This window comes from Musca domestica, unplaced genomic scaffold (assembly GCF_030504385.1).
Source record: "Musca domestica strain aabys unplaced genomic scaffold, Musca_domestica.polishedcontigs.V.1.1 36, whole genome shotgun sequence".
NCBI lineage: Eukaryota > Metazoa > Arthropoda > Insecta > Diptera > Muscidae > Musca > Musca domestica.
The window spans coordinates 8,977,340-9,265,697 of record NW_026712318.1 but is presented as its reverse complement, the minus strand read 5'-3'; the positions used below and the strand labels follow the sequence as shown (position 1 = coordinate 9,265,697).

The 288,358-nt window shown below is 35.2% G+C and overlaps 5 protein-coding genes across 7 annotated transcripts; 2 read left to right on the top strand and 3 right to left on the bottom strand.

Moving 5' to 3' along the window:
* Positions 1-3,991: 3,991 nt before the first annotated feature.
* Positions 3,992-7,609, top strand: LOC131803965 (uncharacterized). 2 transcript variants are annotated; one of them, XM_059125979.1, is made up of 2 exons: positions 3,992-6,837; positions 6,907-7,609. In XM_059125979.1, the coding sequence occupies exons 1-2, from the start codon at positions 4,048-4,050 to the stop codon at positions 7,177-7,179; spliced, it is 3,063 nt and encodes a 1,020-aa protein (XP_058981962.1). In that variant the 5' UTR covers positions 3,992-4,047; the 3' UTR covers positions 7,180-7,609. The 2 variants fall into 2 exon arrangements, with proteins under 2 accessions (XP_058981962.1, XP_058981963.1); XM_059125980.1 differs by having other exon boundaries at positions 3,992-6,832; positions 6,907-6,998.
* Positions 7,610-9,956: 2,347 nt separating this feature from the next.
* LOC101897828 (uncharacterized) lies at positions 9,957-17,314 on the bottom strand. The gene is made up of 3 exons (XM_005189701.4): positions 16,999-17,314; positions 10,249-10,583; positions 9,957-10,188 (listed from the first exon to the last, which is right to left on the bottom strand). The coding sequence occupies exons 1-3, from the start codon at positions 17,167-17,169 to the stop codon at positions 10,053-10,055; spliced, it is 642 nt and encodes a 213-aa protein (XP_005189758.1). The 5' UTR covers positions 17,170-17,314; the 3' UTR covers positions 9,957-10,052.
* Positions 17,315-44,350: 27,036 nt separating this feature from the next.
* Positions 44,351-71,047, bottom strand: LOC101895164 (uncharacterized). Its single transcript, XM_059125920.1, has 5 exons — positions 69,905-71,047; positions 67,671-69,834; positions 50,922-51,116; positions 44,773-45,128; positions 44,351-44,706 (listed from the first exon to the last, which is right to left on the bottom strand). Exons 1-5 carry the CDS (start codon positions 71,014-71,016, stop codon positions 44,565-44,567), a joined length of 3,969 nt encoding a protein of 1,322 aa, XP_058981903.1. The 5' UTR covers positions 71,017-71,047; the 3' UTR covers positions 44,351-44,564.
* A 14,947-nt stretch (positions 71,048-85,994) lies between these two features.
* Positions 85,995-284,525, top strand: LOC101891853 (formin-J). 2 transcript variants are annotated; one of them, XM_059125977.1, is made up of 17 exons: positions 85,995-86,010; positions 91,664-93,039; positions 164,671-164,760; positions 221,759-222,457; positions 222,560-222,719; positions 241,527-241,560; positions 265,638-265,785; positions 270,576-271,432; positions 271,507-271,701; positions 273,221-273,321; positions 273,388-273,637; positions 273,702-274,081; positions 274,139-274,465; positions 274,524-274,716; positions 277,107-277,240; positions 277,308-277,517; positions 277,595-284,525. In XM_059125977.1, exons 4-17 carry the CDS (start codon positions 222,275-222,277, stop codon positions 279,733-279,735), a joined length of 5,313 nt encoding a protein of 1,770 aa, XP_058981960.1. In that variant the 5' UTR covers positions 85,995-86,010; positions 91,664-93,039; positions 164,671-164,760; positions 221,759-222,274; the 3' UTR covers positions 279,736-284,525. The 2 variants fall into 2 exon arrangements, with proteins under 2 accessions (XP_058981960.1, XP_058981961.1); XM_059125978.1 differs by lacking the exon at positions 85,995-86,010 and having other exon boundaries at positions 91,637-93,039.
* LOC131803966 (GATA zinc finger domain-containing protein 4-like) lies at positions 215,858-217,892 on the bottom strand. The gene is made up of 2 exons (XM_059125981.1): positions 217,813-217,892; positions 215,858-217,235 (listed from the first exon to the last, which is right to left on the bottom strand). Coding segments are annotated over exons 1-2 (1,350 nt in total). The 5' UTR covers positions 217,814-217,892; the 3' UTR covers positions 215,858-215,886.
* Positions 284,526-288,358: the final 3,833 nt, after the last annotated feature.

Below are 288,358 nucleotides of genomic sequence, written 5' to 3'. Positions count from 1 at the left end.
AAAAATGGCGTCGAGACATAACTTGTATAAGCTCCAAAGCCTACTCCTTAAAGAAGTAATTGGGATTAAGGAAAAACTGCAAGCAGGCATGGTTCGGAAAGCAGCCATGGGTGACACACTACGATCCCTGGAAAGCAAAATGAAGGAAGCCACTACGAACCACGAAATGCTGAGAGTGCATGGCGAAAACACTGATCCCTATTTCAAAGAAAATGTTTGGGATCTCATCAACTTGAACTATGGAAAAGCAAAAGAACTCCTAGCGAGTTTGGAAGAAGAGGTCGAGCGAGAACCGCAAAGGGTAATAAAAGAAGCAGAGCCCGAAGTGCATGGGCTAATGCTCGATCAACAGTTAAAGGCCTTCCAAGAGGAAATGCAACAACAGATGCAACAACAAATGCAACAATTTATGTTGATGTTCGAGAAGAATAAAAGAGAAAATGAGGAAGAAAGACAAACCCATATAGAATCATCACCAATGGGCAATCAGGCGAATATAAAAGTAAGCGCAATCATCTACCAATTCAGGAAAAAAGTAAACAAACTCGCCGATGCCGTTGAAAGCGATTTAGCTGGACTATCAAAATATGCTTTGGAGTACATGAAGTCATCGTGGGAGAAGCATATGGATGAAATTAGGAAATTGCATCTCGAGCTCTCAACGGTGCATGGAATGGAAGAGGTAGATCTCGAATTTGAAGAAATTGAAGAAAAGTTTGAGAGCAAAATGCAGGATATGATAAGAAGGATAGATGGTCTTAAAGAGGAGTCACTGGAAGTAGAACTAAAAAGAGTTCAAATACCATCCTTTAGTGGTCATGTGGAAGAGTGGAGTTCATTTCACGATTTATTTAAAAAGATGATTGATGAAAACTCCAAATTATCAAAAGTTCAAAAACTGTACTACCTCAAGACAAATCTAAAAGGAGAGGCATTTCGCTTGGTGCAACATCTTCAAGTGACCGAGGCAAATTATGAAGCAGCATGGGAATTACTGGAAAAAAGATATGGCAACAGGAGAATTTTATTCACTAAATTGGTAGATAGAATACTGGACCATCAAAACATCAACAGCCTGTCAGCAATAAGCATAAGAAATTTGCTGGACAATGTAAATGAAAGTATTCAGGCGTTGAAAGCAATGGATATTCCCCTAGAGCAAGCGGATCCCATTTTAGCCCGAATAATTATACGGAAACTGGATAAGGATGGGCTTATTCTTTATGAGCAGAATGTAAAGAAATCCAAGGACATCCAAAAACTTGAGGATGTGATGGACTTCCTGGAGCAGCAGTTTCAAGCCTTGGAAGCTTCAGTAGGCAGAAAACACAATAACATAGGACTGTACAAACTCCAAGAAAAATCAGCAGTGGTAGCGGAATTAAAACAATGTAAGTTCTGTAAAATGAGCGGACATGATATCGCATGGTGCAGAAAATTTTCGGCGTTATCTTCGAATGAAAGATACAATTGGGCAAGATCAGCACAGGTCTGCCTCAGATGCTTAAGCCACAACAAGGATAAAAAATGTTACAATGAAATTAAATGCCAGAAGTGTGGAATGAATCACATCACAGTGATGCATTTAGAGCGAAGAGGACATACGAAAGCAATGACCACCAATACAACAACAAATGTTCTGCTAGCAACAGCCCAAGTTCGTATAAAATCACTGCATGGAGAATTTGTAACAGTCAAAGCGCTGATAGACCAAGGATCACAAATTACATCCATATCAGAGGACGCGGCTCAACTGTTGCAGCTACCAAGGAAGAAGACAGAAGTGAGGTTACAAGGTCTAGGAGAGACCCTAGTTGGCGTGGCGAAATCTAAAGTTGCACTGGAACTACGACCCAGATTTTTGAGCAACATAATGATTAAGGCAGAAGCACTAGTCCTTCCAGCACTTGCATCAGCACATCCCGACAGAAGGTTTCAATATGACGTGGATAAATGGAGAAATGTAAATTTGGCAGATCCAAATTTCAACAGCCCGGAAAGAATCGATTTAGTCATTGGAGCCGATCTTTACTCACAAATATTGGAAGAAGGAGTTCGCCACGATGAGCAAATTGTGGGACAAAATACGAAGTTGGGTTGGATTTTATCTGGAACAGTAGTAGTAAATCCTGGATTGAACATAAAGAAATCGGCAGCAACAACAACAATTGAGAGGTTCTGGGAAATAGAGGAAATAGAAGATGAAAAAACGACCGAAGAAGACGAATACTGCCTTAAGTTATATGAAGACACAACACGCCGAGACAATTCAGGAAGATTTGTCGTGCGTTTGCCGTTAATTGAAGAAAAAGATTTGGGAGATTCATATAAAAGAGCCATGGCGAGGTTTATAAACTTGGAAAAAAGATTAGAAAATAATGCGGAATTAAAGTCAGAGTACGAGAAAACAATGAACGAGCTCATATCCATGGGCCAAATGGTAAAGGTGGATCCAAGTAAGAAGGCTTTGTATTATATGCCGCACCAAGCAGTGGTACGTGAAACAAGTCTAACCACAAAAGTTAGAGTGGTATTTGATGCTTCATCGACAACTTCAAATGGGAAGTCGCTGAATGACATACTTCACGTGGGACCAAGGCTTCAAAAAGATATATTTGACATTGTAACAAAGTGGAGATCGTGGAAGTTTGTCATCTCAGCTGATGTGGAGAAAATGTTTCGTCAGATTAAAGTTGAAAAAGAAGACCAGGAATACCAACATGTGTTGTGGAGGAGTAATCCGTCGGAGCCTATCCAACAATATAAACTTACTACGGTAACATATGGCACTGCATCAGCACCATTTCTGGCTGTAAGATCGCTCATAGAAATTGGAAATAGATGCCAGAATCAAGAAATCGCTCAGAGGATCAAAGAAGATTTCTACATGGACGACCTTTTAACAGGAGCGAATACAAAACAAGAATGCAGGGAGGTGCAGAAGAAGATAACGCTGCAACTGGAGGATTATGGGTTTCATTTAAGAAAATGGATATCAAACTCTCCTGAAGTATTGAGTGCGGTGAAATTGAATGAAGAAAATGAAGTGCTGAGAATAGAAGAAGATGAATGCTTGAAAACATTGGGATTACAATGGAATCCACAGATCGATTGCTTTACATTTAGTATGCAAATTAAAAAAGAAGACAAGTTGACAAAACGAATAGCATTGTCAAGACTGGCACAAATATTCGATCCATTAGGTTGGCTGACGCCAGTCACGGTAACAGCAAAACTATTTATACAGCAGTTATGGATACAACAAATAGAATGGGATGTGCCATTGGAGGAGAAATTGAGTGGAGATTGGCGGCAGTTTACATACAGTCTGCCTGCTTTAGAAAATTTAAGGATTCCAAGATGGTTTGGAATATTGGAAGACAAAACTGCACAGTTACATGGGTTTGCAGATGCTTCCGAGAAGGCTTATGCAGCAGTCGTATACCTTAAGGTAAATTCGCAGGTGACCATAGTGGCTGCAAAAAGTAAGGTAAATCCAGTAAAAAATAGGAAGACGCTTCCAAAGCTGGAACTTTGTGCAACACATCTATTGGCTAAACTACTACAGAAGATCAAAGGAGTATTGAAGTCAGCAACACCAACTTTTGCTTGGAGTGATTCCATGATTTCCTTGGCATGGATTCACAACTCCAAAAACAAGGATAAGTTCATAAAAACAAGGGTGATGGATATTTTGGAGAGAATACCCGAAGCGAAATGGGGCTACGTCAAGTCAAAGGAGAATCCAGCAGATATGGGTTCAAGGGGTGTCCCACCGGAGACTTTGACAAACAATACATTGTGGTGGGAAGGCCCCGAATGGCTGAAAAAAGATGAACAAGATTGGCCAAAAAGCAACATAAATCAAACAGTAGCAACAACAGTAAAGTTTTCGACTGAAAACCACTTATATGAAAGTATGATGAAGTATTCGTCATTTAAGAAACAGATACGTGTAATGGCTTATCTACTGCGTTTTATAAAAGGGCTAAAAAGAAGCGAGCAGTAAATGAGCATTTGACGGCAAAAGAGTTGGAAGAAGCAGAGATGGAGATAATAAAACTACATCAAGAAAGAGAATGGCCAGTGGAACTAAGGAAATTGAAGACATTGGGAACGGTGGATCATCAAAGTAAAATAGCTTCACTACATCCACAGTTGGATCGAAATGGCATAATGCGGGTTGGTGGAAGACTTGCTTTGTCAGAGCTGAACTATAACCAAAAGCATCCAATAATTATTCAAAAGTCAAGATTAGCGGGAAATATCATTCGAAATTGTCATATTCAAACGATGCATGGAGGAAATCGACTTATGGAAAATATACTAAGACGAAAATATTGGATTATTGGAGCTAAAAATAGGATAAAACTTTGCATTAGGTGTTGTCCAAGATGTACGCGCTTTAGAGGTGAAGTGCGAAATCAATTGATGGGAAATTTACCAGCTTACCGTGTCAGTATAAATCAACCCTTTCAACACTGTGGCATTGATTATGCGGGTCCGCTACAAATACGGTGCTCCAAAACAAGAGGAGTGAAGGCTATGAAGGGTTACGTAGCGGTGTTCGTATGCATGGTAACTAAGGCGGTTCATTTGGAAGCTGTCAGCGGACTTACAACGGAAGCATTTCTGGCGGCGCTAAGGCGATTTTTCGCGAGAAGAGGAAAATCAACCGACTTATATTCAGACAACGGAACGAACTTCGTAGGGGCAGCAAGGCAGCTTGACAGAGACTTTTTGGATGCCGTTAAAAACAACACGAAGTTAGCTCCCATTTTGGAAAATGAAAAAATAAGTTGGCATTTCATTCCGCCGGCAGCTCCTCACGTTGGAGGAATTTGGGAAGCAGCAGTGAAGTCCATGAAATATCACCTAAAAAGAATAATTGGTGATACGAAATTGACTTACGAGGAGTTGAGTACGGTGCTATCTCAGATTGAAGCAGTATTAAATTCGAGGCCGCTACATGAACTTGGAAGCGGTACAGAATATATTGACACTTTAACACCTGGACATTTCTTAATTGGGCGTCCGATGTTAGAATCACCGGCGACTATCGATGAAGGTAACTTAGGATGTCTTAATAGATGGAAACTGCTACAACGAATTAAAAGTCATTTTTGGAGCAGATGGAAAGAGGAGTATCTAACCACATTACAAAACCGAATGAAATGGAAGAAACAAAATAATAATGTGGAAATAGGCAATGTGGTGATATTGAAAAACGAAGAAACGCACGCGGCGCGATGGCCACTGGCCAAGGTGGTAGAAGTCCATCCAGGGAAGGACGGAGTTGTAAGGATTGTGACAGTTAAAACACAAGACGGCGTGATAAAGAGGCCAATTAACAAATTATGTCCATTGGAGCATATGGACGAGGAATCTGAAGAATTGCCCAGACAGGAAAAACAGGCGGAAATTACACATACTAATATGACAAGATGTGAGCGAAAAATAAGGAAACAACCAATAACGTGGGCAATGATGCTGAACTTATTTTTACTAATATCTACCAAGGCATCATCTGTACATGAACTGAATAGTTCGGCTGCGGTATATTTGGATCCCATGTCTCAAATTCACATGGTTTCCTCATCATGGAATATGGTTGTGTACTTTGAGCTGAAACCATATTTAGAAACATTAGACCTGGCTTCCGAATTGCTGAAAACATCAAAAAGCTTATGCCCACGACTTCAAACTTTTGAGGAGCAGTGTTGGTCCACGATTAACAATATGGAACTCAAGATTAATAAGATAAAGACCAACAATCGATTATTCCTCAGAGAAGACAATCGTCAAAAAAGAGGAGCTCCGTTGAAATTTGTAGGTTCGTTTCAACACTGGGCATTTGGGGTAATGGACGATGACGATCGAGTAGCTATGGAGAGCAATATGAAAAATCTATTAGCCAACCAAAAGGATTTGAAGAAGTTAGCAAAACAACAGACATCTGTAGTCGACGCTACAGTAAATCTTTTAAGGAAAACCACAGAGGAAGTGAATTCGCACTTTTCGGATATCAAAGGCAAAATTGAGAACATAAGTGCTACAATGAATGAGAATTACTTCGTGTATAGAGAATCCATACGATTCTTTATAATAGCAAAACAAATTCATGAGCTTTTGGAAGAATGTGACGAAGTCCAAAAAGAAGTTGTTGATGCATTAATTGATGTAAACAGCGGTAAGTTTCATCCCGTCCTGATAACACCCAAACAATTACAAGCAGAGATAGTAAAAATACGAGATGCTCTGCCTGAAAAATATGTACTGCCAGGAAAGCGTACGGGAATGGAATTAAAAGAGATCTTACATTTGATGACGTGCCACGGATCGTTTGTGGGGTCCCAACTGGTAATTAATATAAAAATACCGCTGTTCAATCGGCAGTCATCCCAGTTTTACAAAGTAATTCCGATACCATTTGAAGAAGGAAATACGATATTGATAGCCCGGGTGAATTCCCCGTACATTGTATATAATTTTGAGCTGGATTCTTTTCATTTCTTAACACAGCCTATGCTGAATGAGTGCAAAGAGACGTTGGGTAAGGAGATAATGTGCGAAGAGAATTTTCCATGGAGAGATGCAACTACAAATAATTGTGAATTATCTCCTCTGAGACCGCACATAAAACTAAACTGCGCCTATGACGAAGTGGAACGAATGCCTTATTGGATGCCATTGAAACGAAATGGCAATTGGCTTTTTAAAACCTTTTCAAGTGCAACAGCTCATTTGCAATGCTCTCACAAACAACAGACGATTATGGAACTTCCAAAGCAAGGAATTCTCACGCTGGATGCAGACTGTACAGCGAGGATCGGTAAAGTAACGTTGGTAGCTGTGCATAGAGTTCATAACGAGATAAGCACAGAATTCCATTCGTTTCTTTTGAAGGATGTAAGTCCGGACGAAAAAGAATCAATCAAACCCCTTGGAAATATACTTATCAATCATCATCAAGAAATTGACGAGCTAAAGAAATTCGTGGACAAGTTAAAGAAAGAAAATGTGGAATTGCGAGGCTTGAAGTTCCATCACATCTCATCACACGTAGCTTTTATTTTAGTAATTATAGTAATAATAATTCTAATTATTTTATTTATAAGAAGACAGAAAAAATTAAAACGCATAACCGAAATTCAATTTCCCCGAGGCCAGGATGTCTAAATAAATTATTTGCCGCCCGGGAAAATGTTCATAAAACTATGAACATGAAAGACTGCTGCAATAAATTAGATCGTTAAGTGATTTAGGCTATAAAATGTTTATGTATTTTTAACCCAACATTCTAGAGTACTTGTAAATGTGTGTGCATGAAAGATAAGAGCATAAGGGATGATAACACTTCATGCTGCTGGAGACGCATTGATAATAAAGAATATTCTCCCATAAACATGCGCTCAGCTGGGGAGTAAATATAGATCACAGCAATTGTGTGTTGCATTAGGCCTATGCATAGAATTAGAAATGTCAAGTGTTTGTAGCCTTAAGTAGATGCATAAGATTAAACCCCCCTAAGATTTCTGTTGTGTACTAGCACTTAAGTAATACATTTTGTTCAATAAAATTAGAATTAAACTGACAAACGAACAAACAAGTTCTAGAATTTGATTCTCCCGCTAACAGCCACCATTGTTGTAATAATGTGATCAATCTAAGCGTAGCGGTAATCTTGAACGAAGCGTTTTGAGGTAGACGATTTTTGGATTTTTTTTTTTTTTTTTTGTTTTTGGAATATTGGAAAATATATTTAAATTTACTTTAAATTTAGATTCGTTCCAAGATTCCGTGTTAGGCTTTTTAGTAAAAATGTATATTTTCTCCCTTTGGCAAAATGTTTTTATCATAACATGCTTAATTTTCAGACATTCAAGGTTTTTAATATTATTCAAATTTTTCACTTTTTGGAAAAAAAAATCGGAACATTTTAATATTTTACACCAAAACTTTCAATTTGAAGTAGACGCAAAATGAGTACCATCTAGTATTTTTCGAACAATTATTTTACACAGTTCCAAAACTAAACCTATATATCACAACACCAGATACCTAAGGAAACCTAAGTATAAAATTTCGAGATTCAAGCTCTATACATTCTCCTAATAGGCAGATTAAGTAACATTTCGTACTTTTCCTATTATTTTAGTAAACATTTCCAAAACCACCCCCATATCTCAATTCTTCTCAAACACAGACACCAAAACTGGCATCCACTTGAAAATCCAGGACTTTAGCTCTTTAACTTCCCCCGTTACCAATTTTGTTCAATTTAATACTCTTCAAAGCACGCATTTCCTATGCCACCTCCATATCTGAACCTCCCCTCATAGTGACAGGGTTAGATAAAAACTGCAATAAAGTCAAACGCCATAAATTTTTACATTTTTTTTAAATTTTATTGAATGAAAGCAAAAAATGTAGGAAATAGCCTCAAATTTTAGAATAAATTTGATTTGTTCGAATTGGTCACCTTTGGCACGAAATATGACCTTCAAGCGGCCAATGAAACCATCACCTGCTGCCCGAATGTTGCTCTACGGCATTTCGGCCTATTCTCGGGGAAGCTCTTGCTTGAGATGATCGACACTTTGGTATTTTTAATGCCAACCTTGCTTTCCCAAATACTCCAGACACAATAGTCCAACGGATTGGTATCCGGAGATTTTGGTGGCCATTGTGCGCTGGAAATGAAGCGAGGAACCTCATTTTGTAACTATCCTTGGGTGGCGCGTGCTGAATGCTACGGTGCTGAGTCCTTTTGGAATGTCCAAGGTCTGCGGCCAAAATGTTTGCGTGCCCAAGGCTCGAATATTTGCGCGATAATATTCGACATTCATTCTGATGCCAAGGTCGATTAATATGACCATCGGCTGTTATGGAGGCCCACACCATCACCTTGGCTGGCGCTTTAGTTCAGTTGGCCAACCGAAGGTGCACATTTTCAGCAGACCTCTTTGAAAAGTAAACACGATCATTTTCTGTGTTTGCAAACTGCTGGACCACGAATGTTTTCTCATCGAAATAAACCAAATTCGGCAGTTCAGCACTTTCGGTGAAGCGAAGCAACTCTTTATTGAGTCTATTTTCTTTCTGTTGCGGTGTAAGTTCCTGCACTTTTTGGAATTTCAATGGCTTTACCCCGAGCTCATTTTTCAATATTTGCCGAATTGAATATTGCGATATGTTCAGCTCGCGAGCCATTTTTCGGCCACTGTGAAGCGGGTTTTGATCAATTCACTTCTTTACTTTTTGAACCATTTCTGCTGATGTTGCTGTTTTCTTCCGTCCACTTCCTTGACGTCGGGCTACGCTACCAGTATCACGGTAATGAGCGATGATACGAAACACAACAGATTTATTCACATTTAAATGCTGGAGTGCTCTAACGATAGCCACTTGGGATTTTTTTACAATCTCGCTTGAATTCCATCAGGAATAACTTTTTTTCTGGAAAATTCTCACCAAAATGCTTTTGTACGCTTGTAAACAAAATAATAAGCTGTCGTTGGAATAATTTTAACAGCTGTCGGACGAGTGGCTTAGAAATGACAGTGACAATCTGAGGTTGGTTGCAGTTTTTAGTAGTACAATTCGGACCGTTCTAATACAAATTTCCAAAAACCCTACAAAAAGCCCCATCTAACACCTTCGCTCCAATAGTGGCCCTCACAAAATATTTTAAGATTCTTGCTTCAGCCGTTTCGTCTGGGCGTTTATGAATCGTTAAGTCTCTCAGTCTGTCAATTACTTTACTCTTTTATTATTAATATAGACATTTTTGTTTATTTATTTATTTTTCAATGACGAATATTTTCCCCCTCGTTCCCCTTAAGTTCGAATTTCTAAAAAGAGCTAATTTTCAAATTAAGAATTCTACCTTTGCTCTTCCTTGTAATACAATGACTTCACTTCGAATTTTACAAAACATTATTTTATCTGGGCGTCAGTCAGCAATTCACTCACCGCCAAACTCTTTTACATATACCAGCATACGAGTACATATATAGATTTAACAAAATTTTATTATCTCATCGGTCCAATTAATTCTCTTCAATAACATTATCAAATATATTTGATCCTTTAGGGCATTTTGAGTAATATTGCAGACAATCGATTCCGTTTCTTCCCATCTCATAGGCTGTGTGGTAGACTTCATCCAAATCTTCTTTGCCAGGCCTGTAAAACACAAATTCAATATTTAATTAAAATTATTAAAAACGAATAAGAATTACTTACGTCAATATCACATTCAATATTTCACCAAAGAAATCCATATAATGATCCACCTGGGCATTTTCACAAATCGAACGCAGTAGACATTCTCTGCCGTTTCCACTAATTCGGTCCATGAAACTTTCCAGACCCGTATAGAATAGCTCTCTCGAGAAATCCGGTTCTATTTTGCCTGTATAGCCTTTTGATCTGGCGTATATGTTTTCCCATTTGTCCCACGGGTAAAGTGGTGTGGTCGGCATCTTGTAATCGCCAACGTGAATGTTATAGGCACAAATAAGTGAACGCCAAACAATGGGATCTCCAAATGGTATGGGCATAATGGGACCAATTACAAGCTGCGAAGGGAAAATATTATATTACACATATTAAAAATTGCAAAATGTGCAATTGTTAAATTTTTACTAGGCAAAATTGGGATAGAAAAATTTAGCTATTAAATAGTATCACAAAATAGGGGTCACAATTAACAGCAACATTTTTTGTCGAACAACTTAGTGTAGAAAAATCTCTTCTCGTGTTTTAGGAATGAAGGAATTAGAAATGGTGGAGATAGATGAATGAAATACTCCCTTAAACATCCTTATTTGATTCGAAAAAACTGCAAATATATATTTAAGGTGGTACCATAACTTTAGAGTCACACGCAAAAGTTCAAGAAAGGTCTTTGGCATTCTTAGTATGCTGAACTATGACATCTCCAACAACAATCTACCTCCCCAAATAAAAAAACCCTTTCTTCATAAATATTTCATTGTTGCGAAATAAAGAAATTAAAAAAATGCTAAACGGATTAACTGTGGATTATAATTATTCTAGCTTTTAAACCTTTTATTCGGGAGGTGCCAGAAGGAGTAACTTATGTTAAAAAAATTCTTTCATAATTCTTGAGAGTTGTTAGTTGGTAAGGGTTACTAGGTATAGGGTATGAAAAGGAATGGCCATTATTTATTTGTTATTATTTAAAAAAGTCAAAGATTTTTTGCCATTGAATTTTTGATATGTTTTTTTAATCAATCCAGTTCTTAAAACCCCACAATTTTTTAAAACTGCATGACTCCTTAAAATTTACTATTCTTAACCAGCGCTTTTCCAAAAGCAACCACAATTTTTTGTTTGAAGTTTTAGACAAAAATATAAAAAGTATAAGATTTTTGATCAGAAAGAGCTTGGAAAAAATCTATTATTAAACAAGTAATCAAAACCTATAGTTGTGCGGGGCCGACCATGTGATACGCCACAACACTACAATATGTTAGAAGGTCCCTTATGTCACGGAACACTGCCCAGATATTACCCTTAGCAATTTGACTAGGGACATTTGCCCAATATTTACGCACTCCGTCGTGCATACTAAATATAATCCTATGGTCATCCCAAATGCTAGAACTCTTCCCTGTCCTTAACTCTCTTCCTTGTCCTTAACTCTCTTCTCAGGCTTAAATTGTGTGATCAGGATTTTTTTCTGTTCTGTCATTTGAGATCATCTCCAAAAGCAAGAGGCCCCTGTGTATCTTCAAATTTGGTCTCATCTATATGATTTGCTTGTCTACGATATTTGGTCATATTCATCAACGAAATCAGCATAAAAAAGCCAAAAGTTCGCCATTTATGTATTTTGGATTTCGCCTGCAAGTTATTTCCAGCGTTTCCGTAGAATGGAAATGTTTGCATTTTTTCACACAGAGTAGCGGTCCATTATACCCGCTGTTCTGAACTCTAATTTCATGCGAGATTTTGTGTCCTTTGGTTTCTATTTTTGATCTTTATAATGGCTGCAAAATCAGGAACATTTTTAGTTGTTGGTCCATTTCAACCCAATAGGCCTAGCCCTTCTGACCCTAACCCTACCCCTATCAAAATGTTCGTGAATCTTGGATTATAATTACAATCTGCATATAATTACCCCAATATGTGTTGTAAGATGAAAAAATAATATAAAATGTACACTTCAATATTATAAGTCTAATTGAAACAAGTAAGCAAAGGCTACAGTCGAGCGGGGCCGACCGTTGAATACCCTACAACACTATAATAAACCATACAGTTGATATAGGCGAGATACTCAAAAGAATTCCACAAGATTTTGTGACAAATAATAAAAGAAAACCATCAGGTTCCGTTCTCTAATTTTCGAATAATAGCAACTTAAACTAATTTGCTCATTTCCAATTTATTGGTAGATGTTGCACGTAAATGGTCCTCCTAGATCTGGAACCAATATTTCCCAAAAAAATGAGAAACAGACATTTGACTATATTCTTCAACGAAATCAGCGTTATCGAAATAGTCAGAAGTGCGTCTTTCCTGTATTTGTGAATTCTCCAAAAAGTCACTGGAATCGACATTTTCGTATTTTGTCTACAAAATTTGGCAAACTATTTCACACATTGAATATTTTTGGATGGCCATCCAAAACTGCTTGGCTTTTGTAATGTCCGGTAACCCCCATTCAAATGTGCGTGAGGATCGGCCGATAATTACGACCTGCTGACAATTTTGCAGTTTTTTGGTCCATTTCAACCCCTAAATATATGGCGATCATCTCCAAAAAGAGTAGGCTTCTATTCTGACCCTCATCTTATCCCCATGCAAAATTTCGTAAGGATCGGGCCATAAATGCGATCTGTATATGATATTCTGATGTCATAACTACTTAGTTTTGTTAGCTGTAGAAATATTACCAAATGTTTAATTCAAAATGAAAATATGCCAAAAATATGACAAAATTGAAAAAATATGAGAAAATTTTACAAAATCAATATTTTCATCTTTAGAGAGATATTTTTATGAGATTTTTTAGACGCTTTTTCTTTCCTGCCAAGAGGCCATTCTAAACTAATGAGAACTTTCGAAATCAGTTCAGCCGTTCTCGATATATAAGAGATTTTTCAAGCATATCTTCTTTGATAAACATATATCGCACATATTTTGCTATATATCCGTTTTGTTGGATGTTAACATCAGTGTAAAGATCAGAAGTAACCTTGCCATGGCTTTGTGATTTCGCCGGGATTTAAAATATTCGCGGTTTAATGAAAAATTTTGAATTTTTTCAACACAAAAGATATGGTCTATTTTACCCGCTAAATGTTATCCGATGACCACCCAAATTGGTAGGCTTCTTCCCCGCCCTAAACTCTAGCTACATGCGAAATTCCGCGTCGATTGGTCTATAATTGCGATCTGTATAGCTACTGCAAAATCCGACATTTTTTCAGTATTTGGTCCATTTCAACCCCTAAACATTTGTCGATCATCTCCAAAAGAAATAGGGTTCTATTCTGACCCCAGTCCCACCTCCATTCTAAATTTCGTGAAGATCGGGCCATAATTGCGACCTGTAGAGTGATTACAAATTAACATGGACAGACGGACAGACGGACGGACGGACATACATAGCTAGATCGACTCAGCTCGGCGAGCTAGGAAGATCCATATATACTTTCCTATGTGGGAAACCAATATTTCGAGGTGTTACATAATTTTTGGGCCAATCAAACTTATAATACCCCCAACACATAGTGTTGTAGGGTATAAAAATCGCATGCGATAAAATATATGAAAAATAAATAAAAAAAAATTCACAAAATACTACAAATCTATATTAACATCATTATATGCACCTTTTATGCCAAGAGGGCATTCTGAATTGGCAATTCTTGAGATAAAAGTATTCTAACTAACATCCCATTTCTTTGTATATACACATTATATATATTTCGCTATGCTATCGGCATCTACTTAACGGTCAGAATTTACCTTTTTGTCTATTGTGATTTCGCCGGCATTTAAAATATTCGCGGTTTAATGGAAAATTTGACTTTTATTTAACACAAATGTTATGGTCTATTTCACCCTATGACAATTTGGAAAGCCCAGCCCTAAGCTCTAGCCCCATGCTAACTTCCGCGTCGATTGGTCTATAATTGTGATTTGTAGAGCAACTGCAATATCAGGATTTTTTCAGTTTTTGGTCCATTTCAACCCCTAAATATTATGTGATTATCTCCAAAAGCAATAGACTTCTATTTTGACCCTATCCCCACCTCCATTTTCAATTTCGTGAGGATCGGGCCATAATTGCAACCTGTAGAGTGTTTACAAATTAACATGGACAGACGAATGGACGGACATACTTAGCTAGATCGACTCAGCTCGGTGAGATAGGAAGATCCATATATACTTTCCTATGTGGAAAACCAATATTTCGAGGTGTTACATAAATTCTGGCCCAATCAAACTTATAATACCCCCAACACATAGTGTTGTAGGGTATAAAAATGGGGTATTTTAAAATGACCGTAACGTCTTAAATAGACGGGTAAATAGACCACATTTTGTGTTGAAAAAATTCAAAATTTTTCATTAAACCGCGAATATTTTAAATTCCGGCGAAATCATAAAGCCATGACAAGGTTACTTCTGATCTTTACATTGATGTTAAGATCCAAAAAATCGAATATATAGCAAAATATGTGCGATATATATGTCTATCAAAGAAGATATGCTTGAAAGATCTCTTATATGTCGAGAACGGCTGAACTGATTTCGACAGTTCTCATTAATTCAGAATGGCCTCTTGGCAGGAAAGAAAAAACGTCTAAAAAATCGCATAAAAATATCTCTCTAAAGATGAAAATATTGATTTTGTAACATTTTTCATATTTTTTCAATTTTGTCATATTTTCATTTTGAATTAAACATTTGGTAATATTTCTATAGCTAACAAAACTAAGTTGTTAGGATATCAGGATATAATATACAGATCGCATTTATGGCCCGATCGTTACGAAATTTTGCGTGGGGATAAGATGATGGTCAGAATAGAAGCCTACTCTTTTTGGAGATGATCGCCATATATTTAGGGGTTGAAATGGACCAAAAAACTGCAAAATTGTCACCAGGTCGTAATTATCGCCCGATCCTCAGGCACATTTGAATGGGGGTTACCGGACATTGCAAAAGCCAAGCAGTTTTGGATGGCCATCCAAAAATATTCAATGTGTAAAGGAGTTTACCAACTTTTGTAGACAAAATACGAAAATGTCCATTCCAGTGACTTTTTGGAGAATTCACAAATACAGGAAAGACGCACTTCTGACTATTTCGTTAACACTGATTTCGTTGAAGAATATAGTCAAATGGCTGTATCTCATATAGATTCGTTTCAGTCAAAAACCAATAATAAATGTTAATCTTTTGCCACTTCTGAGAGATTATAGGTCGTTGGGAAATATTGGTTCCAGATCTAGGAAGACCATTTACGTGCAACATCTACCAATAAATTGGAAATGAGCAAATTAGTTTAAGTTGCCATTATTTGAATATTAGAGAACGAAACCTGACGGTTTTCTTATATTATTTGTCACAATATCTAGTGGAATTCTTTCGAGCATCTCGCCTATATAAACTGTATCGTTTATTGTAGTGTTGTAGGGTATTCAACGGTCGGCCCCGCTCGACTGTAGCCTTTGCTTACTTGTTTTAATATATGAATGAAAAAACACGCTAAAAACCCAGATATGTCAACATTTAAGAAGATATGACCATTTTAAAATACCTCATTTTTCCTCTTTCAATATCTGAATGACAACCATGCTAAAAATCCCGAAATGTCAATATTTAAGGAGTTATGACTATTTTAAAATACCCTATTTTTTCTTTTTCGATATCTGAATAAAAAAGCACGCTAAAGGCCCCGAAATGTCAAAAACAAGCTAAAAACCCCGAAATGTTGATATTTAAGGAGTTCTGACCATTTTAAAATACCCTATTCTTCCTCTTTCAATATCTGAATGAAACACACGCTAAAAACCCCGAAATGTAAATATTTATGGAGTTATATATCGATATATCCCATTCTCACATCAAAGCTTGTGTTAATGAAAATGGGTTAAATTTGAAGACAAGCGGACTCCTTTTTCACATTTTATAAGAGTTATAATTATTCCACATTTTTACCATTTGTGTTGGAGATACTTAATGAAGTGAGCCGATATTATCAATTTTCACAGCTGACAATAATATTTGAATTTGCAAAATTTCAACAAAATTGGGTGAGTCTTTCTTTGAAAATGTCGACCTTTTGTGAGAAAGGTACCAGAAGGAGTGGACCGATATTGCCCATCTCCAAACTCGATCTATGTTTGGCAATAATATTACGATATTTCCAATTTGGACAAAATCGGATTCTCACTTCGAGAGTTATCTAAAGCACCAGCCAGACAGACTGACGGACGGACACTTCTATACCGACTCTATATGAATTTGGTCCAAAGAGACCTAGCATCTAAGACCATCATTTCGATAAGGCACAATTTGTCTGGAATTATTCTTTAAAAATTCACGATTCGTGACTAGAAAGTTCTAGCAATTTTTTTTTATAAAATATCTACAATTTTTTGTCCAAACACATCGTGTATAATATTAAAACCACAAATTTTGTGACAGGTATCTTTGACATTTTTCTCAAAAATCCGATTGCATGAGAATTATTTTGGTCGGGCATCAAAGGGGTCTTTTGGGTTTCTTTTTCCAAAAATGGAAATATTTTGTAGCCAAATATAACAGAATTTCTCTAGAACCTTTGCATTTGATTGTGGGGAGTGGGAATCTGTGTTATAATACATTTTCACAAACTAAATTTCATTTCACCGCTTTGTGCGCTCTAATTTTCACTTAACCTAAATTCATATGCACACACACACGCACACTCATATTTACATATGTAAATGACACAATGAGATTTACCTTAATGGCACCTCCATTTTCAAAGATCAAACCTCGTTTTTCGCGTTGTCGCCTAAAATCGGTAAGATTACGGTCAGCATTTAAACCACCAAACACGACAGCTGTAAGGCTACCACTCATCACCATCGTCATCATCATTAGAATGACAAAGAACTTTTCACGGAACACCATTTGCGGTTTTTTGAATTTGTAAGCAGTCGGATGGTCTCCAACCAACCAACCCACAGACCGATGGCAAAGAATTAGCGTAGAGAGTGTTGGACCCGAACTGATAAAGTTATTAACATTGAATGCTTGTGACAGCCGACAAATTGGGTATGGCTTGAACAGTGTACAAAGAGAATAAATAGAATTGCCGCATTCACACGCATTACTTTTCTTTGATACACATCTACTCGCCAACGACGACAACAACAAGAACAACACACCGACGTGGTAATTGTGGGAAGTGTTGAGGGTGGGGAATTAGTTGGCCCAGCTAGAGGGCCTCGATTTGAAAGTTTTTGGGGTATCGTAAAAAATTCTTCATTTTACAAATGCTTCTGAAGGTATTAGCTGATATAGCCCTGATCTATAGTTGATTGTATATTACGAAGTACTAAAAGTGCCCCTTCACCTGCCCCCCATCCTCCATCATACATAGTATTGACGGTATATTAAGTTCGTCATTCCGTTTTAGTTCATTGAAATAATAATTTTAGACCTAGCAAAGCGTATATATTATTGATCAGCGTAAAATTGTAAGACGATTTAGCCATGTCCGAATGTAAGTCTGTGCTAATAGCGATAGAGTCAAAACGAATTAAAATATGAAGCTTAAATTTTTGCACAGATCAATCTTTTGCCTGCAGGTAGGACAAGTTCGCAGATGGGCTATATCGGTTCACGATATCGTAGAGCCCCCCATATAACGGCACCCCCGATACTCGGTATTTTGATGATTTTAGCCACATTTTCAACGAATTAATTGTCTGAAATTCTACACAAGGAACTCCTTCTGAATACTTTACTCCCTGGAAGAGAATTGTCTATATAGACCCACAATATCGTATAGCCCCCATACAACGGTATTTCCCGAAATTCGTTATCTTGAGATTATAGGGACATTATTCAAGGGAATTGTTTCAAAGTTCGTATTTGAAGCTCGTAATGGGTACTACAATCTATGACGGAAAATTGTGTATTAATATATCCTACATATAACGGCACCTCCCCTTATTCCGTATTTTAATGATATTAGCGACATTAATCACCGAAATTGTTTTAAGTTTGATATCCTACTTTCACAAAAAATACCTAACACCATAGCAGATAATTGTCTAGATGGGCACTAGTTTCCCTATATCCAATAACAATATTCAAATCTGCACCAATTTCAATATAATTTAACAAGTTTTTTTTTGACAAATTTTAGACCAAATGCAGCCACTAATTCTGAATTTTATTGCAATTGGTAATTCATATTTGTTTGGTATACGAAATCGAATTACATGGGAACTATTTACAAATCTGAGCTGATGTTAATATAATTTGACAAATAAATTTTAAGACCAAATTCCATCACATATTCCAAATTTTATTGAAATTTGAAATACACTGCCTTTTTATACCCTACACCACAAGGTGGTCAGGGTATTATGTCTTTGTGCATTTGTTTGTAACATGCAAAGGAAGCGAGTTACTTTTGATGGTCTGCATAGAATCACATTCTGAGACGATTTGTCTGTACATGTGTTTGTGTTAACAAAGTACAGGTCGCATTTATTGCCCGATCCAGAAGAATTTTTTTCACAAATCATTCGTTTGGCCCATATACGTCTTCAACCGATTGCGGACTAATTGTGAATATTAGTCCAATGACCTGAATTTTGACACATCGGACCGAGTTCGGTCTAGAAGCAAGTACGTCAAATTTGGAATAAATCGGTTCAGATATAGCTATAGCTCCCATATATATGTTTCATTAGATTTGGGGGTTTGAGTCCCTGCACAAGAATATTATGGACTCCATAACAATGATCTTTGGTACCAGTTATCAGTACAGCTCAGAAATAAGTTTTTGAAATTTTGTCAAAATCGGTTCATATCTTTATCTAATTTCGGGTTCATTGTGCACCAAATGACCACTTTCAAACCAAATGACCTGCATTTTGTCACATTCGATCAAATTCAGTATAGAAGCAAATACATCAAATTTGGAGAAAATCGGTTCAGATACAGCTTTAGCTCTCATATATATGTTTTATCCGAGTTGCTATACAAGTCCCTCACATGTGTAATATGCTCTCTACAACAATGATATTTGATACTGATACTGCTCGAAAGTACCTCTGCCAAATTTTATCCAGATCGGTTCAGACTTTTATATAGCTTCAATATACATATTCATCCGGTTTTACGCTTATTGTTCACTATATATGTAATATCAGGCAAAACTGAATAGAATTTTTCACATTCAACCTAATTATACTATAAAGTAGAACTTTGTCCGGTTTATCTACTACTCCAATACATATTTTTTAATATAATCTTTTTCGAAGTTATATCATGAACTATACAGGGTGAGTTAAAAAAACTGCAACAAAGTCAAACGCCATAATTATTATTATTTTTTTAATCTGGGTGGTTTTGGGTTTGAATCCCGTTGAAATGTCCAAGGTCTGCGGCCAAAATGTTTGCGTGCCCAAGACTTTAATACACCCCCAGATTATTTTAGCGATAATATTCGGCATTTATTATGATGCCATGGTAGATTAATACGAGCGGAGAGCGACCATCGGCTGTTATAGCGGGCCACAACATCACCATGGCCGGCGCTTGAGTTCTGATGGCCAATCGAAGGTGCAAATTTTCAGCTGACATCGCGATCATTTTGTTTTTTTAAGAACTGCTGCTCATCGGAGAAAACCAAATTCGGCAGTTCAGCATTTCGGGCAGGCGAAGCAACCCTTTAGCTCTTTTGAGCCTATTTTCTTACTGTTGTGGTGTAAGTTCCTGCACTTTTTGGAATTTCAATGGCTCATTTTTCAATATTTGCCGAATGGAATATTGCGATATGTTCAGCTCATGAGCCATTTTTCGGCCACTACGACGCGGGTTTCGATCAAGGGGTTTCTTTACTTTTCGAACCATTTCTGCTGATGTTGCTGTTTTCTTCCTTCCACTTCCTGGACGTCGGGCTACGCTACCAGTATCACGGTAACGAGCGATGGTATGAGACACAAAAGATTTATTCACATTTAAATGCTGAAGTGCTCTAACGATAGCCACTTGTTGTTTTCCAGCCAAATATGAAGAAATCACATTATCACGCTTGAATTCCATCACGAACAACTTTTTTTCTGGAAAATTCTCAAAAAAAAAAAAAAAAATGCTTTTGTACGCTTGTAAACAATGTAATGAGCTGTCACTGGAATAATTGTAACAGCTGTCGGACGAGTGGCTTAGGAATGACAGCAGTCTGAATTTGGTTGCAGTTTTTTCATCTCACCCTGTATATGAACCATCCGATTAGGTGTTTATGTTCCTCTCGTAACTTAACTTAATACGTAATATGCGGTGCCGTGTCAAAATCCCACGGACATAATCCCCATTACAATTATAAGGTTGCTTGAATTGTTTCCGGAGTAAAACCAGAAGATGCGTATTTTGTACCGGAACTTTTTGAAAGACACCTAAAAGGTCGAAAATCAGCCCACCATTTACAGACTACATTATAGCCTACACTCTTGCCTCTCCAAGATGGTGCCATATGTGTTGATATCTCTTGTAGTTCCAAAGTTATTAGTAATAAAAATCATGATTTTCTCCACTAATATATATCTAACCTTTATAGATATGTTAAGTAGCAATTCTTCGTCCGGGGCTTGAGATTTTTTCCTCTGTCCAACACCGGCTACGCGATCCATAGATCTTCTAAATTTTATACCTATTGTAAACTCAATTTAAGCCTTGTGTTCTCTCTTTGGAATATGTCCGAAAAAACGGTCATATTTCCCATGGGGATTATGTCTGTTTTAGAAGCGGACATAGTACCCATAACATTATGGGGGTTATGACCAAAATTTGGAATGGAGATTATGTCCGTGTGGATTATGTCCGGGCCCTAATATGCACTCCACAGCAATGATATTTGGTACTTCAACTATATTATTCAAGAATTCTAAAGAATCTTGATCCGAAAATTGCAAAAATTAGGAATGGGAATAATGGCGCCTTCTGTTACTGTTGCTTTGCGATGTAAACATTCAAAAATAAAAAAATCATTAAAAATAAAAAAATAAAAACATTTCCACCAGGCCGAACATTTGATATCCTCCACAATTTTTAAGGAACTTAAAAAATATCCAAAAATTCCGTCGAAAAATACCGCTCAAAGGAAAACTTATACATTTATACGATGACGTGGACCTGAATATGTAATTTTTGTCATAGGCTGTAGTACCCATTAAGATCTTCAGATACGAAATTTAAAACAATTCCGGTGAATAATGTCGCTAAAATATTCACAATACAAAATATTGAGAGGTACCGTTATATGGGGGCTATGCGAAAACCTGGACCGACATGGCCCATTTACGAACATAATTTTTGCCTACTGGCAAAATACACATATGTGCAAAATTTTAGCCATGCATCTCAATTCGTTCGACAGATAGCGTTCTTACAACAGACAGACAGATGGACGTCGCTAAATCGACTAAGAATTTGTAGGGTCTATCGTGACAAACTTAAGTTAATGGAGGGTATAAAAAGAAAAAGTTTTCAAGTCTCATTTAAGGCCCCTCATGCATTAATGCTCATGCCCCATTTGACCTATCTTAACCACATAATTGCATGACTATGGATAAACGTAACGGTTACCCACATACACAGAATTAAAATGTTTTTCAGCTTTCCCCTGCATCTCTTAATGTCGTCTTTCTCGCTCTCTCTCTCTCTCTCGCTCACTCTCTAATTTTTCATTTACTATAAAGTCTATTGGACCTGATCCAAAATAATGTTAATATTTGTTCAGATTATTAGCAGAAGTGAACGAAAAATAAAACCATAAATTGGGTTAGAACAACACAAATACTCAGATTTCACACACACATACAAACACGAACACACAAACATTGCAGCATTCAACCATTCTACAGCCATCACAAAGACATAGAGATTGTTGAATCGGTACAGAGACTCACCATCGAAAGCCAGTGTATGACAGGCACATCATGAAGTTTTGAAGAAATTTAATAACTCAATTGAAATTCAATACAGCCTTCAATTCTACTTTTCATGAATTCGAGAGCCAAGCTATTTGTCATGGAAAATGGGTAAACATTGGTAATCTGAAGGGTCGTATCTACTTTCAGGTAGCATGATTTATATTTTTTCTCGAAGAACCCTACAACTCAATACCAGTAAATGCTGGCAGAGAACAAATCATGTTAATTGTTATTTAAACAACGGTGACAGGGCACAGCTTCTGATTGAGTTGTCTAGAAGCCATAAAGTGTTTTTCGTTACACTTGTTACAAATTTTTTGGGGGAGTTTGTTTTATTTATGTAGGTAGAATTGAAATAAGAAGTTGAAGGCGAAAAGATGAAATCTTCATGAATGAAATAGATATCGTTTATAACAGTATTTAAGTCCAATTAACACTATAAGGTAACGAAGTGCACCGAAAAGAAGAACTGGAATCAGGAAAATAATTTAGAAAGAGCTTTGGAACAGATTTAGGCCCTGTATTTCTGTGACGAATGCGAATGGGTATGTAAATAAACAGAATTGTCAAATTTGGAGTGAAGATCAGCCAGAAGCTTTGCAAAAGCTACAGATGCTGGCTGGTTCCATTAGTGGACCATGCTTCTTCAAAGATGTTGCGAATCGTGAGATGATCTTTCTCATTTTTTTTGACCCAAAATACAAATACTATATGTGCATGTCACACAGCACGCATAAGAATGAAATTACTGAGAGGCGGACTGGTTAATTGTCCGTTGAATCGCGCGATCGATTTATCGCCTTTAGGCTATTTTCTCTCGGGCTATGGAAGACAACAGTGATGTAGTTATTTGTGAGACATCGAGATGTTAAAAAGAGTATGCCAAAAGTTCGACTAAGCGGTTAGATGTCCGTCCGTCTGTGGAAATCACTCCAGCTTTCAAACGAAATGAAGTATGGTGATAAAATTTAACTCAAATGTATATTATACCTGCAGGACTTTTGGTATAGAAAATGGGCCATGTAAGTCCACGTTTTGGTATAGCCCCCATATAATGGTACCTCCCCATATAATAGTACCCTCACCCCTTATAAAGGTATCTCCCTATTTCACCGGAAAAGCTTTAAATTTAGTATTTGAAGTTCGAAATGGATACTACAGCCTATGACAGAAAAATATGTCCTTGAGGTCCACGCCTTCGTATAGCCCCCATATAACGACACCTCCCGATATTCAGTATTTTGACGATTTTAGCGACATTATTCACCGCAATTGTTTCAAATTTGGTATTTGAAGTTCGTAATGGATACTACAGTCTATGACAGAAAATTGTATGTGCAGGTCTACGTTTCGGTATAACCCCCATATAATGATACTAGGGTGGTATTGGTATTTTAATAAATTTAGCCACATTATTAACCGAATTTTTTTCGCATTCGAATATTGTAATAGTTTATGACAAAAGTTGCCTATGCAGGTCCACGTCGTCGTATAGACCCTAATATAAATGCTACATTTGTTATTTTCAATATTTTAACAGACTTTTTAACTGATTTTATTTTTTTGGAAATTGAAAATTCGTTCCAAGCAGTGGAGGGTATTCAAAGTTCGGCCCGATCGAACTTACAGCTTTTTTACTTGTTTTTAGCTATCCTTTAGCTTTAAAACCGCTGGTGTGCACGATAACTCTCGAAGGGAATATCCGATTTGATCCAAACATGGTACATTGAAATATTATTTTCAAACTTAAATCGAGTTCAGACATGGGCAATATAGATCCACTCCTTCTTGTACCTACCCCACAAAAGCTCAAAATTTAATTTTTATACCCTCCACCACAGTGTTGATTTTGCATGAGATAAGAGTTTAGAAGAGGGCAGAAGCTCACTATTGTGGATGGTCATCGGATAATATTCAGGAGAAAGAGAAGTTATCTATGTATCTATGCTTTATTCTTGTCATTCTTTGGAGATCGAAGGGTTTTGGAAAATATTGGCTTAATATCTATTCGGATTATTCGAAACGAGGACCTGTTAATCACATCATCGGCTTTTAAATATAAATTTAATAATTTATTATAAACTCTACATATCGGCATTTAAAAATCGAAACGTGATCTTTGGATGAATAATTATATCTTAAGGGACTCGTGTATTCAAATCAAAAGGGTCTCAAATATATAGACATTTTATCCCAAATAATAGTGGTGAAGGGTATCATATGGTCGACTTCACCCTAGTACAGCCACTGTTAAATGTTGTTTGCCGAGTTGCCACTATTTCGTATGACCCCAATTATTACTATTTTGAAGGTCCTCCCACTTTTCAACAGTATTCTCTATATATATGAAATTTCCGATTTGTAACTTCATTTTATATACGGAACAGAAAACCATATTTACTCATAGAGTTACATTGAAAATTAACTTCTTTTCTACGATGTGCAAAATATAATTGAATTCGCAATATTGATTTTCCTTCCCTATGCCTTAAATCTGCATAGTTATGAATATTATTATTTTCATTTGAAATTCAGAACATTGAAACAAGTTATTCAATATTTCCCCCAGTGAATAGTAAATAACGTATATCTACAATATTTATCCCACACAATTTACGATAACGACAGAAAATATACACAAAAAAAGTGTACATTTGGTTTCTCCAAACATCCATGGAATATTTTACGACTTTATGCCATCTAAAGATTTGTGGTAGAATCGTAACGAATGAAATCTCTACGAAATAAAATGATATGCTCGGGAAAAAATAATAACATTTTTGTCGGTAATCCTTTTTATTACAACGAAAAAAAAAACGGCGTAAAAAGAAATAACATCAAATGGTGTGTGTATGTGTGAGTGTTTTCTTATCGACATTCAAGTTCATTGCATGCAATGACATTTGAGAGGAGAGCATGGCAATTTCTCATTTCCCAATTTTCTCTTTCCACTTGAAAGGGGATTTACGTTTTTTTCCTAGAATTTTGCTTTAATAAAAGCACAAAATTATTATGGTTTACATTTAATTGTTAATATTTTATGTTTAAGATTTTAAGGTTTACAATTTTGATTTTATGGCTAAAATCTTAAGCAGATTTAAAGTATTATTGCATGGGAACATTTGTTCTTTCGTCAGCCTATTCTATTTACATCTTTAATTTTACGAATGAATTCCAGTAAAAAAATGGGCACACAAATTCCAAAACAGCTTAAATTCGCACGGAACCCTGCAGGGTTGCCTATTGTGGAAATAAATAAGTCGTCTATTTTCTTCCAATGACAATAAATTGTTGTAATAAGCTCTGGGAGTGAAAATTACTGAAACGATTTTAGTTCCTGAGATCCCATTTGAAATTGCGTCTTCAGCGGATTCAACTGGATAACACTAAATAGCCTCAAGCACCACTCGGTTGAGAGGGCATAATAAGTTTTATTGGGCCAAATATTTTATAACGCCTATAAATATTGATCATTGTCCCACCGTTTGGTATAACTATAATCATATGTATATCCAGTTGTAAAGAATCGCTCACGTATTTCGCAAGTTATAAGAGACACAAGTATTGAAATAGGCGACCCTTTGTGAGTGAGGTACAAGAAGTGGTCTACATATATATATCATATTGAGAACAGACCTTATTTGTGTGTTTGAAATTTGAAGAGCTTTGGATGCTTATTCCGCTTATTCCGTTTTTTCAAAGTCTTGAACCCTATGTGGTGGAGATACCAAAAGGAATGATCCGATCTCCACCATTTTTAAAACAGGTGTCGATAGGAATATTGAGATGTATCAAGTCTGAATGGAATAGGATGTTAATTTGGCGTTATATGAGTTTCAAGGATAATTAAAATTTTGACCCTTTCTGGAGGAGGAACCAGCAGGGGTGGACCAATATATTCTATCTTCACATCAAACTTTGGGTTAATCAAAAATATTCTGTTGGGTGTAATTTGAAGGTAAGCGAGCTCTTAGATCATATTTAAGAGTTACAATTATTCAAAACATTGACCCTTTGTAGTGGAGGTACTTGATGGAGTCGACCGATATTGTCTATTTTCTCCCCTGACCTAGCACTAATGCAAATATTAGGATTTGCAAAGTTGGAGCAAAATAGGATTATAATTTCTCTTTCTATGCAGAATAGTTTGATAATAGTATTACGATGTACCAAGTTTAGACCAAATCGAATACTCCCTTCGAGAGTTATCGTGCGCACCAGCCAGCCAGACAGACAGACGAATGGACGGACGGGCGGACATCGCTAGATCGGGTCCAAATGTCCTGAAACAAATTAGGTCCAAAGAGACTTAGGGTCTAAAACCGTTATTTCGACTAGGCATGTTTTTGACTGTATCAAAAATATGGAGGGTATATAGCTATATGTCTGAGGGTATAAAAACAATAAAGATCGGCCGGGTCAAAATTTGAATACCCTCCACCATTTGGAAATAATTTGAAAATTAAAAAAAATACATTGACGGTTATGGGAGGTTACCGTTATATGAGGACTATACAAGAACATGGACCTGGCTGTATCACAGACTGTAGTACCCGATACCTGCAAATACTAAATCTGGGTGATTAATATTGTTAAAAGTATCTGCATTGTGAATTTTCTGTCACAGGCTGTACTACTTATTACGAAGTGCAAATACGAAATTAAAAAAATTTCGTTGAATAATGTCGTTCATATCAACAAAATACCGAATATGGGGAGGTACCGGTATCTGGGGGCTGTACCAAAACGTGGACATATACAGCTCATTTTCAATACCAAAAGTCATGCAGACCAAACACACGTCTGAGTAAAATGTTATCAACCTGCTTGAATTGTTCGGAAGCTAAAGTGATGTCCACAGCTGGACAGACGGACATCGTTCGCGAGTCCTTGAAATATTATATATTAAAAATATATTGGTGATAGTCCTTGAAGCAGTATTTGAAAAAAATCCGCGGTCATTGAAAAAATACTAAAAAAACCCATGATCCTTGAAAGGATTTTTAAAATCACAATTCTTGAAAATTAATTTATATTTTTAAATGTACGATTCTTGAAAAATCCGATGCCTAAAAAATTATTTTTTCTTAAATACACGATCCTTGATCAATTAATCTTTTATTCGACTTTAAAAAAATATTTTTTTAAATTCACGTTCCTTGAATATTATTTTTTATAAAATCCTTTATGGTTGATTTTTTTTTACAAAATTACATTCATTAATATTTAAAAAAAATCTACTATACTTATTTTTGCTCTAATAGTTTTTGAAATATAATTAAGATTTAACAAGTTATGAAGTATCGGTGGGTTTGCCAACCGATATTTAGCCTCACAATTTTGCCATTCATATGTGTGTATATTTATGGGGGAGCACCATAAAGATTGGACCTACATATTAAATCTTTACTTTAAATCGAATGTTAGTACAAAAAGGTTTGAAGAGAACTGGACATATTATTTTATTTTACGATGTACTAAGTTTGTACCGAATCGAACACTCCCTTCGGGAATTATCGTGCGAACCAGCCAGACCGACGGACGGACACCCCTAGATCGAAGCCAAATGTTTTGAAATGGATTTTGTCCAAAGAGACCTAGGGTTTACAACCGGTATTTGGTTGAGGCACGTTTTGGTTGTTATATCAAATGATTTAGAGACACCATTAGTCTGATAGTCCTTGAACAATTATTTTTATTTTAATGTTCAATATTGGACTGATGATAATTCTTAGCATTTATTTAAAAAAAAATCCCAATAACTGGCTGATGGTGATTGAAACAATTCTCTTTATCCACCGATATTGGTCTGTTAGTCCTTGATAAATTATTTTTATAAATGTATTATTTTCCATGAAAAACAATTTAATAAGAAACCAGTAAAGAAAGTCCTAAAGTCAGGCGGGCCGATGTTATGATATCCTACACCACATTGCTAATTTAGTTGAGCTCCACATAACAATTAAAAGTTTTTTTATGGGAGAATTCAATCATACACGCTATGATTATAATTATATATTTAAAGTTCAAAGGACTAAATATGCCGAAGCATTTGTATCTTTTAAATTCGGACTTGTTTTGCCCATTTGGTACAAAATTAATTTGAAATCAGATAAAGATATATATAGAAGCTATATCCAAATCTGAACCGATCTCGATAAAATTTGGCAAAGATATTTCTGAGTTGTATTTGATATATTTCCCTGAATATCGTTATTGCGGAGTGCATATTACGGCTGTGGGTAACAAATACAACAAATCGTATGAACAATGTATATGGGAGCTATAGCTATATCTGAACCGATCTTCACCATATTTGACATACTAGCTTCTAGACTCAATTCGGTAAGTGCCAAATTTCATGCAATTGGGACAAATATTAGACCTTTGGTGCACAATCAAAGGTAAATCGGACGACGTTATATATGGGAGCTATATCCAAATCTGAACCGATCTCGATAAAATTTAGCGAATGTATTTCTGAGCTGTATTTGATATATTTCCCAAAATATTGTTGTTACAGAGTGCATATTACGGCCGCGGAGGACAAAAATAACAAATCGGATGAACAATATATGGGAGCTATAGCTATATCTGGAACGATATATATATATATATATATATATATATATATATATATATATATATATATATATATATATATATATATATATATATATATATATATATATATATATATATATATATCGTTCCAGATATAGCTATAGCTCCCATATATTGTTCATCCGATTATATTTATATACACATTTTTTTTTACCGATTATCTCCAATTTCAATAGGGTTCGTCCTTGGGCCAAACAAATGTTGTTTGGAAAATTTTATTTTAATCGGATAATAAATGCGACCTGCATTTTGTTCACAAGAATACATGGACAGACGGACGGACATGCATAAATCGACTCAGAATGTGATTCTATGCAGATCACCAAAGGGAACTGTGGGTCTATCTCGTTTCCTTTTGCCTGTTACAAACAAATGCACAAAGACATAATACCCCGACCACCTTGTGGTGTAGGGTATAAGAACAATGTCTGCTGTCTGATAATCCTTAAAAAAGTTTTGGAAAAGTATTTATAATTAGTGTAAAAGCCTTTGCAAATTAATTATTTTTTTTAATTTCACAATTATTGGTCTGAAGGTCTGTCATTTGTTTCTGGTCCATCGTTATTTGTCTGAAGTTCCCTGGGTTTGTTTTAATATCAAACGAATAACCCTTGTTTGAAAGTCTTTTTTTAAAGAAAGATTGATTGTTTTTTTGTTTTTGTTTTAATATCAAGGGTTATTAGTTTGAAAGTCTTTTTTTAAAGGACGATTATTTTTCTGAAGGATCTTAAAAAATTTATATTTAAACAATCCTAAATTTTTGATAAGAAAGTTCTTGGGCCACTTTTTTTTTAAAAAAAATCACAATTTTTGGTTTGAAGCTTCTTGAACAACTTTTATACCCTACAACACTATGTGTTGGGGGTATTATAAGTTTGATTGGACCAAAACTTATGTAACACCTCGAAATATTGGTTTCCCATATAGGAAAGTATATATGGATCTTCCTATCTCGGCGAGCTGAGTTGATCTAGCTATGTATGTCCGTCCGTCCGTCTGTCCGTCCGTCTGTCCATGTTAATTTGTAATCACTCTACAGGTCGCAATTATGATCCGATCTTCACGAAATTTAGAATGAAGGCGGGGTTTGGGCCAGAATAGAACCCTATTTCTTTCGGAGATGATCTCATAATATTTAGGGGTTGAAATGGACCAAATACTGAAAAATTTCCTGATTTTGCAGTTGCTCTACAGGTCGCAGTTATAGACCAATCGACGCGGAAGTAAAACGTGGACATATACAGCTCATTTTCAATACCAAAAGTCATGCAGACCAAACACACGTCTGAGTAAAATGTTATCAACCTGCTTGAATTGTTCGGAAGCTAAAGTGATGTCCACAGCTGGACAGACGGACATCGTTCGCGAGTCCTTGAAATATTATATATTAAAAATATATTGGTGATAGTCCTTGAAGCAGTATTTGAAAAAAATCCGCGGTCATTGAAAAAATACTAAAAAAACCCATGATCCTTGAAAGGATTTTTAAAATCACAATTCTTGAAAATTAATTTATATTTTTAAATGTACGATTCTTGAAAAATCCGATGCCTAAAAAATTATTTTTTCTTAAATACACGATCCTTGATCAATTAATCTTTTATTCGACTTTAAAAAAATATTTTTTTTAAATTCACGTTCCTTGAATATTATTTTTTATAAAATCCTTTATGGTTGATTTTTTTTTACAAAATTACATTCATTAATATTTAAAAAAAATCTACTATACTTATTTTTGCTCTAATAGTTTTTGAAATATAATTAAGATTTAACAAGTTATGAAGTATCGGTGGGTTTGCCAACCGATATTTAGCCTCACAATTTTGCCATTCATATGTGTGTATATTTATGGGGGAGCACCATAAAGATTGGACCTACATATTAAATCTTTACTTTAAATCGAATGTTAGTACAAAAAGGTTTGAAGAGAACTGGACATATTATTTTATTTTACGATGTACTAAGTTTGTACCGAATCGAACACTCCCTTCGGGAATTATCGTGCGAACCAGCCAGACCGACGGACGGACACCCCTAGATCGAAGCCAAATGTTTTGAAATGGATTTTGTCCAAAGAGACCTAGGGTTTACAACCGGTATTTGGTTGAGGCACGTTTTGGTTGTTATATCAAATGATTTAGAGACACCATTAGTCTGATAGTCCTTGAACAATTATTTTTATTTTAATGTTCAATATTGGACTGATGATAATTCTTAGCATTTATTTAAAAAAAAATCCCAATAACTGGCTGATGGTGATTGAAACAATTCTCTTTATCCACCGATATTGGTCTGTTAGTCCTTGATAAATTATTTTTATAAATGTATTATTTTCCATGAAAAACAATTTAATAAGAAACCAGTAAAGAAAGTCCTAAAGTCAGGCGGGCCGATGTTATGATATCCTACACCACATTGCTAATTTAGTTGAGCTCCACATAACAATTAAAAGTTTTTTTATGGGAGAATTCAATCATACACGCTATGATTATAATTATATATTTAAAGTTCAAAGGACTAAATATGCCGAAGCATTTGTATCTTTTAAATTCGGACTTGTTTTGCCCATTTGGTACAAAATTAATTTGAAATCAGATAAAGATATATATAGAAGCTATATCCAAATCTGAACCGATCTCGATAAAATTTGGCAAAGATATTTCTGAGTTGTATTTGATATATTTCCCTGAATATCGTTATTGCGGAGTGCATATTACGGCTGTGGGTAACAAATACAACAAATCGTATGAACAATGTATATGGGAGCTATAGCTATATCTGAACCGATCTTCACCATATTTGACATACTAGCTTCTAGACTCAATTCGGTAAGTGCCAAATTTCATGCAATTGGGACAAATATTAGACCTTTGGTGCACAATCAAAGGTAAATCGGACGAAGTTATATATGGGAGCTATATCCAAATCTGAACCGATCTCGATAAAATTTAGCGAATGTATTTCTGAGCTGTATTTGATATATTTCCCAAAATATTGTTGTTACAGAGTGCATATTACGGCCGCGGAGGACAAAAATAACAAATCGGATGAACAATATATGGGAGCTATAGCTATATCTGGAACGATATATATATATATATATATATATATATATATATATATATATATATATATATATATATATATATATATATATATATATATATATATATATATATCGTTCCAGATATAGCTATAGCTCCCATATATTGTTCATCCGATTATATTTATATACACATTTTTTTTACCGATTATCTCCAATTTCAATAGGGTTCGTCCTTGGGCCAAACAAATGTTGTTTGGAAAATTTTATTTTAATCGGATAATAAATGCGACCTGCATTTTGTTCACAAGAATACATGGACAGACGGACGGACATGCATAAATCGACTCAGAATGTGATTCTATGCAGATCACCAAAGGGAACTGTGGGTCTATCTCGTTTCCTTTTGCCTGTTACAAACAAATGCACAAAGACATAATACCCCGACCACCTTGTGGTGTAGGGTATAAGAACAATGTCTGCTGTCTGATAATCCTTAAAAAAGTTTTGGAAAAGTATTTATAATTAGTGTAAAAGCCTTTGCAAATTAATTATTTTTTTTAATTTCACAATTATTGGTCTGAAGGTCTGTCATTTGTTTCTGGTCCATCGTTATTTGTCTGAAGTTCCCTGGGTTTGTTTTAATATCAAACGAATAACCCTTGTTTGAAAGTCTTCTTTTTAAAGAAAGATTGATTGTTTTTTTGTTTTTGTTTTAATATCAAGGGTTATTAGTTTGAAAGTCTTTTTTTAAAGGACGATTATTTTTCTGAAGGATCTTAAAAAATTTATATTTAAACAATCCTAAATTTTTGATAAGAAAGTTCTTGGGCCACTTTTTTTTTAAAAAAAAATCACAATTTTTGGTTTGAAGCTTCTTGAACAACTTTTATACCCTACAACACTATGTGTTGGGGGTATTATAAGTTTGATTGGACCAAAACTTATGTAACACCTCGAAATATTGGTTTCCCATATAGGAAAGTATATATGGATCTTCCTATCTCGGCGAGCTGAGTTGATCTAGCTATGTATGTCCGTCCGTCCGTCTGTCCGTCCGTCTGTCCATGTTAATTTGTAATCACTCTACAGGTCGCAATTATGATCCGATCTTCACGAAATTTAGAATGAAGGCGGGGTTTGGGCCAGAATAGAACCCTATTTCTTTCGGAGATGATCTCATAATATTTAGGGGTTGAAATGGACCAAATACTGAAAAATTTCCTGATTTTGCAGTTGCTCTACAGGTCGCAGTTATAGACCAATCGACGCGGAAGTAAGCATGTGGCTAGAGCTTAAGGCTGGGCAGAAGTCTTTCCATTTTGATGGTAATCGGGTAATATTAAGTGGGTGAAAAGGCCATGACACTTGTGTTAAATAAAATCAAATTTTCCATTAAACCGCGAATATTTTTAATCCCGTCAAAATCACAAATAGACGAACAGGTCAATCCTGACCGTTACGTAGATGCCGATAGTAAATATATCGGATATATATAGCGAAATATGTACAATACATATATTCAAAGGAAGGGGATGTTAGCTAAAATGCTTATATCTCATGAATGGCTGAACCGATTTTGACAAATTTTGCCAATTCAGAATGCCCTCTAGGCATAAGAGAATAAAATCTAAAAAAACCGCATAAAAATGTGCCAATAATGGTGTTATTATAGATTTTCAACCTTTTTTGACATTTTTTTATTTTTTCATATTTTTTATCGCATGCGATTTTTTCAATTTGACTTATAATATTGAAATATACATTTTGTAAAATTTTTTCACCTTACAACACGGGTTGGGGTTATTACATACAGATTGTAGTTATCGTCCGATCTTTACGAAAATTTTCACAAGGGTAGAGTTAGGCTCGAGAGAGCTATTGTTTTCAAAGATGACCGCAATATATTTAGGGATTGAAATGGACCAACCACTAAAAATGTTCCTGATTTTGCAGCCGTTACAAGGTCGCAAATAAGACAGCGGGTAGAATGGACCACTACTTTTGTGTGAATGAATATTAAGTGGCTCAAATAAACCAAAACAGAAAAAAATTACTGATCACACAATTGAAGCCAATCGACATGCCTGAGAAGAGAGTTAAGGATAGGGAAGAATTCCAGCGTTTTGGATGACCATTGGAATATATTTAGCTGTAAAATGGACCACAACAACTAACAGCACGACGGAGTGCGCAAAATGGTAAGTGAAATATCTGGGCAGTGCTCCATGACAAAATTTCAAAAGTGAAATCTTACAAAATGGACTTGGACATAAGGGTGCTTCTTACATATTGTAGTGTTGTAGGGTATCACATGGTCGGCCCCGCACGACTATAGCCTTTGCTTACTTGTTTTAATTACGTTTATTAGTCTGGGAGTCCTTGAAATATATTTAAAAAAAAATCGGCTTTGCTATTTTGTAAGATTGTCGTTATTGTTTTGATAAACCATGAAAAAAATATTTTTTTTAAATTGGCAATTATTATTCAGATAGTCCTTAAGAATTTTCTTTTTCAAAAAATCCACGATAATTGCGTCTTATGTATCAATAATATTAAGATTTGTCAAAATATTTATAATTTAATACAATTTGTTATTCAAGTTTATAATCGTTTAATAAACGCTCCCAATTAAATTCATAAAAAATTAATAAACAATTTACTCCGAAAAAAAATTGAAACCACATAAATGAATCCAATGTTTGAGCTCATCAAATTTGTACGTGTTTCTCATCATTTGATGATGGAATTAAGCTTATTTCATGACAAAGAAAAAACTAACTTTTAATATACTTATTAACGCTCATAAAGAAGCAAACAAACAGTCGACTTCGAACTCCCACTCATACAGACACACACACACACTCCTTCAATAGTCCATACATATTTTGCCTAACATTATATTTAACATGGTATTATTTAAGTAAATACTCACACATGCACATAAACCAAACCAAAACAAACAAACAAAAAAACTACTTTTGTTTTTCTTCTTCTCTTTGTAGCTGGCCAATTTTATTCAACTCACTCCCCAGACGCTGACTTAAAGCAATGGAAGAACGTGATGACATGGATATCATGGCCTTGCTGACATTGTTCGATATGAAGATGATAACTTTGTTGGTGTTAGTGTTGTTGTTGTTGTGCGAGCAAAGGCTAAAAATCACTCCAATGATATTACCTTCGTGCTCAGTCATTTGAGGAGCATCCTTGGTGGTCGGGTGTGGGTAATGTGTTCTCATTGTGAAGGTGTTTTTTTTTTCTTTCATTTCTGCTGGTTTTCAACGATGAATAGCTTCTGAAAATTGAGAGAGGAAGAAGCAGCTCTTCAGATAGAAAGTGATATGAAATTCTCATCATCACCAGTATTCTGGGCGAACTGACAATGATGAAGCTGAAACTAATAGAAGTGTTATACACAGTGGACTTTGTGATGTTGTTTTTCTTTCCCCGCAAACCCACAGGATATTAAAAGCTTGTTCGTTTGGTTTTAATGCATGCATGGATATGACTTATATCCATTGGCTACTAACAATGTTAAGAGATGGATTGATTGAACTCAAGGCGTAAAAATGAAAGACTGTCAATATTATGGAAATTATATAAGGGAGAAAAGAAAATGTTTCTATATAGATCCGCATTTTTATAACCTCAGCCTTATATTTGTTTCGGCCAAAACGTGCCCAATCGAAATAATGGTTTTAGACCATAGGTCTCTTTGGACCAAATCCGTTTCAGGGCATTTGGAGTAGATAGATAGATCCGTATGTCTCTCTGGCTGGTCCGCAAAAAAACTCGCGAAGCTTAGATTGAGGTCGGAGATGACCAATATCGGTCCACTCCATCTGGTACCTCCCCCACAAAAGGTAAACTTTTCCATAACAAGTAAAAAAGCTGTATGTTGGTACAAATTTGGCAATTTCCAAAAAAAAAAAAAATAAAATCCGTTAAAAATTCTGTTAAAATATTAAAAATACGGAATGCCTATACGACGACGTGGACCTGCATAGGCAACTTTTGTCATAAGTTATCACAATATTTAAATACGAAACTTGAAGAAAAATCTATTTATAATGTAGCTAAAAGCATCAAAATACCGAATATAGGGGATACCGTTATATGGGGGCTATACGAAGACGTGGACCTGCACAGACAATTTTCTGGCATGGGCTGAAGTATCCATTACGAACTTCACATGCGAAATTTAAAACAATCCCGGTAAATAATTTCGGTAAAATCATCAAAATACCGAATATCGGGGGGTACGGTATATGGGGGCTATACGAAGACGTAGACCTACATGGCCCATTTTGTGTTTTATGCTGCAGTATCCATTACGAACTTCACATGCCAAATTTGAAACAATTCCGGTGAATAATGTCGCTAACATCATCAAAATACCGAATATCGGGAGGTACCGTTATATGGGGGCTATATGATAACTTCGACCTACATGGCCCATTTACGAACTTAACCTGCCTACTGGCAAAATATACGTGCTTGCAAAAATTTAGTCTTCTATCTCAATTTGTTCGAAAGATAACGTGATTACAACAGACAGACAGACAGAGAGACAGACGGGCATAGCTAAATCGTCTTAGAATTTTACGCTGATCAAGAATATATATACTTTGTTGGGTCTGACATGAGTATATCGAGGAGTTACAAACGGAATGACAAAATTAATATACCCTCTATAGTATGGTGGAGGATATAAAAAATAATGTGCTATGGAACAAGAAATAATTATTATAAGTTTGATTGGGCCAAAAATTATGTAACACCTCGAAATATTGATTTCCCACATAGGAAAGTATATATGGATCTTCCTATCTCGCCGAGTTGAGTCGATCTAGCTATGTATGTCCGTCCGTCCGTCTGTCCATGTTAATTTGTAATCACTCTACAGGTCGCAATTATGGCCCGATCTTCACGAAATTTAGAATGGAGGTGGGGCTAGGGTCAGAACCCTATTCCTTTTGGAGATGATCGCATAGTATTTAGGGGTCGAAATGGACCAAAAACTGAAAAAATGTCGGATTTTGCAGTAGCTATACAGGTCGCAATTATAGACCAATCGACGCGGAATTTCGCATGTAGCTACAGTTTAGGGCGGGGAAGAAGCCTACCAATTTGGGTGGTCATCGGATAATATTTAGCGGGTAAAATAGACCATATTTTTTTGTGTTGAAAAAAATGCTAAATTTTTCATTAAATCACAAAGCCATGACAAGGTTACTTCTGATGTTTACATTGATGTTAACATCCAACAAATCGAATATATAGCAAAATATGTGCGATATATATGTCTATCAAAGAAGATATGCTTGAAAGATCTCTTATATGTCGAGAACGGATGAACTGATTTCGACAGTTCTCATTAATTCAAAATTACCTCTTGGCAGAAAAGAAACAACATCTAAAAAATCGCATAAAAATATCTCTCTAAAGATGAAAATATTGAATTTCTAACATTTTCCCATATTTTTTTCAATTTTGTCACATTTTTGGCATATTTTCATTTTGATTTAAACATTTGGTAATATTTCTACAAAACTAAGTAGTTAGGATATCAGGATAACATATACAGATCGCATTTATGGCCCGATCCTAACGAAATTTTGCATGGGGATAAGATGAGGGTCAGAATAGAAGCCTACTCTTTTTGGAGATAATCGCCATATATTTAGGGGTTGAAATGGACCAAAAAAACTGCAAAATTGTCTGCAGGTCGTAATTATTGCCCGATCCTCACGCACATTTGAATGGGGGTTACGGGCATTTCAAAAAGCCAAGCAGTTTTGGATGGCCATCCAAAAATATTCAATGTGTGAAATAGTTTGCCAACTTTTGTAGACAAAATACGAAAATGTCCATTCCAGTGACTTTTTGGAGAATTCACAAATACAGGAAAGACGCACTTCTGAATATTTCGTTAATGCTGATTTCGTTGAAGAATATAGTTAAATGTCTGTGTCTCATATAGATGCGTTTCAGTCAAAAACCAATAATAAATGTTAATCTTTTGCCACTTCTGAGAGATTATAGGTGTTTGGGAAATATTGGTTCCAGATCTAGGAAGACCATTTACGTGCAACATCTTCCAATAAATTGGAAATGAGCAAATTAGTTAAAGTTGCTATTATTCGAAAATTAGAGAATGAAGCCTGATAGTTTTCTTTTATTATTTGTCACAATATATTGTGGAATTCTTCCGAGTATCTCGCCTATATAAACTGTATTGTTTATTATAGTGTTGTAGGGTATTCAACGGTCTGCCCCGCTCGACTGTAGCCTTTGCTTACTTGTTTTTGTTCAAATTTTGCAAATCCTAATATTTGTATCAGTGCTAAGTCAGGTGTGAAAATGGGCAATATCGGTCCACTTTATCAAGTACCTTCCCCACAAAGCGTCAAAGTTTTGAACAATCGTAAATCTTATAAGAGCCCAACTATTTTCAAATTTCCAACATGCCAATATTTCTACAAACACAGGCTCTGGTATGAAGACGAAATATATCGGACCACTCCTTCTGATACCTCTCCCAGAACGGGTTCAATTTTTTATAGTTATATCTCTCGTAATATACGAAATAAGCATCCGATTCATTCTAAACTTCACAAATTGCAATATTTCTACTAACCCAAGATTTGATGTGAAGATGACAGATTTCGATTTACTCCTACTGGTACCTCCTCCACAACGCGTCCAAATTTTAAATAACTTTGAAACTCATAAAACGGGTAATGACCATCCGATTACTTTCAACCTGGTCATATCTCAATATTTCTATTATTTCAAGATCTGGTGTAAAGAAAATTTCCAACATCCCAATATTTCTACCAACTCAAGATGTGGTGTGAAGAAGAACAAGTAAAAAAACATTGAGTTCGGTCAGGTCAAACTTTTAATACCATCCACCTTAGGGTAAAGGAAACATTAGAAGAAATGTGACAAAAACCATTAAGATGCCGAATATCGGGAGGTACCGTTATATGGGGGCTATACCAAATCGTGGACCTACACATGCAATGTTTCGCCAAAGGAGCTAGAACCCATTATGACCTACAAAAACCAAATTTCAGACAAATCCGTGAAATAATGTGGCAAAAATCATCAAATTACCGAATATCGGGAGGTACCGTTATATGGGGGCTATACCAAAACGTGGACCTATAATTACAATGACTCGCCACACGAACTGGGGCCTATTATTATCTACAACTACCAATTTTCAAAGAAATTCTTAAAAAATGTGTCAAAAATCATCAAAATACCGAATATTGGGAGGTACCGTTGTATGGGTACTTTACCAAAACGTGGACCTACACATACAATGTTTCTCCACACGAACTATGACCCATTATAGCCCACAAATACCAATTTTTAGACAAATCAGTGAAAAAATGTGGCAAAAACCATAGAAATACCGAATATCGGGAGGTACCGTTATATGGGGACTATACCAGAACGTGCACCGATATATCTCATTTTCAATACCAACCATCCTAGACACAATACAAATTGCTGTGCTAAATTTTTGGGCTCTACGTCAAATAATGTGGGCTGTATCGTGATTTCAACAGACGGACAGACAGGCAGACATACATCGTTAAATCGACTTAGAATTTTATTCTGATTATGAATGTATATACTTTATGGGGTCTACGACGAATATTTAAGGATGTTACAAACGGAATGACAAAGTTAATATACCCTCCTTTCCAAGGTGGAGGGTATAAAAATATCGGCCCACTTCTTCTGGTACCTCCCCCACAACGGGTTAAAATTTTGAATAACTATGAAGCTTATAAAACGGGAAATGATCATCCGATTATTTTCAATCTGGGCATATCTCAAAATTTTTATTAATCAATATCAGATGTAGAGATGGTATATATCGGCCCACTTCTTCTGGTACCTCTCCCATAAAGAGGTCAGAATTTTGCAAAATCAAAATTCTCATTGACTGCATACCAATATTTCTTCCAGCACTCCACCAAAATTAAGAATATGTCGATTTCCCATCAATCCCACAAAACTGGAAATAAGTAATTATTGCACATCTCAATATTTCTTCAGATTTAATACATCCACAAACTTGGCACGTGGCAATAATTATATCAGGGTAAACATTTCGAATAATGAAGTCAAAATATATTTTATTATCAGACATAAGTGGGGTTATATATATCTGTCGACACTTGTTATATATGCCCTGCTATATAAGGTTTTCGAAAAAAATAACATAACTAAATAACTCTAAGGCCATAACCTTTGTTGGAAAAATTCCACAGTGCTAATAATCTCTTAAGACAATAAGGACACGCTCTCACATATATACGCATGTATATACAAACATTATCTTGCCTCTCTTTGCCCTATTCGAACTAAGAATGCAAACAGAATACAAAATGATTACCGACAAGTTCTGGATTTGCTTTAAAATACTTTGCCTGTCAAAGTTCAGTCTATGGCAGTGCTCTATTGAAAGACTGAACTAAAGCTTATCCTTGTCTAGCGTTAAATAGATTTTAAATAGATTTGAAAACGTACAAGACTTGTGACAGCGCAAGCAAGTGAATGGCTGATAGACGGACGACAGACAAACTTCATGGGAAAATTCCAAGCAACATACCAACGGGTGTCTGTGTGTGTCTGTTTGGAGGTGAACAAAGGTGTAACATCAAGACAAAACCAAAATGTTTTCACCTTTAAGTTTTGTTGTTCTACCTTTTACCATGTTCCTTCCATGTTTGCCAACGACTAAACTAAGAAAATCCTGGCATTTAACATTATGAGATAACTAAGTGCCGTCATCAGGATGTATAACCACACACACACACCCACACACATTGGCACACCAAACATTGGCGAGTGTGGAAAAAGTATTCAAGTTTTCCTGATCCTATCCCCATGTCCTATACATGTTGTAGCCATTGAAGGTTAAGTTTATAGATGTAGAAGTTTTAGAGTTATGTTAAATATCGAATATGAATAGTTCCGAGAAATAAATAAATACGTTAGAAGCTGCTTACAATCAAACAGAGGTCCTGAATAGATTAGGTATCAAGGAACGATGGCCAAACTGAGAATACGCATGCATGGAAAACTATTAACTCGTTGGGTCTAAAAGATATGTAAATAGAAAAGCAATTTTCCAAATAATAAATAACATAGTTACAAGAATAATGGAGGGTAAATAAGTTAACTTTTAATATCCATTTGGAAGAAACATGAAAAATTAAAAAAAAAAAATTCGTCGAAAAACACAGTTTTAATGAAAACTGTTATATTGGGGCTATATGAAGAGGAGGACTTAACATTGGGGTATTAACATTGGTTTCCCACATAGGAAAGTATATATGGATCTTCCTCTCTCGCCGAGCTGAGCCAATCTAGCTATGTATGTTGTCCGTCCGTCTGTCCATGTTAATTTGTAATCACTCTACAGGTCGCAATTATGGTACGATCTTCACGAAATTGAGAATGGAGGTGGGGCTAGGGTCAGAATAGAACCCTATATCTTTTGGAGATGATTGCATAATATTTAGGGGTTGAAATGGACCAAAAACTGAAAAATTCCTGATTTTGCACTTGCTCTACAGGTCGCAATTATAGACCAATCGAAGCGGAAGTTAGCATGGGGCTAGAGCTTAGGGCTGGGCAGAAGCCTTCCAATTTGGATGGTCATCGGCTAATATTTAGTGGGTGAAATAGGCCACAACTTTTGTGTTAAATAAAAGTCAAAATTTCTAATAAACCGCCAATATTTTTAATCCCGGCGAAATCACAAATAGACGAACAGGTCAATTCTGATCGTTACGTAGATGCCGATAGTAAATATATCGGATATATATTGCGAAATATATACAATGTGTACATACAAAGGAAGGGGATGTTAGTTAAAATGCTTATATCTCAAGAATGGCTAGACCGATTTTGACAAAATCAATTCAGAATGCCCTCTTGACATAAAAGTACAAAATCTAACAAAATCGCAGAAAAATAAGCCAATAATGACGTTTATTTAGATTTTGTAGTATTTTGTGAATATTTTTTTTATATTTTCATATTTTTTATCGCATGCGATTTTTTCAATTTGACTTATAACATTTTGTAATATTTGTTCACCATACAACACAGGTTGACGATATTATATAAGTATTGCAAATATCATCTGATCCTCACGAAAATTTTCACAAGGGTGGGGTTGGGCTCGGAAGGGCTAGGCCTATTGTTGTCAAAGATGTCCGCAATATATTACGGGGTATAAATGGACCAACAACTATATTTTTTCCTAATTTTGCAGCCGTTATCAAGGTCCCAAATAGAAACCAAGGGACACGAAATCTCGCATAACGGACCACTAATTTTGTATGGAAAAATACCAGCATTACTTACAGGTGAACTTCTGGCTTTTTTATGCTGATTTCGTTGACAAATATAGCCAAATATCGTAGACAAGCAAATCATATAGATGAGTCAAAATTTTGAGATTAAGAGGGGCTTCTTGCTTTTGGAGATGATTGCAAAATATTTAGGGATTCTAATTAACCAAAAACAGAAATGTTTTTCCGATCACACAATTAGAGCCAATCGACACGCCTGTGAAGAGAGTTAAGGACAGGGAGGAATTCTAGCAGTTTGGATGGTCATTGGATTATATTTAGCTGTAAGATGGACTACAACAACTGACAGCCCGAACGAAATAGACCCATAGCTACTTTTGAGAATCTTTATAGAATCACTTTCTGAGTCCGAGTGTAGTACCGATGCCAAACTTCAAATACGAAATTTGAGACAATTCCGGTGAATATTGTCGCTAATATCATCAAATTACGGAATAAAAGGAAGTACCGTTGTATAGGGGACCTGCATAGACAATTTTCCGTCATAGGTTGAAGTGCCCATTACGAACATCAAATAATAATGGAATTCAAGCGTGATAGTGTGATTTCTTTATATTTGGCTGGAAAACCACAAGTGGCTATCGCTAGAGCACTCCAGCATTTAAATGTGAATAAATCTTTTGTGTCTCATACCATCGCTCGATACCCTGATACTGGTAGCGTAGCCCGACGTCAAGGAAGTGGGCGGAAGAAAACAGAAACATCAGCAGCAATGGTTTCAAAAGTAAAGAAGGGCCTTGTGAGCTGAACATATCGCAATATTCCATTCGGCAAATACTGAAAAACGAGCTCGGGGTAAAGCCATTGCAATTCCAAAAAGTGCAAAAAGAAAATAGACACAAAAGATCCAAAGAGTTGCTTTGTTTGACCGAAAGTGGTGAACTACCGATCTCCGCTCGTATTAATCGACCGTGGCATCAGAGTAAATGCCGAATATTATCGTGAAAATATTCTGGAGGGTGTATTAAAGCCTTGGGCACGCAAACATTTTGGCCGCAGACCTTGGACATTCCAACAGGACTCAGCACCATCGCATTCAGCACGCACCACCCAGGAATGGTAACAAAGTGAGGTTCCTCGGTTCCTGGAGTATTTTGAAAAGCAAGTTTGACAGTAAAAAATACCAAAGTGTTGATCACCTCAAGCAAGCGCTTCGCCGGGAATGGCACAGAGCAACATTCGGGCAGCGTGTGACTATTTCATTGGCTGTTTGTAGGCTATAGTTCGTGCCAAAGGTGACCAATTCTAACAAATCTAAACTTGTTCTAAAATTTGATGGTATTTCCGACATTTTTTGCCTACATTTAATAAAATTTAAAAAAAAAAAATTAAAATTATGTCATTTGTTGCTTTTTTTATCTCACCCTGTATGTTGGGTTCTCTATCTTGTTTTATTATAAGATATAGATATAATTTCTTTCAATATTTTTGAAAAATGAGGGACGCTTTTTTATATTAATACGTTCCTATTTTTACACCTGTTCTAACATAGACAAAAACATTGAGCTCTGCTAAATTTCAAAAAAAAAATATTAAAATATCAAATTATAGCCCTTCGGCTTAAAGTTGTCGCTAAGAGCATTTTTTTGGAAAGACAAAATCTTCGAAATATCGAGTATCCAAAATAACTTTACATACAGAGTGCTTTCTGAAAGAACCTAAACACTAAAATTATAACTATTTAGGTCGAAAATGCTTCTAAAACCTTAAAAATACATGAAAACCGGTTGTGCTGTGTTAGCTATTCGAAATTTTTTCGAGGAGAACGCTAACTGTAAAATTACAGCCGAGTTCGTTGGAAAAAATATAAACGAGGAGTTGTATACTTTGCCTGGAAAATGTACGAAGTATTATAATATCTAACCCATACGGCAATATTTTGTCGATTATGTCAAAACCTGAATCTATATTGACATAACGGCACTAACAACTTCAATTCTTTTCAAGATTTGCTATATTGTCCATTCAATTTTCCATCCTCTCATTCTTAAAAGATATCTTATACTGGAATTTCTCATACATTCTGTTGTATGAACAAGCATTAAAAATGCATAAAATTGTTTTCATAGCTAATATGTTTGTGTGTACGTACAGAGATATGTACACATACATACACACAAAATATTGTTGATTCTCTTATCGTCTAGCCACGGTATGTGGCAAGAATTTTATTAAACATTCATTCACTTGATAAGCTTTCACTTTTATTTCTTTTCAAATATTTTTTCTTCATCTTCTTCTTCTCGTCGTTTACTTCCGTTTTTCTCCTTCAACACTTTAATATGGACTTTCATTGATGTATTGATCCAGAATACTGCTTCCTTTGGGACATAAATAAAACATTTTTTGGCAATCAACGCCATAACGTCCAGCCTGTAAGGCCATGTGGTATGATTTATCAAGATTTTCATGGCCTGGCCTAAAGGAAAGCAAGAAAACATAATTACAATTCGTTTATGATTTATTAAATGACCGAGATACTTACGTTAGAACAACATTGAGGATTTCGGAATACAAGTCGTCATGTCGATGTACTTGGGCATTTTCACATATGGCTCGCAACAGACACTGATGTCCGTTGGCATTGTTGCGTCCTATGTAGTTCTCCAAAAGTGTGTAGACAAACTCCCGAGACCCATCATCGTCATATTCGCCATAACGTTCGAATTTACTTTTCACTTCCTTCAAGGATCTGGCATAGATGTCTTCCCATTTATCCCAGGGGTAGAGGGGCTCCGTAGGTAGGGGATATTGACCACCTTGCAGCGTGTACGAACAAACCAGCGAGCGAAACGATACAGGATCTGCTAAAGTCACAGGCATTGAGGGACCAATGGAAAACTTGAAATCATTATTAAAAATTCAGTCCTATATGTTATGACAAAGAAACACAAGTTAAAATAAGTAATCAAGAGATATATAGTTGGGTGTTGCCGACGATATGATACCCTACATTACTACATCTGGACAGTAAAATATATAAATATTTATCTGTCAAGACATCTTCCCTCATCCCAGCATTTTCAGGATTTTTTGGATATTCACTAGCGACAAAAGGGGAATTTAATATTGGGAAGAAAATAAATTTTAAAGTTCATGCTATTCGGTACAACCTTTTATAACCTATAGTGGCCTCTCAATATTTTTAACTATCTTTCTACACTCTCCACTATAGTGTGAAAGGTATATCAAGTTTGTCATTCAATTGGAAACACCTCGGAATAAACATTTTAGATCCCACAAAGTATATTTAGATTCTTGATCAGAATGAGATAGTATGTTGATTTAGCCATGTCCGTCCGTCTGTTTAAGTCACCCTAGCTTCCGAAGTAAATATAGTTGGTTTGATGAAATGAAACATTTTACGTCCGTAGAATTTTTGACATGAGCTATATATGTTTAAATTTTGATATAGCCCCTATATAACTGTACCGACAGATATAAGGTCTTTGGTTATTTAAATCATATTTTTATACCCTCAGCCACATGGCTAGAGAGGGTATACAGGGTGAGATTGAAACACTGCAACCAAATTCAGACTGCTGTCATTTTTAAGACACTCGTCCCACAGCTGTTAAAATTATTCCATTGACAGCTCATTATATTGTTTACAAGCGTACAAAAGCATTTTGGTGAGAATTTTCGTTAGAGCACTCCAGTATTTAAATGTGAATAAATCTTTTGTGTCTCGTACCATCGCTCGTTACCGTGAAACTGGTAGCATAGCCCGACGTCAACGGAATGGACAAGAAAACAGCAACATCAGCAGAAATGGTTCGAAAAATAAAGAAGCAACTTGATCGAAACCCGTGTCGCAGTGGCTGAAAAATGACTCGTGAGCTGAACATATCGCAATATTCCATTCGGCAAATATTGAAAAAAAAGTTGGGGTTAAAGCCATTGAAATTCCAAAAAGTGCAAGATCTTACACCGCAACAGAAAGAAAATAGACTCAAAAGAGCTAAAGAGTTGCTTCGCTTGACCAAAAGTGGTGAACTGCCGAACTTGGGTTTCCTGATGAGAAAACATTCGTTGTCCAACAGTTTGTACAGAAACAAAATTATCATATTCACTTGCCAAAGAGGTCAGCTGAAAATGTGCACCTTCGGTTGGTCACCAGAGCTCAAGCGCCGGCAATGAGGATGGTGTAGGCCGCCACAACAGCCGATGGTCGCTCTCCGCTCGCATTAATCGACCGTGGCATCAGAACAAATGCCGAATATTATCGCGAAAATATTCTGGAGGGTATATTAAAGCCTTGGGCATGCAAATATTTTGGCCGCAGACCTTGGACATTCCAACAGGACACAGCACCATCGCACTCAGCACGCGCCACCCAAGATTGATTACAAAAGCGCTTCGCCGGGAATGGGGCAAAATACGGCAGAGCAACATTCGACATTTTTTGCTTTGATTCAATAACATACAGATGTATACCCTCAGCCAATGTTCGATTATTTTAAAATATTTTTACTTCTGTTATGAATTTTCACACTCTTGACCCTCTTGAGTAGAATGGGTCAATATTGTCCATTTCGTATCGAACCTAAATAAATATGATATAAATATTATTATGAATATATAAGAAAATTGAACATTTATATCCAATTTATGGGAAATTTTATATTCCATATTCATCTTAGGATTCTGGTTGAGAGACATATATTTAGATATAGCAAGTTGTTAAGAATCGCTGAGTTGTTTCGCAATTTATGACAAATAAAAATATTGAAATATTTGTGGATGAGGTACCAGAAGTGGTTCGCAGATATATAGCATCTTCACAACAGATCTTATGTTATTGTTCATTTTCGCACCAGACCTAGCACTGACGCAAATATTAGGATTTGCAAAGTTGGAGGAAAATCAGATTATCTTTTCCCTTTCTGTGCAAAAAATATATATTTTCGAACATTTCGACCATTTGTGGGGGAGGTTCTTGATGAAGTGGAAAGATGTATTCCATCTTAACACCAGACCTTGGGTTAACATAAATATTGGGATGTGTGAAATTTGAAGACAATCGGAGTCTTACATCACATTTTATGAGAATTGTAATTATTCAAAATTTTGACCATTTGTGGGGGAGGTACTTGATGGAGTGAACCGATATTGTCCATTTTCACACCTGACGTAGTACTGACGCAACTATTATTTTTGCAAAGTTGGAGCAAAATCGGATTATCCTTTCAGTTTTTGTGCAAAAATATTTTTTTGAAAATTTCAACCTTTTGAGGAGTTGGTACCAGAGTGGACCGATATTGCCTATCTCCGAACTCGATCAAAGTTTGACAAAAATATTTGGACCAAATCGCAGACTCCCTTCAAGAGTTATCGTGTGCACCAGCCAGCCAGACAGACAGACGGACGGACATCGCTAGATTAACTGCAAATGTTCTGAAACGGTTTTGGTCCAAATAGACCTAGGGTCTAAAACCGTTATTTCGACTAGGCACGTTTCGATCGTATCAAATGATATATACCCTCTGTAGCCATATGAACAGTTGACATTTAGTATCTTCGTAAAAATTACTAACAACAATACGAGAATTATATTGGTCGAAAATTGGACCCTTAAGCGAAAAATCTTCCTTTAAAGGAGATCGTTGCCAGTCAAAATATTCTACAAAATGATTTGTTATAAAATTCTGTATATATATTCTTTTCCTATTTTCGGAATTAGATATGATGACAAATTATATTCCTGCTAAAAGTTTCATTTTTTTACCCTACAACACTATGTGTTGGGGGTATTATAAGTTTGATTGGGCCAAAAATTATGTAACACCTCGAAATATTGGTTTCCCGCATAGGAAAGTGTATATGGATCTTCCTAACTCGCCGAGCTGAGTCTATCTAGCTATAAATGTCCGTCCGTCCGTCTGTCCGCTGTCCATGTTAATTTGTTATCACTCTAGAGGTCGCAATTATGGTCCGATCCTCACGAAATTAAAAATGGAGATGGGGTTATGGTCAGAATAGAACCCTATTGCTTTTGGAGATGATCGCATAATATTTAGGGGTTCAAATGGACCAACAACTGAAAAATTTCCTGATTTTGCAGTTGCTCTACAGGTCGCAATTATAGACCAATCGAAGCGAAAGTTAGCATCGGACTAGAGCTTAGGTGTGGCTAGAAGTCTTCCAATTTTGATGGTCATTGGGTAATATTTAGTCGGCGAAATAGACCATAACATTTGTGTTACATAAAAGTCAAATTTTCCATTAAACCGCGAATATTTGTAATCCCGACGAAATCACAAATAGACGAACAGGTCAATTCTGACCGTTACGTCGATGCCGATAGTAAATATATCGGATATATATAGCGAAATATATACAATGTGTATAAACAAAGGAAGGAGATGTTAGCTTTAATGCTTATATCTCAAGAATGGCTGGACCGATTTTGACAAATGTTGTCAATTCAGAATGCCCTCCTGGCATAAAAAAATAAAATCTAAAAAAAAATTTTCAGAAGGGTAAGGTAAGGCTCAGAATGTATAGGCCTATTGGTTTTAAAGATGTCCGCAATATATTTGGGGTTGAAATGGACAAAAAACTAAAAATTTTCCTGATTTTGCAGCCGTTATAAAGGTCACAAATAGAAACCAAAGCACACGAGATCTCGCATGAAGTTAGAGTTTAGCAGAGTGAATAGAAAAAATTGTGTGAAATAATACCAGCATTACTTACAGGCGATATCCGAAATACACAAAAGCTGAACTTTCTGGGTTTTTTATGCTGACGTTGACGAATATAGCCAAATATCGTGACAAGCAAATAATATATATATATGAGTCTTAATTTAGAGATACAGAGGGAACTCTTGCTTTTGAAATAGGGGTTCAAATGAACCAAAAACAGAAAAAAAATTCCTGATCACACAATTGAAGTCAATCGACAGGCCTGAGAAGAGAGTTAAGGACAGAATCCTTCTAGCATTTTGGATGGAAAATGGACCACAACAACTAACAGCATGACAGAGTGCTTATATATTGGGCAAATTTCCCTGGTCAGGTCGGTGCTCCTTGACATAATTTCAAAAGCGAAATCTTCCAAAATCGATCTGGACATAAGGGGGCTTCTAACATATTGTGGTGTTGTAGGGTATCACATGGTCGGACCCGTACGACTATAGTCTTTGCTTACTTGTTTTTTTTTTTTTTTGGTAACGGTCAGGATGGACCTGTTCGTCTATTAGTGATTACGCCGGGGTTAAAAATATTTGCAGTTTAATGGAAAATTTGACTTTTATTTAACACAAATGTCACCCACTAAATATTACCGGATGACCATCAAAATTGGAAGGCATCTGCCCAGCCCTAAGCTCTAGCCCCATGCTGAATTCCATCTATAATAGCGGCCTGTAGAACAACTGCAAAATCAGGTAATTTTTTTAATTTTTGGTCCATTCCAACACCTAAATATTATGCGATCATCTGCAAAAGCAATAGGCTTCTCTTCTGACCCTAGCGCAACCTTCATTCTAAATTTCGTGAAGATCGGGCCATAATTGCGACATGTAGAGTGATTACAAATTAACATTGACAGACGGACAGCCGGACGGACGGTCATACATAGCTAGATCGACTCAGCTCGGCAAGATAGTAAGATCCATACATACTTTCCTACATGGAAAACTAATATTTCGAGGTGTTACATAATTTTTGGCCCAATCAAACTTATAATACCACCCAACACATAGTGTTGTAGGGTATAATTGCTTATGCTCAAAATTAAGCAACATTTTCAGATTTTACCTACAACACAACCAAAATATGAAAATATTTCCATTCTTTCAATTACAGCTGTTGCCAGATTTAAAAAAAAAATTGAATCGCTGAGCGATGCCCCTGCAACACAATTACGAACTTTTCAAAAAATGTGGTTGGGGGAACTACCCCCTCTATTTAAATTTATCTGTTGGGATTTTCCAGTAATTATTGAAAACATTTAATTTTGTCGCACAGTGTTAGTAAAAGCTGTGAGCAAAACTTTCCGACCGACCTTAGACTTCGACACTCTCTTCGGTTTTCACATCTTGTCGACACACCAATAAACTTTGTTGTATTTGTATTGCAAATATAAACAAGTTAGGCACGAGTAAGCGTCGACGCTAGAGCCGTTGTTACACCGTTTTGCGTTGGCGCTGTTGTTGTCATTTTCGCTCTGTTGTCGTTTTCTTGTTAACACAAAATACGAAATAAAATTTATTCTATTTTCGCAGCATTAAATCAGTTTTTTTTTTTCAAGAAAGGTCTTAAAGCCAATTAAAACCACAAACCTAGACCAATATTATTTTGAAGCGATTTTTTTTTATTGAAAGTCCCTTATTTTTTAAGAAAGTATAGATCAAAAACGAGGATACAACCTAGTAACAAAGAGCTGTTCGGTTCTTTTCCAAAATTATATCACTTTTTGTTTTAATCCTTCATAATCTAACTCCACACGAACTTGGTAACCTTTTCAATTGCACCTCATCCAAAAGCCATGATAATCTTTTCAAAATGACCACATTTATCTTAGAATGCGATTTTATTCCTCAACAGACCATGACCATTCGCGAAAGTAGCGCACTTTTCTCGAACAAACGCAAACGCCATCAAAATCCACATCAATTAATTTAGTTACCTTTATGCTGCCACTATTGGTGAAGATTAAACCACGCCGACTTCGATGTTCCTGACGGCCCAACGAAATGTTGGTATGCGAAGCGGCCGCAACAAAAATTTTCCATGGCAGTACCAAACAGAGACAGAACCAAAGAATAAAATACATAACGGTACGTTGGCTACCGGTCACAAGCGTCGAATGATTTAAACGAAACTGATTGAGATGTCATCGCGGACGCCAACAAGAAACTTAGAAAATCAACTACTAACAACAACAAATTTTGAGTATTTAATTATGCGCACAAGGCATGAATGTATTTGTTTGGGGCATGCCAATTCACACCTTCAAATTTTCAATGAAAAAAAAAACATAGAATGCCACGAACATGTCGGCCTGGTCAGCGCCATATAATGACCAAGCATATTAAATGCGTGGAAATTGTTATTGATTCTATGACAAAGCAGGTTCGGAGCACGCGTTGCCGATTGAAGAATGCTTCGGGTATTTTGCTTTTGTTTTTTTTCATGGATACGTAAACTCAAACTGATCTGTTATTTTCTTCAATGGCGGGCATCATTGTTAAAATACATATTTGAGAGTCGAAAGTTGTTGATGAAATAGGCACAAGCGCACCGACCTCCACCTCCATAGCTTGTTATAATTGTATATCACATAACAACAGCATAAATAATGAAGATAATATTTGTTTAAATGCCGTGATCCGAAACTTTGATTTATTCTGCCTTACCCCTAGGTAAAGAATACCATTTCCGCCCACCAATAAATAATCGTTGTTTTTCAAATATGCAAAACAAAAAAAAACCAGTAAAAAAGCAGTATGTTCGGCCGGGCCGAACTTTGAATACCCTCCACCATTTGGAACGAATTAGAAAATTTTCAAAAAAATAAAATCCAATAAAAATTCTTTTAAAATCCTTAAAATATCTAATATAGGAAGGTGCCGATATATGGGGGGATATACGATATTGTGGACCTATAAAGACAAATCTATGTATGCGTGTAAAGTACTCACAAGGAACTCCGTGTGTGGATTTTCAGACAATACGATTGGAAAATGTGGCTGAAATCATCAAAATACAGAATATCGCGGCGTACCGTTATATGGGAGCTATACGTTATCGTTAACTTATATAGAGAATTCTCTGTCGGTGGGTAAAGTGCTCACAAAGAACCCCTTGTGTACAAAGAACCCCTTGTGACCATTCTGTTGAAAAATATGGCTAAAAACATCAAAATACCGAATATCGGGGGTACCGTTATATGAGGGCTATACAATATCGTGGATCTATATAGATAATTCTCTGCCGAGGTATAAAGTACCCACAAGGAACTCCTTGTGTGGATTTTCAGACAATTCCGTTTAAAAATGTGGGTAAAATCTTCAAAATACCGAATATCGGGGGGTACCGTTATATGGGGGCTATACGATATTGTGGACCTATATAAATATTTCTCTGCCGAGGTAAAAGGTACCCACAATGAACTCCTTCTGTGGATTTTCAGACAATTCCGTGGAAAAATGTGGGTAAAATCATCAAAATACCGAATATCGAGGGGTACCGTTACATGGGGGCTATACGATATCGTGGACCTATATGGACAATTCTCTGCCAAGGTATAAAGTACCCACAAGGAACTCCTTGTGTGGATTTTCAGACAATTCCGTTGAAAAATGTGGGTAAAATCATCAAAATACCGAATATCGGGGGGTACCGTTATATGGGGGCTATACGATATTGTGGACCTATATAAATAATTCTCTGCCGAGGTAAAAGGTACCCACAATGAACTCCTTCTGTGGATTTTCAGACAATTCCGTGGAAAAATGTGGGTAAAATCATCAAAATACCGAATATCGAGGGGTACCGTTACATGGGGGCTATACGATATCGTGGACCTATATGGACAATTCTCTGCCAAGGTATAAAGTACCCACAAGGAACTCCTTGTGTGGATTTTCAGACAATTCCGTTGAAAAATGTGGGTAAAATAATCAAAATACCGAATATCGGGGGTACCGTTATATGGGGGCTATACGATATCGTGGACCGATATAGCCCATCTTCAAACTTGACCTGCCTGCAGACAAAAGAGAGATCTGTGCAAAATTTTAGCTTCCTATCTTCATTTGTTTAGACTGTAGCGTGATTACAACAGACGGACAGACGGACGGACAGGGCTAAATCGTCTTAGAATTTTACGCTGATCAAGAATATATATACTTTGTTGGGTCTAAAATGATTATTTCGATGAGTTACAAACGGAATGACAAAGTTAATACACCCTCCATACCTTTTTTGGTGGAGGGTATAAAATGTGTTTGTTTTGAGTTTAATATAAGTTACAAAGATTATAATAGGAAACTCAGGACAAAAATGTTGTTGTTAAGTTAAACACAAAGAAAGCGTGCGCACGGGTCTCGACTTTCTAATTGTTAGAGTTTTGTTCAAAACAAGGCTGTGAAGTCGAACAATATATTGACCGACTTATTCGGACTGCATCCTTTAATTCATTTAATCATTCTCGATTACATGGACTTACAAATTGGTACTGTATATTTTTATACCCTCCACCTTGGAAAGGAGTTTAATTAACTTTGTCATTCCGCTTGTAACATCCCTAAATATTCGTCGTAGACCCCATAATGTATATATATTCATAATCAGCATAAAAGTCGATTTATCGATGTCCGTCTGTCTGTACTTCTGTCTGCCTGTCCGTCTGTCTGTACGTCTGTCTGTCTGCCGTCTGTCTGTTGAAATCACGATACAGCCCACATTATTTGACGTAGATCGTCAAAATTTAGCAGAATAATTTGTATTGTGTCTAGGATGGTTGGTATTGAAAATGAGATACATCGGTCCACGTTTTGGTATAGTCCCCATATAAAGGTAACTCCCGATATTCGGTATTTTGATGATTTTTGCCACATTTTGTCAAAGATTTGTCTGAGAATTGGTATTTGTACGTCATAATTGGCCCAAGTTTTTGTGGTGAAATATTGTATGTATACGTCCTCGTTTTGGTATAGCCCCCTCGGTAATTCGGTAATTTGATGATTTTTGCCACAGTTTGTCATGGATTTGTCTAAAAATTGGTATTTGTTGGTCATAATGGATTCTAGCTCCGGTGGAGAAACATTGAATGTATAGGTCCACGTTTTGGTATAGTCCCCATATAAAGGTAACTCCCGATATTCGGTATTTTGATGATTTTTGCACACATTTTTTCAAGGAATTGTCTGAAAATTTGTATTTGTACGTCATAATGAGTCCTAATTCGTGTGGCGAAATATTGTATGTATAGGTCCACATTTTGGTATAGCCCTATATAGCTGTACCTTCCAATATTCGTTATTTTGATGATTTTTGCCGCATTGCAAATCATCTAGAAATTTTCCACTATCCAGACTAGCTATTGGAAAGTGAAATTAGAAGTAAATTTGAAGCGAATTCAGAAAATGTGCGATTTTTTTATTATATCCTCAGCCATATGGCTAGAGAGGGTATATATCATTTCATACGGCCAAAACGTGCCTCATCGATGTAACAGTTTTAGAGGCTAGGTCTCTTTGGACCAAATTCGTTTCAGGACATTTGGAGTCGATCTAGCGATGTACGTCCGTCCGTCCGACTGTCTGTCTGGTTTGGTGGCTAAAGGCTGTATCCGATTTTATCCAAACTTGTTACATCATAATATTATTGTCAAACTTAGATCGAGTTTTGCGACGGGTCGAAATTTTCAAAGAAAATATTTTTCTGCCCAGAAAGAGAAATAATAATCCGATTTCGCTCCAATATTCCAAATCCTAATATTTACATCATTGCTAGGTCAGATGTGAAAATGGAAAATATCGGTCCACTCCATCAAGTACCTTCCCCCCAAAATGTTTGTAAGTGTCCGATTGTCTTCAAATTACACACATCTTTTTTTTAACACAAGGTCTGTTGTGGTGGTGGGATATATCGTTCTACTTCATTGGTACCTCCCCCCCCCCCCCCAAAGGGTCAAAATTCTGAATATCCATGAAGCTCATAATATTAATATTCGATTCCAGTCCAGCTCCCCACATAGGGTTCAAGATTTTGAAAAAAAAAAAAAAAAAACAAAACTATCAAAGAAAGCGAAGAAAACATCCAACTCTCTTCAAACATTTTTTCTAACATAAGTTCCTTCGATTTTCTTGTAGGTTTACCCATACCAATATTTGTATCTGTATTACGCACATTTTAACACTTTCTAAAAATTATAACATACATCTCATATAAGGTGAAGGAAGTAACCAATATGGCCCAACTCTGGCACGTCGCAATATTTATATCACATTTATTTAGTCCGATACGAAATGGACAATATTGACCCATTCCTTCGGAATCCACTCCCACTCAAAAAATATTAAAATAATCGAACATTGGCTAAGGGTATACATTTGTCGGCAAAACCGACTGAACCTCCATGCATAACCTCGAAGAAAAAAACAGAGGAAAATGTATCAAAGAAATTAGGAAATGTTTTCGATTTTCCTCTTTTGGAAACATTTATGAAAATGTTTTCTTCATATACAGGGTTGCCCATATTCGACGGACCCATCTGGCAACGCCATAACTTTTGACAGAGATGTCACATCGCTTAATGACATACCGCGTTTGAAGCGTCAGTCCAAGCAGATTTTTACCATGAACCAATACACGCCATGCGAGCGCTCTGAAATAGTTGAAATTTACAAGAAATCAATTGTGATAACTCAACGTGCTTTTAAAACATTAAAAAATGTGTGAAGTACGCCTTCTAAGAACACCATTAAGCGTTCCTATATAAGCGATCGGCCGAGAATATCGCTGCCGTATGAGCCAGTGTAGAGAGGTCCCCAAGAACATCCCAAAAACGCCGTTCTCAGCAGTTGGGCATGGCTCGGTCCACTTTACAACGGATTATTCGCATTTATTTGCATTTGTTCCCGTACAAAATTCAATTGACGCAAAGAATGTTGCCTGCGAACAAGCCTCGTCGATATTCCGTCGAATATGGGCAACCCTGTAAATTGACATATAGATTTTTTCTCTTTAGAGACTTATAGTTACATTCAAGAAGATATGCTATATTGCCGAAGAAACTTTAAAGGAGAGGTACCAAATGGAGTTTAAGACATACCCAGAGGAGGAAATCTAAAGCCGCTGCCCATCTCCATATATGGATCTAGGAATAATTATGGTACATGACATGGATCGGGTTCAAAAAATCAATTATTTTGATACAAACCTCGAACCGTTTTAAATAACCAAATAAATCACTTGTTAGTAAGTGTTTTTATTAGCATTCAAATTTTAACTATATTGTCCATACGGGTTTAGTACGTCTGGTTCTAACCCGGGTTTTGGAACCGGGTTTTCGAAACGATATATGTATGATTTATAGCACTTTTTGAAGGATTTTTTTTTTAATTTGGCATTTGAAGTTCGCAATGGGCAGCACTTTCCATGACAAAAAAATTACCTATACAGGTTAATTTCGCAAATCCGCATGTAATGGTACCTTCCGATAAAAGACATTTGAAAGATTTTAGCCACATTTTCAACGGATTACCTCCAAATTGGTATTTGGAGCTCTGGTACATAAGTAACGGTGTTACGCTTTCGTATAGCCCTCATACAAATGTCGTGCCAGATATTTGGAATTTTAATAATTTAAATGGTACTTTTTAATACAAGTTTTTGGAATTATACAAGTTCCTTTCAAATCGCGGAATATTTAAAAGTTCGCCCAGACCGAACTTAAGTGCTTTTTTAATTGTTGCTGGTTATAACTATATGAATTATTTATTAAGTGTTACCTGATTCCCTTAGACAATGGCGGCCTCCTTCATTCATTTAATTTCTACATTTTATTTTTGGTTTTAGAGGAAAGAAATAGCAGTCATGACATGTCTCTCCGACTATTTTTAATACCAATCAAAATATTCTCAAAGCAAAATTTCTTGCAAGTTTAAAGATTCCACAGAATGTTTTGCAAAGACATTTATAATTAAACTTTTCTCGATTTCCATCACATCAAAACACACACACACACACACCGGAAATTGCCTGTCTTTAGCCAAAAGATGTTTGCCATCAACTAAAGAAAAAAACTGGAAAGAAATTTAATTATTGGCCAGAGACAACGGTTTAGCGAGTTTGCATATTTTTTTTTTGTTTTTAAAGAGAAATAGTTAACGGACATGTTTAAAATTTATCCTCGAGATAGGAAAATACAATTTTACATAGATTGAATTTATTTAAGTGATAAAGTTGCGCATAGCGGAGATAACCGAACAAGAAGAAATTAAAACTAACAACAAATTGGACACAAGTTTACAAAAAAATTTTGTGTGTGGAAGAAAAAAACAAAAACAAAGTAGTGTGCTTATGGGGATGTTGGGAATTCACCACGATTTATCACGGCAAATTCTATTGGGGATGTTGATTTGGGTAAATTCACCACGGTGAATTTTAATGGGGATGTTGTCTTGGGAATTGTACCACGGCAAATTCTATTGGGGATGTTGATTGGGGGAAATTCAGCACGGTGAAATATATTGGGGATGTTGTCTTTTGAAATGTACCACGGTGAAATATATTGGGGATGTTGTCTTTTGAAATGTACCACGGTGAATTATATTGGGGATGTTGTCGTTTGAATTGTACCACGGCAAATTATATTGGGGATGTTGTCTTTTGAATTGTACCACGTCAAATTTTATTGGGGCTGTTGGCGTTGGTGTTGCTAGTTTTAATATGAACTACTAGATGGCGCTAAGTTTAGCGCAGACACAATCCAAAACTGTGTATGGGATGGTGAAATTTCAAGTTTTAATATTCACCACTAGCAGAGACACCCTCCGAAAAAAAAAAAATGTATTATGATCATATCGAGTGGGACTAAAGAGATTCACCATGTGAGAAGTGAATATAAGTAAGAGGTAAGTATCGAAGAAAATCATTTTATCTAGATGGCTCTCAGAATGCTTTTATATAGTCAACATGTTGATTACTGCAGTCAAATGTGCTTATTAATTTATTTGAAAACATATATTTCAAGAAATCGACTTCAATAAATGTGATATATTATAGAAGAGTTTCAATTGACAAATATGCTGCAATTATTGATATTTCAGGGGTTTTAAGAAAAACGATAACGAAGTCGAGTGGGTTGAACACGAAAATCAGCATGTTGGCTATGCAAAACATGATGAGATAAAAAGACAAAACTAACTTTTCGTTGTACTTGTTTTAATTTGTCTATAATTTTAGCGACTCAAAAATGTTCAGTTATTCCCATCGAAACGATATAGGCGACATCTAACGGTGAGTTCCATCCATACTATCCATAAATTATGTTGTAGCATAGACACACTCCAAAACTATTGAAATATGATCATATCGAATGGGGCTAGAGAGATCCACCATATGAGAAGTGAATATAGCAGAGACAAATTTGGTTAGTATCATAGTCAACAAGAAGATGTGTGTTCTATTATTTTGTCCAGATGGCTCTCCAGTCATTTCCCTCGAAACGATATAGGCGACATCTAACCACCAATTAATGTTGTAGCATATACACACTAAAAAAATGCTGCTGTAGCCAATCAAAGCAAATTCTTCTTGTGTGGACAGGCATTTTGATACATTATATCGATCGCTTTTTGATAGTTTTGTCGATGAAGAATTTGTTTACATTATGTAGCAATTTGAGAGAATTGAAACTGAAAGAGTTTCATGACAAACCCTGCATCAATTCGGTATTGAAGATTGAAGGGATTTGAAGAAGGAAACACCATTGTTTACATTAACTAACAATTGGATTTCTGTGAAATGGATATGAGAATTTGGGGGGAAGCGTTGTTGCAGAGTTTCATGACAAATTCTGCTTCAACGATAGATTGGAGCATGAATGAGAACATGCTTAACTATGCTCAAAATTAAAAACTCTAGTAACTCTGTAATATTGTGAAATTCGCGTTAAATATTCCTATATATAGAAGACAATTTCAAGTAAGGCTCACAGTATAAAATTAAACATTGAACGTGATATTATGGCGAACGCAGATTTAATAAACTTATTCAATTCTTTCAGTTATAAAAAAATAATAACTTTGAAAGAAATGGAGGATAACAAAGAATACAACATCCATGGCGCCTTTAGAACAAATACAAAATATGGGGAAAGAATTGTGCTGAAAATTAATGATGCTATCCTCTATTTGCCGTCAAGATTCCTCTCGCTGGCGGATGAATACATAAAAGAAATAGCTGGTGGGGGTTATTCTGTGACGAAAACTGTGTTGAAAGATGGAAGCGGAAAGAGTCTTTACAAACTAGAATTAAAACATTTGGATCAACCAGATTATTTTTATCAACCATATTTAACATAAACTGAAAAGTAAATAAATATTTTGTTTGAAACTAAAAATTGCAAGCTGTTTTCATTTTAATGTGTGCAGAGAAATATTTCAGTTTATTAGTGAAGCTTTAGAAAGGAAGATGTCTCTTCTTAATAAGGAAGACGAACGCTTAAAAACCTTTGCTCGCTGGCCTTTAAATTATCCAGATCCCAAGACAATGGCTGCAGTAGGACTTTATTATACTGGAGTAGGAGATATTACCAGATGTTATTTTTGTAAAGTAAACATTCATAGTTGGGATCAAACTGATTGTCCTGTTACTGAGCATTCAAGGTTGACATATCGTTGCCCATTACTGGAAGGGCGTGAAACAACTAATGTCCCAACTATTTCAAAAAATTGGAATTGTACACCTTCTGAAATTGGTGTAGATGTTTGTGGTCGTGGAGCGAGTAAATGTTCACCCATTTTCTTATTATTGTTCACTTTCATTACCTTTAATGCTTTAAATAAAGTTTTATGCAAATAATACAGTTGCTTGTTTTTATTTATTAACTTTATTAATTTCATCGTCTAGTATGTAGCCAAGTTCTTTCCAGTTTTGTTCAATGAATACAAATATCTTAAATATATTATTTACGGCACACTTAAATCTAGTGTCCAAATGTATAGGACAGTTTGTAAAATAATTTTGGCAAGCTCGAAGTTTCATATTATTTTCTAAATTTATAATGGTAGAATGAATATATTTCTGTAAAAAGATTTTCTTTTCTTGTCCAACAACAAAAATATATTGATAATTGTTCAATGGTGTAAGAGCTTTCTCGACATCATTATAATTTTTTTCTCCATCTGTCCAATCTAAGCCATTCACATGTGTCTTGGTGTAGGCATTTGTTCTGCATGCTTCCCCAGTAAGTTCTTTTATATTAAAAGGTGGACGAAACAAAAAATAATGTGGAACAACAGAAGCACCACACATATATGATAGTTCCTTCACGAAAATACTCTTGTGGTTTCCATGGCAATATTGAAAATCAACCAGTGCAATATCCGATCTATTGATTTCAATCATCTTCTTAGGAAAGTTGAATTTGAATGGAGGGGATATCATCGATGTTGGAGTATTTATAAAATTTTGTTCATGTCCAATAAAAACTTTAAACAAAGATGTCCACAATTGTATGTATGAAATCGTTGATCTCTTTTATAATTGTATGTAATAGCTGGTCCCAAATACCGTAAAACTTCTATCGGGGGTTGAAGATTACCGAAACTGTCGTAATAGTCGATATTATTATTGATTTTATTATATGCCACCCAATGCGTGCCAGGTCCACTGCTAACATCCAAATTTATGATACCACATTCAATTCGATGTGGTTTCTTAGGTAGATTATCACGCATATAAACACCTCTAAAGTGAGGTATATATTTTTTCCCAAAAAAACTAATATTTACATCGGTTAGAGGACCTTTGGGTAGCTGCTTAATTAGTTTTTTGGAGTTTTATTTTCATCAACATAAATTCCATAGCCCTTTTTATATGGTTTGAGATAGAGACCTTTACCCATAGCTATAGCTTCTATTGTTTTGTTATGTCTGGTTTGTTCATCCAACTCTTGTTTGGCTTTTTTTGCATTTAAAACGGCATTGGTAATTGCTGAACTACCCGATGCTAAGGCTCCCAATGCTCCTAATCCAGTTAGAATGGGAATGAGAGGAAGAAATCCACCTCTTTTGGGCACGCTTATTACTCGCGGTATAGCGACCTTTGATTTTTTTCCTCGAAACGTCTTTTGTATTTCATGTCTGGCTATTTTTATGGCTTCATCAATATCAGTTGGTTTTTTGCTTTTAAGGGAACTTGTAGCTTTTTTTAAAGCGTTTTTAAAAAGTTGTTGACCCAATATTTGTTTGGGGTTTTTATTACCCATGCCTAGCTTTGTCTTAGCCTTCATTATGTTAGTTACAAGATATGCGCTAATTTTTTCTCCAATGTTACTATTTTTCGATTTTACTCGCTCCCAAGCCCGTTCAGTTAGTTCACGATCAGCAATGTGACGTTGTTCAATATCTTTATTTTGTGAATAGGCAATATCGTGTGCTCTACACGCTGCATCTAATGGATTAATACCTTGATCTCCTCTTTGAATACGTTTTTCTAGCTTTGTTCCAGGTCCACAAAATTGATATCCTGGTAAATGAAGTTCAACGGGTAAAGAGTTAATCAACTTATTTACCAGTCCTCCTCCTTGAACGTGTTTCTTTCTAATAAATCGCTTCGTGTTGTAAACAATCATTTTATACTTTTTAGCGGGACGCTGAACGAAAGAAATATTGATATTTGATTATATTATAAATATGAATGTTTTCTTAAAACTCATTAGTTTAAATCATGAGATTAATGGAACAACAAGCTAAAATAATTGTTAAAAATGTGGATTTTATGCAAAGAAAGACCCCTCGACATAGTACTTTGCTGCCTGATTCTATACGAGCCTTAATAGTAGGACCATCAAATTGTGGAAAGACTAATGTGATGCTTAGTTTGATAGAAAGCCCCAATGGATTAAAATTTGAAAATGTTTACATTTACTCAAAATCGCTATATCAGACAAAATATGAGTACCTAAAGAAACTGATATCCACTATAAAGGGGATGAGATTGTATACATTTAATAACAATGACGATGTTATACAAACGGACGAAATAAAGCCAAACTCAATCATGATTTTTGATGATGTTGCATGCGATAAACAAAACAACATTAAAAATTACTTCAGTATGGGGCGACATAAGAATGTTGATTCGTTTTATTTGTGTCAAACATACACACGTATACCAAAACATTTATTGCGTGATAATGCGAATTTTATAATCGTGTTTAAACAAGATGATCTGAATTTAAGACATATATTTAATGATCACGTCGGATGTGACATTAGTTTTGAAGATTTCAAAAAATTTGTCATGAATGCTGGAAGGAAAAGTATGGATTTCTAACGATTTCCAAGGATGACGAAATTCACTCTGGAAGATACAGAAAAGGCTTTCATATATTTATTCAACCTTAATATTATTTAAAGTATTTGCAAATGTTAATTTATATTAGTGCACCTACAGCCATGGAGGAGGAAATGCTGAAACGGCTTGTTAAGTCCAGAAATGTCTTGAAAAAGAAATTTCAAAGCATTAAAATGGGTGAAGAAGCTAAAACTACAGAATTGAAAAATACTTTCAAACCAATAACGGAGCCAATAAACAAACTACTAAAGCTTTCAACTGAAAATACTTCCAAAATGATTATGCCTAAGAAAGAGAAAATGGAAATGTACAGAGATTCTATTATTACAAGTACACCCCTTAAGAATTATAAACCAGATGTTAAGTTAGATTCCAATGCATTGGAGGGGTTAAAGCATAAAGTAGATTACACACAAAATTTCGATTCCTTTAATACATCACAAGACGACGACAAATTTTATTCCAACAATGAGGAACCTATGAATCTATCATTCTTGAAGAAAATTAAAAAACTAGATGTAGTCTATGGTCCACACAAAGATAACAATGGAGAATGGAGATTTGGGGACCAACCACTCAAAATAAGCAATGAAAAGATTATGATTGGAAATAAAAATTGGGCATTAACACCCGGTTTGTTTGAACTGTTGTTTTATCAAGACCCCAAGAACTATGATCATACAGAACTCGATATTTACAAAACAATATTATTAGACACAAATGCGCATAAAATAAACTATGAATCTAATGGACGAACAAAGTCCAACAGGGGACAAAAATATAAGAAAATAATAAAAAATATAATAGAGGATACTCACAGCGGCAAAGGCTTACTGACAATAAATCCTGGTAAACCCAACTATATATACTGGGACGATCCCAACGAATTGATAGAACGATTAAAGCTGTTGTTGGCATCACAACAAGCCGGAAACAATAACCATACTAATGAAATTGTTTCTATTATCGAGGAACTGCGAGAAGGAAATATAATATATTAAATAATACTCTCAAGGAGCATACAACATATGACTGTTGACAAGTTTGGACATCATTACAATCAAAAAAATCAATCAATAGCAGTGAGAGAAAATGTTTCGAGATTATTGGGAGTCAATATTGATGAAGATAACAACCTTAACGTGCAAAATAAAAAGATTAGGAATGTTGCATCTCCAGCAGAAGGAGCGGATGCGGTCAACCAAGCATACGTACATACGCAAATCAAGCACATTCAAGAAATTTTAAAGAAAAAATTCATTCAAGAGTGCACCTTCCTAAGAGAAGAAATATCACAACTCAAACGTTCACAAAACGAAATATTTAAAGCCTTATCGCAAGCTCCATTCAACTCACCAGCTTTAATATATCATACCGAATAAAACAATGGAAAAGCGGGGTTTGGTAAATGAACTTCATCATCAAGCACGAAAAAACTTTCCTAGACGAAGGGTTATTACAAAGGGTATTGATGATCTCTGGCAAGCAGATTTAGTTGAAATGGGCAGTTACTCAAAAGCAAACAAGGGGTTCCGATTTTTGTTAACTGTCATCGATACATTTTCGAAATTCGCATGGTGTGAAGCCCTTAAAACAAAAACGGCAACGGATGTTTCTATGGCTTTTGAAAAAATCTTACAAAGAGGAAGAATTCCAAAAAATTTGCAAACCGATGATGGAAAAGAATTTTTCAACACAGATTTTAAAAAACTAATGCAGAAATATTCCATAAACCACTACTCCACATATAGTGTATTGAAGGCCTCAATTGTTGAGCGTTTTAATAGAACTTTGAAGTCGCTAATGTGGAAGGAGTTCAGTTATAATGGGAATTATCTATGGATTGACGTTTATAGAGAATTGGTTAAACAATACAATAAAACACCTCATCGAACAATAAAAATGGCCCCTATTCAAGTAAATTCATCGAATGAGAAGGCATTGTTGCAATCTGCTTATAACCACTTAAAAATTTTTAGGAGACAAAACTTTCGTGTGGGTGATCATGTACGCATTAGCAAATATAAACATCAATTTGAAAAGGGATACACGCCAAATTGGACTACGGAAATATTCAAGATAAGAACAATAAGAATAACAAACCCCGCTACTTATTTATTAGAAGACTATGAAGGAAATCCCATCCAAGGATGTTTCTACAAAGAAGAACTTTTACCCACAAAATATCCCAACACGTATTTAGTTGAGAAAATTTTAAAAACAAAAGGTAATAAAGTCTTGGTTAAGTGGCTGGGATTCTCAGACAAACATAATTCATGGATAGATAAGAATCATATCATATAATCTTAATATGTAGATATACAATATACAAGCATATATTTAAATAAATAAAAACCCATATATACGTATGCATATTTTGTGTTTCAATTATTACGACAAAGAATTTTGCAATGTCAAGAACGTTTACTGTGTCCGGTAAATCTCCAATTCTACATTCAACATATTTACCCCCAATTGAATTGGGAAATAGTAGTTATGAGTGTTGCCTAATAGATTTCCAATCATACAATTCAATACCCAATGTGGATAATGATAACAATCTCTTTCACATTGGAGACAATATTATAAAAATACCTATAGGATCCTATGAATTGCAAGATATTGCGAATTACTTGGAAACGGAATATAAAACTATCCACGAGAATAGATCCATTGAAATTAAGGCGAATAATAATACGCTAAAAGTAGAAATCATGTCTTCTCATGATCCTATTTACTTTGATAAAGAAAAATCTATAGGCAAGCTTTTTGGTTTTACCGAAAAAATCTTAGAATCTGGGAAAAAACATACTTCAAACCTTCAAGTCGACATTTTAAAGGTTAATGCCATACAAATACACTGCAATATTGTAACTGGATCATTCATGAATGGGTCGCCAACGCATATTCTACATGAATTTGCTCTTAATGTTCCTCCGGGATATAAATTGGTAGAGAGGCCAATGAATCTCATTTATTTACCAGTGAACGTCAAAGAAATCGGTCGTCTGGAGATAAAGATAGTAGATCAAGAAGGTCGCTTTATAAATTTTAGAGAGGAAGAAATCACGCTACGTATTCATATAAGACCAATGCAATCATGATTATCTACAATAAATACAATCATAAACAAATACCAAGACACATTCAACACAAAGTTGTCAAACCGACAAGACCTACAATTTCAAAGGAAAATAAAGAGTTTTTAAAACTTATTAAGCTTAAAGTCAAACCAAATGTCTGAAATACTTAACATTAATGAGCGTCCATTCTCGGATGAGAATATTGTAAAGAGAGACTACCACAGCTATGTTCCATATATTCAATCATTTAAAAATAATGATGAAATTCGGATAAGTATACAAAATCAGGATCTTTACATACTTCCATCGGAGAGTTATCTATTCATTGAAGGAAATTTGAAAAATAGCAAGGGAGAAGTATCGCAAAATGCAAGACTGAGAAATAATTGTGTGGGATACATGTTTGATGAAATTCGCTATGAACTAAATGGTGTTGAAATTGATCGTACTCGTTATCTAGGAATAACTACAGAAATTAAAAATTGGATTTCTCTAAGCGAATCCGAAAGTAAGGTTATGAGCAAAGCGGGATGGAAAGCTGATAATGATTTATCAGTAGGATACTTTAATTTTTGTGTACCCTTAAACCGTCTACTAGGGTTCGCAGAGGACTTTGATAAAGTAATTTGCAACAGCAAGCATGACTTGATTCTTTTGCGTAGTGCCAACGATAAAAATGTGTGTTATTCAACCATGGATACGGAGGAAATTAAACTCACCATAACAAATGTTGTATGGAAAGTACAACACATTCAATTATCAGACTATAGAAAAATCAGCTTCTTGAAAACTATTAAGGATGGAAAAGCGTTGCCTTTAGCATTCCGCAGCTGGGACTGCTACTTTAATCCAACTTTTGCTGGTGGAAGACAACACAGTTGGAGTGTTAAATTGTCTGTCAATCATGAAAGACCACGATATGTTGCTTTGATATTTGAAAAAGACAACAAGCTGGAACATTGCGAACTTAAAAACATCAAAGTTCACTTGAACTCTGAAACCTATCCTTACGATGATTTGAATGTAAAGTTCGAAGAAAATGGCTATGCAGTACTATATGACATGTATACAAAGTTTCAACAATCATATTACATGAGGGAGCCACAACCACTTCTTACATATGCAAGTTTTAAAGACAAGCCCATCGCCGTTATTGACATTAGCAATCAAAACGAAGCTGTTAAGAATGGACCAATCGATTTAAAAATCCAATTTGAAACCAATAAACCAATTCCACAAAACACTTCTGCGTACTGTTTAATTATACATGATCGTCTGGTCGAGTACGTTCCATTAACAGGAATTGTACGAAAAGTAGTATAATCTATTTTATACTCACCTTTGCAAGAATATTTCAATAAAACGCAATTTACATAAATTTATAAACAAAAATATTTTGTTTTATTTTATAATAAGAATAGTTAAAGACTAGTTAAAATATAATACACTTATATTTACTTAAAAATTAAACATTTTGTGTTGCGAGAAAATATTAATATGATGACATTTGTAGTGAATAAAGACAATTAAATTAATATTATTACTATGCTCTTTTATCTGTATATTGAAACTTAAATCATAATTAAATTTATATTTTAATCCAAGTCCATTGAGACAGATTCATTTGAGTTATTTACATTTGTTTCATGAAGGTTATTTAATCTATAGTGGCCCCAAGCATAGGTGTGAATACCATCCTCTAGAATAAATCGTTTATCATCTTGATGGCTTAGCGATATTTTAGTAATTTTGTCTGTATATATTGTATGCTGCCTTGACCTAAACGAAAACATGGTACCGTAAAAAACCTTTTTGTTATAAAGACATTCTCGATATTTATCTATAGTATACTTTTTTAGGACCGACTTTTTAACTCCCTTAGATTTTTTTAATTCTTCGCTATCAACTACATTGATGGCATACATTTTAGGACGAAGGCCTACAAATTCAACCATTGTTTTTCCGTCATTCTCATCTTTCATCATGCCAAGTTTTTTCTTATTAATTAGAGGAAGTTTATATTTATTTTCTTTTGAAAACCCTGAGGTGTCAAATCTAGCCAATATTTCATCTAAAGATAATTCGGAATACAAATTCCGTCCGTAAAATGTTAATATGAACGAATCTGTATCCATATAATTTAGAATAAAATCCTCACCAAATTTCACTTTTAGAAAATCATACAGAAAATCATACATCACCCACTTTGATAAATCTAATATGCAGAACCCTAAGTACAATGGTCTATCATATTTTACTCTGACATTCCTAATTTGAATAGCAACCATATTTTCGGAGAATATCGAAAGGCTGTGAAAATTTGGCTTCGAGATTAATTTACTAGCAACATTCCTTCTTCTTTGGTTTGCCTCATCTACCCACATTGTCACAATTTTCACAGTTTTTCTTTTGTCGATATTCTCCATTGTCTTACCGAATGAAGAGTTATTCAATAATTTAAAAAAATCTTTTTCAAAGGCATTTTCAGCCTTTTCCCTATGTTCATTATTCTTCAGTATGTAAGGAGCTAACCAAGCGCTTTGTGTGAAAGCCAAAACTCTATGGACTTTCTTAAGAATTAGTCCATGTTTCAGAGATTGCTTAAGTAATTTGTAGTGTATGGTGTATGATGTTTTGTCAGTAAAATCTGCAATCAGTTTTTCAGTTTTTGAGCCTTCAACACACTTTTTCTCCGCCAAAAAAGGTAAATCGTTATGTTTGTCGTGAAGGTGCGGTGGATATTCAATATCAACCTCTAAAATAAAACCAGTAGGAGCGTTGTCAGGAATAGATAATATTACAGCTGGATCATTGAATTTCTCCATTTCATAACCCTCCACCCATCTAAAATCTTTTTCAGGGAGACACTCAGTCATAACTGTACCATATAAATTATTTACATCCAAATAATAGATATTTACCTCTGGTTTGGCACTATTATAATTGGGAGCATCTTCATTATTTGCTACCGAGTGTCTGTTTGAGCACTGGGTAAGCCCTCCCCGAATACCATTTTTGCAGAAATTGTACATGTCTATATCTCTGAGTAGCTCAAGTTCGACTTTAGTACATAGTAGCATTGCATCCCAAGATAGAGATGGTGCTGTGAGATATTGACAAGGGTCCAGTTCGTGAATTCGCATACATAAGCTCCTGAAATTTTCAAATACGTCTGCTAAAAGCAAGACATCAGCTTTTAAGTACAAATCCATGTAGTCTTGCATAGTTTGACATCGAAAATGTGACCAAACATTTGTTGCATGCCTATAATCGTCTGACGAGCATTCAGTATCGGTCAACTTATTATAAAATTGGTCTATAGGGGGAAGTTGTTTCTCCTTCAATTTTTCAAATGATGACATATATTCGTAGGGAAATACTCCTTTCCTAGTCATAAGTTCAAATGATTCATCATCAGGAAAATGAGATCTGACAGCAACAAAAGAATCTCGAGATAAATTCCTTGCTAATTTATCCAAACTAGTAGGCATAAATCGAAAACTATCTAAGAAACGATGCTCTAATCTATTCATTTTCTTTTTCTTCTCTTTTTTGCCCTCACTTTCCTCTTCTTGCTGGAATTCCTCATCATCTTCCTCACTCGAATCTTCTTCTTCTCCTACAACAACTGTACTTTTTAAAGAACTAGAGTCGGTTGACTCGTTATCCATATTAATGAAATAAGACATTGAAATATATTTTTCTTTGTTTTGAGGTATGACTCTTATTTCACCTCCAAATTCAACTAACTCTTTAAAGAAGAGGTGACAGTCGTACGAAGAAAAATTGTGGAAATATATTGGAATAAATTTAGGTAGATGATATTGCAGATTGCAATGGTTATGTACCGCACCTCGATATTGCCCCGTTAAGTGACAATGATCTTTCACCCTATCGTTACCTAAAATGTCGCCACATATACGACAATTGATATCCCTAAGAAAGGCTGTCTCTTCTTCGGGGGTTAGAGTATTCATAGGTTTCGTTTTGGTTAGGTAACTATCATACAAAAATTTACAATCCTGAATTAGTTCTTTCAGAAAAACATTTGCTGCGTCGGGACCACTATATATAAATAACTTATTTAAATTTTCATTAAAACTACATTTAATAAAATAACTAAAAGCACATGGAATATGCTTCTTTACCTTTTCCGTTTTTTTACTCGCCCCATTGTTCTCATCTTCCTGCACGTCTTCCAGTACACTTTCGGAGTCAGCATAAATAACGAAAGGCACCTTATCCTTTTTCTTGTGATTGACGAACTTTAGTACGGCTTCTTTTTTGTTCGGCAGGGCACAGACTACTTTTCCACACTGCTTTTTGTGAGTCATACATTTATTTTCATCGTGGAAACATTGCAGGCATCCAAAACAAAAGTAACCTTTCTCCTTATGACTTGTGAATTGAGACCGCATAAGACTGAAAAAAAAAGAACAAATACATGATTATTATGATATGGTTTTGATTGATAAGTTTTGTTTATAATTACCAAGACATATCCATAACCAAAATGTAATGGAAATTTTCTTCGTTGTGCAGCAATATTAAATTAATGTGATTGCTTTTCGTCTCCTTTGTTAAGTAATATGGACCAACGACCGACTTGTTTTCATAACCGAAAACATTTACGCTAATCTCTGGGTTGTTCATTTCAAATTTTTTTATATATTTAAGACCCAATGGGAAATTTAATTGTTCGAAATTTAGCGATATTCCAGACTGCAGAATAATGACATCTTGGTGTATGTCTACGTTATATGAAGAGGTTATACTCGGATCTCCATATGCAGTTTCCCCCAATGCAACAACCATACACCACTTAAAACAAAAGTCATCATAGTTTTTGATGTTAAGGCACGCACCCTTCTTGTTGCTTAATGATTTCGGAGTTGGAATATAATGTGAGCCACGTGTTAAGTTGGCTCTCAACACATTTATGTCAAGTTTTAAAAGTTTCTCCAGGGCCCAATTAGAGCCTCTTTCTTGGAACTCTTCTGATTTAGCTATAATTTCCACACAGTGGTTGAAAACGACCTCTTCCAAATCATCTCCCAGGGTTAATAGCGTTGTTTTTGAAATATGATTAAATATATTTTCAATAGTTAACTCTTTGGAAGTTGAAGGTCCATCTTTTTCATTGTTTGGTTTCACATACAGTCCTTGGAGTTCCATATTAAATTTTATGAGCGTTTTACCGTTTAACTCATTTTTCAAGGTTTTAATTATTAATTCTTTTGAAGCATTAAGAAAATCGATCGGGTACAAAATGTCTTTATTGTTTTGTATCTCATAGCTGAGTATATTTTTGTTAAATGCACTTTTAACAATTTTTATGTCAGAATCCAGATTTTTTCTCACGGTGGATCGATGTTCTTCGCTACGAACGTGTGATCGTATATTATTCACAATTTTATCACAATCACCACAAAACTTTTCCACCTTCACAGCTGATTTATTTTCATGCTGCTGCTTTAGTTTTTCTTGTTGTTGATCTCGATTTTGTTTCATTACATGCTCATCTCCATGATGGTTCTCTAAGTGCAATTCTAAATCGTTTACACTTTCACATAAAACATCACAAAACATACAATGCTTTTTCATATGTTTCACAAATTCATTTTTTTCCTTGTAATAAAGGCTGCATGACCAACAAATTTTTTGAGACATTATAAAAACTTTTTTAAGAATATTAAGAAACGATGCTTATTAATCTGTGACTTGTTGAGTACTGAAATTTCTTCCAATCCAATCAATACATTATTGACTACATTTTGTAAACAAATAGAAATTCTGTGATTGAAGCAGAATTTGTCATGAAACTCTGCAACAACGCTTCCCCCCAAATTCTCATATCCATTTCACAGAAATCCAATTGTTAGTTAATGTAAACAATGGTGTTTCCTTCTTCAAATCCCTTCAATCTTCAATACCGAATTGATGCAGGGTTTGTCATGAAACTCTTTCAGTTTCAATTCTCTCAAATTGCTACATAATGTAAACAAATTCTTCATCGACAAAACTATCAAAAAGCGATCGATATAATGTATCAAAATGCCTGTCCACACAAGAAGAATTTGCTTTGATTGGCTACAGCAGCATTTTTTTAGTGTGTATATGCTACAACATTAATTGGTGGTTAGATGTCGCCTATATCGTTTCGAGGGAAATGACTGGAGAGCCATCTGGACAAAATAATAGAACACACATCTTCTTGTTGACTATGATACTAACCAAATTTGTCTCTGCTATATTCACTTCTCATATGGTGGATCTCTCTAGCCCCATTCGATATGATCATATTTCAATAGTTTTGGAGTGTGTCTATGCTACAACATAATTTATGGATAGTATGGATGGAACTCACCGTTAGATGTCGCCTATATCGTTTCGATGGGAATAACTGAACATTTTTGAGTCGCTAAAATTATAGACAAATTAAAACAAGTACAACGAAAAGTTAGTTTTGTCTTTTTATCTCATCATGTTTTGCATAGCCAACATGCTGATTTTCGTGTTCAACCCACTCGACTTCGTTATCGTTTTTCTTAAAACCCCTGAAATATCAATAATTGCAGCATATTTGTCAATTGAAACTCTTCTATAATATATCACATTTATTGAAGTCGATTTCTTGAAATATATGTTTTCAAATAAATTAATAAGCACATTTGACTGCAGTAATCAACATGTTGACTATATAAAAGCATTCTGAGAGCCATCTAGATAAAATGATTTTCTTCGATACTTACCTCTTACTTATATTCACTTCTCACATGGTGAATCTCTTTAGTCCCACTCGATATGATCATAATACATTTTTTTTTTTTCGGAGGGTGTCTCTGCTAGTGGTGAATATTAAAACTTGAAATTTCACCATCCCATACACAGTTTTGGATTGTGTCTGCGCTAAACTTAGCGCCATCTAGTAGTTCATATTAAAACTAGCAACACCAACGCCAACAGCCCCAATAAAATTTGACGTGGTACAATTCAAAAGACAACATCCCCAATATAATTTGCCGTGGTACAATTCAAACGACAACATCCCCAATATAATTCACCGTGGTACATTTCAAAAGACAACATCCCCAATATATTTCACCGTGGTACATTTCAAAAGACAACATCCCCAATATATTTCACCGTGCTGAATTTCCCCCAATCAACATCCCCAATAGAATTTGCCGTGGTACAATTCCCAAGACAACATCCCCATTAAAATTCACCGTGGTGAATTTACCCAAATCAACATCCCCAATAGAATTTGCCGTGATAAATCGTGGTGAATTCCCAACATCCCCATAAGCACACTACTAAACAAGTATAAAAAATATTAAGTTCGGCTGGGCCGAACTTTTAATGCTCTCACAATTGGATTTTTATAAAGTATCTGAAATTAAACGTGTTCCACTTTAAACTACAAATACCAGTAAGACCGTTTTAATACTTCTGCTAGACTTTGCAAAAAACCATGAAGTGAGTAAGGTCGTTATATGGGGGCCATACCAAAACGGGAACTTCCAAAGACAATTTTATACTTCAAGGATAGTCAGCTACCAAATCTTCTTAAAGACCAAAAAACAGTTCCGTCGATAAATGTGGCTCGGATTATCAAAATACCGAATATCGGTGGATATCATTATACAGGGTGAGATGAAAAAACTGCAATCAACTTCAGACTGCTGTCATGACATGACTGAGCCACTCGTTCTACCGTTTTTATATCAGATCCTGTGTTAATAAAAATATTGAGATGTGGCGAGTCTGAATGCAATCGGATGTTAATTTTGCGTTTCATGAGCTTAATGGATATTCAAAATTTTGACCCTTTGTAAGGAGTGGGCCGAAATATTCCACCAGATCTTGGGTTAATAAAGATATTGAAATGTGTGAAAATTGAAGGCAATCGGACTCTTAAATCAAATTTTATAAGGGTTGTAACTATTCAAAATGTTTACCCTTTGTATGGTAGGCACTTGGGGGAGTGGATTGATGTTATCCATTTTTGCACCTGACCTAGAACCGACGCAAATATTAAGATTTGCAAAATTGGAGCAAAATCGGATTATTTTTTCTCTTTCTGTGCAAAAAATAATTTTTTGAATATTTCGACCTTTTGTGGGGATTACCAAAAGGAACGGGCCGATATATTCCATCTTAACACCAGACCTTAGGTTGATAAAAATATTGGGATGTGTGAAATTTCAAGACAAGACATCACATTTTATAACAGTTGTAGTTATTCAAAGTTTTAACCTTTTGTGGGGGTGGTACTTGATAGAGTGGACCGATATTGACCATTTTCACCTGACGTAGCACTGATGAAAATATCAGGATTCGCAAAGTTGGAGCAAAATCGGATTATCCTTTCTCTTTATGTGCAATAAATTATTTTATTTAAAAATTCGAGAGTTATTGTGCGCACCAGCCAGACAGACTGGCGGACGGACATCGCTAGATCGACTCCAAATGTCCTGAAACGGATTTGGTCCAAAGAGACCTAGTGTCTAAAACCGTTATTTGCCCTAGGCACGTTTTGGCCGTATCAAATGATATATACCCTCTGTAGCCACATGGCTGAAGGTATAAATACCAAAGTGTCGATCACCTCAAGCAAGCCCTTCGTCGGGAATGGGCCAAAATACGGCAGAGCAACATTCGGGCACTGTGTGACGGTCTCATTGGCCGTTTGAAGGCCATAATTTGTGCCAAAGGTGACTAATTCGAAGAAATCTAAACTTACTCTAAAATTTGATGCTATTTCCGACATTTTTTGCTTTCATTCAATAAAATTTAAAAAAAAAAAAAAATAAAAATTATGGCTTTTGACTTTGTTGCAGTTTTTTATGTCACCCTGTGTATGGGAGGGGTTTTACAAAGACCTATACATACAATGTTTCGCCACCGTAAGAAGAACCCAATATGACCTACAAATACCAATTTTCAGTAAAATCCGGGAAAATATGGCAAAAATCATCAAAATACCGAATGTCGAGAGGTACCATTATAAGGCGGCTATACCAAAACGTGGACCGATACATCTCATTACCAATACAAATCATTCTAGATATAATACAAATAGTTCTGCTCAACGTCAAATATTATTGGATGTATCGTGATTTCAACAGACAGACAAACGTCGTTAAATCGCTTAGAATTTTATGCTGATCATGAATATATATATATACTTTATGGGGTCTACGACGAATATTTAGGGATGTTACAAACACTAAGTTAGTTCAGGTTAGGTTAGTGCTGGGCAGTGGCATGTCAAATGTTCGATCGTCTCAATTTCTTCTTCGTTTTGACATATTCTACAGTAATCAATATCAACGCTGTCCCATTTCGAGCTCATTGCCATCACCTTGCAGTGACCTGTGATTATACCCACCACAAATCTTAAGGCAGGTTTCGACAAGGACAGTAGGGACTTTGTTCTCTTCTCCGAGAGTATGGGCCAGATTCTTTTGGAGATGCTACATCCCATTTAATCCAGCCATTTTTGTTTAATTCTCTCAGAGTATTGTCTATGAATCATATAGAAGAAGTGGCACAGGGGTGGTTCGACTGAGTTCTCAATTTCAATGGTAGCTGATTCGGACCCTAGCCTATTATTATAATATATATATATTGTAATGACCAGGAACCCAACAGAGCTTGATGGACAACCCAGTGTTTTCCAGGGATATCCTGAAGTCCAAAACAGACCTAGACTTTATGGTAAAGGAGTATAAAGCTTTTAGTGCCGCTTTGCTATCGACGTATATAGCCACAGGACCGCTAACCTCGTTATTCCTCGTGACCAACGGAGGCTTTTTTGACCGTAAAGATTTCCGCCTGGAACACGGTACAGTCGTATCTAAGCATGTAGTATTCGTTAACATTAAGAGTGTCCCAGAAGACACCAGTTTCCGTTCCACATTCCATCTTTGAACCGTCAGTATAAACAGCTATGCCATGGAAAGGTGAATTGCTACGGGCCCAGGCATTCTTGTCAGGTATGTGGATGTCAGGTGGGTCAAAGCTCAACCGTAGTGAAATATAATAATTTGTGTTGACTTCCACTCCCACATTTCTTACACGCCCAAAGATCGCAGAATGTCCAAAGGATTGTCTGCGCCATTGGTTTTGTTATCTGAGTCGAAGAGCACTGTTCCTCTAAGTGTATGCTTAGTGGATTTAAGCACAGTAGGGTATCCAGTGCAGCTTGAGGTGTGATCTTGAAAGCAGCCGTTATTAGTAGGTATGAGGCTCTTTGAACTTTGTGACGTAAGTAGGTTGACTTCTTCAAGGAATGCCACCAAACAAGAGCTCCATAGGATAGGATAGGGCGAACAATTGACTCATACACCCATTTAATGATGTGTGGTTTGAGGAACCCAGTTTTTACCTATGGTGATCTTGCAAGAATAGAGTGCAATCAAGCCTCCCTTTGCTCGTCCCTCGGTGTCCCCCTTCCTACTTAGTTGGCGGCCGAGAATAGAGCCGAGGTATTTGGCTTAGGAAGAGAGGATTAGCGTGACCCCATCTGGCATCGGTGGTATAAATGAAGAACATTTACGTTGTGACTTTGCACAAGTCTCATGGGGAGTGTTCCCTGTGGCTTTTTGAAGTGCCTCACCACTTTCCATCGAGGGAATGAAAGATGTGAGTCATTTCCATAGTCAGAAGGAACACTTCCCTGACTGAGTCTTAGTGTTTTTTGTCTTCTCCAGGAGAGCGGAAAATTGTTCACTGTGCTGGTGAATACGGTCACGGACAACGCCACGAACTTAAAATCTAATCCGAGGTATTTGGCTTCAGATGGGAGGATTAGCATGACCCCATCTGCACGGTTTACGTAACGCCCCAGCGTTAGGGTGTCTTTTATCTCGGTAGACCAACACCGATCACTGGATAATTAGAGGCGCGGTTATTCGCCTCGTCGAACCATGGATCACGGGCACTCGGATATTTGTTCCTAGACTCTGAGCTTTTCCTGACTTCTTATTTAATTCGCAGCTATCCAATACATGTATTTGGCTTTCCACTATCCGCAAACTGCGAACGCGTCCGGTGGTTAAGTTAATATACACTCCTTTTCAAGGTAGAGGGTATATTAAACAGGACGGTTTGACGGGATTATATATGGGTTAAGGGTGTAAAACGATACAAAGCTGTCCTTCAGATTTCCCAACATCTTGGCTATGTTCTCACATTCGATTAAAATATCTTATTACATTTTGATTCACATTGTCCTTCATGTCCGCTATATTCCTCTTGTCCCTCCCAGAATCTTCTTTAAACTTATTTTGCATTAGCAGATTTTATTGTTGTTTGGTGTAATAATGCCTTTATCAAATTTGCCTATCACCATAGTTTAGATATGATATTTAAATTTTATTCTCTCTGCTTCAGGCCATGAACAAAAAAAAGACACAACAACAACTTTTTCTTTTCGCATTGACTGGACCTAACATTAAATTAAAGAGACAAAGTTAAATATGGTGTCAGTTGCCAGAGGCGTTGTACTTTTACTAGTACCACTTCAGGACATACCACAAAAATAGGAAAATAACAGCAAAAACAACAACGACGACAACAACAACCACAATAAGAACAACAAGAACTACACAACGAACGCAAACATCAGCAATCACGACAACATGAAGACAAGAGCAGCAGCAACAACAACAGCAAAAAACTAGTGTAAAACGTGTTCAAAACGAGGTACGGAGGTACTTGGCAAAATAAGTACAAACCACAGAAAGCATTTCCTTTCAGTTTCCTCGTTAAAGTGACATCTTGTAAAGCTGCGTTATACTTACACACGTACGAACAAATAGCGAGCCACCTAACGCCTTCTTGGTACAGGGCTTATATGTATGTGTGGGTGTGTGTATTCAAAAATGCTGGCGTGTTTGTGGATGGCCACACTCCCATAAATAGAAATACTTGTCCTGGACTGGAAGTGGTTGCGCGCTAACTCGCCCTGATGTTACTTACCATCAACGCCGTCACACATACACCCACACACACACCCACCCACCCAACCGACAAAGACAGCAAAAACCAGGTCTTACAAACAAGTGTAATATTAACTTTTACGATGATTGTGACACGCCACCTACTTCCTCAACTTATCCACCCACCAACCTGCCAGCCAGCCAGTCAGCCATCCAGTTAGCTGAAAATTAGACATATACTCATTTGTGATGGCTTAACACTTACACAGTCACAAATATGCAAAGGAACAAACACACACACACACACACATACATATCTACTTTCACGAGCCTAACACCACGGAAGGAAGAACAACAAAACGACAAGTAGAAAGGACTTTGTTGTCAAACGCACACAAAAACAATCTCACTTTAGCTGTAGGGGGACGCAGCATGGATGATATAGAAATATATAGCCTAGGGTGTTTAATTTAAAAAAAGAATACTTTTTCTTCTCAAGAATTATTAAAAAAATATATGTTTTTCTCGTGGAAAGTTACCCAGGGAGGAGCAGAGAGGAGGAGAAGTAGAAACGGGGGATCTTTATATGGGAGACTTGAGAAGAGTATTTAAAAACGTCAGAGAGATGTTTCTCTAAAGACAAGCTGAATATGTATTTCTTGAGGAACTGAAGGGAGTCTTTATAGACGACCAGAGAAGAGTTTTTATAGAGGAACATAGGGAAGTCTTTATAGAGGACCAGAAGGAAGTCTTCATAGGCGACCAGAGCGGAGTTTTTATATTCGACCATAAGGGAGTCTTTATAGACGTCAAGGGGGGAGTCTTTATACACGACCAGAGGGGAAGTCTTTATAGGCGTCAAGGGGGGAGTCTTTATACACGACCAGAGGGGAAGTCTTTATAGACGACCAGAGGGCAGTCTTTATAGACGACCAGAGGGGAGTCTTTATATACGACCAGAGGGGAGTCTTTGCAAACGACAAGAGGGGAGTCTTAATAGACGACCAGAGGGCAGTCTTTATAGACGACCAGAGGGCAGTCTTTACAGAGGAGAAGAGGGAAATCTTTATAGAGCACCAGAAGGAAGTCTTAATAGGCGACCAGGGAAGTCTTTATAGAGAACCAGAAGGAAGTATTTGTAGGCGACCAGAGCGGCGTCTTTAAAGACTATCAGAGGCGAGTCTTTGAAGACGATCAGAGGGGAGTCTTTGTAGACAATCAGAGGGGAGTCTTTATAGACGACCAGAATGGAGTCTTTACAGAGGAACAGAGAGAAGTCTTTATATAGGACCAGGAGTAAGTCTTTACTACCAGAGGGGAGTCTTTACAGAGTACCAGAAGGGTGTCTTTATAGACGACCAGAGGGGAGTCTTTGCAGAGGGCCAGATAGAAATTCGTCTCTAGAAACGACCGCAAGGGCGTCTCTATAGACGACTCTAGAGACGAGCTGGGAAGTCTTTTGTATGGAAGAGCTCGAAGGTCGTCTATAGACGAGCTGGAAGGTCGTCTCTATAGACGAGCTGGAAGGTCGTCTCTATAGACGAGCTGGAAGGTCGTCTCTATAGACGAGCTGGAAGGTCGTCTCTATAGACGAGCTGGAAGGTCGTCTCTATAGACGAGCTGAAAAGAGGTCGTCTCTATAGACGAGCTGAAAAGAGGTCGTCTTCATAGACGAGCTGAAAAGAGGTCGACTCAAAAACGAGCTGAAAAGACGTCGTCTTCATAGACGAGCTGAAAAGACGTCGTCTTCATAGACGAGCTGAAAAAACGTCGTCTTCATAGACGACCTGAAAAAAGTCGTCTTCATAGACGAGCTGAAAAAAGGTCGTCTTCATAGACGAGACAGAATGAGGTCGTCTTCATAGGCGAGGCGGAAGGAGGTCGTCTTCATAGACGAGACGGAAGGAGGTCGCCTCCATAAACAGGGTTGAAGGAGTCACTCAATAAACGAGCTGGAAGGAGATCGTATCCTACATAGACGACTTGGAAAGTCGGCTACATAGACGAGCTGGAAGAAGTTCTCTATAGGCGAACTGGAAGGTCGTCTACATATACGAGCTGGAAGGAGGTCTCTATAGGCGAACTGGAAGGTCGACTTTATAGACCTGTCTTCAGAGACGAGCCGGAGGCATGTTTTTATATACAAGCCGCAGACCTGTCATCATAGACCAGCCAGAGGCCTGTCTTCATAGACGAGCTCTATAGACCGTCTTCATAGTCGAGCTGAATCGCACGTCTTCCTAGACCAACTGTATAGCTCATCTTCATATACGAGCTTTATAGTCTTCCTGGACGAGCTGTAGTATAGCCCGTCTTCGTAGACCAACTGATGGGCTGCAACACTTCCGAACTTACTTCCGAGATATTTCGCCAAGGTATTCCGCTTCAGATCTGAACGCAAACAATATTCATTCCATCCCAATGTACACCCACACACAGACGCACACCAACACACACCAATGCTGTCAGTGTAAATACTGTTTGTAAATAATCTTATGTAGAAAACCCCGCAATGTTAGTAAATTCTAACGAATTTATGTGCTGTCGCAAATCCATGCTAGGCATAATTAAGTTTTAATGAAAAAATAAATAGACGTATATTAAATTATTCAAATAATAGTGGGAATATTTATGAATATAAACCATATATTAAATTAAACTGTTAAGATTTTCCATTCCTTTTGGCATGTGCGGCAAGTGTCTCCAAACACAAAATCCCCGCAAAGCCAACTTCCTCTTATGTTGGGGGGGGGGGGGGGGATGTTGAGATGTTAGTGCGTTGTTTCCTTCTGTTCAGCCACAACTTTATTCTAACATGCCGCAATGAAATTGTGATTGGTATCTTCAAACTACCAAATAGCAGTTCCAGCATCTTTGTTGTAGTTGCCTCCATAATCCTTTGAAAAAGGGAAAAAAATGTTTTTGAATCCTCCTAAAGGAGAAGAGCGGAAGAATAAACAACGAAACCAACTTGAATTTACTTAAAGTGTAAGTGAATTTTTGTTTGGATAAGTACATAAGAGTTTGCTTCTTCTTTTTTCATTCTTTGTAAACCAATAAAAGATGTAAAAAAAAAACATTTTTTCATAGCAAACTTAAATGTGAATTATGTTTTGAAATTGGATTATTTCGAAAAAAACTGGGTTTTTTGTCTACCAAAGAGGCCATATATCATCATCAAGGTTTTAAGTCTATTTGAAAAAATAAGTAAATAAATAAATAAATATATTTGGCACCGATATATTACGACTGTTTGTTGTGATATCTTTCTATAATGTAATGACCATGTGTGAGTGGTGTGGACCGATATATCCCATCTTCGTTCTAGTCCGAAATATTTGAATGTAGGTAGTTTGAGGGTGTCGGATGCTCATTTCGCGTTTTATGGGCTTCAGATTATTCAAAATGTTTGCCGCTTTGTGGGGGAGGTACCAGAAAGAGTGGACAGATATTGCCCATCTGCGAAATCGACTAAGTTTGATAATAATAACACGATGTACCAAGATACCACCAAATCGCATGCGGACGGACACGCCTAGATCGACTCTAAATGCCCTTAAACGAATTTTGTTCAAAAAGACCTAGGCTGTAAAACCATTATTTCGATGAGGCATGACTGAGGGTATAAAAACACTTAAACTTGTCCATCCCGATCTCTTGGTACCCTCCATCGTTTGAGTTTCCAAAATATATCAATAAGTACCAAGGTCTAACTTTTGGGAGACAAATTTTATTTTTTTATTAAGAACTAGGGATTCAATATTGCAAAAAAAAAAAGTTCGGCCCGGATTTTGAATGCATTCAACCATTGGGAAATAATTTGCAAATTTAATTTAATAAAAACAAGAAAAATTTCGACCGGGCCCAACTTTGAATACCCTCCACCATTTGGAACAAATTTGGCAATTCGGAAAAAAAAATAAAATCCGTTAAAAATTCTGTTAAAATCTTAAAAATGCCGAATGTAGCTCTTATATATTAGGTCCATACGACGACATGGACCTGCATAGGTAACATTTGTCATAAGCCATTACAATATTCAAATGCGAAACTTAAAAAAAAAATCGCCAATAATGTAGCTAAAATCGTCAAAATACCGAATGGCGGGGGGTACCGTTATATGGGGGCTATACGAAGACGTGGACCTGCACACGCAATTTTCTTTGGTATTTCAAACTTCAAAATACCAAATTTTAAAGAATTCCATTGAATAATGTCGCTAAAATCAACAAAGAACCGAATATTGGGAGGTACCGTTATATGGGGGCTAGACGAAGACGTGGACCTGCACAGACAATTTTCTATCTTAGGCTGTAGTATCCATTGCGAATTTCAAATACCAAATTTACAACGATTCCGATGAACGAATAGCGCGAGGTACCGTTATATGGGGGCTATACCTAAATGGGAACCTACATTGGCCATTTTAAATATCAAAAGTCTGGCAGACATAACATAATTTTTATCAGTCTGCTTCAATTCGTTCGGGGGCTTGAGTAATTTCCGGTGACGGATAGACGGACATAATGACGGACATCGCTAAATCGACACAGAGTTTTATGCTGATCAAAAATATATAAACTTTGTGGGGACTAAAATGTATATTTCGAGGTGTTACAAACGGAATGACAAACTTAATATACCCTCCATACTATGATGGAGGGTATAAAAATCAGTTGAAAATATTTGCACAAATTATAAATATACCGAATATAAGGAGTTATCGTTATATTGGGGAAGAAGACCTGGACCTACATAGGCAATGACTGCAGTACCCATTGCGAACTTACAATACGAAATTAAATCAATTCCGGTGGATAATGTCGGTTAAACCATCAAAAAACCGTATATAGTGAGGTACAGTTATATGTGCTCTATACAAAGACGGATCCATATGAACCCTTTTCCTGTCATAGGATGTAATATGCAATGTGAACTCCGAATACAACAATTTTAAGCAATTCCGGTGAAACTTATGGCACAAGTCATCCAAATACCGAGTATTTGTAGGTACAGATACGTGTAGCTATACCAAAACTTGGACCAGTTCAATGTAATGATGTGTCTTACTGAAAATTTTCAGGAAATTCAGGTTTAAATTGTATTGCAACCCAAATAAACTAAATGTTTTAATTCTGCAGGTACAGTTATATGGGAGCTATACCAAAACGTGAACCCATATAACCCACTTTCAATACCAAAACTTTCATATACCCTAACAACATCTGAATAAAATCTTACCTAGAGTGATTTCCTCTAGCGTACGAAACAAATGAAACGATTAATGTACCACTCCGACGTAGTCATAAACTTTATGTTTTCATTTGTTTTGTTCGTATTGCATGCGCCATCTATTGGTATCTTATGTCAATTGCGATGGGGACTATGGTTGTTGTCTTTGCTTAATTTATTTTACACTTACTTCTGTAATCCCAAACTGGTATAAGTATTATATCTAATTTGTGACATATCTTGGGACACACCAAAGGTTTACAGCTGTACTTAATGCGATTTCTGAACCAAGAATTTCTTGTAGCCAAGACATGATCCTCACATGAACTACAAAGTTGTACAACAAAAAAATACCATAGATTTATTGGTGGATTATCATGCATTGCCGGAACATTCAAATGATTCAATGTAAAATGTTTTTGGGGTTTGTATCTTATTTTCTCATCGAGGGATTTATTATACCCTACACCAAAAGGTGGTCATTATACCCTACACCCCAAGGTGGTCGGGGTATTATGTCTTTGTGTATTTGTTTGTAACAGGCAAAAGGAAACGAGATAGACCCTTGGTACCTTTTGATGATCTGCATAGAATCACATTCTGAGTCGATTTATGCATGTCCGTCCGTCCGTCTGTCCATGTATTTTTGTAAACAAAGTACAGTTTGCATTTATTATCCTATCCAGATGAAATTTTGCACAAATCATTTGTTTGGCCCAAGGACGAACCCTATTGAAATTGGAGATAATCGCTCAAAATTTAGATATAACTCCCATATATATATTTGTCCGATTTGCATTTTATTGTGCACCAAACGTGTAATATCAGTCCGAATAGTATGAAATTTCGCACGTAAGATCAGATTGGACCTAAAAATAAGTATGCCAAATTTGATCGAAATCGGTTCAGAAATCAGCTATAGCTCCCATATATATTGTACATCCGATTTGTTATTTTTGTCTTCCGCAGCCGTAATATGCACTCTGTAACAACAATATTTGGGAAAATATATCAAAAACAGCTCAGAAATACATCTGCTAAATTTTATCGAGATCGATTCAGATTTGGATATAGCTCCCATACATAACTTCGTCTGATTTTCCTTTGATTGTGCACCAAACGTCTAATATTTGTCGAAGTTGAATGAAATTTAGCACTTACGACCGAATTGAGTCTAGAAGCTAGTATGTCAAATTTGGTGAAGATCGGTTCAGATATAGCTATAGCTCCCATATATATGGTTCATCCGATTTTTCATATTTGTTACCCACAGCCGTAATATGCACTCCGTTACAACGATATGCAGGGAAATATATCAAATACAGCTCAGAAATATCTTTGCCAAATTTATCGAGATCGGTTCCGATTTGGATATAGCTCCCATATATATTTTTATCCGATTTCAAATTAATTGTGCACCAAATGGGCAATACAAGTCCGAATTTAAAAGATACAAAGGTTCAGCAATATCTAGTCCTTTGAACTTTAAATTATAATTATAATCATAGCGTGTATGATTGAATTCTCCAATAAAAACTTTAAATTGCTATCCGCAGCTCTACTAAGTTAGTGGTGTGGGGTATCATGAAGTCGCAGCCCCCCCCCCCTCTGATTTGGATTAAAATGTGAACCTGAAAAACACGCCTAAATCAGGAGCTATTGTTAAAAAAAATCCAAATTCAGGAGATATTGCTTTTTTAATAGGAGACTAAACCAAAGCTAGGTCCTACATCGTAAATTTTTGCGAAAAGTTAAACTATCCAATGTTCACCCGAAGTATCAAATTAGAGTTGATTATGATGGAAACTGGGGCCAAATCTTCGAAATATTCAAAATCAGAAGGTTTTGTTTTATAATTGTTTTTTTTTTTTTTATAAATAACAGTGGAAGGATTTAGTAAATTTTAAATTCCAGAGATCGTATGAGCAATGGTTTTCAAAACAAAACTGACAATTTTGCATACCGGCGAAGGGAATGGTCACTTCGCTTTTTCAGCTTCAGTGAAAAGCAAGCGTAAATGCTTTTAAAAGACAAACATCATTCCGTATCAGTATTATTTAATATTAAATGCAACAAATGTCTCTTATTGATTTAATATTTTTCTTCACTCTTCTTAAGAAACGAGTAAAAACACTAAGTTCGGCCGGGTCGAACTTTTAATACCCTCCACCTTTTGGTAAAGATAACATTTTTATATTAACCTATCTGAATTCAAACGTGTTCCACTTTAAACTACAAGTACCAGTAAGACAGTTTGAATAATACCGAATGGCGAAAATCATCACCCGAATGTCCGGAGGTGCCGTTATATGACTATGCGACTATACCAAAACGTAGACCGATATAACTCATTTACAATACCAACCATCCTAGATACAATAAAATTGTTCTGCCAAATTTTTAAGCTCTACGTCAAATAATGTGGGTTGTATCGTAATTTCAACAGACAGACGTATATCGTTAAATCGACTGCGAATTTTATGCTGATTATGATTATATATACTTTTTGGGGTCTTTATGGGAAAAAAACGGATCTATACTTGATTTTCGGAAAATCTTCTATAATGTTAAATCACGTGAATTTTTCTAAATCAATAATTCCCACAACGAATGGGGGTTTCGAATGCCTATAATATTTAAAATTACTCAGGATTCTACATTTTCAACTTTCATCATTTTGAGTGGCACCCACCGTACACACATTTCACGTGTGTTTGAAGGCGGTTTCCAATTTCTCCCAAATTAATTATCGTCTAAAAATTATCATTTCAGGTTCTGCGTGAGCAGAAAATCTACTTGCAGCTGATTTGAATTTCATACTTCAGCCATAGTTTCATATTCTACCTGTGTTTCTTAATGAATTTTCACATCAACAACAATTCATTCATTAAATTTCAGCTGCTTGCGATCGGCGGAACACATGAGAATGAAATCAATTCAATCAAGAATGATATTTTCTCAGTTGACGAAGTATCACTCCCACACGCGCCACCAAACCAAAACTAGTTTCTTGCTAAAGTTAAAAAAACTTAACAGAAAGCCCAATACCGCCAATGAACAATGTCAGATAGATAGAAGTCTATAATTCAAGAGTGTTATAACAACGCAACGCAAAACAACACCACTCACACACGGTTTGATTCTAAAGTACGTTCAGAGGCAAAGGCATTTGTTTAAATCAGAGTTTTTGCAGGGTTACCAAGTAAAGGGGAAATATTAAGATCTAAGATGAAGGTTCTGATAACATTTGGATAGCATTTGGAGTTTTCATTTTATTAAACCTATATTTTTACTTTTTAATTTCACTATACAAAATAAAAACTAAATTCAATTATTTTTTCTTTATTTTAACCTATGTAGGCTATGAATTTTTGTTGCAAAATTTTAAAATACATTTGATTAAAAGCCGTCGATCGGGGTAAGTTTTTCATAATATTTCGTTTTTATTTCTTTACGAAGAGCCAACTTTTTTACCCATAATACCGCGTTCGAAACATTCATTGCAAAGATTAGAATCTTTGAGTGACGTATATTATTTTAATAGAACCTTATTCTTTTCGATAATTATTTGATTCTACCAAGTGTCGGATTCTTTGTCAGGGAAAAGTATACCAAAAAAACTTCAGATTCCTTCCAACAGTTTGTGTCTGGCCTTTTTAGTACTCAAAATGTACAATTTGTTCACTTTCACATATTTCTTTTTTTAACAAAACTTCATACATTGTATTAAATTTTCTGACTTTCAAAGTTTTATATATAACTAGCTGAACCCGGTGCGCTTCGCTACCCCTGTTGATTTTATACGCATTCAAAATTTTATTTACGAACATATGTTGGATAAAGAAAAACAAATTTAAAAATTAAAAAAAAAATAAATATTGCACTAATTTAATGCGTTAATAAACAAAATCATTACAAAAGCAGTAACATGACATGCATACACGAAGGATTTGTCCTTTGGATTTATTTATTTCATAGCAAATACCAAGCGTGCAGGAAACTGCAATTTTTTTTAAGTAGAGTGGCATTTCTATTGCAATTAGTGAATTCGAGATAGCAACATACTTCGCCGTAATAAGCGTATTTCAAATAAATTGTTGTGTTGTTTTTTAGTGTTAGCCTAAGGCGTTGTGGGTCAATGGTTCTTATTAAAATGATATCCCAATCTGATCCGATTTAAATATAATTTTACAAAAATTACTTTTACACCAAACTCCGCCACACCTTTCATATTTCATTGAAATTGGTGCGTCAAATATGTGAAATCGGTCGAGAATATATATATGGGAGCTATATCCAAATCTTCACTAATTTCCAATTAATTTATCACATTTATTATTATAACCAAATTCCGCCACACATTCTGAATTTCATTGGAATCGGTCATATATATCGTGTTTGGTGCATAATATGTATGAAATCGGCCGAAATATATATGTTAGCTATATCCAAACCTCAACTGATTTCAATATAATTTGGCAATTTTTTCTGGTGCCAGATTTTGTCTCTCTCGCTTTGGGTGCATAAAATATGTGAAATCGGCTGAGAATATAAATGGGAGCTATAATCACATCTGAGCGTATTTGAATATAATTTGTCAAATTTATTTTTGTACCAATTTTAGCCACTCATGCCGAATTTCGTTTGAATCGGAAATACGTATCGAGTTTTGTGCATCAAATATGTGAAATCGGCTGAAAATATATATGGGAGCTATATCCAAATCTGAACCGATTTTAATATAATTTGAATAATTTATTTTCTAATCAAAATCCCGTTACATATTCCAAATTTCTTTGGAATCGAACATACATATCGTATATGGTGCATAAAATACATGAAATCGGTCGAAAATATATATGAGAGCTATATCCAAATCTGAAACGATTTTAATATAATTTGACAAATGTATATTTGTTTTAATTTCCGCTACACATTCCAAATTTCATTTAAATTAGAGATACATAGCGTGTTTGGTGCATCAAATACATGAAATCGGTCGAAAATATATATGGGAGCTATATCCATCCATATCCATATATTTAATTTGAGAAATTCATTTTGGCTCCCAATTCCGTTACTTATTTTAAATTTCATTACAATTGGAAATACATGTCGTGTTTGGTCCACCAAATACATGAAATCGGCGGAAAATGTATATGGGAGCTATATCCAAATCTGAACCGATTTCAATATAATTTGGGAAATCAATTTTTTAGATAAAATCTACCACACGTTTCAAATTTCATTGAAATTGGGGATACATAGCGTGTTTGGTGCATCAAATGCTTGAAATCGGCCGAAAATATATATGGGAGCTTTATCCAAATCTGAACCGATTTCAATATAATTTGACAAATTAATTTTCGGATTAAATCCCGTCACACATTCCAAATTTCATTGGAATCGAACATTCATATTGTGTTTGAGGCATCAAAGGAACGAAATCGGTCGAAAATATATATGGGAGCTGTATCTAAATCTGAACCGATTACAATATAATTTGGCAAACTTATTTTTGTTCCAAATTCCGTTACGTATTCCAAATTTGGAGACTGTATCTTCAACCAATCAATAGATATGTGCATATAAAATCTAAATTTTTGGGAGGTACCTCCGATTCTGATGCTATATCTCCAGTTCCAAGTGGAAATTCAAAAATGTATATAGCCTATGTTACTTTCAGGCGATATTGCAGTATATATGGAAATTTTCAGGAAAATCTATTCAGCGGTTTTCGAGTCCATAAATTACAAACAAACAAACAAACAAACAAACAAACATACAAACATTTTCCTCTTTTATAGATATAGAAGAAGATTCAAGTTTCTCCATTTTCGCAAAAAATGTTTAACTTTTATACATAACTTTTATTATAATATTTTCAAAACCATTAAGTTTCGAGTTTACCGAGGAGAATATTAGTAAAACCATTACACAATGGAACCACATCCAATATTTTTGTCCAAAACTATTTCAATATCACCATACGTAAACGCTGGAAACCAAAACTGACCTCCAAATCAAAATTCATAAGTTCAGCTCTATCCCTTAACCCAATACCAAATTTAGTACAATCAGTACATATATTCAAAAAAAATCTGCATCTACCCTTTCTTAAAACCAATAGTTATCCAAATTTAGTACTATTTTGTACTTTTCGTTCATCATAATACACATTTCCTTAAATTTGAAATTTTGGGGAATCTATCTATCTGTCCCCACACCCAATACCGTATTTAGTACAACTTGGTACTTTTCGAACAACTATAGACGCATTCCTAAAACCACAGACACCAAGAGTAACATCTATATCAAATTTCAGTATTTTAGCTCATCATTCACCCACAGCCAAATTTAGTACTATTTTGTACTTTTCTCACAAATATAGTGGAAATTTCCAAAACCACCTCTATATGTCAATTTCAGATGCCAACAAAGACCTCAATATCAAATTTCGGGATTCCAGCACTATCCCTTCACCCAATACCAAATTTAGTAATTTTTCATACAATTATAATACACAATTCTGAAACCACCTCCATATCTCAAATCCAGATACCAACCGAGGCTTAGAATTTCGGATCTATGCCTTCACCCAATATCCAATTTAGTACCACTTAGTACTTTTCGAAAAATTATAGTACACATTTCCACAACCACCTCCATACCTTAACCACAGACACCAACCGTGATTTCGTTCACTCAATACTAAGTCTAGTATTATTTAGTACTTTTCGTAGAATTGAAGTATATCGCAAATCCAGATACCAACAGTGATTTTCAAATTTCAGGATTTAAGTTTTAAATTACCCCCTTTACCGAATTAAGTACCATTTAGTACTATTCTTTCAAATAGAGGACGTATTTCCAAATCACCACCATATCTAAAACACTGATACCTTAACATCAAATCACAGAGCTTTATGTCTCTCCCTTTACCCAATTCTAAATTTAGTACCATTTAGTATTTTTCGTACAATTATAGTACACATTTCCGATACCATCTTCATATATCCAGGTTACACATAAACAGCGACCTTAACAACAATTTTAGGATTTCAAGCACTTTATGTTTACGCAATACCAAATTGTACCAAATACAGGGTGAGATAAAAAAAACTGCAACAAAGTCAAACGCCACAATTTTTACATTTTTTTTAATTTTATTGAGTGAAAGCAAAAAATGTCGGAAATAGCATCAAATTTTAGAATAAGTTTAGAATTGTTCGAATTGGTCACCTTTGGCACGAATTATGTCCTCCAAACGGCCAATGAAACCGTCACATGCTGCCCGAATGTTGCCCTGCGGTATTTTGACCCATTCCCGGCGAAGCGCTTGTTTGAGGTGATTGACACTTTGATATGTTTTAGTGCCAACCTTGCTTTCCAAAATACTCCAGACACAATAGTCCAACGGATTGGTATCCGGAGATTTTGGTGGCTATTGTGCGCTTTAAATGAAACGAGCGTGCCCAAGGCTTTAAGTCAGATTAGAAATGACAGCTGTCTAAAGTTAGTTGCAGTTTTTTTCATTTTACCCTGTAGAACTTTTCGTAACCTTAGAGTTCGAATTCCTAAAAACCCTGTGGTACATAAATCCAGCACTCTTTCAGTGATTCTCCCTCTAAATTGCAGAATTCTACCCCATTCTGTTTGTTAAATACAAAATACAAATTGAGTCGAACCTGGAGAGTTTCTAGTGTATAATTCGCATATACTAATTTGCAATAAGTTCGAAATATATACTACTTTCCAGAGAACGGCCCTTGTAAGCCATCATCCACATCAAATATGCCTGATGAGCCGCTTAACCAACGGCGAAACGCGTCGCATAGTGGTGAGTGTGTGATAGTGTCTATCTGGCTTTCCTTTTCACTGCAAATTTCAGATTATTAAGCTCGTCTCGAAAGAGAAAACAAACACTTAAATCATAAAACATATGATCTTCGCCTTAACAAGGCAAAACTCAAAAATTCAGCCGAGCCTGGCTGTGGGATTTGAACCGCGGACCTCTGTGTGCAGCCAACTAGAAGTTGCCGTCTCTACGTTCAGAGCCATTAACCCGTCTTCCTAAAGCAGCACTAAAACAAGTGTATGCATTGGAAGCAATGTAGTTGTTGTGGACAAAAAATCCATCACTACAAAAAACAAAAACGTTGCTGTGAAAAAAGATCTGCCAATAGAACTTGAGTCGAACCTGGAGAGTTTCTAGTGTATAATTCGCATATGCTAATTTGCAATAAGTTCGAAATATATACTACTTTCCAGAGAACGGCCCTTGTAAGCCATCATCCACATCAAATATGGCTGATGAGCCGCTTAACCAACGGCGGAACGCGTCGCATAGTGGTGAGTGTGTGATAGTGTCTATCTGGCTTTCCTTTTCACTGCAAATTTCAGATCATTAAGCTCGTCTCGAAAGAGAAAACAAATACAAAATACTTATATTTTAGTGAATTTTAGTATTTTTCGATTTAGTTGTAACTAGACAGTTCATTTCGACAGTGGGGCTGAATAGGGCCATTGTAAAGTATGTACGTTTACTAATTTAATATGTGGCCAAAGAAATCCAAAATTCTATATTGGGCGCCATTATGGTTTGCCTTCGCTAAATCCAAGTACAATTCCACACTACTTTTGTTGCAATGTAGGAAAACAATAATGGCGCCCAATATGGGGTTTTTCAAGTTTTTGGCAACATATTACATCAGTAAAATTACTTTAATATGCGCCTAATGCCATTTCAATGTCTAGCGGATTTTTTTAAGAGCGGCAATATATTTAACAAAATTTAAATTTTGAAGAATTTTAAGATTTTAAACTCAAGTGGAGTACATAATAAGTTCGATTCAACTGTATATGAAACCTTTCAATAAAAGCCATATTAATTGTATAACATTTTAAGGTAATAATATTGAACCATCTTTGCAAATTAGTCACAATTCTTGAAAATATAAAAAAAAAAACACCGAACAATTGCACTTCCTTAAAAAGACATTAACAGTTAGCACAAAAATATGTTATTCACCTTTAATCGTCAACAAAAATAATAATAAAACCCTCCATAGTTGGTTTGTTGGTTGGTTGGCAGCCCCCATAATCGCATGCATAACACCAATCCGCAACAGTAAAGTGATGTCAAACTTCTAACACTTGTGCTGGGGGGACAATGTGGCAATGGAACATAAAGATCACATATGGGGAGAGAACTCCAGCACGAACACCAAACGAGAGAATATGCTCCAATCGAACAACATGAGAACAAATGGAAGGCAGAACAACGCCAGTTGACAACAAAGTTTGTAAGTTGCTCAGTTTCATTTCCGATGGGCTGCTTGCTGGCTACCAATTGAGTGTATGGGTGTATGAGTGTGTGATGTTTGGTTGGATCGCTTTGGTTTGGCACGATATGCTTGCTGCTGGCCACAGATAACACAACCGATACAACCGTGAATTCAATGAATTCAGTTACTCACGAGCGGTCTTTTGGTTTATACGTTACACGGGAGTGCGCAAGCGCGATAAAACGGTCTCCAGAATATTACAAAAGTAAAAACAAAAAAAAAAAAAAAAAAACAATTGAAAACAATTAATAAAACTAATAATAATTATCGATACAATAAAAAAATGAGTATACCTTTCAAATAATTATTAAATACGTGTTTTTAAAAAAAAAAAAATAATAATAATAAAAATTTCCAAACGATCGAATCAAACTCAAACCTATTTACATCGAAACAGATTTTGTAACAGACAATTCCCTTGTGTTTTCTGTGCAATGCCCAAAATAATTTTTGAATCAGTGATCGATCGATGATTGCTGAAAAAGTGGTTATTTACTTTGCGTGTTATTCAAATAAATCGTGATTGATAAAATATTGTCAAAAGCGAAACTTAAAAAAACAAAGCCTTTGATTTCAAAGTGAAGAGTAAATTTAAAATATGCAACAAATGAGATGCAACATGTGGAAAATCACTTAGAAAATTATAATTTTTTTTTAAATAAAAAAAAAAATTAAAAACAAAATTTTCCAAACCTTGGAAAAATTAAATCAAACATCAAGTGCTATTCTTTGGTCATTTCAAGTTTGACTGTTTTTCCTTACCAATTTTATTTACATTTGATCCCAATAAAACAACTTTAACGTTTTGCATTCTGCATGCTGACTGCTTGTCATTCAAAGAAGTTTGGCGTCTTTTCGGATTTTGTCACAAACCCAAAAAAAAGAAACAACAAAAAATACAAATTAAAACCCACCACCTGTTCTAATGTGCTCGCTCCACAGATTTTGGCAGCATATCAAAATAAACGAACCGAATGAATACACAACCTCACTCAACTAGAGGACCGTGAATATATTTACACCACATAGGCGCGCATAAGCCTAATAACATTCATACCCATATCCATACACATAGGGACAACAACAGAACATACAACGTGGTAAGTTTTCAACGCCTTAATTTTTTCGGTTTCTATTTACATACAATATAGCAGAATGTTTATGCCCGTGTGTGTGTGTGTTTTTTTTTTTTTTTTTTTTTTTTTTTTTTGTAATTGCAACTTCATAAACAAATAACATTGAACATATGATTGCACCTAGATTATATACTAGGTGGAAGAACATAGATACATACATACCTGTATATGTGGTCTTAAATATATAAACATCCATTTGGAATAGACAATCGCTGCACAAACATCTGCACTTGTTTTGAAGAATTTTTTAATCTCTCAGGTATCTTTAAATTTGGAAATAGAACTGCGTGCAGACAAATTTATAAACAAGTAAGCAAAGGCTATAGTCGTGCGGAGCCGACCATGTGATACCCTACAACACTATAATATGTTAGAAGCCTCCTTATATCCAGATCGATTTTGGAAGATTTCGCTTTTGAAATTATGTCACGGAGCACTGACCTGACCAGAGACATTTGCCCAATATTTAAGCACTCCGTCATAGTGTTGGTTGTTGTGGTCCATTTTTCATCCAAAACGCTTGAATAATTCCCCGTCCTTAACTCTCTTCTCAGGCGTGTCGATTGGCTTCAATTGTGTGATCAGGAAGTTTTTTTCAGTTTTTGTTTCATTTGAACCCCTAAATATTTTGCGATCATCTCCAAAAGGAAGAGGCCCCTCTGTATCTCCAAATATAGACCCATCTATATGATTTGATTGTCTACGATATTTGGCTATATTCGTCAACGAAATCAGCATAAAAAGCGAGAAGTTCGGATATCGCCTGTAAGTAATTCTGATATTTTTTCACACAAAAGTAGTGGTCCATTCTACTCGCTGTCCTAAACTCTAATTTCAGCGAGATTTCGTGTCCTTTGGTTTCTATTTGTGACCTTTACAACGGCTGCAAAATCAGGAACATTTTTAGTTGTTGGTCCATTTCAACCCCTAAATATTATGCGATCATCTCCAAAAGAAATAGGGTTCTATTCTGATCATAACTCCACCTCCATTTTCAATTTCGTGAGGATCAGACTATAATTGCGACCTGTAGAGTGATTACAACTTAACATGGACAGACGGACAGACGGACGGATGGACATACATAGCTAGATCGACTCAGCTCGGTGAGATAGGAAGATCCATATATACTTTCCTATGTGGGAAATCAATATTTCGAGGTGTTACATAATTTTTGGCCCAATCAAACTTATAATGAAGTTGGAAAATATCAGAAAATGGCAACCAAGAAATTAAAATTGAATTTTTTAGGGAAAATATTTAATACAGGCAGTTATGATTTCTGTTTAATGAGGAATGTACAGTTTACGAGCATTATAAGTTTGGTTGGACCAACAAATTTGTAACGCCTCTAAATATTGGTCCTAGACAAATATACTAAACTAGCTGAACCCGGTGCGCTTCGCTACCCCCTTTTTTAAAAAAAATCAAACAAATTCAAAGAAAAACCAGTAAAGAAAGTCTTAAAGTCGGGCGGGCCGACTTTATGATACCCTACACCACATTGCTAATTTAGTAGAACTCCACATAAAAATTAAAAGTTTTTATGGGACAACTCAATCATACACCCTATGATTATAATTATAATTTAAAATTCAAAAGACTAAATATGCCGAAGCATTTGTATCTTTTAAACTCGGACTTGTATTGATAAAATGTGGCAAAGATATTTCTAAGCTGTATTTGATATATTTCCCTGAATATCGTTGTTAAGGAATGCATATTACGGCTGTGGGTAACAAATATAACAAATCGGATGAACAATATATATGGGAGCTATAGCTATATCTGAACCAAATTTGATATACTAGCTTCAAGACTCAATTCGGTCGTAAGTGCCAAATTTCATCCCATTTGGGTAAATATTAGACGTTTGGTGCACAATAAAATCTAAATCGGACGAAGTTATATATGGGAGATATATCCAAATCCAAACCGATTTCGATAAAGTTTAGCTAAGTTATTTCTGAGCTGTATTTGATATATTTCCCCAAATATTGTTGTTACAGAGTGCATATTACGGTTACGGAGGACTAAAATAACAAATCGGATGAACAATATATATTGGAGCTATAGATATATCCATGGTACAATGAAGAGAAGGTAGGCCAAGTTTGAAAAAATTACAAGTATAGAGGTCTACCTATTTGGCTTGTAATGTCAGAATTAGTATCAAAACAATAAAAAATCATACAACTTGTTGCATTTATTTTGAATAAATAATTGAAAACCGCGAAAACTGAATGAAAGGTCAACACTTCTTTTCAAAACCAGGTTCTCTTTATCTATAAAGGATTATTTCGCTACAAAAACTCTAGATTTTGTCGATGCATACGATGAAATAAACATTTTGAAAACATCCGAATTTGAATGTTTTCTGAACAATTCTTTTGTTATTGAAAAGAAAACGCATACATAAACAAATAAAGATGACATATTAAGCCAAGAAAATGAAAAAATTGAAATCATGTGGTATCATAGCCCTACCCTGATATCATTGTACCATGGATATATCTGAACCGATTGCGATCAAATTTGGCATACTTATTTTCAGGCCCAATTTGGTTGTATGTGCAAAATTTCATTCTATTCGGGCTGATATTACACGTTTGGTGCACAATAAAAGGCAAATCGGACGAAGATATATATGGGAGCTATATCTAAATTTTTACCGATTATCTCCAATTTCAATAGGGTTCGTCCTTGGGCCAAACCAATGATTTGTGCAAAATTTCATCTGGATCGGGTAATAAATGCGAACTGTACTTTGTTAACAAAAATACATGGACAGACGGACGGATAGACGGTCAGACGGACGGACATGCATACATCGACTCAGAATGTGATTCTATGCAGATCATCAAAAGGAACTGTGGGTCTATCTCGTTTCCTTTTGCCTGTTACAAACAAATGCACAAGACCATAATACCCTGACCACCTTGTGGTGTAGGGAACAGCTGACCATGGGGAAAGCAGGAACGTGCCAAATTTAGTTCGCATACATGAACGCTTTGTCCTTTGAATCTATTAATTTCATAGCAAATGTCAAGCATCCAGGAAAATGCAATCTTTTGAAGTTCAGTGGCATTTCTGTTGAAATTGGTAAATTCGAGGTAGCAACATACTTCCCCGTAATAATCGTATACTCAATTAAATTGTTGTGTAGTTTTTTTTTAATGTCAGCCTAATGCCATTTCAAATCATATCCCAATCTGAACCGATTTCTATATAATTTGACAAAATTTACTTTTACACCAAATTCCGTCACACCATCTATATTTCAATCAAATTGGCGGTACATACCGTGTTTGGTGCATCAAATATGTGAAATCGCCCGAGCGTATATATATGGGAGCTATACCCAAACCTCAGCCGATTTTAATGTAAGTAGGTAATTTTTTTTTTTACAAAAATCTCTGTCGAATTTCATTGGAATAGGACATACATTGGACGTTGGCTGTATCAAATATATAAAATCGGCCGAAAATATATATGTTAGCCATATCCAAATCTTAACCGATTTGAGAGTTACTTGACCAATTTATTTCTGTACCAAATTTAGTCGCTCATACCGAATTTCATTGGAATCGGATATACGTATCATTTTGGTGCATAAACGAAATCGATCGAAAATATATATGGGATCCTTATCCAAATCTGAACCGATTTCAATATAATTTGGCAAATTTTTTTTTGTTCCAAATTCCGTTACGCATTACAAATTTGTAAAGTGTATTTGTAATCGATCAATAGATAGGTATACGGAATCCGTTATTTCGACTCCACCCATTTGGAACGAATTTGGCAATTTTCAAAAAAAAAAAAAAAAAAATCCGTTAAAAATTCTTCTAAAATTGTAAAAATACCCAATGTAACCGTTATATTAGGGTCTATACGGCCACGTGTACCTGCATAGGCAACTTTTATCATAAGCCATTACAATATTCAAATGAAAAAAAAAAAACAAAAGTAAAAAAGCAGTAATTTCGGCCGGGCCGAACTTTGAATACCCTCCACCATTTGGAAAAATTAGGAAGTTTTCAAAAAAAAAAAAATAATAATAATAAATTCCATTAAAAAATCTGTTAAAATCTTTAGAATATCTAATATAGGAAGGTGCCGATATATCAGGGATATACGATATTGTGGACCTATAAAGACAAATCTATGTCTGCGTGTAAAATACTCACAAGGAACTCCTTGTGTGGATTTTCAGATAATTCCATTGGAAAAAGTGGCTAAAATCATCAAAATACCGAATATTGGGGAGTAACGTTATATGGGGGATATACGATATTGTGGACCTATATAGACAATTCCGTTTCAGGGGCTAAAATATGGCTAAAATCATCAAAATACCGAATATCGCGGGGTATATGGAAGCTATACGTTATTGTTAACCTATATAGAGAATTCTCTGTCGGGGGGTAAAGTGTTCACAAAGAACCCCTTGTGTACAAAGAACACCTTGTGATCATTCCGTTGAAAAATATGGCTAAAAACATTAAAATACCGAATATCGGGGGGTACAGTTATATGGGGGATATACGATATCGTGGACCTATATAGACAATTCTTTTTGAGGGGGTAAAATGCCCACAAGGGACTCCTTTTGTGGAATTTCAGACAATTCCATTGAAAAATGTGGCTAAAATCATCAAAATACCGAATACCGTGGGGGTACCGTTATATGGGGGCTATACGATATTGTGGACCTATATAGATAATTCTCTGCCGAGGTATAAAGTACCAACAAGGAACACCTTGTGTGGATTTTCAGACAATTCCGTTGAAAATGTGGGTAAAATCATCAAAATACCGAATATCGGGGGGTACCGTTATATGGGGGATATACGATATCGTGGACCTGTATAGACAATTCTCTCTCAGGGGGGTAAAGTACTCACGAGGAACTACTTGTGTGGATTTTAAGACAATTCCATTGAAAAATGTGGCTAACATCATCAAAATACCAAATATCGGGGGTTCCGTTATATGGGGGCTATACGATATCGTGGACCGATATAGCCCAATCGAACTTGACCTGCCTGCAGACAAGAGAGAGATCTGTGCAAAATTTTAGCTTCCTATCTTAATTCGTTTAGACTGTAGCGTGATTACAACAGACGGACAGACGGATGGACAGGACTGATTATTTCGATGAGTTACAAACGGAATGACGAACTTAATATACCCTCCATACTTTTTTTGGTGGAGGGTATAAAAAATCGGTGAACAATGTAGCTAAAATCATCAAAATACCGAATGTCGGGAGGAACCGTTATATGGGGTTATACGAAGACGTGGACCTGCACAGACAATTTTCTGTCATAGACTGTAGTATCCATACGAACTTCAAATACCAAATTCAAAACAATTCCGGTGAATGATGTCGCTGAAATCATCAAAATACCGAATATCGGGAGTGCCGTTATATGGGGGCTATACCACAACGTGGACCTACATAGCCCATTTTTTATGATGAAGGGTATGTTTAGGTCTAGACATTTGAATATCCTATGCATCTATGGGCAAAATCCGTGTCGACCACACTATACCCGTCGGTCCGTCTCTCTAGTTTTACGGTCCATAACCCTCGAAAGGTGTCCACACTTACCACATCGCAATAATTTCCCATTACATTGCCAATTTGTCAATTTTCAAAAAAAATCATATATATTAGGTTTTTTATATCATTCCACTTCTTTCATTTTGTAGAACAGTGTTAACAATAACAGTTATGTCAGCTACAGTTTATGCCCCTAGGAAATTAAATGTTGATCGTTTATTTTTTGTTATTTCATGAATTCAATTCATACAAATCAGCAATTGAATATTCACATGGACAGTGGATTATGATAATCTTAAATTTGGATATTATTGTTCAATTGTGGATTTTATTGTTTTCCTATTAACGAGTTTGACTTCTTAATCCTACTCGATGAAGCCATATTGGGCAAAAGCAGCATACGACTTGTAGCTACTTATAAATTTTTAGAAAAATTAAATTTTATTAGTGCATTTAAAAGGTTATCATTTATTCAAAATAGTATTATCATATATATTCCAATACATAGGGGTTCCCATTTAAGTGAAATGATAGAAAGTGAATTATCAATTTATTTTCCACGATTTTTTATCAAGTAGGCGCATATTATCTGATGGTTGGGTGACGACAAATATACGTCATTTAGATTAATCAGGTATTCGGTTGATATTAAAACACAACCCATTTATGGACAATGCCAACTCATTATTCTTTTCAGAAGTTGGTTTTTCAAGAGGCTTTCTTAGAAGGTTGCCGATTAGTCTGCTTTGGCTGACACATTATTATTTTATTTTTAGTTTAATGTGAATTGTAAACAATTTGAACTTTTCAATAACTTTTGTCAAAAATTGATTCAGAATAACAATTGTATTTGCCAGCAGAGGTTTTTATTTCCGGTTTTTCCTTTTTGGCGATACTTCTCTTTTTGTGTAACTAATTAAATGCCGAAAAGTTAAAACTATGAGTGTTTAATGTTGTTTTTGTTATTTATTTGCCCAAACCTAAAAATGCATCGCACACACACAGGCGGAAGTAATGCCTACTTATTAATTTTTATGAGGGCAGTTTAATAATGCAAGTTAACAGAAATAAATCTTTTGTTTTATTACTAAACTCAGTATTGGAAGACAAAAGGCAGACGGGATCGATTTTTACAAATGAATACCTATTATTCACCTGATATCTTGTTCCAAAAATCATTTTTATTGAGCGCATATTGGTATGGGCTGTCCTACGATATTTCGGACAGGTTTTGCAAACGAATTTGCAAATATCCCCATTTAATTGTGAAGGTATACATTGTTAAGTAAATAAATTTCTTCTAGGAGTACCACTTTTCACATTAAAAAGATCAAAACTTCATGGCAATCCTTCACAACGAACATTTTGGCCAATCAGCAACTCGTACTCATCCCGCTCTTTCTTATCTAGAGCGTCAATCATAAATGTTTTTATTTATTTTCTATTTTAATTTGGAAGAAAGTTCAACAATTCCTTCCCATTAAACAGCGTCCTAGAAAAAATTAAAAAAAAAAACAGTAAGGATAGGTCAAAAGCCGGACGGGGCCGACTATATCATACCCTACCACCACTAAGCGTATTGAGTAGAGTTTGTTGGGAACTTATTTGAACTAGATCATACCACCTATGAACCAAATAACATTGCTCTATAGGGCATGATATGACTTCGGAAAGGATTATATTAAAACCGTAAGGAAAAAAAAAATTCGTGATGGAATTCAAGCGTGATAATGTGATTTCTTTATATTTGGCTGGAAAACCACGAGTGGCTTTCGTTAGAGAATTCCAGCATTTAAATGTGAATAAATCTTCTTAAGCCATCGCTCGTTACCGTGATACTGGTAGCGTAGCCCGACGTCAAGGAAGTGGACGTAAGAAAACAGCAACATCAGCAGAAATGGTTCGAAAAATAAAGAGACGACTTGATCGAAACCCACGTCGCAGTGGCCAAAAAATGGCTCGTGAGCTGAACATATCGCAATATTCCATTCGGCAAATATTGAAAAATGAGCTCGGTGTAAAGCCATTGAAATTCTAAAAAGTGCAAGAACTTACACCGCTACAGAAAGAAAATAGACTCAAAAGAGCTAAAGAGTTGCTTCGCTTGGCCGAAAGTGGTGAACTGCCGAATTTGGTTTTCTCCGATGAGAAAACATTCGTTGTCCAGCAGTTTGTAAACAAAATTATCGTGTTTTCATGCCAAAGAGGTCAGTGGAAAATATGCACCTTCGATTGGTCACCAGAACTCAAGCGCTGGCCATGGTGATGATGTGGGCCGCCATAACAGCCGATTGTCGCTCTCCGCTCGTATTAATCGACCGTGGCAACAGAATAATTTTGGCCGCAGACCTTAGACATTCCAACAGGATTAAGCACCATCACACTCAGAACGCGCCACCCAAGAATGGTTACAAAATGAGGTTCCATCGCACCAAAATCTCCGAATACTCCGTTGGACTATTGTGTCTGAAGTATTTTGGAAAGCAAGGTTGGCACTAAAAAATACCAAAATGTCGATCACCTCAACCAAACGCTACGCTTGGAATGGACCAAAATACCGCAGAGCAATATTTGGGCAGCGTGTGATGGTTTCATTGGCCGTTTGAAGGCCATGACTGGTGCCAAAGGTGGCCAATTCGAACAAATCTAAACTTATTCTTAAATTTTATTCAATAAAATTGTATGTAAAAATTATGGCGTTTGACTTTGTTGCAGTTTTTTTTATCTCACCCTGTATATGGCCGTTCTAGATAAAGACAAAGGTATTTCCGAGCTCTACAAGATATCTGTACCAAATATCATTGTTGTCGAATGCATATTACGTATATGAGTACTTTTAACCCCAAATCGTATGAAACATGTATATGGGAGCTTTAGCTGTATCTGAACCGATTTTCTCCAAATTTCAAGTTCGTGCTTCCAGACTATTTTCGGTCCAATGTGCCAACATTTGGGCTGATGTTAGCCATTTTGTGCACAATAAACCTGATATCGTATAAATATATATATTGGAGCTATATCCGATCCAATCTCGATAAAATTTCACAGAGGTAATTTGGAGCTCCATAAGTTATCTGGTACCAAATATCATTCTTGTGGAATGAATATTACGCATGTGAGGGATATAAAACCCCAAATCGAATGAAACATATATATGGGAGCTATAGCTATATCTGAATCGATTTTTTCAAATTTGATGTACATGCTTCTAGACTGAATTCGGTCGGATGTGCCAAAATTCAGGTCATTTGGACTGATATTGGCTATTTGGTGTACAATTAACCCGAAATCTGCTGAATATATACATGGGAGCTATATCTAAATTTGAACCGATTCTCACCGATTTTAATGCGGTTCGTCCATGGGCCAAACAAATTTTGTTTAAAAATTTCATCTCAATCAGATAGCAAATGCGACCAGCATTTGGTTCACAAGAATACATAGACAGACAGAGGGATGGACTGACATGCATAAATCGACTCATTTTATGAAGTCCCTCAAAAGTAAAAATGGGTGTAGACATAATACCCTTACCACAATGTGGTGTAGGGTATAAATATAGTAAAAGTAGATTATTATAGATTATTGCACGTTCTGAAACGAATCTGAAATAAGCCATTATAATTGTTATACATGTTCCCTAGTTGTTATGTGAAACACAGTGACATAAGTCCCAGGCATATTTCAAGTATTTCATTATTATGACAAAAAGAAAATAAATATTTTTTACATTAAAAACAATTTATTCAAATAAAAACATATATGATTGAATGGCCAAATAAGACGCCTCCACGACAACTGCTCTCATAACAGAAAAAGAAAAAATATCTTTTGAAAGATGCGACACCCTGTGCCGCACAAAAATAGACTCAAAATCGCTGATAAATTCATGCCAAATATGTGGGATGTTTTCAAATGTAATTAACACAATTTCTATTGGTTAAATCGAACCATATATGGGTAAGTGCAAATTAATTGAATCTACAAACACATTTGAAAAATCCATCCATCCATCGAGTTGATGGCAAAGTGATGGTAAAATTTGTACAAACAATGTTTTAAATACAAATTATGTAAACATAAATTATAATTTTTTGTTTTTACGTTTTTTTTTTGTGAGCTAATAGGCCTGAGCCCAAATCCAAGCAATTTTTTAAGAGAACTTATGTGGAGGAGAATGAAAACATTTATTGTTGCATAATAGTCAAATTTCCAAGTTCCAGATTCTGGCACCTCAATACTAGTATATAGTGTTTCAGAGCCTAACAAGTGGAAATAAAATTTGTCACCAGGTAAAATTATTAACACCCAGAATGGGAAGTACAAAAGTTGGGTGGGCCAACTCTTTGATTACCAATACAACATGGTACTAGACATTCTCACTTCAATTTTCTTTTTTTCAGAAAGAATAAAAGAAAAATGTTTACCTATTGTTCCAAAAAGTCTTCAAAATTGTTAGTTTTAAAGTTAACTGTGGAGAATATAAGTAAAACCATTGCGCACAGGACCCACATCCAATTTTTCTGTCCAAAACTATTTCAACATCTCCATATGTTCAACAGGGAAATTAATATCAAATTTCTGAATTTCACCTCTATCCCTTCACCCAACTCAAATTTAGAAACTTTTAGTACTCACATCTAAGACACTCTACATCTCTCCATTCCAGATTCCAACAATGATCCAAAACAAGTTAAAAATAATCAGTAAATTTTGCCGACAGATGTATTCCCTCAGCCAATGTTCGTTTATTTAAATATACTTTCACTTCTGTTATGATTTTGTTGACCCTCTATGAAGTAGGTTCCGATGGAATGGGCCAATATTGTCCATTTCGTATCGGACATAAAAAAGTAAAAACTGAGTGAGATAAAAAAAAACTGCAACAAAGTCAAACGCCATAATTTTTACATGTTTTTTTTTAATTTTATTGAATGAAAGCAAACAATGTCGGAAATAGCATCAAATTTTAGAATAAGTTTGGATTTGTTAAAATTGGTCACCTTTGGCACGAATTATGGCCTTCAAACGGTCAATGAAACCGTCACATGCTGCCCGAATGTTGCTCTGCGGTATTTGGCCCATTTACGGCGAAGCGCTTGCCTGAGGTGATCGATACTTTTGTATTTTTTAGTGCCAACCTTGCTTTCCAACATACTCCAGACACAATAGTCCAACGTATTGGTATTCGGAGATTTTAGTGGCCATTGTGCGCTGGAAATGAAGCGAGGAACCTCATTTTGTAACCATTCTTAGATGGCGATGGTGTTGAGTCCTATTAAAATGTCCAAGGTCTGCGGCCGAAATGTTTGCGTACCCAAGGCTTTAATACACCTTCCAAAATATTTCGCAATAATATTCGGCATTAAATCTTATGCCACGGTCGATTACTACGAGCGGAGAGCGACCATCGGCTGTTATGGCGTCCCACAACATCACAATGACCAGCGCTTGAGTTCTGGTGGCTAACCGAAGGTATACAATTTCATCTGACCGCTTTGGCAAATAAACACGATAATTTTGTTTGTTTACAAACTGCTGGACAACGAATATTTTCTCATCGGAGAAAACCAAATTCGGCAATTCACCACTTTCGGCCAAGCGAAGCAACTCTTAAGCTCTTTTGAGTCTATTTTCTTCCTGTTGCGGTGTAAGTTCTTGCACTTTTGGGAATTTCATTGGCTTTACCACGAGCTCATTTTTCAATATTTGCTGAATGGAATATTGCGATATGTTCAGCGTATGAGCCATTTTGGGCGACTGCGACGCGGTTTCCCATCAAGTCGCTTCTTTCTTACTTTTCGAACCATTTCTGCTGATGTTACTGCTTTCTTCCGTCCACTTCCTTGACGTCGGGCTACGCTACCAGTATCACGGTAACGAGTGATGGTACGAGACGCAAAAGATTTATTCACATTTAAATGCTGGAGTGCTTTAACGATAGCCACATGTGGTTCTCCAGCCAAATATAAAGAAATCACACATTCACGCTTGAATTCTATCACGAATAACATTTTTTCTGGAAATTTCTCACCAAAATGCTTTTGTACGCTTGTAAACAATATAATGAGCTACCGCTGGAATAATTTTAACAGCTGTGGGACAAGTGACTTAGAAAGAGTACTGTATAGCGTAGGAGAAGTGCTAAATTTGGTATTTGGTTGGAAAAGTTCTCTAGTATTAAAATGGGGTATGAATTAAAGAAGAGACAAGTGACATTGGGATTACCTGCAAAATATTCCGTCAACATTTTTAAAGGATAACTATATAACAGAAATAAAATGAGTAAAAAAGAAACTAGGTTCGATCTGGCCAAATTGTAATAACTCACTATTTGCAAAGAAAATGCAACATTTAAAATGCCGAACATGGAAGCTTCAGGAAAATGTGGATCTGTATAGCCAACCATGTGCCAAAAGAAGCGTTGCCAATTCCAAATATAAAATTACTACAATATCCCTTTTTTACTGAAAATGAAATATAAAATTACTACAATATCCCTTTTTTACTGAAAATACTGATGACAATAAAAATTGGGCTTTTTACAAGGACATATCGGATTATGAATGGATAAGTGGCAGGGAAGACTCTGGGTGTCCTAAAAGTTTTAGTACCAAATAAATATTTCTGAATTTGGGCTCTTTTAGCTTATAACAAGTAAGAAAACAATAAGTTCGGCCGGGACGAACTTTTAATACCCCCCACTTTAGAGTAAAGCATTATGACCTACAAATACCAATTTTTAGATATATTCGTGGGAAAATGTGGCAAAAATCCTTAAAATACCGAATAACGAGAAATACCGCTATATGAGGCTGTACAAAAACATGGACCTATATATAAAATGTTTCGCCACCGAAGCTAGAATACATTATGACCAACAAATTCCAATTTTTAGACAAATTCGTGAAAAAAAGATGCGAAAAACCATCAAAATACCGAACATCGGGAGGTACCATTATAGGGGAGGGGGGTTCTATATCAAAGCCTGGACTTATACATTCAATGTTTCGACACACGAACTAGGACCCATTACGACCTACAAATACCAATTTTCAGACAAATCCGTTAAAAAAATGTGGCAAAAATCATCAAAATACCGAATATCGGGAGGTACCGTTATATGGGGACTATACCAAAACTTGGACCGGTATTTCTCATTTTCAATACCAATCATCCTACACACAAAACAAATTGTTCTGCTAATTTTTGCCGCTCTTACTCAAATAATGTGGGCTGTATCGTGATTTCAACAGACAGACGGAAAGCCATTAAATCGACTTAGAATTTTATGCTGATTATGAATATATATACTTTATGGGGTCTACGACGAATATTTGGGGATGTTACAAAAGGAATGACAAAGTTAATATACCCTACTTTCCAAGGTGGAGGGTATAAAAATACTATTTATTTTTATGCTCGCAATTTTAGTTTTCTTTTTTTTGTGAGTGGAAGAAAGTATTTTTACACATTCCAAAAACGCCATTTGGGCACCCACATTCAATTCAGTTTTATACAATTCAAACAAATAATTGATTTTGTTAATTATCTTTATTTCAAAATAGATGACCATTAAAATAATGATTTCAATTATTTGCTATGGAAATTTAATTACGTATTAAAAATTGGTCAAATGAAAGAAAAAAATATAAACTTCAAATACACTTTTCAGTACCAAGATGTGGGCTTAATATTATATAAAAAATATTTGAATAAAATATAAATTTCCAAAAAAAAAGTATGAATTATGCATTCATCAAATGCTGGTACGAAAGTTATTAAATAGATATTGAAATGAGTTTCAAAAATACAATCGATTACACAAAGTTGTCGTATGTAGACCGAAGATCTGGGGGAAGAAGAGACTTCATGAAAATCTATTCTCTACCTTTCAGCTCCAATATATATATAGGATTTTTTTGTATTAAATCTCTACCCTGACGATTGACAGTTGCCCACTTTTGCAGTTGTTTTAGTTTTGCTGCTTTCTTCTTTTACATCTACACACACACACGAGGCAATTCGTCAAATGTAATTCAAAGTCAATTGCCATATTTGGCAGATCTCCTCTCGAGCTGTTTTCAGTCGTATTGAATAATGTCGGGTGTCTGTCAACCAAAATGTTTTAATGAAACACATATAAAAAAAGACAATCAATCGATCGTTGAAAATTATAAAAAAAAACAACAATAACTTTCTGCAACTGCCTGCCCATAATTTAAAATTTGTTTGCTATTGTGCTGTTTTCTTTTTCATAAGTCGAAAAAGGAAATACTTGTTTTTTTTTTTCTATTCGAATCGAAATAAAAATTTAGCTACTACCACTCACAGTGGCTATAAAACTATTTTAGAGTTGCCATAATAAATATTTGTATATGTTCATTTATGTGAAATATCGGATGTTACGTTTGAGGTTATATAAAAAAGGTCCTTAAATCTTACAATATTAAGATACAGTTCTGCAGCAACGTCATATAAACCAAATGGCTGTGGAGTATGATACCATTATATTTGAGCATTTGCTGCACAAACTAAAATCGGATAAAAATACATTCTTTGTCCCAGCTATCAGATACACCATGAAATACCTCTGCTAAATTTTATAAAGGTCGGTCCAGTTTTGGTAACGCTTTATCCAATCTGAACCGACCTTTATAAAATTTAGCAGAGGTATTTCCATGACGTATCTGATAGCTGGGACAAAGTTAAGTTGTTGTGGGTGCATTTTACGGGTGTGATAGACTTAAACACAAAATCGGTTGAAAATATATATGGGACTTATAGCTAAATTTGAACCGTTTTTCACGAAATTTCACACACCTTCTTCAGGGTGTATTTAATTGTATGTGCCAAAATCCATTCAATTCGGACCTTTATTAACCGCTTAGTGCGCTATAAATTTCAAATCGGACGAAGATATACATGGGAGGTATATCCAAATCTGACCCGATCTCAATAAAATTTGACAAAGGTTTTCTGAGCTGTATTTGATAATTTTTTTCGAATATCGTTGCTATGGAGTGCATAATTGGACAAAAATAACTAATTGGATGAACAATATATATAGGAGTTATAGCTACCAATTTTAACTTAATTTGATATGTTTCTCGTGTGTTAAATTCCATTCTATTGGGACAAATATTACCCATACAGGGTGAAATAAAAAATTGCAACAAACGCCATAATTTTCACATCTTTTTTTAAATTTTATTATATAATATATTATTTTATTATCAAATTTTAGAATAAGTTTAGATTTGTTCGAATTGGCCACCTTTGGCATGAATCATGGCCTTCAAACGGCCAGTAAAACCGTCACACGCTGCCCGAATGTTGCTCTGCGGTATTTTGACCCATTCTCGGCGAAGCGCTTGCTTGAGGTGATCGACTTTTTGGTATTTCTTAGTGCCAACCTTGCTTTCCAAAATACTCCAGGCACAATAGTCCAACGGATTGGTATCCGGAGATTTTGCTTGACATTAAGCGCTGGAAATGAAGCGAGGAACCTCATTTTATAATTATTCTGGGGGGGCGCGTGCTGATTGCGATGGTGCTGAGTCCTCTTGGAATGTCCAAGGTCTGCGGCCAAAATGTTTGCGTGCCAAGGCTTTAATACCCTCCATATTATTTTCGTAATAATAATAGGCATTTATTCTGATGCCACGGTCGATTAATGCGAGCGGAGAGCGACCAACAGTTGTTATGGTTGCCCACACCATAACTATGGTCGGCGCTTGAGTTCTGGTGGCCAACCGAAGGTGCACATTTTCAGCTGACCTCTTAGGCAAGTAAAAACGATCATTTTGTTCGTTTACAAACTGCTGGACAACGAATGTTTTCTCATCGGAGAAAACCAAATTCGGCGGTTCACCACTTTCGGCCAAGCGAAGCAACTCTTTAGCTCTTTTGAGTCAATTTTCTTTCTGTTACGGTGTAAGTTCTTGCACTTTTTGGAATTTCAATGGTTTTACCTCGAGTTCATTTTTCAATATTTGCCGAATGGAATATTGCGATATGTTCAACTCACGAGCCATTTTTTGGCCACTGGGACGCGGGTTTCGATCAAGTCGCTTCTTTATTTTTCGAACCATTTCTGCTGATGTTGCTTTTTTCTTCCGTCAACTTCCTTGACGTCGGGCTACGCTACCAGCATCACGGTAACGAGCGATTTTGCGAGACACATAAGATTTATTCACATTCAAATGCGGGAGTGCTCTAAAGATAGCCACTTGTGGTTTTCCAGCCAAACATAAAGAAATCACACCATCACGCTTGAATTCCATCACGAATAACTTTTTTTCTGGAAAATTCTCACCAAAATGCTTTTGTACACTTGTAAACACTGACTTAGAAATGGCAGCAGTCTGAAGTGGGTTGCAGTTTTTTCATCTCACCCTGTATATACCTTGAATACGATGAATATATAGGGATGATACAATCGGAATGACAAAGTTAATATACCTTCCAAGGTGGAGGGTATAAAATTCCCCCCCCCCACACTTCCACATTTTTTTTAAAGATTTGGACTAAGATTCCTTGAAATCCATTGATGTTAGGTATAAAGTTTTTTTTGACAATATTGCAGTAATGCAATATGGCGATTGTTGTGGTCCAGCGAGTGACATTTTTGGTACTTGTTTCAAAATATGGATAAAAGTCCCTTTAAAGAAAATTATTTTTCTTATATATAAATTATTATAATTTTCATTGTGAGTCTCTAAACAAATATATATATATATATATATATATATATATATATATATATATATATATATATATATATATATATATATATATATATATATATATATATATATATATATATATGTTTTTTAAGCTTTGGCCATTTTATTTCACCAAATTTTAGAGTTTTGCGCTCTTATTATGTCGAAACAGAATTAACAGCAAATTATCAATATAGGTCGACCTTTTGCTAGAGCTATTTTTTTTAAATATCCTCTGATTTTGCTATTGCGGGCCCGGGTTCCTTCCGCAATTCGTATTGTTCATTTATTTCTCTGATATTTTTTTGGTTGCTGGTATACCCACCCAGTAACACTTTGTCCATGCTGGTATACCCACCTCTAAAATAACAAAAAAAAAAAGAATACCCTTCGCATACAAAAATAATCACCCATTTGGGGCAATGGCATAGTTTTATAATTTTGCCACTTGAATAAATCCTAGGGATATAATATAGTTTGATAACTTGTATAAAAAATAACTACCAACTCATTCGGTTATAATACGTTTAAAACTCTTCTTATTATCTTTATACGACTGCTAGCCTAGTTATTGGTTTTTCACAGTTGATATGTTTTTTTCGTATTATCTATCGGTTTGTTTGAATTAAAATTGTATTTACTTCCTTCTATGTTATGTATCTGTTGTGCTAATATGTGCACACATATCTTCATACATGCAAAAGGTATGGACATTAGGGTGGTATGAATGAAATTCAAATGAAATGAAATTAAAATGAAATAATTTAGGAAGACAGACCCAGGAACGAAAAAAGATCGTCAGTGGCTTGAAGTAAATATGTCATCAATGCATGTATGTATTTCGTTTCTTCTGCACAAATAAGAAGGCCTCTAATAAAAAGTTGCGTAGGACATGAAATATTATAAACACAAATTTATAATTAATTTGAGGTGAATTTTAAAACAAATATATGTGAAATTGCTCATATTATGTCAAATATCACGATGGAGGGCTTTGATGTAAACATTGCTTAAAAATCTCCAATCTTGTTGTCTTTAGCATAAAGCAACAGCTCATTTTCTTTGATTTTCCTATCCATCCTCATGTACCAACATAAATACCATAAGGTGTTCTACTACTATAATATTATTTTACCCTACATCAATTAAAGGGCAACATAGAATCGATTGTAAAATTTGGGCGCTGCATGAGCCGAAAAAAATATTAAAAGGTAACGTTAACAAACTATATTCAGCATTAGCAGGTTGTTTAAATAAAAAGATATTCTTAAAATGTTAAAGAGATACAAGAAAAAAGTAGTTAGTTCAGCAGGGCCGAACTTTGAATATCCTCCACAATTTGACAGGAACTTGGAAATTTAAAAAAAATCCCTTAACGATTCTGTTCAAATCTGAAAATACAAAATATAGGGAGTTACCGTTATATTGGGGTCTATATGAAACTTGAAAAAATTCCGGCTAATAATGTCTCAAAACATTAAAATAGGGGAGTACCGTTATATAAGGGCCCAATTTTCTGTCACAGGCTGTAGTAACTATTACGAAGTGAAAATAATGAAAATGATGAAGTAAGCCGGTATTATCTATTTTCGCACCTTACCTAGCACTAACAATAATATTGCGATTTTGCTAAATTTTCATAAAATCGAAGGATCATTTTTTTTCCTTCTATAAGATAAATTATTTTCTTTGAAAATGTTGACCTTTTGTGGGAGAGGTATCAGAAGCAGTGAACCGATATATCCCATCTTCACACCAGATATGCTATTAATAAAAATATTGGGATGCGTATAAATTGAAGACAATCGGACTCTTATTTACATTTTATGACAGCTATAATTATTCCAAATATTCACCCTTTGCCGGGCAGGTACTTGATGGAGTGGGCACTTTGCACCTAACCTAGCACAGATAAAAATATTGCAAAAAACAGTAAGCTCAAATCCCGACTATATTATACCCTACACCATTATGCATATTTAGTAGAGCTCTCGTAAAAGAAAGGTTTATATAGGGCATTTCTGAGCCCTATGAGATATCTGGTACCAAAAAATATTACTGTAGTGTGCATATTCCGAAAGTTGGAGATTTAAACACCAAATCGGATGAAACATATATATGGAGCTAGAGCTATATCTGAACCGATTTTCACCAAGTTTTAAATGCAACTTTTCACTCACTTTGGGCTGAAATTAGCCATTTGGTGCACAAGAAACCTAAAATCGGACGAAGATATATCTCGGGAAGCTATATCCAAATCTGATCCGATCTTGATAAAATCTGAATTATGTATTTCTAGGCTGAATTTAATATCTGGTTCCAAATATAATTTTTAAGTGCTGTATATTACGAATGTAAGGGACTTAAACACCAAAATCGGATGAAACATATATATGGGAACTATAGCTATATCTGAAGCGATTTTCACCAAATTTTAATTATTAACTTCTTGAATGAATTCGCTTGGAAGTGCAACATTTCACTCACTTTGGGCTAAAATTAGCCATTTGGTGCACGAGAAACCTAAAACTCAAAATGTAGCAAAATTCACACCAATTGGACTGATATTGGCTATTTGGTACACAAGAAACCTAAAATCGGATTAAGATAAATATGAGAGCTATATCTAAATTTCGATCGATTTTCAACAATTTCAATAGGGTTCGTCCTTGAGCCAAACAAATGTTATTTAGAAAATTTCATCTCAATCGAATAATAAATGCGACCTGCATTTTGTTTACAAAAATATATGAACAGACGGACGGACAGACAGACGGACGGACATGCATAAATCGACTCAAAATGTGATTCTATGCTACTCACCAAAAGGAACTATGAGTCTATCTCGTTTCTTCTCCATGTTACAAACAAATGTACAAAGACATAATACCCTTACCACTATGTTGTGTAGGGTATAAAAACGAATGAATCCTCATTCTTTCTATGAGGTATTTCTTTGGACATTTTGACGTTTTGTGGGGGAAGTACCAGAAGGAGTGGACTGTTGTTGCCCATAAGTTTGACAATAATATTGACAATAAGTTTCGACCAAATTGGATACTCACTTTGATTGTTATCGTGCACACCAGCCAGCCAGTCGGAAAGGCGAAAGATCAACTCCAAATGTCTTGAATCGGATTTGGTTCAAAGAGACCTAGATTCTAAAACCCATATTGCGATGAGACACGTTTTTGGCTATATCAAATGTATATGCCCCCCTATAGTCATATGGCTAAGGCTATACAGACGATGTATGACTTTAAAAAAACCTTTTTTTTTTTGGATCAGTAGTGCCAAATGTTTATCTACAAATCAGAAGACTGCTAGGTCAATGCCAGTAGTGAACAAAATAAAAATATGGAAAAGTGGATTGGATTCAGTAAAAAAGACAAATATTTTTTTTTACTGATGTGTCAAATTTTAGTGGAAAAGAACAACATATTCGATGTAAAAATAATGGGTTAGTAGGTTGATTTGTAAGTAACTTTGACTGCCAAAAATTAGTAAGGAGATCCATTATTTATTAATGGAATTCGAAGTTGCGAATAGTTCAATTTTAAATATAATGTCCTTTTTAATATTATGTCCAAGTGACCCACTACACATGTGGTGAAAAATATAGTCGACTACATCCAACCTCAACCCTTTTTTGCTCCCATTACGAAAAAATGTTCTTCACATTCTAATAGCAATAACAACAATTATATTTGCACATATCTATTGATACAAACACATATACACACGCACAATGCTAGTCTAGACCTGTTTTGCCACATTATTTCTGTTCAAGCGCAAAAAAGTATATATATAGTATATCGAGTTTATCTGTTATATGCCTCGTACTCGTACGCGTAATATCGTTAAGAGAAAACAATTCAAACAGATCAAATAAACGTTGTTAATTAGTTGTTGTTTTGTTTGCGCGAAGATTAAAATAGACATAATTCGATGACATTATTTTTTTTTTTTATTTTTTGTTACAACTCAATTGCAAATATCTAGCATTGTTGTGCTTCACAAAAGCTATGCGTTTACAGTTATTTAAAAATAACAGCAAAGCAATTATATTATCGAGAAGTGGCATAGGGTTTCACATATTTTATGAATTTTGAGATTAAGAACTCTGAGATATATTTGTAATTTTTTTATATTCAATTTACGAATTTGAACGCATTTTTCAGAAAAGTGTAAAAAATATCATATTTGCGAAATGAATGGAAAGTATTACTTAAACCACATAAGAATTACTTGAAATCGGGGTTCATTCATATATACTGAATCTCTATAAATGTTTAAAACTCAATATTAAATGTCGCGAAATATGCCTCAATATATGTGGGACCCTTTAAATATTAATAAATATTGTGTTAATATAAATATTGGGACGTGTGGAATGTTAAGAGAGTCGCATGATTTTTTCAAATTTTATGAGATATATAATTATTCAAACTTTTGACCCATTGTGGGGAAGGTACCAAAAGGTGTGGTCCGATCTCTACCAATTTTAAAATAGATCTTGTGTTGATGGAAATATTGAAATGTGGGAAGTCTGAATGGAATCGAGTTTTAATTTCGTGTTTTATTAGCTTAATGGATATTCAAAATTTTGAGCCTTTTGTGGGGGAAGTACTAGAAGCTGTACACAGATATATTCCATCTTCACAGCAGATATTGTGTTAGCAGAAATAATGGGATGGGTGTAATTTGAAGATAATCAGACTACTACTTCACATATTATAAGAATTATAATTGTTCAAAAATTTGACATTTTGTGGGAGAAGTATTTGAAGAAGTGCACCGATATTATCCATTTTCGCACCTGACCTAGCACTGATGCAAATATAAGAATATGCAAAGTTGGAACAAAATAGGTTTATTCCTTCCCTGTCTGTGTAGTAAACAATTTTTTTAAAATTTCGACCTTTTGTGGGGGAGGTACCAGATGGATATTGTCCATCTCCGAAGTCAATCTAAGTTTGATAATAATCTTACGATATACCAAGTTTGAACCAAATCGCGTACTCCATTCGAGAGTTGTCGGACGGACGGACGAAGAGACATAGCTAGATAGACTCCAAATGACCTGAAATGGATTTTGTCGAAATTGTACTAGGGTCTAAAACAGTTGGGGTCTAAAACCGTTTTATGGCAAATAAAGTTGTATTATATTTTTACTTACTTACTATATAGAAGGTCTAATGTCTATGGAAGAGCTGGAGAAGGTCTTCTACAGGGTGAGATAAAAAAGCTGGAACAAAGTCAAATGCCATAATTTTTACATTTTTTTTTAATTGCATTTTAGAATAAGTTTACATTTTTTCGAATTCGTCACCTTTGGCACGAAATATGGCCTTCAAACGGCCAATGGCAGTCAAACGCTGCCCGAATGTTGGCCCATTCCCGGCGAAGCGCTTGCTTGAGGTGATCTTTGGTATTTTTTAGTGCCAACCTTGCTTTCCAAAATACTCCAGACACAATAGTCCAACGGCTTGGTATCCGGAGATTTTGGTGGCCATTGTGCGCTGGATATGAAGCAAGAAACCTCATTTTTTAACCATTCTTGGGTGGCGCGTGCTGAGTCCTGTTGGAATGTCCAAGGTCTGCGGCCAAAATCTTTTCGTGCCCAAGGCTTTAATACACCCTCCAGAATATTTTCGCGATAATATTCGGCATTTGTTCTGATGCCACGGTCGATTAATACGAGCGAAGAGCGACCATCGGCTGCTATGGCGACCCACACCATCACCATGGCCGGCGCTTGAGTTATGGTGGCCAAGTGAAGGTGCACATTTTCAGCTGACCTCTTTGGCAAATAAACATGATTATTTTGTTCGTTTACAAACCTCTGGACAACGAATGTTTTCTCATCGGAGAAAACCAAATTCGGCATTTCACCACTTTCGGCCAAGCAAATCAACTCTTTATCTCTTTTGAGTCTATTTTCTTTCTGTTGCGGTGTAAGTTCTAGCATTTTTTTTTTTTTGAATTTCAAAATGAGCTCGGGGTCATTTTTCAATATTTGCCGAATGGAATATGCGAAATGTTCAGCTCACGGGCCATTTTTCATTGTTTCTTATTGTATACTGAAGGTCTTCTATTTATAAAATATCTTCTATTTATAGAATATCTGAGTAAAGTCTTATTATTGTAGAAGATATAAGTCTTTGTTCACGGAAGACCTGGAATAGGTCAATTGTTTTTAGAAGACCATGAGAAGGTTTGATCTTTATAGTACGCCTTGAGCAGGTTTGACATTTATAGAAATTCCGCAGAAGGTCTTCCGTCTATGGAAGACATGGAGAAGGTCTTCTGTCTATAAAAGACCAGGAGAAGGTGTTCTATTTAGAAGGTCTTTTTTCTGTGGAAGGCTGGGGAAGGTCTTCTGCCTATATAAGACCTGGCGAAAGCCTTTTGTTTATAGATGACATAGAGAATGTCTCCTTTTTATAGAAGGCCTGGATAAAGTATTTTGTATATTGAAGAACTGGAGAATGTCTTTTGTTTATAGAAGATCTTGAGAAGGTTTTCTTTCCATAGAAGACCTGGAGGAGGTTTCTGACTATAGAAGACCTGGAGAGGGTTTTCAATTTATAGAAGGTCTTTTGTTTTATAGGAGACCTGAAAAAGCAAGAGACTTATAGAGGATTTGGTTAAGGTCTTCTGTTTAGGTGAAGACCTGGAGAAGGTCTTCTGTCTATAGATGATGTGGGTAAGGCTTTCTGTCTATGGAAGACCTGAAGCAAGTCTTCCCTCTGAAGTAGACCTGGAGATGTCCATCTGTCTGCAGAAGGTCTGTATATCGAAGTTTTCAATAGAATACCTTGAGAAAGAAATTTATGTGTAGAAAAAGGGAGGATCCCGAGAAGCTCAGATGGGAGCTTCTGTTTCTATAAATTTTCTTAAAAAGCATAATGTTTGCAATTGGCCTTAAAAAGGTCTTATCTCTGTGGAATACCTTCAAACGTGTATTTTTAAAATTTTCAAATCTTTTATTGAGTTAACAGAAATAAATCAAAAGGTCATTTACAAATTCAAACAAATCAAATTTAATGGTGAGAAAGTTTCGACCCATAGGATCTTAACTGTCAACAGAACTTTGCCGCCACCACAACCCACATCTGATTTCGATCTCTAAAAGTGTCTTTGCCCATTGATAAATTGAAATTAGTTTTCGTTTTAAGGGCATCATTAAAGGTAAACAGGCTATTTAAATATAGTTCCAAGCCTTAAGTTACAATAAAATCTTCTACAGGTTGGCCATAAAATTTGAAAAATAAAACCATAAATATTTTTATGCTCCCCATGGCGATATTTGTTTTTGTGTCGCATAATTTTTTGTAAATATTTACACAAAGTGTTGGCCACTCTCAACGCAACGTATATTTAGAAAATATTCAAATATTTGTGCTATAGCATTGAACAAAAAGGCAAAGAATAAAAAAATGGCCAACAAGAATATCAAAATGATCTATGTTTGCGGCATTTTTGCTGTTAGACATTTTGGGTTTCAACAGGTTATGCGAGGGTGGGCACAGAAAGGTTTGCAGACCACGTTTGAGCAGCATGTTTCAACATTAACTAAATATTTTAAGTATACTGGAAAGTGGCACAAGGGTCAAAATGAAAATGTTATTTCATCCAGAGTTCGGTGAGGTTTGAATCTTCGCGAGCCAGAATTTTAAAATTCAACATATCGACATACTAACATGACAGACCATAATGTATTCTTTAAGGGTACCAAAACTTTATTTTAAAAATATGGCAAATAAATTAATAAATTCAGCACACCCTATATTTTTGGCTAGAGGATCCCAATAATAATCATCACCCCCTTCCATACTTTGCTAGCCTTTAAGTTATTTGAATTTCAACGTTTTCTTTGAGGCTCTTCTTGGGATTGCACCAAAAAAGTTAAAAAAGAACAATTCTTAAAGATTTGCCATATTGAATGGATTGGCCAAACTACCATTTTGTCATGTTTCTAAGAATTGCGCTTTTTTTGAAGTTTTTGCGAACCAATAAATTATCGCCATAGGATAAGGAAACGTTCAGTTTATGTTTTGCCTGGCACATATTTTGCTTTTATTTATTGATTGTTTTTGGTTTCTTTTTTGTCTTTTTATTTGTTCCTGTCACTGATGTTGTTTGTCAGTTTCTCCAAATAAATGACAATGATCCGATCAATATATCAAACGATTAGATATTAAAGAGGATGTTGTCATTCTTGACAGTTCCAAAGCGGCGATGATTTTTAAATAAATTTATAAATATTAACGGCTAAATACTTTTTGGAATCTACAGGTATGAGAATATAAAAAAAACAACAAATGATTAAATTTAAATCTATTCAATCGTACGTCGTGACATATGATGCATTCAACTTTTGTGTGCACATCTCCGACACATTGACTTAATGATATTTGGGGCTTAAGAAGTACGAAAACAGTATGTTCGGACGGGCCGAATTTTGAATACCCTCCATCATTTGGAAATTTTCGAAAAAAAAATGTTAGAATCATAAAACCAGTAAGGCACACTCAAAAGTCGGGCGACTATATGATACCCTACACCACTATGCATATTTAGTAGAGCTCCAGTAACAAAAGAATTTATTTGAAGTAGATCATACCACCTATCAACATTTGGCTTTAGAGCAGCAACAGTTTGGTTTCAGAGGGAACTAATAGATGGGAGGCATATCCAATTCTGAATCGATTTTAACTAAACCTGAAATCGGATTAAGGATACATATGGGAGCTATATCCAAATTTTAGCCGTTCTCGATAAAATTTGACAAACGTATTTCCGAGCTCTATAAGATATCTGGTACCAAATATCATTGCTGTCGAATGAATATTACGAATATGAGAAATTTAAACACCAAATTGAATTAAACATATGTATAGGAGCTATAGGTACATCTGAGCCGGTTTTTATGTACATGCTTCAAGACTAAATTCGGCCGGATGCACCGAAATTCAGGTCATTTGGACTGGTATTAGCAATTTGTTGCACAATTAACCCGAAATCGATTGAAGATATATATGAGAGCTATATCCAAATCTGAACCGATCTTGATAAAATTTGGCAGAATTATTTCTGGGCTGTATTTGATATCAATTTGATACCAAATTTCATTGTTGTGGAATGTATATTACTCATGTGAGAGACTTAAAACTCCAAATCGGATGAAACATATATATGGGGGCTATAGCTATATCTGAACCGATTTGATGTACTTGCTTCTAGACTGAATTCGGTGAGAATGTACCAAAATTCAGGTCATTTAGATATATATTAGTTATTTGGTGAACAATTAGTCTGAAATCTGTTGAAGATATATGAGAGCTGGATATAAATCTCATCCGATTATCGCCAATTTTAAAAGGGCTCGTCATTGGGCCAAACAAATACTGTTTGGAAAATTTCAGCTCAATCGGATAATAAATCCGACCTGCATTTTGTTCACGAGAATACATGGACAGACGGACTGACATGCATAACTCGACTCAGAAAGTGATTATGTGAAGACAAAGACATAGAAGTATAAAGATGGGACAAGGCAGAGTCAAGATGTGGCAACCCTGTGAAAATACCTCTGTTGTTATGATATCGTAACAACATAGTTAGCAATGTTAAGCGATTTAAACCACTTAGGCAATATGCAATTAATTGGAAAAGTCTATGGAATAGAATTTTGAAACCAAATTTTTGGATTATTCAAATTTTTATTTGTCATTCTTTCCTATAATTGTGTTTTTTATATTAACTTGCCTCTGTCATGAGCTGTTATTCAAGGTAGTATAGCCACAAACCATTTGCTCAGAATGCATTTTGTCTAGTCTTTACCATTTTAGGTCTTTGGTGAAGATCCTCATAGGTAACTATGGGTCGATTTTGCTTCCTTCTCCATGTTACAAACAAATGCACAAAGACACATTACCCTTACCACTATGCCGTGTAGGGTATAAATGCCGAATATAGGGAGTTACCGTTGTATCGGTGTCTATTCATGAGCCTGCATAGACAAGTTTTGTCATTGTCATTGAAAAATTCTGGTGAATAAAGTCGAATGTAGGGAGGTATCTAGGTCTATACAAATACCTGGAGCTGCATAGGCAATTTTCTGTCACAGGCTGCAGTACCTGTTTCAAACAAGAAATACGAAATTTTAATTAATTCCGGTATGCGACCATGTGAGTACCACTGGAATTTACGGTACACTTTCCATAGATCTAAAATCCTTTCGACTAGAAAGAATGAATCCTTCAAGATATAGGGATAAGGTATTTTTCCTCGTCATGAATGTTGACAAAGGTAACCAAAATATGGCTTGTTCCGCTCATTTTTACTTTTTTGAAAATATTTGACATAAGATTCTTTGATATTCAAGCAATTATAGGAATGTATGATGTAATTTCCCTAAGAAGTATCGCCATAACATGTCTATGTGAAATTTCAAGACGGCTCCATGTGAAAATTCAAGACGGTCGCTACAAACTGCGGCCTGCATTTTTTTGTACCCTCAGCCATATGGAGAGGGTATATATCATTTGATACGGTCAAAACGTGCTTTATCGAAAAAAAAGGTTTTAGAGCCTTGGTCTCTTTGGGCCAAATCCGTTTCTGGGCATTTGGAGTCGAAGTAGAGTTGTCCGTCCGTCCCTCTGTCTGTCTGGCTACGACGATAACTCTCGAAGGGAGTATTCGATTTGATCTCTACTTGTTACATTGTAATATTATTATCAAACTTAGATCGAGTTCGGCGATGGGTAATATCGGTCCACTTCTTCTGGTACCTTTCCTCACAAAAGGTCGAAATTATCCAAAAAATATTTTTTATATGGACAATATCGGTCCACTGCATCAAGTACCTCCCCCACAAAGGGTCAAGATTTTGAATAATTATAACTCTTATAAAATGTGATATAAGTGTCAGATAGTCTTCAAATTACACACTTCACAATATTTTTATTAACCCAACCCATAATCTGGTGTGTAGATGGAATATATCGGTCCACTCCTTCTGGTACCTCCCCTATAAAGGGTCAACATTTTGAATGACCAAGACGATTGTAAAATCCGAAAAAAGCATCCGGTTCTCTTCATATTTCACATGTCTCTTTATTTGTACTAAGACAAGATCTGCTGTTGAGATGGAATATATCGGTCCACTCCCTATGGTACCTATACCACAAAGGGTCAAAATTTTGAATAGCCATGAAGCACATAAAACGCGAAGTTAACATCCGATTCCATTCAGACTTAGTATATATCAATGTTTCCATCAACACAAGATCTGTTTTAAAGATGGTATAGATTGGGCCATTTCTTTTATACTTTTATCTGTCATAACTTCCGAAACAAATCATCGATTATTTACAATTTGCTATATCTAAATATTTCTCTCAACCAGAAACCTGAGATAAATATGGAGTTTATTATTTCGCATAAAATTGGATATAAATGTTCGATTTTTGCCCATACCATTTTTTATTTGCATTTTGTAAAACATTAAAATTTTGTAAAAATTATCACATATCTCATGTAAAGTGAAGGAAGTTGCCAATATAGACCAAACCTGGCACGTCGCAATATTTATATCGCATTTATTTAGGTCCGATACGAAATGGATAATATTGGCCCATTCCTTCAGAACCCACTCCATAGAGGGTCAAGAGTTTGAATAAAAATAATTGAAGTCAAAATATATTAAAATAATAGAACATTGGCTGAGGTTATACGTCTGTCGGCAGAACCGACTGATACTTTTTAACTTGTTTTTATTTAATTTTAATACTTTTCGTAACTTTAAAGTTCGATTTTCCAAAAACCTCTGTTATATCTATCCTGCACTCCATTAGTGACTTTTATTCCAAATTTCTCCGATCGTTCCGTTTGTCCAAAATAAAGTATTATTATTATTTTTTAGTACTTTTCGTACCCTTTTAGTACAAATATCCAAAAATCCATCCTTATTCCATGCCTTCGCACCAAGGCCGACCCACGTGCAAAATTTCAAGATTTTAGCTTTATCCGTTTCGTCTAGGCATTGATTCCAATTCAGTCTAACTGACTGACATTAGTCTTATATATATGTAGATAGACTCCCATATAACGATACCTAACGATGGAGGAGATCGATCTAGGCACCGCCTTCCCTGGCACAAAAATGGCTACGCTGGTCCCCACATAAAACTATTTATTGGGAGTATTATATTAAGTACGCAATTATTGTCCGATCCTCACGAAATTTTATATAAGGGTAGGGTTAGGATCAGAACAGAAGTTCGTTGTTTTGGAAGATGTTTATTTGGTCCAAATAGACTAAAATATTAAAATATTCCTGATTTTTCTATCGCTTTACAGGTCACAATTAAAAAACAATCGACAGAATAAAATTTGATTATTATTATTTTATTTTTTTTAGGGGGTTGGCTTTGGAGAACTTTAGAAGAAAATTTCCCTGGAGTAACAAACTATAAAAATATATTAATGTATGACTATACTAACATTTCCGACAACATTTGTTTCCATGTCGGCGTCATCAAAAGCACTCAAATATTTACAATTAATAACAGAATTAAATTCCTTATTAACTACTTATATTTAGTTTGCTATCCATCTTTCGGGATGTTAGTGTGTGTGACAGGTAGATGGTAGCACTTTGAAACTGAATACACCCCACGTGAAATGTGGTTCAAATACATGCGGAAATACCAAAACCGATATCAATTTGTTGATTCTATTGAAAAACAATTGCAATTATAGGCAAATTATTAAATGATTAGATCATTTTACAGCGAACGAGAGAACAAGTGAAATGAAATTATTCGCATGTTGTACGTGTGTAAATAAAAGTATAATAAGATATGATGATCGCCCCAAACCCTCTTCCACTACACCCTATTGTATTTATAGCAAATTATCATCATCTCATTTCCAGTCAAGAGATACATTTATCTTCTAATTTTTCCCTAAGACCCCAAGCCTTGGCTCATTCATTGATGGTCGCCAACTACACAAATAAAATAGTCACTTTATCTCGTCGGATTCAATTAAATTGTAGATAAATATTCTCATCTTCCATTCAGCCAGCACCAGCCCAGAACAATTAATTAAATATTGTACGAACAATTTAATTTAAGAAATCAAAACAGCCAGTGGTTGTTTGAACCGTAGACTTGATTGTGGTTCAATTAGTGCAATATAAATGGGATTTTATTTATTGTATCAAGTGGGTGAGCTAGATTGACATATTTGCAATGTGTGTTATTTTGGCTAAGACTGCGTGTCCAGTCTTCGTCTAGAATTTGTCATTCCAGTCATCATTCGTTGATGGTCTATTCTATCTATTTGCGTCCTATCGTAGATTGACCTACAAGAATGGGCTCTATATGAGGCACCTGCCTACGGAAATGGCGGTAACTAGGCAAGAGGAGAATATTTTTCTTTTCCACAACTAGCCGGAGAAGGCTAAGCAATGAAGGGTCTGATCACTTGCCCCATCTTCATCCTCAAGATTCGACTGTATCCGAAATACAGATTTTGTTCATAGGCAAGACGTAGTCTACCTGACGAATACGGTCGGACCTTTTCTGAAATATAACCCTAATCCTACTGGTAGATTAAGAGCCTAAGATCGAGGAAAAGACCACCCCTCCTCCTGAAGAAGTCTACATGACGAATACGGTCGGACCTCTTCTGAAATATTACCCCTAATCCTAGAACACAGAAAACTGTTCGAATCCTATCTTCAGAACCGACGAAAACCTCAAAAAATTAGGGTACACTATGCCCAGCCGACCAAGGAAGGCCATAGTACAACATTTCTCCATTTTCAACTTTGGCCGCCATCTATCAAAGTATCGATGGAGAAAATCGAGGTACTCGTTAGCGCGCCTATTGACCGACCTAACGAGGCGATCGGAAAGGCTAATAGGACATCATCGGCATAGGTCAGGAGGAGACCTCCGGAGTTCCGTGATTCCTGTCAAAGCCTTTGCCAACAAAGCTACTAGAAGCAATTAAGTCCTGAAGCGACCAGACCTAAAACCGAAGTGACAATCACGTAGAATCCTTCTATCTTCTATGGTTCTTCTAATCCATGATCATGAATAAAGGACTCGAATATCTTTCCGAACGGTGAAAGAAGCAAAAAAGGCCTGAACACTGGGATGGATCAAAAGAAAACGATTGGAATTTATATAAAATTCCAGTCGTGCTTTAGTTCCGTGCTTGCTGTTGAAGCCTTTACCAACAAAGAGAGATATTGTCCACAGAGGAACTTTTGACAGTGTATGAACTGCAGAACGACACGATAGGATAATGGTCTCCAATCCCCTCCACCGCCATTCTGACTTTACGCTGAATGTAATCGTCGACCACGACTCTATCATGTCGAAGACCAACATCTCAGACATATGTTCATCGGAACTGGTCTTAGCACCAGTGGTGTCTACGAGGGGCCTGACAGAATCACGAGATTTAAGACATATGTGTTGGAATTGACTATAATTTACTCCTGGCCGCGAGTACTAGTCGTCGCTCAGGGTCACCAAATCTACACAAAATCCGAGAAAGCTGTCTACGTTACCTGATTGGCCAGGATAGTGATTTTTGCACTGCATTTGGGCACTGAAGTATCTACGGCATCTCTGAAGGCGGAAACTAAATTTTCAATGCTGTTATCTTTATCCGAAATGTTTACATTACGGTCAGCTGGCAGAGTTATCTCATATCCAAAACGCTGCGCAAGCACTGCCATCCGGTCGATGTTATGAAACGACCTAACATCTCCATGTTGTAGGGAGCCTATGTCTATCTCTTTGAGGATCGTTCTATAATCGGTCTAAAAGTAGTGGGTCATTGACGTAGTTCTCCCTAGGAAGTCGATATGCGACCCAATCCATCCATTTAGCGTAGTGAGCCTATCAGATGGAATGGCTGCTAGGTGAAATAACATGTAAGGAGTCTCCTGGTTTTTGTTTTTGGTTGGTTGGTTTGGTTTTTATCGATCAACTTTTTCACGTATAATTTTTCATGAGGGTGGATTTTTTGTTATGATCCCAAAATAATGTAACCGATTATTATGCTGACACAATTAAAATCGATTTTTACATAATATTAAATATTAACATCAATATAATAACAATATTCAAAAATACTTCCATACTTTGTAAATAAAATATATAATATTATATAATATATAATAAAAAATGCACCCAGCCATGCTTGAATCCCTCGTTGTTTGTTTACCTACATCAATAATTTTTTAGACATTTTCATACAAATTGACGTGTTTCTGTTTCAAAACAATTAAACAAAATTAAGTATTTGTTTTTTTATTATTTTGGGATCCCACTTAAAGAATTATTGCTTCTTCTTCTCGAACGAACACTCACCATTCTTTATGAAGCTCTCCAAAGAATTCGTACGTTTTGTTTGGCAGGCAGTTAAGTATGAATGTGGGATTGTTTGTTTTTGGCAAAGAATTATTTGCCGTTCACACTCCCCGGACAGCTCATTGAACGACACACACACACATAAAATTCACGTTTTCAAACACCCACAGCAAAATTGCAGTGTTCAAAGTACAACCATAGCTTGAAATGGAAAAACAAAAAAAAAATAATTTTCATTGTAAGGTATTTATTGAGATGGCGGATTCGTATAATTTAAATAAATAAATAATTAATTTTAAGTAAATACATATTTACCATACATTTAGTTTTATGTGGTATGTGTGTGAGTAAAGTTGTGGATTTTGAAATGCAAAGAAAAAAATATATGTTTGGTGTCATGCATGTAAGCATGCGCAATAGTAGCCTCTCTTACTTACCCCTTTGCCAGTGACATGCAACAATGAATGCACTTTGAATTTCCTATAGCGTAAAGTGCAGCTTACTTTTATGCAAATAATGTCATTCCAAGTAATTACATTGTAATGCAAAGCCAAGCAAATAAATAAAATTGTTTCTTTTTATTTTTTTACCATTGATTATTTTTTACCGGCACATATGCCATTGCATGATTTGTTCATTTAATTAATAAAAATGGCAGATAAAATAAAATGTATATGTATGTATTTTGAGTTAATTGAGTTAAGCTTCGAATTCGAACCAAAATTTATTATTTTTTATTTTAACACTACTTTTTCTTCAAATCTCATAAAATAAGGAAAACTTCAGGTGTCTGACATAGCAAGAGAGTATTTTAACAATATTAGACTATGAAAACTCCAAAGAAACTATTTTAAGGGCCCAATGTAAAAATCTGTTAAGTGTTAGAAAACTAAGTTATCATTGAAAATGAGGGGTTAGATGGCAAAAAATTTTACTTTCCATATTACCGAGTAATGAGTAAGAAAAACATAATAATTTTAGTTTATATCAACATCGGGCAGATAGTCGCACTTTTATGTGTTTTGTTACTCTCTGATTACATTGTGTGTTGCGAAACGCTCGATGAAAGATTTATCAGGCATAGTCAGTACAGGTTGAGAAAAAACAAGTTAAAAAGCAATAAGTTCGGCCGGGCCGAACTTCGAATACCCTCCACCATTTGGAGCGAATTTGAAACTTTTCAAAAAATAAAATCCTTAAAAACTGTTGTTGAAATTTTAAAGATATCGAATATAGCCGTTATAATGGGGTCCATACGACATGCACCTACATGGACATTGTTTGTCATAAGCCATTACCATATTCAAATTCGAAACTTGAAATATAAATATGAATATATATATATATATATATATATATATATATATATATATATATATATATATATATATATATATATATATATATATATATATATATATATAGCGTTTATACGAAAAATTTTCGACTGGTAAGGCTCTTTCTAATCCGAAGAGGCCATATAAAAGTCGACAAAGGCGATCGGCCGAGAATATCGCTGCTGTACGGGCCGTTCTCAGCAGTTGGGCATGGCTCGGTCCACTTTACAACGGATTATTCGCATTGATTTGCATTTGTTCCCGTACAAAATTCAATTGATGCAAAGAATGTTGCCTGCGGACAAGCCTTGTCGATTGGAATGGGTCATGGGTCCGTCGAATATGGGCAACCCTGTACATATTTTGTTGTGTCTGTCATGCCTAGCATCAAATTTTGGAATAAGTTTAGATTTGTTCGAATTGCTCACATTTGGCTCGAATTATGGCCTTCAAACTGCCAATAAAACCGTGACACGCAGCCCGAATGTTGCTCTGCGTTATTTTGGCCCATTCCCGGTGAAGCGCTTGCTTGAGGTGATCTTTGGTATTTTTTAGTGCCAACCTTGCTTTCCAAAATACTCCAGACACAATAGTCCAACGGATTGGTATCCGAAGATTTTGGTGGCCATTGTGCGCTGGAAATGAAGCGAGGAACCTCCTTTTGTAACCATTCATGGGTGGCGCGTGCTGAGTGCGGAGGTGCTGAGTCCTGTTGGAATGTACAAGGTCTGCGCCAAAATATTTGCGTGCCCAAGGCTTTATTACATCCTCCAGAATATTTTCTCGATAATATTCGGCATTTATTCTGATGCCACGGTCGATTAATACGAGCGGAGAGCGACCATCGGCTGTTATGGCGACCCACACCATCACCATGGCCGGCGCTTGAGTTCTGTAGGCCAACCGAAGGTACACATTTTCAGCTGACCTCTTCGGCGCGCAAACACGATCATTTTGTTTGTTTACAAACTGCTGGACAATGAATGTTTTCTCATCGGAGAAAACCAAATTCGGCAGTTCATCACTGCCAAGCAAAGCAACTCTTTAGCTCTTTTGTGTCTATTTTCTTTCAGTTGCGGTGTAAGTTCTTGCACTTTTTGGAATTTCAAAGGCTTTACCCCGAGCTCAATTTTCAATATTTGCCGAATGGAATATTGCGATATGTTCAGTTCACGAGCCACTTTTCGGCTACTACGACGCTGGTTTAGAACAAGTCGCTTCTTTACTTTTCGAACCATTTCTTCTGATGTTGCTTTTTTCTTCCGTCCATTTCCTTGACGTCGGGTACCAGTATCACGGTAACGAGCGATGGTACGATTATTCACATTTAAACGGTAGCCACTTGTGGTTTTCCAGCTAAAATACAAAGAAATTATACTATCACGCATGAATTTCACCACGAATAATTTTGTTTCTGGAGATTCTCACTTTTCGCTTTTGTACGCTTGTAAACAATATAATGAGCTGGCACTATAATAATTTTAACAGCTGTCAGACGGCTTATAAATGACAGCAGTCTGAAGTTGGTTGCAGTTTTTCATCACACCCTGTATTTGGAAGCGATATAATTCGCTAGAATTGCTTTAAATTTCGTATTTGAATATCGTAAGGGTCTACGAAATAATAGCCTGTGTCTTCGTATGGGCAATTCCCTATATTTTTATTTTTTTTTATATATATTTTTACGATTTTAGCAGTATTTTTCAACTGCATTTTTTGAACATTTGCAAATTTCTTCTAAATGGTGAAGGGTTTTCAAATCCGGTCCGGCGTGTTTTTTTAATGACAATTAATACTTAAGAAATTAAGAAAAAAAAACTTTACCTCTTGTCTCTTTGAAAGTTATATTCTAATAATTCTGATGACATGATAACTTCTATTAAGCACTAATTTGAAGATCAGGGGTTTGGCTGATAGATTTTAATATAGATATTTCGCATAACTTTGTTTTCAACATAAAAATGCCTTTGGGGATTTCCTCGGCATTTGCATATCTAGCCAATGTCATGTTAAAACAACATATTTGTGTACAAACGTACACACGTATTTGATAAACAACAGTCATGCAAATTATTTTTCACTTGAATTAGATAACTAGGAGAGGAATTTAGGTACGGCAGTATTTTTCTCAGTTAAATGACAGGGAGTGTGTAGTTCTTATGAAGTAACTGTTGAAAGTAGTCAATGAATAGTTATATGAAAATTAGTATAAAGCAGAAACATAAAAACATAAAGAAGCAGTTGAAGTTCACAATCAGCATATAAAGTTGTGACAACTTTATCGAACATGTTTGGCAGCCAGACATTGCACGTTCTGCGATATATTGAAGAAAATATATGGAGAATTTTGACATATTAGAACATTTGCAACGAATTCGGCACAAGGGATTAATTTGACGAAAATAAAATGTATTTTTATAAACTAAAAGTGATGACATTTTTGATGAAACATGTCAAGAATAAGGATTTCATTTGTTTAGATACTAACAATGTAATTTGATGTAGAATAATTCTTCCTTTGGCGTAATACCTAAAAAATAAAGTATTAGGAAATAAAGTGTTAAATAAATATTATATAAATATTGCGACCTGCGAGGTTCGAAATATATCGACAACTTCCTTCACTTAATTTAAGATATTTGATTATTTTTAGAAAATGTTAAAATGTGTCTGAGGTACCATATATATATATTATCATGCTTCATCTAATACATAAAAAAATTAGTATGGCAAAATTTACATCCAATTTTATGTGAAATCATAAATTCCATATTCCTCTCAGGTTTCTGGTTGAGAGAAATATTTATACAGGGTGAGATGAAAAAACTGCAACCAACTTCAGACTGCTGTCATTTCTAAGTCACTAGTCCGACAGCTGTTAAAATTATTCCAGTGAAAGCTCATTATATTATTTACAAGCGTAGAAAATTATTTTGGTGAGATTTTTTTCCAGAAAAAAATGTTATTCGTGATGGAATTTAAGTGACAGTGTGATTTCTTTAACTTTGACTGGAAAACCACAAGTAGCAATCGTTAGAGCAATCCAGCATTAAAATGTGAATAAATTGTTTATGCCACGTACCATCGCTCGTTACCGTGATATTGGTAGTGGACGGATGAAAACAACAACATCAGAAGAAATGGTTTGAAGAGTAAGGAAGCGACTTGATCGAAACCCGCTTGACAGTGGCCGAAAAATGGCTCGTGAGTTGGACATACCGCAATATTCAATTCGGCAAATATTGAAAAATGAGCTCGGGGTAAAGCCATTGAAATTCCAAAGAGTTCAAAAACTTACACCGCAACAGAAAGTAAATAGACTCAAAAGAGCTAAAGAGTTGCTTCACTTGGCCGAAAGTGGTGAACTGCCGAATTTGGGTTTCTCCGATGAGTAAACATTCGTTGTCCAGCAGTTTGTAAACAAATAAAATGATCGTGTTTACTTGCCAAAGATTTCAGCTGAAAATGTGCACCTTAGGTTGGCCACCAGAACTCAAGCACCGGCCCTGGTGGTGGTGTGGGCCGCCATAACAGCCGATCAATCGTGGAATCCGAATAAATGCCGAATAATATAGCGAAAATATTCAGGAGGGTGTATTAAAGCCTTGGGCAAGCAAATATTTTGGCCGCAGACTTTGGACATTCCAACAGGAGTCAACACAAAATGAATTTAGCGTACAATGGCCACCAATATCACCGTTTACCAATCCGTTCGACTATTGTGTCTGGAGTATTTTGGAAAGCAAGGTTAGCACTTAAAAATACCAAAGTGTCGATCACCTCAAGCAAGCGCTTCGCCGGAAATAAGCCAAAGTACCGCAGAGCAATATTCAGGCAGCATGTGACGATTTCATTGGCCGTTTGAAGGCCATAATTCGTGCCAAAGGTGACCAATTCGAACAAATCTAAACTTATTCGAAAATTTGATGCTATTTCCGACATTGTTTGCTTTCATTCAGTAAAATTAAAAAAAGTAGGAAGTATGGCGTTTGACTTTGTTGCAGTATGTTTATCTCACCCTGTATATTGCAAGTTGTAAAGAATCGCTGACTTGCTTCGTAAGTTATGACAGATAAAAGTATTGAAAATTGTAACCCTTTGTGGGTGAGGTACCAAAAAGAGTTCGCTTATATATATGAGGATACGAAGACCCAGACTTTGGGTTGATAAAAGTATTTTGATGTGTGTAGTTTGAAGACAATCGGACTCTTACATCACATTTTATAAGAGTTATAATTATTCAAAATGTTGACCCTTTGTGGGGGAGGTACTTCATGGTGTTGACCGATATTGTCCATTTTCGCACCTCACCTAAAACTGATGCAAATATTAGAATACATTTTTTTTTATTAAATTTCAATTTTTTATGGTGGAAGTACCAGGAGGAGTGGACCTATTGTAATCATCTCCGAACTCGACCTATGCTTGATAATAATATTACGATGTGCCAAGTTTGGACCAAATCGGATACTGTCTTGTGAGTTATCGTACGCACCAGCCAGACAGACGGACGGACATCGCTAGATCGACTCCAAATGTCGTTAAACGGACTTGGTCCAAAGAGACCTAGGGTCAAAACCGTTATTTCGATGAGACACGTTTTTTGCCTTATCAAATGATATATACCCTCTCAAACCATATGGCTGATGGTATAAATATTCAGAGCAAAATTGGACACCACAGAGACCTACGTTGAAGGGTAGTTCTATATTGGAACTTTTTACAGTTTTTATCCACTGAAAAAAAATTGTAAAAAACTTTGAAGCCCTAAAAATGCCTAAAATTAGGAAGTACCGTTGAAAAGGTCTATATATAATAGTGGACTTATCTTCACAAAATATTGCAGGGAGAGATTCTCAAAATATCTAAAATTTGCAAGTGTCGGTTAATATGGTCAATACATAATAGTGGAACTATTAAAAAAAAAAATAAGCAGAATGGATTTTGTCCGCTCTAAAGGTCAAGTTACTCATGAAAATGTCGAAATTACCGTAATATACCAAATACTGGAACAATCTTGGAAATTTTTAGCATAAAGAGATTATATTTACTCAGAACTCTAAATGTCAACTTATACATAGTTTGGTTTAAATTGTGGTCAAAATATTCAAAGAACTGAAAATCAGGAATGGGGCCATACCGAAACTTGCACCGATATGTCCCATTTTTAATACCGAACATACTAGGGGTAATATGAATGTGTGAGCAAAATTTCAAGGCGATAGGATGCTTCCTTGAATTAATCTCCGTTTTTTGAGGATCTCGCCCCACTGTCCCCCGATACAAGTGTCTTCTATATATTATTTTATAATCTGCTGAGTTTATCCTGTATTTTTTATTGTCCTTGCATTTTTATTTTCCAAGCTAAATTTGTGCACAAAAAACACCAAATATTAATTTCGTTTTCTTGTATACACCATTTATCATGAGCGTGTGAACAAATATTATTCACGTAATATTAACAAAGCCTCCCGCAAAATTTAGTGTCAACACGCACCGAGAACCACATTTCTTGATACAAATATTGAATGTTTTTTGTCTTACAATCGATAAACATGATCTGACTAATAAATTAATATATACTTCGAACAACAAAAACAGTTGATGTGAGAAACAAACGGCCGAGACTTGTGGCATGGGAAGTTTAGTTTTAAGGCAACATTTTGGCAAAATTCCCGAAATGTCATAACAAAAAAAAACTCAAACCTTCTATTAACACAATATTCATATTTGTTTGGCAAACCACAAAAAAGAGCTAAATGCGTGTTGTCTTCTTTTTTTTCTCAGTCAAAGAAACTGGCCAGAGAAGGTTTTATGAACCAACCATTAAGTGATTTCTTGTGTACCCACCACCAGGCAGGCAGGCTGGTTGGCTGACATGCATGCATGTTCACATGTGTGCCAACAGGCTTTGCATACAACAACTGGCACGTCACATACCTATTGCCATCGATAAAACTGTTAGAAATAAATGTTTGTTTTATTGTTGTCCAATTGATGATGACCTTGAATTATTAACGTGCGAAAATATAACAAAATGCTGTGAAAGACAATTAACTTGAATGTGTTGATATGTAGTTATGTAGATACATACATATATGCAAATTGTTTGCAGACATGCTTGTTTTACATATTCACATAATATTCGCAATAAAATTCCGAAGGCAGTCAAAATATTGTTTAACACGCTTTTATTTAATTCTTACATGTAAATAAAATATTTGATTTAAAAAATTGTTTTTTTTTTTTATTTTTAGGTAAGAACTGAAATTCAATGTTGTTAAATCTAATTTATGGCTGTCGGTGAGTTTAGAATTGAGAAATAATATTTTTTAGCCAATTTTTGAAAAATAGTATAAAGATTTTTTCCAAAAAAAAAAAAAAAAAAAAAAAAAAAATCAATTTATATTTACGTTTCTAGCATTCAAAGAAATTATTTTGCGAGGTTCATATCCTGCACCCCGTTTAAACATTTTATGGTTATTCAAATTTTTGGCCCTCTATGGAGTAGGTTCCGATAGAATTGGCCAATGTTGCCCAGTTCGTATCGGACCTAAATAAATATCATATAAATATTGCGACGTGCCAGGTTTGGACTATATCGACTACTCCCTTCGCTTTATATGAAATATGTGATAATTTTTAAAATAAGGTTAAAATGTGCCTGAAGTACACATATAGTCGGCCGAAGTATTCCATTTTCATCCTTCATCTAATACATATAAAGATATTGGTATGGGCAAACCTGCAATAAAATCGAACATTTATATACAATTTTATGCGAAATCATAAATTCCATATTCATCCCAGGTTTCTGGTTGAGAGAAATATTTAGATATAGCAGGTTGCAAAGATTGGCTGACTAATTTCATAAATTATGACAAATAAAAGTATTAACAATTGTAACCCTTTGCGGGAGAGATACCAGAAGAGGTTCCCAAATACATATGTCATCTTTACAAGAAATCATGTGTTAGCAAAAATGCTTGTATGTGTTAAATTTGAAGAGTGTTGGATTCTTATTTCGCTTTCTTGGTGCGTTTTATTTTTCAAATCTTTGACCATTTGTGGGGGAGGTACCAGAAAGAACGATCCGATCTCTACCATATTTATAACAGATCTTGTGTTGATCGAAATATTGAGATGTGACAAGTCTGAATGGAATCGGATGTTAATTTCGCGTTTTATGAGCTTCATGGATATTCAAAATCCTGAGGTACCTGAGGGAATGGACCGATATATCCCATCTTCACAGCAGATGTTGTGTTAGTAAAAATAATGGGATTTGTGAAATATGAAAAGAATCAGATGCTTATTTTGGATTTTATGATAGTTTTGGTTATTCAAAACTTTGACTTGATGGAATGGACTGATATTGTCCATTTTCGCACTAAGCCTAGAACTGAAGCAAATATTAGGATTTGCAAAGTTGGAGCAAAATCATATTATCATTTCTTTGTGTTCAGCAAAATATTTTTTTCATAATTTCGACCTTTTGTGGAGGAGGTAACAGAAGGAGTAGACCGATATAGCCCATTTCCAAACTCGATCTCTGTTTGATAATAATATTACGATGTAGCAAGTTTCGACCCAATCGGTTACTCAATTCGTGGGCACCAGCCAGACGGACGGACGAACGGATTTGGTCCAAAGAGACACAGGGTCTTGTTTATTTATGTTCTTACGATGAGACACGTATCATCTCTTTTTAAACCATTTATGTTAAATATAGTAAGTTTGTCATTCCGTTTAGTATATATTTCCTTGATCAGAATAAAATTCCATGTCGATTTAGCAATGTCGATTTAGCAATGTCCGTCTGCCAGTCGGTCTGTCCGTCTTTGGAAATCACTCTAGTTTGCGCAAAAGACAAAGGTTGATAAAATTGCGTGCGTTAGGTATGCAAGCCTTTTGATATTGAAAACGGGATATATTGGTCCACATTTTGGTATAGCCACAATATGACCGTACCGGCAGATTTAAGTTCTTTTGGTTGTTTTAGTCACAATTTTAGCCCGAATTTACTGTCAATTAGAAATTCGTTTCCAGTATGTAGGGAATATTCTTGCACAGAACTGTCTTTATAGGTTTAAGTTTGGGTATAGTCCCAATACAACTGTACCACCAGAAATTCGATTTTTTGGTATTTTGTGTCACAATTTTCGCCGGCAATGTTTCAAATTACTTATTTGGCAGCATCAGAGTAAATTTCCTTTACTGATCCACGCTTTTGTAAAGCTCCTTTATAACGATACCTCCACATATTCGATATTTTATTGATTTTAAATTACAGAATCAACAGAATTATCGCAAATTTGGTATTTGGAGTTCGTAATAGGCACCAGTCTCTCTGGCAGATAATTGACAGTGATAACATTCTTGGAATTGGAAATTGTTTGGCAAACTTAAAGCTGGAAATACAAATTTTTTCATGATTTAATTACTTTCAGGTAAATCCAAAATTGTGCATTTTCAGGAGAGTACCAATTAAGGTGAACTATTTTTATACCCAGAGGGTATATAATATTTGATTTAATAACGGTTGTAGAACCTAGGTCTCATCAGATAAAATCCTTTTAAAGCTATTTGAAGTCGATAACTCTCGAAGGGAGTAATCGATTTGATCCGAACTCGGTATATCGTTATAATATTATCTAACATAGATCAAGGTTGAAAATGGGTTTTACCGTTCCACTCTTTCTCCGCCACTGAAACGCCCATAAAATTTCGAAATAAGCATCAGATTTTTATTCAAGATTCACAAATTCCATTTTTCTTTAATTTAAATTATTCTATAGTAGACCCACATCTAATCTATACCTTCGTCCAATACAAAATTTAGTACCATTTAGAACTGTTCGTACAAATAAAGGACGCATTTCAAACCACGACCAAATCCCATAAACACATATAATCAGTATTCTAAATATCAAATTTCAGAATTTTATCTCTATCCTTTCACTCAACACCAAATGTAGCACTATTTAGTTCTTTTCGACAATTATAGTACTCATTTCCAAAACCACGTCCATGTGTCCAGGCTACACATGAACAACGACACTAATGCCAAAATTGTACCAAAAAATGTATTATTTAGTACTTTTTGTGCACTTATAGTACCCTTTACCAAAAGCATATACTATTATTTATTAGGAAACGCGATAGAACCAAATTTCCTTTTGATGATCTGCATGGAATCAAAGTTTGAGTCGATTTACGTATGTTCGCCCGTCCGTCTGTTCATGTATTTTTCTAAACAAAGTACATATCGCATTTATTGCCCGGTCTAAATGAAATTTTGAACAAATAAATAAATAAATGCACAATAAAAATAGGAGATAATCGGTCAAAATTTAGATACAGCTCCCATATGTATCTTTATCCGATTTGTCTTTTATTGTGCACCAAGCGTGTAATATCAGCCCAAATAGTATGGAATTTTGCTCATGCGACCAAATTAGCCAAAGTATTCCAAATTTAGATATAGAAATCGGCTCAGATATGGCTATAGCACTCATATATATTATTCATCCGATTTGTTATTTTTGTACTCCGCAGCTGTAATATACAGAGTGCAACGTTATTTGGGGAAATATATCAAATACAACTCAGAGATACCTTTGCTAAATTTTATCTATATCCGTTCAGATTTGGATATAGTTCCATATATATACACGTGTAATATTAGCCCCAATGGGATAGAATTTGGCACTTACGACCAAATTGAGTGTAGGAACGAGTATGTTAAACTTCGTGAAAATCGGTTCCAACATAGCTATAGCTCCCGATTTTTAATTTTTGCCCTCCGCAGCCGTAATATGCAACAATATTCGGGGAAATATATCAAATATAGCTCAGAAATACCTTGGCCAAATTTTATGGAGATTGGTTCAGATTTCAGATATAGCTCCCATCCGATTTCAAGTTAATTGTACATCAAATGTGTAATACAAGTCCGAATTGAAAAAGGCACAAATGCCTCGGCAAATTTAGTAGAAATCGGTTAAGAGAAGGATATTCCTCTCATTTATTAGTTCCCTTGCACTTTAAATTATAACTATAATCATAGTTGGTATGATTTAATTTTCACAAATTCCCCATTAAAACTTTTATGTGAAGCGCTACGAAATATGTAAAGTGGTGCAGAGTATCATAAAATCGCCCGACTTTAGGTCATTAATTATTGTTTTTTTTTTTTGTTGTGCCTTACGACCACAACAACTTGCCATTTTAGATGCACAAGAACATATATTTGAGGGAGAATAAATTTGGGGAATCACCGAAAGAAAAAATAATCATATGCCAATTCATGGTAAAAATAAAACAGGAAATGGCTACAGTTACTAATCATTGTCTCCTTTAGTTTTTTTATCTTCACACCTAACCGGATTCATGTGTTATACAACATTTCAGTTAACCTCATATATTACTCATCCTAACTGGATTTGCAAAAAAAAAAGCAACTAACTGTCAAAACTATTTTTAGTTTGACAACTGTATTCAAACTGTTAAAAATACCAAAAAAGGTGTCAAAAAATGATTATTATTTTAAATCGCTAATTCCAATTTCAAACCAAAAACACCCAAATACATATATTTTCAAAAAAAAAAAAAAAAAAAAAAAAAAAAAAAAAAAAAAAAAAAAAAAAAAGACAAGAATATAATGAAAACCACAACCGAAAAACAGTGGGTCTATTAATTTGTTCGATTAAGGATTTTATGGAGTTCTTAAATTTTCAACAATTCAAATGGATTTGTTTTGTTTGAGGTTGATTGTTCTACATGTTGGTGTTGTTTTTGTTGTTGTTGTGCTTTTTTTATTTAGTTCGTATCTACCGGAAGAACCAATTCAAACGCACTTGACTTATATGAAGTGCCTACGCATTCTCATATGTGCTACACCCTCACAAAAATCTATGGCGGTGGCGAAACACTCATAACTTCGCCAACTAATTTCAGCGCAACAAAATGTTTTAATCCAAAAAAAAGCCAGAGCAACAACAAAAACCAAAAGAACACCAAAGAGCAACCAAAACAAAGAACCCCATGGCAACGACTACTCCAATACAGAATTCAAGATAGAAAAGAATATGACACATGCATACGATCAGCATTGATGGTTGGTTACGTTGAAGGTTGCTGGCGGCAGCCAAATGGGGCACATTACAAGGAATGGGGGGGATAAACTATCTTTGGGGGGAATGGAGTACATACGCACACACACAGCATTTACATTAAAACAAAAATTCACACTTGTTCATTTCATGATTTCATGGGCCAAAACAGAGGGTAACGTGAGGGGGGAGAGAGGGTGGACCGTGATGAGGCATACATGGTAATAGGCGATCCTCTTATGGAAATGCACGCACATCGTCATCGTCATATTCACTTTTAGCTTTTGCTTTGTTGTATGGCATCGTAAATATGCCACAACCATAAATTTTATTTAACTTCAATTAATAAATGGTCACAAAAACAAAAAAAAAAACACACACAACACCAAGAAGTTTCAATATGAGTACACATTCGTACATCCATATGAACTGTTTGCTTTATAACGTATTTGAATACGCAGCCGAAAAGATATTCAAATCACTGCAAATGAAATGTAGACTTACATACACCCCAGCCTGCAGACACACACACACGTACAGTCATAGGTCCCCCTCCCAATAGAGGGCTCCAAGAAAAGCAATCAATATTGAGAGCAACCCAAACAAATCAAATTGAAAAAACCAGTAAGGAAAGCTCAAAAGTCGGGCGGGGCCGACTATATGATACCCCACACCACTATGCATATTTAGTAGAGCTCTCGTAAAAAGGTTTATACAGGGCATTTCAGAGCTCTATGAGATATTTGGTACAAAATCAAAATCTATCTAATTCTATCGTGCATTTTACGAACTATAGCTATCTCTGAACCGGGTTTCTCCAAATTTTACGTATTCTTCTTCTTCTTCTAGACTGGTGATTTGGGCTGATATTGACCATTTTGTGCACATTTAACCCGAAATCGGATGAAGATATATATGAGAGCAATATCCAAATCTGAACCGATTTCGATAAAATTTAAAACAGCTATTTCTGTGCTCCATCTAATACCTGGTACCAAATATCACGGTTGTGGAGTGAATATTACGAATGTATGGGACTAAAATTCTAAATCGGATGAAACATATATATGGTTGCTATATTTATATCTGAACCGATTTTCACTAAATTTGATATACTTGCTTCCAGGCTGAATCTGGTCCGATGTACTAAAATTCAGTCCATTTGGACTTATATCGGCCATTTGGTGCACAATTAACCCGAAATCGGGTGAAGATATATATGGGAGCTATATCCAAATCTGAACCGATTTCGATAAAATTACAAACATCTATTTCTGGGCTGCATCTTATATCTGGTACCAAATATCATTCTTGTGGAGTGCATATTACGAATGTGAGAGGCTTAAACACCAAATCGGATGAAAGATATATATGGGAGCTATAGCTATATCTGAACCGATTTTCTCCAAATTTTATATACTTGCTTCTAGGCCGAACTCGGTTGGGTGTGCCAAAATTCAGGTAATTTGGACTGATAGTGGACATTTGGTGCACATTTAACCTGAAATCGGATGAAGATATATATGGGAGCTATAGCTGTTTCTGAACCGATTTTCTCCAAATTTGTTGTATATGCTTTAAGGCTAATCTCGGTCACATGTGCCAAAATTCGGGCCATTTGGGCTGATATTGGTCATTTGGTGGTCAATTAACCCGAAATCGGATGAAGATATATATGGGAGCTATATCCAAATCTGAACCGATTTCAATAAAATTTAAAACAGCTATTTCTGTGCTCCATCTAATACCTGGTACCAAATATCACGGTTGTGGAGTGCATAGTAGGAATGTGAGGAACTTAAAGATCAAATCGGATGAAAGATATATATGGGAGCTATAGCTATATCTGAACCGATTTTCTCCAAATTTGATATACTTGCTTCTAGGCCGAACTCGGTTGGGTGTGCCAAAATTCAGGTAATTTGGACTGATAGTGGACATTTGGTGCACATTTAACCCGAAATCGGATGAAGATATATATGGGAGCTATATCTAAATTTGATCCGATTCTCACCAATTTCAATAGGGTTCGTCCTTGGACCAAAAAAATATTATTTGGAAAATTTCATCTCAATCGGATAATAAATGCGACCTGCATTTTGTTCACAAGAATACATGGACAGACGGACGGACGGACGGACAGACGGACGGACATGCATAAATCGACTCAGAAAGTGATTCTATGAAGGTTCTCAAAAGTAACTATGGGTCTATCTCGTTTCCTTCTCCATGTTACAAACAAATGCACAAAGACATAATACCCTTACCACTATGTGGTGTAGGGTATAAAAATATTCAAAAATGAGACAGAAAAAAATATCGATAAAAGTTAAAAATAAATCAATTCAATTAAAAACAATTAAACGTTAAAGTTAAGGTGACCAAAAACGTGATCGCTGTGAAACTGAAAAACAAAAACAAATCAAAGATAACGACGTGAGCAAGAAATATAAGAAAAACGAATACATACATATATACATGTATGGACAATTTTTTGTTTGTATATTGGAAATAATAATCATTTGTTAAAAGAACAATTGAGTCCTGTTAATCTTCAAATGACATCAGCAGGAAAATATTTTCATGATGCAATAATTTTATTCATCAGCATTTTATCCCTAGTTTCTTAAAACATAACATGTTTATGGCAACTATCCTTTGGATGTTAGGCCAAGTTGAATGCTCTAAAGATGACATATTATGTACTTGACCAATTTAGCATTTCTTATAAATATATGTCGACCTCAGTCTTATACCTAGCTGACCACCTGTCCCAGTGACTTGTAAAGGGTCCTCCGATTAGGTTCAAAATATTCATAATCTATAGTTTTGTCTGAAGTTTTGTTCCAAGATATATAGGGATATAATATAACACCATTTAGGGTACAATATAAGGGTATTATGTATTTGTGCACCTGAAGAAGGAAACGAGGTAGACCTATAGTTACTTTAGATGATCTTAATACAATCACTCTCTGAGCCGATTTATACATATCAGTCCGTCTTCCATATATTTTTGTGGACAAAATGCAGATCGCATTTATTATCCGATTGAGATGAAATTTTAAAAACAAGAATTGTTTGGCACAAGGACGAACCCTATTGAAATTGGCGAGAATAAGTTCAAATTTAGGTATAGCTCCCGATTTCGACTTCAACCGATTTCGCTTAATTGAGCGCCAAATGACCAATATCATTCCAAATGAAGCCAGTACATCAACTTTGGAGAAAATCGGTCCAGATATAGCTATAGCTCCCATATATATATTTCATCCGATTTGTTCTTTGAGTCCTTCACATACGTAATATGCACTCCAGAAGAATGATATATGGTAGCAGATAACTTATGGAGCTCAAAAATACCTTTGTCCAATTTAATCGAGATGGGATCAGATTAGTGCACACGTCCTTGTTTATTGTGCACCACATGGCTAATATCATCCCACAATTGCAAAAATTCAGTCCATCAATTTGGCAATTCCGACTAAATTTATCTTAGAGACAAGTACTACAAATTTAGTGAAAATCTGTTCAGATATAGCTATAGCTCTCATATATATGTTTCAACCGATTTGGGGTTTAAAGTCCCTCACATGCAGAATATGCACTCCACAACAATAATATTTGATACCAGGCATCAAATACAGCTCAAAAATACCTATGCCAAATGTTATCGATATCGGTTCAGATTTTTATATAATTTCCAAAATACTCCAGACACAATAGTCCATCGGCATGGTGTCCGGAGATTTTGGTGGCCAAAATGAACCGCTGGAAATGAAGCGAGGAACCTCACTTTGTAACCACTCTTGGGTGGCGCGTGCTGATTGCTATGGTGCTGAGTCCTGTTGGAACGTCCAAGTTCTGCGCCAAAATGTTTGCGTGCCCAAGGTCGGAATATTTTCGGCATTTATTCTGATGCCAGGGTCGATTAATACGAGGGTAGAGCAACCATCGGCGACCATCTGTTATGGCGGCCCAACCCATCGCCATGGCCGGCACTTGAGTTCTAGTGGCCAACCGAAGGTGCACATTTTTAGCTGACCTCTTTGGCAAGTAAACACGATAATTTTGTTTGTTTCCAAACTGCTGGACAACGAATGTTTTCTCATCGGAGAAAACCAAAATCGGCAGTTCACCACTTTCGGCCAAGCGAAGCAAATCTTTAGCTCTTTTGAGTCTATTTTCTTCCTGTTGCAGTGTAAATCCTTGCACGTTTTGGAATTTCAATGGCTTTACCCCAAGCTCATTTTTCAATATTTGCCGAATGGAATATTGCGATATGTTCAGCTCACGAGAGATTTTTCGGCTTCGATTGAGTCGCTTCTTTACTTTTCGAACCATTTCTGCTGATGTTGCTGTTTTCTTCCGTCCACTTTCTTTGACGTCGGGCTACGCTACCAGTATTACGGTAACAAGCGATGGTACGAGACACAAAAGATTTATTCACATTTAAATGCTGGAGTGCTCTAACGATAGCCACTTGTGGTTTTCCAACCATATATAAAGAAATCACACTATCACGCTTGAATTCGATCTCGAATAACTTTTATTCTGGAAAATTCTCACAAAAATGCTTTTGTACGCTTGTAAACAATATAATGAGCTGTCACTGTAATAATTTTAACAGCTTTCGGACGAGTGGCATAGAATGACAGCAGTCTGAAGTTGGTTGTAGTTTTTTTCATTTCACCCTATATGTTTCATTCGATTTGGGGCTTAAAGTCCCTCACATGTGTAATATGCACTCCAGATAAATGATATTTGGTACCAGACATCAAATACTTCTCGAAAATATCTCTGTCAAATTTCGTCGTGAACGGTTCAGATGAGGATATAGCTCCCATATATATCTTTATCCGATATCAACTTTATTGTGCATCAATGGTGAGAATCGGTTCAGATATATTTATAGCTCCCTTATATATGTTTCATACGATTTTGGGTTTTAAGTCCCTCACAAGAATGATTTTTGATAGCAGTTAACTTATGGAGCTCAAAATTACCTCTGTCAAATTTTACCAAATTCGGTTTAGATTTGGATATAGCTCCCATATATATCTTCAACCGATTTCGGGTAAATTGTGCACAAAATGGCCAATATCAGTCCAAATGACATAAATTTTGGTGCATCCGACAGAAGACAGTCTAGAAGCAAGTACATCAAATTTAGAGAAAATAGGTTCAGATATAGCTATAGCTCCGATATATAAGTTTCATCCGATTTGGTGTTTAAGTCCTTCATATTCGTAATATGCATTCGACAACAATAATATTTTGATATAGAGCTCAGAAATACCTTTTCCAAATTTTATCGAGAACGCCTATGATTTGGATAGGCTTATTGTGCAAATAATGGCTAATATCAGCTCAAATGGTGTGAATTTCGAGACGTACGCCCTTTTTGTGGAACTCGGCTCCGATGCATATTTTTTTAATATAATCTCTCTCGAAGTGATATCATGCACTCTATAGCAATTTAATTTGGTATAAAAGATTAAAATGTATCCGTCAAATTTAGTGAAAATCGATTCAGAATTGGATATGCCTCCTATATATTAGCTCCCCCTGAAACCATACTATAACTGTTCTAAAGCCAAATGTTGAAAGGTGGTGTGATCTACTTCAAATAAATTCTTTTGTTATGGGAGCTCTACTAAATATGCTTAGTAGTGTAGGGTGTCATATAGTCAGCCCCGCCAGACTTTTGACTTTTTCTTATTGTTTTTTTTTTTTTTTTTTTTGGTTTGCAATTATTGTAACAATTTTTGTTTCATGTACCTGTCCAAAAAATAAACAAAACAAACATTTAAAGGAATAGTATTCTTAACTTATGGCATTTTACCATAACAGTGACCACTTCTTTCTACAATCAAATACAAAGTTAATTAGGCGCTAGTCAACAACTAGACGACAGTTTGATCAACTGTCAGCAAGCAAAGGGATAATGTCGCCAATGTCTTATTACAAAAAACGAAAACTGGAAAAATACTCTTTACAAAAACCAAAATAGCAACAACACAATGGACACAAGCTTAAATGCCAGCAACAAACAAAACGAAAAAAGTGTGGCCAGCGCGGATATCCGTAGACATGTATGGAATACTAATAATAATCAATTGGAAATTGTTGACTGTGTTGTTGTTGCCATTGATTTTGGACTTTTTTTTTTGTTTATGCCAAATAAAGAAAAATATCTTCGATGTTGTTGGACGCTCTAGCATTGATTTACAAAATACCCTTTCATTGTTTTTGCTGGTGTCTGAAAATCATTGACGCATTAAATCAGTAGCCAACCAAATCTATAGACACCATGTCATCAAAAGCACCAAATTTGTGAAACCAATCAAACCAAAAAACAAAAATTAGTATTGATAAACAAAAAACAATAGCCCGCAGGGCTTTCCACAAAGCATATCTCTATGTACAGGGTGAGATGAAAAAACTGCAGCAAATTTCAGACTGTTGCCATTTCTAAGCCACTCGTCCGATAGCTGTTAAAATTATTCAGTGACAGCTCATTATTTTGTTTACAAGCGTACAGAAGCATTTTGGTGAGAATTTTCCAGGAAAAAAGTTATTCGAGACCGAATTCAAGTGTGATAGTGTGATTTCTTTATATTTGGCTGGAAAACCACAAGTGGCTACCGTTACAGCACTACAGCATTTAAATCTTTTGTGTCTCGTACCATCGCTCGTAGCGTAGCCCGACGTCAAAGAAGTGGACGAATAAATCGGCAACATTAGCAGAAATGGTTCATAAAGTAAAGAAGCGACATAATCGAAACCCGAGTCGCAGTACCGAAAAATGGCTCGTGAGCTGTACATATATAGCTCGGAGTACTGCCGTTGAAATTCCAAAAAGTTCAAGAACTTGCACCGCAACAGAAAGAAAATAGACTCAAAAGAGCTAAAGAGTTGCTTCGCTTGGCCGAAAGTGGTGGACTGCCGAATTTGGTTTTCTCCGATGAGAAAACATTCGTTGTCCATCAGTTTGTAAACAAATAAAATGATCATGTTTACCTGCCGAAGAGGTCAGCCGAAAATGTGCACCTTCGGTTGGCCACCAGAACTCAAGTGCCGGTCATGGTGATGGTGTGCGACGCCATAACAGCCGATGGCTGCTCTCCGCTCATATTAATCAGAATAAATGCCGAATATAATCGGTAAGATTTTCTGGAGAGTGTATTAATGCCTTGGGCACACAAACAACAGGACTCAGCACCATCGCACTCAATACGCGCCACTCAAGAATGGTTACAAAATGAGGTTCCTCGCTTCATTGCCAGCGCACAATGGCCACCAAAATCTCCGGATACCAATCCGCTGGACTATTGTGACTGGAGTATGGAGAAAGCATTGTTGGCACTAAAAATGCCAATACCTCAGACCTTGGACATTTCAGCAGGACTCAGCACCATCGTCACCCAAGAATGGTTACAAAATGAGGTTCCTCGCTTCATTGCCAGCGCACAATGGCCACCAAAATCTCCGGATACCAATCCGTTGGACTATTGTGTCTGGAGTATTTTGGAAAGCAAAGTTGGCACTAAAAAATACCAAAGTGTCGATCACCTCAAGCAAGCGCTTCACCGGGAATGGGGCAAAATACCTCAGAGCAACATTCGAGCAGCGTGTGACGGTTTCATTGGCCGTTTGAAGGCCATAATTCTTGCTAATGGTGACCAATTCGAACAAATCTAAAATTTGATGTTATTTCCGATATTTTTTGTTTTCATTCAATAAAATTTAAAAAAGAAATGTACAATTTATGGCGTTTGACTTTGTTGCAGTTTTTTTTTATCTCACCCTGTATATACATACCTACTTCTCAATAATAATATTTGTGCGATTAAAAAATAGTTATAGGTATGTACTCATCGTGCCTCAGCTATCCAGCTTACAAAGATTATTGGAGAAAAACTGAATTGTATGTCATTAAGCAATCGATTCGATTCAAAATCAATAATCATATTTAATTACAATTTTGGGCCATAAGTATAAGCACTCACACACACACACGTACGTATTTATGCGATACAATGTCATACATTGTATGTTACCAAGCCAGTGAGTCAATGCAACTTAAGACTGCACACTGCATTTTTTCTCTCTTTCTCTCTTTGTGTATGTTGAAGCTTGACCTCAACCTCAGGTATGAACAGACCGGCAGTGAGTCAATTGGGTACTCATCTAATAACAGACTGTGAGAAGCAACAACAGCAGCCGTCGTAGTACTCCATGTGGACACTTTAAAATGTCATATTCAAGGTTCCGTAATATGCATTGATGTTGCGGCTCGGCTCGGCACACACAGACAGTCTGATTTTCGTTTTTATTGATTAACACACCGGCTTGTTTTTAGCCCGCCCTTCTAGCATTTCATGCGATGTTACGCAGCCTATTGCAAAATGTCTATAGGAATTATGGACTTTATTTTTTTAAAGACAATTGACATTTCCATTAAACGTATCGCTTGTTTTCAATATCCACGTAATCATCTTAATCATCATCAGCAGCATCAACGTCAAGCTTCTACCTATAACCTTAATTACAATTACCTCCAAAAATGAGATTCTCTATTAGCATTGTTGTGGAAGCTTGTGTATGGCTGGATGAGTGGAGAAGATTGCGGGCAAAATCAAATCGGACAGACAAACTCAGAAATGTTTATTACAATTACATAATGCCATTATTTTCGATTTATAATTGTCTTTAGAATATGTAATTGATGTTATTGAAAAGAGCCTTTTTTCAAATTTTTATTTGAATTTTATTGGCATCTGTCATCAATTATTTGTAATTTCCTTTAAAAAATGGTAAGCTCGTTAACCTTCGTAGGGAATTGAAATATCGTAAAATTTTTACCCAATTAAGAGTTCGAAGAGAGGTCCATTTCTTCTCGTAGAACTACCAAAAAAGTTCAGAATCAGCCAGGAAAAAAAGGAATAGTCAAAAGTCGAAATTCACTCCATTTGGACTGATATTAGCCATTATATGCACAATAAACCTGAAATGGAATGAAGAATGTATATGGAAAATATATCTAAATCTAAGCCAATCTCAATAAAATTTGGTAAAAGTATTTTCGAGCTCTATAGGATATCTGGTACCAAATGAATTTGGTCGGATGTACCAAAATTCAGCACTTTTTGACCGATATTGGCCATTTTGTGCACAATTAACCCGAAATCGGTTCAAGATATATATGCATATTACGAATGTGAGGGACTTAAAAATCAAAGCGGAAGAAAAATACATATGGGAGTTATAGCTATATCTGAACCGATTTTCTCCGAAATCGATTGAAGATATATATGGGACCTATATCCACATCGAGAAAATTTGGCAGAGGTATTTCCGAGCTCTATACGATGTCTGGTGCCAAATATAATTGATGTCGAATGCATATTACGAATGTGAGGGACTTAAACACCAAATCAGGGATCAGAGCTATAGCAATATCTGAACAGATTTTCACCAAATTGTACTGGCTTCTAGACTGGATTAGGTTCGATGTTTCAAAATTCTGGTCATCCGGACTTATATTGGCCAATTGCTGTAGAATTAATACGAAATCGGTTGATGATTTATACATCTAAATCTGATCCGATTATCACCAAGAACAAGAATACATGGTCGGACAGACGGATTGAAGGTCCTCAAAAGTAATTATGGGCCTATCTCGCTTCCTTCTCCACGTTACAAACATATACACGTATGTATATGTCAAAAATCCTTTTTTTTTGAGTGTGAGATGTAGTACCCTCCATAATAGTTTTTTTAGAACTTTATTAATTCTACATCAAGATGGTGGGATTTGTCATTCAAGATTAAACTAAGACCAAACTGAAGATTTTTCTAAACTTGTTTTGCCAAAATAGCTAAAAATCACAATTTAGAAGAGGCAAAATAAAGTTTAACCGGGCCTGATAAAATTTCGTATACCCTCCACCAAAATATTCCTTAACTGTAGATAAACCCAAATAACGATTAAAAAATGTGATTAAAGTCCTCAAAATACGTAATATCCGGGGGCAAAAGAAATCGTAAACCTTTATAAACCATTTTCATCCTTCAATCGATTTAAAATTCTATGCTGATCACGAATATATGAGATTGTTTTATTGGTCTGTCTTACTTAAAAGTATACAGGGTGGGATAAAAAACCCCAAACGCCATAATTTCTGCATTTTTTTTTTTTTTGTCGGAAATGTCGGAAATGGCATCACATTTTACAATACGTTTAGATTGGTTCGAATTGGTCACCTTTGGCACGAATTATGGCCTTCAAACCACCAATGAAAAGTCACACGCTACCCGAATGTTGCTCTGCGGGATTTTGAACAAAATGTTCGCGTGCCCAAGGCTTTAATACACCCTCCAGAATATTTTCGCGATAATATTCGGTATTCATTCCGATGCCAAGGTCGATTAATACGAGCGGAGAGCGATAATCGGCTGTTATGGCGGCCCACACCATCACCATGGCTGGCGCTTGAGTTCTAGTGGCCAACCGAAGGTGCACATTTTCAGCTGACCACGATCATTTTGTTTGTTTACAAACTGCTGGACAACGAATGTTATCTCATCGGAGAAAACCAAATTCGACAGTTCACCACTTTAGGCCAAGCGAAGCAAATCTTTAGTACTTTTGAGTCTATTTTCTTTCCGTTGCCGTGTAAGTTCTTGCACTTTTTGGAATTTCAATGGCTTTACCCCGAGCTCATTTTTCAATATTTGCCGAATGGAATATTGCGATATGTTCAGCTCACGAGCCATTTTTCGGCCACTGCGATGCGGGTTTCGACCAAGTCGCTTCTTTATTTTTCGAACCAATTCTGCTGATGTTGTTGTTTTCTTCCGTCCACTTCCTTGACGTCGGGCTACGCTACCAGTATCACGGTAACGATCGATGGTACGATACACAAAAGATTTTTTCACATTTACATGCTGGAGAGCTTTAACGATAGCCACTTGCGGTTTTCAGCCAAATGTAAAGAAATCACACTATCAGTCTTGAATTCCATCACGAATAACTGTTTTTCTGGAAAATTCTCACCAAAATGCCTTTGTACGCTTGTAAAGAATATAATGAGCTGTCACTGGAATAATTTTATCAGCTGTCGGACGAGTGGCTTAGAAATGACAGCAGTCCGAGGTTGGTTGCAGTTTTTTCATCTCACCCTGTACTCTGCACACTATAATGGGGGCTAAAAACACATTAGTACATAAAAGTTTTGGGATTTAATATTCGAATGAGTTTCGGGAAAACGTGGATCTCAATCGATTTAGAATTTTACGCAGACTACAAATATATTATATTTTTGTAGCGGAAAATGTCCATATTTTCGAAATAAAAGCGTTAATATAAAATATGTAGTGGGTTATGATGGTTTTGTATGTGGAACGTTCCTATTTTCATCCAATTGATACAGATAGCAACAATTCCCATACAAATATTTCATCCAATTTCACATATGAATCCTATAACAATATATTTGTGAGGAAATTTCACACCTCCGCTAAATATTATGAATGTTATGTAGGGTGACGACCCGAACGACTCCTGTCTAAACCTTTTGGTTTTATGCAGGCTTAATATGCTACGATCATTTTAATATTCCGTCAAAAATCGTGTATTATTAAGTACACCAATATATGCACTTTACTAGCGATCAGTTCACATTTTCCAATTGCTATTGAATTGATGTCCTGAAGCTACAAATATTGAGTACAGTATCATCACTGAGTGCCATCGAAACCCAACATTTTGAAACGTATTGATCATTTGATAGTCGCTCATTAAAGGTCATTATGTTCTTGAATGCGATTGAAGTCGTTGTTTCGTCTTCGAAATTTCAAAACTGAATGTAAAATTGAAATTATAAAATTGAAAAAATTAAAAAAATAAGGGGGGAAAATTATGCACAGTGGTATTTAATCTTACAAAAATTATATGGAAAAACTATTCGATAAGGAATTTTTGAAAACCACAGAAAATATATTTATGTAAATTCGTAGCGCACTTCTCTGATAAATTACAGTCGGCCTTAAATATTTAATGAATCACAATTTTTTAAAATGAACTATCAGTTGTTGGATATTCTAACAGATAATTCATAATAAATTAGTAAATTTGTTTGGAAATGTGATATATGTGGGCTAATAACATTATTAAATAAATATATAAATATATAAATATATAATAATAATATATAAATATATAAATATACATTTATCCGCTTGTTCTTCTATCAAATATTTATTATAAATCCTGTATTCACTTATTATACCTTCCACCTTGGAATGGAGGGTATATTATCTTCCGTTCTTCCATAACTTCCGTTTGTAACATCCTTAAATATTCGTCGTGGACCTCATAAAGTATATATATTCATAATCAGCATAAAATTCTAAGTCGATTTAACGATGTCCGTCTGTCTGTCTGTTCAAATCACGATACAGCCCACATTATTTGACGTAGGGTGCAATTTGTATTGTGTCTAGGATGGTTGGAATTGAAAATGATATATATCGGTCCACGTTCTTGTATAGTCCCCATATAACGATACCTCCCGATATTCGGTTATTTGATGATTTATGCCACATTTTTTCACGGATTTGCCTGTAAATTGATATTTGTAGGTCATAACGGGTTTCTGTGCGTGTGGCAAAACATTGCATGTATAGGTCCACGTTTTGTTATAGCCCCCATACAAAGGTACCTCCCGATATTCGGTATTTTGATTATTTTTGCCACATTTTTTCACGGATTTGTCTAAAAATTGTAATTTGTTGGTCATAATGGGTTCCAGCTCCGGTAGCGAAACATTGCATGTATGGGTCCACGATTTGGTATAGCCCCTATATAACGGTACCTCCCGATATTCGGTATTTTGATGGTTTTTGCCACATTTTTTCACGGATTTGTCTAAAAATTGTAATTTGTTGGTCATAATGGGTTCCAGCTCCGGTAGCGATACATCGCATGTATGGGTCCACGATTTGGTATAGCCCCTACATAACGGTACCTCCCAATATTCGGTAATTTGATTATTTTTGCCACATTTTTTCACGAATTTCTCTGAAAATTGGTAGTTGTAAATCATAATGGGTCCCAGTTCGTGTAGCGAGTCATTGTAACTATAGGTCCACGTTTTGGTATAGCCCCCATATAACGATACCTCCAGATATTCGGTAATTTGATGATTTTTGCCACATTTTTTCGCGGATTTTTCTGAAAATTGGTAATTGTAGGTCATAATGGGTTCTAGCTCCTTTGGCGAAGCATTGCATGTGTAGGTCCACGATTTGGTATAGTCCCTATATAATGGTACCTCCCGATATTCGGCATTTTAATGGTTTTTGCCGCATTTCTTCTAATGTTTCCTTTACCCTAAGGTGGAGGGTACTAAAAGTTTGGCCCGGCCGAACTTAATGTTTTTTTACTTGTTTTAATATCAATTATATAATACTTATTTAAAAAATCCCAACAAATAAATTTAAAATTTTAAAAAATAAAATGCAAATCAAGAAATATCATCACTGTTATCAAAGTTTGAATCCGAATCATTCAGTTTTGTGATTTTTTTATACATGTGCATTTTGCAAAAAAAAAAAAAACACTTTTGCATACCATCATCGATGTAGTCAGACAAAGAAATAATTATCAGTAATCATTTGCAGGAGCATTCAAATGATAGTATCTCAAGATGCAAATATGAATTATGGTCAGTATTTACATGTCTGCAATATAACTTCGAAAAATTGGCCAAAAGCGTTTTGGGTATTTCAAATGCTGTAATTTAAAAATGTGGGAAAAAACTTCACAAACATCAAACGACTGATATTTCAAGTCTAGATATCGTAAGCATTAAGTGGCGCAAATATTTTTCATAATTTATTTTGATTTTTTTTTTAGTATTGCATTTCTGCATCTAGTTCTTTATTGAAAACAAGTAAAAAAGATCTAAGTTCTACCGGGCCGAACTTTGAGTACCCTCCACCATTTGGAATGAATTTGACAATTCTCAAAAACAATAAAATCCGTCAAAAATTCTGTTAATTAAGGTCTATACGACGTCGTGGACCTGCATAGGCAACTTTTGTCATAAGCCATTACAATATTCAGTAAATAATGCAGGTAAAATCATCAATATAGGGAGGTACTACTATATAAGGGCTATACCAAAATGTGGACCTGCACAGACACCTTTCTGCCTTAGACTGCAGTATACATTACGAACTTCAAATACCAAATTTGAAACAATTCCGGTGAACATTGTCGATAAAATCATCAAAAATACCGAATATCGGGAGATACCTTTATATGGGGCCTATATCAAAATGTGGAACTATATGGCCTATATGGGGATATGGATTCTACGGTAATCCATTTTTCGTCCTTCAGCTTAGGGTCGAACTCCCGGTATGAAGGTGTGTCTGCTGACCTGAGAAGCTCTTAAAAGGCGACTACTGTGGAAAGCTCTTGATTATCTGAAAGAGTGGCTTCGAAGAAGACAAAGTCTAAGCATCATTTTACAAAGGCCACTATGGCTTCAGATCCGTAGATATCAACCAGAGGAAGGCAGGGCTACGGCGATGTCTTCAGAACCACATGCCTTGAACACTTCTGATAGAAAGAAAACCAATTTAAAGTCTGCCTCTAAATTCCTTCATAGATTCCAACAAACAAGGATTTTTTTAAAAATGTTTTTCATTGATCCAACAAATGAAAAACGAGATGAAATGAAAATGAAAAATAATCTTCAAAAAATCCAACAAACGTGGATTTTTTAAAATTTTTTTCATAGATCCAAAAAATGTGGATGTTTTGAAAAATAATTTTCAAAAATTCCAACAAACGTGGGTTTTTTAAAAATTATTTTTCAAAGATTCCAACCAACTTGGAGTTTTCTAAATCATTTTTCAGAGATTCCAACAAAAGTAAAATTTTTAGAAGCTATTTTTCAAAGATTTCACCAAGAAACTTTAATTTTTTAAAAATTATTTTTCAAAGTTTAAAAAAACATGGATTTTTAAAAATTATTTTTCAGGAGTTTTCTAAATCAATTGTCAGAGATTCCAACAAAAGTGAAATTTTTAGAAGCTATTTTTCAAAGATTTCACCAAACGTGGATTTTATAAAAAATATTTTTCAAAGATAAAAAAACAACAATAATGGGATTTTGCCTGACGATTTTGCAACAACAAAATACTATGGTATCCCAAACAAGCAAGCCAAACACGATTCCAAGAAACTTTAATTTTTTAAAAATTATTTTTCAAAGTTTAAAAAACCATGGATTTTTAAAAATTATTTTTCAAAGATTGCAACAAACGTGGATATTTTAAAAAAATATTTTTTCAATGATTCCAAAAAAACGTGAATTTTTTAAAAATTATTTTTCAAAGTTTCCAACAAACGTAATTTTTTTAAAAATTATTTTATAATGATTTCCATAATCGTGGATTTAGTAAAACCTATTTCTTAATGATATTCATAATATTTAAAAATTATTTTTCACTGGATTTTTTAAATATTATTTTTCAATGATTCCCATAATCGTGGATTAAAAAAAAAATATTTTTCAATGATTCCCATAATCGTGGATTTTTTGAAAATTATTTTTCAATGATTCCCTTAATCGTGGATTTTTTAAAAATTATTTTCAATGATTCCCATTATCGTGGATTTTAAAAAAAATATTTTTCAATGATTCCCATAATCGTGGAATTTTTTTTAAATTATCTTCAATGATTCCCTTAATCGTGGATTTTTTTTTAAAAATTATCTTCAATGATTCCCATAATCGTGGATTTTTTGAAAATTATTTTCAATGATTCCCACTATCGTGAATTTTTTTAAAATTATTATTCAATGATTCCCATAATCGTGGATTTTTTTTAAATTATCTTATCTTTCCAATGATTCCCCTACCGTGGATTTTTCTAAAATTATTATTCAATGATTCTCATAATCGGGGATTTTTTGAAAATTATTTTTCAATGATTCCCATAATCATGGATTTTTTGAAAATTATTTTTCAATGATTCCCAAAATCATGGATTTTTTGAAAATTATTTTTCAATGATTTCCATAATCATGGATTTTTTGAAAATGATTCCCATAATCGTGGATTTTTTGCAAATTTTTTTTCAATTGTTCCCATAATCGTGGATTTTTTGAAATGTTCAAGAATTTTTCAATGATTCCCATGATAGTGGATTTTTCGAAAATTATTTCTGAAAGATTCCAACAAATTATCAATGATTTCTATAATAGTGGATTTGTTAAATTAATTTTCTAGGTTTCCTACAAAATTTTCAATGATTCCTATAATCGAGGATTTTTAATAAATTTTCAACGATTCAATGATGATAAAGCTGAGGGTATGCCAAACAAAACATATTCCCTACTTTACAGCTGCAATCATGTGGTTGATAAGTGTATTATTTTCCAAGTTTTTATATAATAATCTCAAAAGATTTTTTCTTCAACCTTTTGTTTTCTTGTTAGAAAATATCAAATTTCAAGATCTCTACTGGATGCATGTAAGTTTGCATATGAAGATATCTGGCAAAGTAGCCGTACCAAAAGATTATGCAAACGATTTGTCGCTACCACGTGACTCACACCACCTAAGGTGACCAGGGTAATAATGACTGTCCTAAGCAATTGAATAACATCTTCAAAAAAAAAAAAAAAAAAACTAGAAAACAAACTAAAAACTAATTGAAATTAAGTCTCATCCCACTGCAATGCACTGCAGTTTTGCTCCAACCCAATTTCTATCCATTCGTCCATTAATGGAAAAATACAACCAAACAACCACCTTATCACAATTGCATTAATTTGATGTAGAGACACACAAGAGTTGTGGCACTTATTAAAATGTGCTGCCGATTATTCTACAAAATGAAGTGAATGTGCATTTATAGGGCGTAAGTGGTTCATCCGTCCGTCCGTCGGTCGGTCCATACGCCTGTCTGTCCCCCTCCGTATGGATCATGGCGAGTGTCTGTTTTTTCTAAAACATCACACATGAACTTGTAACTTGCAGTGTTAATTTTGTTCTACTTGCCCTGCTCTGAAACCTAATATCATCATCTCAACTTGAATGAGTTTTGCTTTGCTCTCTATATGGCACATCATATATGGCTGTGCTTTGAAGCAATTTACCTAAATCTACTCAAACAACATGGAAACGGCAGCAGAAAATCACAACAACAACAAAAATCTCAACAAGCCCATATTCAACCAAGCATGCAGCAACAACTATCAGCATCATCATCATCGCCATCACCATCATGGACATTAGAACCAGCATCCAGCAGCCCCAAGCAAAATATTTTTTGTTCTTGATTGTAAACTAATCCGACTGCCACTTTGTATTTTGGTGTTTTTAATGGCATTGTCAGTCCGGCGGTTTGCATGTGTGTCTTGAGTATTAAGTGCAAGCGAATAAGTAAATGCTCCCAATTTCTGTTAGCGTTTTGATGTATCACCAATTATTAGGTTGAGGTAATGATTGAAGTTCTTTGGGCAATGTTACTTTTAGATCGTTTGGAAGGAAACTGTAACAAACTGTATCCAACATTTTTGGTACAAGTCTTAAACTACTTCAACACTATTTGTATTCTAGGAGTAAAGATAAAAATCGTATTCATATATTTTGAGAATTTATTTTTTATTTTTTTAGTCCTCCAAAATGTACATTTTGCCCATTATTTCTTGGACAAAAATTCCAAACAAAAAAATATATATATATTATATATTAGCTTTGACATTCCGTTTGTAACTTCTCGAATAGACCCAGGGTGGTCGCAGTGGCAGAAAAATGGCTCGTGAGCTGAACATATCGCAATATTCCATTCGGAAAATATTGAAAAATGAGCTCGGCGTAAAGTCATTGAAATTTCAAAAAGTCCAAGAACTTACACCGCAACCGAAAGAAAATATACTCAAAAGAGCTAAACAGTTGCTTCGCTTGGCCGAAAGTGGCGAACTGCCGAATTTGGTTATCTCCGATGAGAAAACATTCATCGTCCAACAGTTTGTAAACAAACAAACTGATCTCTGAAAATGTGCACCTTCGGTTGGCCACCAGAACTCAAGCACCGGCCATGGTGATGGTGTGGACCGCCATAACAGCCGATGGTCGCTCTCCGCTCGTATTAATCGACTATGGCGAAAAATATTGTGGAGGTTGTATAAAGCCTTGGGCACGCAAACATTTTTGCCGCAGACTTTGGACATTCTAACTGGACTCAGTACCATCGCACTCAGTACGCGCCACCCAAGAATGGTTACAAAATGAGGTTCCTTGCTTCATTTCCAGCGCACAATGGAAACAAAAAATTTGAATACCAATCCGTTGGACTATTGTGTCTGGAGTATTATGGAAAGCAAGTTTGGGACTAAAATTGCAAAATTGTCGATCACTTGAAGCAAGCGCTTCGCCGGGAATGGCCCAAAATACCGCAGAGCAACATTCGGGCAGCGTGTGACGGTTTCATTGGCCGTTTCAAGGCCCTAATTCTTGCCAAAGGTGACCAATTCGAACAAATCAAAACTTATTCTAAAATGTGATGCTATTTCCTATTTTTTTTTTTTTGCTTTTATTCAATAAAATTAAAAAAAAAATGTAAAAGTGATGGCGTTTGACCTTGTTGCAGTTTTTTATATCTCACCCTGTATACTTTAACAGTAAATCTAATTCTCCAAAATTCAGGACCCAGCCCTTTCGGTTTATCCAAATCTGAATTGTAACAAATTTAGTACATTTTAGTACATATAAGTACAAATTTCCCAAACTACAACCATATCCTAATTCTACACTCCGACAGTAATCTTTTTTCCAAATTTCAAGATAGCAGTTATATTATTTCAACCAAATCTAAATTGTACCACATTTAGTACACTTAAGTACATATTTTCATAACTACCATTATCATATAGTCCAATATAAATCATTATTCCAAATTTCAGGACTTCTGTTCTATCGGTTCATCTAAATCCAAATTGTACCAAATTGAGTACATTTTAGTACAAATTTTTGAAACTACCTACATGTCGCAATTCTACGATCCGACAGTTATCTGATTTCCAATTTCTAGGATACCAGCTCTATTGGTTCACCTGAATCCAAATTTTATCTCATTTTGTACAATTTACAATACATATAAATACAAATTTCGAAAACTACCTCCACATCCCAATCAAACACTCCGACACTAACCTTATTTCCAAATTTCCGGATGCCAACTCTGTTGGTTCACCCAAATCCAAATTTTTCCGAATTTAGTATACATAGGTACAAATTTCCAAAACATGCCTACTCAGTCCTACAAATACAATATTAATATAATTTCGAAATCTCGGCATTTTAGCTCTATTCGATCCTACAATTTTAAATTGTGCCAAATTTAGTACATTTTAGTTCTGTTTGGATACACTTCCAAAACTACCTCCTAACATCGTTCCTACTTCTCAACCTTGATTCCCATTTTAAATTTCAAGTTTTTAGCTCAATCCGTTCACATGATACGAAATGGTACCAAATGTTGTACATTTTAGTACTTCTTATACAATTATGGTGCGAATTCTCCATCCACTCCATCAGTGATCCTCGTTCTAAATTTCTTGCTCAACTGGTTCGAAAAATAAAAGGGAGATTTAAATTTAGTACCTTTTAGTACTTTTCGTACCGCTGTAGTACGAATTTCCAAAAGCTAGGCATTAATTCTCGTTTTATGAAATTTTTATAAATTTATTTTCTAATGGACATGGCTGAACCTGAAAAGGTAGACAAATTTAGCTTAACTTGGTCCTTCATTCGTTTATGTTTCACTCATTTTCGTTCCACCCTATTATCACTGCAATACAACTTAATTACGTATTAAATAAATTCATCATCTTTAGTTTTCAAAATTAATTGCACATTAAAATAGTATTTGCAACGACCAACAACAAACAAACACGTACACACACACCTACATACATACTTACGCTCATCATTTTACACTGGCACAACTCGAATGCAATTGGGTGTGGACTGGAACTAAAGATGCTAACAAATCTCCGAGTTAGCAGCCGCCACGAAGAACTCATCACATTTAAGAGACACTGCAATTAATTTATTTAATGATAAGCAAATAAAATAAAACTAGAAAAAAATATTTTTTTTAATGGCCCGATTTGCTTGAACGCATTCTGTTGTCTGTTTAGCACAGCACCATTCCGCACAGAAATGTTACCAAAGTCGATGGGTTTTGACAAATGATGATCTTTCGTCTCCGGGCCTTTATGACTTAATTATTAGTAGTTAGTGGTGTTGTGGTTTTTGCAAATTAAATTAGAAATAAGTTTGCGTTAATTGACACAACAAATATTGCTAATTATTGACAATAAATAGTGGCGACTCGATTTGTAAAATTAATGATGTTGTTTATATTTTGAATTAGGATTTATATGGCAGTAGTCTGAGATTGTTTATGCGTATTTGTCATAAGGGGGATTGGAAAGGTTACAACTTGTTTTAAGATTACCCAGCAGAAACTTGGAAGCTATTTGAGCCGAATAAGACATTAGAAGGTAATGAAAACAAACTACCATTTGGAATAATCAACAAGTATTCCTAGGTTATTCTTTAGGTTAATCCCCAAATAAAATTTGAAAGCAATGGAACTTATTTTTCTCCTTACCAACTAATGAGTATATATGACTCAGTTCGCGTCTTATGGCGGTTTTGGCTATTCAAAACTTGTATCCTTTGTGGGAGAGAAACCAGAAGATGTAGGTCGATATCTACAATCTTCACAACAGATCTTGTGTAGATAGAAATATTGAGGTGTGACGAATTTCAAAGGAATCGGATGCTCAATTCCCGAGAAGTAACCTAACCTAACACAGAAAAAAGTATTGTGATTTGCAAGGTTTGCTCAAAATCTATCTCATTCTATGAGGTAACTTATATTCTATGAAAATGTTTTGTGGGAGACGTACCTGAAGAAGTGGATCGATATTTCTCATCTCCGAATATGGTCCGATCCACTCCGAAATAGCCAACTAATACACGAAGTGACTATTTCATTTTTGTACATTTTGCTGGAAAATAAAAAAAAAAACATGTAAAAAAAAGTTATGTTCGCCAAGGCAGAACTTTTAATACCCTCCACATTTGGGTAAAGAAAACAGTTTTAAGTATCTGAATTGGAAAGAAGTTCTAATTTAAACCACAAATACCAGTAAACCCGTTGAATAATGTTGTTAAACTCTTCAAAAAACCATAAAGTGGGTGAGGTCGTTATATGGGGCCTATACCGAAACGGGAACCTCCATAGAAAAGTTTATACTTCGACAATTGTCATCTACCAAATCTTCTTAAACGCCAAATTTGAAACAATATCGAGTATCGGTGAGTATCGTTATATGTGCGCCATAGGAAAACGTGGACCTAAATTTTCAATGTTCTGCCACACGGGCTAGAACCCATTGTGGACTACAAATACAAATTTTTGGACGAATCCGTGGGAAAATGTGGCAAAAATCAACAAAATACTGAATATTGATAGGTACTGTTCTATGGGGGCTATACAAACAATTGGACCTATACATACAATGTTTCGCCACAGGAGCTAGAACCCATTAGGACCTGTAAATACCAATTGTTAGACAAATCCGTGGAAAAATGTGGTAAAAATCATCGAAATACCGAATATCGATAGGTACCGTTATATGGGGGCTATACATACAATGTTTTGCCATCGGAGCTAGTTCCCATTAAGACCTACAAATATCCTTGGAAAAATGCGGCGAAAATCATTAAAATACCGAATATCGGGAGGTACAGTTATATGGCGACTATACCAAAACGTGGACCGATATATCTCATCTCAATACCAACCATCCAATACAAAACCAATACAAATTTTTCTGCCAAATTTTGAAGATCTACGTCAAATAATGTGGGCTGTGTCGTGATTTCAATAGACAGACGGACATCGTTAAATCGACTTAAAATTTTATGCTGATTATTAATGTATATACTTTATGGGGTCTCCGGCGAATATTTAGGGATGAAATTTCAGAATTTCAAAATCACCACCTTATCACAAACCAAACACAAAACAGGAATTCCGATACAAGTTTCAAAATCCCAGCTTTGTCAATTTAGTAATTTCAAAATCATATATCAACCTGAAATGGTACCATTTTAGAACTTTAGTACAATTTTCTAGCTCATCCCGTTAGTCCAGTACAAAGTATTAAATTTTTAGTACATTTTAGTACTTTTCGTACCCCTCTGGTACGAATTTCCAAAAACCTAGCCTTATCAAACGCCTACGCACCAAGACTGATCCTCGTAAAAAAATCGAGATTCTAGCCTCAGCCGTTGTGGGTGGGCGTGAATTCTAGATAATTCATTGACTGACTAGATAAATCTCGGTAAAACAGGCTGATCCTTTTGAATTCCGGTCAAACACTCCTGCTTTCTCATTATCAATGACAAAATCCATTCCTTTTGCCAGGCAAGGGTATTTTGCTTCGCCCTTGGGTTCGCTCCAGGGAGTTTTAGTGGTATTCATCTATTAACTTGCCACCTCTGGGAGCCTTCCAGATAGCTATGATTTCTCGTTACTTACAAATTTAATAGAGCTTCACTTAAAAAGTATAATTATTTATGGGGAATTTGTGAGAATTATATCACACAAACTATGATTATAGTTATAATTTGAAGTCCAAAGGACTAAATTTGTCAAGGCATTTGTGTCTTTTCAACTCGGGATTGTATTACCCAATTGATGCACAATTAACTTGAAATCAGATAAAGATATATATGGGAGCTATATCCAAATCTAAACCGATGACATTTGGCAAAGGTATTTCTGAGCTGAATTTGATATTTTTCCCTGAATATCGTTGTAACGGAGTGCATATTACGGCTGTGGAGAATAAATATAATAAATCGGATGAACAATATATATGGGAGCTACAGGTATTTTTGAACCGATTTCCACCAAATTTGACATATTAGTTTCTAGACTCATTTTGGTCGTAAGTGCAAAATTCCCAATAAAAGACATTGCGGACGAAATATATGTGGGAGCTATATCCAAATTTGAAACGATCTCGATAAAATTTAGCAAACGTATTTCTGAGCTGTATTTGATATAATTCCCCAAATATCGTTGTTACAACGGGCATATTGCTGCTGCGGAGGACAAAAATAACAAATCGGGTGAACAATATTTATGGGAGCTATGGTCGTATTTGCAAAATTCCACACTTTTTGGTCTGATATTACACGTTTGGCGCACAAAAAAAGCAAATCAGACGAAGGTATATATGGGAGTTACATCTAAATTTTTACCGATTATCTACAATTTCAATAGGGTTCGTCCTTGGATCAACCAAATGACTTGTCCAAAATTTCATCTTGATCGGACAATAAATGCGACCTGTTCTTTGTTTACAAAAGTACATGGACGGACGGATATGCATAAATCGACTCAGAACGTGATTTTATGCAGATCATCAAAAGAAACTATGGGTACAAAAGTACATGGACGGACGGATATGCATAAATCGACTCAGAACGTGATTTTATGCAGATCATCAAAAGAAACTATGGGTCTATCTCGATTCCTTTTGCCTTTTACAAACAAAGACATAATATCCCGACCACCTTGTGGTGTAGGGTATAAAAATACAAAATTTCAATTTAGGAATGGTCACCGGGTAAATGTCCAACACTATGGCGTAGGGTAAAAACATGACACTTTGTCGTCATCCATCGGGGAAAAAACCCCAATACAAATGAAGGTTATAACAAAAAATACTAATGACGTAGTATTCCATTCCTAATAATGTGACGGCCAATCGAGAAACCACATCCCACACAAAACATAAGTCTTTCAATAACAAACTACTTTATTAACATTTCAAACCTGATGCGGCCGGCGTATGGTGGTGGTGCATGTTCGATCCACAGCGGAGAGGCGTAGCATGTAAAACCGTAACAAATTTTGTCGCATTTATATATTTTTTCTTCTTTTTTTTCAAATCAATGAATGAAAATGAATGAATGCATTGTGGCTAATAAAAAGAATGAATGAAATAGAGTAAGTGGCTGAAAACACAAACAACACATTTATGTCAACTGTATTGAGAAAGAAAAACGTTTACATAAAATCCGGAATATGCTTTAAAGTGGGGTGATGTTATACAGATATTTCAAGAACCGGTATTTTTATACCCTCCACCAAAAAAAGTATGGAGGGTATATTAAGTTCGTCATTCCGTTTGTAACTCATCGAAATAATCATTTTAGACCCAACAAAGTATTCTTGATCAGCGTAAAATTCTAAGACGATTTAGCCCTGTCCGTCCGTCTGTTGTAATCACGCTACAGTCTAAACGAATTAAGATAGGAAGCTAAAATTTTGCACAGATCTCTCTTTTGTCTGCAGGCAGGTCAAGTTCGAAGATGGGGTATATCGGTCCACGATATCGTATAGCCCCCATATAACGGTACCCCCTATAATTGGTATTTTGATGATTTTAGCCACATTTTTCAATGTAATTGTCTGAAATTCCACAAAAGGAGTCCCTTGTGGACATTTTAACTCCTCAAAAAGAATTGCCTATATAGGTCCACGATGTCGTATATCCCCCATATAACTGTACCCCCGATATTCGGTATTTTGATGATGTTAGCCACACTTTTCAATGGAATTGTCTTAAAATCCACACAAGTAGTTCCTTGTGAGTACTTTACCCCCCCCCCCCCGAGAGAGAATTGTCTATACAGGTCCACGATATCGTATATCCCCCATATAACGGTACCCCCCGATATTCGGTATTTTGATGATTTTACCCACATTTTTCAACGGAATTGTCGGAGTTCCTTGTGGGTACTTTATACCTCGACAGAGAATTATCTATATAGGTCCACGATATCGTATAGCCCTTATATAACGGTACCCCCGATATTCGGTATTTTGATGTTTTTAGCCAAATTTTCAACGGAATGGTCACAAGGGGTTCTTTGTACACAAGGGGTTCTTTGTGAGCACTTTACCCCCTGACAGAGAATTCTCTATATAGGTTAACGATAACGTATAGCCTCCATATAACGATACCCCGCGATATTCTGTATTTTGATGATTTTAGCCACATTTACCAATCGTATTGTCTGAAAATCCACACATGGAGTTCTTTGTAAGCACTTTACCCCTGAAACGGAATTGTCTATATAGGTTCACAATATCGTATATCCCCCATATAACGGTATTTTGGTATTTTGATGATTTTAGCCACTTTTTCCAATGGAATTATCTGAAAATCCACACTAGGAGTTCCTTGTGAGTACTTTACACGCAGACATAGATTTGTCTTTATAGGTCCACAATATCGTATATCCCCCCATATCGGCACCTTCCTGTATTAGATATTTTTAAGATTTTAAAAGAACTTTTAATGGATTTTATTTTATTTTATTTTTTTTTTTTGAAAATTTTCTAATTCGATCCAAATGGTGGAGGGTTTTCAAAGTTCGGCACGGCCGAACTTACTGCTTTTTATACCCTACACCACATAGTGGTAAGGGTATTATGTCTTTGTGCATTTGTTTGTAACATGGAGAAGGAAACGAGTTAGACCCATAGTTACTTTTGAGAACCTTCATAGAATCACTTTCTGAGTCGATTTATGCATGTCCGTCCGTCTGTCCGTCCGTCCGTCCGTCCGTCCGTCCGTCCGTCCGTCCGTCCGTCCGTCCGTCCGTCTGTCCATGTATTCTTGTGAACAAAATGCAGGTCGCATTTATTATCCGATTGAGATGAAATTTTCCAAACAATATTTTTTTGGCCCAAGGACGAACCCTATTGAAATTGGTGAGAATCGGATCAAATTTAGATATAGCTCCCATATATATCTTCATCCGATTTCGGGTTAAATGTGCACCAAATGTCCACTATCAGTCCAAATTACCTGAATTTTGGCACACCCAACCGAGTTCGGCCTAGAAGCAAGTATATCAAATTTGGAGAAAATCGGTTCAGATATAGCTATAGCTCCCATATATATCTTTCATCCGATTTGATCTTTAAGTCCCTAACATTCCTACTATGCACTCCACAACCGTGATATTTGGTACCAGGTATTAGATGGAGCACAGAAATAACTGTTTTAAATTTTATCGAAATCGGTTCAGATTTGGATATAGCTCCCATATATATCTTCATCCGATTTCGGGTTAATTGACCACCAAATGGCCAATATCAGCCCAAATGGCCCGAATTTTGGCACATGTAACCGAGATTAGCCTTAAAGCAAATACAACAAATTTGGAGAAAATCGGTTCAGGAACAGCTATAGCTCCCATATATATGTTTTATCCGATTTGGTGTTTAAGCCTCTCACATTCGTAATATGCACTCCACAAGAATGATATTTGGTACCAGATATAAGATACAGCCCAGAAATAGCTGTTTGTAATTTTATCGAAATCGGTTCAGATTTGGATATAGCTCCCATATAAATCTTCATCCGATTTCGGGTTAATTGGGCACCAAATGGCCGATATAAGTCCAAATGGACTGAATTTTAGTACATCGGACCAAATTCAGCCTAAAAGCAAGTATATCAAATTTAGTGAAAATCGGTTCAGATATAGATATAGCAACCATATATATGTTTCATCCGATTTAGTGTTTTAGTCCCATACATTCGTAATATTCACTCCACAACCGTGATATTTGGTACCAGGTATTAGATGGAGCACAGGAATAGCTGTTTTAAATTTTATCGAAATCGGTTCAGATTTGAATATAGCTCCCATATATATCTTCATCCGATTTAGGGTTAAATGTGCACTAAATGGTCAATATCAGCCCAAATCACCTGAATTTTCGTACATAAGACCGAATTCAGTCTAGAAGCTAATACGTAAAATTTGGAGAACCCCGGTTCAGAGATAGCTATAGAATTTGATAGAATTATATAGATTTTGATTTTGTACCAAATATCTCATAGAGCTCTGAAATGCACTGTATAAACCTTTTTACGAGAGCTCTACTAAATATGCATAGTGGTGTAGGGTATCATATAGTCGGCCCCGCCCGACTTTTGAGCTTTCCTTACTGGTTTTACTTGTTTTTATTAAATTACCCTACAAATTTATGCATATTAGATTTTTATCAATATGATATTATGTGTTATAGTCAGGTGATAAATGTGCCACCCACGTGCCAAAAATATTGTAACGTCATTATAACAGTGTATAAATTTAACATTTGGAGACAAAAAGGTCGCTGTCGGCTTAACTTATTCTTCTTTAGGTTAAAAAATCAAATAATTTTCATTTAGATTATATAAAATTGTATATAATTCATTACGTCAAAATTTAAATCTCAATTTTTTTATCTTTATTCCAGATATGCTAGCCTTTGCCAACTAAAAACAAACAACGGAAACAAATATCGATAATAAACCATATTTTTGATACTTTTTATTTGGGGGCGGAGGTGAGTACTGACAGATAAGTAAAATAATTAGTTTTTATTAATGATCAGAGTTGATAATAACCGAACAAAAGTGAAAAAAAAGTTCATTGCTCTTATTACCGCATTGGACGCAGTTAACACTTTGGCTAAACAAAAAAAAACACACACACACACACAATGTTATTTGTGTGTCAGCCGGTGTGAATGGCCAACTATTGGCCAGAGTGACCTTAACATTGAATTGTTCCAAAAAACAAATATTGTATCCGAATACAAAAGATCGGTAAATAATTCCACTGTACCTACTGTGTACCACCGAAAATATTGTTAGCGTTATTATATTTGGTCATAAGATATTGAGTAATAATTTGGTACTAAAAAAAGATAGAAGAAGTATGAACACAGTAACTGCGGGGTATGAACATTTTATTTTAGCACCTGCTTAGTGATTGGAAAAAGTTCAGGATGAGTAAGATTAGAGCGAAATGGAGATCCCATGCTTGTTATATGAGATTTGCGAAATTAGAGTAAGTTTTTTTATTTCCAACCTGACCTTAATAACATAATGAATATTATTAGTAGTTGAAAGAAATAAAATGTTTACTTTCTTTGCCTTATTCAGGAACTTTATTTTTATTTATTTATTTATTTTTTCTTTTTTTTTAATTTCGGACAACTGTTATTTTAACATTTCCAATTTTTACAACTATAAAAACATTGATTGATAAAAACATTGAGATGTGCAAGGGGTGAAGAAAATCAGGGTCATTTTAAGGTATTAATAGAGTTATGTCTATGAAAATGAAGTCATGTTTATGAAAATTTTAACCACTTTTTTGTGTAAGTTCTACATCTGATAGAGTGATATCTTCTATTTTCATTTTTCACCATAGTTTGATAAAAATAGTATGATTCAAAAAGTTTGGATAGGTCGAGAACTATGTTTGTTGTATTGTGATATATGACTTCCCAAAATTTTGACCAACTTAGGGTTAGGTTGGATTGAGGAAAATTGGACCGATATAACTTATCATAACACCAGATTAAAATTTTGCTAAAATGTTGACATCTTTTTATCCTGATGAAAATCAAGCACTAATTGAATGTTAAGAATGTTATTACTCAAATTGTAGGCTATTTGTGGGGGATTTACGTGGATTGGGGTTAAATTTGTAATTTACAATTTAAGTTTATGCTTTACTTCTATTACGAAAAGGAGATTCAAATAGTTTTATTAACAACTTACGTTTCATTTGCTGAGGGTATTGGTCCAGAAACGTATTTATTTATATAAGAAGTACACGAATTTGTCCCTTGCTCCATATTATTACTTGGCCACGAACACTGACATGCACTTAGTCTTATAGTTTCATAGAGATACGGAAAAAATGTTCGTCTTAAAATAACGATTTGAGAATCTACAGGGTGAGATGAGAAAACTGCAACCAATTTCAGACTGCTGTGATTTCTAAGCCACTCATCTGACAGCTATTAAAATTATTGCAGTGACAGCTCATTATATTGTTTACAAGCGTACAAAAGCATTTTGATGAGAATTTTCCAGAATTTTTGGTGATGGAATTCAAGCGTGATAGTGTGATTTCTTTATATTTGGCTGGAAAACCACAAGTGGCTATCATTAAAGCACTCCAGCATTTAAATTTGAGTAAATCTTTTGTGTCTCGTACCATCGCCCGTTACCGTGATACTGGTAGCGTAGCCCGACGTCAAGGAAGTGTACGGAAGAAAACAGCAACATCAGCAGAAATGGTTCGAAAAGTAAAGAAACGACTTGGCCGAAATCCGCGTCGCAGTGGCCGAAAAATGGCTCGTGAGCTGAACATATCGAAATATTTCATTCGCCAAATATTGAAAAATGAGCTCGGTGTAGTCAATGAAATTCCAAAAAGTGCAAGAACTTACACCGCAACAGGAAGAAAATAGACTCAAAAGATCCAAAAAGTTGCTTCGCTTGGCCGAAAGTGGTGAACTGCCGAATTTGGTTTTCTCCGATGAGAAAACATTCGTTGTCCAGCAGTTTGTAAACAAAGAAAATGATCGCGTTTACTTACCAAAGAGGTCAGCTGAAAATATGCACATTCGGTTGGCCACCAGAACTCAAGCGCTGGCCATGGTGATGGTGTGGGCTGCCATAACAGCCGATGGTCGCTCTCCGCTCGTATTAATCGGCACAGTCAATAAATAAATGCCGAATATGATCGCAAAAATATTCTGGAGGGTGTATTAAAGCCTTGGCACGCAAACATTTCTGCCAAAATACCGCAGAGCAACATTCGGGCAGCGTGTGACGGTTTCATTAGCCACTTGAAGGCCATAGTTCATGGCGAAGGTGCCAAATTCGAACAAATCTAAACTTATTCTAAAATTTGATGCTATTTCCGACACTTTTTGCTTTCATTCAAAAAGAAAAAAAATGTTAAAATTATGGCGTTTTACTTTGTTGCAGTTTTTTATCTCACCCTGTATGTACTTTCTGGGATCTCCGATGAATATTTAGAGACGTTATAAACGCAGCTACATTCGACTGGAGGGGACGTTCTATAACCCCGCCAATTTGGAAAATAAAACTTTTGAAAATATGCCAACAAGTGACAAAAACCTGTATTCAAACGATAGAATTTTAAAATCAGTTAATAAAAAATCAGTTAAAAGGTATGGGGCTTTACGAGAACTTGGATCAATATAGACAATTTTTGATTACAAGAGGTAGAACCGATTTCGAATTGTTAATACCGAATCTTAATCAATTCCGTTGTGACGAATTATCGAATATCGGATATCGTTGGTAGGTTGGTTGGTTGGTTTCGGGCACTATACGAAAACGTGAACCGTTATACGATCTCAAAATACATGAGGCCTGACATTTGTATGACCACAATTTTGGCAATCTTCCCTTCATGAGTAAGATTAGGTATCACAGACTTACATAACAAAATCGTCTTACAACTCGGTATTTTGATGATTTTAGCCACATTTTCCAATGGAATTGTATGAATTTCCGCACAAGGAGTTCCTTCTAAATACTTTACCCCCTGGAAGAGAATTGTCTGGTCCACGATATCGTCCCCCATATACCCCTCGCTATTCTGTATTTTGAGGATTTTAGCTGCATTTTTGACCGGAATTGTTTCAAATTTAGTATTTGAAGTTTGAAGCTCGTAATGAGTACTACAACCTATGCCAGAAATTTGTTTCGCAGGTCGCGTCTTCTTATAACATATAACGGTACCTCGCTTTATTCGGTATTTTGATGATATTGGCAACATTATTCACCGGAATAGTTTCAAATTTGATGATATTAGCGACATTATCCAACATAATTGTTTTTAATTTTTTTTTTTAAATTTAAAGTTCGGAATCGATGCTACAAAAAAAACTTATGCAAGTCCACGTCTTAGTATATCCCACATATAACGGTTTTCATTAAAGTGATATTTTTCGACGGTTTTTTTAATTATTTAAGACCCTTCGAAATGGTGGAGGGTATTAAAATTTCGGACCGACCGAATTTAGCTGATTTTTTACTTGTTAAACCTTAAATTTATATTTCGATGAGTTAAAAATAGAATAACCAACTTAAAATACCCTCCGTACAATGCATAAGGGAGGGCATAGAAATGTCGTTAAAAATTGGTTCAAATCATCAAAGAATCAATTCTTGCCAGATATCATTATATATGGGTTATATAAAAACCTAGACCTATGTCAATTCACTACAATAACTTCAACTTAAAAATTCAACAAATTAACTTAAAAAATTTCGCTAAAGTCATCAATCAAATCATAGTGTCATAGCTTGGACCTTTTTTCATTGCAGCGATAGTTTCTGCTCGCTGGTGGTGTTTAACAAATTCGTAGGAAACATTTGTTTAAAACTCCAAAAATATATTAAATCGCTTAGTCCCTTTTTATGGAGCTATACCAAATCGTGGACTAAAAAGCACCATTTCCAATACCAAACCAGTCAAAAAGTCATAAAGTTGGGCGAGGCCGACTTTATGATACCCTACAAAACTTTGCTAATTTAGTAGAGCTCCACATAACAATTAAAAGTTTTTATGCGAGAATTCGATCATACACGCAATGATTATAAATATAAGTTAAAGTTCAAAGGACTAAATATAAATATATTACGGCTGTTGGTAACAAATACACCAAATCGGATTAACAATATATATGGGAGCTATAGCTATATCTGAACCGATCTTCACCAAATTTGGTATACTAGCTTCTAGACTCAATTCGGTCGTATGTACCAAATTCCATCCCATTTGGACAAATATTAGCCGTTTGGTGCACAATAAAAGGTAAATCGGACGAAGCTATATATGGAAGCTATATCCAAATCTGAACCGATCTCGATAAAAAGCAATTTCTGAGCTGCATTTGATATATTTCCCCAAATATTGTTGTTACAGAGTGCATATTACGGCTGCGGAGGACAAAACTAACAAATCGGATGAACAATATAAGCTATAGCTAAATCTGAACCGATTTCGATCCAATTTGGCATACTTATTTTCAGGCCTGATTTGGTTGTATGTGCAAAATTCCATACTATTCGGGCTGATATTACACGTTTGGTGCACAATAAAAGGCAAATCGGACGAAGATATATATGGGAGCTATATCCACATTTTTACCGATTATCTCCAATTACAATAGGAATCGTCTTGTGCAAAATTTCACCTGGATCGGACAATAAATTCGAACTGGACTTTGTTTACAAAAATACATGGACAGACGGACGGACATTCATAAATCAACTCAGAATGTGATTCTATGCAGATCATCAAAAGGAACTATGGGTCTATCTCGTTTCCTTTTGCCTGTATCAAACAAATGCACCAAGACATAATACCCTGACCACCTTGTGGTGTAGGGTATAAAAACTGTGGCCAAAAATATATATACATTTTTCGAGGAATTATCAATGGAATAATTAACTCAACATACTTTTGATAATACGGCGAGGGTAAAAAAAATGTCGATTTTTTCTGCATGTTTCAATATTAGTCATAGTTTACAACTTGTATTTTTTAAACCTTAAAATCTAATGACCTGCAAAAAAAAGGATAATATCGGTCCTACTTATTTCATTTGTCTATGTTATGTTAAATTTATATTATCAAGGGTGGAATTTTGAAAATAAGCAAATTCTTAAAGTTAAAACTGCAATCAAATTTTCGGTGCTATTTCCTGAAAAATGTAAATACGATATAATTTAATTTTTAATCTGTAGATAATTAATTTATTTATGTTAAATATTGTAAAATAACACTAGTTTTCGTTATTTTTTTTTTTTTTTGCAATTGCCTTCCCGCAAATGTTCATGAATTTTTTTCACAGAATATTTACAATTATTCCATTTCAATTCCTACTTCGTACTTATCTGTTAATTATTTTCATTTGAAATAACTTCTAAAGAACTTAAGACACCACAATTATTTTGCTATTTTGTGTGAGAATAAAAGCCAAACAAATATAAAGTTCATATATTAAATCATCTATTAATTATGCCATCATACAAACTTCTTATCCATACATATGCATTTCCACACACATATGTACTCATACTTGTGTATGTTTCCCTCTATGTCTGTAAGCATGCGTTGCGTTCACCCCAAACGTCAAATGGCATTTAACGCATGCGCCACTCATCTACAAAACAACAACAATTCTTTTCATGCAAATTAAACCATAACCGCCACCACAAATTCACAAAACACCACAAACTGGCTCCAGTACTCGTATTTATTTTATTATTATTTTTTTTTGTAGTTCATTAGTTCAAGACTAGATTTCTGTCCAAGCCCATTGAACTTCCCAAAATACTATGTCATTGGTACGTACATACACTCGATGCGAACATTGGCCCATACATATGTACACATAGTAACTTTAACTCTTCCCATATGTATGTCCGTCTCTCTGTTCTTTGCCATTTCAAAGTGTGTTGTGGGCTTTGGTGTTATTGTGGGTTCGACAACTTGTCTATTGTCTGTGGTTATTTGGAGTCTCACCTATCAATTCATCCATCCACTACCTATCCATCGACAGTCAGTCATTCGTTCGTTTGATTCATTCATGTTTTTATTTTTTCCTCCACTAATTCCTATGTTTAGTTCTTGCCAATAATTTTGGGTTTGATTCTGTGCTCTACCGCCAAGTCGGTGGCGCACACAGTCATTCTTCGTCGATCGTCAATAGATTTGACATTGACTTGATGGCTTATATGAATTTTGCCATTTTTGTGTGGGCATATACTATAATCATCATCAGCATCGTCATAATCACCATCGTCATCTTGATGATGATGATCATCATCACACCATCGATCAAACATTTGTTCGACTTTTTCTGTATAATTGTTGTTGTGCTTCGAATTCACAGCAGGAAAATGTGTCATTGCTGTTGCAGTTTATTTACCTGCAAATGTTTTGGAGTTTGAACTGCCTTTTCTTTGTTTTCGAAATTTTGGATATTTTGAGCTTTAGATTATTAAGCCTACACCACAAGGTGGTCAGGGTATTATATCTTTGTGCATTTGTTTGTAACATGGAGAAGGAAGCGAGATAGACCAATAGTTACTTTTGAGGATATTCATGGAATCACTTTCTGAGTCGATTTATGCATGTCAGTCCGTCCGTCCGTCGTCCATGTATTTTTATGAACAAAATGCAGGACGCATTTATTATCCGATTGAGATGAAAATTTCCAAACAATACTTTTGTGACAATCGGTTCAAATTTAAATATAGCTCCCATATATATCTTCAACCGATTTTGGACTAATTGTGTACCAAATGGCCAATACCAAATGACCTGAATTTTGGCACATCCGACCGAATTAAATCTAGGAGCAAGTACGTCAAATTTGATGAAAATCTGATCATATGTAGCTATAGCTTCCATATATATGATTTATCTGATTTGGGGTTCGAAGTCCATCACAAGCGTAATATACACTTCACAAGAATGATAGGATCAGATTTTGATATAGCTCCCATTTGTTATATTTAGCAGATCTTGGCGTTTTCGACGGAATTCAGCCTCAAACCAAGTTCATCAAATTTGGAGAAAATCGGTTCAGATATAGCTCACATATATATGTTTCATCTGATTTGGGGTGGGTGAAATAAAAACTGCAAACTGCAAACAACTACAGACTGCTGTCATTTCTAAGTCACTCGTTCGACAGCTGCTAAAATTATTCCAGTGGCTCATTATATTGTTTACAAGCGTACAAAAGCATTTTGATGAGAATTTTCCACAAAAAAAAGGTATTGTTGATGGAATTCAAACGTGATAGCGTGACTTTATATTTGACTAGAAAACCACGAGTGGCTATAGTTAGAGCACTCCAGCAGTTAAATGTGAATAAATCTTTTGTGTCTCGTACCATCGCTCGTTACCGTGATATTGGTAGCGTAGCCCGACGTCAAGGTAGCGGACGGAGGAAAACAGCAACATCAGCAGAAATGGTTCGAAAAGTAAAGAAGCGGCTTCATCGAAGCCCGCGTCGCAGGGGCCGGAAAATGGCTCTTGAGTTGAACATATCGCAATATTCCATTCGACAAATATTGAAAAATGAGCTCGGGGTAAGGCCATTGAAATTCCAGAGAGTTCAAGAACTTACACAGCAACAGAAAAAAATAGTCTCAAAAGATCTAAAGAGTTGCTTCTCCTGACCGAATTCGGTTTTCTCCGAGGAGAAAACATTCGTTGTTCAGTAGTTTGTAAACAAACACAATTATCGTGTTTACTCGATCACCTCAAGCAAGCGCTTCGCCGGGAATGGGCCAAAATACCACAGAGCAACATTCGGGCTGCGTGTGACGGTTTAATTGGCCGTTTGAAGGCCATAATTAGTGCCAAAGGTGACCAACTCGAACAAAACTAAACTTATTCTAAAATTTTATGCTATTCGACATTTTTTGCTTTCATTAAATAAAAAATTAAAAAATATGGCGTTTAAATTTTTTGCAGTTTTTCCGCACCCTGTATATATGACATCGTGTGGGAGTTATAGATATATCTGAACTGATTTTCACCAAATTAGCTCTGGGCTTGTTTCGGTGGTTTGTGCCAAAATCCATCTAAGTTCAGATAATATAATTGGTGCTTAATTTGGTATTGGGTGAGGGAATAGAGCTGGAATACTCAAATTCGATATTGAGGTCTTTGTTGGCATCTGGAATTGAGATATAGAGGTAGTTTCCAAATGTGTACTCTAATTGTACCAAAAGTGCTTAATAGTACTAAATTTGGTGTTTGGCGAAGGAATAGAGCTGAAATCATAACATTTGATTCAACAATCAGTGGTGTTGTCTGTGACTAAGATGTGAAGGAGTTAGGTATTGGTTGAAGAAATAGATCTGAACTTCTGAAATTTAATGTAGATGTCACTGTCGGCATCGGTGGTTATGATATGGTTGTGGTTTTGGAATTGTATACTATAATTGTTCGAAAAGTACTAAGTGGCACTATAGTTGGTATTAGGTGAAGGGATAGAGATGGAATCCCGAAATTTGATATTGAGGACTCTGTCGGCATCCGGAATTGAGATATTAAAGTGTTTTTGGAAATGTGCACTATAAGTGTACAAAAAGTACTAAATGATACTTAATTTTTTATTGGGTGAGGAAATAGAGCTGGAATCCTCAAATTTGCTATTGAGGACTCTGTTGGTATCTGGAATAGAAATATGGATGTGGGTTTGGTAATGTGTCCTATTAGTGTACGAAAAGTACTAATTGGTACTTAATTTATTATTGCGTGAGGGGATAGGGCTGGAATCCTGAAATTTTATATAGGTGCCATTGTAAGTGCCTGTGATTGAGAAAAGTACCTAGTTTTGGATATACATTCTATAATTTTACTAAATGGTAGTAAATTTGGAAAGAGCTGAATTCCTAAAATTTGATATAAAGGTCTCTGTTGGTTTCTATGGTTCACAAATGGAAAAGTTAAAATAGTTTTGGAAGAAAAATTTAAATCGGATCCATTGCGCAATGCCTTTACAAACATCCTCCCCGGTGAACTTTAAAGATTTTGAAAAAATTATGATTTTGAAGTCTTTGGTGTGAAAGGTAAAAATTTTCCTATTATTCTTCCTGAAAAAGGAAAAAAATTAAAGTCTGAAAATTTGTATGAAGTTTAGAGGAAAAATATTTTCCAACCGAAAATATTGTGCATTTTGGGTACTTAAAAGGCATACCACAAACTTTTGGAATCTAATCTAAAATTTTAAAGTGGAATTTTCGCTGACGAAGTAGCTGACACTTGCTGGTATACAATAACTTGTATTGAACATCATTGTTATGGAGTACATATTCCCACTGTGGGGAACTTAAATGTCAAATCGGAGGATACATATATATGGGGGCTATAACCATAACTGATGCGATTTTCACCCAATTTTATAAATATACTTCTAGGTTAAATTTTGTCGCATATCCCGAAATTCATCTGTTCTGGGCTAACTTTATACATTTGGTGCACAGACGTGAATTCCGACTAATATACATTTGGAAGTTTTTCCTTAAATTGGACAGATTTTCTCCAATTTCAATTTCTATCCTAGAAAACCAATTGAGAATCTTCTTTCTATAGATATCCTTATGAAGGACTTCTATCCAAAGAAGATTTATTGAGGGTATTTTATGCATTGATTTATTGAGGGTATTCTGTCCCATAGAAGCCCTGTGGAGGGTGTTTATCCAGGGAAGGCCTTTTGAGGACATGTAAGATCAGTTTAGGGTCTTTTATCCACAGAAGATATAATTAAATCAGAAATCTACAGCTGACCAAGTTTTGTAAAGTGTTAAGTCAACATTTTGTGGTTTTCTATTCTATTGACATTTTCAGTGTTTCCATAGTTCTTTGTGTACAAACAAACAAACAAGTTTTGAGTTTTGTTTTTATTTCTATTTTAATGTAAACGTGCGTGGTCTGAAAACTCGTAACTCTGTCTGGTGGTGGTGGTGATTGGTTATACGCTCACAGCCCATGCAACATTAATTGTTTCTATTGCTTTTGCCGTGGCTGGTTAACCGGCAGTGTCCTTCATCGGCAGTCTAATGCTGGCGTATTTACTATTAATGTGTGAGCGTTGAACGTTGAACGGCGGAACAATGGAATGGCATGGCCTGACTTGGCGAAACTGTGGCTGTGACTTCTCACACGAACACAAGCGTTTTCTTTTTTGCCTGAAGTGTGAGTTGGAACCACTTCCGCAAAACAATGCGAAATAAAATAATTGATTTTCAATTAATATCAAGCAATGGGATTGTTGTGGTGGGTTCTATCCGTCTGCCATGACAGACGACAATGATTTGTAATTTCTTTCTTTGAATTTTAAAATTGTTGTTAATTTTCATTTTATTTTCACTTTACAAAAATATAAACATGCCACTGTCGTCTTTGTTGAGATTTCATAACAACAAAAAATTAACAAAGCTGTAAATTGAAGGTTCCCATTCAATTTCGGTTTGACGTTAAAAAAAACTTTGCTTTTTTAAATGAAAACACAATTTATTCATAGACATTTGTTTTCTTGTTTCTATGAATGGCACTATGTAACTCTTCATAAAATTTCACTTTCATCGGAGCATCTCCATAATTAACACATATGACACCACCCAATAAAATCACTCGCTGTAAGCTGATTAACATAGCTTCTGTGGCGTTCCACTCAATTGCTTGTAGTCATGCGGCTACACCTGCCTATCTTTGTCTATTGTGTGATAAATAAATATGAATATATTCCCATCATTAAACCGCGCAGGAATTATTCTCACATTAAAATGACTTAACAGATATTTCCATTTATAAAATTTTAATTTCACTTTCTATGGCAAATTATTATTATGAAATGAAAGGGAATGAATTAAATTATCATTGCCAATACAAAATGTCATATTTGCATGTTATAGCAATTAAACTAGGTATAACAGAGAACTTTCATTGCGAAGAGTTTCTATTTATCAGTTGGGTTCAGAGGGAAATAATTTATGGGAGGCATATCCAATTCTGAATCGATTTTCACTAAATTTGACGAAGGCGAACGATTTTACCAGATTGGTACCAGATTTCTTATAGGGCTCATACCTTTTGATCGAGAGCGGCTAAGATTTAGATATAGCTCCCATACATATCCTCAATCCGATTTCAGGTTTATTTTGCAAAAAAAGGCTTATATCAGCCACTTCACTCCAGTTGATTCATCGGTTTTTACACAGAATGCGGTCAGATGTATCAAGATTTACGAATTTTTGACCGATATTGGCCATTTGGTGCACAATTAATCCGAAATCGGTGAGAGACATATATGGGAGCTATATCCAAATCTGAACCGATCTTGATAAATTTTATCAGAGGTATTTCTGAGCTCAATAAGATATGTTGTACCAAATATCATTGTTGTCGAATGCATATTACGCGTGTGAGGGACTTTAAACACCAAATCGGATAAAACATATCGATGGGAGCTATAGATATATCTGAACCGATTTACACAAAATTTGAAGTACTGGTTTCTAGGGAGAGTTAAATTGTAATTTCCAAAATGCAGTCGATTTGGGATGATATTATCCATTTGGTGCACAATAAACTTGATATCGGATAAAAATATATATGGGAGCTATGTCCAAATCTGAATCGATCTTAATAAAATTTGACAGTGGTATTTCTGGGTTTTATCTGATGTCCGGTACCAAATATCATTCTTGTGGAGTGCATGTTACGCATGTGAGGGACCTAAAACCCCAAATCGGATGAAACATATATATGGGAGCTATAGCTATATATGAACCGATTTTCTCCGAATTCGACGTACTTGCTTCTAGACTGAATTCGCTCGGACGTACTAAAATTCAGGTAATTTGAACTTATATTCGTCAATTGTTGCACAATTAACCCGAAATCGGTCGAGGATATATGGGAGCTATATCTGAATCTGATCCGATTATCACCAATTTCAATAGGGTTAGTCCTTGGGCCAAAGAGAAGGGACTCAAGAACCCTCAATAGGTCACCTATGTATAGAGAACCCTCTTCTATGTATAGAAGACCCTCAAGGAGTCTTCAATAGATTGAAGACCCTCAACAGGTCTTCTATGGATATAGGCCCCTCATGGAGTCTTCGATGTATTGAAGACCCTCATAAAGTCTACAATGTATAGAAGACCTTCAATAGGTCTTCTATTGACAGAAAACCTTCAAGAGATCTTGTATTGATAGAAAATCCTAAACAGGTCTTCTATTGATAAAAAAAATCCTCAACTGGTCTTCTATTGATAGAATGTCCTCAAGAGGCCTTCTATTGACAGAAGACCCTTAACAACACTTCTAATGATAGAAGAACCTCAACAGGTCTTCTATGGAAAGAAGACCCTAACAGATCTTCTGTAGATAAAAGGGACTCAAGAGGTTTTATACGGATAGTAGGACCTCAACAGGACTTCTAATGATAGAAGAACCTCAACTGGTCTTATATTGATAGAAGACTTTAACAGGTCTTCGATGTATAGACCATCAACAGATCTTCTATGGAAAGAAGACCCTCAACAGATCTTCTGTAGATAAAAGGGACTCAAGAGGTTTTATACGGATTGAAGGCCCTCAACAGGTCTTCTATGGATAGAAGATGCTCAAGAGGTATTCGATGTATTGAAGACCCTCAACAATTATTCGATGTATAGAAGACCCACAACAGGTCTTCTATTGAAAGAAGAGCCTCGTGAGGTCTTCTATAGACAGAAGACATTCAACAGGACTTCTATATATAGAAGACCCTCAATAAATCTTCTATTCATAGAAGATCCTCAACAGGTCTTCTATTGATAGAAGACCCTCAACAGGTCTTCTAATGATAGAAGAACCTCAACAGGTCTTCTATTGATAGAAGTCTTTAATGTATAGAAGACCTACAGTAGGTCTTCGATGTATAAAAGACCTATTGAGGCATTCCATGGATAGAAGACCCTCAACATGTTTTCTATAGATAGAAGATCCTCAAGAGGTCTTCTATATATAGAAGACTCTCAAAAGATCTTCTATAGATAGAAACCCCTCAAGATATCTTCTATAGATAGAAGACCCTCAACAAGTCTTCGATGTATAGAAGACCCTCAACAGGTCTTCGATGTACAAAGACCCTCAACAGATCTTACATGTATAGAAGACCCTTAACCATTCTTCTTCGAGGTCTTCGATAGATAGAGGACTCTCAAGACATCTTATATAGATAGAACTGAATTGGTCTTCTATGTGGTCTATACAGGTCGTACATTAATGAAAGACAGGTCTTGCAGAGAAAATACACCTTCCACGTAGCCTCTAGGTAAGGGAAACCTTCAACAAATTTACTTTCATTTTCTTCTTTTTATTTAAGACATTCTCCAGTCCGCATTATCATAAATTTGTCGATTATGATGCTCCCTTATGTCACTTCCTCGCACCATTTATACCCACCGTCAGTCATTGGGTTATTAATGCAAATGTATTTTAGCACTTCATTTGTGCATATTTTAGCACCGGCGCACAAATATTTGCAAATAATGTTTACATTTCACTATTATTAATTAATTTTCGGCAAGTCATGGATGGGAAGAAATTCCATTGTACAGTTGTGAGCAATTTTAAGCACTTAATCACACTTTGAACTGCCATTCGCAATGGCATCGTAAATATGATTTTCTTTTTTTAAATCCAGAAAAAAGGTGATTTGTTTTGTCAAAAAAACACAACCAACCATTCAACACATTTGTGTTTTATCTCGGAGAGAAAAAAACAACAGACAACAAAACATTATGGCATAAATTGATGTTGTTGCTATTATTATTTTGATTCAGCTGTTAACGAGCAAACAATCTGTGTAATGGAAGGTTATCGGTCTCATTAAACCGTATTCGCAACATGATTTTGTTTTCTTTCGTGAAACTTAAGTGCGATCGCATCACATCGCGTCGATCGATCGATTTCGAATTGATTTCCAATCAATAACCTGTTAACTGGTCAACCTTACCCACTAAACTTGACGCCACTTTTACAAATTTGGAAAAACAAAACATTGTCTGTCGCCAAATCGTGCAAAAGCCGCCAAGTAATATTGACATTGTTTTTTTTATTTTTTATTTTTAGCGTGATATGGTCGCTGTGTGACGGCCGCTTGTTGGCCTACTCACATGTGGGATATATTTTGTTATGATCGACGGAATCATTATCGAAAAATCATAAATAAAGTATTTCATCGATATTAAATACAATAATGGAAGAGGAGTAATGGAAGAAGGATATATGGATAAATTAATAACATAAAGGTGTATACTCATTTAATGTTGGTGGATTTTTTGATGATAACAAGACCCACTAACAACATGTATGATATATTTATTTGATATAGACTTCTTCAAAATATTTTTAAAACTTCTACTCAGAAACTATATATGATTTATATAGGTAAATATACATATTCCTATCCCATGAATGTATATACATATTGTTTTTGAATTGCATAGCTCCCCTCCAATACCCTTTTAGAGAACAACTCCATTCCCATTATTCATGTATTGTACTCACTTGCTTCTGATCAAAGTCCCATATCTTTTGTTTTTTTTTTAGCATCGAATGAAACTTTTGCGCACAATTGTTTAAGACAGACAAATACGACGAACAAAAAACTAAAACATAATCGGTTGATGACACATTTCATTTATAAGGGCATGCGCAGCACTGCAAGGGACCGCAACGTCAGAATTTTTATGAATAAATAAATATATGAGACACTACGTTCAGAAAAAATTAAAAAGAAAAAACAATAACTCAACCCCAAGAAACAAACAAGCGGAATTGGAGTCTAAGCGTTTGAGTTGAGCACTTTTGCTCGTGCGGATACTTCTTTAGATAGAAGACCCTTCAGATGTTTTCTATATATAGAAGAATCTTTGAGAGGTCTTATATGGATAGAAGACCCCTAACAGATCTTCTATAGATAGAAGGCTTTCAAGAGGTATTTTATAGATAGATAACCCTCAAGAAAATCGTTAAGACGAATTATTTATACCGAATAAGTTAAATTGGTTAAGAGGTCTTCTGGTAATAGAATACGTCTAACGATCAGTTTTAAATTCGAGGCGGAATGAAAATTTTAGTATTTATCACACAAAATTTATTGCCCATTTCACCCGTTTAATATTATCGGATGACCCCCCTAAAACAAAGGTTTCTGCATCATTCTAAAGTTTAACTCGATGCAAAATGTTGCACCAATTGATCTATAATTCTCACCTGTATAGGGAACCTCTCCAAGAAACATCTTCACGCAAAATTTCGTAGGAATCGGACTATAAGTGTGACATGTAGGTTGATAAAAACTTAAGAGGGACAGGCAGGTGGACGGAATTCGCAACATCCGACCAAACCGAGCCTAAATACTTCCAATATGTAGTCGAATGGATATGGTTACAATACAATCCATGGCAACGATATTCCGCAATATATATCAAATACAGTTCAGACATATCTTTGCAAAATTTTATGGAGATCGATTCAGGTTTGGAGATAGATCCCTTATATATATATATTTTTATTCGATTTCAACTTTATCGTACAAAAAATTGAATGGATTTTGGCACATACGATCGAACGCAACCTGGATGTCTTCCAAATCAAAATTGAGTTTGGTTAGAATCGGTCCAGATATAAATATAGGTCCCATATAAATTGTTCATCCGATTTGTTATTTTTGTCCTTCACAGCCGTAATATGAACTCTATAACAACGATATTCGGGAAAAAATATTAAATCTGGAAGAAAGTGAGTCCAAATTTGAACATTTAAACACGGTTCCTATATAGCTGTAAATCCCGTATATAATATCTCAAAATTTGTATTTAAGTCCTTCACACTCATAGAATGCGCACCAATACAATGATATTTCGTGCCAGCTACAAGGGAATCTTTATTTTATTGAGATTTCGATATAGATTTTGTGGAAAATCGGTACAGGGTCACTCAAAGCCGATATATGCAAATGCCTCCGTCAAATTTAGTGGAAATCGACTCAGATTGAAATATAGCATGTATTAGTTACTTTACTTTCGGTTTCAAATTAGCATGATGCATTGTGGTGTAGGGTATCATAAATTCGACCCCGTCCGACTTTTCAAATTTCATTACTTGTTTGTTTAGAAGAGTTCACAGTCCTTATTGAACGAATATGAGTGCCTGAATCCTTACAAAATGAATCGGCCCATTGCCATCTTTGTCAAAATGTTTGGATGACCAATATTTTATGGAAGTGTTATCTCTTGGACCCAGACAGTGATCTTAACCGCTTCAGTGAGAAGAAATCATCAATTTCCGGAGATGTCGGACAACGTCCTTTCCGGAAGAAAGTAGTGAAAACAAAATACAACTCTCGCTTATATTGCCTGAAAACCCTCTTTGCTGCGATATTTTCAGCTCATGTAGCCTTCGATATGTAAGCACAGTATGCGAAAAAAAAAATCGCATGTCACCAAAAATCAAATTCGAAGCAGACTGAAGTCCTTTTTGTTTTTTTTTTTTATTTTTTTTTTATTTTGTGCTCTCCTTAAAATTCTTCTTCAATCGCAAAAACTTATCCGAGTTTGACATCGTGGATATGTACAGATATTAGGTACTTAAATTGTTTTTACCTCATCGGAATTATCTGAGTTTGGTGCTCGAAAAATTCCCATTACCAAATAATGACTTAACTAATCAATTTTTTTGCAATCGTAACCAATAAAGTTACTAATTCCCTACTTTAGCATGGACATGCCATCAAAAATTGTCTAAAGAGGTTCCGGTCGTGGTATGGCTCTCGTATAACGGTCTCCACCCACTTTATTGTTTTTTGAACAGTTTAACAGCATTATCCAAACGGTCGTACTGTTATTTGTAGTTTAAAGTGGAACACGTTTGAATTCAGATTTGGGTGGAGGGATTTTTACTTGTTAGTTTTTCATTTGCCGACTCGTGGTTTTGAATTCACAACTATAGATAATTTAGAGGAGCATGCACACTTTTTTCTAACGTTACTTATTACTTGGCAATGAGGAAAGTAAGTTATTTTACCTTACTTTTTAATTAATAACCCATTACTTTCCACTTATTGGTAATGCAGATGTTAGTTTTTTATTCGGCTCATACAACTTCCAAGTTTTTGCTGGGAATAGGAAAATAACATTTTTGCCCACTTTTGTTGCCCACTTTTGTTTTCTACTAAAATTTTTTCTCGTTTACTTTTTGTATATCTCTCGTAAAACTATTATTCAGTACTTGGTATGTTTTTGATGAATTTGGTTCCACCGATTGTTTCAACTTCTAAATTGATTACGTTTTGTTTGTAACAGCTCTTATTGCTATTTGCATATCTCTTGCCATTTCATTAGCTTTTAAAGGATTTTCAAAGGTTTTCATTCCCTAATGGTGGAGGGAACAAACATTTTACAGTATTATATTCGTTTTTTGCAGAATGGAACCTCAGACTTAGTAAGCCGACATGTGCAGATTTTTTTTTTTTTTTTTTTTTTTTTGCTACATAGATCATAACTTAGCCTGGAATGACCCATATAAATAATGTACGAAATTGATTTACTGCATCTCTTGCAACAGCTTTAATCAAAAAGTGTTTATGGAGAAAAATTGAATGAATTTAAGTTTATTAAGAGAGCATTTGCAATGTTCCTGCATGAAAACAACAAATCATAAATATATCCACATACATACTTATATTCGAACATGCAAATAATGCATTTGCATCATTTTAATGGATGTGTGTGTTAGAGTAAATGTTTGCTTGCATCCATAAAACTCCATGCATATCCTTAATTTAAATAATTCAGATACAGACAAGAGCGCCAACAACAACAGCACCCGTTTCATTGCGAAAATTCATTGTCAGTCTCACTGAGTATGTTTGTGTGTGTCTGTTGCACAAAATAGACGGACGACATTCAGTCATCATTGGGTCCGCATGTCTATCTGTCAGCATGTTCATTTGTCATAACACAACTTTACATTGGGCATCGAGAAACAGAACAATAACAACTGCAGCAGCAACAGCAACAATGCTCCAAAGGCAACCATGACTACTCACGCCAAACAACAACAACAACACCACCGAATAAAAAATCGACACGGCACACACACACATTGTGTATTCCAAAGTCTAAAGTTTAAATAGCGACAAAAGAGGTTTTTATCCATTTTTAGTAATCCTGAGGTCAATGTTGTTGTTGTGACTGTTGGTTTTGTTGTCACTGGCACTGTGCGCCTTACATTTCCAGGCATGGGATGCGAATACAGTGTACGGTCAATTGGTTAAAACGACTGTAGTTTTTCTTGATATTTAGTTAAGTAAAGCATTATATTAACATGAGAGTGAAGAAACAGGAAGAGTTGTCTGAAAATTTGGAAGAAATTTCACAATTTAGCAGCAAACATGAACATTAGTTTAGTTTACTGCGTACAAAAATGTTCGGTAGCGGTCCTCCTTTTTGTATAGTTCCCATTAGGTAGAATTCGAAATTTTTCTCCGAAAAAGTAAAGTAAAGTAATATAGGATTTTATATTACCCCATATAATGGTACGTCACAGTTTTGGTATTTTAAAGGCTTTTAAGACCCTCGGCACACTTTCACATCAGGGAAAAGTCCACCTTAAATTTAAGATTCGTTTCATCAGCTCATTTTAGTACTCAAACTGCACAGTAAACTGCACTAAATCCGAGAAACTCAACGGCATATTTAGTACAATTTTGTACTTTTCGAACAATCATGGCCTTCATTCCAAATTTCAGAATTCTAGCTCTATCATAGGACGCTATACAAAAACCCTTCTTCACTCCACCCAAGACACCTATAGTGACCTCGATATAAAATTGCTGAATTCCATATCTATCCAATGGCACATTTCGTTGCATTTGGTACTTTTTGTACGTTCTTAGTACGAATTTCCCAAACCACCTCTTCCTCTCAACTATAGACACTAACAGTGACATCCATATTTAATTTCATATCAGATACCAACAGTGACCTTAATATCAAATTTTATGATATTAGCTCTGTAATTTTCCTCATTCCCAAATTTAGTACCATTTAGTACAATTATGGTACTCATTTTCAAAATCACCTCCATATCTCAATCCCATATACCAACAGAGACCTCAATACTAAATTTCGGGATTCCAGCTATATCTCTTAACCCAATATCCAATTAAGTACCACTTAGTACTTTTCGTACAAATATAGGAGGCATTTTCAAACCACCGCCTAATATCAAACACAGTTAGCACCTGAAATCTAAATATCAAATTTCAGAATTTTATTTCTATCCCTTCACCAAAGCCAAATTCACCTTCCAAAACCACCTCCAACCAATACTAAATTTCCGGATTCCAGCTCTATCCCTCTAATTCTCAATTTTATACCACTTAGTACTTTTCGAACAAGTATTGTACATATATCCAAACCACCGCCTAATCTTAAACACAGATAGCACCAGAAGTCTAAATATCAAATTTCAGAATTTTATTGCTATCCCTTCACCCAAACCAAATATAGTACCATTCAGTACTTTTCGCATAATTATATTACACATTCTCGAAACCACCTCCAAGTTTTCCGGCAACAAATGAACAGTCACCGTTATACTAAATTTCAGTACTTCAGTACTGTTTAGTACTTAACAAATTTCCGGATATTGGCTCTGTAATTTCCCCCATTGCCAAATTTAGAAACATTTAGTACAATTATGGTACTCATTTTCAAATCCACCCCCATATATCAATCCCAAATACCAATAGAGGACTCAATACTAAATTTCGGGATTCCAGCTTTATTTCAAACACTATCTATTCACCCAATACCGAGTTGTACCAACATAGTAATATTTAACACTTTTAGTACTATTTAGTACTTAGTAAATTTCAGGATATTAGCTCTGTAATTTCCCTCATTGCCAAATTTATTACCATTTAAGACAATTATGTTACTCATTTCCAAAACCACCTCCATATCTCAATCGCAGATACCAACAGAGTCCTCAATACTAAATTTCTGGATTCCAGCTCTTTCTCTTCGCCTAATTTCCAATTTTGTACCACTTAGTACTTTTCTAACATATCCAAACCAACGCCAAATCTCAAACGCATATAGCACCAGAAATCAGTTCATTTAATACTTTTCGAACAATTCTAGTACATATTTCCGAAACCACTCCATATGTTCAGGACACATATGAATAGTGCCTCAATTCCAAATTCAAGATTTCAACTGAACACCCTAAACCTAACTGTTCCAAATTTAGTTCCATTTATTATAGTTCGCACACTTAATACACATTTCCAAAACCAGCTTCCGATATCCATCTTACTTTCCATCCAAATGTCAAGTACCAAATGATAACATTTTAGATCTTTTTATAATTAAAGTTCAAACTTCCAAAAATCTTTTAGTTCATATATCCTGCACTTCTTTAGGTACTCTCATTCCAAAATTCAGAGTTCTAACTCATTCCGTTTGTCCAATAATAAAGTCATTAGGTCATTTTAACGTTTTTGTACCCTCCAAAATCCAGCCTTATCACACGCCTACCCACCAAAATTGACCTTCGTGCAAAATTTTCAGATTCTACCTTCAGTTTTCATCTGGGCGTTGATTCTCAGTCAGTATATTATTTCACTACTCGTGTATATATAGATAACATACTCGATATAGCCCCCATAACAGTATCCTCAATTTTATGCATTCTGAATTTCCCGAGCACAGATTGTCCAACTCATACCCCTCTTATTCGTACTCCCCCATTTGTGTGACTAAATTTTTCTTACAACCTTTATTCTCATTCTTCGTGGCAAAATGATAAATTCATCATCTTCTGACTATTTCGCACTCAAACACAGATGATCTGTTCTGCAGCGAACATTCGTTCACAAAGCACTTTCTTCGCCAACTTAGCAACTGAGTCATATGGAGCTGTTTTTAGTTTAGTTCTCACTATCTATGACTGTTTTAGTTTCTTTTTTTTATGAGCTTCATTTGTTGTGAACTTAATGCGTCTGTCATGTCCACTATACCACTTGCAATAGGCGTTGTGAAATGTGGCGGGCATGACTGCTACTCTTCTGCAACTTCTCCAACCAGCGACAAGTAACACAACCGAAAAGAGAATACAAAGCCCGCCATTGTTGTAGAATTTAATTTTCGAAGTTGCAGCAAACATTTGTTGTTTGTTGATAATTGTGCAACGATTTATTTGCCCTCATTGGAGTTTTGTCCACAAACATAGGAGAATGATTCAAACTATTGCTTCCCTATATGAACTTATGTAATATAAAGTTGAAACCTTGCGGTTTTTTTTAAATTTTCTGAGAAAAAAATTACCATCATTACGTTTACAGAGAACTGCTCGAAAAATCAGCCGGAAATAGCACTTTCAGTAAGCCCAACCCTAACTGTGGAGAAGACTGTGGGGCTTTCGTTGAAAGTGTGCACATGTTCTTCTCCAATTGAGGGGGAATTAGTTCACTAGGAAATGAGAGAAAAATATGAATCAAAATATTTAATGGGAGAAGTCTTCTGAAACGTGAAATTAAGTCAAATCAGTTAAGCTATTTAACCTATGGTTTATAGTGGATATACAGGATGAGATAAAAAAACTGCAACAAAGTCAAACGGCACACATTTTACATCCTTTTTTTAAATTTTATTGAATTAAAGCATAAGTTTAAAGATTTGCTCGAATTGATCACGGATTATGGGCTTCAAACGGCCAATGAAACCGTCACACGCTGCCCGAATTTTTCTTTGCGGTATTTTGACCCATTTTTGGCAAAGTGCTTGCTTGAGGTGTTCGACACTTTGATATTTTTTAGTGCCAATCTTGCTTTCCAAAATACTCCAGACACAATAGTCCAACGGATTGGTATCCGGAGATTTTGGTGACCATTGGCGCTTGTGCGGGAATGAAGCGAGGAACCTCATTTTGTTACCATGCTTGGGTGGCGCGTGCTGGGTGCGATGGTGCTGAGTCTTGTTGGAATGTCCATGGTTTGCGGCCAAAATGTTTGCGTGCCCAAGGCTTTAATGCACCCTCCAGAATATTTTCGCGATAATATTCAACACGAGCGGAGCGACCCATACCATCACCATGACCGGCGCTGGAGTTCTGGTGGCCAACCGAAGGTGCACATTTTCAGCTGACCTCTTTGGCAAGTAAACATGATCATTTTGTTTGTTTACAAACTGCTGGACAACGGATGTTTACTCATCGGAGAAAACCAAATTCGACAATTCACCACTTTCGGCCAAGTGAAGCTCTTTTGAGTCTATTTTCTTTCCGTTGCGTTGTAAGTTCTTCCACTTTTTGGAATGTAAATGGCTTTAACCCTCGCTCATTTTTCAATATTCGCCGAATGAAATATTGCGGTATGTTCAGCTCACGAGCCATTTTTCGGCCACTACAACGTGGGTTTCGATCAAGTCGTTTTTTTACTTTTCGAACCATTTCTGCTGATGTTGCTGTTTTCTTCCGTCCACTTCCTTGACGTTGGGCTACGCTACCAGTATCACGGTAAAGAGCGATGGTACGAGACACAAAAGATTTATTCACATTTAAATGCTGGAGTGCTTTATGGATAGCCACTTGTGGTTTTCCAGCCAAATATAAAGAAATCACACTACCTCGCTTGAATTCCATCACGAAAAAGTTTTCCTCTGGGAAACTTTCACCAAAATGCTTTTGTACGCTTATAAACAATATAATGAGCTGTCACTGCAATGATTTTAACAGCTGTTGGACAAGTGGCTTAGAAATGACAGCAGTCTGAAAAAAATACTTTAAATCGGGGTATACTTTTATATGGGGGCTATACCAAAACATGAACCGACATAACACATATGTTTCTAAATGCCTGTACCAAAGTTAAAAGCTCAATCTTAAAATATCAAAGGGTTTTTGTGCATGATTAAAGGTATAATGGATAAGGGGCCCAAAAAATTATAACCGTCGATTTTTTTTAAATTAACCGAATACTATCACCGCAACATGGAATTATCCCACCCGAAAATTGACGCTTACACTGTGCGGGATTTCCCCTGTATTCATTACAAAAATTGGAATTTTGTTGCACAGCGTAATTTTTTGTTTTGTCATGAATGTTTGTTTTGATACTGAATTAAGCAATAAACTCATTAATTCGTATTGGAATTGTTGGCTCGGTACAGTCCCATCCCCACAACATTGCCTGGAACTTAGACTCTTTGTCTAATTAAGAATTTTTATGTTTATGACTCTAAATTCTATCGTCTACTCAACGAATTCAAATACCCTGTCATAATTTAATGGATTATTGATCACTCGTTTAACATTAGAGGCAATAAATTTGTTTGGTCATTTTGAAAACGCAGACACATTTCCTTTTTGTTTAGAATTTAATAATATTAAGTTCTCATTAAATTTCAATAAATTCCACGTATGAAACATTTCCTTCTTAATTCGTTTTTTTTTTTTTTTTTTTTTTTTTTAATGCACAGGCGCCACGCCACATCAAGTAATAACTTAAAGACGACGACGTGCGGAGTGCTAGTTTATGATTCATTCAAGCGTAATTTACCTTGCCTGTTTGACAGTGGCCGGCCACACAACCAATGAATGAATTGAGTGGTGTCTTTGGGCAGAAATGTAGTTTTTTGTTTTCGTTAAAAATTCCTGATCGTAAGAATGCAATATTTTAGCTTGGCTTTATCATTGATTGTGTTATCTTTGCCAATAGCCACTGGGCAATAAAATAACAACATGTTATTTTATTCATGCATAAAATTGTGGTTTGGTTTAGGATTTTGTTCGTGGTTCTGTAATCGATTTTGAAAAATGGTTAACAGAAAACAAAGAATAAATTGTTATTTTCAGGTTTTTTTTTTCTTAAGAACATTTTGCAGATTTATCTGCCAAGACGATTGAGAAACTACTATTCCCAGTGCAAGAAATGCAGTTCACTAATATCTAGATTTTTATGGTACTAATACACATAAAAAATCGTACTCCCAACAAAAATATAAGAAAAATGTACTAAATTCCAAGTATTACATGTGGGATTCTAAAGGCAGGATAACTCCTGAAATACCGAATACATCAGAATTTGTGAAAATTTGTACTTAAAGAAATTTAATACTAGTATGTGAATATTGTTAGGCACATGGAATTACAAAAAGTTGGAAGTCACCCCTGAAGACACGCCGCTACAGTTCCATAGTTTTGAGTTACTAAAAGGGTTTTTTGGATCCATCTTTCTAAGGAAATCACGTGCCGCGATCGCGTTTAAATACTTGTTTATTTATAATAAAATCTACTGTAGGTTTCAGAATATATCAAAAGTCTAAATCTTACCTGAGCGCCGAAATTTACAAATATCTTACAGTAGCTCCAAGCGGAACTCGCACAGCAAAAAAAAAAAACATTTTTATTTTTCTTATAACTTCCAAAAATCAAAATTTACAAAAATTGTTTTTTTTTACATTTTATTAGTATACTATGTAAGTAATTTAAGAAGCAAAAAACTTAATATTTTAAATTATTTAAAGTAAAAAAATAAATATATATTAAAAGAGATCATATTCAATACCAAAGCCAAACTCCTCCACTTCGTATAAATTAAACTATTTCTAGACATTAATATTTTGTATGCATTCTTTTACTTTTTTAACATTTGTAGCCTATTTGAAATACTTTTAACAAATTTTTCGCAAAAGCTTGGTTAAATTTTTTGCCATACTTCCAACAAAGCGTTCTTCCTTGCAAGATATGGTATGCTGGCGGATTTTCCATAAATTCTCTATGGGGTATATGTCTAAACTCTGGGCTGGTGTTTCCATGACGTGGGGACAATTATATAGCAGCCATGACCACATTTATAAGCCTTGTGTTTCGGATCATTGTCCTGATAAAAATAATAATCCTCGCCAAAAACGAGCTTTTCCTTACAGAGTGCCAACTTTCTTTCAAAATGTCTGATCCATAGTAGCCTCAATAAAATGCAATATACCAGGTCCAGAGGCTGAAAATGAACCCCACACTATTACTGACCCAGCCACTATGACAATTATACGAAAAATCTTTTAAGAAAGATAGAGTCAGAGACAGGCTATCTTAGGCTGACCTATATCTTACAAAGTAAAAGAGATATCAATACAAAATTTTGCAAAGGCGTTACAAAAGTACGAACTGTCTTAAATTACTTGTTGGATAAGTATTTCCGTAGGCTTTCAACCAAAACGATAACTATATTTTATAGATCGGTTCTGTAGAACCAGATAGAACCCAGATTTTACTTGCGGTAGAATAACAGTGCCGAATGAGTAAACTTAATATGCAACTTTACAAATTGTATCAATTTTTTCCTGTGAAAAATTTTTTTCTACAAATTTTCCTAAAATGTCACTATCCAGTAGCCACTGTGATGTGGAAATTCCAGGTAGACTCACTTTGAAGATCAAATTAATTTTTTTCGATGTTATTGGCCCAGTTTAACTCATATGTATAAGGGACCGTATAACACAAAAAAATAATATTCAGGGCATTGAAGACACTTTTGCTTTAACCCCTAGCCCCCGAATAATTTTCTAAGAATTTATTACAGAAAGATTACAGGGTGACATTACAAATCTGCAACAATTTTTTTTTTTTAGAAAAGTTTTCGATTTGTTGGAATTGGTCAATTTTGGCACGAATTATAAAACTGCCCGAATGTTGCTCTGCTGTATTTTGGCCCATTCCCGCGAAACGCTTGCTTGAGGTGATCGACACTTTGGAATTTTTTAGTGCCAACCTTGTTTTCCAAAATACTCCATACACAATAGTCCAACGGATTGGTATCCGAAGATATTGGGCGCTGGAAATGAAACGAGGAACCTCATTTTGTAACTATTCTTGGGTGGCACGTGCTGAGTGCGATCGTGCTGAGTACTGTTGGAATTTCCAAGGTCTGCGGCCAAAATGTTTGCGTGCCCAAGCCTTAGAATATTTTCGCGATAATATTCGTCATTTATTCTGATGCCACGGTCGATTAATACGAGCGGTGAGCGACTATCGGCTGTTATAGAGGTCCACACCATCATTATGGCCGGCGCTTGAGTTCTGGTGGCCAACCGAAGGTGCACTTTTTCAGCTGACCTCTTTGGCAAGTAAACACGATCATTTTGTTTGTTTAAAAACTGCTGGACAACGAATGTTTTCTCATCGGAGAAAACCAAATTCCGCAGTTCACCACTTTCGGCCAAGCGAACAACTCTTTAGCTCTTTTTAGTCTATTTTCTTTCCGTTGCGGTGTAAGTTCTTACACTTTTTGGAATTTCAATGGCTTTACCCCGAGCTCATTTTTCAATATTTGCCGAATATGTTCAGCTCACGAGCCATTTTTCGGCCACTGCGACGCGGATTTCGATCGCTTCTTTACTTTTCGAACCATTTCTGCTGAAGTTACTGTTTTTTTCGTCCAATTCCTTGTCGTCGGGCTACGCTACCAGTATCAGGGTAACAAGCGATGGTACGAGACACAAAAGATTTATTCACATTTAAATGCTGGAGTGCTCTAACGATATCCACTTGTGGAAATCACACCATCACGCTTGAATTCCATAAGGAATAAATTTTTTTCTGGAAAATTTTCACCAACATGCTTTTGTACGCTTGTAAACAATATAATGAGCTGTCAGTGGAATAATGTTAACAGATGTCGGACGAGTGGGTTAGAAATGACAGCAGTCTGAAGTTGTTTGAAGTTTTTTTCATCTCACCCTGTATATGTTTCATCCGATTTTATGTTAAAGTCACTCACATTCGTAATATGCATTCCACAACAATAATATTTGATACCGGACATCAGATACAGCACGAAAATACCACTGTCAAATTTTCGATATACATCTTCATCCGATTTTACGGTTTTATTAAATTTTGAAGTTACTGTATGACTATAATGCAGGGATTTTTAATCGTAAAATTTCCAAAATATGTGGAAATTTTTTACTTTTAGTTCTACCTTCAAATTCTATTAGGGTTTCTGTAGTAATAGAAGAAATTGTATTTTGTCGCATTGTGTAATAATATTAACATCTTCTATTAAAAAAATTATTCCATTTAATTACAAAAAATAACGAAAAATTAAATAATTAAAATTAATGTAAATTGTTGCCTTTGTTTTGAACAGCACTGTATGCCATGCATTTCGTATTCTGTCTAAACGGAGAACTTAATATGCACAAAGTATCTTGTCATCTATTACCTGAGTCTCAGTACATTTATCTCATAGTAGGCGGTGGAAATTAATTGAAAAAATACGCCTCTAACTTAAGACAAATGTGAAGTCAAGTCAACTGGAAATTACTCAAAACATTTGAAAATAATAATTATTAAAGATTACTCCCTCTTCGTGATCCCATATCAATCATCAATATTTCAGTACAAAATCACACACGCTGAAAAACAATAATATTCGAAATAATAATAATAATAATATCCGATTTATAAATATTTGTAGGTCCAAGCCGTTTATATAAATTGTTTGCTTTACCTTTATCGTTGTTTAAGCATAAAACCTAAAATATTTTCTTAAGCCTTTAAATGATTCTTACAGATTGTGCTTTGTTTGGTGTGACATCTACTTGACGGTGCTCTGCTTTTAATAAGATTTGAGCTGAGCACACGAACTGTGTTACCTACATTATCATAAAAAATCCAAAAAATAACAATTTGGTATTTGGTCGAATTGTAGAAAATAATTGTAACAGACATAGGTTTTTTCACATACAATAAAAATTCTTATAACTTAACACCCAAGTCAACGGCAGTATTCCTGAGATATATTTATTTTCTAGACCCCGATTGTGCCATTCTAATATTTAAATTCATAAATCGACCAATACTTTTTGCTTTACATCTTCCACATTTTGTTAAAAGACCTTATTGTAATATTACATCAGCAAAGGTAACACTACTCCCAACTAAACCCACACACAAATAAACACACACACACACCGAGAGATAACAACACACACCTGTTTTTGGCCATATGACGTTTACACCAACAACACATGAACGACCTTGCGCTTAATGCGCACCACTGCCAAAGTCGTCGCAGTCTGTTTGGTTGGTTTACATAGCTCGGTCATATCTAAGAGCAACGCGCACGCGCTCTTTCCTCGTATGTTTGTATGTACATCCGTACATATATTTTGTTACATTTATTTACGCTCATTGTAATAACTACGGCGTTTATGTATTAACAAAAAGATTTTTAAAGTGCTCTTTAACAAACATTTGTTTGTATTTTTTTATTTTAATAGCATAATTGTGTTAATTATATTCTGTGTTGTTTGCATTGCAAATAATTATAAGATTAAAAAAATAGCAAATAACTATGTGCATAAAAAGGAGGGTGAATGGTTCAAATCGGAGGTGAACAAAATAAAGCATTTCCGTGTTTTATCAAAATTTTCTTTTAAAGAAAATGTGCAATTGTGTAGGACGGCTTCGGATTCCTGAAAATAAGTAAGTGAATATATTGAAATGGATGAATTATTGCAAATCACATTTTGCTTGATTATAGTGTTTTTGGCAACAGATAATTTTTTTAAACCAGATACTTCGGGAAATATTTTACATAGGCTTATACTCCATTCTACTTTTAAGACAACAACATATCAAAAAGCAAACCCATTTTTATTTCAAATATAAAAAACGAAATACATTTTTATATGAGATTTAAAATTTTATAATTTTTCAAAATTTGGTCGTTTTCTTCACTATACCCCCAGGTTAATGGCTGCAAAGGTTATATATCATTGGATATGACGTCTTGTTCCCTTTGGACTTTTAAGAACACTTGAAGTCAATTTGGCCATATCAGTTCGTCTGGCTGGTGCCGAAGATTACTTTTGAAACAAATATTTGATGTGGTTCAAACTTGTTGAAGTTGGGAGAGGGTCAATATCGGTCCACTACTTCTGGTACCTCCATCACAAAAGTTCATAAATGTACATATCATCATATCATAATAATTTAAGAATATTTTGGTCAGGTGCGAAAATACACAATATTGGCCAACTCCATCATTAGAGCACGCCCCAAAGGACAATTTTAGCTCCTAGTTCTCTTTGGGCGAAATCCATTCCACAAAAGGTCAAAATGTCATATCAATATCCAAATTTCTCATCCCAATATTAAATTCGGCACTTCTCTCACAAAAACTAAACAATTTTGCAAAAACATAAGTTAAAAAGTATCAATCGGTTTTGCGGCCAGATGTATGACCTCAGGCTATATCGGTTTATTAAAATATGTTTTGAATTCATCCACTTTATCCACTTCTCATCTTAACTAACTCTGATATATCTTATCCAAGAAAATATGACAAACCTCATACAATGTGAAGGGAGCAGTCGATATAGTCCAAATCGGACACGTTCGATTTGGACTTTATCGACTGCTCTCTTCACTTTGTATGAGGTTTGTCATACTTTCTTGGAAAATGTGATATTTTTTTGGAAATCTTTGTGGTACCAGATATATATTTGACCAAAGCAATCCCCTTCATTTAATACTAATAAAAATATGTGGATGTAAAAAATTTGAAAAAAAAAAATCAGATATCTACACATAACAATCTACATGTACGAACAGAAGTGGACCTTTACACCAGATCTTATGTTAATTAAAATATTGGGTAGTGTGAAATTTGAAGATAATCGGACCGTTATCTCACATTTTACAGGTGTAAAAAGTAACTAAGTACGGCCGGGTCGAACTTTTTATACCCTCCACCATTTGGAAGAAACTTAAATAATTTCAAAAAAAAGTTCCGTCGGAAAATACCGCTCAATTGAAAACCGTTATATGGGGGATATAAGAAGACGTGGTCTTGCATAACTAATTTGTGTCATAGGCTGTAGTAACTGTTTCGAACTTTATATACGAAATTTGAAACGATTTCGGTGAATGACGTTGCTAAAATCATCAAAATACCGAATTTCAGGGGGCACCTTTATATGGGAGCTATACGATCTAGTAGACCTATGAAGACAATTCTCTTCTAGGGAATAACATACTCACAAGGAACTTCTTGTGAGAATTTTCAGACAATTACATTGAAAAATGTGTCTAAAATCATCAAAATACCTAATATCGGGGATATACTATATCCTGCACCTATATATAGACAGTTCTCTTTCAGGAGATTAGGTACTCACAAAAAACTCTTTTTGGATTTTCAGACAATTCCGTTGAAAAATGTGACTAAAAAAATAAAATACCGAATATTGGGTGCTACCGTTATATGGGGGCTAAACGATTTCGTGGACCGAAATATATAATTCTCTTTCTGGGGATAAAGTACTGTGTGTGGATTTTTAAACCATTCCGTTGAAAAAATTGTCCAAAATTATCAAAATGCCGAATATCGGGGGTACTGTTATATGGGGGATATACTATATCGTGAACCCATATTGACAGTTCACTTTCTGGAGGTAAAGTACTCACAAAGAACTCCATGTGTGGATTTTCAGACAATTCCGTTGAAAAATTTGGCTAAATCCATCAAAATAACAAATATCGGGGGTACCATTATGTGGGGCTGTACGATATCGTGGACCTATATAGACAATTCTCTTTCAGGGGTAAAGTACTTATAAAGAATTCAGACAAAAGAATTTCAGACAATTCCATTGAAAAATGTGGCTAAAATCATGAAAATACCAAATGCCGGGGGGTACCGATGTGTGGGGGATATACCATATCGTGGGCCGATATAGCCCATCTTCGAACTTGACCTGCCTGCTTATATGTTAATTCGTTTTGACTGTAGCGTGATTACAAAGACGGACATACGGACAGCCGATGGACATCGCTAAATCGACAAAGAATTATATGCTGATCAAGGATATATATACTTGGTGGGGTTTAAAATATATATTTCGAGGTGTTACAAACGGAATAACAAACTTAATATACACTCCATACTACGGTGGAGGGTATAATAATAATATAATTAATAACCTAGTAATAGTACATACAAATCGGCCTAGGGAAAACCTAGCCGAAAACAGAAGTCGACTTTTATATTTCAACAAAAATATCCACTCTCTTATGTTTCGACTTTGTTCGGTAATATTTGAATAGATTTTCGATTTTAACTTTTTCAAAGTCAATTGCCATTTAGATTTGTTGTAACATAGTTTTCTCAACCGATTAGAATATTGCTTCACCGAATTATTAAAAAAATACAACTAAAAACTCATTTATGGTCTCATATTTTTTGGCTGGTCGACTTGAATTTTAGACATTATTTATCACTAGTTTTAACATAGGTTTGTTAAGAGCTCAATCAACTGCCATATTTATATAAGTTAAATATTATAAATTATTAGCGATGTAAGAAATATTCAACCAAGGTTCATTTCAACCCATACACATTTAAGACCATCTTATTATTTGCTTAATACATTTTTGTGTAGTGAATAACTTGAAAAATATTTAATAAATATTTTGATGTTTTCGTTTTTTTTTTTATTTTGAATTTTGAATTTCTTAGAAACGACCAAATGCCGGCTGCTGACAATGTCAATAACAATGATATAAACAATTTACATTAATCCGAATGTCGTTTCACGGCGCTTAACGCTTATTAATTTACATCATATTATTTTTATTCTTATAAAACAAAAACATCAAGCATAAAGTCGCGGCTAGTAGAGTAGCGGCAAAACTTCAATTAACAAAAGTAAATAAATAATTTGTATTTTGTTTTGCATATCTAATTGTTGTGGAATTTGTTTCTCTCGGTAATGTCAAATAAAAATCAAAAAAAATTAAATAAAATTAAAAACATTGCGATTAATGCAAACATGGTGGAAGTACAAATATGCCAATTATATTGTTTTCAAAAAAAAAAACTATTTTAACGAACATATTGTTTGGTTATGAATATATTTACGGGCTACCACTTGTAGATCTAAGAGGTTTTAATATTCAATAATTCTATGATGTAACGAGCAGAAAGAGTGTCCAAATCGATGCCAAACCTTTTTTACCCTATGTGCGCTTTAATTAAATTAATGTAATAGAGAATTGCTTGTGTTAAATTACTCGGCTGTATATAGTATAGGTATGATTTATTTCATAATTTATTTCATGAGTTTATTTATTTTTCATTTCAGAGTTGTATGTCGTACTAGCAGGTGCCCGATACTAAAATTCCACCTAAAAATTTTAGTTTCCTTCCAACAGTTGGTGTTATGCCTTTTTAGTTCTCAAAATGCACAATTTATTTAGTTTGACAATTTTTTTAATCAAAATATCATAAATCTTGCAAAATTTACAGGCTTTCAAGGCTATATATACTCTACAAGGTTTTACTTTTTCGGAAAGTATACATTTAAACCTTTTGTACAAAAAAAAATCCTTAAAATCTTTCATTTTAAATTTTGCGAGGGCCATATTAGTAAAACCATTCCATAATAGAACCACATCCACAATAGAACCACATCCACTTTTCCTGTCCAATAATATATCAACGTCTCAATATGTAAGCCCTAGAATACAACAGTGACCTCAATATCACATTTCAGAATTTCAGTTCTATCCCCTCATCCAATAACAAATTAAGTAACATTTATTCAAAACAATCTACATCTCTCCATCCTAGATACGATTACGGATCCAAAATTTTTTTTACTAATTTTGTACTAATTTGCAAGCACTGTATGTTCACCCAATACCAAATTGTACCAAATATAGTGCTATTTAGTACTTTCGTGCACTTGTAGTACCCATTTCCAAAACCACCTCTTTATCACAAACCAACTACTAACAGGGACCCTAATATAAAATGTAAAAATTCCAGCTTCATCCATTCACCCTAAACTGTTTGAAATATAGTCCTATTTAGTACATTTCGCACACTTAGTATACATTTCCAAAACTACCTTCAAATATCCAATTTACAATCTTGATTCATATACCAAATTTCAAGTTTTCATTTCTATCCGTTCATATAATACCAAATGGTACCATTTTAGAAGTTTAGTATCATTTTAGAACATTTCCTGAATTTAAAGTTCATATTTCCAATAACCCTTTGGTGCATCTATCCTGCACTCCATCAGAGACTCTCATTCCAAATTTCAGAATTCCAGCTGCATAAATTTCCAGAGCTTTACAATTCCAAATTTTACGACTACACACCTGTTAAGTACAAATTTCCAAAAATACCTACATATCCCAATCAAATTGTACTAAATTGAGTACTTAAGTACAATTTTTCCTATATCATACAGTCCAATAGAAATCTTATTTTCACGATTCCAACTCTACCGGTTCACCCATAATTTAAATTGTAACTAATTTAGTACCATTTACTACACATATGTACGAATTTCCAATATTCCTTATATACCTCAGTCCTACAATGCAAAAGAAACTTTATTTTCAAATTTTCAGGATTCCTACTCTATTGGTTCTCCTAAAATTTAAATTTATAAGCATTTAGTACACATAAGTACGAATTTCCAAAAATACCTACATTCATCTGCCCTCGAATGTAATAATAATATTACTTCTAAATTTCAGAATTCCAACTCTATCGGTTCACCAAATCGAAATTTACAAAATTTAGTACCATTCAGTACATTTCATGCACATAAGTGAACGTTGAAATTGTTTAAATTCTCTCTTCTATTGCGATGAATTAAAGCACCATCAAATTTTATAATAAGTTTAGATTTGTTCGAATTGGTCACCTTTGGCACGAATTATGGCCTTCAAAGGGCCAATAAAACAGTCAAACTCTGCCCGAATGTTGCACTGCGGTATTTTGTCTCATTCCCGGGGTGAAACGCTTGCTTGAGGTGATCGACACTTTGGTATTTTTTTAGTTCCAAACTTGCTTTCCAAAATACGGATTGGAATCCGGAGTTTTTGGTGGACATTGTGCGCTGAAAATGAACCTTACTTTGTAACCATTCTTGGGTGGCGCGTGCTGAGTGCGATTGTGTCTAATCCTCTTGGAATGTCCAGTATGTGCGGCCAAATTGTTTGCGTGCCCAAGGCTTTAATACACCCTCCAGAATATTTCGCGATAATATTCGGCATTTATTCTGATGCCACGGTCGAATAATACGAACGGAGAGCGACCTTCGGCTGTTATGGCGGCCCATACCATAACCATGGCCGACGCTTGATTTCTGGTGGCCAACCAAAGATGTACATTTTCTATTCTATTCTATTTTTTTTCTGTTGCGGTGTAAGTACTTGCACTTTTTGGAATTTCAATGGCTTTAGCTCGAGCACATTTTTCAATATTTGCCGAATGGAATAATGCGATATGTTAAGCTCACGAGGCATTTTTCGGCGTTTGCTCTAACGATAGCAACTTGTGTTTTCCAGCCAAATATAAAGAAATCACACTATCACGCTTGAGTTCCATGACGAATAACTTTTTTCTGTGAAATTCTCACCAAAACGATTTTGTACGTCACTGGAATAATTTTAACAGTTGTCAGACGAGTGGTTTAGAAATGACAGCAGTCTGATGTTGATTGCAGTTTTTTCATCTGAGCTTGTATAGTCCAATGTTCCTAATTCGTAAGTCTGGCTCTACTATTTCCTCAAATACAAAGGGTATGGTAATCATTTTGCAACTTTTAATACTTTTTTGCAACTTTTAATACTTTCGTTCTAGTACGAATTTCCAAAAACCCAGCCCTATCTGACCCCTTTTGGACCAAGAGTGACCCTCACCCAAAATTTCCAAATTTTCCAAAATTCTTCAGCCGTTTCGGCTGGGCGTTAATGAATCGTTAAGATAGTCAATTACTATACTCTTGTGTTAATATAGATAGACTTGTGTGAGCCAAAAATGACTGGACGCATTTTCGCCGTCGCAGAACAGAAAATATATAATACAGAGATTTCCAATTTTCATTTAAACGGTACATTATATTCCAAAAGGAACCTTGCCATAGAACCATAATTCATTTGAATAAAATTATTTGAAATAACATTGATTGCGGCTGATTAGACAGTAAAAATATTTCCTTTGCACACCCCTTAATATGAATGCTTATCACTTCGAACCGAATTCGTTTATATGCCATACCCTTAATATTGAAATATAAATCATTCATCTTATCTACAATTTCTCCCTTCTTTTTGATATTGCAAAACAATCATCGTATCCTCAATTAATTTAATAGCCACTGTACTCCTTAAGAAGTCTGTTTTTTTTTTTTTTTCTATTTGTAATTTTCATTCTAACTGCTGCTTTGTGTCGACTACAAATGCAAAAGTCGTAAATGTCAATAAAACATTAGAACAAATAAATGCAACTTGTATTCGATTCAATTTGTTTTGCAACGTTTCGTCATTCGATTCGTTTTGATTCCAGTTGAAATGATTTCATTTGCCATGTTAAGTGCTCTGAATAAATAACTATAAAAATAATTAACTTAATCGAGAGAATTGCATTTGGGTTATTAATGCAATAAGAAAAGTTATAAAAAAATCAAATAAATTGTTATGGCACATAGGCCGTAATCGATCATTTATGTAGATATATACAATGCAATGTGTACGTGTACGCTAATTCCAATGCATGTGTAAATGTTTATCAAATGACATGAATATTAATGAAAAATATGGTTTTATTTTTAAAAATATTTTTAAATTTTAATGAATTAAATAACATATTTTAATCATCTTTAGCTTTATTTATACTTGTAACTGATTTTCTCTTTTGAATTAATGAGTTACAATGAATAAAATAACATATATTTTTGTCAAATTTTTCCTAGAATTTAAAAATCCAATAACTTTGATGAACATTTTATAAAAAACCAATAAAGAAAGTCCCAAAGTCGGGCGGGGCCGACTTTATGATACCCTACACCACTTTGCTAATTTAGTAGAGCTCCACATAACAATTAAAAGTTTTTATGGGAGAATTCAATTATACACCCTATGATTATAATTATTATTTAAAGTTCAAAGGACTAAATATGCCGAAGCATTTGTGTCTTTTAAATTCGGACTTGTATTGCCCATTTGGTGCACAATTAATTTGAAATCGGATAAAGATATATATGGGAGCTATATTCAAATCGGAACCGATCTCGATAAAATTTGGCAAAGATATTTCTGAGCTGTATTTGATATATTTCTCTGAATATCATTGTTACGGAGTGCATATTACGGCCATGGGTAACAAATATAACAAATCGGATGAACAATATATATATGGGAGCTATAGCTATATCTGAACCGATCTTCACCAAATTTGGCATGCTAGCTTTTAGACTCAATTCGGTTGAATGTGCCAAATTCCATCCCATTTGGCCAAATATAAGACGTTTGGTGTACAAGAAAAGGTAAATCGGACGAAGTTATATATGGAAGCTATATCCAAATCTGAACCGATCTCGATAAAATTTAGCAAAAGTATTTCTGAGCTGCATTTGATATATTATCCCAAATATTATTGTTACAGAGTGCATATTTCGGCTGCGGAGGACAAAAATAACAAATCGGATGAACAATATATATTGGAGCTATAGCTATTCTGAGCCGATTTCGATCAAATTTAGTATACTAATTTTCAGGCCTAATTCGGTTGTATGTGCAAAATTCCATTTTATTCGGGCTAATATCACACGTTTGGTGCACAATAAAAGGCAAATCAGACGAAGATATATATGGGAGCTATAACTAAATTTTTACCGATTATCTCCAATTTCAATTCCTTGGCCAAACAAATGTTGTTTGGAAAATTTCATCTGCGACCTGCATTTTGTTCACAAGAATATATGGGCAGACGGACAGACGGACTGACATGCATAAATAAACTCAGAAAGTGATTCTATGGAGATCCCCAAAAGTAACTATGGGTTCATCTCTCTTACTTCTCCATGTTACAAACAAATGCACAAAGACATAATACCCTTACCACGATGTGGTGTAGTGTATAACAATCTTAGTACTTCCTCCCTACACATAACCGCTACATAACTGCAACCAAATTCAGACTGTTGTCATTTCAAAGCCACTCGTTCGACAGCTGTTAAAAATTTGCCAGTTAATGCTCATTGTATTGTTTACAAGCGTACAAAAGCATTTTGGTGAGAATTTTTCAGAAAAAAAGTTACTCGTGATGAAATTTAAGCGTGATAGTATGATTTTTTTATATTTGGCTGGAAACCCACAAGTGGCGATCGTTGGAGCACTCCAGCATTTAAATGTGAATAAATTTTTTGTGTCTCGTACCATCGCTCCTTACCGTGATACTGGTGGCGTAGCCCGACGTCAAGTGGACGAAAGAAAACAAAGTAAAGAAGCGACTTGAAGCGAAACCCGCGTCGCAGTGGCCGAAAAATGGCTCGTTAGCTGAACATATCGCAATATTCCATTCGGAAAATATTGAAAAATGAGCTGCGGGTAAAGCCATTAAGATTGCAAAAAGTGAACTTATCCCGCCTCAGAAAGAAAATAGGCTCAAAAAAGCTAAATAGTTGTTTCGCTTGGCCGAAAGTGGTGGACTGCTGAATTTGGTTTTCCCCGATGAGAAAACATTCGTTGTCCAGCAGTTTGTAAACAAGCAAAATGATCGTGTTTACTTGCCAAAGAGGTCAGCTGAAAATGTGCACCTTCGGTTGACCACCAGAACTCAAGCGCCGGCCATGGTGATGGCGTGGGCCGCCATAACAGCCGATGGTCGCTCTCCGCTCGTATTAATCGACCATAGCATCAGAATAAATGCCGAATATTATCGCGAAAACATTTAGGCCGCAGACCTTGAATATTCCAACCGGACTCAGCACCACCCAAGAATGATTACAAAATGAGGTTCCTCGCTTCATTTCCAGCGCACAATGCCCACAAAAATCTCCGGATACCAATCCGTTGTAATATTGCGTCTGGAGTATTTTGGAGAGCCAGGTTGGTAGTAAAAAATTCCAAAGTGTAGATCACCTCAAGCAAGTGCTTCGCCGGGAATGGGCCAAAATACTACATAACAACATTCGGACAGTGTGTCACGGTTTCATTGGCGGTTTAAGGGCCATAATTCGTGCCAAAGGTGACCAATTCGAACAAATCTAAACTTATTCTAAAATTTGATGCTATTTCCGACATTTTTTGTTTTCATTCAATAAAATTAATAAAAAAATAAAAATTATGAATCGATTTGGTGTTAAAGTCCCTACATGCGTAATATGCATTCCTCAACCATGATATTCGATACCGGACATCAGGTACAGCTCGATAATAAGTCTGCCAAATTTTTATGGAGATCGGTTCAGATTTTTATATAGCTTCGACATACATCTTCATCCGATTTACGGTTATTTTTACCATATATGTAATATTCGATAGATTTTTTTTTATATTTAAACGAATTTTACCATTTGGTGAAACTCGGTCCTATATATATGTATTGCTTCAATAAATATTTTTTTTAATATAATCCTTATCGAAGTCATACCATGCACTATACAGCAATGTAATTTGGTCTTAAATTTGTTAAAAATCGATGCAGAGTTGGATATAGTTCCCAAATTGTGAGTTCTCTTAAACCAGATTTGGATATAGTTCATTGTTGGTATCATCTATTTCACATAAATTCCCAATATAAATTTTGGACGCATGGTGATGTAGGGTATCATATAGTCGGTCCGGTCCGACTTTCGGCCTTTCTTTACTAGTTTTAATTTGCTATTTTTTAGCACAACAAACTAATACTATATTGTACTAAGAAATCTCACACATTCAAAATTGCTGAAACTTAAAAACACCTCGTGAACAAATATTTAAAAATTACACAATACATACAGACAATTTGTCTCGGTACATAGATGAAGATCTTAAGTAAACTGCTATCGAGAGGCAATGTTCAATTACACGTGAAGATACTTGTCTAGTTGCAAAAAATACACACTTAAGTGTATTTAAACTAGAGAATAATTACAAACAATTATTCTGGAAGAGTTGTTGAATAAATCAACTATTAATTGAGATATTCACAAAGATGTAGTTGAACACTTTGTCTAGAAAGAATTCCAGTTAGAACAAGTTAAACTGATCCCAACAACTGTGTATTTGCGAGAAGGAAGAAAGAGGGATAAAAAACGTATACATATTCCAAAGGGGTTATTCGACAGTTAAATAAACTCAGAAAGAATGATAGAGGGGAGCAAAAAAGACATAGGTATATTAAAAGTGGGTTATACGATTGATTCCGGCACCACCATCTATTTCAATGAGATTTGATATATTTTTCCAAATTCTTCTTACGAAATTCCAGACCTTAGTTTGTTTATATTGCGATATACATCGTTTGGACCTACTCATAGAATTCGTTCAGTTTGTTCGTTTGAATAAAACAGCAAATTATCAGTGACTATGAAGACAAGCTATCGTAAAAATTGATATCCGAGAAATATTTCTGTGATTTCTCGTATACTAAGTCGGTTTTATGATACTGGATCAGTAGTAACTGTCTATAACGGATGAAGGCCGTGGAAAACCTCAGCCCGTACTGTTCACAAATTGTGAGAGAAATAAAAAAAACCATTTAAGGGTTCAACTGAATTGCTGAGAGAGCTATCATTGAATATAAGCTCGAGATCAGTGCGTAGTGGCAGCTGGTCTGCATGCCCGTAAGCCTTGTGTAAGCCATTTATATCTGAAAAAATCGAAAAACCGGGATGGCTTTCGGAAACGATAATATTAATTGGAATCCAGCTCAATGGAAAAACGTTTTATTCTGGGATTAGTCTACGTTTAATATTAAAGGCTCATACATGAAAAATTTTACGGTGAGAAGACCAAAAAATGAAGGACTCAAGCCTCAGTGTTGCAAAGGTACAGTGAAGCATGAGGGAGGGTCAAAAATGGCGTGTTTTTCTTTCTATGGACTTGGGCCTATCCATAAAATAAAGAAAGTTGTGGATCGGTTCGTTACAAAGATGTGTTGGACATCACGTTGTTCCCTTACGCTGAGTAAAATATTCGGCTGATTTGGGTGTTTCAGCATGACAATGATCCCAAACATGTATCAAAACTTGTGAAATATTGGTAGCGGGAGTCAAAAATTCATGTTTTGTTATGGCCGGCACAATCACCTGACCTAAACTCCTTAGAAAACCTTTGGAGTATCGTAGATAGGAAGATCAAGAGAGATTCGGAAATAAATAAGCACAACATTTTCTAAAGAATTCGGGGTGCCTGGGAAAGCACACCCAAGGATCAAATTGAGCGTGTTATAGATTCAATGCCTCGTTGGTGTGCAGCTGCTATCAAAAATAATGGTTATGCTATCGACTACTAGCCAAAATTTAATTATTTTAAAATAAAAAAATCAAAAGTTGCTTTAGTTTTGACCAAGCAAAAATTGGCTCATTTTAGTTTTCCATATATTATTTTTCATTCAATATTATTTTTGTATTCTTATTTTAAGTTTTTTTACAAGTGAATTAAAAACCTCATTTAAAACTGGAAAAATATTTACGATTTATTTATTTTTGTAAAAGTTACAGGGCATATGTTGTATTTGCGATTTTAGTAGCTTTAGTTTTGGCCACCAGTGTATATTATGATATTTTTTGTACCCTCATCCACACAGTGTGTAGAGGGTTTATTAAGTTTGTCATTCCGTTTGTAACTCATCGAAATAACAGTTTTAGACAAAACAACGTATATATATTCTTGATCAGCGTTAAATTCTAGGCCGATTTAGTTCCGCCCTTCCGATTGTTGTAATCACGCTTGAGTCAAAATGAATAAATATAGGAAGCTACAATTGTGCACCGATCTGTTTTTTGTATGCAAGCAGGTAAAATCCGAAAATGTGCTATATCGGTCCACGATATCGATATAGGCCTCATATAACGATACCCCCGATAACCGGTATTTTTCAATGGAATTGTCTGAAATTCTACACAAGGAGTTCTTCGTGACTACTTTGCCCTTTGGAAGAGAATTGTCTACATAGGTCCACGACATCGTATAGCCCCCATACAATGGTGCCCTCCGATATTCGGCACTTTGATGATTTTACCAAATTGTTCAATGGAATAGTCTGAAAATATAAATAAGACGTTCTCGGAAATAGCTTCAAATTTTAGAATAAGTTTAGATTTGTTCGAATTGGTTACCTTTGACACGAATTATGGCCTTCAAACGGCCAACGAAACCGTCACACGCTGCCCAAATGTTGCTCCGCGGTATTTTGGCCCATTCCCGGCGAAGCGCTTGCTTGAGAGGTCGACATTTTGGTATTTTTTAGTACCAACATTGCCTTTCAAAATACTCAAGACAAAATAGATTGGTATCCAGAGATTTTGGTGGCCATTGTGCGCTGGAAATGAAGCGAAGAACCTCATTTTTGTGCTGAGCACAAGGCCTGCGGCCAAAATGTTTGCGTGTTTCGCGATAATGTTCGGCATTTATTATGACGCCACGGTCGATGAATACGAGCGGAGAGCGACCATCGGCTGTTATGGCGGCCCACACTATCACCTTGGCCGGAGCTTGAGTTCTGGAGGCCAACCGAAGGTGCACTTTTTCAGCTGACCTCCGTGGCAAGTAGACACGATCCTTTTGTTTGTTTACAAACTGCTGGACAACGAATGTTTTCTCATCGGAGAAAACCAAATTCGGCAGTTCACCACTTTCGACCAAGCGATGCAACTCTTTTCATCTCACCCTACACAGACTTTTGGTATGTGTATAACTGTACCTCCCTATATTTGGTAGTTTGCGACATTAGTTTTCTACATTAGTCACAGGAATTGTTTCAAATTTCGTATTTGAGTGCAGTTTAGAGTGGAACACATTTGAAACCAACTTCTTTGAATGATGTAGGATATTTAAATTTCTTGCGAAATTACTCAAATTTTGTAAATTGCAAATAATTTCATAAAACTCGCAAATTTCAACTTTCTAATTTTAATGCTTCTGGCCACAGTAGAATAGACAGTACGCACTATTTAATTAAAAATTATTCCAATATTGAAATCCATATTTCACATTAATAGACCTATCAATTACAGATATCTGCTATTAAGATAACAAACAATTACAGGCTTAAATGTGTAGATATTTAAGTGATGTCAAAATATTTGATATACATATCTTCAAGCATCGCAAATAATTCCAAGCGAGCGTACCTTTAAATTGTCAGTTGTAAGTGAAAACAACATTTCAATTGACAACCCGGAGATTTTTCGTTTTTTGAATATTATCGTGGATCATAACATAATTGTTTTTGGACCACAAAATATGGAAATCGTTTGGAATTTGCGTCTTAATTTTGGTCTAAACGTTTCGAATTCATTTCGATATTTTTAATATCAGGTTTTTTCTCTTCAAGTCGCTTGTGGCGTGTTTTTTTTTCTTTTGTCCAAGATTTTGATTGGTCAAACACAATCGATTAAGTTGTTATCTTTTAATGAAATTAAAAATACAATCAAAATCACATTAAAGTTGTCTCAATGTTTGATTGGGCTTCAGCTTTGAATGTTTTTCTTCCGATAAATACAATTGATTTGGTTTTTTTATTTGTCTGCCTTAAATTCCAGATCAAGTTGTATTCTCCATTAATATTTATTAGAAAATCTTTTGTTTATATATTTATAAGATGTTAAATAATGCAATCGGTAGTCATGTGTGAGGCAGGCGCCAAACATTGTTTTGAATGGACCCTATTGTTGTTGGGAGACTTATTTTTAGTGAGGAAGGAAAGGGGTGTTATAAGATGGGAGATGATTTATGCCTTATTAAGACAATTTGAAAGAAAATTCATTTAGAAGTTAGGCCCGGCCGAACTTTTAATACCCTCCACCTTATATAAAATTATCTGAATTCAAGCGTGTTTCACTTTAAACTTCATATACCAGTAAGAACGTTTGAATAATGCGGTTAATCTTATCAAAAAAAAAAAAAACATAAAGTGAGGGAGGCCGTTATATGGGGACCAAACAGTAACCTCTATAGACAATTTTATACTCCAAGGATTGTCATATATCAAATCTTCTAAAATAACAAATATGAAACAATTATGTGGGTAAATGTAACTAGGATTATCAAAATACCAAATATCGATGGGTATCGTAATATGCTAAAGGAAAATGTGGACCTAAATATTCAATATTCTGCTACAGGAGCCAGAACCCATTATGACCTACAAATACCAATTTTTAGATAGATCCGTGCAAAAATGTGGCAAAAATCATCAAAATACCGAATATCGGCAGGTACCGTTATATGGAGCCATACAAACAAAGTGGACCTATACATGCAATGTTCCGCCTGTGAAAGTAGAACCCATTATGACCTACAAATACCAATTTTTAGACAAATCCGTGGAAAAATGTGGCGAAAATCACCAAAATACCGAATTAGCGGGAGGTACCTTTATATGGGGTTATACCAAAACGTGGACCTATACATACAATGTTTCGCCACACGAGCTAGAACCCATTATGACCTACAAATACCAATTTTTAGACAAATCCGTGGAAAAATGTGGCGAAAATCACCAAATTACCGAATTAGCGGGAGGTACCTTTATATGGGGCTATACCAAAACGTGGACCATGCTAGACACAACACAAATTGGTCTGATGCTCTACGTAAAATAATGTACAGATGCTGATGCTCCACGTTAACCAACAGACAGTCGGACATCGATAAATCGACTTAAAAGTTTATGCTGACTTTGAATATACAGGGAGAGATAAAAAAACTGCAACAAAGTCAAACGCCATCATTTTTACATTTTTTTCACAAATTTTATTGAATGAAAGCAAAAAATGTCGGAAATAGCATCAACCTTTAGAATGAGTTTAGATTTGTTCGAATTGGTCACCTTTGGCACGAATTATGGCCTTCAAACGGCCAATGAAACCGTCACACGCTGCCCGAATGTTGCTCTGCGGTATTTTGGCCCATTCCCGGTGAAGCGCTTGCTTGAGGTGATCGATACTTTGATATTTTTTAGTGCCAACCTTGCTTTCCAAAATATTCCAGACACAATAGTCCTACGGATTGGTATCCGGAGATTTTGGTGGCCATTGTGCGCTGGAAATTAAGCGAGGAACATCATTGTGTAATTATTCTTGGGTGGCGCGTGCTGAGTGCGATGGTGCTGAGTACTGTTGGAATGTCCAAGGTCTGCGGCCAAAATGTTTACGTGCCCAAGGCTTTAATACCCCCTCCAGAATATTTTCGCGATAATATTCGGCATTTATTCTGATGCCACGGTCGATAATACGAGCGGAGAGCGACCATCGGCTGTTATGGCGGCCCACACTATGACCATGGCCGGCGCTTGAGTTCTTGTGGCCAACCGAATGGGCACATTTTCAGCTGAACTCTGTGGCAAGTAAACACGATCATTTTGTTTGTTTACAAATTGCTGGACAACGAATGTTTTCTCATCGGAGTTCTCCTTCTCCGATTCGAAGTTCACCACTTTCGGCCAAGCAAAGCAACTCTTTAGCTTTTTTGAGTCTATTTCCATTCTGTTGCGGTGTAAGTTCTTGCACTTTTTGGAATTTCAATGGCTTTACGCCGACTTCATTTTTCAATATTTGCCGAATGGAATATTGCGATATGTTCAGCTCACAAGTCATTTTTCGGCCACCGCGACGCGGGTTTCGATCAAGCCGCTTCTTTACTTTTCTAAACATTTCTGCTGATGTTGCCGAAAAAATTTCGTCCACTTCCTTGACGTTGGGCTACGCTACCAATATCACGGTAACAAGCGATGGGACGAGACACAAACGATTTATTCACATATAAATGTTGGAGTGCTCTAACGATAGCCACTTGAGGTTTTCCAGCCAAATATAAAGAAATCACACTATCACGCTCCATCGCGAATAACTTTTTTTCTGGAAAATTCTCACCAAAATGCCTTTGTACGCTTGTAATCAAATAATGAGCTGTCACTGGAATCATTTTAGCAGCTGTCGGACGAGTGGCTTAGAAATGACAACAGTCTCAAACTCGTTGCAGTGTTTATGCGGTCTACAACGGATATTTAGGGATGTTACAAACGGAATGACAAAGTTAATATACCCTCCTTTCCAAGGTGGAGGGTAAAAATATACTCACCTGAGACTTTCAATACAAAGCTATTCATAAATTTCCAATTGCAAGCCAACTATAGATGTCAAGTCTCCATATAGAAGAAATGTTTGAAGACTAATCAATGTTTTTTTTTTTTTAAGAATTAATATTTATATGTTTCTGTAGTGAAATGACAAGTTGTCAAGTCAACGGTTGCTCCAACAAAAGTATATTTCAGAAGTTTGTTTTGATTCTGCGGATTCTGTTCCAGATGAACAAATGTAACGAGTCTCCATGGATAATCCTTATAGAACGCCCACCATAATTCCATTGACCTCCCATATGTTTAACACTTAACAAAATGACATAAAAGAACCTCCCATTCTTTATCAGAACATAGTCTGACAGAATTTATCAACACTTCTCTGTCAAGCAGACAAAGGCCTTAAAAGGCAAATCAAAGAGTTTGATGGTGGCGAGCGTGCGTGCGTTTGTTTTTTTTTTTTTTTTTTGAATGAAACAAATAAATTACATTATTGACTATTAATAAAATTGTTCTGTTTTTGGTTCGTCTATATTGATAAAGTCAAACAAGATCAAATCCAAAAAACCAAACACAATATATTTTTTTTAATATCAACAATTAATTTATGGAGATCACGAAAATCCCATTCACAAAATATATTCATTGATGTTGTCCAAGTTGTCAAAGCAACTAAAATTATGAATAACATTAACACCAACAGCAACAGAAACAACAACAAAACACCCCATATACAAAGGCCGACTTTCCACAACAAAACATATAAGGTGCTGGCTTAAATAAAACAACAATAACAAAAACAAAGTTCTAGCAAGGCAGACCTCCCAATGGTGAGTGACTGAGTGAGTGTTTGGTGGTCTCTGGTGGCCAAGATCAAAGCATTGTGTGGATTAGTTAGCCAGTCAGTCGTTCGATGACCGGTCAACCAAACACACCACACAAATCGAAAGATTCGAGTTCAGATCAAAGACAATAAATTAATTAAAGTCGAACCCTGAAAAACTCGCGCGAATTAGATAACCTGATTAATTATGTTTATTAAAAAAAAAAAATTGTTTTTTTTCTTTCTTTTATTTATTTATTCGTCGACTTGCGACTAAGAGGATGGAACTAAGACTAACTTTTACATTTTTAATTTACTTATTCTACAGGTATTATTTGTTAATTAATTATTGCAGTGTTAGCATAAGTTTATTTTAAATGAAATTTGATTAACACACTTTTGTAAATAATTGTATACTCAGCTCCAGACAGTTTTAACTGGAAAAATAAAATAAAGTCAAACTAAAGAATGTCAAATTCACTTATGCTTACAGTGCAATAATTGTACACGTTTTATTGGCTAATTGTTTCCAAGAACTTATCAATTTTATCAGGGGTAGTATGATTATACGTAACTACTCCCCCCTTTAGACTAGAATTCTCCTGAATTCTTTTATTTAATTTTACAGTTATATATTTATGTTTTGTTATGATTATGAAAATTAAAATAATTATTACAATTACTATAGAAATATTACATACATATGTTATTTTAGTGTGGTATTTTAATTTTCCGATATTTCTTACATTGTATTGATGTTCTTTTTCAATTTGTTCGAACGATATCTTATGTTTAAAATTTTGAGTTTTGTTTGTATTTTCAATTATTTGTCTTTCTTTTGTAATTTCTGCAATATTTGAAAAATAATAATCTTTTATCCTAACTGAACAATTATTAAAATTAATTAAATAATTTCCATTTAACAAAATTTTTTCAAAGTTACAAGTTTGATTTACAGTCGTGTTTATTGCATTTTTAATTATAATTGTGTCTATATCTAACTGTATAATTTCAAAGTCTTTATTTTTTATCAATTGACAATTATTCTTTATTAAACAATGATGACTTAACTTTAAATCTTTTAAATGTTTATTCTCTTCAAATTTATAAGTTTTATTTTGAAATTCAAAAAATCTTTCCATATTAGATTCTATTTCATTATTTTCATTATCTGGTATTGGTACAATAAATCTTAATTTTACTGTTATAAATTGTTTAGGTATTTTTATTCCAAACACAAGATAAGAGTTGTTAAGAAATGTTGTTCCAAACTGAATATATTTAAGTTTGTTATAATCTATTTCATATTTTCTTATTTCTCTACTTGTTAAAATACTTGGGTGTACAATCCCGTATTTTGCAGAAATTACGTTGTCTTGCAAATGCTCTATCTTATTCTTAATTAATTGTATATTAGTCAATTGTTCTAAGTATAAACTTTTATTATTTTCTTCCTCTAAAAATTTGTTTATAGAGTTTAATTCTTGTTCTATTTTCTTTCTATCATTCTTAATTACCATCTTTAAATGACTTAAAGTTATATTGAAATAATCATTAATTACAATCTGTTGATTATTATTTTCCTTAATTTCATTAATATTAAGAAGATGTTCTTGTATGTTCCGTCTGTCTTCATCGTCCATCGTCCCAAATAGCCATTTGGTCATACTTCCTATACCGTTAATTAGTCCACGTCTTTTTCTATTTTGTTTGGGTATCAACGTCATTAATTTATTTCTGGCATCTAATAGTTCTAACTCAAGTAATTCTTTGTTTTCGATTTTCATTAGAATAATGTTATCTGTTATGTCATCTAAAATTGTTTCAATTTCGTGAAGATTGATTATATGTAAAATTATGTCCGATTCATTAACAATTTTCTGATTTCCCATGCAAATGTCCATATATCCTCTTTGTTCTGTCAGAAATTTTGTAGTAATTATCCCTCTAGTCTGTGGTATCCATATTAGTATCATCAGTATTGTCCAAATCTGCAAATTTCAAAGGTCTTTTAATATTGCACGGATGTATTCGCTCCAGTTTTGTCTTTTTATATTTCGGTTGTTCCTTATGTCGGACGGCCTTATAATTTTTTATAAACCCTTCTTTTCTATTTTCCTTATAATCTTCTCTAGAGTTATTTATTTTATCTATTATTTTTCTTTTACTGTCCTCTAAATACTTTCTAACTTTATTTTCATCCATTTTTCCTTGTTGAACCTCTTTAGGAGTACATTTAATAGTTGAGTGATATCGTTCGTTGTAATTTCTAATTGATCTCTGAATTAATTGTTTCACCGGTATTTCCTTATTTGCTTTATACATTATCCTAAACTTTTCCGCAATTGTGTTGTGAAATCGTTCTATGTCGGCGTTTCCCGTGTGACTATTAGGTTTGGTCAGATGCAATTCTATATTTTCATTGTCTAAGAATTCCTTTAGTCTAGTGACTTTAAATTCATTATCGGCTATTATTTTCCTTGGCTTCCCTACCTTTGTAAAATGATCATCTAATTGCTCCATTATTGTTAAATGATTTCTATCATTCAATGGATACGCTGCACCGAATTTAGAAAATTTATCAATTATTGTCAAAAAATGAAATCTTTTAATCACATATGTGTCAATATGTATTATTTCGTTTTTCGTCGACGGTGTTTCTGTGTATGAGAATTTCAATTTAATTGGATTTCTATCATATTTTATCTCCTGACAAACTTCACATTGATTTATAACTAATTGAATTAGTTCCATTAATCTTGGGTAATAAATTTTATTTTTTATTTGGTTATAGGTTTCCTGTATGCCCGAGTGCATACTTTCTTTTACATGATATAATGATATCTGTTTCACCGCCTCCACTTCTGTTTCTATATCTTGAGCCCTGATAGTGCATTTAATAAATTCCACTTGTTTCTCATTAGAGTACATTTCTATTAGTTTTTCCTGAACAGTATTATAGCTTCTCTCCGATACTTCCGAAAATATACCTATTTTTCCTTTGGTAATATACTTTCTAAATATTTCCCCCATTTCGTGAAAATCACTTTCCGCTATGAAAATTATCCTTTTATTATGTAAATGTTTTATTTCCTGAACTTTATCATTTGTAAGTATAATCTGTGTCCTGTACTTATTCACTATTTCTTCTTTTATAAAGAAATGATCTTGTAAATTTTCATCAGCTGAATGAATTGTAATCATTGATACATCATCATCATCCTCAATATTATTTATTATTCTCAATTCTGAATTATTCTCCGAATTTTGTACCTTATCTGAAATGGTATCATCTTCATTATCTTTCTCAATTCTACTTAGAAAATCTGCCACCTTGTTTTCCTTGCCTTTTATGTATTCTATATTAAAATCGTATTCTCCTAATTTCAAAAACCATCGCTGGTGCCTGGGTGACATGTCTTTCCCTCTATATTTTGTGTGTAAAAATCTGATGGGTTGGTGATCCGTAAGTATTTTAAATTTTCGACCATAGAGGTATGGTCTCAAATAATTAACGCTCCATAATATTGCTAGAAATTCTTTGTCCGTTGCCGAATAATTTCTTTCGTGATTGTTAAGCGTTCTTGATGCAAAACAAATTGGATGTCCCTCCTGTGACAGGACAGCACCGATTGCGTAATTCGACGCATCTGTAGTTAATGTAAATTGTCTTTCATAATTTGGGTATCTTAAAATTGGATGAGAGCTAATTAAAGATTTTAATTTTTCAAAAGCTTCTATGTATGTAGGGTCCCTTAAATTTATTTTTACACCTTTCTTTAAGTATTTTGTTATTGGCTGTGCGACTTTAGCATAATCTCTCACAAATTTTCTATAATATCCCGTTAATCCCAGGAAACTTTTGATTTGTTTTTCTGTTTTAGGTAAATCTAATTCTTGAATAACCTTAATTTTATTGGGGTTTGGTTTTAGTCCTTCCTTTGTCAGAATATGCCCCAAAAATTCTGTCTCTCTTTTCATGAAATTACATTTGTCGATTTGTATTTTTAAATTTGCCCGTTCCAATACCGTGAAAATGTCCGTTATGGCTTTAACGTGTTCCTTAAGAGAAGTACTAAAAATAAGTATATCGTCTAGATAAACTACACATGTTTTATTAATGAAATCTCTTAGTGTTTCATTCATTAATCGTTGGAATGTCGCTGGGGCATTTTTTAACCCAAACGGCATTCTTATGAATTCATATAATCCGTGAGGTGTCACAAAAGCTGTTTTCTCTCTGTCCTGTTCTCTTATTAGAATTTGATGGTATCCCTTGGCTAGATCCAAGGTAGTAAAATATTGTGCTCGTCCTAGTTTATCTAAAATTGAATCTATGTTCGGTAGTGGATATTTATCATCGATCGTCACTTCATTAAGCTTCCTATAATCTACCACTAATCTATATTTACGCTCTCCAGAATTATCTATTTTCTTGGGTACTACTATTAATGGGCTTGAATATCTTGAACAACTTTTCCTAATTATGCCCTGTTCCTCCATTTCCCTGATCTGTCGTCGTACTTCTTCTTCATGTTGTGGCGGATATCTGTATAATTTGGAATTTATCTGTTCATTTGTTGTCGTTCTTATTTCATGTTTTATTGTCATTGTACTTGTCAATTGGTCCCCTTCTTTAAAAAATATTTTGTCGAATCTTCTTAAAATTCTCGTAACTTCTAAATGCTCCTCTGCATTTAAATGATTCAACTGAATTCTGTCCAAGTCAACTTCCAGTTTTTCCAATGAACATATTTCCAAATCCTTATATGGATTAATTAAAAATTTTGTAATCTTGTTATTAAATGTTATGTGTCCGTCTATTAAATTTATCATCGTGTTAAAATGGTTTAGTAAATCAACTCCTATAATAAAATTGTACTTTCTTCCTTTTAACTCTTGCATTTTCCACTTAATTTTTGTATAATTTGGTAAGTTAAATTCCATAGGTGCGTCAGTTATAACTTCAAATTTAATTATGTCCTTCCTAGTTATGGTGCTAAATTCTATAGGTTGTTTTAGTAAAACTCGTTCAAAATCTTTTACCTTACTGTCAATCAGGCTTAAGTTTGCGCCTGTATCAATCAAAGCTTTATATTTCCTTTTATTAATCGTAATGGTTATGGTAGGTAAACAATCGGAGGTTGTTTCCGAAAAAAATTATTTTGTCTTTGGTCTTGTCCGTTATCCTGATGTAAATTTGGTTCAGAGTTTCCTACTACTCGATAATTATCTACTTCTATATTGTCTATTTCCATAGGTTCCTGCTGGTCTTGCCTAGGTTGATTCAAGCGATTTTGGCTGAAATTTGGCCTAGGGTTTCCTACCTGTTGCTGAAACCTTCTGAAATTTCCCGACATATTATTATAGTTACTTTGTTGGACTCTATACTGTCCTGAATGATTAAAATTTCCATTTTGATTCCTATTATTATAGTTATTATTATAACTGTTATTTTGTTGGACTCTATACTGTCCTGAATGATTAAAGTTTCTATTCCTATTATAGTTATCGTTATTATTATTATTATAGGTTTTATTATTATCATTATTATTTCGTTCTTGTCTAATATCCGACCTAAAATTATTTTGTCCTAACCAATTCCGTTGATTATATCCCTGGTTATTACTGTTAATCTGCGGATTAAAATTATTCCTATTTTGCGACCGATTTTGTCTAAATGTTACGTCGTCTTTAGTCCTAAACTTCCTATATTCTGGCCTAATGCATGTGTCTTCAAATCTCCTTCTTGTCAATATTTTTAATATATCATTAATGTTTCTTTCTTCGTAAATTTTGTCTAACAGTGTACCTTGTGTCATTTCCTTAATTGTATTTACTAAAAGACTGTCCACGTTTGATAAGTCAATATAGTGGTCATTTCGGTAATAAACTATTAACTCATCTGCCTTATATTTTAGATTCTGCAACTCTATTATTAATTCACTTACCGAATTTACTTTTAAGTTGGCTATCATCCTATATATATTGTGTGGTTCCACGTTCGGTCTATACCTTAGTTTTAAAGTCTCTTTGATTAGTTGCCAGTTGTCCGGTGTGGGTATGTTTATTATGACGTCTTTAGCTTGTCCCTGGATTATTTTATAGAATATTGTTCTTATGGCCTCCTTCTTAATATTTTCATCTTGTATAGTTGACAGCAAGTATTCAGTGCTACTAAAAAAGCTGTTCACCGTTACTTCTCCGGTGCCGGTGAAAATGGGTAGATGATTTATCGTTTTTAAAATGTTGTCTTTTGCATTATTTGATTGTGTATCATATAACACCGGGTTACGCTGTTGTTGTTGTAGTTCTTGTGTTTGCTGTTGCAATTCTAGATATGCTTGGCGTAACCGTTCCAATTGTTGATCCTTTCTGGCTAGTTCTTCTGCCACATTTACGGATGCGATGTGAGCTTGTTCCTCCATTCTTCTTCGTTTGTCGAAGACTTTTTGCCTTTGCGAATACACTTTTAAAAGAAAAAAAAAAGGATTGACTTCCTTTATCTAGTGGTGTCCACTTAACTTAAATGTTCACTGCACTATTGTTTATTTTAGTGGTGTTCAATTTTTTGAATTATTCACTGCACTATTGTTTATTTTAGTGGTGTTCAATTTTTTGAATTATTCACTGCACTATTGTTTATTTTAGTGGTGTTTAATTTTTTTTTTTTTTTTTTTTTTTTTTTTTTTTTTTTTTAATTATTCACTGCACTAATGTTTATTTTATAATCCTGGAGGGTCCCGTAGGATTCGCAGAATTTATTTAATTATTTATAATTTAGGTACGTTTCACTGGATCCTTTTTAATTCCTAAAGGATCCTACCGACTGCGCCAATTAGATAACCTGATTAATTATGTTTATTAAAAAAAAAAATTGTTTTTTTTTCTTTCTTTTATTTATTTATTCGTCGACTTGCGACTAAGAGGATGGAACTAAGACTAACTTTTACATTTTTAATTTACTTATTCTACAGGTATTATTTGTTAATTAATTATTGCAGTGTTAGCATAAGTTTATTTTAAATGAAATTTGATTAACACACTTTTGTAAATAATTGTATACTCAGCTCCAGACAGTTTTAACTGGAAAAATAAAATAAAGTCAAACTAAAGAATGTCAAATTCACTTATGCTTACAGTGCAATAATTGTACACGTTTTATTGGCTAATTGTTTCCAAGAACTTATCAATTTTATCAGGGGTAGTATGATTATACGTAACTCGCGCGCACTCTCTCGCTCTCACACACACGCGCGAATCAGAATAACGTATTAAGAATTAAACAGCAACCAATGAACACAACGAGGCCCTTGCCATTGTCAACAACGCCAACACAAGTTCCGAGCTATCTACACTTTGCATCTGTAATACAAAAAAAAAAAAAGCAAAAACAAGAAAAACAATCTTAACTTGTAAATTAATAATAAACTTAACAGAAAAATACAACCACAATTATATCAACAGAATATAAATATTTTCCCAAAGTCTGGTTTTGATAAAAAAAAAATTTTAAATAATAGTAAAATATAAACTCTATAATTTAATACTGTACACCACAAATTATATAATTGTTATACCCTACACCACATTGTAGTAAGGGTATGTGTTTGTGCATTTGTTTGTAACATGGAGAAGGAAGCGAGATAGACCCTTATTTACTTTTGACGTTTTTTATAGAATCACTTTCTGAGTCGATTGATTCATGTCAGTTCGTCTGTCCATGTATTTTTACGAATAAAATGCAGGGCGCATTTAATATCAGATTGAGATGAAAGTTTCCAAGCAACATTTGTTTGGCCCAAGGACGAACCCTATTGAAATTGGTGAGAATCGGTTCAAATTTAAATATAGCTCCCATACATATCCTCAACCGATTTCGGGTTAATTGCGCACCAAATGAAAAATATCAGACCAAATGACTCGAATTTTGGCACATCCGCCCGTATTCAATGTAGAAGCAAGTACATCAAATTTGGTCTCCCACATATATAATATGCACTCCAGAAAAGTAATATTTGGTACCAGATATCAGATACAGCCCAGAAATACCTCAGTCAAATTTTATAGAGATCTGGTCTGATTTGGATAAAGCTCCTATTTATTTATGTATATAGAGATAAAAAACTACAACAAAGTCAAACGCCATCATTTTTACACTTTTTTAAATGTTATTGAATGAAAGCAAAAATGTCGGAAATAGCATCAAATTTTAGATTAAATTTAGATTTGTTCGTCAACTTTGGCACGAATTATGGCCTTCAAACGGCCAATGAAACCGTCACATACTGCCCGAATGTTGCTCTGCGGTATTTTGGCCCATTCCCAGCGAAGTGCTGGCTTGAGGTGATCGACACTTTGGTATTTTGTAGTGCCAAAATTGCTTTCCAAAATACTCCAGACACAATAGTCTAACGGATTGGTATCCGGATATTTTGGTGGCCATTGTGCGCTGGAAATGAAGCGAGGAACCTCATTTTGTGGCGCGTGCTGATTGCGATGGTCTTGAGTCCTGTTGGAAGGCTTTAATACACGCTCCAGAATATTTTCGCGATGTCATTCGGCATTTAGTCTGATGCCACGGTCGATTAATACGAGCGGAGAGTGAGCATCGTCAGTTTTGGTGGCCCACACCATCACCATGGCCGGCACTTGAGTTCTTGTGGCCCACACCATCACCATGAACGAATGTTTTCTCATCGGAAAAAACCAAATTCGGCAGTTCACCACTTTCGGCAAAGCGAAGCAAATCCTTTGCTCTTTTGAGCCAATTTTCTTTCTGTTGCGGTGTAAGTTCATGCACTCTTTGGGATTTCAATGACTTTACCGCGAGCTCATTTTTCAATATTTTCCGAATGGAATATTGCCACATGTTCAGCTCACGAGCCATTTTTCGGCCACTGCGATGTGGGTTTCGATCAAGTCGATTCTTTCGTTTTCGAACCATTTCTGCTGATCTTCCGTCAGGCTATGCTACCAGTATCACGGTAACAAGCGATGGTACGAGGCACAAAAGATTTATTTACATTTAAATGCTGGAGTGCTCTAACGATAGCCACTTGTGGTTTTCCAGCCAAATATGAAGAATTCACATTATCACGCTTGAATTCCATCACGAATAACATTTTTTCTGGAAAATTCTTACCAAAGTGCTTTTGTACCCTTGTGAACAATATAATGAGCTGTCACTTGAATAATTTTAACAGCTGTCGGACGAGTGGCTTAGAAATAACAGCAGTCTGAATTTGGTTGCAGTTTATACATCTCATCCTTTATATGTTTTAACCAATATGGTGTTAAAGTCCCTCAATGCATCAATTTATTTAATAATTTACCTAAATACACTGTGCGACAAATGTAACTTTTTCAATAGCTACAGGGAAAATCTAACAGATTATGGCAGTAAAAAACAGATTAAAAAAGGATGTGTGTGTATGTTGTTTTGAAAATCTACCATCTCTATCTCATCTCTATCATCTCTACCACATTGATTTATAACCACTACCAAAGTATGGAGGGTATATTATGTTTGTCATTCCATTTGTAACACGTCGAAATATAAATTTCAGACACCACAAATGATCAGAATAATATTCTATGTCGATTTAGCGATGTCCGTCCGTCTGTGGAAGTCACTATAGCTTCCGAATGAAATGAAGTAGATTGATAAAATTTTACTCAGATGTGTGTTAGGTCTGCAATTGATATTTGATTTTGAAAAAGGGCTATATAGGTCTACGTCTTGGTGTAGCCCTCCATATAACGATGCCTTCTTATATTCGGTATTTTTATGATCTTAGTAACATTTTTAACTGAAACTGTTTCAAGTTTCGAATTTGAATATCGTAATGGCCCATGACAAAAATTGCATATACAGGTCCACGTCTTCATATAAGCCACAATATATCCTTCCAAATGGTGGAGGGTATTCAAAGTTCAACCCGGCCGACCTTGTTCAACCATTTGTATAGAGATTCCTTGGAATCCATCAATTTTATGTATATAGTGTTTTCGGAAATCTTGCATATAAAAATACGAGGATTATTTTAACCATCAAGCGGTCTGTGTGGTGCCTTTTTGAAAATATGGTTAAAAACTTATTTTAAACAGGATCGTAACACGTCAAAATCTATACATAGAAAAGAGTAGTGAAATATCCGACTGACCATACGACGGCTGAAGCTAGAATCTTGAATTTTTGCCAGGGCGCCAGTATTGGTGGTGGGTCCTACTAAAAGGTACGAAAAGTAATAAAATGTACTAAAAATTGAATAATGTATATTGAACAACGGGAACAAGCTATAACTCTAAAATTTGGATTGAGAGTCACTGATGGAGTTCAGGATAAATGTAAAAAGGTTTTTTTTTTTAAACTTTTCGAAAAGTTCTAAAATGGAATCATTTGGTATTATGTGAACAGATAGAGCTAGAAACTTGAAATTTTATATGAGAATCAAGGTTGGAAACTGTACCAAATGGGTGAACGAATGCAGATTTTTAAATTTTGTATTTGAGATCCCTGTTAGTGGTAGGTTTGGTCATGGAAATTTGTACTACAAGAGCACAAAAAGTACTAAATAGTACCATATTTGGTACAATTGGGTAATGGGTGAACAAATAGGGCTTGAAATCTAATATTTGGTATTAGGGTCATAGTGCATGTGTACCCTGGACATACAGAGGTGGTTTCGGAAATGCGTACTCTAATTGTTCGAATATTGCTAAATGGATCTTAATTTGGTCCTTGTTGAAGAGATAGAAATAAATTCTGAAATTTGATATTTAGATTACAGGTGGTATCTGTGTTTCACATCTGGAGGAGGTTTGAAAATATATTCAAAATTTATGTGCCTATTTTTATATTTCTTAATTATTTAATTGCTTATTATTTATTTATTAAATTATTATTTATCTTCATACATATTTACTTTTTTATATTTTTTCCTTAACTTAACAATTATTTATTTATTTCTTGTTATTCCCTGATTGCAGTTTTTCCCCATCTATTCAATTCCCTACCCAGATTTGGCTTTTAAGAATTGGGAACAGGCGCATAGGCAACAAATACCCGTCATGTCACGGCAGACATCATCAACAGCAGCAACAACACCAAGAACACGCCTCGCATATGAACTAATTGAAAATTCCAAAGGAGTAATTACACAAACAAATGACAACACGTTCTAGACATTGTCGTTGCCGGCATATATCACAACCACAGCCAACTTGCATTGTCGTTGGTAATAATTGTCAATTACACAGACGCTTCAAGCGAACGCAGTTTAGGAGAACCAAAATCTTCGAATTATTTTATTTCAACCGGAAAACCCTAAAATTATTTTCCCTTAAATAAAACTATTTGGCGGCAGTCAAACCAACCGACCCCAAACATAAACCATTCGAACTTCGAACACAACTATTCTATTTATCCATTGAAAAAGGAACGTGCCCGCCCTAGACTCAGTCTAAGCGGAGCCTTCATACATCACGCACACCCACACACACATAATGGACTCACGCATCGGCCTGGATTACATTGTCGAAAATCGTGATTACATTTCGAAATTAGGTACCGCATTAGATACGAACAATGCCGTAGTTAAGAAGCAAGTATTCGAATTGCTATCGGCCTTATGTGCATATAATGCAGATGGTTATACTCGTGCCATAGAAACATTAGAATTTTATAAGGTAAGTACCGTTAGTTTCAATATATGTCGTTTTGTTCTACTCCAAATCAATGACCTTGTAATCATTTTCTAACATTTTCATATTTTCCATTTCTCTCTGCAGAATCTCAAAAATGAACGTTATCGTTTTAAAATTGTCATCAACGAATTGGAGAAGGCAACTAATATTGAATATCAAGTCGCCCTGCTGGCATTCATCAATTGTGTGATAATATCAGCGGCCACTCTGCAAGATCGAATACGAATACGCAATGAATTTATAGGTAAGTTAATGATAAAAAAAAATAATTAAAAACAAGTAAACAAGCTGTAAGTTCGGCCGGGCCGAACTTTAAATACCCTCCACCATTTGGAACGAATTTGGCAGTTCTCAAAAGCAATAAAATCCGTTAAAAATTCTGTACAAATCTTAAAAATACCGAATGTTGCTGTTATATTAGGATCTATACGACGACATGGACCTGCTTAGGTAACTTTTGTCATAAGTCATTACAATATTCAAATGCGAAACTTGAAAAAAATCTGTTTATAATGTAGCTAAAATCATCAAAATAAAGAGTATCGGGAGGTACCGTTATATGGGGGCTCTACCAAACGTGGACCTACCTACATAAATTTTATCAATCTGCTTCAATTTGTTCGGAAGCTAAAGTGATTTCCACAGACGAATAGACTGACACGGTCGGACATCGCTAAATCGACATAGAATTTTATGCTGTGAGGTCTAAATGTGGATGGGATAAAAAAACATAAAGTTCGGACGGGTCTAACTTTTAATACCCTTCACCGATGGGCACAAAAAAACATTTTTATATAAAATTATCTGAATTCAAACGTGTCCCACTTTAAACTACAAATACCAGTAATACCGTTTGGATAATGCTGTTAAACTTTTCGAAAAACCATAACCAAAACGGGAACCTCTATAGACAATTTTATCCTTCACGGATTTTCATCTACAAAATCTAATGGGTAAATGTGACTAGGATTATTAAAATACCGAGAAATGGTAGATATCGTTATACGTGCATTATAGGAAAATGTGGACCTAAATTTTCAACGTTCTGCCGCCGGAGCTAGAACCCATTATGAACTACAAACACCAATTTTAGACAATCCGTGGAAAAATATGCAAAAATCATCAAAACACCACTATAGGTAGGTACCGTTATTTGGGGGCTATACAAAAAAAGTGGATCTATACTGACAATGTTTTGCCGCTGGAGCTAGAACCAATCGTGACCTACAAAAACCAATTTTTAGACAAATCCTGAAATTGGTTAATGACAAATCCTGAAAATATCGAACATCGGGCAGGTACCGTTATATGGCGGCTACATCAAAACGGATCGATATATCTCATATTCAATACCAACTATCCTACACACAATACAAATTGTTCTGCCGCATTTTGAAGCTCTACGTAAATAATGTGGGCTGTATCGTGATTTCAACAGGCGTATAGACATACGGACGGACATCGTTAAATCGACTTTAGAATTTTATGCTGATTATGAATATATTATACTTTATTGGGTCTACGACGAATATTTATATCCTCCACCTTTTGAGGTATAAAAATAACAAATTTGAATTGCGATTACAAATAGATTACAGAGACACTTAAAAAGATGGTCAAATTATGACACCCATAAATAAGATGGATTTCCATATCTTCTTGCCACACACACGCACACAACCAGCAGCATTTATTTGCTTTGAAATAGAAAAACCTGTCTGGGTGTTTATTTCATCCATCATTTGTATCACCGGCATTGTTTTGTGTCTTGCTTTTTATTTCGTAAATTGACGTATGCTCAATTTTTAATAGATTTTTAATATCTTTATTTTTGGATATCTTAACCCCTGAGGGTATTTTTGTTTTGCAAAAGAAAAAAAATAAATTCAAAATAAACAAAATAAAAAACAATCTAAAGATAAAAGTTCAAGTTCCTGCAATGCAAACACCTCTATAATGTGCGGGTGAACAACATCCGTGGCATTCGTCTGGGTCTTTGGGGTGTTAGTAAGCCCTCTTAACTATCGAAGACATAACATAGCACACGATTTCATAGATTACGAATAGTTTTGTGTTTTAACTATTTGCTTTGCATTGGTTGGCGTTTATGAGGATGAGCGACTCGATTGATGTGTAGTAGATGTTATGCTGCCGAATCGATGAACAGAGACGGATGGGTAGTACTATAGCACGCCATTAAAACCACCAAATGACAAACCGATCATAAACAAAACAACAATTGTTTGTTATTCATTTTTATGAATAGATATTTTTCTCAATCAATTGAAGTTGGCCGCAGATCAAAACGTAATAAGTTACGCACTGTGGTTTTACACGATGTACGAATATCTTAAAAGCATAGTCAGATATTTTTATAAGTGTTTAGAGGTTAACATAACTTAAAAATGGTATTTTCTAAAAAAGTGTCAATTCATTTTTTAGTGTCTATGCGAAATTTTAAAACTAATTTTTATAAGCGCGGACTTTCAAGAGAATTTTTTATAGGATTTGAGAATAGTATTGAAAGCCATAACAGCAAAATGTTAAGATTTTATTTTTGAGCTATAATAGTGAATTTTTAAGACAACATTTTGCGAATTTTAAGAAAAAAAATTTAGAGTAATAATAGAGGATTTTGAGAGCTGCGTGAATTTTTTCAAGTACTTTTGAATACTATTACCATAGAATGTCTTTAGGTGTTGACTTTGAAAGAATATTTTGAGAGCTAAAATAGTGGATTTTAAGGGAATTGATTTTTGAGAATCAATATCAAAGATTTCTAACACAGATTTAGATAGCAATAGTCGATAATTTTTAAGACTTATGACAGCTATAATCGAGGATTATAAGAGTAATTTTGAGAGCTAAAATAGTGGATCTTTTATATCATTTTTATACCTCCACCATACGTAATATGGAGGGTATATTAAATTTGCCATTCCGTTTGTAACTTATCGAAATAATGATTTTAGACCCCACAAAGTATATACATTCTTGATCAGTCCAATCTGACCAATGTTGAAATCACAATAGAGTCGAAACGAATAGCTGAAATGCACATATTAGTCTTTTGTCTATAGCAGGTCTAGTTCTAAGATGGGCTACATCAGTCCACGATATCGTATAGTCCTCATATAGCGGTACCTCCCGACATACGGTATTTTGATGATTTTATCCACATTTTTCAATGAAATTATTTGAATCTCTGCACATGAAGTTCTTATCGGGTATGTTACCCCCCTGTAAGAGAATGGTCTATATAGATCCACGATATCGTATAGTCCCCATATAACGATACCTCGCGATATTCGGTATTTTGATGACTCTAGCCACATTTTTCAGTGGATTTACCCGAAATCCGATTTGTGATGTTCTTAATCTGTGCTTATGACTCTGACAAATACTTGTGTAAATAGGCATTCATTTGCATATTGCCCCCATATACACCCAGCTTTTTCACGATTTTGGTAAATTTTTAATGGGACTGTCTTCCCCTACATGAAGCTTGTCTATATAGGACTGCGTATTGATGACACTTTTTACCAAAGTCTTAATAAAAAATAATCATATTGCGATAATGGATCTATTTGGATCATAAATTTCAAATTCACCGTTTAAAACAAAAATTAAAAATATATAGAAAAGATAAAAAAAATATATTTCCCTATTGGTGGAGGGTATCGAACTTAACTGCTTTTTCCCCTTGTTGGGGCTACAATAGCAATTTTTTATGAACATCTTTTAAGCTATATCCGAGGACTTTGAAGAACATTTTTCAAAACCCTGACCCATATATATGGCAAATAGCATCAAATTTTAAAATAAGTATATTTTGACCCATTCCCTGTGAAGCGCTTGCTTGAGGTGATCAACACTTTGGTATTTTTTTAGTGGCAACCTTGCTTTCCAAAATACTCCAGACACAATAGTCCAATGGATTGGTACCCAGAGACTTTTGTGGCCATTGTGCGCTGGAAATAAAGTGAGGAATCTCATTTTGTAACCAATCTTTGGTGGCGCGTGCTGAGTGCGATAGTGCTGAATTTTTAATATACACTCCAGAATATTTTCGCCATAATATTTGGCATTTATTTTGATGCCACGGTCACCATGGCCGGCGCTTGAGTTCTAGTGGCCAACCGAAGGTGCACATTTTCAGCTGTCCTCTTTGCTGGACAACGAATGTTTTCTCATCGGAGAAAACCAAATTCGGCAGTTCACCACTCTCGGCCATGCAAAGCAACTCTTTAGCTCTTTTGAGTCTTTTTTCTTTCTTTTTCTGTCCGCTTTCTGTTCTTGCACTTTTTGGAATTTGAATGGCTTCACCCCGAGCTCATTTTTCAATATTTACCGAATGGAATATTGCGATATGTTCATCTCACGAGCCATTTTTTCCGCCATTGCGATCTAGTCGCTTCTTTACTCTTCGAACCATTTCTGCTGATGTTGTTGTTTACTTCCGTACACATCCTTGACGTCGGGCTACGCTACCAGTATCACGGTAATGAGCGATGGTACAAGACACAAAAGCTTTATTCACATTTATATGCTGGAATGCTCTAAAGATAGCCACTTGTGGTTTTCCAGCCAAATATACAGAGATCACACTATTACGCTTGAATTCCATTTTGAATAACTTTTTTCCTGGAAAATTTTCACAAAAATGCTCTTGTACGCTTGTAAACAATATAATGAGCTGTCACTGGTAAAATTTTAACAGCTGTCGGACGAGTGGCTCAGAAATGGCAGAAGTCTGAAGTTGGTAGCAGTTTTTTTCATATCACCATGTATTGATGGTGGAGGGTATAAAAATTAAAACTCGAATAGGGTACCCGATTATGACGAAACTTATGGGAACTGCATATATCATATTAAAGATCTCGGTTTAAAAAATATAGTAGCGTCATATGGGGAAATAGAAACTACTACGAACTCTTACCACCCCAGTTAAAAATGAAAATCATGATTTAAAAATTATGAAGTTTACAAGCCAATGTGTAGTTGGTCTTAATTTTTTCAAAACTCAATGGTCAACAGAAACCACTGTCTTAAAGGTGCGGGAGTTCGTAATGCTGCCATCATTATTACTATTGTTGTGGCATCCAGCAGTGACGGCGAGAGCAGCAGCAGCAGCAACATCTGTATGTTTGTACGAATGCTGTTTTGACTTAACAGTGCTAACCTTGACCAACAACATTACCGGCCGACGACCGTCAAGCGCCTAGCCGTTAAATATTATTTGCGTAAAATGAGCCCGGAGCCACATGAAACGAGTGTCGTCGAACAATGTGTCGATTCGTAAACAAAATATAAGCACGTGTTGATGATTGGTAGAAAATTGTAGCTTTAAATTACACTTAACATAATTTCATTTAAATGTAAATAAAACACACACACATATACTTACGCACTCACTCGCTCGCTCACTTACATGAAACAACGCATGCTTTGTAACATTAGGAGTCTCGTTGGAAGCCACCGCACCGCCGTTGTCATCTCTATGTTATGCAAATTGTTCCAATTGATTTGTGGTTTTGAGCTGGCTACACAACGTCGTCATCTGTCTTCCACGATTTGTGGGCATGATTATCAGTACAGCTTCCGGCCTTCTAAATACAGATATGTTGCTAATAAATAAATTGCAATAGTGAACAAAGAAAATAAAATGGGAAACCAAAAAAAATTGAATTTCACCTGTTTTGTTAAAATTTTTTTTTTTTTTTTTTTTTTGAGGAATAAATAAAAATAAGTTGCCATTTTTGGTAAACATTGCAATTGACGTTGACCAATTTATTGAACAATTAATTGTGCCATATTAGGATTATGATTTTTGTTATTTTCCCATTAAATACAATGGCTGTGTGTTCTTTGTTGTGCAATGCCCAAGGAAATTCGTGTTGTTAAAAAAAAAAAATAAAAAAACGTTTTAATAACAAAATATTTTTATTTTTGGGGTTTGTTTTGCTGTTGTTGTCAGAGGAAGTCTAAAAATTTCCAATATAAGCTGGGAAATTCATGATAGATATATATATAGGATCAGCTACTCATAGTAGAATTTTCGGGTGCGGATGTCCAAGTCGAATAATATGAATCGGAAACTAGTCATAAAACCGCTCGAGTTCCGATCACAACTTAACAGTGGGGATGATCACGTGCAGAAGTGCAAGTTGTAGCTGTTTGAGTCGTCCCAATATTTGAAATACCTCTGCTCCTGCGGAATATCGAGCCAAAGATTCCTATAGAGCAACGAGCCGAATTTCCTGTAAAACAACGAACCACTCATGTGGAACAACGACCCGATAACTCCTGCAGAACATCGAGCTGAAAGTCCGGAGGAACAACGATCCGGCCTTCTCCATATTGCGAACAAATGCACAGTGACATAATACCCTTACCACTATGTGGTGTAGGGTATAAAAAGACTAGTTAAGTATCTGACTGACGTGGATTCTCTAGCAGTTAGGGAATACACGTTCAGATGTAACCTGAAGTGAGAATCTTGAAATTTTGTACGAAGGTACATCTTGATTTTTGGAAAGTCATACTACTAGGCTACTAAATGTACTAAAATGGCAATAAATTTCTAAAATGGTATCATTTTGTATTATGAGAACGGATAAGGCCTACAACATGAAATTCGGTAAGAGAGTCAAGGATTGAAATAAAGTTTGTAATTTTATAAAAAGTACTCAATTGTACAAATTTTGGTATTGTGTGAAGGAATAGAGTAGAAATCCTGAAATTTGATATAGATGTCAATGTTGGTGTCTGTGGCTAAGATATGGAGGTGCTTTTGGAAATGTGTAGCATAATGGTTTGAAAGGTACTAAGTGGTACTAAATTGGGTATTGGGTGAAGAAATAGGTCTGGAATCCCAAAATTGTATAATGAGGTATCTGTTGGTACTAAATTTGGTATTGGTTGAGGGAATAGAGTTTAAATCTTGAAATTTGATACAAATGTTGGTATCTGAAGTTGTGATATGGAGATCTTTAAAAAAAAAATAAATGTAGTGGTTTTGGAAATGTGTACGAACATTATACGAAAAGTACTGAATCGTACTAAATTTGGTACTGGGTGAAGGAATAGAGCAGAAATCCTGAATTTTGATATAAATGTCACTGTTTATGTCTGTGGTTATGATATGGAGGTGGTTTTGAAAGTGTGTACGAAAAGTTCTCAATGGTACTAAATTAGGTATTGGATGAAAAATAGAGCTGGAATCCCGAAATTTGATATTGAAGTCTTTTCTGGTAGCTAGTATTGAGATCTGGAGGTAGTTTTGCAAATGCATACTATAATTGTTCATAAGCACTAAATGGTACCAATTATACCCTCAGTCATATGGCTACAGAGGGTATATATCATTTGATACGAAAAAGACGTTCCTCTCTCTCTCTTTGTGCCAAACCCGTTTCAGGACATTCGGGAGTCGATCTAGTGTACTTTAAAAAGTTAGTCTTAGAAATGCGAACCATGAACGTACGAAAAGTGCAAAATAATACAATATGTGCCATTGGGTGAGAAATTCGTTCCAAATGGTGGAGGGTATTGAAAGTTCGGCCCGGCCGAACTTACAGCTTTTTTACTTGTTGTAGTATTTGAATGGGCCATATAGATCCCAGTTTAGGTATAACCTTACGTGCAAATTGATGGTTTTTTTGGTTATTTTATTCACAATTTTAATCCGAATTTGTGTACATTGGCGGTTACGGTATGTAAAAAACATCCTTGCAGGGAACTGTTTATGTAGATACAAGTTTTGTTATAGTTCCCATATTACTGTATTTCCAAATATTCTGTATCTTAATGCCACACTTTTCAACATCCTATGACAGAAAATTGCCTCACCGGAATTATTTCATATTTGGAATTTGGAATTTCATAATTTAATCATTTTTATACCCTACACCACATAGTGGTAAGGGTATTATGTCTTTGTGCAGGACGCATTTATTATCCGATTGAAATGAAGTTTTCCAAACAACATTTGTTTGGCCCAAGGACGAATCCTATTGAAATTGGAGATAATCGGTAAAAATTTAGATATAGCTTCCATATATATCTTCATCCGATTTGTCTTTTATTGTGCACCAAACGTGTAATATCAGTCCGAATAGTATGGAATTTTGCACGTACGATTGGACCTGAAAATAAGTATGCCAAATTTGATCGAAATCGGTTCAGATATAGCTATAGCACCTATATATAATGTTCATCCGATTTGTTACTTTTGTCCTCCACAGCCGTAATATGCACTCTGTAACAACAATATTTGGGGAAATATATCAAATACAGCTAAGAAATACACTTGCTAAATTTTTATCGAGATCGGTTTAGATTTGGATATAGCTCCCATGTTTAACTTCGTCCGATTTACCTTTTATTGTGCACCAAACGTGTAATATCAGCCCGAATTGTATGGAATTTTGCACATACACCCAAATTAGGCCTAAAAATAAGTATGCCAAATTTGATCGAAATCGGTTCAGATATAGCTATAGCTCCCATATGTATTGTTCATCCGATTTGTTATTTTTGTCCTCCGCAGCCGTAATATGCACTCTGTAACAGCAATATTTGGGGAAATATATAAAATGTAGCTCAGAAATACCTTTGCTAAATTTTATCGAGATCCGTTCAAATTTGGATATAGCTCCCATATATAGCTTCGTCCGATTTACCTTTGATTGCGCACCAAACGTCTAATATTTGCCCAAATGGAATGGAATTCGCACATGTGACCTAATTGAGTCTAGAAGATATTATGCCAAATTTGGTGAAGATCGGTTCAGATATAGCTATAGCTCCCATATATATATATTGTACATCCGATTTGTTGTATTTGTTACACACAGCCGTAATATGCACTCCGTAACAACGATATTCAGGGAAATTTATCAAATACAGCTCAGAAATATCTTTGTCACATTTTATCGAGATAGATTCAGATTTGGATATAGCTCCCATATATATCTTTATCTGATTTCAAATTAATTTTACGCCAAATGTGCAATACAAGTCCAAATTTAAAAGATACAAATGCTTCGGCATATTTAGTCCTTTAAATTTTAAATTATAATTATAATCATAGCGTGTATGATTAAATTCTCCCATAAAAACTTTTAATTGTTATGTGGAGTTATGTGGTGTAGGGTATCATAAAGTCAGCCCCGCCCGACTTTAGGACTTTCTTTACTAGTTCTTTTTTTTTTTTGGTTATTGAAGTGTGTTTACTTCTTTTCGATTCCTAATCTGATTATTTTCAAAATATTGCTCCAACATATAAATATTACACCCCTTTTTAGTTAGTGTTTTAATGCAGCTTTTCCCTTGCCTAATCTTTAGTATAGCTATCTCAATTACTCCACTCCCAATCGTTCGACCCTGTCGTGTTAAATTCCATATTAAGCGTATATTTATTTGCCATTGTTTATTGAAGATCAATTCGAAATCTATATACTGAAGGACACATAGTTATAGAATATTTTTTTTCCAACAAACTATGGTCACAAACTCCCACAAGGTCGGCTGAGGCAAGTTTATTCAACCGGTATTTGTGGCAGAGAAAAACAAAACATGATCATCCCACTGACAAAATTGAATTGAGCAGATGATTCAATATTTTTGAGCGTCATCTTCCAACACAACATTGTTTGCAAATGCTTTGTATTTAATTGATGATGATGTGTACTATTCAAAAGCTCATAACTCCATTAGCCGTAATATGATGCTCGTAAAAGAAGGCAACACCAAACTATTAGCATTCGTCTTTGGAACTCCAATAGTATTCTCTTCTTCTTCTCATTTGGCATCTCTTGGAAAATAAACTATTTGTGATTTGATCAAAATGCATGATAATAGCCTCAACGCATCCGCATAGCCCAGCTCGTGTGTCTATTTATTTATTTTTTATTGCTTTGGGTCGAATAATTCAATTAAATGATAAATTGTTCGTTACACGATAATTTATTGTTTTGCATGACATCTAATTCAAAATGTAAATGAATCTCAACAGTATTCATTTCCACAGATTGGCGCACTTGAATGCGCCACGCTATTCTCCAGCGGTGGTGGTGTGTAGTTGGTGTGGTTCCGTCTGTGGCTACGACCATCATCTATGTGTGTCTATGAGCGATTTTATGGAATCATAGCAAATTAACAAAGTTCAAGTTCTGGCCATAAATAAATATTGAAAATTACCATCACTTGTGGGGATAGTTGAAACGATTGAAATGACCCGTTTCGTAAAGCCTTTTTAGTTTGCCGCTGGCTGTGACAATATATCATTAAACAATTAATTTTAAATAATTCTCTGATTATTGCATAATAATTGAAAATAATGTGTTATATTGGTTAACAAGTGTTTGAATTGGAATGGAATTCTTTTTCGTGGTAAGAATAGTAGAAAAAACTTCATTGAATCCCATCGGAAATATTTTGAAAACTTGATATTTTTCCTCATCTATATATTTTATGTCAAGTCTCATTCAACTTTTGATCTCTTTTAATAAAAAAAAATAGATTGGTCATAAATTACTAATGAAGGCGATATTTCCGAGCCCAATCCGTTTCATAAGAACCTGAAGTTCTTCTGGGGTTTTGATATACATAGCCAATACTACAATATTCCCTTGGAATTTCCCAAATCTCAGCCCACCTGGGAAAATTGAAGACAAGTAGGAAATATTTTAGCATGTCTTGTCAAGAATTAAAAATTTATATATTTTTTGAAATATTGAAAACATTTTACTGCAGCTCTTAGTGAAATTTCATGAAGAATATTTCTGTCTTTCCTAAACTCATATGAAGTAGGGCTTTAACCTTATTTTTTTTTAATATTTTTAAAATCCTGACATTTAAGGTACGATTTACAGTTTTATAATTTTTCGGACTTTTTACACAATCTCTTTAAAAATATTTTTGTGGAATATTTAGGTCGTTTAAGGGGGAGAACAAAAATTCCCCATCATTTGAGGGTTTAAGTTTTCGACCAAAAAAATCTGTGTATTTTTGTCAATAACATTGTCGAAGACAGCATACACGAAAATTGCAAGGATTTCAAGAAATCTAAATCCGAACATTGCTGCAGGTAAAAAGTAGCCCGGCCGAACTTTTATGTCCTCCATAATTTGAAAAAATTTGAAAATTTTCAACAAAAAAAAAATCGTCGAAAATACAGCTCAAATGAGAACCGTTATATGGGGACTATACGAAGATGTGGTCCTGCATAATTAATTCTTGTCATAGAAACTTTGAAACAGTTCCGGTGGAGGTTCCGTTATATGGGCGCTATCCTAAAATGTGGACATATGTAGGCAATTCTCTTCTAGGTGGTAAAGTGCTCAGGATGAACCCCTTGTGAGGACTTTAAGACAATTTGAGGGGATATGCGATATCGTGGATCTTTATAGACAATTCCCTTCCAAAGGGTAATGTACTCAGAAGGAACTCGTTTTGTAGATTTTAAGACAATTTCGTTGAAAAATTTGCCTGAAATCATCAAAATACCGAATATCGGGAGGTGCCGTTATATGGGGGATATCGTGGGCCTATATAGACAATTCTCTTTTAGAGGACAAAGTACTCACAAGGAACTCCTTGAGTAAATTTTCAGATAATGCCGTTGACAAATTCAGCTAAAATCATCAAAATACCGAATATCGGGGGTACCGTTATATGGGAGCTATACGATATTGGGGACGGATATAGCCCATCTTCGAAGTTGACCTGTATTCCTGTTATCTGCCAACAAAAAGGTGTTGCTCATTACGAACTCCAAACACCAAGTTTAAGATAATTCTGCTGAAAAATGTAGTTAAAAACTGAATAATGAGAGGGGCTACACGAAGGCGTGCCTGTTCTAATTCATAGGAAGCTGTACCCACTGCGAACTCCGAATTCCAAAATGAAAATAATTCTGGTGAAGGGTGTGACAAAAATCGTCAAAATACCGAATATAGGCTATGTGGACCTGCATAGACAATTTTCTATTATAGGAACTGGTACCCATTATAAACTCAAAATAACGAATTTAAAACAAGTCCGATGGAGGAACAGTTATACGGGGTCCATTTGGACCAATATGTACAATCATCAGCAAGATGTTTTCCACAAAGTGAGGACACACATTCTAAATTTACAGCAAATTTTGTTCGCTGAGACTGCCAAAAACCCTTAAATCAGTCGGTACAGATATGAACTTGGACCTGTGTGGCTCATTTTCAACATTTGGCAGCGGAGCTGCACCAAATAGAAAACCTACATCCCGAAATCCATTCCATCCATTTGAGCTGATATTAGCCATTATTTGCACAATAAAACTGAATTCGGAATAAGGATATATGGGAGCCCAATCTTAGGCGATGTCGATACAATTTGGCAAAGTTATTTCCGAGCTCTATAATACATCTGGTACCGAATATCATTGTTGTCGAATTCATATTACGAAAGTGAGGAACATTAACACAAAATCGGATGAAAGATATACATGGGAGCTATAGCTATATCTGAACCGATTTTAACCAAATTTGATGTACTTTCTTCTAGACTGAATTCGGTCGGATGTACCAAAAGCTCAGGCCATTTGTACTGATAATGGCCATTTGGTGCACAATTAACCCGAAATCGGTAAAATAGCTATATCCAAATCTGAACTAATCTTGATATAATTGGGCAGAGGTATTTCCGAGCTCTATAAGATATCCGTTAGCAATTATCATTGTTTTCGAATTGATATTACGAATGTGAGGGACTTAAACACCAATTCGGATGAAACATATATATGGGAGCTATAGCTATATCTGAACCGATCTCGTTAAAATTTGACAGACGTATTTTCTAGTAGTATTTGATGTTCGGTAGTAAATATCATTCTTGTGGAGTGCATATTACTAATGTGAGGAGCTTAAACACCAAATCGAATGAAAGATATATGGGAGCTTTAGCTATATTTGAACCGATTTTCTCCAAATTTAAACTGGCTTCTAGATTGAATTTGGTAGAATGTACCTACATTCAGGTCATTTGGACTGATATTGGCCATTTAGTGCACAATTAACACGAAATCGCTTGAAGATATATATGGGATATTTCAATTGGGTGCGTCCTTGGGCCAAACAAATGTCGTTTGCAAAATTTCAGCTCAATCGGATAAAAAATGCGACCTGCATTTTGTTAACAAAAATACATGGGTAGACGGGCGGACTGACCTGCATAAATCGACTCAGAAAGTAATTCTATGAAGATCTTCAAATGTAAATATGGGTCTAACTCGCTTCCTTTTCCATCTTACAAACAAATGCACAAAGACTTTATACCTGTGGTGTAGGATATAAATATCACGAAATATTACCGAAAAATACTGACATTTTTATTACCATATTTGTATACAATTTTTCTAGGTTTTATTCTTTTCTGGCCTTTCGTGTTTTTCTGCCGGTTTAATCGGTTTTTTGTATTTTTTACATAAATTCTAACCTCATAAGAAAATGTTATATTTTTTGGTTTATTTCAACCAAAACAATTTCAGGAAGATCAGGCCGTAATTGCGACCACAGCGAATATATTTAATTAATATATCTTATTTTGGCTACCTTAGTTTCAATATGTTTTTTAATGGAATACCATAATTATTTTATATATCGATAATGAAGAAAGAAAAAAAAGAATCACTGTGTGTCGGCTCACTATGTTTATTAATTTTTATTCCACAACGAATATCCATCAGGGTCATAAGGTCTGTCTCCGCTTCGTCCATTGGATACAATCAAATTACATATATTAATTTCGTATATTGGGTGTAACACTAACCGTGAAGCGGCTTTACTTGACAATTTAATGACATATCTAGACTATGCCACTAAACCGACAGCAAACACGTCCCAAAAAAAAAAAAAACACAAACCATATTCATCAACACCGAAACAAAATTGCAACAATAAACCCTAAGGTTTAATTTTGAAATCGATTGAGAAGCCGACACCCATCTATTTAGATGATAATCTCTCAGGTTTACCTCCCTCCCTCTCTCTCTCTCTCATCTCTTCAACGAAGATTATCGATTAACAACAATGTTATGGAAATCGTGTTGCCATCGATTAGATTAGAAAACACCGAGATGATCGATTTAATTATACAACAACCCAAAACAACACAGAGATGCAAAAACCACAAAAGTTAAAGTTTCATGTTAATACAAAACAACACATTTTTCCATAGAATTTTAATAGCTAACAACTGTTGCAAAACCGCATAACTGATTTATAATATTCTGAACGAAATATATGTACATATATTCGAAACTACTTATAAATCTCTCAGCGGAGCAAATAGAGGGGGGAAATTAACATAAAAATGTTAAACAATTTCCGAATATATGTGGTGTTTGATGTTACCAGCGATTTTTTCGATCCATTGAAAATTAATTCAAACATTAAGTGATGAGGGTTCCGATAAGCATCATTTACTGAAAAGGCAGCTCTTTTGATGTCAATGCTGAATAGTTAATGTGGCCCAGTGAATTATCTGCGACATAACTAGATTAAATATAATTAATATGGTTTGCTGAAACTACATGAGATCAATTTGAAGCCATGTTTTGAATGATAAATGGCTGCCTAGCTTCTCCCGCATATTTCGGAAAGCTTTTTCCTATTCTCATTAAAGTTGGAATTATTCTGAACGGCAAATGTTGCCAGCCTCCACAATTTAATCACAATTTAAGTGAATTTTTATACCCTCCACCATAGTATGGAAGGTATATTAAGTTTGTCATTACATTTGTAACACCTCGAAATATACATTTTAGACCCCACAAAGTATATATATTCTTGATCGGCACAACAGCCTATGACAGAAAAAGTTCAGTTCCACGTCTTCGTATGGCCCCCATATAACGGTACCTCCATATTTTCGCTGCTTTGGTGATTTTTGCGACATTTTTCACCGGAAATGTTTCAAATTTGGTCGTTGGAGTTCTTAATTGATTTTAAAGCCTATGACCGACGTCTTCGTATGGCCCCCGATATTCGGTATTTTGATTATTTTAGCGTCATTATTCACCGCAAATGTTTCAAATTTGATATTTAAAATTCGTAACGGAAACTACAGCCTATGACAGAAAATTGTTTGTGCAGCTCCACGTCTTCGTATGGCCCCCATATAACGGTACCTACCGATATTCGATATTTTGATAATTTTAGCGACATTATTCACCTGAATTGTTCCAAGTTTTGTATTTGAAGTTCGTAATGGATACTACAGCCTATGACAAATAATTTTCTGTAAAGGTCCACGTCTTTGTATAGCCATATAAGGGTACCTCCCGATATTCGGCAAATTAATGATTTTAGCGACATTATTCACCGGAATTGTCGGAATTTGGTATTTGAAATTCGCAGTGAATACTACAGCCTACGACAGAAAATTGTCTGTGCTGGTCCACGTCTTCGTTTGTTGATTGTTGATTTTAGCGACATTATTCTCCGGAATTGTTTCAAATATGGTATTTAAAATTCCTAATAGATACTACAGCGTATGCCAGAAAATTGTCTATGCAGGTCCACGTCTTCGTATAGCCACCACTGTGCATCCCGATATTCGGTATGTTGATGATTTTAGCTACATAATTCACCGATTTTTTTGAAGTTTCGTATTTCAATATTTTAATGGTTTATGACAAAAGTTACCTATGCAGGTCCATGTCGTCGTATAGATTTTAATATAACAGCAACATTCGGTATTTTTAAAACTTTAACAGAATTTTAAACGGATTTTATTTTTTGTTCCAAATGGTGCAGGATATTCAAAATTCGGCCCGCCAAACTTTCTACTTTTTTACTTGTTATTTTTTCAATAGTTGACCATTTGTGAATTCTACTATCAGTAGAGGATCGATACATCCCTTTCGCACGGTAGACGTGGGTTCTAAAAGCGCAATTTTGATGAGACATATTTTTGCTACATCAAATGATATATGTCTACATACATATATCTATCTATATAGATTCATGAGTAGTCAATTCTGACTGAGAATCAACGAACCGACTAAACGGCTAGAAATTGGAAGCTTGAAATTTTTTACGAGGTTGTGATACAAAGTACTAAAGGTACGACAAGTTCTATAATGTACTAAAACGTTAATGCTTTGTATTGGGCAAACTTGATGAAGTAGAATTCTGAAATATGGAATAATAGTCAATGATGGAGGGCAGGGTAGATGTAAAGAAATATTGTCAAACTGAAAAAATTGTGCATTTTGAGTACTAAACAGATAAATAGCAGTAAGTTCAGCCGGGCCGAACTTTGAATACCCTTCACCATTTAAATAAAATTGGAAATTAACAAAAAATAAATAAATAAATAAATAAATAAATAAATAAATAAAGAATCCGTAAAAAAATCTTTTAAAATCATCAAAATACCGAATATAGGGAGGTACAGATAATTATAGGTCATACGAAAACCTGGACCTGCATTGACAATTTTCTGCCATAAACTGTAGTACCCATTAGGAACTTCAAATATTAATTTTGAAACAATCCCGGTAGATAATATAGCGAAAATCATTAAAATATGCAATATAGGGAGATATCATTATACTGTAGTACCCACTACGAAGTATCATTACGAAACTTGAAAAATTTCCCTAAAATCATAAAATACCAAATATAGGGAGGTACAGTTATATAGGGCTATAGGAAGATCTGAACCTACATAAGCAATTTTCTGCAACGTGCAAATACGAAATTTTAAACAATTTCGTTAAATGATGTCGTTAAAATCCGCAAAATTCGGAATAAAGGGGGGTACAGTACAGGCTAATCGAAGACTTGAACAATTTTTCGTCACAGGCTACCCATTACGAACTATCAATACGAAATTTAAAACAATTCCTGTGAAAATTTTCGCTAAAATCATCAAAATACAGAATATAGGAAGACACAGTTATATGGGGGCTATACCTAAACGTGGACGTATATAGCCCATTTCTAGAACCAACAGTCCTGCAGGCGAAACACACATGTGAGTAAAATTTTATCAACCTACTTTAAATCGTTAGGATGCTAGAGTCATTTCCCCAGACGATCGAACGGACGGCCATCGTTAAATCGACATAGAATTGTATGCTGACCAAGAATATATATACTTTGTGGGGTCTAAAATGCATATTTCGACGTGTTTCAATCGATTGACGAACTTAATATACCCTTCATATTATGGTGGAGGGTATAAAAAGTCCTAACACGAATTGTTGAAAAGAATCTAAAATTTTAAGATGGAATTTTTACTGCCAAAGTAGCTAGCATGTAACATGCCAAACAAGTAAAAGATTTTCTTCAACCTCAGTTTGTCACAATATATTCGTATAGATATAGCTTTATCCTAAAATATTTATGAATTCCTGGCGATAAGGAAGGATTTCAACATTTGATATCATCTGGGACCCATAGTAAAATTTTATGACGAATAACTTTGTGGAATATTTTTCCATCCCGTTTTTTATTAAAAACCCCCAAAATTAAATTTTCTACGATAATTTCTCTTTGCAAGTGTAAAGGGGATTCCCCTTCCCCCTCTATTTATGTTATTTTGGGATCTAAACTTTCTAAACGCCGCTACACTTGCCTTCTATTTTTATCTTGAGTCTCATATTCTCTTTCTCTTTTTTCATTTTTATTGAAAAAAATGATTTTTGTCGCATAGTGTAATTTTTCAAAATTGTAATCTACCAAGTTTTTCGTTTAAGTATGTTTTGTGGTGCACATGATTTAAATATATACGGTCAAAATGGGATAATACAGCATAAGCAGCCACTATTTAATCCACTCTTGTAATGAATGATACATCTCCGATATTTCGAATTTCAGAATTTTGTTTTTCTTTTTTGTATTTTTTATTCATTGCATTTGTTTTGCTTGTTGCATATTGTCTTCGAAAGAAGTATGTGTCATTGTCTCAGTTACGCCCTTTTGTTTAATAGCCACAGGCATATTTTATCAACTTCACTTTAAAAGCTGAAGAAAAATATTCTTTTGTCGAAGCGCAAATTAATTTATTTAAATTGAAAACAATGAATACGTGATGCGTTTTTATAAATCTGCATAGTAGAATGTCCAGAAATAAGCGAGAATTTTTTGTGAAAGAGAGAAACATATAGAGGCCTGAATTCAAATTTTCTACGAATTTTTTCCATAAAAATCTACACATATACATATTTCATTAAAAAGGTATACATATTTATACTCTCAGCTGACATTCTTTAATCTCTACAATCAAAATTTATACTCTGGCGCTCAAAAATCATTCAAAGCACGAATAAAATATAAATGCATAACGGACCGGACCAACCAACCCAACAAAAGCAAATGTCATTCGGCATTTAACACTCATCATTAATTCCCAAGAAATTGGTGAAATGAGGCATGCAACACCAGAGTGTGGTGGGGCGAAATGAATCCATTGTCCCTCTTTTCTGGATACTACCACACGACATGATGGGATGCAAGTTCATGAACTCCACTATTCTGATTGTTGTAAATGGAAAGGGAATGGATTTCCGTTTTTGTCGTCACCACTCACACACAAACACACAATGGACTTGACACTTGGCATATATCGTGGCTCCTTCATTGGATTTTTGACACATATGGCATTTACAGCATGTTTCAAAATCTTGAAATGAGAAAATATTTGTTATTAATCTGAACTCCATGCGTTCAGGCAATCCATCCATCCATCTATCAACCCAGCTAGCCGGCAGGCCGGCCACTCAACCAACCAACCGACCAGCCAGCAAGCACATGTCATGAATGTGTTAATTGATATTGATAATGTAATTTATTTGTGTGGTTGTGTGTCTGTGGGCCAGACACATCAGATGTTTATCAAGATTTGATGACAATGATGGACATATTTTTAAAGTGCCAACAATTTGAATCCGGATACACAAGAATTAAACAAAACTGATTTTATGTTGTTTTTATAAGTTTAAAAAAATCTACCCATGTTATACATTTAATTAAATTACGTTTTTTTTTTTTTTTTCTAGGTTTAAAAGTTCTTCCCCTGTTAAATAATTTAAGGTAAGTAAAGCAGTAAAATATTAATTATTTTATAATCGAAACAAAATTTGGAGATTGGAGACAAATGAATGATATTTTCTCACCAGAATTTCCCTTACAATGGTTCGAAATTTTGAATAACCATAACAAGATTAACTTCAATCTGGAATAATAATATGAATAAGTATTAAAAAAACAAAAACAATACCACATTTCAAACATATATATTTAAAATGGGTTAATATAATAAAAGTGCCCATTTTATGGGGGCTATACTAAAATATGAATTTCTATAACCGATTCTCTATTCAATAGTATATACAAGATGGAAACCGTTACGAACTTGAAATATCAAATTTGAAAATATTCTGTTAGAAAATGTGAGGGCTATAGATTTTTTTTCTGCCAGAGAATAGTGTCAATTTAGAACTTTAAATACCAAACTAAATAAAAAAGAAAACAAGTAAGCAAAGGCTATAGTAGTGCGGTGCCGACCATGTGATACCCAACAACACTACAATATGTTAGAAGCCCCCTTATATCCAAATCCATTTTGGAATATTTAGTTTTTGTAATAATGTCAAAGAGGTTACCCTTAGTTTTTTAGCCCGGAGAATTTGGCAAAAGTTGTGAAAGTTGTGGTCCATTTTACAGCTAAATGTAATCCAATGGTAATCCAAAATGCTAGACTTCTTCCCTGTTCTTAACTCTCTTCCGATGCGAAATTCCGTGTCGATTAGTTTCAATTGTGGCCTATAGAGCGACTACAAAATTAGAAAAAAATATATTTTTTAATCCATTTGCACATCTAAATTTACATCTTAAAAACAATAGGCTTTCATTCTGACCCTACCCCCATGCCAAATTTCGTGAGGATTGGACGATAATTACGACATGCATATAATACCCTCAAAACGTGTGTTGAAGGGTGCAAACATTTAGAAAAAAATGTACAATTCAAAATTGAAGGTCAAATTGAAAAAATCTCATGCGCTAAAAAATATGACAAGAATTGGAAAAAATGGAACAAAAACAAGTAAGCAAAGGCTACAGTCGAGCGGGGCCGACCGTTGAATACCCTACAACACTATAATAAACCATACAGTTGATATAGGCGAGATACTCGAAAGAATTCCACAAAATTTTGTGACAAATAATAAAAGAAAACCATTAATTTTCGAGTAATAGCAACTTAAACTAATTTGCTCATTTCCAATTTATTGGTAGATGTTGCACGTAAATGGTCTTCCTAGATCTGGAACCAATATTTCCCAAAGAAATGAGAAACAGACATTTGACTATATTCTTCATCGAAATCAGCGTTAACGAAATAGTCAGAAGTGCGTCTTTCCTGTATTTGTGAATTCTCCAAAAAGTCACTGGAATCGACATTTTCGTATTTTGTCTACAAAATTTGGCAAACTATTTCAAACATTGAATATTTTTGGATGGCCATCCAAAACTGCTTGGCTTTTGTAATGTCCGGTAACTCCCATTCAAATGTGCGTGAGGATCGGGCGACAATTTTGCAGTTTTTTGGTCCATTTCAACCCCTAAATATATGGCGATCATCTCCAAAAAGGGTAGGCTTCTATTCTGACCCTCATCTTATCTCCATGCTAAATTTCGTAAGGATCGGGCCATAAATGCGATCTGCATATGATATCCTGATATCCTAACTACTTAGTTTTGTTAGCTGTAGAAATATTACCAAATGTTTAATTCAAAATGAAAATATGCCAAAAATATGACAAAATTGAAAAAATATGAGAAAATTTTACAAAATCAATATTTTCATCTTTAGAGAGATATTTTTATGAGATTTTTTTAGACGCTTTTTCTTTCCTGCCAAGAGCCCATTCTAAACTAATGAGAACTTTCAAAATCAGTTCAGCCGTTCTCGACATATAAGAGATTTTCCAAGCTTATCTTCTTTGATAAACATATATATCGCACATATTTTGCTATATATCCGTTTTGTTGGATGTTAACATCAATGTAAAGATCAGAAGTAACCTTGTCATGGCATTGTGATTTCGCCGGGATTTAAAATATTCGCGGTTTAATGAAAAATTTTGAATTTTTTCAACACAAAATTATCTATTTTACCCGCTAAATGTTATCCGATGACCACCCAAATTGGTAGGCTTCTTCCCCTCCCTAAACTCTAGCTACATGCGAAATTCCGCGTCGATTTGTCTATAATTGTGACCTGTATAGCTACTGCAAAATCCTACATTTTTTCAGTATTTGGTCCATTTCAACCCCTAAACAGTTGGCGATCATCTCCAAAAGAAATAGGGTTCTATTCTGACCCCAGTCCCACCTCCATTCTAAATTTCGTGAAGATCGGGCCATAATTGCGACCTGTAGAGTGATTACAAATTAACATGGACAGACGGACGGACAGACATACATAGCTAGATCGACTCAGCTCGGCGAGCTAGGAAGATCCATATATACTTTCCTATGTGGGAAACCAATATTTCGAGGTGTTACATAATTTTTGGGCCAATCAAACTTATAATACCCCCAACACATAGTGTTGTAGGGTATAAATATTCACTTTTTATTGGTATATTTTTCCGTGATTTTCTTATATTTTCTGCTTTTCTGGCAAAAGACCATTCCAAATCGGCCCAGCGGTTCTTGATTTATAAGCAGAATAAATAAGATCAATTCTTTTACATATATATTGTACCTATTTTGCTATATATATCCGATTTCTTGGCTATCAGCATCACTGTAATGGTCAGAAGTGATCTATTAACGAATTTGTGCTTTGGCTGGTGTTGAAAATATTCGCGGTTTTGTGGAAATTTCCCTATTTTCTTACATAAAAGTTGGGGTCTATTTTACCCGCTAATTATTGTCCGATGGCCGTCCAAATTGTTAGGTTTCTGCCCACACCTAAACTCTAACTCCATATAAATTTTCGCGTCGATTGGTTCATAATTGTGACCTATAGAGCAACTGCAAAATCAGGATATTTTTCTGTTTTTGGTCCATCGTGTCATCATCTCCAAAAACAATAGGGTTCTATTCTGACCGTAATCCCACCTCCAATTTCAATTTCGTGAGGATCGGTTCATAATTGCGATCTGTAGCTTGATTACAATTTAACATGGACAGACGGACAGACGGACAGACGGACAGACGGACGGACGGACATACGTTGCTAGATCGACTCTAGATCATCTCGGCGAGATAGGAAGATCCATATATACTTTCCTATGTGGGAAACCAATATTTCGAGGTGTTATATAATTTTTGGCCCAACCAAACCATACCACCTTCAACATTTGGCTTTAGAGCAGTTATAGTTTGGTTACAGAGGGAACTAATATATGGGAGCCATATCCAATTCTGAATCGATGTTCACAAAATTTGATGCAAACATTTTAATATTTTATACCAAATAAAATGCATGAGAAGGATTATATTAAAAAATATATCCACAAAATAGAAACGTGTGTTCGGAAATTCACTCAGTTTGAGCTGGTATTAGCCATTCTTTGCACAATAAACCTAAAATCGGATTAAGGCTATATTAATAGTGGATGTCGATAAAATTTAGCAAAGGTATTTCCGAGCTCTATAAGATATCTGGTACCAAATATAATTGTTGTCGAATGGATATTACGAATTTGAGGGACTTAAACACATATCGGATGAAACATATATATGGGAGCTATAGCTATATTTAAAGCGATTTTCTCCAAATTCTATGTACCTGCTTCTAGACTGAATTCGGTCGGATGGCCTCTTGGTACACAATTAACCCGAACTCGGTTGAAGATGTATATGGGAGCTATATCCAAATCTGAACCGATCTTGATAAAATTTGGCAGAGATATTTCCGAGCTATATAAGATATCTTGTACCAAATATCATTGTTGTCGAATGCATATTACGAATGTGAGCGACTTAAACACCATATCGGATGAAACATATATATGGTAGCTATAGCTATATCTGAACCAACTTTCACAAAATTTTATGTATCTGCTTCTAGACTAAATTCGGTCGGATGTACCAAAATTCAGGACAGATATTGGCCATTTGGTGCACAATTAACCCAAAATCGGTTGAGGATATATGGGATTTATATCTAAATCTAATCCGATTATCGTCAATTTCAATAGAATTCCAAACAAAGTGAGTTAGAAAATATTAAACAAATTTTCGAAAATACGATTTATTATTTTTCAATTCTGATTCTGAGGCTATTTCTCACCACGCCTCTGAGACTAATTCTTCATTATATTTTTTTGTTATATTTTGATTTTCAAGTTATTTCTTCGAAACTTTTTATAGATTCTCACAGATCATTTTGACTAATGAATGCCATTAAAAAACAGATTATACTAATCCCATTATCATTATCATATCAATATATATTTCGGTTTATTTTAGTATAAACAAAACATTTGCATAATTGCCAGCAATTAGTAATTAATAAATTTTTGATATTATGAAAGATTAAACAAATTTTATCTTGATTATACATTTTATGATGTCTTAACCCCCCCATCCCCTTCCAATTTTTATTGAAATAACTTTAATAATAAATTTCATATTTTAAGCCCTTCATTGACCTCTGTCGGCAATAAAACTGTCATAACGTAACCTTTGATGTTTATCATTGCATTGAATACGCTTCGGCGGACGAAAATCAAAAATGCATAAATTTCCATCAGCCGAAATTATTGTTGACAGCCCAAATGTAAATAATTGATAAAAAAAAACCTCTGCAACGCACTGCGACGCAACAGTAGCCAATTATCATTAAAAGTGATTATGTTCGGACGACATGTCAGTGATAAATGTGATGTCGTTATTTGGGAAAATGAATTGTTCAATTCGATGAATTTGAATTTTCTGACAAAACCTTGTTGGGAAAGTTTGGAATAGATTTAGGAAACCTTTAGAAAATAGTTTGTTTTATTGTGAATATTGTACTTTTCTAGAATAAATAAAATTTTCTTTTTAAAAAAGCTGAATATTTCGAACGAATTTGGCAATTTTCAAAAAAAAAAATAAAATCCGTTAAAATTTCTGTTAACATCTTTAAAATACCAAATGTAGCCGTCATATTAGGGTTTAAACGATGACGTGATCAAAAATATATACACTTTGAGGGGTCTAAAATGTATATTTCGAGGTGTTACAAACGGAATGATAAACTTAATATACTCCCATACTATGGTGGACGGTATAAAAATGTTTGAAAAAAGGGTGAGATAAAAAGACTGCAACAATGTCAAATGTCATAATTTTAACATTTTCTTTTAATTTTAAAAAATGTCGGAAATAGCATCAAATTTTTGAATAAGTTTAGATATGTTCGAATTGGTCACCTTTGGCAATGTATTATGGCCTTCAAACGGCCAATGAAACCGTCACATGCTGACCGAATGTTTCTCTGCGGTATTTTGGCCCATTCACGGCGAAGCGCTTGCTTCAGGTGATTGACACTTTCGAATTTTTTAGTGCCAACCTTGCTTTCCAAAATTCTCCAGACACAATAGTCCAACGGATTGGTATTCGGAGATTTTGGTGGCCATTGTGCGCTGGAAATGAAGCGAGGAACCTCATTTTGTAACCAATTTTGGTTGGCGCGTGCTGAGTGCGATGTTGCTGAGTCTTGTTGGAATGTCCAAGGTCTGCGGCCAAAATGTGTGCGTGCCCCAGGATTTAATACACCCTCCAGAATATTTTCGCGATAATATTCGGATTTTTTTCTGATGCCACGGTCGATTAATAGAGAGCAGAGAGCATGTTCGCTCTCCTATGCCTGTTACGGCGGCCACACCATCACCATGGCCGGCGCTTCTGGTTCTGTTGGCCAGCCGAAGGTGCACATTTTCAGCTGACCTCTTTGGCAAGTAAACACGATCATTTTGTTTGTTTAGAAATTGCTAGACAACGAATGTTTGTTCATCGGAGGAAGACAAATTCGGCAGTTCACCACTTTTGGCCAAGCGACGCAACTCTTTAGCTCTTTTAACTTTATTTTCTTTCTGTTGCGGTGTAAGTTCTTGAACTTTTTGGAATTTCAATGGCTTTACCCGGAGCTTATTTTTCAAAACTTGCCCAATTGAATATTACGATATGTTCAGCTCACGAGCCATCTTCCGGCCACTGCGACGTGGGTTTCGATCAAGTCGCTTCTTGACTTTTTGGGTTTGGATCAAGTCGCTTCTGATTTCTGCTGATGTTGCTATTTTCTTCCGTCCACTTCCTTGACGTCGGGCTACGCTACCAGTAACACAGTAACGAGCGATGGTACGAGGCACAAAAGACTGGAGTGCTCTACGAAAGCCATTTGTGCTTTTCCAGCCAAATATAAAAAATCACACTATCAGGATTAAATTCCACCACGAATATTTTCTTTTCTGGAAAATTCTCACCAAAATGCTTTTGTACGCTTGTAAACAATATAAAGAGTTGTCACTGGAATAATTTTAACAACTGTCGGACGAGTGGCTTAAAAATGGCAGCAGTCTGAAGTTGGTTGCAGTTTTTTCATCTCACCCTATATATTTCTCATTTATCCCTATGACAATGACTAATAGAATCTCTGCTTTAACAATCCTTAAATTAATTTGATACTCTCTACAGAAGTTCAAACACCAATTTTTCTTATTTTGCTTCGTGGAATAGTTGGGAAATCAATGAGCTGTGGATTTTGGTCAAATACAAACTGTCTGAATGTGACCGAAATCAAAGTCTGTGTGTTCTTGTCTTTCGAAAAAAAAAAAAAAAACAATAAACGGTCAGAAGCATGCAATGATTGGTGGGAGCCTTTGAGGCATTTCTCATATCAATTTGGCGAACATGATTTCTTGTGTAAATCGTTATGACGATAACAATTATCTACACCACATCAAACCACAAAGATCGCTCATACATGTATTGCAGTTGCATAAATTCGTCATATATGTATGAATGTATGTTTGCATATGAAGTTGACTATTCGTTTAGCAGCAATTCTCTATGGACGAACGCTTATGAAATTAGTGGGTGTGTTTGAATGCATTAGTTTCAAATTATTACAGATACAAACGATTTATTAGCTATAATTTTATAGCAAAACCATTTCATGCAAAAACACATTGAACCGTGGGCAATTGGTGACCATATGAAATTTTGGAAAAAAAAAGTAAAAATGCAATTAAGTTCAACCGGGTTGAATTTTAAAACCTACACCACTTCAAAATATGTGTATAAGTGACGAGATCAATTTGCTACCATAGGGGATGATACCTATTATGACCTAAAAATATCAATTTTAAAAACAATTATATTTAAAAAATGTGGCTAAAATCATTAAACTAGTCTAAAACGTAGACCATCTATGGAGGACTAGCTCATATGTAAAAAAAATTTTCATAAGAGCAAACCGTTAGGAAACCTAAATACCAAATATAAAACAGTTCGGGTGAACCATCTGTTTATGGGGATCAAAATACTACATATCGGGATGTACCGTTATATGAGGGCTACTAGAAAGCATGGACTTATATAGAAACATTTCTGCCAAATAATGTAGTTCCCATTCTGAACTTAATCTACCAGACTTCAAGGAATTGTGTTGAAAAATTACTCAAAATTCAAAAAAAAAAAAAAAAAATGGCACAGAGTGGTATAACGAATGGTGTCAAGGGCAGAGGTCAGTTCAGTTGTTGCCAGGATCAATTTAAGGCCCCACAAACCTCAAGTAGTACACATCTGCTAGTAATTTCAGTTTTTATTAAATTACTCTGGTGCATACAATACATCTAATATATTTAGAAATATGGAGTTGTTTTGATGTCAATATTACCGGCTCTTAAGGAATGCAGGGGTATATTCCGTCGTTTAGCGTTTAGAAATGTTCCTTTGTCGATTCGTAGTTATTCGAGTTCTTTTTGACTCGGTTGTATTTCGGATGCCGACGACTTGGAAGTATTTGGGAAGTCGCCGTCTCGTACATTTTTGGTCTTCTGTTCGTAGAAAATTCGACTAGTGAGAGCGACAAGGAGCTCGAAGCTAGCTATGACCTTGGAACTTGGTAAGAGCTTGGAGCTAGCTAGCTAGCTAGAGTGGTGAAATAACTGACTGATCAGGGTCAGCCTTGGTGCGTAGTCGTGTAATAAGGCTGGATTTTTGGATATTCTTAAGAAAAAAGTACTAAAATGTTCTAAAAAAATCAGTTTTTTGGAATGGACAAACCGAATGAGCTTGAATTCTGAAATTTTGGAAAAAGAGGGATCGATGAAGTGCAGGATAGATTTACCAATGTTTTTTTTTTTTTTGGAAATTCGGCCTTTAAAGTTACGAAAACTTCTAGAATGGTACCATTTGATATTATGTGAATGGATAGAGCTAAAAATTTGAAATTTGGTATGAGGTGGTTTTGAAAATATGTATTAAGTGTGCGAACTATACTAAATGGTATTTAATTTGGAACAGTTTATGTAGGGTGAACGGATGATGCTGCAATTTTTGAATTTTTGTATTGGGTCTCCTGTTGGTGATAGGTTTGCAAAAAAGAGTTGGTTTTAGAAATGTGTACTTCAAGTGCACGAAAAGTACAAATAGTACTATATTTGATAAAATTTGGTATTCGGTGAAATCTGAAATTTTGTATTAGGGTCGGTTTTAATGTAGAGGTGGTTGCGGAAATGTGGACATATGGAGGTGGAATGTGTACTATAATTTTTCGAAAAGTACTATATGGCACTATGTTTGCCATTAGGTCAAGAGGTATAAAAAATATTCAGAAATTTGATAGATTACTGATGGTATCTGTGTTTGGTATTTAATAGTGTTTTAGAAAAGCTTCCTTTATTTGTACGAAACGTACTAAATTTAGTATTGAGTAACGGGATAGGATCTTCAAAAAGTCATATTGAGTCTCTGTTGGTATCTGGAATTGAGATATGAAGGTGGTTTCGGAAATGTGTACTATAATTGTACTGAAGTACTAAATAGTACTTAATTTGCAATTAGTTGATGAAATTTAGCTGAAATTTGATATTGACGCCTCTGTTGGTATCTGGAATTGAGTTATGGAAGTAGTTTCGGAAATGCGTACTAACATTTTACGAAAAGTACTGAATGGTACTAACTTTCGGTATTGGATGAAGGAATAGCGCTGAAATTCTAAAATTATTTCATTGTTTGCGTCTGTAGTATAATATGGAGGTGGTTTTAGAAATGTGTACTAAAAATTTACGAAAGGTACTAAGTATACGTCATTTTATACGTGCCTCATCGAATGACGGTTTTAAACCCTAGGTCTCTTTGACCTAATTCGTCTCAGAACATTTGGAGTCGATCTAGAGGTGTCCGTCTGTGTGGCTGGTGCGGAATATTATTATTGGAATATTATAATGTTATTGTCAAACTTGGATGGAATTTGGAGATGGGCAATATCGGTCCACACCATCCCGTACCTCCCCCACAAAAGGTCAACATTTTCAAAAAAAATAATTTACCTAATAGAATTCTATTATTCTTCTTTTGCAAAGTTTACAAATATCAATATTATTGGCAGTTCTAGGTCAAGTGCGAAAATGGATAATATCAGCCCATTCCATCCCCCTCCCCCCAAAAGGTGTCATGATTTGCAATAAATATTTCATATGTGAAATAAGAGTTCGTTTGTCTTCAAATTTCACGCATCCCAATATTTTTATTAAGACCATATCTGGTGTAAATATGGGTTCGCTCATTCTGGTAACTCCCCCACAAAGGTTCAATATTAAGAATAAGCAAACGATCCAAAAAAAGTAAATTGAGTAACCTTTTCTCTTATTCCATTCCAACTTTTTGCAAATTTTACAAATCTCAGTGATTTTGCCAGTTCTAGTTCAGGTGCGAAAATGAACAATATCGGCCCACTCCATTAAGTACCTCCCCCACAAGGGATCAAAATTTAGAACAATTATAACTTTTATAAAATTTGAAATAACAGTCCGACTGTCTTCAAATTTCACACATGCCAATAATTTTATAAAGACAAAATCTGGTATAAAGATGGTGTAGATCGTCTGGCTTCTTGGGTAACTCCCCCACAAAGCTTCAAATTTTAGAATAGCCAAAATATGAATTGAGCATCCTATTCCCTTAAAATTTTCCACATTCTAATATTTTTACTAAAGCCAGATCTTATGTGAAAATGAGATTAATCGGTTCTGGCTATTATCCCACAATGTGAAATACGCATCCGATCATTCGAAGCTTCCCATATTAAAATATTTCAACTAAAATTAGATCTAATGTGAATATGGAATTTATCAGTCCTGTAATTCATTTACCTCCCCCACAAGGGATAAAAATTTGGAATAGGCTAAATTCTCATACAATGCGAAGTAACTCAGCGATTTTCATCAAACTTTGTGCATCTTATTATATCTGTTAACTATAAATCTAATAGATATTTTGTCTATTCCTTCTGGTTAAATTTTTGACTAACAATTATTTCTATGGAACTTTGAATAAGGGTTCGATTTTCTTTAAATTTTGCACATCTTAGTATTTGTATGAGTATTAGATAAAGTGAAACATTTCGGTTTGCTATATTTGGCACCTCATACCTATTTCAACATTTTCCAAAAATTATCATAGGGTTTTGTAATTTCGGACAAAATTAGCATAAATCAATTGAGGACAACTGCAACTGCAGAGGTCTCCTTTCATCCGGTTTTCATCAAACAGCTCATGAAGATAGAAAATTCACACATCTTAATATTTCTGCCAATATAAGATCTTGTATCAAAATGAATATATTGTCAGCTTTTTTGGGCTCCTCTCCTACAAAAATTCAAAGGTTTCTAAAAGTACAAAATTTTATTAAACGATATGCAGAGGCTATATATCAAGCTTAGCTTTATTCTCCTTTAACAAAGTATCATAACTCCTTCTCCACAGACATTCTTTGCATATTTTGAAAAGTATCATATTACAAACATTTCACGCCCGCCATAAACACTAGTTCCATCTCTCGTCGGAGTCGCATAACAATTAATTACAAAATTCTTATGTATGTTAATATGTATATTTAAAAAACTATTTGCATAATTTACTGTCATTACACAAAAACAGAAAAACAAATCAAAAGAACAAACCGAATTCATGTTATTAACATGAAGTCTAGTAGTTCCACCTGCCATCCAAAAAATAAAGAAAAAATAAAATCAATCTTAAAACTCACCTTCTTGACGCCGTGGATAAACAACAACTTCACGCATCATTGGCTGGCTAACTAGCTGTTCACATTCAATTTCCAGCATTCATTCAGGCATAAAATTAAGCCTCCTCTTGGGTTTCTTTTCGACGGCTTGTATTGTTTCTTCACAACAACCCGTGCCTAAAATTAATTAACTAATTTGTGATTCGCCTGCAAAAATTAATGATTGTATAATGAATACCAAACAGAAACTACTTTTATGAATGAAACTGAGCAACAGGTGTCATCTGCGTTTCACAAAATAATAGGATTCGTTTGTTTGGCGTTGAATTCGAAACAGCAGCCACAGGCAAAATATGTACCGATCATAAAAAATAAAATAAAAATGTCGTTTGTTAAGATCTAATTTTTTAATTTATTTCCAATATCAAATGTCTCCATGATCAAAACAATAACATTTTAGGTTTTTTTTTTGTCAAATGTCACCGAAATGATTTTGAATAAAATTTGCATATTTTTATTGGGAGGGTGTTGCGATTCCAAGCCACACCCAGCGGCAATCAGTTCTTCGTCGGTTATCTGGACAGAAGGTTTGGAGTAAAATGTTTTGTTTCGCGAACAGGTGAGATGTGTGCGAACTGAAAAAATTATTTATTTTAAAAATCACGGTAGAATTAGCAGAAAATATAAGAAGTAATTATTCACTCAAACGAATTGTATTAGAATAAGTTAAAAAGTATCCACCGACAGATGTATACCCTTAGCCAATGTCTGCATGTTAACATATACAGGGTGAAATAACACTTCTTGGAATTTCAATGTCTTTACCCTGAGCTCATTTTTCAATATTTGCCGAATGGAATATTGCGATATGTTCAGCTCCTGAGCCATTTTTCGGCCACTGCTACGCGGGTTTCGATCAAGTCGCTTCTTTACTTTTCGAGCCATTTCTGCTGATGTTGCTGTTTTCTTCCGTCCATTTCCTTGACGTGGGGCTACACTACTAGTATCACGGTAACGAGCGATGGTACGAGATACAAAAGATTTATTCACATTTAAATGCTGGAGTGCTCTAACGATAGCCACTTGTTAATTTCGCGTTTTATGAGCTTTACGGTTTTTCAAATTTTTTTAGGGAGGCACCAGAAGGTACCATCCAGATCTTGTGTTACTTAAAAGGTTATTATTTATGAAATTTGGAGACAATCTGACACTTATTTCACATTTTATAAGAATTACAATTTTTCCAAATGTTGATCCAGGAGGAGTTGTCCTATATTTTCCATCTTCACACCAGATTTTGTTTTAGTAAAAATATTGAGACGTGTGTAATTTTAAGAGAATTCAATGCTCAATACGCGTTTTATGATAGTGCTTTGGTTATTCAAAATGTTGACCTTTGTGGGAGAAGTACCAGAAAGAATGATCCGATCTCTACCATGTACACAACAGATGATGCGTTGATAGAAATATTGAGATGTGCCAAATTTGAAAAGGAATCAGATGCTCCTTTCGCGTTTTACGAGTTTCATGGATATTCAACCTTTTGACCTGTTGTGGGGGAGGAGTGGACCAGAAGGAGTGGACCGATATATTCCATCTTCACAGCAGATCTTATGTTAGTAGAAATAATGGAATGTGTGAAATATGAGGAGAACCGGATGCTTATTTCGGATTTTATAATAGTTTTGGTTATTCAAAATGTGGGCCCTTTGTGGGGGTGTTACCAGAAGGAACAGTCCGATCTCTACCATCTTTGTAACAGATCTTGTGTTGATAGAAATATTGAGATGTGCCACGTAGAAATATAATAGATTGTTAGTTTCGCGTTTAATGAGCTTCATAGATATTAAACTTTTTGACACTTTGTGGGGGAGGTACCAGAAGAAGTGGACCGATATATTCCATCTTCACACTAGACCTTGGGTTAATAAAAATATTGTGTTGTGTGTAATTTAAAGGCAATCGGACTCTTATATCATATTTTATAAGAGTTATAATTATTCCAAATGTTGACCCTTTTTGTGGAGGGTACTTGATGGAGTAATCCTATATTGTCCCTTTTCCCACTTAACGAAGCACTGACAAAAATATTGATTTGCAATGTCTATAAAAAATCGAATGATACATTGTCATTTTATGAGATAATGTATTTTCTTTGGAAATGTTGATCTTTTGTGTGGGGGGGAGGGGGAGGTACCAAAAGGAGGAGACGAATGTTCCCCAAATTCGAACTCGATTTAAGTCTCACAATAATATTACGATGTAACAAGTTTGGACCAAATCGAATAATCCCTTCGAGAGTTATATTCTGTACAAGCCAGACGGACACCCCCAGATCAACTCCAAATGTCCCTTAACGGATTTGGTCTAAAGAGTCCTAGAGATCATAATATATACAAAACAAGTAAATAATAACAAAATAACAAAAAACTTAAAAAAAATCCGACGAAAAATACCGCTCAATTGAAATTTGTGTCCTAGGCTGCAGTAACGGATCCGAACTTCAAATACGAAATTTGTCGCAGAATTCATGAAAATATCGAATATTTGAGGTACCGTTTTGTGGGGGATTTGAGACAATTCCATTGAAATATTTGGCTGAAATAATCAAAATACCTAATATCGGGGGTACGGCTATATGAGGGCTATACGATACCGTGGGCCTATATAGACAAGTCTCTTCTCGGAGGTAATGTACTCACAAGCAACTAATTTGGTTGATTTTAAGACAATTCCGAATATCGGGAGGTAGCGTTATATGGTGGACCTACACAGATAATTCTCTTCTAGGGGGTAAAATACTCACAAGGAACTCCCTATGTGGATTTTCAGACAATTCCATTGACAAATGTCACCAAAATATCGGGAGGTGCGATTATATGGGGGAATTATACGATATCGTGGACTTATATAATCCAGGGCTAAATCGTCTTAGAATTTTACGCTGATCTAGAATATATGTGCTTTGTTGGGTCTAAAATTATTATTTCGATGAGTTACAAACGGAATGACGAACTTAATGTACCCTCCATATTATGTATGTTGGAGGGTATAAAAATCTATTTGGGAGTAATGTACTGTGCTGAACGCACTATCATTTAAAAAATCAAGGTGGTCGTCGCAGATTGAGTGAGAAATCGTTTTCCATAATTTTTATACCCTACACCACAAGGTGGTCAGGGTATTATGTCTTTGTGCATTTGTTTGTAACAGGCAAAAGGAAACGAGATAGACCCATAGTTCCTTTTGATGATCTGCATAGAATCACATTCTGAATCGATTTATGCATGTCCGTCCGTCTGTCCGTCTGTCCATGTATTTTTGTAAACAAAGTACAGTTCGCATTTATTGCCCTATCCAGATGAAATTTTGCACAAATCATTTGTTTGGCCCAAGGACGAACCCTATTGAAATTGGAGATAATCGGTCAAAATTTAGATATAGCTCCCATATATCTTCGTCCAATTTGCCTTTGATTGCGCACCAACCGTGTAATATCAGCCCGAATAGATTGGAATTTGGCACTTACGACCGAATTGAGTCTAGAAGCTAGTATGTCAAATTTGGTGAAGATCTGTTCAGATATAGCTATAGCTCCCATATATACTGTTCATCCGATTTGTTATTTTTGTCCTTCACAGCCGTAATATGCACTCCGTAACAACGATATTCAGGGAAATATGTCAAATACAGCTCAGAAATATATTTGCTAAATTTTATCGAGATCGGTTCCGATTTGGATATAGCTCCCATATATATTTTTATCCGATTTCATATTAATAGTGCACCAAATGGGCAATACAAGCCCGAATTTAAAAGATACAAATGCTTCGGCATATTTAGTCCTTTGAACTTTAAATTATAATTATAATCATAGCGCGTGTGATTGAATTCTCCCATAAGAACTTTTAATTGTTATGTGGAGCTCTACTAAATTCGCAAAGTGGTGTAGGGTATCATAAAGTCGGCCCGCCCGACTTTAGGACTTTCTTTACTGGTTTCTTCTATGGATAGGCAACAACTTTCTCACCGCTTTATGTCGCGCCTATGCTCCTTTTTACCGATTTGGTAAAACACATCTCGAACTAGGGGTTGACAGATTATGGGCTCTCATTTCATAATTTGTTCTTACATTTTTACGTAGCATTACCTTACAAATTCCAACTATTTTACAGGGTCTATGTAATTTATCTAACCGGTATTATAAAAATAAATAACTGTCGTATGCCTTAGGTCACAACACATGTAACCTATCTATTCACTATTTTGAATAAACTGTAATTACTGAATACTGCCAAAAGGCACACTGCCTTGCGTCCTTGGTGTTAACTTTTTCGTAAACATTTATTACCTTCCATTTATTGCCTGTTTTTCGCACATCCTTCAACTTTACTTGTGGCTGTGAAATAAAATTTCGATGTAAATCGAAGGACAACAATATTTTTGTTTTCTTTTTTTTACAATACAACAACAACTCTGCCTTCCGTTCTGCGCACATACAGACCAGAGAATCAAAACAAAAATAAATACTTGTCAAAGTTAAACTTTTTTACAATGGTAAGCAATCTACGTTTTTTTCTTCTCTCTGTCTTCCTTGTTAAGGAAATGAGAAAATAAATAAATAAATCATTTTGTGTACCGACAAAACGAACAATTTTCATCGTCGCATTACCAGACGACGTCTGTTCTCATTATCTTTCGCCTGAAAAATAAATGCCGAAAAGGAGCAGACCAAAACATTGCTAGCAGTTTCGCAGCTTTAACAAAAGTCACGTGGTTTATTTACACTCGTGGAGCATAAACTCGAGGGATATACTCGTCGGAGGAACTCTCTAAACAAACAAATCCAAACAAAATGCGCGCGCACCACGTGCATTCGTTGATATACGAAACTTGAATAATAACAACAACATCAGCAACAAGAACAACAGTAGCAACAGAAATAAACAAAACAACACCAACCAGTAGCCCTTCGAAGTTCAGGAAGAATACACCATGAAAAATTAAGTCACAAAATTATATTATACTAGCAAGTGACCGCTACTTCGTCAGCGAAAAGTCCATCTCAGAATTTTGAAGTTTATCGAGGAGCGTGTTATTTAAACACTTGCACAATGGTTCCACATCCAATTTTCTGGTCAAAACTTTTTTAACGTCTTTTCATAAAAAACCAAAAGTAACTTCAACATCAAATTGAATTATTAAAGTTCTATCCACTCACTGAAAGGAAGTTCAGTACCATTAAGTACTTTTCGAACAATCATAATACGCATTCCCCAAACCTACCTCTTTCTCTCACAACTATATACCAACGATGGACTTTTCGTAAAATTAAAGTAAACATTTCCGGAACCACCTCCATATAACAAGGCTACACTTGAACAGTGACCCCAATATCAAATTTCAGATTTCAAGCACTGTACACCTAATACCAAATTGTACCAAATAGAGTACTATTTAGTACTTTTGGAACAATTTTAGTACAGATTTAAAAGACTACCTCCATGCATTAACCACAGATACCAACAGTGACATCTATATCAAATTTAAGGAGATCAGCTCTATTCCTGAGACCAAAACCAAATTTAGTACTTTTCGTACAATTATAGTACATCCAGATATTAACGTAGACCTCAATATAAATTTTGAGGATTCCTGCCCTATCCCTTCACCCAGTACCAAATTTAGTACATACGATTTTCCAAACCCTCCTCCAAACCTCTACCTCAGATACATATCAAATTTTCATCTCTACCCCTTTAACCAAGTCCAAACTTAGTAGCATTGGGTACCTTTCATGCAATTATAATACACACTTCCAAAACCACATCCATATTTCATTGCTACACACAGCGACCTTAGTACAGCATTTCAGATTTCCAGCGCTATCTGTCCACCCAATACCAAGTATATTCGTAATATTATGTAGTACTGTTTGTGCATTTGTAGTACACATTTCCAAGACCACCTCCCTAGATTTCAGATTTTTATTGTCTCCCTTCACCCAATGCCAAATGTAGTACCATTCAGTACTATTCGTACAATTATAGTACACATTTTCGAAACAACCTCCGTATGTCCAGGCTATCCATGCACAGCGACTCTAATACCAAATTTCAGATTTCAAGGACAATGTGTTCAGCGCATACCAAATTGTAGCAACTGTAGTACTACAGGGTGAGATAAAAAAACTGCAACACAGTCAAACGCCATAATTTTTAATTTTTTTTAATTTTATTGAAAAGCAAAAAAAGCAGAATATTTTCGCTATAATATTCGGAATTTATTCTGATGCCACGGTCGATTGATACGAGCGGAGAGCGACCATCGGCTGTTATCGCGGACCACACCATCACCATGGCCGGCGTTTGATTTCTGGTGGCCAACCGAAGGTGCACATTTTAAGCTGACTTCTTTGGCAAGTAAACACGATCATTTTGTTTGTTTACAAACTGCTGGGCAACGAATGTTCTCATCGGAGAAAAACAAACTCGGCAGTTCAGCACTTTCGCCCAAGCGTAGCAACTCTTTAGGTCTTTTGAGTCTGTTTTCTTTCTATTGCGATGTAAGTTCTTGCACTTTTTGGAATTTCAATGGCTTTACCTCGAGCTCATTTTTCAAAATTTGCCGAATGGAATATTGCGATATGTTCAGCTCACGAGCCATTTTTCGGGCACTGCGAGGCAGGTTTCGATCAAGTCGCTTTTATACTTTTCGAACAATTTCTGCTGATGTTGCTGTTTTCTTCCGCCCACTTCCTTGACATCGGGCTACGCTCCAGTATCACGGCAACGAGCGATGGTACGAGACACAAAAGATTTATTCACATTTAAATTCTGGAGTGCTCTAACGATAACCACTTGTGGTTTTCCAGCCAAATATAAAGAAATCACACTACCACGTTTATATTCCATTACGAATAACTTTTTTCCGGAAAATTTTCACCAAAATGCTTTTGTAGGCTTGTAAACAATATAATGAGCTGTAACTGGAATAATTTTACAAATGTCGGGCGAGTGGCTTAGAAGAAGTGACAGCAGTCTAAAGTTGGTTGCAGTTTGTTCATATATCCCTGTATATTCTTTGTAAGGTATAATATGAACATTTCGAGAAGTTACAGACGAAATGGCATGACAATGTTATATACCCTCCATAATATGGTGGAGGGTATAAAAACTCTGAAAATTATTCATAGCACCAAATTTTCTTCTGTGTATTTCGAAATAAAGTCACTGCTTCAAACCCCCCAACATTTGGCAATGGGTCAAAAACATAATATCAAATTCCTACTACCGACCGACCTACCTACCTCCTCACCAACCCATCAATAAATAGCTAGCTGTCAGTTGAATGGAGTCGACGCTGACGTTGATGTCGATGTTGTTATAGTTGTTGGCAGGCTCCAAAAAGCACGAAACATCCATAACGAAGAAGACGAATTAAAAATAGGAAATTTAAGCAGTGGCCTTAGTCGAGTCAGCAGTAGTAAGGGTGCATGCAGAGTATTCATATCTTGCGGTTCGGTATAATGACGAAAGTTCACAATTCCGTCGAGGAGTGCAAAACAAAATAAGTGGAGAAAAAAAAAGAAGAAAAATCACCTCATTCGGAAAATGGTCAAAACTAAAAGAAAACTAACGAAAATGCAGCATTTCCTCTTAAATACTCCAATGACAAGTTTCGGTGATTTTTAATTGTTGGAATTTAATTGCTCGAATATTCTTCGTTACGGGAATGCACTCTCAAACCGTGGAAATAAATTATTTAAAGCCGTAGATGAAAAAAAAGAGTTGAGTTGCGGACGAATCCCATGTTGTGACGTAAATCGGAGAAATGTTTGCTTTTCTGTTTTAATTTTATGATTACGATCTCTGCTTGCACCATGTGCCTGCCTGCTGCCATGCACACAAAAATCCTTTGATAATACTACTACATATTACGTGTATGTGTGTGTGCGTGTGTGTATAAAGTAGCGTGCAAATCTGCTCGAGTGTGTTAGTGCAAAGTCTGATAGTGTATAATATTTATTTTGTGAGATACTCGCAATTGTTGTTGTTGTGATTGGCGTCAAGCTCAAAACTGATTGCCAAGGACCCTATCAACAGCAGTAATACGGCACGAGACAATAGGATCCGTTTTCAAAATAACAAAAAGGCTGCTACTTCCGTCCTTGTGGACAACACCATTACAACCAAAGGCTGTGCCGTGGAGCCATCAACGCTGCAGCGTCTCGGCTGTGCCGCGTTTTGTTGTTCCTTGAGCAAATACGATTTTAGTGGAGATTTCAGTTTATTGGCAAATCTCAAGTAAGTTTTTGCTGTCTTTCGGTCATGTGTTATGGTGTTGTGTGTATGTATTGTAATGTTTGCTTTTTAACTCTTCTTCATTATTATTTTTTTTCGGTTCCTAAGTTTTATGACTCGGCTAGACAAATGACTATAATAAAGTTTTAGCTGTAATCAAATTCGCTGCCGACAAAAACAAAAACAATTTATTTTGTTTATAAATGACACCCTCGTCTTTGTTTTTTCTTCTTTCCGTTTTCTTTGTTATCGCTGGACAGTTCGGTCCCATAATAAAGGATAGGGTTATGAAAGTTCAAGTGCATTGAAGAGGAAGAATTTGTAACTTTAATATGGATCAGTTGTCGCCATATATATGTGTTCAGTGAAGGATTTCTGTGCCCTCTGCGCCATTGAAAGGGGTGATATATAATATTTGATACGGCCAAAGTGTGCCGAACCGAAATAAAGGATTAAGACCTCATGTCTCTTTTTGGACTAAATAGAATTCAGAGCATTTGGAGTCTATCAAATCATATCCGTATAACTCTTGAAGCGAGTATCGGCGTGGACGAAATTATGAGCAACCCTAGAACTTGGTCCGACATCGATTCTTTGCAACTTGCTATATCTAAATATTTCTCTGAACCAGAAACCTGGAATAGATATGGAATTTATTTTTTCGGATAAAATTGGATATAAGTGTTCGATTTTCTATTAATTTTGTCCATACCAATTTTTTTTATCTGTATTCGATGAAGTATGAAAATGGAATACTTTTAGGTCCAATACGAAACTGACAATATTGACCCATTTTTCCGGAATCTACTCCATAGAGGGTCAACAATTTGAATAATCATAAGAGAAGTCAAAATATATTTAAATAATCGAACATTGGCTGAGGGTATACATCTGTCGGCAAAAGCGACTCATACTTTTTAACTTGTTTTTAATATTGACTAATGGTGTCCCAAAATGGGCTTAACTTGCTAACCAATTTAGCCTCTTATTTACATTTTCAAAGAAAAAATTGACAAAAGGCATAAATATTCATTTATAAAGGACCATAAAATTGAAAATTGGTGTTGGAATTGAACCCTCAGAATTTGTTACACCATATAACAAATAGGTTGGGAGCTAGAAACTGAGATTTATCGTTGTATGTGTTCTACTCCGAAATATATACTCATATTGACTATATAGAGGAAGAATTTTTTCCATTGAGGAAACCAGAATTCAAATGCTTCTCCAAGTCGATTGGAAAATATTATCAAAACCCTCTAAATAATTCAAATCAGTAGGTATATATACCGAAACAAGGACCTACATAGGAAAATGTATGCTTTAGTTTTCGATGCCCTGAATATCCAAGATACCAAGTTATAGCAAAATCGATTCGAAATTATGACCAAAACACTTAATGAATAGCAAAAATTGGGCGTAATTTTATGTTGATGGCGTTATCAAAAAGGCAAACTATATTGATAATATTTCGCATATAGGGTTTCGACATACTGAGAACTCAAAATACCAAAATTCGGCTATATTAGAGGGAAAATATGCAAAAACGTAACAATACTTGAATCGGAGCCTATCCCAAAAAGTAGACAGACAAGACTTATTTTTAATCTAAAGATTCTTAGTCAAAACCTTTCTATCGCAATTCAGATTTCTTTTTCGTAACCTCCACCATAGGATGGAGGGTATATTAAGTTTGTCATTCCGTTTGTAACACCTCGAAATATACATTTTAGACTGAACAAAGTATATATATACTTGATCAGCATAAAATGCTATGTCGATTTAGCCATGTCCGTCAGTCCATTTGTGGAAATCACTCTAGCTTCCGAACTAAATGAACTCGGTTGATAAAATTTTACTCAAATATGTATTATGTCTGCAGGACTTTGGGTATTGAAAATGGGTCATGTAGGTCCACGTTTTCGTATAGCCCCCATATAGCTGTACCTCCCGATATTCGGTGCTTTGATGATTTTAGCGACATTATTCACAGGAATTGTTTCAAATTTGGTATTTGAAGTTCGTAATGGATACTACAGCCTATGACAGAAAATAATCTCAGCAGAACGTCGTTTTGGTATAACCCCCATTCGGGATCTTGATGACTTTAGCCACATTATAAACAGCATTTTTTTTTAAGTTTCACCTTTGAATATTGTAGTAGCTTATGACTGAAGTTGCCTATGCAGGACACCGTCGTCGTATAGAACCTAATATAACGGCTTCCTTCGGTATTTTTAAGATTTTAACAGAATTTTTATTTTTTTGAAAATTGCCAAATTCGTTCCAAATGGTGGAGGGTATTCAAAGTTCGGCCCGACCGAACTTACAGCTATTTTACTTGTTGAATCTTGCGAAATATAGCTTTCCGTATTGACGTTTCCTTGTATATGTTTAGATTTTATAAAGGATCCTAAAAACAATTTTGGGCCTGAGAATTCAAAATCCCTTTGTGTTTTGAAATACTGATCACATCAACTTGAAATTGCTACACCTAACCGTAGCCTCAACTATGTTGTTATGTAGTTTTTATTTACTGTTTGCCTAGTTAGCCCAATTCCGTCACACATTCCAAACTCCATTGAAATTTGACATACATAGCGTGTTTGGTGCGTAAACTGCACGAAATCAGGCAATTTATATGGGGACTATATCCAAATCTGTACCGATTTCAATATAATTTTACTAATATATTTACAGATGTCAATGAAATTGAAGAAATATAACGTGTTCGGTGAATCAAATACATGAAATTGGCCGAAAATATATATGGGAGCTATATCCAAATCTTTACCGGTTACAACAAGATTTGGCGAATTTATTTTTATACCAAATTTCGTCACTTATTCTGAACTTCATTGAAATCGTTCATAATATCGTGTTTAGTACATTAAATATTTGAAATGTAGAGCTATGGAGCTATATCCAAACCTTTACCGATTTCAATATAATTTGGCAAATATATTTCCTCATCAAATCCCGTCACTCATTCTGAATTTCATTGGAATCGAACATACATATCGTGTTTGGTGCATCAAATAACGAAATCGGCTTAAATGTACATATATGGGAGCTATATCCAAATACGTACCGCTTTCAATATAAATCAGCAAATATATTTTTCACCAACTTCCATTACTCATTCCAAATTTCATTGGAATCGAACATACACGTCGTTTTTGCTGCAAATATATGGGAGCTATATTCAAATCTAACCCGATTTCTATGTAATTTGGTGAATTTATGTACGAAATTCCGTCATTCTTAGCAAATTTCATTGTAATAAAGTGTTTGGTGCATTAAATATATGAGATCGGCCGAAAGTATTTATGGGAGCTATATTCAAATCTGAATTGATTTCAATATAATTTGGCAAATTTATTTATGTACCGATTTCCGTTGCACACTCTAAATCTGGAGACTGTATCTATAACCGATCAATAGATATGTGAATTCAATAACTAAATCTTCTGGAGGAACCTACTATTCTGACGCTATATCTGCGGTTCCAAGTGGAATTTTAAAAATGTATATGGCCTATGTTACTTTTAGGCGATGGTGTAGTATATATGACACTTTTCAGGAAAATCTGTTTGGCAGCTTTTGAGTACACAGGGTTGCTCATATTCGACGGACCCATCTGGCAACGCCATAACTTTTGACAGAGATGTCACATCGCTTAATGACATACCGCGTTTGAAGCGTCAGTCCAAGCAGATTTTTACCATGAACCAATACACGCCACGCGAGCGCTCTGAAATAGTTGAAATTTACATTCAACAGAAGAAGTCAATTGTGAAAACTCAAAGTGCTTTTAAAACATTAAAAAATGTGAGAAGTGCGCCTTCTAAGAACACCATTAAGCGTTTATACGAAAAATTTTCGACTGGTAAGGCTTTTTCTAATCCGAAGAGATCATATAAAAGTCGACCAAGGCGATCGGCCGAGAATATCGCTGCCGTACGAGCCAGTGTTGAGAGGTCCCCAAGAACATCCCAAAAACGCCGTTCTCAGCAGTTGGGCATGGCTCGGTCCACTTTACAACGGATTATTGGCATTGATTTGCATTTGTTCCCGTACAAAATTCAATTGACGCAAAGAATGTTGCCTGTGGAATGGACCCATGGGTCCGTCGAATATGGTCAACCCTGCATAATTTACAAACAATCAAACGTGCAAACATTTTGTAGATATAGCTTCTACATCATATTTCATGAGATACCACTATTAAATGTAAGTTGTGTTTTTCCACTCAAACTTTAAAATGCGTTTTCTCCTAAATCGAATTTTTGAGATGTAACACTCTTCGAATATCTAGGTATTACTGTTTAAACCATAGATGGACTAGACTTCAGTCTATTTATTAAATTTCTTTGTAATCAAACCATTACCTAGACGTTGCTGTTGAGCCTAGAATTTTTAATTGCACAGCGTACTGAACGAAATTAAAATAAACCAATAAATCTGTCTTCTCTTTGCTATCTCTTGTCTTAAATCAATATACACTCACTTACCTTGTATTTTGTAGCTCTCAAATAATATTGCATTAATTCTATATCAATGAATATATTTTATTTCATTTAATTTTTTTTTTCTTCTCATTTCCATTACAGAAAAGTTGCACAAAGTGTAGGAGATATTATTGTACAATTGGACGTATTCGACGAGCAGAGAGAATGCGACGAAGCCCAAAGCCTACAAGGCCCAAATGGCATCAATCTAAACTCACATCTTGACGTCTTCTATGCAATACTGCGACAGGTATGTAAAACAAAGACTTTAGTGCCAAACAGTCTGGCTCCTCCCTTCCAACTCCCGCCTCCCGCCGGATCCCAAGAAAAAAACTCATTTGAATTGATTGCGAATTAATGCAACAAGTGTCACTGTTTTCTGGGTACTTGAAACTTTCGAACGTGGCGCGTTTGCATGGTTTATTCGTTAGAAATACTCAAGAATCAAGCGTTTTTGCTGTTGATTGTCCATTTGTTGATTAATAGTAGAGACACACATACACACACAAATATATACTCGTATAGCTAAACAACAATTAAAGTAGTTTTGCAATTTATTTACCATATTTGTACATAATTTGTCAAGGTTGTTTGTAACAAAATTAACACAAAAAATAACAACAACAACGTTTTGTTGTTGTTATCATATTTGCTGTTACTGGCGACCAACAGGCTTAGTTCACACTTATGTCTATTAGTCTCCATATCTGTTACATATATATGAACAAAATGTGTATACTATCCATTAGAAATGAGAAAAAAATGGTACAGTGTTGGTTAAAAGTGAGGTGCAAAAGAGAATAATTGTACACAATTGAAACAATAATATGAAACTAATAGGAATATTGGTCATAACACTCTTGTATGAACTTGTAGTAGAAGTAACAATTGGAAATGAAAATACATTCTCTGTAGATTTGGCATACGGACTGCGAACTCCAAATTCCGAATTTGAAATAATTCTGGAGAAAAGTTTGGGAAACATCCTCAAAATACTGCATAAAGGGTGGTACAGCTATGTGGGAGCTAAACAAAGAGCCTGAACATATATAGGCAATTTTCTGCCATAGGAGGTAGTATTCAAATACAATGTGCGATATAATGAAAAGTGTGGCAAAAATGATCAATATACCGAATATCTGGAGGTACAGTTTTATGGGGGCCGTACGAAAACGTGGACCTCTATAGTCGATTATATGCCAGAGTAGGCGGCGCCTATCACGAACTCCAAATACCAAGTTTGACATAATTCCATTGAAAAGTTTATCTAAAATCCTTAAAATACCGAATATCTGGAGGTACAGTCATATGGGGACTATATCAAAACTTGGACATATATATACAGATCTATGCAAAGATGTTGCCTGCATACTGGGAATACAAACTGTCAATAATTGGAATTAAAATTGTGTGTCTAAGACAACAAAAATACCTTAAATCTTGCGGTACAGTCATATGGGGGCTTTACCGAATCGTTGAATTACTTGAACCACTTCAAAATTCCTGCTGACATAAATACGTCTGAGTAGAATTGGATCAACATACTTAATTTCCTTCAGAAGATGGAAGGACATCGCTAAATCTATAGAATTTCATGTTGATCAAGAATATATACACTTTGTGGGGTCTAAAATTGATATTTCGTGGTAGAGGTTATGGTGCAGGGTAAAAAAAATCAGTGACGGACTAATTCGTCAACGCCCAGGCGAAACGGCTAAAGCTAGAATCTTGGAATTTCGCATGAGGGTCATTAATGGTGTGTAGGCGTGTGATAAGCCTAAGCTTTTGGAAATTCGTGCTGAAAGGGTATGAAAGGTACTAACATGTACTAAAAATTTAATACCTTGTATCGGACAAACGGAATAAGCTAGAACTTCGGAATGAGAGTCAATTATGGAGTGCAGAGTGATAGATATACCAAAGGGCTTTTGGAAATAAGAACTTTAAGGTTACGAGAAGTTCTATAATGTTACTAAACCTCTGAAATGGTTCGAACTAAAAGACTACGAAAGGTACTAAAATGTACTAAAAATTTAATACTTTGTATTGGACAAACTGAATGAGCTAGAATTCCGAAATTCGGAATGAGAATCTTTCTTAAGAAACTTTAAGGTTACGAAAAGTTCTATAATGGTACTAAACTTCTGAAATGGTTCAGACTAAAAGACTACGAAAGGTACTAAAAATGTAATACTTTGTATTGGACAAACTGAATGAGCTAGAATTCTGAAATTCGGAATGAAAATCCATGATAGAGTGCAAGATAGATGTTTCAAAGAGTTTTTGGAAATTCGAACTTTAAGGTCACGAAAAGTTCCAAAATGTTACTAGACTTCTAAAAAAAGGTACTATTGGTATTATGTGATCGTATCGAGCTAAAAACTTGAAATATAGGAAAGTAAGTTTGATATATGAAAATGGTTTTGGAAATGTGTACTAAGAGTGCGAATTGTACGATATGGTACTACATTTGGAACCGTTTGGTTGAGGGTGAAAGGATTAAGACAAAATTTTAAAATTTTGTATTGGGGTCCCTGTTAGTTGAAAGTTTTTTATAAATATAATTTGTACCATATTTGGTACAATTTGGTATTTGTTAAGCAGATAGTGCTTGAAATCAAAAATTTGGTATTATGGTCGCTGTAGCCTGGACAAATGGAGGTGGTTTCGAAAATGTGTACTACAATAATACGAAAAGTAGTAATTGGTACTAAACTTGCTTTGTAGTGATTTGCTTCTGAAATTACTGGTGGTATCTGTGTTTGAGATGTTGTGGTTTTTCGAAATGTACAAAATTGAACTAAATTTGGTATTGGGTAAGGAATAATCCTCAAATTTGATATTGAGAGTTATGTTGGTATCTGGTATTGAGATATTGAGGTGGTTTTAAAAATGGAACTACAATTGTACGAAATTTACTAAATGTTATTAAAGTTACCTATTGGGTGAAGGAATAGAGTTCAAATCCTGAAATTTGATATAGTTGTCACTGTTGGTGTGGTTTTGGAAATATGTACTATAATTGTACGAAATATACTATATGATAATAAACTGGGTAAAGGGATAGAACTGGAATTCTCAAATTTGATACTTACGGTTCTGTTGGTATCTGGAATTGAGTTATAGATGTAGTTTTGGATAATTATACAAAAATTACGAAATTTGGTATTAGGTGAATTGAGCTGAAATTCTGAAATTTGATATGGATGTTGCTTTTAGTGTCTGTGGTTGAGATAAGGAGCTGGTTTTAGATATGCGTACTATAATTGTAGTAAATGGTAGTAAATTTAGCAATAGGCAATTTAAATGACTGAAATCCAGAAATTGAGCTGAAATTCTCAAATTGGATATAGATATCACTATTAGTGTCTGTGGTTGAGAGAGCTGGTTTTGGTATAATTGTACTTAATTGTAGCAAATTTAGCAATGTGTAATTTAAATAACTGAAATCCAGAAATTTGATACTGAGGTCTCGGTTGACATCTGGTACTGAGAAATAGAGTTAGTTCTGGAAATGTGTACAAAAATTATTCGAAATGTACTTAAAATTACTAAATTTGACATTGAGTGAATGTACTTAAAAAAAAATTTTCCATGGTATATAAATTCTGTCCGATTGAACTCCACATCTTTTTTACTTGTTACTAGACATGCCATACATAGAGGGTATATTAAGTTCGTCATTCCGTTTGTAACCCATCGAAATAATCTTGTTAGATATAACAAAGTACATATAAGACAATTTAGCCCTGTCCGTCTGTTAAAATCATGCTAGAGTCAAAACGAATAAAGATCGAAAGCAAAAATTTTTCACAGATCAGTCTTTTGTGTGCTGGCAGGTTAAGTTCGAAGATGGGGTATAAAGATCCACGATATCGTATAGCCCCCCATTTAACCGTACCCCCTGATATTCGGTATTTTGATGATTTTAGATACATTTTCCAATGAAATAGTCTAAAAATCCAAACAAGGAGTTCTTTTCAAGTACTTTAATCCCTGTAAGAGAAATGTCTATGTAGGTCCACGATATTGTTTAGCCCACATACAAGGGTACCACTCGATTTACAATATCTTGACGATTTTAGGGACATTTTTCACCGGAGTTGTTTCAAATTTCGTACCTAGAATTCGTAATGTACACTATAGCCTATGACATAAAATTGCGTACCCACGCCTTCGTATAGCCTCCATATAACGGTATATCCCTGTGTTCGGTATTTTGATTTTTTTAGCGAAATTATACACCAGAGTTGTTTCAAATTTCGTATTTAGAGTTCGCAATGGAAATTACAGTCTATGACAGAAAATTACATATGCAGGTCCAGGCCTTGGTATAGGCTCCATATACAAGTTTCGTATTTGAATGGATTATGACAAAAGTTGCCAATGCAGGTCCACGTCTTCGTTTAGACCTCAATATAACGGCTACATTTGGCGTTTTGAAGATTTTAACAGAATTTTTAGCGGATGTTGTTTATTTATTATTATTCTTTATTTATTAATTTATTTATTTTTTTTTTTTTTATAATTTCCAAATTTGTTCCAAATTGTCCAAAGTTGGGCCCGGCCGAACTTACTACTTTTTTACTTGTTTAAAATTCCTGTTGGCAGCTCAGATTTATACAGAGCTCAACCGACTACAGAAAATGACATTGAACTTTGGCAAAATCATTGTTCTATGTCCAAAGAATTTTTCCCCTCCCTATGTACCTACTTTTGTCACCCACTGTAGCAAACACGAAAAAAAAACTTTTTCTTTCCTCACAACCATATATAATTTATGACGTACAATATTTTCATGCATGACTGGCCAGTGGACATTATCTGCTTTGAAATTTACTTTATTAGAATAAAAGCAAATGTTGTTGTACATGTAAAGCTTTTAAAGCAAAAAAAAACTGGTTTTTTCTATTTTCACCAACATTTCATGCGCTGCAACAATATAAACAAAATATAGTTGTTGTTGTTGTTGTTTTTCTTTTTTTGCTACAAGCTAAGGAAAGAACCACCGCTCAATGACTTTCAACTTTCCATTTATAGGTGGCCGATACACCACAGGAAGTGCCATTCCTTAGTATACTGCAACATTTGTTGCGAATCGATCCGAAAGAACACGTTAGTGATGTTGTCTGGGACACAACCGAAAAACTAGTACATCGAGCCACTCTACTGGAAAGCCATGAAGATTCGGTGCGTCTGTTGCGCACCACGACTGCACAGAAATTCACCTGTCCCAATTGCCGCAGTGACGCTGTGAGTCCGACACGTAAACCGAATGCTACGACCATAGCTCCACCTCCGCCACCACCACCCGCTCCGGCACCGCCCCCACCGCCACCTGGGTGTGGTAAGGTGGGCGGTAGTGTAGCAGGAGGAGCTCCACCGCCACCACCACCCCCAATGACAATGTGCAATGGTCCGCCAGCGCCGCCACCTATACCCGGAGCACCACCAGCTCCACCGCCAGTTGGAAATCTACTATCTGCTAAAACGACTATGCCTGCCCGTTCACTAACCCCCGAGCCACGTCTCAATGATGTGTTGCTGCCGCAACAGGACACCCCAGCGCCAAAGGCGAAAATGAAAACTCTGAACTGGGGCAAAATTCCACCACACAAAGTGATAGGTAAACAGAATCTATGGACCATTGTGGCTCACAATCACCAGGATACCACAATGGAGGATATTGATTGGAATGAAATGGAAGGACTGTTTTGCCTGCAATCAACCAGTGCCCAGGGTTCACCGAAATTGGGAAGGGCCGATGGTTCGGCTGGGGCCAGTAGTAGCGGTTACGATACCCTCGATCGTAAGTCGAAGAAGGAAAGTACCGAAATTAATTTACTCGATGGCAAGCGGACGCTGAATGTGAATATATTCCTGAAGCAGTTCAAGGGGTGAGTGCCTTTCTTCATTTATGAATAAATATTGATTAGAACTCAATTTAAAATTGTATTTATTTACTTTGCAGATATAATTCCAATGAAGATATTGTACAGCTAATACAGGACGGTAATCACGAAGTGATTGGAGCCGAAAAACTTCGTGGTCTTTTGAAAATCCTACCCGAAGTCGATGAAATTGATTTGCTGAAGTCATTCAACGGCGATCGCCAACGGCTAGGCAGAGCTGAAAAGTTCCTGCTGCTGCTTATGGAAGTTCCAAGGTAAGTAAATGAATGAGGGAACGAAATTGGATATTATCTGATGTTGGAATTTGATCGATGCAGTTATTCGACCAATGCCTTCTGTACAGAGCCATACATTAATAAGTTAGGTTGGAGCTTTGGACTTTAACATCATTTTTTTACCCTCCACCGTATTAAGTGTGGAGATTATTTTAATTTTATTTTTAATACCATACATCGCTCTTTAAAGAGGATGTTACAAGATTGATTAGATAAAAAAATTGTAAAACCACAACAAATGGAACCTCGAACCTACATGGTAGGGATTACTGATCACCATATCTCGTTGACCTGAGTAATAGCATAGAAGATGCGCTCAGGGCTAGGGTCAAAATAGAAGCTTAGATGATTCTAAAATATTAAAAAGATAAAGTGTTCAAAGCAAACCTTTTTTCTTAATTTTGAAATCACTGTGTAGGCCACAGGTTCAGACTGCTGAACTGTCTGTTAGGTCAATGTTGAAAGTTAGTCGATATTTAGTATTTATTATGACTGGATTGTGTGGCAAAATTATTTTTTTTTATTCTGCAGAGACACGTGAATCGATGTTTTAAAAAGGTTACATCACATAGTAACACAAATAGGGGAGCAAGTCCACAGCCACAGCCACCCCCACCCTTTTCCTCATTTTTGAAAATTACAGATTGAGAATTCTTGCATTTTAGATATATTCGAGGTGAAATTTAAGGATTATTTTGATCAAAACCTTTATCCCTCAAGCAAGTCACCAAAGGGCTCTTTTTGGTCCATTTTCAATATATCGTTCAAAACCACCTTTAAATGGGATCGTTGTTAACCTTTTGTAGAGAAGGTATCAGAAGAAGTGGACAGAAAATTTTCATATAGACAACAGACCCTTTGTAGAGAGAAATACAGGGTGAGATGAAAAACCTACAATCAACTTCAGACTGCTGTCATTTCCAAGCTACTCATCCGACAGCTGTTAAAATTATTCCAGTTAAAATATTATTGTTTACAAGAGTACAAAGGCATTTTGGTGAGAATTTCCTAGAAAAAAAGTTATTCGTGATGGATTTCAACCGGAGTGACGAACTTAGTATACCTTCCATACAATGGTGGAGGGTATAAAAACAGAGGATGAGTCGAGGTTCTGGATATCACATTTTCATAACACAGTTTTGGAGTGTTTGAAGATCCTATCGTCATGGAGTTTTCAATTCCAAATTTATTGTCATTAATTAGGGTATTATATGTCCACCTTTTGGTATACTTCACTTTATACATTCCCCTTGCAAAAAATTGTTCATATTGACCCATCTTTTGAATAGTGACAACATAAAGGTATCTCTTGATATACGAATTGTATCAAATCATTAACCAAAATTCCAAATAAGGTAAAGTAGGACGCCAAGCCAAAACATGAATCTGGATGGGCTTAACGGGTTTCTATGATCCTACAACTTAATAAAAAACTAACTTCCTTTCCAAATATTTTTTTTTAATAAATAATATTTCATTTTCTTATTGTTCATTCCAGCTACAAACTACGCATTGAAAGTATGTTGCTGAAGGAGGAATTCGCCGCCAATGTTACATATCTAGACCCCTGTATAAATACCATGCTTGAAGCGGCCGAAGGTGAGTAATGCTGAACCATCTATATCTCACCACATTTTCCATTTACTCTATAATTTCTTCTTTTAGACCTCATGAATTGTCGATCTCTGCAAGAAGTCCTGTATTTAGTTGTGGTAGCTGGTAATTTCTTAAATTCTGGTGGTTATGCCGGAAATGCTGTGGGCGTTAAGCTTTCCTCACTGACCAAACTAACCGATATTAGGGCGAATAAGCCCGGCATGAATCTAATACATTTTGTGGCCATACAGGCGGAGAAACGCGACGCGTCACTGTTGAATTTCACCAATGAATTGAGTAATCTAGAAAGTGCTTCCAAGTAAGTTAAATGTGATTTTAGTTAATTATATATTTTTAATTTGTTACCTCTTCTCCCCCTTTAGAACTAATTTAGAACAAATTGGCATTGACATAAAGAACCTTGATTCGCAATTACAAAAAATCAAAAGACAAATTGAAATGCCCAATACCGATGAAGATATTAAAGATCAAATGATGGACTTTTTGCAAAGTGCCGAAGGAGAAATGACAGTCCTTAAGGCCGGCATGGATGCTGTGGATAGTATGCGCCTAAAATTGGCCGATTTCTTTTGTGAAGATCCGGCCACCTTCCGGCTGGAAGAATGCTTTAAAATATTGCAAACCTTCTGTGATAAATTCAAGCAAGCTGTCAAAGAGAATGAACGACGCCAGCAGTTGGAGGAGCAGGCTAGCTTAAGGCAGAAGCAGAGAGAAGAACAAATGGCCAGGAGAGCCAAATATGGTAAGGGTTTAGCAATTTGGTTATTTTAAATATTAAACCAATTTATTCTTTCCATAGCAACCCTTAATGGAACCCCAAGCTCAGATTTCGATAGCCAATTTTCATTGGATTCTTCCTTTGATCCCAGAGCCAGTCCAGCGTTGTCCCGCAAACGTTATGGCTCATTTAACAATGGCAGTAATGCGGAAGTCAACAATAGCTTTATACGCTCAGAGGCTACAAATGGCCATTGTGATGGCCAATCACCGGACATAACACCCAATGGCAGTATGAGAAGACGTCGCAGTCGAGTCCTAAACGAGGAAGACGATTTAATGGAATTTTTGCGTACCTCAGGACATGAACGCAATAGCCGTGAGAGAAAGGCAGCCTACGGAAGTTTAGGTGAGAATCACTAAAAACCGAGTTGTTAAGAAAAACCTAGTAATTAATATATTTCCAGATCGCTCATGGGCCCGTCGTGCTCGTTCAGGAAGCTCTAGTCGTAAACGTCCCGATTTATTGAATATTGATTTTGGAGCAGACAGAGAGCGTGCCGCTTCTCCCCTACCCATCAATGTGGCAGAGAAATGTTCTCCTCTGTCACCCAGCAATGGAGAAATTGTTCAAACGAACAATGATGACACAAAACCAAGGTGAGTGCAGGATGAATTTAAAAAAATCTTGATCAACTTCCAATCTTGAACTTTTGCGTTTGGGTCAATTTGGTAGGTGCGAGATAAGACTAGGTTTTTTTTTTTTGATATATGGCGGGGGATTTTGAAATACGTACTATAAAGTACGAAAAGTACTAAATAGTGCTAGCCTTGTTATTTGGGGAAGGAATGGAGCTGAAAATCTGTAATCTGTCTTTCATGTTGTGTGGGATAGCTAAACTAAAGGGGTTTTCGATTACGTGTACCAAAAGTACTAAAATGCACAAATTTTGGTACCATTTGGAATTATGTGAACGGATAGTGATAAAATCTTGAAATTTGGTGTGAAGTCAATTCTTGGAAATGGGTCTCAGGTGGGATTGGAGTTATGTACTACAAGTACATGAAAGGTTCCAAATGTTACTAAATTCGTTCAACAAGCGTACGAAAGGTAATAAATGTTCCTTACATTTCTTGGAATATTATATTTGTTATCAGGGTCACTGTTAGTGTATAGGAGAGAATGAGAATTAAATTTTGTTTTGGAAATGTGTACTACAAGTGCATGAAAAGTGCTAAGTGGTCCTATATTTGGTACAATTTGGTATTAGGTAAATAAATAGTGATTGAAAAGTACTGAATAGTACCATATTCGATGGTGTTGGGTGGACAGGTAGTGTTTGAAATTTGGTATTAGGTTTGAAAATGTGTACGAAAAGTACTGAATGGTACTATATTTGGTTTTGGGCGAAGGGATAGAGATATATTTTAAAAATAATTAGATTACAGATGGTATATGTGTTTGAGATTTTGTGGTGGTTTGGAAGTGAGTCCTATTCTGGTGTAAACGGTGAACATATCCCAACTATTATTTCCGAAAGGAACCTCTCGAAATTCTAGTAGGATGTATGAAATTTTGATTTAAAAAATTTTAATCTGATCAAATTGTACATTTTGAGTACTAACAAGTAAAAAAACAGCTATGTTCGGCCGGGCCTAGCTTTTAATACCCTCCGCTAATTTGAAGGATTTTGAAAATTTTCAAAAACAAAAATTCGTCGGAAAATACCACTTAAAAGATAACCTATACGAAGACGTGGAGATGCATAAGTAATTTTTGTCATAGGCTGTAGTACCGATTCTGAACTTCAAATACGAAATTCGAAACAATTCAGTTAAATAATAATGTCGCTAATATCATCAAATTTGAAACAATTCCGGTGAATAATGTTGTTATTATTATAAAAATACCGAATATCGGGAGGTACCGTTTTATGGGAGAAATGTAATATCGTTTACTTCTACAGACAATTCTCTTCCAGGAGGTACTCAGAAGGGAGTTCCTTCTGTGCGGATTTTCAGACAATGCCTTTGAAAATTTTGGCTACAATCATCAAAATACCGAATATCGGGAGGTACAGTTATATGTGGATATACGATATCGTGGATCTGTATAGACAATTCTCTTCTAGGAGGTAAAGTACTCAGGAGGAACTCCTGGTGTGAATTTTGAGACAATTTCATTGAAAAACTTGGCTAAAATCATTAAAATAACGAGGTACCGTTATATGGGGGATATATAATATAGTGGAACTCTTCAGTGGAATTCACGCTGATCAAGAATTGTATACTTTGTTAAGTCTAAAACTATTATTTCGACGAGATAGAAACGGAATGACGAACTTAATATACCCTCCATAATATGTATGGTGGAGGGTATAAAGCATCCTAACACAACTTTTTGGAACGAAGCTAAAATATTAAGTTCGACTTTTCGCTGGCGAGCACTTGCTAGTTTCGAATTAAATTAGTATCGATATGAGGGAAGTAGTTTTACCTCTGAAAAGTTTGCTCGAATCCGAGTGGAGAGTCAAACTTGTTTGACTTTTAGCGGGAGGACTTAAAATCGATCAAAAATTATTATTCTATGTCACTCGGATAAGAGAAGACTTGCTTCTTTTCTCGTTTTCAAATGGAAGTAAAATTCATTCGAAATTGGGCAGATTTTACTCTTCCCCTTCCCATAGAAACAAAACCAAACACCTTGAAAAGCCAATAAGAACCAATAATATAATAATCTCTTGCTTGAAGTGCTATTCAACTTCTCTCTCTCTCTCTCTCTCTCTCTCTCATCTTTAGAGAGGACAACTTTCCAAATTTTGGAAGTTTAATATTACATGTTCTCCAAATATCATACAGCAGTACTACGTACATTTTTGTACCTGCCCTTTTGTGCAAATTTTCGAAAACCCAATTCTATTTCAACCCTAGACATCCACAGTCCCCCGATGTCGCCTGGGCGTTTATATGTTCACCTGTTACTCAAAAAGATCTGAGACTCAATACTGACTCAATTCGATCTCTCTCTCTCTCTCTCTTTGTCTCTCCAGAATATCTCGTGAATGGCGTCAAAAAATCGAAAATTGGTTACAATCGAACGAAAACGATGAAAAACAAGACGAGGAATACAAACGTAAGCGACGTTTGGTTAACATTAATAGGCGTTCGCTTGAAAACGAGTCAGGTAAGTTTAAAAGCATACTTGATTTCAGCTAATGTTCCATACAAATAATCTGTCTTCTAATTAACAGAAAGCGAACGAAAATTGGATACCTTACCCGAAGAGAAATTTGTACCAACTACACCGAACTCTTGTACTAAAACATCTAACCAACAAACACTAACCAATAATGTTACTAATAATAACAAAAATCGTGATGGCTACAAACGTGTCTATCCGGACTGGAAGCCATCGAAGACATTGGAAACGGATGTTGTTGGTACCATAGAAGCCATTGCCAGTAAGTTTGGGTTCCATCATCAAAAATTTGCTTACTTAAATCTTTCTTACATAATTTGTTTCCTACTTCCCCCACAGATGTCAATGATGCCCGAGAAAATTCTAAAAAACAATTGGAAAAGCCAAGCATATCGGAATCAGATTTAAGTTCCACAACAAAATCATACATCCACAACAAATACTCTGCACCCTATTCCAATACCGAAGAGGTTGTCTATCGCAGGCAACGTTCAGTGGAAAATAATCCAATGCAGTTGGATCCCATTGCCGAAGAGGATCGCCGTAAATCTTTGATTGCTCAACAAATGGCCGAGAAAGATGCACATGAGCGGTTACAAATCTACATACGTTCACCGACCTCGACGACACCGGCGGATCGTAAATCTGTCGAAAGAACGTCGCCGCCGCATCATCCTCATCAGCAACCTGCAACCGTATCACAAAATTCGACGACTGTAACAAATGACACAGCAGCTAGTAGTACCAAAGTTAATTATGTCGAACGACATAAATCCAAATCACCATCGCCATCATTCCAAACGAATAGATTCCATTCGGATAATACCTCACTGAAATGCAATGATATGCACAGCATCTCGAAACGCAAAGAAATCGATGCGGATAATATTGAAACACCACCCGCGTCCAGGAGAATCATATCTAGTCCCACATCCACATTGGTGACGGTCAATCGCCCGGAACCAACAAAAACTCAGGTCGAAACAAATGCGGAGAGTTATCCTGCTGGTAATGACATGGAATCTTCAGAGACGCCCGGCCATTTCGATCGTTACTCCATAGCCAGACGCACACGACGCTACAAGCGACCCACTGACTACAGCAGTGGAAATGAAGAGTTGACCTCAGCCAAAGATTCGAGTGAAGAGAATTCACTAAACCAAATAAACAAAACGGAAGAAACTCCCCAGGAAGTGGCCCCCGTAACGGCTCCAGTACCGCCCAAGGTCGATGAGATCACAAAACCGGAAAAACCGAAACGTGTTTCGGCCAGAACCATAACTAAATTGGAAAAGGTTGGGCGCCATATTAGTTCCATTAATCAGGAAGATGTTCAGGAGGCATTGCGTAATCTCAAATCACCCACAGATGTACCCGAACGACTCTGGAGTCCTCCACGAGAAATACTCAGTCAAAGATCACCAAATCTGGCCACAACAACAACAACAGCTAATGGCAGCACCATCATCAAAGTATCGAATCACGAGTTGAACGATGAAGGTTTTGAAGAAACCCAAAGTCTAGTCTCCGACACACCTTCTCAAGGTAAAGAGAGTATAAATTCCTCTTGCAATGAAGCCAATGAAATCAGTAAACTGTCACAAAAACCAGTATCACAAAAAGTCACTCCAATACAGAAAATCTCCAGCCGTTTGGCCGATAGATTACAAATCTCCCGCTTACGCTCATCAACAGCCAAGTCACAAACAAATGCTACGGGGACGACGACAGGTTCGGCACGTAGAACACCCTCGGCCTCGGTTGATCGTTCGAGAGCAACGCGCTCGACAAGTGGACCAGCAGTGCATGGTCCAGCTAGCTCACCGGCAGCGGCCCACATGAGCAACTTCACCAACAATGCCATAAGAAGAGCTACGTCCCTGCGCAAGACACTACCCCAAGTAGCGGAAGCAGCATCGAACTCCAACAAACGTGATGTGGAACGCAGCAGTTCACGCAACAGCTTACGTTCATCGCGTTCCTCCATAAACAGTGCCACCTCTACGAATACCGTAAAACGTATGCCCATGGGCCTGGGGAACCACAAGAGTCCCCTGCAAACCATGTCCGTAGATTCATCGCCCAGCAAACGACCATTGGGTACACAAAACATCCGGACAAGTGCAAATCGTTTGGGTACCGGTGTACCGGCAAGTCGTTCAAGTTCTAGTGGTTCCAGTGTCGGGCCCAGTGTTGTGGTGGTCAGAAATAGAATAAATCCCGCAACACAACGTCAAACTTCTTCCCACTCCAGTCTGGGGAATAGTACAAGTTTCAAAGAGAATCAAACAAATATTGGTTCGACAAGACCACAATCGGCTCGTTCGGCTATTTTGGTCAAGGCCACTATTACCAATCCATCTCAAACGGCCGCACAACAACAACAGCGTGGTGCAACCTCTCGCAGTAGTTCAAGTGTACGCTCATCAAGTAGTTTTATGCGACCAACTGCTTCGAGTGCCACCAAACGTTCGAAATAAAATTGATAGAAGAATCCTTTAATAGTACAGAAATAATAAAATGGAAAAAGGTAAAGAACAAAGCATTCCAGATTTAGACAGGAAAAAATAACTAACAACACAGGGAAAAAATACAAAACAAAAAGGGTTTCCATTTTTGCAGCCATGTTGGGTAATAATATTGAGAGGAGAACAGCATATTTTTTTCATGTCAGTCATGGTGTAATGAAATTCTGTCCTTGAAAAATTATTTTCCATACCAACAACGATATTTTTGTAAATATTTAAATTGTTGTGCCTAAATATGACTTTGTATAAGCCATGGCACAATGAATCACCGACACAACCAGAAACGCAAATTTTAACTATTTGGGCGCCAACAAACAAAAATTATAATTATTTAAAGCAAAAGGTTAATTTTTTTAAATTTATATAGACGTCGACAAGAGTGTTTGAAAAGTCATATTACTGACATTGATAAATTGGTTTCTATAAAAACAATGTGTTTTTGTAAAAATGTTAGTTGTTATATTTAAATATGCCTTAGTATAACTCATGGTACAATGAATCGCCGACTTAGCTATAAATGCCCTACGAAACCATTTGGGCGCCAACAGAAAAAAAATGTAATTTTTTAAGCAAAAAGTTCAGAAAAGCTATAAAATGGATACATCGTCAGTGAAAAATCCACCTTAACATTTAAGATTCGTTCCAACAGTTCGTATTAGGCCTTTTTAGTATTCAAAATGCACAATTTGCTCAGTCTGACAAAAATTGTTATCAAAACTTCATACATGGTAATAAATTTTCAGACTTTTAAGAACTTATATATTATTCAATGTTTTCCTATTTCGGAAAGAATAATTGGAAAACGTTTACGTTATTAACCATTAAGTCGTCAAAATCTTTCATTTTGAACTTTACGGAGCAGGCATAAAGGACCCACATCCAGTTGTTTTGTCCAAAAGTATTTCCATATGTTATCCCAACAAACTAACAGTGATCTCAATATGAAATTTCAAAACCTCAACTCTATCCTTTCCCCAATTCCTAATTTAGTACCGTTTCGTATGCATATTCCAAAACAATCTACATCTCTACCCCATAGACACCAACAGTGATCCGAATTAAGTTCAATTTAGTACTTTTCGTACAATTATGGTACACATTTCCCAAAAGACCTCCATATCCCAATCCCAGATACCAACAGAGACCTTAATATTAAATTTGAGGATTCCAGCACTATTCCTTCGCCCAAATACAGTACGCATTCCCAAACCATCGCCAAATCAAGAATCTAGATATCAAAATTTAGAATTGTATTTAGTACTTTTTGAATTATTACAGTACACATTTCCTAAATCCTTAATATCTTAAAATTCGTAATTTCTGCTCTATTCCTTTACCCAATACTAAATTTAGTACTATTTATTACTTTTGAGTACAATTATAATAAAAATTTCCAGAGCCTACTCCATATCTCAATGCTATATACCTATAGAGACCTCAAAATTAAATTCCAAGATTCCAGCTCATTCGCTTCACCCAATACCAAACATAGTGCCATTCAGTACTTTTCGTACAATTATAGTACATATTTCCGAAACCACCTCCATATGTCCAGGCTACACATAAACAGCGACCCTAATACCAAATTTCAGACTTGAAGCATTATCTCTTCACCCAATGCCAAATTGTACTGAATATAGCACTATTTAGTACTTTTCGTGCACCATTTCCATAATTATAATACATAATTTCGGCTCCATCCGTTCTCCCCAAATCCGTTCACAGTTCAAAGACTTGGTACACATTTCCAAAACCACCTCCATACATCCAACTTAGTTTCCAACCTTGATTCTCATACCGAATTCAATTTTTTAGCTCTATCCGTTCATATAATACCAAATAGCACCATTGTAGAAGTTTAGTACCATTTTATAACTGTTCGTAACCTTAAGCCTGAACTCTTTGGTACCTCTATACTGCATTCCATTAGTAACTGTCATCCCAAATTTCAGAATTCATAAATAAGTGCTCAGAAATTGCGAGTTTCACCTGCTACTTTCAACTTCTGAATTCGAGCGGAAGTACGTCAGTGAGTAAAAAGAATGGAATTCTCCTTTTTTATACGACACGAATAAGACCGGTACCTTGCAACACATTCTAATTTTTCCTCTTTTTATGGCCTATCTTGTATACATTGGCCCATGGTGCACATCTTTCGAACGATATGCACGCTAGTCGGAGCCCCAAAATGAACTGGAGAGTGAAACCCGCTTGTATTTTAAAGAGTATTCTTCTACGAGTTAAACACAAGAAATCGAGAGTACCCTATTTTTCTAAGACTCGAATTAGAGCGGGAATTCGTTGCTCATTTTTGAGAGAGAGCAAAACGTATCCATATTGAGTAGGTTCTACTTTTTTTGAGCACTCCTTTAATTTTTTATATACCTAGTTTTCAACAAATGATACGGTTTAAACCCCCTTGCAATATTCAGCATCTCATGTTTTCCAAAATTTTTGTTTCCATTTGATTTCACTCTAGAAGTAAACTCTATTTCGAATATTTTGACTCCCATTCTTATGTATCAGACAGGTGTACTCGCGTGCGCTCCAAAATTAGGAAATGATCTTCTTATTTCTTCTCCAAAAAGCAATTATTTCGAGACACTAGTGAACTATCTTTTGAAACTCAGTAGAAACAATTCTGAAACATTGCCCTTTTGACTGACATGAAAATAATTAATCTCGATTTTTATTAATTTTCAAACAATCCAACACAATGAAACCCTTTTTGTATAAACAACAAAAAAATAACAAATATTTTTTTTACAATCACTTGCAAATACCTTATTGAAACCAAATAATTAAATACGTCCTCAAATAACCAAAAAGCAAATAAATCCGAATAAACACCAAACCGTCCAAAATTGTTAAAAATCGTTAAAAAAAAACAAAATCAAAATCTTCTTTAGATATATTACATACAGATAAATGTACACAATTCAAAAAAAAATGAACTCCATCCCGATATAACATGATATTGTTGTCAAAAGTGATCGTACATTAAAATTAAGTACTGTTTTCATAGAAAAAAAATTTCAGATAAAAAAATGAACAAAAACTACTTTTTGGAACCCATTTTCGGAAAAAAAAGAAAATGTTAGAATAATCTAAAATATGTGTAATACTTCTTACCTACACCACTAGCCATATATATATTTATTGCTAGACAGAATATACATCTAAAGTTTGTAAAAGCCAAAAAAAAGGATTATGTTACCACATTTAATTTTTTTTTTCAGGTCGAAGAATAAATTCGGATTATGGAAAGGATTATGTTACCACTTTTAATTTTTTTTCAGGTCGAAGAATAAATTCGTTTTAGCTGTTGTGACTTCTCACATACTTCATTTACCAATTTTATGTTTTTTATTTATTTTTTTTTTTTTTGAATTGATTGAATTTAATAACTAATTCTATTCTCCGCCTTCAATGAATAATTTTCTTTTTAATTTTTATTGTCAGCATTTTTAATAATTTCTTAGTCAAAGTATGGATAGTGGTGTAGGGTACCCCCTATGACCAGTATTTACAGATTTTTTTTATTTTCTTTTCAAAAATTTTGTGGCATCTTTGAAGAAGGAAGACCTGAAGTGGTATGGAGTATTATTTTATTATCCTCAATATATGTTTTCTAACTTTCAGTCGTCCGCACACGAGTATGTTTTTTAGAATTTTTCGGACTTCGGTATTCCTTGTTATTATATTTTCAAATATTGTAGCAATAGAGTTCATTGTTATAGGCAACTGATTTAAAAAAAAAAAATAAGAAAAAATATTATCTAAAATTAGATAAAATTTAAGCGTGGTGCAAATAAAAAAAGAGAAAATCTGACACCTCCAAAGTCACAAAACCAATCAATTGTTTTTAAACAGGAAATTTACAAAAAAATTAAACATTTTATACAAAAAAAACAACAATAAATGTAATGTAATGAATCAACTTTCCATATAGATATACATAAAAGACATTGTTAATTTTTTTTATTAACACATAACTAAGATTCTTTGTAATAGATCTATTTAGAATTAAACGGATAACAGATAATGATATTTTTAGACTATAAGCAAATATATGAGAATGAATATTCCCAATAACAAATAATAAAACACAAATAGTTTAAGTCAGCCCCCAAACCTTTTAATACTTGATTCTAGTTTCTTTCTTTCTAAAATAAACTTTTTTTAATTTTAAGACATAAAACAAGCTTACTTTATATTTTATTAAAAAAATATTGTTTTTTTGTAACAAAACTCACACAAGTTTCTGACAAAAAAAACTAAAAAACTCTTAATTAATAAGCCTACGATTTATAAATTATTAACTATATCAATTTGTTTTATAAGCAATTTTTAAAACACATTTTTAAATGTAATTAGTTTAAGTTCATCAAATTAACCAATCAAACTCACCTCTTATTCAAAACAAAAACCCATAACATCAATCGAAATTATTTACTGATAATAAATAAAAAATTAAAATAATTAAAGAAATCTGTTAACATTTCTAATTTAAAATAATATAAATAAAATCGCAAAACCAATAAAACTTGGTATTTGTTTATATTTTAATTTATTTTTTTTTTTTTTAATTGTAATTAATTTTTTGATACAATTTCCTTAATTTGTAAAACTGAACCTAATATTAATAACAAAGAAGCAAACAAACAAAATTAATTAAGTCGTTATGAACAATGTATTAGAAACAAAAAAATAATACAATAAAATTGAATTACACATATAAATTTTTTTTCTCTTTTCCTTTCAAAAATAAAATATTAGAACGTGCAGGGTGGATATCTATGAAATTTAAAAGCTCTACCCTAAATATTGCGAAATATGTTTGTACATCTGTAGTAAGGATCCTGTTGTATATAGTCTAAGTTATAAAGGCCTTATCAACGTTTGAACTTAGAACACGAAACTATTTTGAGATTATGATCTACTATCAACTCCACTTGGACTTTTACACAATCCGAACTTACTATAGTACAGTGAAATTATGAAAAATTGCTAATTTTTTCGGAAATAATGGTTTTATATCCTAGGTCTCTATGGACCAAATACGTTTCAGGACATTGGGAGTCGATCTAGGGGTGTCTGTTCGTTTGTCTAGCTGGCTGGTACGCAGGATAACTCTCGAAGGGAGTATCCGATTTGGTCCAAACTTGGTACATCGTAATATTATTATCAAAATTAGATCGAGTTCGGAGATAGGTAAAGTCGGTCCTCTTCTTCTGGTACCTCCCCCTCAAAAGTTCAAAATTAAAAAAAAAAACAAGTAAAAAACATTAAGTTCGGCCGGGCCGAACTTTTAATACCCTCCACTTTAGGGTAATGGAGACATTAGAAACAATTATGACTCAGAAATACCAATTTTTAGACATATTCGTGGGAAAATGTGGCAAAAATCATCAAAATACCAAATATCGGGAGGTACTGCTGTACGGAGCTAGAACTCATTATGACCAACAAAATTCCAATTTTTAGACAAATCCGCGATAAAATGTTACAATAACCATCAAAATACCGAATATCGGAAGATACCGTTATATGGAGGCTATACCAAAGCGTGGACCTATACATAAAATGTTTCGGCGCACGAACTAGAACCCATTATGACCCACAAATACCAATTTTCAGACAAATCCGTGGATGTGGAAAAAATCATAAAAATACTGAATATCGGGAGGTACCGCTATATAAGTCTATACAAAAGCGTGGACCCATACATGCAAAGTTTCACCACCGGAGCTAGAACCCATTATGAACTACAAACACTAATTTTTAGACAAATCCATGAAAAAATGTGGCAAAAATCATCAAAATATCGAATATCGGGGGGTACCGTTATATGGGGATTATATCAAAACGTGGACCGATATATCTCATTTTCAATACCAGCCATCCTAGACACAATAAAAATTATTCAGCTAAATTTTGGTGCTCTACATCAAATAATGTTGGCTGTATCGTGATTTCAACAGACGGACAGACAGATGGACAGACAGTTAAATCGTCTTAGATTTTAATGCTGATTATGAAAATATATATACATTATAGGGTCTACGACGAATATTTAGCGATGTTACAAACGGAATGACAAAGTTATTATATCCTCCTTTCCAAGGTGGAGGGTATAAAAACAATTTAAAAAGTATCAGTCGGTTTTGTCGACAGATCTATACCCTCAGCTAATGTTCGATTATTTAAATATATTTTGACTTCTGCTATGATTATTCAAACTCTGGGCCCTCTATGGAGTTGGTTCTGCAAGAATGGCCCAATATTCTTTATTTCGTATAGGACCTAAATAAATATGTTATAAATATTGCGACGTGCCAGGTTTGGACTATATCTACTGCTTTCTTCACTTTGTATGAGATTTGTGATAAATTTTAAATGTGAAATGGATGGTCCGATCTTTACTATCATTATAAGAGATCTTGTGTAGATGGAAATATTGAGATGTACCAAGTCTGAATGGAATCGGATGTTAATTTCGCGCTTTATGAGCTTCATGGATATTCAAAATTTTGAGCCTTTGTGGGGGAGGTACCAGAAGGAGTGGACCGATATATTCCATTTTCACACCAGACCTTGGTGTGGACCTATATAAGAAATCAGTTAAAAATAGGAGTCAACATAAATCATTTTTTTGTTTTCTACAACGAACGCAAAAACCCAACTACATTTTTTTTTTTTTCAAACATATCACTTGTTAGAGCGATGCTTTTTTCACTTTGCCCCCAAAAGTATGTTATAGTCTATGTCACATAGTTTGTGTCTTTGATATTCTATTCATTCATAAATACTATACACTTAAAATTGCATTCGGCATCTCTAGGCTTAGTCTATGCATATGGCAATGTTAATAATTTCAAGCATAGATGGCGCCTCGAAAAAAAATGCAACCTTATGCTAGTAAATGAAAACTCTTCGGAAATATACAATATATCAAATTTAATAAATGATAGCAAAAAATAAAAACGAAAACAATTTTAAGATGTCACAACATTGATCTATTACAGAACCTGGAAGAATGTACAAATTTTATTACAATGATTGCAAAATTAGTAAAATCTTACAGTTTCTGGAACAGAGCAAATACTTTACATACGATTCTAAAATTGTAAGGTGGAATTTCCACTGACGAAGTAGCGGGCTATTGCTAGTATATAGGCGTTGTCTCAATGTAACTCTATCCCCAATATTCGGTATTTTATGAATTGTGTAACATTTTTCATTTGGAGTTCGTAGTGGATACCATATTCACTGACAGAAAAATGGGTCCACGTCGTCATATAATCCCCATAAAACGGTACCACCCTATATTCATATATATATATATATATATATATATATATATATATATATATATATATATATATATATATATATATATATATATATATATATGTATATATATATGGGAGCTATATCCAAATCTGAACCGACCTCGATAAAATTTGGCAAAGATATTTCTGAGCTGTATTTGATATATTTCCCTGAATATCGTTGTTACGGATGTGGGTAACAAATACAACAAATCGGATGAACAATATATATGGAAGCTATATATAGGCATACTACCACTCCATTCCATTTGTCCGTCCGTCGGTCCATGTATTTTTGTGAACAAAATGCAGGTCGCATTTATTATCCGATTGAGACGAAAATTTCCAAACAATATTTGGCTCAGGACGAATCCTATTGAAATTGGTGAGAATCGGTTTAAACTTAAATATACCTCCAATATATATCTTCAAACGATTTCGGATTAATTGTACACAAAATTGCCAATATCGGTCCAAATCACCTGAATTTTGGCACAATTTTGGAAGCCAGTATATTGAGTGGAAATCGGTTCAGGTATAGCTTTAGCTCTCATATATATGTTTCATCCGGTTTGGTGTTTAAGCCCCTCACAATCGTTATATGCACTCCACAAGAATGGTTTTTGGTACCATATAATTTATGGAGCCCAGAAATACATCTGTCAAATTTTATCGAGATTGGATAAGATTTGGATATAGCTCCCACTACATATTTTTATCCGATATCAGGGTTATTGTGCACCAAATGGTTAATTTTATTAATTTTGGCACTTCCTACGGAATTCAGCCCAGAAGCATCCGATTAAGTGTTTAAGTCCCTCATATTCGTAATATGCACTCCACAATAATGATATTTGATACCGGACATCAGATGCAGCTCGAATCAAGATCGAAATCGGTTCAGATGTGTATAGACCTTCTACTTTATGGTTATTGCCCACCACATATGTTATATCAGCCCAAATTGGAAAGATTTTTTCATATTCAACCATTTCATATTCATTGGTGGTATGATCTTCTTCACATAAATTCCCAATACATTTTATTTTTTTTATTTTTATTTTTTTATTTTTTTTTTTTTTTTTTGAAAATTGCCAAATTTGTTTCGGCCCGGCCGAACTTACAACTTTTGTACTTGTTTCTGTTTCGTGTGCTCTACTAAATAAGGTGTAGGGTATCATATAGTCAACCCCGTCCGACTTTTGACCTTTCCTTACTGGCTCACATTTTCCTAATTCCTT

What these genes read in the sequence shown, in the direction of transcription:
- LOC131803965 (XM_059125979.1), top strand. Translation starts at nt 4,048, where the DNA reads ATGGAGATAATAAAACTACATCAAGAAAGAGAATGGCCAGTGGAACTA. An exon ending in GTACAGCGAGGATCGGTAAA is followed by an intron (nt 6,838 to 6,906) that starts GTAACGTTGGTA and finishes TTTCTTTTGAAG; the next exon opens with GATGTAAGTCCGGACGAAAA.
- LOC101897828 (XM_005189701.4), bottom strand. Translation starts at nt 17,169, where the DNA reads ATGGTGTTCCGTGAAAAGTTCTTTGTCATTCTAATGATGATGACGATG. An exon ending in AAAATGGAGGTGCCATTAAG is followed by an intron (nt 10,584 to 16,998) that starts GTAAATCTCATT and finishes TTCCCTTCGCAG; the next exon opens with CTTGTAATTGGTCCCATTAT. An exon ending in ATATTGAATGTGATATTGAC is followed by an intron (nt 10,189 to 10,248) that starts GTAAGTAATTCT and finishes TGTGTTTTACAG; the next exon opens with GCCTGGCAAAGAAGATTTGG.
- LOC101895164 (XM_059125920.1), bottom strand. Translation starts at nt 71,016, where the DNA reads ATGAAAAAGCATTGTATGTTTTGTGATGTTTTATGTGAAAGTGTAAAC. An exon ending in TTGGTTATGGATATGTCTTG is followed by an intron (nt 69,835 to 69,904) that starts GTAATTATAAAC and finishes TTTTTTTTTCAG; the next exon opens with TCTTATGCGGTCTCAATTCA. An exon ending in ATCCTCAATGTTGTTCTAAC is followed by an intron (nt 44,707 to 44,772) that starts GTAAGTATCTCG and finishes GCTTTCCTTTAG; the next exon opens with GCCAGGCCATGAAAATCTTG.
- LOC101891853 (XM_059125977.1), top strand. Translation starts at nt 222,275, where the DNA reads ATGGACTCACGCATCGGCCTGGATTACATTGTCGAAAATCGTGATTAC. An exon ending in AATGATGACACAAAACCAAG is followed by an intron (nt 274,717 to 277,106) that starts GTGAGTGCAGGA and finishes TTGTCTCTCCAG; the next exon opens with AATATCTCGTGAATGGCGTC. An exon ending in TACCATAGAAGCCATTGCCA is followed by an intron (nt 277,518 to 277,594) that starts GTAAGTTTGGGT and finishes CTTCCCCCACAG; the next exon opens with ATGTCAATGATGCCCGAGAA.